The following is a 234145-nucleotide window of genomic DNA, read 5'->3' as shown; positions in this document are numbered from 1 at the left end:
GGCCCTGCTCAGTCTGCTCCCAGCCCTGACTCATGCAAAACGGTAGGTATGACAGCCTAGCCCAGCATGACCTGCGCTCCAGCCTGGTTTCTGCACTTGTGGATGAACTAAGGTTTGCTCGGCCCAAGCCTGATCCACCCAGTTCCAAAACCAACCCACACATTAGCCAACAGTTGGAGCTACCATGCCCAGCCCGCCTGACTCACAGGCCTGGGCCATGTGCTCACCAGTGGGAGCTATGACTCACTAGGGTAGTTTCCCAGGTTCCCCTACTTGGCTCACTCCTAGACCCAGATCTCGCATGCTCCAGTAGGTGCTAGGCCCCTGCCCGGCATAGCCTGCTCCTCCATCTTGGCCTAGTATGAGCTGGTGAATGTTGCACCCCACCCCACCCCACCCCCTATTTTAGTGTGCTCTGTGGGTGCTGCAGCCTGGACCTGCCCAGACCATTCTCTGTCCCTGTACCCGTGAGTGTTGGCAGGTTCTGTGGGTACACCCAGCTTAGCCCATCACCACCCCAACTCTTGAGCTAACCAGTGGGACTTGCGTTTCCCCAGGGTTTGGCCCACAAATCCCCCACAGGATTTATTCCCAAAGCTGGTTCTCTCTCGTGCTGGTTAGTGTCATGGCCCTATCTAATATGACCTGACCCTGTTCCAACATTCAGTCAGGTACTAGGATCTAGGCCTGCTAAAAGGTCCCCACCCCTAGCTTGGGCATGGACTGGCGTGTGGTGGTCAGCAATGTCCCATGTTAACAAGCCCAACTCTGGATTCACATGTGGACGGTGCATGAGTCTGACCCATACAGATCTTCAAGTCTCTCCCCTTCAAACCACCAGGTCTCAGTCCCCTCGCTTACCTGCAAGTACAGTGGCCCTGTGGTTGAGTGTCCCTCAGGATACATTCCTCACCTACATGTTCTGTGGCCTTATCCTGAATGTCCCTAAGGCAGTAATTCCACATCCTTAAAATCCCCCGAGCTCGCCGCTGTTAGTGGTAGATGGGGAGCTAGGATCCCCAGCATAAAGCCTGGCCTGCCACAGGTTCTCACAACCACAGCCATGTGGCTGGGAGATTCAGACACCCATATCTCTGAGCAGGCTTACCTAGACTCCACCCACCTAGGTGTTTGAAATATTATTTTAAAGATAGGAAAATATTATTTATTGCAACTGGTACTGTAGTCCAGCTTGTTAGGAACTGGAACCACTTGGAACTGGCACCACTTGGAACTGGCATCTCATTGAGGTATCGGTGAAGGGCGGGCTGCTCCACCTCTGATCCAGCTTCCTACCCATGCACCTTGAGAAAGCAACAGATGTCCCAGTGTTTAAGTCCCTGAAACCCTGGGAGACCTGGAAGAGAGAAACAAAGAAGAGTCCTGCCTATAGCTTTTCACTTCCAGATGACTACAACAGTCATGTCTGGGCCAGGCTGAAGCCAGATACCTGGAATGCCGCTGGAGTCTCCCACGAGGGTGGCAGGGAATTGCTATCTGCCAGGAGGCTGTAGCAAGAAGCTGCATCTAAGGAGGAGCATCTGGGCTTTGAACCAGATCAGATTTATGGACGGAAGGAGAGACCAAGATCTTCCATCCACTGGTTCTCTCTCTACGCGGCTGCAATGGCAGGAGCTGAGCTGATCCAAAGCCCACAGCCATGAACTTCTTCCCAGTCCCCTGTGCAGGGTCCAAGGTTTTGGGTCATCCTCCACTGCTTTCCCACGAATAGTAAGCTGTATGGAAAGTGGAGCAGTTGGGACACGAACTGGCACCCATGTGGGACCCTAGCACTTGCAAGGTGAAGCTAGCCATTGAGCCAATGTGCCGGGCCCAGAGCCAGCATTTTGATATGGGATGTGGGTGTCCCATAGCCTCCTGCACTGCAATGCTTGCCCATTCACCTTTTCTTAAAGTATTTTAAATTTAATTGAATTTAATATTTAATATTACTTACATAGTTGAGAGGGATACAGGCCTATGTGGATATCCAATTAAGGTGTACAGTGTCAGGTATGGAGGAAGGTGTATTGGAACAAATGTTTCCATTTTTTCTTCTCTTGTGTCTGTAGGGGTGTCAAACTACATTCACACCTAAGGGTGGGAGCCCGTTCTTTGATGCCTTAAAGTCCAATGTGGGGAAGAATGCTCCGAGGGTGTTACTTGAGTGGTTTTGGTAACTCTGAGATGTCATTGGCTTTGTTGAACCAGGGCTGAGAAAATCTTCCCAAGGTCCACTGGCTGAGCAGGTGCAGCCTAGTGTAGGCACAAACCTAGGAGCATGTTACAAAGCTTGGCCAGGAGAGTGATCCAACCTGCTCTGCTTTCCACCCTCTGATGAGGCACTCAGTGTCCTCTGCTGGCCTAGATGAACTGGCTGTCATGTCCCCCATGTGCACCTGCGTATGCTATCCACTGCACAGGCGTCAGCAACTGAGGAGACACAGTCCCAACTCATGCACTCCAGGGTCAGTCAACATATCTTGTGGTTTTTTTCAATGGCCTGAATTTGAGTCCAGTGATTTAGTTGGAGAGTCCCCCAAGTAACTTCACCTGGGGTAATCTCACACTTGGCTCTTACATGCCCCAACTAGTGCAGGGTCCAGTTTGGTCTGTCACCTGCACCAGCCAATACATGTACTGGTGGATGCAGCTGCCTGGTCAGTTCTGCCCCAGCCCCATCTCTCAGGTGAACTAGTGGATGCTCGCCTGGCCCAGCTCAGCCTGACACAGGCCCACCATGCATACAAGTGGGTGCTGCAGCCTAGTCAGGGCCATCCCCGTTAGCCCCCACCAGGTCTTCTCTCCACCCCAAGCCCTGTTTTTTTGCATGTGCTGGCGTGTGCTGTGGCCTAGCTCAAGCCATCCTGCATCCCATCCAGCTCTCATGCACATCCATGAATGCTACAGCTTAGCTCAGCCTGACTCACCCCTAGATTCTGTTATATGTAAGCCTACAGGTACTACTGCCTTGACCAACCTGGCCTGCTACCAGCCACGGTTCTTGTACAGGGAAGTTTGCCAAGTTCCCCTACCAGGTCTACTCCCAGTTCCGGATCTCACGCATGCTGGCAGGAGCTGTGGTATTGCTAGGCATGGTCTGCCCTCAGTCCTGGTGTTTGCATGTGCTGGCCAATGCAGCCTGGCCCTGCCCTGCGTCCTCCCTGCCTCAGCTTCCGTGAGTGTCAGGTGGGTTCATATCAGAAGAGTTCTATACTCCAGCCTGGCTCAGTCCATCACTGCCCCAGATCTCCACGCACACAGGTGGGTGCTGCAGGTCCACAGAGGCAAACCCACAAGTAATACACAGAATCTGACCAAGATCTGGTTCTCTTGCATTCTGGCAGGTGTTGTAGCCCAGCATGATGTGGCCTACTCCCTGTTCTAACACCTGTGGTTGGTACTGTAGCTTATTCCCAGCCCCACCTTTTGCATGTACCAGCGGGCAGCAGTAATGCTGTTTAGCCTAGCCCGGGTCTCCAATGTAGGCAGATGCCCTTTGGTTTCTCCCCTCTAAACCACTCCATCCCAGCTCCTATGCCTACCTGCAAGTACAGTGGTTGGGTCTGTGGAAGCCCCAGAAGTCATTCCTCCCCGTCAATCATGCCCTCAGCTGCCCCCACTCCAATATATTCCCAGAGACCCCTCCTGGGCCAATGCAGCACCTAAGCCTGGGGTGCTGTGTCCTGGCCTGGTGCTCGCTGTCTTCTTTCCCATATTAAAAAAAAAAAATGGAATATGCAACTATGCTTGCACAGTGGTACAGTTAACACCAGTTTGGAGTTACCCATGCCCAGAGTGCCCTCCATTATTGGCTGTTTTTCTCCTCCTAATGTTAACACTTGCCTGGGCATATGGTAACCTAGACAGTTACCTATGGCTGGGGGTTCATTCACTTTTTAGTAATACTTGTTTATTTATTTGAAAGTCAGAGCGACAGAAAGTCTGTCTGCTTTACTCCTAAATGCCCAAAGTAGCTGGGGGTGGGCCAGGCAGAAGCAAAGCTCTGGATCCCTTGATGTGGATGACAAGGACCCAAGAACCTGCGCCATCTTCCGCTCTCTCCCAAGGTGCATGGGCAGGAAGTTGGATAGGAAGCAGAGCTGTTGGACTCAGACAAGCACTCCAGGGCCTGGTGCCATGGCCTAGCAGCTAAAGTCCTCACCTTGAACACTCTGGGATCCCATATGGGCGCCAGTTCTAATTCCAGCAGCCCCACTTCCCATCCAGCTCCTGCTTGTGGCCTGGAAGGGCAGTCAAGGACAGCCCAAAGCCCTGGAACCCTGCACCCACGTTGGAGACCTGGAAGAACTCCTGGCTTCAGATTGGCACAGTAGCGGCCGTTGTGGTCACTTGGGGAGTGAATCATCAGACAGAAGATATTTCTCTCTGTCTCTCTCTGCCTCTCTCTGTCTCTGTCTCTCTCTCTCTCTCTATATATATATATATCTGACTTTGCAATAAAAATAAGTAAGTTTTACCAAAAAAAACCCTATTTATTTAAAAAAAAAAAACAGCACTCCAACAAGTGCAGTGTCCCCAGAAGCAGCTTAGCTCACTGTGCGACAGTGCCCACCAGGCTATTTGTATTTTTATTCTAAAACACCCGTCTGACCTCAGAATGTAGACTAGGTTAGACAAGGGACAACAGGTAAGAGGCTTCATTAATTCGTGTGTTTGGGAGCACACACAGAATGCAGTGTGGTCATTTAGGTGAGTGACAGTGGCAGACTGGTTTGGCGTAATGACAAGATGGAAGTGTCGGTGAGGAAGGACATTGCAGAAAGATCTGCCTAAATCAGTATTGGCATTAATTAGCAAGGTTAATTAGCAGAATTAATTTCAGGAATAAAAACTCTGTGACGTAGAAGCCCCATAAAGTCAAGAAGACAAATGACAAGCTGGAAATAGATGCTTGCAATTCATGTCACAAAGGGCAAATTAAGAACTCCCAGTTAAAAAAAAAAAAAAAAGAAAGAAAAGAAAAGAAAAAAACCAAGAACTCCCAGAAATCAGTAAACACAGGACCAATTGTTAAGAAAAATAGCAAGGTGACATTTACAGAGAATTCACAGAAAAGGCAAAACAAACTGCCTTTTTTTTTTTTTCCCAAAATACAGCACCTTGCCATTTCAGAAAACAGCAAATATAAGAAGGCCATTTTCCCAATCCTCAGGGTTTCCTTTTGTTTGTTTGTTTGTTTGTTTGTTTTTTAGTGTTTTTTTTTTTTTATTGCAAAGTCAGATATATAGAGAGAGGAGGAGAGACTGTCTGATGATGCACTCCTCAAATGACCACAGCAGCCAAAGCTGTGCCATTCCAAAGCCAGGAGCCAGGAGCTCTTTCAAGTATCCCGCTCACGACGGCTGCAGGGTCCCAAGGCTTTGGGCTGTCCTCGACTGCTTTCCCAGGCCACAAAGGGAGCTGGATGGGGAGCGGGGCTGCTGGGACATGAGCTGGCACCCATATCAGATCTTTGCACATTTACGGCGAGGACTTTAACCGCTAGGCCACGCTGCTGGGCCCCCAAACTGCCTCTTCACAGATGAGATGTTTGGCTTCAGTAACAGTATCTCTCAGCTCATGGTGAAATTGAAGTTTAGTGAAGAAAACACACACGTGATCACAGTTGAGTGAAGACAACGTGGCCTCAATAACAGTAAAAACTGCAAATGAAAGCCGTGCAGGGTCCCCAGCCTGTGGCGACTGCTTAGGTTGCCTTGTACCTAGCCAAGTGTAACACAGTGGGGAAAAAACAACCCGTGCCTGGCAGGTGTTCCGGGCCTGGTTAATGCCAAATCTGTGCCAGCTATAGCAATGTGCCAGTATAGTTGCCTATTAAAATCTTTCTTAAAGATATATGGAGAGCCAGGGCTGGGGACAGGTCAGGCTAGTCAATGTGACAGCACCCATCAGCATCTGTGTGAGCCAGGTCTGGGGCGTGTCAGGCTGTGCAGGAGAGCCAGATGGGACACAGGGCAGAGCGGGCGAGGCTACCCAAATGCCAGCACTTGCAAAAACTGGGCTGCAGGCAGACCTGGTGGGAGTTATTGCGAGTTGCCCCAACTAGGCTGTTGCACTGGCTGGCGGGTGTGAAGACTGTGCTGGGACGTGACACCCATCAGTTCCCCTGAGAGATGGGGAGGGAGCAGAGCTGACCGGGTAGCTGCATCTGCCAGCAGATGCTGCAGACTGCTGCAGGCAAAGGACTGAACCTGACCCTGAACTCACTGGCCGCAAGGACTCAACTCAGAGATCTGGGCCTGGGAGCACACCTGCTAGGAGGAATTGGGGAACTGCCCTGGTAGTCCCCTGCTCATAGGGAACATGGTAGCGGGCTCATCATCTAAGCCAACGGAGCATGTCAAGTGCCTCGACACAAGGTGGAAAGCACAAGAGGCTGGACCACCACTCTGCTGCCCAAGCTTTGCAGCAACTGTCTGGGTCTGTGGATACACTGAAGTGGACTTGGTCAGTCAGCAGACCTTGGGCAGATTTTCCCAACTCTGGTGCAACAAAGCCAAGGACAGCTAAGAACTATCAGAACCACTCGTGTAACACCCTTGGAACATTCTTCCCCACATCGGAGTCTCTAAGGTGTCACCAAATGACTGTCCCCTAGACCGGGTGCTGACAGCAAGGAACAGTCCCTTTCCTTGTCCTCCAGTAGACCAGGAGAATAAAAGGAAAAGAACTGAAACATTTGGGGCCCGGTGCCGTGGCCTAGTCGCTAAAGTCCTCGCCTTGAACATGACAGGATCCCGTATGGGTGCCGGTTCTAATCATGACAACCCTGCTTCGCATCCAACTCCCTGCTTGTGGCCTGGGAAAGCAGTCGAGGCCCACACAAAGTCTTGGGATTCCACGCCTGCTTGGGAGAGCTGGAGGAAGTTCCTGGCTCCTGGCTTTGGATCAGCTCAGCTTAGCTCTGACCATTGCAGCCACTTGAGGAGTCTAACAGCGAGAGACGCAGGCCTCTATCTTTCCTTCTCTCTCTGTATGTCTGCCTTTCCAAATAAAAATAAATATATACATATATATATCTTTAAAATAAAAAATAAATCTTTCTTTTATTAAAGCAAGAAATAAAACAAAAAAAACGAAAACCATATATTCTCAGATTCACTAAACTCCCCAAGAATTTGTTGACATGACTTCCTTTCCAGGGCTGTGGGTAAATAAACATTCTATTGATGCCACAATGCCTTTCGGTATGACTTTGTTTTTCGTTTTGTTTTGTTTTAGAAAGGCAGATCAGATTTATAGACAGAAGGAGAGAGAGAGAGTAAGAGCTTCTGTAAGCAGGCAGGTGGAAGGAAGTGGGCGAGCCGGACACAAACCAGTGCCATATGTGATCCAGGCACTTGCAAGGTGAGGATTTAGCCACTAGGCCATCACGCTGGGCCCCCGGGATGACGTTCATCGGGTTAATTTGGCAATATCTGCCACTGTGACTCCGCGCTTCCCAGGCTGGGGAGGATTCCTGCAGGTGCACCTGCAGTCACCGCGTGCTGTGTGCGTCCCGCTGCTCACTGCCTCATCGCCGTGCTGTTCGTGTTAGCAAACAATGACAGAATCCATATGTCCCCAGGAAGGAAATGGACAGAATAAACCTCGAGACTTTGCTGCAGGGCAAGACTGTGTGGTCACAACCGAGAGTGAGAAAGTTCTACAAGAGAGCTTTCCACCAAAAAAGGGAGCAACTCCTAGGCATGCGCTGAACGGGGTGGCTCCACCGCGGAACAGGAGAATCCAGAATGTTCATTAGTGTCAGACATAAGAACTTCTGCAAGGACACACCAAGTACCTCTGAAAATGGTGATGAGGTGGAGAGGGAGCGTGTATTTGAGCCACAGCTGGGGATGGAGTGCTGTCAGAGCTTGAGGGGCTGGGTACCGGACCCACGCCTTGCACTTAAGGAGCAAAGAGCCAACAACTTAAGCTCTCGCTGCTGCCTCCCAGCCTGGGCAGCTAAGAGAAGCTGAGGTGAGGAGCCAGAGGCCGGACTCAAACCCACGAGGTCAGATCCGGTGTGCAGGTGTCTTAAGCAGCAGGAAAGTGCCCACTCCCATATGCAAATATTATTTATTAATCATATATATGTGTATATATATATTTTATGATTTACTTATTTTTATTGGAAAGTCAGATTTACAGAGAGGAGCAGAGACAGAAAGGAAGATCTTCCATCCACTAATTTGTTCCCAAAGTGGCTGCAGCTGGAGCTGAGCCAATCTGAAGCCAGGAGCCCCTTCCGGTCTCCCATGTGGGTGCAGGGTCCCAAGGCTTTGGGCCATCCTCAACTGCTTTCCCAGGTCACAAGCAGGGAGCTGGATGGGAAGCGGGGCTGCCAGGATTAGAACCGGTGCCCATATAGGATCCAGGTGCATCAAGGCACGGACTTTAGTTGCTAGGACACGCTGCTGGGCCCCTCTTCAGAAAACTGTAACAATGTTGACTTCAGCATTTGAATGGTTACTATTTGGGGCCACTATTGTGTTGTGGTGGCTAAAGTCACAGAAAGTGACACAGACACTCCATGTTGTTGTTGGTTCAAGTCCCAGCTGCTCTAGCTCCAATCCAGCGAAGGTGCCTGGGAATGCAGAAGCAGCTCGGGGATCCTGGCCTCTGCCCGCACAGCCCTGGCCATGGCAGCCACATGGGGCGCGAACCCGTGGATGGAGGATCAATCTCTGTCTCTCCTCCTCTCTGTGTAACTCTGCCTTTCCAAAAAAAAAAAAAGAAAAAAAGAAAGAAAGAAAGAAAGAAAGAAAAAGGAAGAAATAAAGAAGGAAGGAAGAAAGGAAGGAAAGAAGGAACCCACATCTTCAAAGGAAAAAAAAAGATGAGTAGTGTTAAAAAGAGTGAAAATGGATCAGCACAATTCTCACACACTAGTGATTGAAATGTGAAATGATGCAACTGCTTCAGAGAGTCGTGTGGGATTTTTACGGGTTAAACATCGCATCTACTGCAGGATCCAGCACCCTCTCTAGGTATTTACCCAAGAAAGATGAAAGCCTATAGGCACACAAAGACTTGTAAATGAATATTTACAGAAGCTTTATTTGTAATAGCCAAAAACAAGAGGCAGAAAAAATGCCGAGCACAGGTGCAATGGATATGCAAATGTATTGCCTGGGACTGACTTGTAAAATCGCAATTATTCTGAGTAAAATAAACCATACTTTTTGTAAAGATTTATTTGCTTTTATTGGGAAGTCCAATTTACAGAGAAAGATTCTGCGTCCACTGGCTCACTCCCCAAGTGGCCACAATGGCTGGAGCTGAGCCAATCCAAAGCCAGGAGCCTGGAGCCTCTTCTGGGTCTCCCATGCAGGCACAAGCTTCTTGGGTTATCCCCTACTGCTTTCCCAGGCTGCAGACAGTGAGCTAACAGGGAAGTGGAGCAGCTGGGATGTGAACCCTCACTCACATGGGATCCCAGTGCCTACGAGGCGAGGACCCCAGCCACTAGGCTCCTGCACAGAGCCTAGATCTTTTTTTTTTTAAGGATACATAACATATATAGGAGTCCACTGATATAAACATTTTGAAAACAGAAAGTTAATGCATGGTGGGCCTGGTGTAGTAGCTTAGTGGCTTAAAGTCCTTGCCTTGCATGTACTGGGATCCCATATGGGCTCCAGTTCATGTCCCAGCAGCCTTGCTTCCCATCTAGCTCCTTGCTTGTGGCCTGGGAAAGCAGTCAAGGATGGCCCAAAGCCTTGGGACCCTGCACCTGCATGGGAGACCCAGAAGAGGCTCCTGGCTCCTGATATCAGATTAGCTTAGCTCCAGCCATTGCAGCCACTTCGGGAATGAACCAGCAGATGCAAGATCTTTCTCTCTGTCTCTCCTCCTTTCTGTATATCTGACTTTCCTATAAAAATAAATAAATCTTTTTTAAAAATGAATGCACAGTGATCCAAAATAGACCAACAGTCGTCTCTGAAGGATAGGGTAAGAGGAAGATTCCACATAGACCCCAATGAATATGTTCATTTTCTTGACTGTGTTGAGAATTCCGCTGGAGACATGTCAGGTCATCACATTATACATTTCAAACATGAGTGGCTTATTGGATATGTGCCTACCAATACTCAACAGACCTGTTTCAGAAAATAGCATTGGCTGGAAGACATCTCCTTCATCTGTTGACTCGTTCTCCAGATGCCCATGGAGCCAGGGCTGGGTCAGGCCCCAGCCAGGAGCCTGGCACTTGACTCAGGTTTCCTGGCTAAGTGGCAGGGATGCAGGTGACATAGCCATCACCCTTGTCTCCCAGATGCACAATAGCAAGATGCCAGGGTGGGGACTGGGACCAGGACTCAGGAACCCAGACGTCTTAATGTGAAACGTGGGCCTACCGAGGGACAGCTCAACCTCTAGGTTAAGTGTCTATCTAAACAAAAACAAAACAAACAAAAATTGGTGGGAGTGTATTTATTTTTGTTGGAAAGTCAGATATACAGAGAGAAGGAGAGACAGAGAGGAAGATCTTCCATGCGCTGGTTCACTCCCCAAGTGGCTGCAATGGCCAGAGTTGCCCACATGAGTGCAGGGTCCCATGGCTTTGGGCTGTCCTCAACTGCTTTCCCAGGCCACAAGTAGGGGGCTGGATGGGAAATGGAGCTGCCGGGATTAGAACCGGCACCCGTATGGGATCCTGGCGTGTTCAAGGTGAGGACTTTAGCCGCTAGGCCATCTTGCCGGGCCTAAGTCACAGGTTTTAAAGAGTGAGGAAGGGGAGGGCAGGAGAGAGCCTTCCGGTAGACCCCACACCCACCAAAGACTGCAATTGGCTATATGACACATCTGTTTCCCTAATCTTCTGGTCACGTTAGAGGTCATGTTCCAGGTGTACTCCCCTTGATCTTGTAGCCACGTTGGAGGTCACGTTCCACCTGTCGGCCTGAAAGCTGTGCTTTAGGCCATGGGGACGTTTAGGCTCAAGCCACATCCTCTGGGCAGCAGGGCAGGGGCCTGGGCCAGTTACTCACGTCTCTCCTTCTCCCTGTAATCTATCTGACTTTCTAATAAAATAAAATAAATCTTTAAAAAAAATAGTAATTTCGGGCCCGGCGCGGTGGCGCAAGTGGTTAAAGGTCCTCGCCTTGCACGCCCGGGATCCCATATGAGCGCCGGTTCTAATCCCGGCAGCCCCGCTTCCCTTCCAGCTCCCTGCCTGTGACCTGGGAAAGCAGTCGAGGACGGCCCAAAGCTTTGGGAACCTGCACCCGTGTGGGAGACCCGGAAGAGGCTCCTGGCTTCGGATTGGCATAGTACCGACCCGTTGCGCTCACTTGGGGAGTGAATCATCGGACGGAAGATCTTCCTCTCTGTCTCTCCTCTCTGTATATCCGCCTTTCCAATAAAAAAAAAAATAAAAAAAAAAATAAAAAAATAAAAATAAAAAAAATAGTAATTTCAGGATCAAGAAGGCAGCAAAGCCAACGATGTAGTTAAGAATTTCTGCTCTTGTGGCTGAGGCAAAGTTGCTGAAAGGAGATGAGAGCGGAAGTTGGCAGGTGTTACCTGTATAGGGCTGAGCGCACGGCTGATGCTTCCCACAGGCCCCTGCAGTCCATGTGAGTTAAACTCACTACTGTCTGTCATCTAGCATTTACTGCATGCTTTTCGATTCTACAACTTCAAGAGCAAAACTTCTTTCCCAGCCCAAGGTGGGGGGTGGAGCTTTGAGGAAGGATCCAGACTTTTGGAAGCAATGTTGGCATCCTTTGTATAATGCTTCCGTGACAAGGGGAACAGCTATCGGTAGACACATGGCACCAACATGGGCCTTCTCACTGACCCCCGACGCGGCTTGCAGTAGAGGACCTGGCTGCCTCTGCACACCCCATACTCCGCGCCCTCCCGGGTGGGGCTGGACCAGCCAAGCTGATCCTGGGCCAGTTTTGCTGAGAAATCCCAAACCCATGAGAATTGGTAGGTTTGGGAGTCAAGATTTTATCTAATTCCTTCAGGTGTGTGTGTGTGATTGAGTGTGTGTGCATGCATGTATATGTGTGTATATGTGCCTTTATGTGTATGTATGTATGCTCATACATGTGTGTATATGCTTGTGTGTTCATGTGTGTTCGAGCATTCCCTTGGGCCCTCAAACAGAGCCTCATCAGCTTCTCAGCCTGCACAGCATTCAGCAAGGGCCCGACCTTGGGACACCCTGCCCGCCTCCTCTGGGCAATTCTACTGGGTTAGCTGAGTGCTGGAGCTCTTTCTCTGTTGTACCACTGTGCATGCGCGCATGCGCACACATACACACACACACACACACACACACACAAACACAACCTGGCTCGTGCTGTGCTAACCCAGATTCTCGAATATGTCAGCTTCCAGGCACAGCTGAGGGACTGTAGGGAGGGATGCCTGGGCTTCTGGAAGGGAGGCCCAAGGAAGGGCTCCCAGGCAGGGAAGCCCGTCTCAGGAGAACGGAGCCACCCTGGGGCCTGGGGTCCCTTCACGAAGGTACTCCTGGACTTCACGAAAAGTTAAAGCCAAAGTTCCGTATTGCCTGATACTGTAATTCTCTTCTGTTTGGTATCATCCCTACAACAGAGAACACCTTTGCACCATCACAACGGGGAAAGTCACGCTGTGGGCGCTCTGATCTTGCACGCAGGACTTCTGCCTGCTGCCAGCTGCTGGGGGGTATCCCAGGAGGGAATGGAGCACAGGGGGCGTGGAAGACTTGGACCACAGGCCCCAGGCAGCCCTTGCTTCCCATTCCACTTCCCCACGAACACGAAGGAGGGGCAGCATTATGGTTCTGTGGGTTCAGCTGCCATGTGGGACGGCTGCACCTCATATCAGTATGCCAGCTGATCTGCTTCCCATCCAGCTCCCTGCTCATGCACCCAGGATGTAGCAGCTAATGACTCAGGTACTGAGGCCACAGTCACTCACGTGGGACATGTGGATGGATTCTTAACGCCTGGCATTGACCTGGCCCAGACCTGGCTATTGCAACCATTTGAAGAGAGTTTCAGCAGCTGGGAAGATGGAAGATCTCTTACTCTCTCTCACTTTCTGTTTCTCTCTGTGTCACTCTGCCTTTCAAATAAATAAATAAATCTTAAATGGGGGAACCGTGCTGACTCTTAGGTCCCATATGCATTGTATTGTCATTATCTAATTTAACGCTTAAAAGAACCCCAAAGTATATTCCCATTTTGCAAACAGGAACATGAAGACTTAAAGAGAAATGAGCTTACTCAATATTACCTACTAGTAGGTGTTCAGATCAGCATCCAGATACAGTGTCTGACTCAGATATAACCCCTCCCACTGTTTCCCGTAGAAACAGAGGAGGCTGTGGAGCTGGGCAGTCAAGACAGCTAGCTGCCGGGTCACAGCCAGGAAGACTGGCTCCTCTCTTCATCAGCAGTTGATATCCACCATGCTTCCAAGCACACCAGAGACATAATGAATTATAGCCAAGGGAAACAGTCCAATAGATGGTTCATGGAGAGCATTGGGAAACATGGACAGAGTGGGTGTGGGTACCCAGGGACTGATGGGAAAAGTGGGCAGAGTGGGCGTGGACACCCAGGGACTGATGGGAAAGGTGGGCAGAGTGGGTGTGGACACCCAGGGACTGATGGGAAAGGTGGGCAGAGTGGGCGTGGACACCCAGGGACTGATGGGAAAGATGGGCAGAGTGGGCGTGGACACCCAGGGACTGCTGGGAAAGGTGGGCAGAGTGGGCGTGGACACCCAGGGACTGATGGGAAAGGTGGGCAGAGTGGGCGTGGACACCCAGGGACTGATGGGAAAGGTGGGCAGAGTGGGCGTGGACACCCAGGGACTGATGGGAAAGGTGGGCAGAGTGGGTGTGGACACCCAGGGACTGATGGGAAAGGTGGATAGAGTGGGCGTGGACACCCAGGGACTGATGGGAAGGGTGGGCAGAGTGGGTGTCAGCACCGGGGACTGAGGGAGCTGGTACATGAAGCACAAGGCTGGCAGAAAGCAACTCAGGATCACGCTCTAGTTCCATCCCTCATAAACTTATCTGGCCTTGGACGAGTCACTTAAAATCTCAGTTTTCTCATTCTGATCATTGTTTCTGTCAAACTAGATGGGTCAAGTTGAAAGACAATATAGGGACCTGTGAGGCTGGAGGTCCCGCCCATATCTCAGCAAACACAAACAACACCTCTACCGTCAGCTGAAGCTGCTGTTGGGTTGCCTGAAAGGGGGCCCTTGCCCTCCTAACTGGGCACAATATGTGCAAACAGGAATGCGGGGCCTTATCCAGGCTACATACATGGTGGTTAGCACTGCAAGCTTTCCCATCCTTTACCTTCACATTTGCATAACAGCAATACAATTTTTCCCCTTACAAATATTTTTAAAGGACACTGCCAGGCATATTAAAATGGGAGGCAGAAGAGGAGAGGACAAAGGCCCACATCTCTCCAGCATTTCAATCAGCAGCCTCATTTCCTTCCAACAGTTGAAGTGAACTTCTCATGAATAATGGATGACGGCCTGATGAATATGCACAAGGCCTATTATGCCTGTGCAATTTGCTAAATAATTTATGAGGTAAAACGGTCCTCACCTTGCTACTGTACAAAAATTAGAGAAATAGGGGACCGTGTTTATCTTTCAGGCTGCTGGGGGTGATCTGTCAGCGACCTAATGTGGCAGTTTTACAACACTACTGGCATTAGTGTCAACAGAATAAAATGCTGCATGTGCATTTCAGGGTGTGGGATGGGATGGCTACAAAACATGGAGCATGCACAGCTGTGCTCCTGGCTACGTCATACGTTGTCAAAAGCTCTGGCTTCCCACCTCAGGGTATCCCTGCCTTGTTCGCAGCTCCCAGGGTCTCCTCTTCTTCCCTGGCCCCATGACCTCCCAGGCTGGAACATAAGCCAAGACTGACCACTGTGCCCTGGCTTCATGAAATTGAGCCTGGGGGCCCCTAGACACACAGTGCAGCCTCTCCACCCCAAACGGCTGGCCATCTGAGGGTCCTGCCACACACACAGCCATCCTCGGGGCCCACCTGCCCTTGGCCTTGTCCCCTTAGCAACACAGAGAGTACTAAGAGGGTGGCTAAAGCAGGAAGCAACAAGACTATGGAGATAAAACAAGAGTCTGGGAAATACACATACATCCGAGTAAAAACACGGTTGCCCCAGTTCTCTGTCGGGGGTGATGGGACTCAGGACGTATCTACTGAGATTTCACAGATGTTCTAGATACAGAGTCCTGGGGGACTCCTGCTGCCGGTGACAGAGCATCTCGCGCATGCTGGTTTCTTGGAGGAGATCAGGTGAAAGGGGATCACTGGTGGGGTGCTCGGTGCACAGCGAAGCTGCCACTTGGGCATCTGTATCCCAACGTGTTCCTCTCCTGATTCTGCCTTCTTGCTAACGCGCCCCTTGAGGTTCCTGGCACCCATGTGGGCGACTCGGATGGAGCCCTGTGCTCTCAGTGATGGCTTGTTCATGCACCAGCGAAGCCACAGAAGATGGCCCAATGCTTGGGCCCCTGTTAACCACGTGGGAGAGCTAGCTGGAATCCTGGCTCCTGGCCTTGGCCCGGCCCTAGTCCTGGCTATTGTAGTCATTTTGGGAGTGAAGTTAAAAAGGACCCCAAAAAACCCCTGGCCCCTCTGCCAGGTCTGTGAATCGGGAAATGGGCTCTCATAAGACCTCAAATCACCCAGCCCTTTGCCCCTGGACTTCTGAACTCCAAAACAGTAAGAGAATCTACTGTTGATAAGTCACCCAGCCTATGCTATTTTGTAACAGCTACTGGAGTGCACTAAGACACAGCGACACCGATCCATATTTAGTTACTTTCTTTTAAAATTTACTTATATTTTTAAAGATTTATTAATTTTATAATGAAGTCATATATACAGAGAGGAGGAGAGGCAGAGAGGAAGATCTTCCATCCAATGATTCACTCCCCAACTGACCGCAATGGCCAGTGCTGCGCTGATCCAAAGCCAGGAGTCAAGAACTTCCTCCAGGTCTCCCACGTGGATGCAGGGTCCCAAGGCTTTGGGCTGTCCTCTGCTGCTTTCCCAGGCCACAGGCAGGGAGCTGGATGGGAAGTGGAGCTGCTGGCATTAGAACCGGCGCCCATATGGGATCCCAGACACATTCAAGGTGAGGACTTTAGCACCTAGGTCACTGTGCCAGGCCCAAAGATTTAATTTTTATTTTTTATTGGAAAGGCAGATATACAGAGAGGAGGAGAGACAGAGAGAAAGATCTTCCATGCAATGATTCACTCCAAGAGTGACTGCAACCGCCAGTACTGTACCAACCCGAAGCCAGGAGCTAGGACCTCTTCCGGGTCTCCCATGTGGACACAGGGTCCCAAGGCTTTAGGCCATCTTCAACTGCTTTCCCAGGCCACAAGCAGGGAGCTGGATAGGAAGTAGAGCCACCAGGATATGAACCAGTACCCACATGGGATCCTGGCACATTCAAGGCGAGGACTTTAGCCGCTAGGTCACTACTTGGGCCTGTAACTCTACCTTTCAAATAAAAACTAAACATTTTTTTTAAAGATTTATTCATTTTTATTATAAAGTCAGATATACAGAGAGGAGGAGAGACAGAGAGGAAGCCGGGAACCAAAGCCTCTTCCAGGTCTCCCACGTGGGTGCAGGTCCCAAGGCTTTGGGCCGTCCTCGACTGCTTTCCCAGGCCACAAGCAGGAAGCTGGATGGGAAGTGGAACTGCCAGGATTAGAACTGGTGACCATATGGGATCTCGGCACATTCAAGGTGAGGACTTTAGCTGCTAGGCCACACCACCGGACCCAAAACAAAACATTTCTTTAAATAGCATTAGAAGGTAAGTTTATTTTTTTTATTAGTTTTTAAAAGATTATTTATTTATTGGAAAGTCAGATATATACAGAGAGGAGGAGAGAGAGAGAGGAAGATCTTCCGTCCGATGATTCACTCCCCAAGTGAGCGCAACAGCTGATGCTATGCCAATCCGAAGCCAGGAGCCAGGAACTTCTTCTGGTTATCCCACAAGGGTCCAGTGTCTCAAGGCTTTGGACCGTCCTCAATGACTTTCCCAGGCCACAAGCAGGGAGCTGGATGAGAAGTGGAGCTGCAGTGTTTAGAACCGGTGACCATATGGGATCCCGGCACATTCAAGGTGAGGACTTTAGCTGCTAGGCCACGCTGCTGGGCCCAAAACTAAAGATTTCTTTAAATAGCATTAGAAGGTAAGTTTACTTTGGTATAAACATTTTTAACTTCATGCATTTTATTATTGTTATTATTATTTTTTTGCTGGCATACATTTTATATGAACTTTTTGAAGACTGTATGCATGGCTTTCAGATTTTTTTTTTACACCAAAATAAGTCCATTTCTTCCATGGACTTTAGGAAAAATAGTTACTTACTCGTTTATCTATTAGAATAACAAGAGTGAGAGTCTGGAGATCTCCCCAATCAAAATGCTGGACTCAGAACCCTAACCAAGAAAAGACCGAAGACAGAACAGGTCAATCAAGCATCTCAGCTATATGTTGGCAGCAAAACACTGGACAAACGGAGACTCTATGATGGACTATGTCAGTCAGTGGATTCTTCAAAGACCTCATCATGCTTGGAGTGGCGAGACTGGCAGCGATTCATAACTTGTGAACCATCAAAACCACTTGAGCAAGAACCTCGGAGCATGCCCCACATCGGGGGCCTGGGGAGGGTGGGAAACTGGGTGGGCCTTCTCCCTTAACACCCCCCTTTTAACATGAAAGAAACGATATGGAAATAATAGTCTTACCCACTTTCCTATAGCCCTTGAACCTTTTTACCCTAATTAACTATGTAAAGATTATCAAAAATATAATTTAAAAAATTGATTAAAAAAAAAAGAGTGAGAGCTTAATGGCTGAAGTCCTCGCCTTGAACACGCCAGGATCCCATATGGGCACTGGTTCTAATCCCGACAGCTCCACTTTCCATCCAGCTCCCTCTCTGTGGCCTGGGAAAGCAGTTGATGATGGCCCAAAGCCTTGGGACCCTGCACCCGTGTGGGACACTAGGAAGAGACTCCAGGCTCCTGGCTTCGGATCGGCTCAGCTTCAGCTGTTGCGGCTGCTTGGGGAGTGAATCATCGGACGGAAGATCTTCCTCTCTGTCTCTCCTCCTCTTTGCATATCTGCCTTTCCAATAAATAAATAAATCTTAAAAAAAAAGAAGAAGAAGAAGAAGAAGAAGAAGAAGAATGGTGACGGAGATAGACAGGGAGGGAGAGGGAACAAGTCTTCCTTCTACTTGGTCCCTCTCCAAATGGCTGCAACAGCTGGGACTGGGCCAGGTGGGAAGCCAGGAGCCAGGAACTCCACCCAAGTCTCCCACCTGCTGGCAAAAACTCAAGCGCCCCGAGCATCAGCAGAGAGCTGAATGGGAAGCAGAGCAGCTGGGGCTGGGGAATGCAGTGAGGGCATCACCAACAGTGGCTTCAGGGCCTGGGTTACAGCTGCACCCTTCCATTAACCTATTGAAGCCCCAGGGAGGTTACTCCTGCCCTTCAGTGTCGCTCCTTCACCTCTCCCTTTCTTAATCACAAGGCCCAACGATCCATGCATGTGGTTGTTTTTTTGTAGATTACATATTCCCAGGCAGCAGTCTGCCTTGTTTTCCACTAGAGATTTAGTATCTAGCCTGTGCATAACAAGTATGCATGGAACAAGTGAAGTCCCTCAAGGCAACGGAGTGGGAATCAATTCAGGAGAGGCAAAAATGTGCTGGGCTGGGGTCCTGCTGAAGAGGAGTCGCCTGCAAGGCAGGACACTGGTGGCATCTCCTGCTTACCCACACAGAAATGGTCACTGCTGGGTTTATTATAAAAATAACAGGCATTAGGGCTGGTGCCATGGCGCAGTGTGTTAAGCCAAAGCCTACTGTACCAGCATCCTGTATGGGTGTCAGTTCAAGTCCAGGCGGCTCCACTTCCAATTCTGCTCCCTGCTTGTGTCCTGGGAAAGCAACAAAGGATGGCCCAAGATGTTGTACCCCTGTACCCATGTGGGAGACCTGGAAGAAATTCCGGGCTCCTGGCTTCACTCTGATCCAGCTCTGCTTGTTGTGGCTATTCAGGAAGTAAACCAGTGGATGAAAGATCACTCTCTATAATGCTGCCTTTCAAATAATATATACATTAAAAAAAAAAATTAACAGCAGGAGTGGGTTTTGGCACAGTAGTCAAGGCACCATTTGGGATGTTCATATGTAGTACCAAAGTGCCTGGTTCAAGTTCTGTCTCTGCCTCCATTCCAGGTTCATGCTAATGCACAACCAGGAGGACCGCAGGGATGGTCCCAACAGTTGGGTTCCTGGGCCCAGCATGATGGCCTGGTACCTAAATCCTTGCCTTGATCCCATACGTGTGCCAGTTCGTGTCCTGCTGCCCTGCTTCCCAACCAGCTCCCAGCTTTTGGCCTGGGAAAGTAGTAGAGGATGGCCCAAAGCTTTGGGCCTGCATGCAGGACCTGGAGGAAACTCCTGGCTCCTGGCTTTGGGGTGACTCAGTTCTGGCTGTTGCAGCCGTTTGGGGAGTGGACCAGCTAATGGAGCTCTTTTTCTCTGCCCCTCCTTCTCTCTGCAAATCTGTTTTTCAATCAAAAACAAATAAAATCTTTAAAGAAATAAAAATGAAAAATAAGAAATTAAAGGAGCCTTTTTTTTTTTTTATCCCCAAAGAAAACCGTGATTAGCATTTTGATGGATGCCTAAACTTCTCTGTTCACATCTGATGCATTCAGGCCCCCAGCAGCCAATGCAGTCACAAAGACTGGGAGTTTGTGCCTTCCCCAGCAAGTTCATCAGCCACCCTGAACTCTTTCCTCCCATAAAAACCACAGGAAACACAAAGGTGTGTGGCACATAAAGAATTGTAGCCACAGGAGGACAGACTCGGCAAAATCCTCCCCGAGTTATCGAGTCTTGCCAGGCAGTAGATTTACATTCCCCCCAGACAGGTTCACACTACTGTGTGGCACCAAATTTCACAATCGTATAGTGCCAACTGTTGTCCCTTTTACTTAAAAAAAAAAAAGTTATATATGTATTTATTTATGTGGGGCTAGCGCTATGGCTCAGCTGCTTAATCTGGCTAATCCTTCCATTGCGAGTGCCAGCATCCCATACAGGCAATGGTTCCAGTCGTGGTTGCTCCACTTCTGATCCAGCCTCCTGCTTATGACCTGGGAAGGCAACGGAGGATGCCTGAGTCCTTGAGCCTTGTGCACCCGTGTGGGAGACCAGAAGTGGTTCCTGGCTCTGGCTGTTGAAGCCATTTGGAGAGTCAACCAGCAGGTGGAAGATCTTTGTTTCTCTTCTCTCTATAAATCTGTCTTTCCAACAAAAAAACCTTTTAAAAAAATCTGTTTATGAAAGGCAGGGCGAGGCAGCGAAAGTGCATCCGCTGCTTCACTCCCCAGATGGCAGTGAAGGCTGGAGCTGGACCAGGCTGAGTTCAAGAGCCTTCAATTCCCTCCGGGTCCCCCATAAGGGCAGTAGCGGTCCAAGAGCTTGCCCCACGCTGCAGCTGGTTTTCTAGACGTTGCAACTGCAGGGAGCTGGATCGGAAGTGGAGCATCCCAAAGCACAGCAGAAGCTCTGATAGGGACTTCCAGGGTGGCAAGCTGCAGCCGGACACTCTGACACCACCACGCGCAACCCAGCACCGTTTGCAAAAGTCCGTGTTGTTTTTCCCACGTAACAGGGTCATAACCAGGCTTCACAACACAACTTGAAGTAGCTGTCATAAGAGTCTTGGATGAGGTCGCCTGGGCATGCCAGCGGAAGCGCTGATCCTCAAAGCTGGGTATTACAAGAGCGCGCTCCGGGATCCGCGGTCAAGGGCCCCCCGGCTGCGCGCCTCCCATGCAGGCTACAAGAGCGAGCCCCAGGAACAGTCTGGGAACGGGTGAAAACACTCCCCACCCTGTCCGTTCTTCCCACTAGCTCACATTCACATGTCCGGAGTCCCCCGCAGGCTGAGTGCGCTGGGAGGCACGCGGGGCCCGGAGCGCACTGCCCGCGCCTGCACCCACGCGCGCGGACCTACAGCGCCTCCCGCGTCCCAATGCCTTTCTCCTCGCTTCTCCCCCACTCGGGCCCCCAACTCCCGCTCTCTCATTGGTCCACCCACTTTTCCCCCTCCCCAAAGCTGCCTTTTCCTCCCCCTCCCCCGCCAATGTCCACGCTCTGCACTGAACTTTTTCTCGTTCCTTGTCTACTTGGGGCAGCTGCATCCTTCTCGGTCCATCCTCGGGTAGCGAGCGGCCTTGGCGTCCTGGGCCCTCGCGGGCATCCGCTGGCTGGGCCACGCCCGTGTTCTCCCGGCCGTCTGCGGCCGCTGCTGGACTGGGATGGGGGGAACGTATTCCTGAACTTGACTCTGGACTTGCGGACGGTGCCGACCGGGAGGAAAAGGACACCGTGGGCTGGGAGCCCCGGGGTCCGCCCCAGCCCCGTCGGGGAGGCCGCGGCGCGCGGTCCCCAGCGCTGACTGCGCTCGTGGCGGCACCCGAGATGCAACGACCCCCGGACACCCCTCCATCCGCCCCACGGCGGGCCTCGGGGCGCCCCCACCCCCGCGCCGTGCAGCCCGGCCCTCCCCCCGGCCGCCGGCTCCGCGTCCCCTCCCCTCCCCGCCCGCCCCCGGCGGCTGGCGCGGGCGGTGCAGCATGCGGCAAAGCGCTTTGCATAAATTATGCTCATGACGCAGCAGCTAAAAAAATCCAAGTAGCAGAAGGAGGGGAGAAGGGGGGAGGCAGGGGGGGCCAGGGAAGGGGGGAACGAGAAGGAAAATACACACCTGGTCGACCCCCCAATCTCCCCTTCCCGCCTCCCGGCCGCCCCCTTCGGCTCTGCCCGGCCCGGGCTGGGGGGCCCGGGGGCGGCGGCGGGTCCCGGACCAGCGTCCCGGCCGAGCCCAGCCCAGCCCGGCCGCACTGGCTCCTTTGTCTGCGGGCGGCGGCCGCCCCGGCCCCGGCCCCGGCCCCCGGGCGCCGGCTGTGCCTTGAGCGTCGGACCCGGTGGCCGCCAGCACCGCGCGAAGCGGCTCGGGCTCGGGCTCCGGTGAGTAGCGGGGTCCGGGCGGGGAGGGGTTTGCACGGAGGGGGAGGGGGCCGGGCAGGGGAGGTTTCGGGTTTGGTTAATATGCAATGCCCGTAATTAGCATAATTTATATATTTATGATAAAGAGAAAAAAAAAGCCGCGGGGCTGGGGCGCGGGGCGCTCCGGGACGGGGCCGCACCCCAGGGCCGCACCCCGCAGCCTACCGCCTGCCGGGGGCCGGGAGAGGAGGGGGCGGCCGCCTGGTGGACGCGGTGGGGGTGGGGATGGGGGAGGTGAAGCGGGGCCGACCCCTCCTGGAGGCTGCGCCTGCAGCCCGGGGTCGGGGACGGACCACAGGGGACGCTCTGCGCTCACTCCGGTGGCGATCAGGAGCGGAGGACCCGGGCGCCTGGGTTCCCGGCCATTGGCACCACCTGTCGCGACTGAGTCCGAGCCAACAGAACCCCGGGAGGACCGGTGGGTCTCGTTGCCAGGGGCCCCGGTGTTGCTAGAAGGCAGGGGATGGGGTGGGGGGGAGAGTGGTGGGAGGGTCTCCTATTGAGTCGAGCGTGAGCGCTTCATAAATATTTAATAACAATATTATTAATAATAATAGTCCTATAATGGACCCGATGTATGCTCCCTGGATGCTGTCTCCTGGCAAGGGAGCCCCCCTCCCCCGCCCCGGGTGCCTCGTGGCCTCCACTTGAGTGCAAGGATCCTTCCACCAGCTCCGATTAGAAGCCTAAAGCCTTCGGGGAAAGGCAGAGCCGCCTAATAGGGGCTGATCAGAAGCCCCAAGAAGGTGGAAGAAAAGACTTGGCTCCGGGTGGTAGCCTCCTCTGCCACTCTGTACCCAAACACAGGGCTGCCTGGTTCCCCACCCTTGCGTTGGCCTTGGGGCTCTAAGGCATTCTGTCGGACTGGCCAGGGCCTTCAGAAGAAGGAGTCCGTGATTAGGTCTGCAGCCAAGTCCTGGGGCTTAGGGTGACATGGCCAAGGCCTGGTGTTTCTTGCCATGGTCCGCTGTAGAAGAATTTCATTCGTTTTTTCTTTGGTTCAACAAAAATCTCCAAGTGCCCTGCCGTGAAGGGTTCCAACCAAGCTTCGCCTGTTGGGGGATTTTCACTCTGGGCGTGATTGGGTAGGTTACCAGTGTGAAAACCAGCACGGGCAGACCACACAGTGACTGCAACACATGTGCTGGCAGAAAGTGAGCTGTTCTACTTGTAAGTCCTACCTGGTCATTTAAAAAGGTGAGTTAGAAAAAAAAAATGACTCTTTAAAAATATATACATATATTTTATTTATTTGAAAGGCAGAGTTACAGAAAGAGAGAGAGGGAAAGACAGAGAGATCAAATTTGCATCTTCTGGTTCACTCCCCAAATGGTTGCACGAGCTGGGCCTGGGCCAGGCTGAAGCCAGAAGCCGGGAGCTTCGTCCAGGTCTCCCATGAGTGCGGAGGCTCAAGGACTTGGGCCATTCTCCACGGCTCTCCCAGGTGCCTTGACAGGGAGCTGGATTGGAAGCAGAGCAGCTGGGACTCACACTCGCACCCCAGTATATGTTGGAGTTGCAAACAGCAGCAGTTTAATCAGCTGTACCACAACCCAATCCCCACATAGCTGTTTGATGGTCAGCATATGTTTTGAAAAGCAGAGATCTTTCGTCTACTAGTTCACTGCCCCAGCTGCCTGCAACAGCTCGGGTTAGTCCAGTCTGAGTCTCCCCTCTGGATAGCATGGACACATGTGCTGGAGCCAACACCTGCTGCCTCACAGGGTACAGGAAGCTGGAGTTGGACGCAGAGTCAGAATTTGAACCCAGGCACCCTGAGAAGGAGTGCTCCAAGTGGCCTCGTAATCGCAAGGCCAAGGGATCTAATATATGAATATAAGTTTTGTAATATTGGAATATAAGTTTTCCTTGGAAGACTATGGTCTCATCTCTCTCTCTCTTTTTTTTTTTTTTTTTTTTTTAATCTAGAACATTAGGGTGATGATGGCTAATGCTATGCATGGCTCCTGTTACTATTAGGATTTATCAGTGTGAAAACCGGAACAATAAAATAACCCTCTACCCAGCTGCTGTCAGTCACATGGTTGGCCAAGCTTGAGTTTTTATTTCATGAACTACCGAGCTGCATGGCCTCATGCTTCTGCTGAATAACATTTACCATTTATTGAACAACTTGCTACACCGCTATAGCAGATATTGTATTATTGTATTACAATAGTTCAGATATTATAACTGAGGTATAAAGAGGCAAACCCTTGCCCAGGGTCTCACAGCTAAGAAGTGGGGAAACTGAGAAATATGCCTCCTTCTTAATGGTTATAATAAGTTAAAATAATTAATTGAGATCATGTATGCAAATTATAATATCCGCCAGCCACTGAAGACTTCTATCCAGCAGGTGTGGTTCTAAACCGTTTGCATGCGGAGTTCCTTCAGGACCCACCGTAGCCCTCTGCAAGAGCTGCTACTGTTCCCATTACTATGGATGAGAAAACTGAGACACTGAAGTCAAATCACTGGTTCAAGTTGCACAAGTTAATACATAGCAAAGCTGACCCGAGGAACCTGTCTGGAGATAGTGCTGGGACCCCACTGACAGACAGTGATTGCTAGGCTTCAGCAGGTAGGATGGGAAACCTGGGTCTAAGGGCCAGGAGTGGACGGAAGTGGGGGCCCATACAGAAAACCCATCACCAGGTGGTGACAGCTGGGAGGGAAGGTGGCTGCCGGGGGTCTGGTGACCTAAGAACTGGGAAGGTACCGTTTAGATGCAGAGGGCAGGGAAAGTGTGGTGTTCTCACAATGAAGACCCGCAGCTGCATGGCTGGGGGTGGTGCCAGGAAAAGAGAAAAGAGAAGAAAGAGCCAAAGGGTCTGCTGAGGGAGTAAATCTGAGATAGAAGCAGCTAGAAGGCCTGGGCCGCTCCAGAGGGGTGAGGCTGCTCTTTGCTGAGCTGGGCCAGGCTGTCAGCCCTTGGAGCTGCCAAGCGACACGCGCCCTGAGCCTGCTTTTTTCTGTGAAGTATGAGATGAAATGTGCCATCAGTAGGCACTTGAATAGATGAGTCTGAAGTTCCCAGTGAGGTCCAGGCTTGAGTTGGGGACTTTAGTGGTCCTTGTGGAACTGGGGGAAAGCGTGTAGGGAGGCACTGAAGAGAGGATTGGCAGCTGCCCCGTGTCCTGGTAGCCCAGTGCCATGCTCTGTGCAGGGGCACTTCTGAGTGGCAGCTGTACATGCAGAAAGTAAACAGGTACACAACTTAAAACTCTAGCATAGGGCGGTTGACAGATGGGAAGGTCAAGCGGCCCAGCCAGAGGAATTGCTCCTGTTCAAAGTTAGAAAGTAGGCAAGTATTGAAAGGTAACACTGCGCTCGTTACTATGTATTGCTACTGTGTGTCCATTAAAAAATGTTTTAAAGGAGAAAGGAAAAACAAGATTTCCGATAAGATATGTAACTTTGTTTCAACTGAATTCAGGTACAATCATGCTCACCTTAACCAACCTTCACAGAGGGCTTATCCCAACCCATCATGGTGTAAGGAGAAGGTATTTTGCAACTGGGAAACCTGTCACATTAAGTGTTGAGGAAGTGATTAAAACCACAATGTGGGGGCCCAACGCCGTGGCCTAGCGGCTAAAGTCCTCACCTTGAACACCCCGGGATCCCATATGGGCGCCGGTTCTAATCTCGGCAGCTCCACTTCCCATCCAGCTCCCTGCTTGTGGCCTGGGAAAGCAATCGAGGATGGCCCAAAACTTTGGGACCCTATACCCAAAGGGATACATGTGGGATATCCGGAACAAGTTCCTGGCTCCTGGCTTCGGATCGGCATAGCATCGGCCGTTGTGCTCACTTGGGGAGTGAATCATTGGACGGAAGATCTTCTTTGTCTCTCCTCCTCTCTGTATATCTGACTTTCCAATAAATAAAATAAATTAAAAAAAAAAAAAACCCACAATGTGGGCCCCTGTTAAAAGTATGACTTTTTAAAAGTTCGATTTTCTTACATAGGATGAAATGTTTCTTTTTAAAATTTATTTATTTTTACTTGAAATTTAGAATTAAAGAGAGGGAGAGAGAGAGATCCATCTTGCATTCACTGGCTCACTTCCCAAACGACTGCGGCCAGAGCTGAGCTTTTCTGAAGCTGCGAGCCAGGAGATTCTTCCAGGTCTCCCTTTTGGGTGCAGGGGTGGGTCCAAAGCCTTGGGCGTTGTCTGTTGCTTTCCCAGGCCACTAGCAGAGAGCTGGATTGAAAGCTTGAGCTGGGGTTCAAACCAGAACCCACATGGGATGCCAGCGCCGCAGGCAGAGGATTAGGCTTCCTACCTCACTGTGCCACCCTGAGATTCTCCTTACATAACATTTGCATTTGAGAAAAAGGATACACACATCACATTAGGTGTCCCTGGCAATAGATCCTCCACCACTTTGTCATCCACCAGGGCACAAACACATATTGTATCGTGGTAACCTACTTTCCCAGGGCTCCCCCATGGGAGATAGTTTTTCGCCACTGTAACCCAGCACACAGCAGCTCCTGCCAATGTACTGGCCTAATGAAGGGCGGGGCTTTCCGGATTTCGCCTGGCGGGAATTGCAGGCTGTTCTAGGGAGTTTTGATGTGCTTGAGCCTTCTCCGGACACCTCCTGGGCGTCCTAGAGTACTGCTGGAAACCAGAGCTGTTCCCAGGGGACAGTGATGGGGTCAGCCTGGTCATTGCGAACACTGAAGCCCTGGAGGGCCCTAGAGCTCCCCAGACTCTGGTTGTCAGCAATCAATCGGCACCCCCCACAATTCACCCTGGCTTGATCCAGCTGGAAAAAGGAGGCAAAGGAGTCGGTCCAGGTGGCATGGGCTGCCCAGATGCTGCACAAGGGTAGCACAGCGCATAGCCCAGTGCCCAAATGCTGTGTCTTCTCTGTCTGCAGAGGTGGGCCTATCACATAGATGTCCCTGGTAGAAGCCACTGAAAGGTAAGACTTCGGGAGGTAGGCTGGGAGAAGCTTTGCCTCTACTCTGGCTGCACTTCTGGTGGGCTGAGGCATGGGTCAGCGATCAGGGAGGACCTAGATGTGTCACAGGCGTGGTCGAGGAATAACCTTTGCTTCAACACAAAGCACTGGGCATTGAAGACCCGGGGTGTTATAAGCTCGTAGAATGTCAAGGGTGAATTGCCCAAGCCTTCTCTACCATTTGTCTCTGCTAAGCCGTTCCGGGTGGGTGCCCATGGGTGGCAGCAAGGAGCCAGGGGGCCACAACTCAGGCCCTTCAAGAACGGTATCACGTGCCTTCCAGTGCCAGCTCCTGCTGCTGCCTTCTGCGACATGGCCATTCTCTGGGATGGGAAAAATCTTCTCACACAATGTCTGTATCAGCTCTCACGGATTTTCCCTTGCAGTTTTGTTTCTGTCTCTTGAGTTTTCAGACGACTTGCTAATTGGCTTCCGTGTGGGACTCTTTCGTGGCGCATCCTGCTTTCCAACCAGCAGCTGCGGTCAATCGCCACGCTCTGTCTGAACAGCACGTGGAAGGCTCTCCTGCACAAAGTTTGGGGGAGACATGCCTCGGGAAAGAGGCTAGAGTCCCAGCAAGGTGGGCGATGCTCACCAGATGTTCTACCAAATCCCTCTGCTCCTCTACCTCCTTATCTTACTTTTGTCCTTTCTCAAATTGCCAGGTCTGTTGAATTGTTGGCCCTCTTTTTTCTTTTTTTAAGATTTTTTTTGTTGTTGTTGTTGGAAAGTCAGAGAGAAGGAAATACAGAGAAAAAGCTCTTCTGTCCACTGGTTCATTCCCCAAGTGGCAGAAATGGCTGAAAATGAGCTGATATGAAGCCAGGAGCCTCTTCCAGGTCCCACACGCAGATGCAGGGTCCCAAGGCTTTGGGCCGTCCTTGACTGCTTTCCCAGGCCACAGGCAAGGAACTGGATGGGAAGTAGATCAGCCAGGACACAAACCAGCACCCACACGGGACCAGGGCTGGATCCCATATGGCGAGAACTTTAGCTGCTAGGCTACCACACCGGGACCATGACCCTCTTCTAGATCCCACGGCAAGGTGGCCAGAGGAGGAAGGAAAGGGGGAGGGACCATCCTGTTTCTCCTTGCCTGCTTTGACCAGGGAGTCTTCTGCCAAGGGACAGAATGCTAAATCCCCAAGGGTGATCAATAGATACCCAACAAAAAGAAACCCAGTGTTTATGTGCAAATATCCATAAGATACACTATACACAGGAAGGAGACAGCCCACCTATTCATCAGCTCAGTAAGGGTCTCCCACATGGGTGGCCGGCACCCAGTAGCTTGAGCAAGCCACCATGGCTGTTTCCCAGGGTCTTCATTAGCAGGTAGCTGGTGTTAGGAGCCAGAGTTGCATGTCAGGCCTGTTTGTTAGTTTATTTTAGAGACAGAGGAATAGCTTCCATCCTCTGCTTTCCTTCCCAAATGGCCACAGGCTAGGCCAGGCTGCAGCCAAAAGCCCAGAAGTTCATCCTGATCCGTGCTGTTAGCAGGAACCCAAGTACTTTTCAGAAAGTTGGAAGGAAAACATGAAGTAGCCAGGACTCCAGCCAGCCACTGTGCTATGAAATGTGGGTATCCGAGTGGTGGCTTAACCCACTGTACAGCATCTGCCCCCAGGGACTCGGGCGTCTTAACTGTTGCCCTTCCCCAGACAATAAGATATTACTCAAACAGGAAAAGAAAGGACATTCTGATACAGCAAAGGTCAGCTAGGTAAAAGGAGCCAGGTGCAGGAAGCCACCTGCTGTATAGGTTCAGTCCAAAGTAGAAGAAGTGAATGAGTCGCTGCTGGGGGCTGGGAGATGGGGCTGGGAGGGGACTGACCCCATGGCTATGGAGCTTCCTTCGGAGTGTTCTGGCACTAGGCAGCAGTGATAGCTGAATAACCTGTCCATTCTCCTTGGGTGGCTCCTCTACAATGGGGAATTTTGTATTGGGTGAATTTGTCTTGGTTCATTCAAGCTGCTATGACAACAGCAAAAAAAGTGTAGTTTTATAGAGACAGGCATGCAGCTCTCACAGTACTAGATGCTGGGAAATCCAAGATCAAAAGCATCTTGGAGCTTCAACATAGGAATAGGATGGGATGGAGGGAATCTCAAACATTCTGATTTTGGCAGTTTTCCCTTCATTACAAAGATAAGGCAGAGCAAAGGAGAAAGGGGGAAATGAATTTGCCTTTTACCGCCTAAAGCACCTGGTGGTAATCGCGTCCCCAGCCACCCATCTCCCCTAGCGTTGGTGCTCCAGAAAATGCTCAACACACAGCAGGGCCCTGTTAATTGTCTTCTTTCCTGTGTAAGCGTTGAGCCCTGCCCCACTAGTCCTTCCTGTACTCTGATCCTCCTCCTGGGATGTCCTCCCTTCACTGTCAAAGGCCACATAGTCACCGGAGAGCCAAATCAGAATCTCTAAGGTTTGTTGGGGGCTAGGAGTCTGGAGAGCTGCGTTTGCAGTAAGTGTCCCCAGCGGGGGTCTACATGACCATGAATATGTGAGACTGCCTTGTTAATGTATGTCTTTACCCTCTCTTCCAGGAAGTCTGCCCAGAGTATGCTAATCCCCAGGTTATTCCTTGCCTTGTCTGATACACCTTAGGTTCTGCGGGGTGCGCTGTCTTCACTGGGGAGCCCTGGGGACAGATGCCTGGCCCTCCTCCCTTCCCTCTTGTCACCCTAAGTGCACATGTTCCTGCTTTCTCCGAGTGTAAATCCTTCTGGGGTGCTGCAGGAAGTGAGACAGCGGAGTCGGTGCCGTTGGCTCTCTGGCTTCCGTGTTCCCCCTCCGTCCGACTTCTGACTTTTCTAGACAGTGTGGGAATTGTTAGCCCTGTGTCACAGCAGCCTTTGCTTTTGCAATCCCGTCTTACCCAGGACGCGCCCCCACTCCACCCCGACAAGTGACCATGGATCCGGGAGCAGGGTCAGAGTCAGCTCTGACTGTCAATGAGCAGGTATCGTCTGGGATGGCAAGGGGTGGGTGGGGAGGGGGATGCACTGAAGGGAAGAGGAAGCCTCCCCAGAGCCCCTCATCGTCTCACCCCAGTTCTCCATCACCTGTCCAGAGGGAGCTTAGCATGTGACATAGTGGTTAAGATATCAGGGGGCGTGCCTGAGGTTGAGCCCCAAACCCACATTCCTGCTAATGTGCACCCTTAATCGGATGGGGCGTGGAGGCAGGACTCTCTCCTGGCCACTCCAGCATGGAATGCAGGTGGCTCAATGTGCTGCGCCACAACATACTCCTTCCAAACAACAAGGCTTTTAAATGTATACACGTAGAGGGAGTAAGGTTTGAACACCTGGTAACTTATTATTTTTTTCTTCTGTACAAGTGTGCTTGTAAATGTTCTTGTAAAATAGATACAATGTTTTTGCAAGTCTAGAGTTAAAGGGAGAAGAGACAGAGCTCTTCCACCCATTGTTCTCTCCTTCAATAACTGCAGTGGCCAGAGCTGAGCCATACCAGAGCCAGGAGCTTCCACTGGGCCAGCATCTGTTTGCTGGGCCAGGTTGCAGGAAGCTGAAGAGGCGGGACTCCCAGCAGCACTGGGGTGTCCCAAGCAGCACCTGATCTCCCTACCCCTGTCTCTGATTCTTGAAGGACCCGGGGAGCAGCACCGAGATCACTGAGTGCAGGAAGGGAAGACGAGCGCTCTGGGGAGGCGCTGGAACCCCTGCATGACTCGGGGTGAAGAGGGGCGGGGGGCACGCTCTGCAATCCGTGCCTGCTCACAGCAGCTGGCTCACCTGGTCCCCAGGATTCAGAGCTGTAGGACAGGGCCCCGAGACACTTATTTCAGGAAGCGAGCTTGCAGGAGCGTCCTGGCCCTTCCCTGCCTGAGTTCTGGACATGAAGGAATTGCGAGCATTTTTCATTCCTTTGTCTTTGGAGAAGGCCTAGGGTGTCTTAAGGCAAAGGGCAAAGCGATTTGCTTCCTGGCCCAGCCCAAGCCAAGAGGCTGCTGCCGTGGGAGGTGGATCACACACTGCCTGAATCCAAGACAGGGACCAAATAGAAATCTGTGCTGTTGGCTTTGGTGCTGTGGGCGGCCTCCTGGCTTGTGTCCCCACGCCTGCTTGCTTCTAACAATGATTCCTGTGAGACGGGGAATGGCCAGTTGTCACGGGCTCTGGACAGGAGGGTCTCCCGGTGAAGTGCCCTCTCCTATGCCCCCTGGTCATCCCCAGAGCTCTGGCCTCTGGTGCCATGCCTCCTTCTTCCCCTCTCCCATCAGCCAAACCCCAGCAGTGGCCCTGCCCTCTCCTTTGCAGGTCATCGTGATGTCAGGCCATGAGACCATTCGAGTCTTGGAAGTTGGCGTGGATGCCCAGCTCCCTGCCGAGGAGGAGGGCAAAGGACTAGAGGGTGCAGCTGCTGAGGGCTCCCAGAGTGGGGACCCTGCGGAAGCCCACGAGCCTGCCGGTGAAGCTGGGCCAGGCCACCCCAAGGCCCCTGCAGAGGCAACTGGTAGGAGGCCATTGCTCCCATCTGGTGTTGCTGCCCCGCGTCCCCCCTGTGGTCTTCTAGGGAGCCAGCTTGTGGCCACTGGGCACCCAGTCTTCCCCCTCTGAACTCTGCACCCCTCTCTTATTCTTTTTTTTAAAAGATTTATTTTATTTTTATTGCAAAGTTATATATATACAGAGAGAGAGAGGAAGAGAGACAGAGATTTTCTGTCCAATGGTTCAGTCCCCAAATGACTACAACAGCCAGTGCTGAGCCAATCCGAAGCCAGGAGCTAGGAGCTTCTTCCGGGTCTCCCACGCGGGTGCAGGGTCCCAAGGCTTTGGGCCGACCTCGACTGCTTTCCCAGGCCACAAGCAGGGAGCTGGAAGGGAGGTGGAGCTACCAGGATTAGAACCAGCGCCCATGTGGGATCTCGGCACATTCAAGAAAAGGACTTTAGCCGCTAGGCAACAGCGCCGGGCCCCCTCCCTTATTATTATAAATTGTGGTCTGCATCAGTTCCAGGTCTAAGCTAAGGTGAGACAGGTGAGGTGGGGGAAGCTGTCATGGGCCAGCTTAATGGGTTGGACCAGCTGCAGGGTGCTTCCTCCAAACCTAGACCTAAGGCACAGAGACTGGACCTCCCTGTGGTGGAACCTGGATAGCCCAGGGAATAAGGCCGAGAGGTCAGTTTCGCTAAGCAGGTCAAGTCCAGGAGGGCAGAGTCTTGCAGGATCCTGCCCCATGTCTCAGTGATTTTTTTTTTAAGATTTATTTACTTTTATTGTAAAGTCAGATATACAAAGAGGAGGAGAGACAGAAAAAAGTGCTTCTGCCTGCTGATTCACTCCCCAAGTGACCTCAAAAGCCAGAGCTGATCTGATCTGAAGCCAGGAGCTTCTTCCAGGTCTCCCATATGGGTACAGGGTGCCAAGGTTTTGGGCCATCCTTGACTGCTCTCCCAGGCTACAGGCAGGGAGCTGGATGGGAAGTGCAGGGACTAGAACCTGCGCCCATATGGGATCCCAGCACAGGCAAGGCGAAGACTTCAGCCACTAGGCTGCTGCGCTGAGCCCATCAACAAATTTAAACCTACTGTCCTTCTCCAAAGATGCCTTTAGGGTGAGAGCTGTTATGAGTTGCCGGGTACCAGGATTCATCCGCTCTGCCCTTCTGCTTGCCCTCCATCCCTTCCCTTAAGTGGGATCTGGGCTGGACCAAGAGGAGGAACCAGAAAGAGAGCAAAGGAGAAGACTTCAAGTGCGTGGTTCACATTGCTTGCCCTTTCTGTAAATCAGTATCCAGGTCCGTGGTAATCCCATAGCCTTGGTTAATTCCTCCCCTTTTGACTAAAGGGGTGACCACAAGAGACCATGCTTGTTCTTCCCCTGACTTCTGTGTTGAGCCCATACTGGGTCACCTGCTTCCAGGGGCATCGTATGCATCCAGTGCAGCTACCACGGAGTGAAGCCTTTTTCCAGAAAATTCAGGAAGCTTCTCAGGTTTCTCCCCTGTGTTCTGACTTCCCTTTCCACCCATTTGTCTCCCATACCTCACTTCTTCTGGAGCCTTAATTCCATCAGATGAGCTCTTAGCGAAAGGTGGTAAAGTGACTGTAGGTATCTTGAGTGTTTCTGTGGTAATACGCACAGCTTTGTATATTTAAGCCTTCCAGAAAAGGCAATTTTTTTCTGCAGAATAATTTTTTTTAGAGATTTATTTTAGTTTTATTACAAAGTCAGATATACAAAGAGGAGGATAGAAAGGAAGTGGAGCTGCCGGGATTAGAACCGGTGACCATATGGGATCCCGGTGCATTCAAGGCGAGGCCCTTAGCCACCAGGCCACACCGCCAGGCCCTGCAGAATAATTAAAAAAGAGAGAGAGATTTATTTTTTATTGGAAAGGTGAATATACAAAGAGGAGGATCTTCTATCTGATGGTTCACTCCCCAAACGGCAGCAATGGCTGGAGCTGAGTCATTCCGACACCAGGAGCCAGGAGCTTCTTCCCAATCTCCCACATGGGTGCAGGGTCCCAAAGCTTTGGGCCATCCTCAACTGCTTTCCCAGGCCACAAGCAGGGAGCTGGATGGGAAGTGGAGCTTCTGGGATTAGAACCTGCGCCAATATGGGATCCTGGCGCATTCAAGGCCAGGACTTTAACCACTACACTATCATGCCGGGCCCAAAGAATTTTTTTTTTAAAGATTTATTTAAAAGTCAGAGTTACAGGGCCCGGCGCGGTGGCGCAAGTGGTTAAGTCCTCGCCTTGCACGCCCGGGATCCCATAAGGGCGCCGGTTCTAATCCCGGCAGCCCCGCTTCCCTTCCAGCTCCCTGCTTGTGGCCTGGGAAAGCAGTCGAGGACGGCCCAAAGCTTTGGGAACCTGCACCCGCGTGGGAGACCCGGAAGAGGCTCCTGGCTTCGGATTGGCATAGTATCGGCCCGTTGCGCTCACTTGGGGAGTGAATCATCGGATGGAAGATCTTCCTCTCTGTCTCTCCTCTCTGTATATCCGCCTTTCCAATGAAAAAATAATAAAAATAAATCTTAAAAAAAAAATAAATAAATAAAAAAAAATAAAAGTCAGAGTTACAAAGAAATACAGAGAGAGACAGAGAGAGATCTTCCACCTGCGGGTTCACTCTCCAAATGGTCACAACAGCCAAAGCTGAGCCAATCCGAAGCCAGGAGCCAGGAGCTCTTCTAGGTCTCCCATGTGGTTGCAGGGACCCAAGGCTTTGGGCCGTCCTCGACTGCTTTCCCAGGCCACAGGTTGGGAGCTGGATGGGAAATAGAGCAGCCAGGACATGAACCAGTGCCCATATGGGATGTGGGTACTTGCCAAGGGAAGACTAGCCAAATGAGCCAGTTTTCCTATGTCAGTTACCTTTATCTTATTTTTATCTTTAAGTTAGAAAAGTGTCTTCTGGACCCAGCATTCTGGTGTAGTAGGTAGAACTGCCCCCTGGAATGCTGGCATTCCTAATGGGAAGTTCACATCCTGGTTGCTTTTGATCTGGCTCCCTGCTGATGGCCTGGAAACAGCAGTGGACTCTGGCCCTGGTGCTTGGGCTCCTGCCAGCCATGAAGGAGACCTGGGAGAAATTCCTGGTTCCTGCCTCCTGGCATGGGCTGCTTACCCGGTCCTCTGGGGGTAAACCAGCGGAACAAAGACCTCTGTGCTTCCCTCTCTAGAGCTCTTACAGATAAATATGTGAATAAACAAATTGATTATTTATGAAAACAAGTATATTCCACCACAGAGCAGACACATCTTCCACTTAATTTTTCTTTTATTATTATTATTATTATTATTATTATTTAAGGTTTATTTTTTATTGGAAAGTCAGATTTACAGAGAGAAAGATCTTCCATCCACTGAGTTTCAGTCCCCGAGTGGCTGCAATGGCTGGTGCTAAGCCAATTCAAAACCAGATTTTTCTGGGTCTCCCACGTGGGTACAGGGTCCCAAGGCTTTGGGCCGTCCTCGAGTGCTTTCCCAGCCACAAGCAGGGAGCTGGAAGGGAAGTGGAGCAGCTGGGGCCCATATGGGATGCTGGCACAAGCAAGGTGAGAACCTTAACCACTGGGCCTCTATCTTTATTTATTTATTTTTTATTTTTTGTTTTATTGGGATGTCAGATATACAGAGAGGAGGAGAGACACACCTTTTAGTATTTTATAAGGCCTTTTACAAGTGTATGTACAGGGAGAGAACTTTTTTTCATTCTGTATCTCACTCCCCAAATGACCACAATGGCCGGTACTGGGCCAGCCCAAAGCCAAGAGTCAAGAGCTTTATCTGGCTCTCCCACATGGGTGGCAGGGACTTAAGTATTTGAGCCATCCTCTGCTGCTTTCTCAGGTGCATGAGCAGGAAGCTGGCTTAGAAGTGGAACAGCTAGAACTTGAACCCATCCTCCCCTATGGGAGTCACAAGTGGTGGGTAAACCAGCAGTGCCACAACACTAGCCCCTTTCTATATTAAAACGTGGGCTGGGACTGGCCAGGAGCCTGGCTCTCTAGGCCAACCCCCTACATGGGTACAGCAGCCCAATTATTCAACCGGTGCTCCATGGCTTTCCCAGGTTCCGTAGCAGGAAGCTAGTTGAATGAGATATTTTGCCCCATGACCCTGTCATTTCCATCAGGCTCATCACTCCTTGTCCTTCTTTTTCTCAATGCCGTGTGAAGTCAAGTCACTCGCAGGGACCCTTCCAAGTCCTGCCCCCAGCATTGCCACCTTCAGCCAAGCCCCAAGCCAGCCTCAGGCGGCATCGCAGACCCTGACGCCGCTGACAGTACAAGCTGCCCCCCAGGTAAGGGCCGCCTGGGGCTGGACGGGGGGCAGTGGGCAGCAGCATCGCACGGGGGTGGCCATGGGCCCCTGCAAGCCGGGGAGGCAAGATGGGGGAGGGTCGCTCCCACCGGGTGCCCTGGCTTCTGCCTGCCCCAGCCCAGGCTCGTTTGGGAAAGTGGATCTGCATTTGCCAGGCAGTGTCTGTGGGTCCAAGAAGACCGTAGAAATGGCGTTCACTCGCCTGCTGCCAGATTTTCTGTTCCTCTGATGACGAAATGAACCCTCCAGCTCCGGGTGTGCATATTCATTTAGATCCGGACAGTAGCTAGATAGCTGTGCCCTGTCAGGGCTTCCCCCAAGTCCTGTGGACCCCCTGACCCCCATCCTGCCCTGGGGAAAGGCCTGGGAGGCTGCTGACTTGCCACCGAGGCTGGGGTACCACTTCCTGTGTTGGAGGATGGTCTGGAGCCTTCCCCATCCGTGTGTGATCTTTCCCCTTACTCCATGCCCTCAGAATGCTTTGTTTGTGCTCATCTGGGTCCTAGAGACCCAGCCTTTGTGCCATGGATGTTGATTTTCTTTTATTTTTTCTTTTCTTTTTGAAATCTCGTTTGCTTTTGCAGGTCTTGACTCAGGAAAACTTAGCCACAGTTCTGACAGGAGTTATGGTTCCAGCAGGGGCAGTTACTCAACCTCTTCTTATCCCCATCAGTATTGCAGGTCAAGTGGCTGGTCAGCAGGGGCTGGCCGTGTGGACAATTCCTACAGCAACCGTGGCTGCCCTCCCCGGACTGGCCGCTGCTTCTCCCCCGGGGGCAGTGTTCAAGCCACCCTTAGCCGGTCTCCAAGGTAACGGCCACTCTCCCAGGACTGCACGCGGCCCCCACCGCCCTCCACCACCGCCCCTGCACGTGTGTTTTGCCATGTCGAACTCAGAATCCACCGCCCTCCCGGGCCGCAGCCCCGGAGTCTGGATCCCAGCCACAGAGCTGCTGCAGCACTTGGGACTGTGGGCCAAGACCCAGGCTGGGGTCTTGCTTCTGTCAACTGAATGGGACTGCCCCCTCATCCCCACGCCAGACTTTGCCAGCTCCCAAGAAAAGGACCACGAGAAGAATCCACGTTGGGGTCTTCCACCTGCGTGTCTCCTGGCCCAAGGGTGGGGGTGGGGAGAGGAGAGCTGTTGGCATTGTTACCAACCTTCATGGATGGAGGGCATCGCAGCCGCTGCCGTTGCCCCACTCCTCCATCATGTCCACTGCCCTAACCCCTCTCGGGTCTCGCGCCAGATCCCTTGGGATTGGAGCCTCTCTGGGCCGTGGCTAGGCACTTGAGCGCCTCTGTCCTCTGCCTTGCTCCATAGCGGCGGCTGTGCTGAACACTGCTCTCCCGGCACCGGTACAAGCGGCCCCTCCGATACAGACCTCAGCGGCCCAGCCCCGGCCACCAGCCCAGCCCCAGACGCTGTTCCAGACCCAGCCGCTGCTGCAGACCGCACCTGCCATCCTCCCGCAGCCCGCTGCGGCCACCGCTGTTGCCCCCACCCCCAAGCCGGTGGACACCCCTCCCCAGATCACCGTCCAGCCTGCAGGCTTCGCGTTTAGCCCGGGAATCGTAAGCCGCTGCCCTCTCCCGTGATGGACTGAGAGATGGACCAAGTCTGGGGTGGAAGTGACTCTCCCTGCGGTGGAGGGCCAGCCCCGTGAAGTGTGTCCGGCAGAGATGGGGCCCGCTCTGGGGTCTTCTTGCCGGCTCTTGACCTGTCCAGCATGGGCAGAAGCAGAGTGGCTCTGGGGCACTCCGAAGCCTGAACCGCTGGACCAGCCGGAGGGTGGGCTGATGGCCACAGGGCTCGAAGGCCCACGAGCTGTCACTAGGGGGCAGCCAGGGGCTCTCCACAGTGGCTGCTGGCCAGGTCAGGCAAGGAGAGATGTGACTCCCAGTGCCTCCGGTCCCTGCACTGTGGCCCTTCTACTCTCCCAGGCCTGGTCTGAAAGATGACCCAGAATTACTATTCCATGACCCTGGCCCTGCCTGTCCCATGAGCACCCCTTCTGCAGCCCACAGCCTTGAGCACCATTATGCAGCTGGTGGATAAGGGGCCCACAGTCCAGTACTTTCACCTCCGCCCAGCCCCTTCCCCTGAGCCCGGATCCCTTGCTTGCTCCATGGCCTCTGAGCAAGGCCTCTTCCTCTGCCCACAGATCAGTGCCGCTTCCCTTGGGGGACAGACCCAGATCCTGGGCTCCCTCACGACACCGGTCATTACGAGCGCCATTCCCAGCATGCCGGGGATCAGCAGTCAGATCCTCACCAATGCTCAGGGACAGGCAAGTGGCCAAAGCCAGGGCGGAGTGCTGGGAACGATGGGGTGGCCGTTCGGGCGAGGGGGCCAGGGCTCCGGCCGAGAGGCTGAGACGCTTGACTAGAGTGCCAAGCTCTTGTCGGTAACCTCTCTGAAGAACGTTCACGCTGCTCCAGGGGGAGTTTGTCTAAGCGAGGGTGGGATGGCGAGGTTCGCCTGCGGAACGCTCACTTGGCGGCCGGACATCCGGCTAAAAGTTTTGCTACACACCATCTTGGTTCGTTTAAGTACAAGTCCGTCAGGTAAAGGTTTTCTTTTAGTTCCCATTTTACAGGCGAGAAGGCTGAGGTTCAGAAAGATGAAGCCACACAACTGGAATGTGGCAGATCAGAGGGCTGCATCTGAGTCTGAGTCACTCCAAGGCCCATCCCTGCTCTGGGGAATGGAATAATAAAGGCAGGCATCCCTGGAGTGGGAGCCAGACAGAGGCCAGAGGGGCTCCATGATGAACTCTAAGCTAGTCCTTTTTACCTGCCAGTGTGAAGACTTGGGTTAGGGACAGAGAAGGACACCACCCTCACCCCTAGGGTCCTTCACCTTATTTCCTGCCAGGTTATTGGAACCCTTCCATGGGTAGTGAACTCGGCTAGCGTGGCGGCCCCAGCACCAGCACAAAGCCTGCAGGTCCAGGCCGTGACCCCCCAGTTGTTGTTGAACGCCCAGGGCCAGGTGATCGCAACGCTGACCAGCAGTCCCATGCCTCCGCCTGTAGCTGTCCGGAAGTCAAGCACGCCTGAGTCCCCTGCTAAGAGTGAGGTACCGGGGCTGGGGCTGAGGGTACTGCCTGGGATGGACTGCTTCCCTCTCGACTGCCGAGAGAGGGACATAGAAGGCTGGCACAGTACACAAGTGCCCTGCCTGGGGAGATGCTGTCTCAGACCCAGCCTACACTCACCACGTGCGGCAGCGCTCTCAGACACCAGAGCCAGAAGAGCAGGGAGGGGCTGATCAAAGGAGCCTGGGCCTGGATCAGTCCCAGGAAGTTCATTCTATGTCTACCCATCTTCACACCTTCTTTGTGGCTTTGGCTTTGGCTCTTTATTTTGTAGAGACAAAGGCAGAGAGAGAGAGAGAGTGCGAGCTCCCATCCAATCATGTCCCACTCCCCCCTCACACACACAGGTGCCTGCAACGGCCAGGGCAAGGCTGGAGCTGATACAGAGGCTAGAAACACACTCCAGGCCTCTCCTGTGGGTGTCAGGAACCCCACAGCCATCACCGTTCCTGCTTAGGATCCATGTTAGCGGGAGCCTGGAGTCAGGGGCTGGGGCCAGGAATCAAAGCCAGACATTTGGATATGGGATGTGGGTGTCTAACCTGCAGCTTATCCACTAGGCCAAATGCCTGTCCTTCACAGGATTTTTTTTTTTTTGAGTGACAATCCTCTCCCAAGCCCTGAAGACAGAGGCAGCTGGAATGCTCGGTGTAGCCCAGGGCCCTATTTTGGTGACAGTTACAAGTCCCCTGACAATGCCTGTGACTAGGCAGCGATAAGGTGCTTTGGGACCCCAGAGAAGGGAGGGCCTGACAGAACAGAAGCTTTGGCTGCTTAGAGAAGGGGCCGGAACTCCTCCAAAGGGAGGAGATGGATGTGAGGGTATTCTGTCCCTGGGACACTGCGACAAGTTCCTTACGCTGCAGTAGTGGTTCTGGGGCTTGGTTTCAGCTCCCGGTCCTGGGCCCGGGATCGCGGCGGTAAGTTGTCCAGGTGATTTGGGAGCTGGGACATCTCAGGTGTGGTTTGCTGCTTGCTAGCCTTGTAAAGAACCCCTTGGGCAGTCTGTCAAACAGGTTGTCAGAGTAGCAACATCAGAAGGTTCTGAATGTTACTTACCCACTGGCAATAAGTGCTTTGAAACAGCTGCTGCTGTTATTGCTACCCTAAGGTAGTGGGAAGATGCAAAACCCTGTCCCCTGACAGGAGGCAGTTTATATAGCTCTCTCTCTTAAAAAAAGATTTTATTATTATTATTATTATTATTGGAAAGTCAGATTTACAGAGAGGAGAGACAGAGAGCTTCCATCCTCCGGTTGCCGGGATACGAAACGGCACCCTTATGGAATTCTGGTGCATGCAAGGCAAGGACTTCAGCCACTAGGCTACCACGCTGGGCCCCAGTTTATACAATTCTTGAAGGAGAAAGGTGCTCTGGAACCAGGCAGAGGCCACCACCAGGTGGTAGAGAAGGCAAGTAGCAGGGCCTTGCGAAGAAACCTGTGGTCCCTACTAGCTCTCTAAAAAAGAAATTATACTACTAGCTCTCTAAAAAAGAAATACTCCTTGCTTTGTGTATTTATGCTTTCTTCTGATGACCAACATGGCATTCCATTTTTCTAATTCTTGTGAAGACCCTCCGACATTACCAAGGGAACAGTAAGAAGTAGGTGTTGAGCCTCATGGCTGTGAGCCCAGCCAGGATGCTGCATCCCGCATCGGAACCCCTGGGCTTCCTGGCAGGGCTGATGGTCCCCGTGACTCAGGCAGTGTACCCAGGCTGCATCTCCTGCTGCAGCTTTGTGCTGGCTCAGGCTGTCGGGCATCTGGTAAACCTGCGAATGCGAGCTCTTACTGCCCATCTGGCTGCCCTCTCTCAAAGCCAAACAAGAAGTAAAGTCTTGTCTAATTTCATTTCCAAGGATGGCTTCCATTTCAAGATTTGCTTTTCTCAAAATTCAAGTGAATTCCTTAAAGGCAATTCTTCCATAGAATTTTTTTTTTTTTTGGCTTTTGTTTTGACTTTATAAAGAGTTATTCATTTGTTTGAAAGAGTTAAAACAGAGGAAGTGAGAGAGATTTTCCATTCACTGGTTCATTCCCCAGATGGCTGTAGTGGCTGGGGCTGGACCAGGCCTGGAACCGGGAGCAACTTCTGGATTTCCTGCATAGATGGCAGGGGCCCACACACTTGCATTATCTTCTGCTGCTTTTCCCAGGAGATGATCAAGGAGCAGCCAGGACTCAAACCAGTGCCTGTAGGGGATGGTGGTGTTAACGGGATCCGGCTTAACCTGTTGGACCATGACATTGGCCCCTGAAAATGGCTTTTGTATTTTGTTTTTTTCTCACTTGGGACTAAGACTCAGAGGCCAGGAGCAGTGAAGAGAGATACTTTATCATTTTTGATGGTTACATAGTGTATCACTTTAGGGGTCTGCGGCACTCACTTAATAGTCTCCTTCCCTATTTATGGGTTTTTGAGTCCAACAGGCTCCGGAATCAGAGTTAGGCTTCTTGGTTGAGGGAAGAGGTTGAGAGCAGTTTCCCAAGAGTGGTGCTTTGGCCAAGGGTACTGAAACTGCCTGCATACAGGAGGCTGTGGTGCCCCATCTTTTAGAACACGTGGCTATGCCTCCTAGGGGGTGTCATTATCATGGAGTACGTATTGATCAATAACTTCCTGTCTGTTGAAAGGACACAAGTGGGATTGAGGTGGGTGAGAGGGGGGTTTATGTGCCCCCTCTGCACTGCTGATGTCCACCCGGGGCTTCCAACCCCATGAGCCGGGCAGGGCAACAGAGGCTGTTGTTCCCTCACAGGTACAGCCCATCCAGCCCACACCTGCTGCAGCCCCGCCTGCTGTGGTCATCGCCAGCCCAGCCCCTGCTGTCAAGCCATCCGCCTCAGCTCCCATCCCGATTACCTGCTCAGAGACGCCCACAGTCAGCCAACTGGTGTCCAGTAAGTGGCTCCTGGGCTAGTGGGGAGTGTGGGCTAATGGGGAGGCATTAAGTTGGGCTGCAGCCTCTCCCAGTGCTGGTTTCTGGAGAAAACTTGCTGGAGCTCAAGAGGGAAGGACAGGGGCCGGCTCCCTTGGCCCTCCATTCCTGCAGAGCTGGATTCTGGGTGTAATGGCCGTGGAGGCCAAGCCATCGGCTGCCTTTGCTGCAGTCTTCCACCCAGAATGTGCACAACTAGCAGGCGTACTGGTGACCAGCAGAGTAAGAATCGGGGCAGGTGAACAGCCAGAGCCTGAAGCACTAGAAAGTAGACCTCTCTCCCGGACAGAGGGCTCCAGGCCTCTCTTCCCGTCTCCGCGCCCCGAGTCCTGCTGGGGGGCAGGGAGGAAGGGGGATTCCTGAGCCTTTGCCAGATGTTCGCATCAGACGACCCAGGAAGAATCAGTAGTGATTCCTATCTTATATAATCATTCTTGGTCCTTCCCTCTGACCTAGAGCCGCACACGCCCAGCCTGGATGAGGACGGGATCAACTTAGAAGAGATTCGAGAGTTTGCCAAGAACTTTAAGATCCGGCGGCTATCCCTGGGTCTTACCCAAACCCAGGTGGGCCAGGCTCTGACTGCAACGGAAGGTCCGGCCTACAGCCAATCAGCTATATGCCGGTGAGTACGGCTGTCCTGGGCAAGAGCAGTGTCTGTGCAGTGCCTGGTGTCGCCAGCACCGATGGGGACTGGCATCCAGCTTCTGTCTGTATTTTCTCCCACTCATCCTGCCTTCCTCTGCGTGGGGAGCTCAATGCTAAGGTAGATGGGGACACCTGGAGGGGGCCAAGGCTAATCCAGCCCTGCTGGGGCCCTCTGAGTGGACCCTCTGATGCTGAGCATTCGTGTGGTCTTCTCTGTGGGAACCCAAGTCCCCTGTGCAGTCAGGAATCCTAGTGAGAAAGAAGCAGAGCTTAGGACGTGAGTCACAGAAGTGGAAGCATCAGTTCTGTTGTGGTCTCAATTGTAACGCACCTCAGGCTGGCACGCTGCCATCTCTGTCTCCTGCAAGGTGTGACTACACAGTCATGGAGCTGCCTGTGCCTGTGCCCAGGCCGCGGGTAGCTTTCAGCACTGGCACCAGAGGAGGAGTAACAGACAGTTTCAGACAGGGTGGACTCACCTGCCTGCCAAACCCCACAGAGCAGAGCGACAGCCTAGCACAGCTGTTTCACCGACTGCAGTGCCATGGTAGCTCAGCCAGGAAAGGGGGCCTGGCCTGACAGTGATGCTGGCAGCAATAGTCGAGAGGCTTGGTACTCAGAACGACTGGAGGTCTGCCAGCTGGAGGTGCCAACTGGAGGTCAAAGGCTGGCTGGGAAAGTTTGGGAATGGTTGTTCATAAGCAGCTGCGCTATTATTGTCATGCTGTTGACTGAGCTGGGGGCCTCAGGGATGGTCTGTCTGTCGGGGCCCTGGGGTCCTGGGGAGTCTGAACAGTCCAGGATTGGTCCAAATGGGCTCTAATGAAGGTGATGGGGTTGGGGTGGGGCAGGTATGAGAACTCCCACCTAGGGACCATGCTTAGCTAGTGTGGGAGGTGCCAGAGTGGCCGAGCCCTCTCATAGCCCTGTCCTGGGTGTGGGTGGCCTACAGGTTTGAGAAGCTGGATATCACGCCCAAGAGTGCCCAGAAGCTGAAGCCGGTGCTGGAGCGGTGGCTGAATGAGGCCGAACTCCGGAACCAGGAGGGCCAGCAGAACCTGATGGAGTTCGTAGGAGGCGAGCCCTCCAAGAAGCGCAAACGCCGCACGTCCTTCACGCCACAGGCCATAGAGGCTCTCAACGCCTACTTCGAGAAGAACCCGCTGCCCACTGGCCAGGAAATCACCGAGATTGCCAAGGAGCTCAACTACGACCGCGAGGTTGTGCGGGTCTGGTTCTGCAACCGGCGCCAGACGCTCAAGAACACCAGCAAGCTGAACGTCTTTCAGATCCCCTAGGGCTCAGCGCCCCCAGCCCCACCCCAGATTCTAGCACTTTCTTCCTTCCCCTTGGCACCCGGCTGCAGCCACTGCTGTGGCAGAGCCTGTCCTGTTGCCACCTGCAGCCATGCTTGCCCTGGGTTGGGGGACTCCATTCTGTGCATGTGCGACGATGGCTCCCTCTGCCCTCTCCCACGCCCCACATAGCTCACATCCTCGGGGGGCCAGGAGTTGGAGGGACCCCCAAGGGAGCTCCAGGCCTTCGCTTGAGCATGCTGAAGAGGGGGACTCTGTGGTGTCGCTTCGAGAAGCACTTTGTTCACGTGGTTTCTGAAGGGTGGATTCTGGATTGGAAACCAGAGACTCTCCGCTCCCTGTCGTTAGAACTGGCTGTGGCTATCAGTCCTTGCTTTCCTTGTCATGTTCTCTCTGCCCTGTCTCCTATGGCAGGTGGGACAACTCTGCTGATGGAAGCCTAGGCTCACGTTGCCTACTCCCACTTTCGCCTGCAGACGCACTGCTCCCCTCCCCTCCCAAAGACGATCCAGGAGCTTAAATTCAGACAGGTGTGACATGCCACTCGGAAGTCAGACTCGATGTTGGCCTTGGCCTTGGGGTCAGAAGGTTCCTACAACTCTGGAACCAAACCATATAAGTTCCTCTCCCGCCTATTCCTGGTTCCTTGGAGGAACAGGGAAGACTGCACTAAAGCTGAGAAACCCTACATACTCCATTTTTTTTTTTTCTTTTGCAACTGTGTCGGACGAAAGCAACGGTGTGCTCTGCCTTCCCTGGCGTTGTCCATGTCTGCAGCACATGGAGAACTTGGTAGACTAGGCCTTTCTCCCAGATTGTAATCTATTCTCTGTCCATAGCTCTTCCCCCGCGCCCAACAAAAAGAGTGTGGATTAGAGGATATGAAGTCTAGGACATCCCACTGCCCAGGCAAGCAGGCAGCCCTGAAGGAAGAATGAGGAACGGAATGCCAACTTTTTCTCTTGTCCCACACCCTGCCCTGGCCTAGTACCAGGGCCATCTCAAAAGAAGCAAATTCAGTGATGGACCATACAGCAAGGCCCCTGGGGGAGACCTGCTAGACCCTGGAACGGCTCTTGTGGAGGTCAACTGAACTCCTCTGTAGCTTGAGGCCTTGAGCATCAGAGAAGAAATCTCATTCTGTCCAGAGTCTCATTCCATGTCTGAAGGAAACCTCCACCATGCTCCTTGCAAAGCCAGAACATGCCCAGATCAGGGTGGGCTTTGCCTCTAGCGAGGGTAGCTGTGGCACATCTTGTCCAAGATGACGAATCTATCAAAATCGGTGCGTGACTAGAAAGTCAGGAGAGCACGAGAGATGGGTTTGGATGACCAGCAGGGGGCAGCCACTCACTCTTCCTCGTACTGCCTTCACAGAGCCTGGTCTCCAGCACCTGCTGCCAAGGTGGCATCCCATGGGATCCGGGCCCTGTGATGCTGTGGGGTGCCTCTCACATGCACACACATGCCCCCACTGCATCTGACCATTTGAACCAGCTGAGGAGGCAGGTGGGCAGCTTGCCTGGGGCGGTTCCCAGGAGAGGCATCTCCAGCAGGAGGCTCCTTGTTTATATTCGTGGTGGTTTTCAGTGTACCACAGTCACGTGACACACTCATCCAGGAAGAGTGTTGGGTAAGGATGAAGTGTTCAGTCCATACGTTAGAAAGCTGCAGCTTCCATGCTGAGATGACCCTTGCACTCATGTATGTGTTGTCTCTAGGTGAGAGTGCATGGTGGGTCACAGGTGGAGTCCTAGGAGTGATGCAGAGGCCAGGGTGTGGACACGTAACCTATCTGTCCTGTGTCGTGGCAGGAAAAACTCCTGGATCACTGGTCTGAATTAGGCCTGGCCGTGCTTTCTTAGCCCCTCTCTGCACTGTTTTCCTAAGGCTAGGCTGAATGCAAACAGTCTTCTCGAAGGATGGGTCGTCCATTCGGAGGAATACCAGGACGAGATGCTGCAGAGGCAGGTGCAGGATCTCCCTAACCTGCACCCATGGTGCAGCTTGCTGGCCTGTGACCTCTGCTGTTGTTTCCCCACCGTAGCACCCCAGGGAAACCGTCAAGCCGTGAGTCACACCCAGGAGGTGAGACTGGAAGGGAGTTGGTGCACATTTTCTTTTGAAAGCATCCAGAACTCTGTGGCCTCTGAGCCCTGGAAAGAGCAAATGATAAAGGCAGGAGTGGTTTCACTGTGTGTGGTATTTGCTTAAGCGAAAGAAAAGCCAGAACTTTCTGCGGCTTGGTGAGTGATCTTTGGCGCTGTGCTGCTGATGGCATCTGGAGTGGGGCCAGGGCTCAGGGAAGTCAACTCTGCCAAATGGACCAAGAAGCACACCTGAATTTGGAAGGAGAAGCCCTGAAGTTTTTCTGTTCCTGGAAATCCAGGCACCTGCCTAGGTCCCTATTTTTGTTTGTTGGTTTGTTTGTTTTCCTGACTCAGAGACCAGGCTTTGAGGTCCTGACAAAGTCTACTGAGGGCTGAAGGGAGGGCTAGGGGTGGCCAGAATGGGAAGAAGCACTTGAAGTAGTTGTGTGGAATAAATGGTATTTTTTCTTTTGTACTCGTCTGCCTACTTCTTGCTGATTTCTCAGAGTGGAAGCACAGGGCACCAGTGCCAGAGGCCAGGGATGTGTTGGGAGCTTGCCACCTGGAAAATCCCACTGCGAGCCAAAGAGAGGTACCACTTCTCCTTCTAGGCCATCCTTTTTGTCCCCAGGACTCCAGAATTCCAGGCCAAGCCCATTTCCCGGACAGCTGTGCTCCTAATTCCAAGCACAGATTATGCTGTTGGCCATGGCTGCAGAAACTCCTGGATAGCTCCATGCTGGAAGAGCACAGCTGCCGGCCCCCTACTCATCCCTGTTATTCAGCAGATCCCTCCTCGACCCTGCCGGCATTGATGGGATCTAGACTCCATAATCTAAATGGTGAACGTAATTGCCTGTGATTCCACCCACCCACCGTTCCTTGGCCAGACCCTGAGCTGCTGGGCTTCAACCTCGACTCCACCACCCTCCCCTTACACTGTGGAGCAAAGACTTTGCTCTAGGGCTCTGGGATTGGGAGTGCTTCTTGGGGGTCTCCAGTGACCTTGCACAAAAATCATACAGAAGTCAGCACTTACCCTTGCCTGAATCTCCCGATCCTGAGATTGGCTGTCCCTAAGGGGCTGCAACTGACTCTCCGTGCATAGAAAGGCTGAGTTCCTGACACCTCCGGCTTAGTAGGAGGTGTCCAGGCTGGGAGTTCAGCTTCTTATGCAGGGTTTGCACGGAGAAATGCGGGTGTGAGTGGAATTCGATTAGAGCCAGACAGCTCCCTGCAGGTCCCCCCTTGGGAGAGTGCCTGGGAGCTGAGATCTCTGGTTCAGACCAGTTGAGACTGGTTTCTGCAGAGAGTCCAAGAAGGCTTGGAAGGAACAGAGCTAGAGCTGGCTTTGGGGAAGGGCTGCAGATTTTATTCTTGGGCTTAGGAAAGTTCATTGCATTGTGGATGGCTAGGAAGGTCACACTGTCCTGGGTTCCGGCCCAGAGCCAAGCCGAGAGGAAGAGCCTGAGATGGTCTGGCACCGCGCATCTGTGAATGTTTCTCTTTTCATTTCCTTCCAGCTATAAGGGCCTTAAGAGAAGCCACACTGGAACTCCTGCGCTGGGCTGTGGGAAGCCATGAGGAGGCAAGTTTCCATGGTTGGTCCTCAAAAGGACCCATCTGCCTAGTGATCTCTTCCTTTAGAAAAAATTTCATCTTGCAAAGATTTATTTATTTGAAAGTCAAGGTTGCATGGAGAGAGGAAGGAAGAAAGAGAGAGATCTTGCACCTGCTGGTTCATTCCTCAAATGGCTGCAATGGCTGAATGTATCAGACCAAAGGCAGGAGCTCTGGTCTTCTTCTGGGTCTCCCACGTGGGTGCAGGGACCCAATGACTTAGGCAATCTTCCCAGGGCCATTAGTGAGGAGCTGCATTGGAAGTGGAGCAGCTGGGACTTGAACCAGCGCCTATATGGTAATGGTGGCACTGCAAGCAGCAGCTTTACTTGCTATGCCACAACATTGGTCCCTGCTCTCTTCCTGCACCAGGAGAGGAAAAAAAAAAAAAAAAAAAAACAGGGATTGGCGTGGAAACCCAGCAACGAGAACTAAGTGAGAAGGGACGCGGGGGACTCCCTGACTCAAGGAGACTGAGCCCTCAGCCCTCCGAGGTAATTGATTTTGTCTTAGGATGGGTGCTAATCTATACTCATCACCAACCACTTGCTAGTGCACACCCTGGAGGTCCCAGGTGATGCCTCCTTTAGTTGCGTTTCTGCCTTCTCAATAGAACACCTGGATTGCATATTAGGCTCCTGGCTTGGGCCTGGCCCACACGCTGCTGTTGTATCTGGGGAATGAACTTGTGCATGGAAGACTTCTCTCCATGTCTCCCTCTATCCGCCTTTCAAATTCGTGTATTAAAAAAGAAAAGAATACATTTTTTTTGGGCAAGTTTTGAAGCATAAAGATGAAGTAATTACTACCCATGGATCTACCACTCAACTTAAGTAAGTTCACTACAATAACTGTTATATGTTTTGTTTCTTCTCCAGCTCATATTGATGAATTTCCTTAGATATGACCACCACCTCAAATTGTTTATTATTTTTACCTCTTTAATAAAAAGAGGTAAAAATTATTATTATCATCATTTTATGATATAGTTTCATGGGCCCTAGGACCTCCCTTCGCTCCTCCTCAAATTCCCTCCCAGCCACTGAGTTCCCTATATTATTACTATAGCATAGTTCTTCATACACAGTCATATGTCCATCATTGTGGCATGGACAATGGCAGAGAATCCAGCATCTTATTGTCAAGATACAGTGAATATGAGCCTGGCGCGATGGGCTAGTATCTAAAGTCCTCACCTAGAACACTCCAGGATCCTGGCAGCTCCACTTCCCATCCATCCACCACCCTGTTTGTGGCCTGGGAAAGCAGTCCAGGATGGCCCAAAGCCTTGGGACCCTGCACCCATGTGGGAGACCAGGAGGAGGCTCCTAGCTCCTGGCTTTGAATTGGCACAACACTGGCTGTTGTGGTCACTTGGGGAGTGAATCGTCGGATGGAAGATCTTCCTCTCTGCTATCATCCTCTCTATATATCTGACTTTTCAATAAAAATAAATAAATCTTTTTTTAAAAAAAGATATAGTGAACAGTTTCATTGAGAGTCCACCTTTGGTCTGGAAGTAAAGATGCATACTGCATTGTATCTTCACATTTGGATATGATAGTCTCCATTACACAGTTACTGTACAACCCTTTAAATGAAAAGCCACAGTACAAAATCAACAGCAGGAAGAAAAATAGAAATTTACAATGCCATAAAGTTAAATGTTACCAGATGACTAATGTGTCGCAAAAGAAATGAAAAAGAAAATCAAGAATCTTCTTGAAGAAAATGATGCTACTGTATGATTTATGAGTCACTAAAGAATTTTATAAGTGTTTTGAAGGGCCTGCCCTGCACCGTGGCCTAGTGGCTAAAGTCTTCGCCTTGTGCTAGGATCCCAAATGGGCGCCGGTTGTAATCCCAGCAGCCCTGCTTCCCATCTAGCTCCCTGCTTGTGGCCTGGGAAAGCAGTTGAGGATGGCCCAAAGCCTTAGGATCCTGCACCCACGCATGGGAGACCTGGAAAAAGCTCCTGGCTTCGGATTGGCTCAACTCTAGCAGTTGTGGCCACTTGGGGAGTAAACCATCGGATGGACAGAGCTTCCTCTCTGTCTCTCCTCCTCTGTCTGTATATCTGACTTTGCAATAAAAATAAATAAATCTTAAAAAAAAAAAAAAGAGCTATTGGAGTCCCAGAAGGTATAGAAAAACAAGCTGGGTTTACAAATGTATTTAGTGAAATAATAAGGAAAAATTTTTCTAATCTAGAGTACGGATTGTGAAACAACATCCAGCAGGAACCCAGAACTCCCAGAAGGCTTGACCTAAAAAGATCTTTCATGCAGAGATTACAGGTGTTGGTTTTATGCACTATGGCCCTCTATAAAAATCTTTCTTAAAATATCTATTTATTTTTTTATTTGAAAGGTAGATTTACAGAAAGAAGAAGAGGTAGCAAGAAAGATCTTTCATCTGCTGATTCACTTTATAAGTGACTGCAATGGTTGGAACTGAGTTGACCAAAGCCAGGAGCCAGGAGCCTCTTCTGGGTCTCCCACGTGGGTGCAGGATCGCATTGCTGTGTTCCATCCTCTTCTCTTTCCCAGTCCATAAAAAGGGAGCTGGATGGGAAGTGGAGCAACCGGGAAACAAACTGGCATCCACATGGGATCCTGGCACATGCAAGTGAGGACTTTAGCCATTAGGCTACCACGCCAGGGCCCTTGAGATAAAATTTGTTCACAAGAAGAATAAGTGACTTGAAGACTGAATGTCTGAAAAGTGAATCAATACTAGGATTCACGGATTTACCAAGAGAAGTTTAAAGCCTAAAACCTTGAGAGAAACCTCTCAGGGCAGTTTGTCAACTTTATGCCTATCTATTTCTTTATTCTTTTATTAGTTCATTTTTAAAATACAATAAACAATTTTTAAAAAGTAATGCCGAAATAAATAAAACTGAGATAAAAAAAAACACCAAAACACATGAGACGCAGCCAAAACAAAAAAACCAACCAACCAAACAAACAAACAAAAAAACCGCACTATGGATCGGATTATTGAGGTTATTCTGCAAAGTTATTCTTTCCATGCTGGTTTTCTTATATAAGAAAGAACATATGGTATTTGTTCTTTTGTGATTGACTCATTTCACTGAGCATTCTTTTCTCTTGTTGAATTCATTGCTGGTTCATGGATTACATGGTGGCATCATTTTTCCCAAGAGACTTTTGTGTTTCCTTTTTTGTCACCCGTGTGTGTTAGTCAGTGGTGCGTTTTTCTTTGTGCTGTGATTTGTTTTTGTCGTCGTCATTGTTGTTGTTGTTCTAACTCATACCAGTGGTTGACCTTGTTTCATGGCTTCTCAATTATGGAAATGTATAGTGATGGAGTACTGGGGTCTACCATATCCAGATGTGGGGGTATAAGGCAACATGCATCCCTGCTTCCAGATGAAAGATGGATTCCCAATGAAACTGTTGGACATGTGTAGACAATGGGATGCTGGACTGTCTGACATTGTACCAGCAATGTCGGGGTACACTTAAATAAGAGACTGATGGAATTGTGATTCCTTATGAAGCACCATACCATTGTAGTGAAATGGGGAAAATTTGTCAGGGGGTGGGAGTTTGGGGGGAATCCCAGACTATACGACATTGCACCACATAATTCAAAAATTCAAAATAAAAATATATAAAATTTTTAAAAAGTAATGTTGAACATAGGAACTACAGCAGGAGCTATTTAGAACACATAGTCAATAAAACTTACGCCCCATTCTTTAGTTCACAGACTTTTGAGTGAAACAAACATATGTAAAGAATCACTCAAGGCGGATTATTATGGTATCAGGTTTTGGGACAGAACCAGAAATTTGTACAATATTGGCAGTCTAGTATCAAAAACTGCAGCAGCTCTAAAAATGATTTTTTGCGGTTGGTAAGATAATTGAGCTCTGGCAACTTAAGCCTTTAACCATGTTTCATTAGTAAAATAAGGGTCATTATCCTTTCCGATAGAATTCTCATTACAAGATTGTCTTGAAGTTGGCTGATAATGACCATCGTCAAAGGAAGTAGATCTCACTACAAAAGAGGAACCTGGAACTCAGGAGGGTTTAAGAAATTTTACTTTCTAAAAGAAATATTTATTTTTATTTAATCAAAGGGCAGAGTTACAGAGAGAGGGAAAAGAGAGAATCTTCCATCCATTGGTTCACTCCCCAAATGACCACACTGTCCATGCCAGAGCCAGAAGGCTGGAGTTGCTTTCCGGTTTGCGGCACGGGTTGCAGAGGCCCACGCCCTGTGGACCATCTTCTGCTGCTTCCCCAGGGTCATTCGTAGGGGGCCGGGTGGGGACTTAACCCAGTACCAACACTGGCCTGTATGCATCTCAGCCAGGCCGTTGCGGCACAAGGACCACCTCTACGGCAGGAAAGTCACCAACAAGCACACGTTCCTCACAAGCTTTTTAAAAAAACACCCCATCTCATAATTCTGTGTTCACACGCACTGGGGAGAAGGTGGAAGGCGACTGATGAGGAATGGGAACTTCGGCGATGTTCAAGGAAAAGGGGAATGAACCCAGCAAAAGCACGCCCGGCGGGAGTACTGGGCAGACGGTTCGCCAGGGCCAGGAGTGAGGTCCTTCAAGCCGCTGCCTCGGCGGGTCCCCCCGGCCCTCCTGAGGAGACACCGCGCGTCCCGCCATGGTCCCCCACGGGCTTCGCGAGACACCCGGGGGGACACGGCGGGTCCCCCACGGGCCTCGCGAGACACTGCGCGTCCCGCCATGGTCCCCCATGGGCCTCGCAAGACACCCGGGGGACACAGCGGGTCCCCCACGGCCTTGGCGAGACACCCGGGGGGACACGGCGGGTCCCCCACGGCCCTCGCGAGACACCCGGGGGGGACACGGCGGGTCCCCCACGGCCCTCGCGAGGAGACACACACGGACCACACAGCTGCCGCGCGCCCGGACCCTTCAAGAGAGCACGCAGAGCACCCCCGGGGGCGGGGCGCCGGGCCGCAGCCAGCCTATCAGCGCCGCCGACCCCGCACACGTCTCCTCCTTATTGGAGAGGGACTGCGTGACGGCACGCTCCCCAGGCCGGCCCTGGGAGAGGGCGCCATGATTGGCTGGGGCCGGCGCGGCGGGCCGTGCAGGGCCCCTGGAGAGTCCGGGTTCCAGTCCCGGGCTGGACTTTCTCCCTCCATGTTTCGGGGTCAGGGCGGGCTGCGGAGGGCGGGGAGCGGGCTCCACGGACGCCTGCACTGGGTACTGAGAGCCGTGACGGGGAGAAGGGCTGACCGGAAGTGATCTTAGGGCTGACCGGAAGCGAGGCCTGGAGGGGCCAGAGAGCGGGTCCCCGGAGGGAGACGAGGGGTCCCTGCAGAAGGAGGCGGGGAGGCGGCGGGAGGCGGTGACGGGCGCGGGGCTGGCGGCGGGTGGCGGGCGCTGCACGCCGGGGGAGAGCCGGCGGAGCCTGCCGGGCAAGTGAGGAGGAGCGGGGCTCCGGAGAGCTGGGCTGAGGGGGCAGCCACGAGCGTGTCAGGTGGGCTCGGGGTGGCCGGGCGGCGCTCGCTGCCGAGTTTTCTGCCGAGGAGAACCACGCGCCGCGCCTTTGTACCCACGAGAAGTGTCTCCTGAGGCACGGGAAGAGCCAGGATGGCCTGGGCGCTGAAGCTGCCCCTGGCGGATGAAGTGATCGAATCCGGACTGGTGCAGGACTTTGATGCCAGCCTGTCCGGGATCGGCCAGGAATTGGGCGCTGGAGCCTACAGCATGAGGTGAGTGACTACGCCTCCGGGGGTCCCAGAGGCAGAAAGGGAAGGAAGGGGGAACGGAGCGGAGCCGTCCGCGTTGGGGCAGGGGGCGGGCGGGAGACTTGTTCTGTTGTTGCGCGGGGCAGTGAGTGTTGCGGACGAAACGGGAAAAGATTGTGGGCAATGTGACCTGCCGGCTCCCTGAGGAAGGGAGAGTGGCCCCTCATGAGCAGCCACGGGCATGTTTTGGGGGCTGTGTGGGAGACTTGGGAACCGATGGTTGTGCGCGTGTTTTGGGGGACGAGGCTAGATTTGTGGGTTACACTGAGCCCGTGAAGGATGTCAGGGGGTGGCAGACCTGGGGGTTCTTGATGATGGTTGAGTGCTTGTTGGAACGACATGAGGGATCTTGGTCTAGAAATTGACGTGGCGGTTCCTGCACGCCAGCTCGCTTTAAGTCTGACTTAGGAGACTGTAACTTTGAGATGCTTCTTGGTGAATGCTAATAGTTTAAATTACGGAGAGCAGCGTAGTTTTCTGTATAACTTAGCATTTGTTGGCGGTTTCATTCTTCCAGTTGTCTGTTTTTCATTTATAGATTTGCAAGAATCGTGCAGATCTATTGAAGCACCTTACAGTCACAGTTTAGATTTACTGTAGTTGCATTTTCCAAATAAGTGAACTAAGAGATTTTGAACTAGATGCTTTTCTTATTGGGTGTATGAGTTTGTAAGGGATGAGATGGGGAAAGTGGCCATTTTTCATTCTGGTCGTGAGATCCTTTGAGAGTTATCCGGAGTTTCAATTTTTGGAAATTCCCACTGGTTCAGAGTGAACTTTTTTGAAAAAATAGACTTATTTATTTTTATTACAAAGTCAGATATACAGAGAAGAGGAGAGACAGAAAGGAAGATCTTCCATCCGATGATTCACTCCCCAAGTGAACACAACGGCTGGTGCTGTGCTGATCCACCTATCCGGAGCCAGGAGCCAGGAACTTCTTCCAGGTCTCCCACATATGGGTGCAGAACCCCAAAGCATTGGGCCCTCCTTGACTGCTTTCCCAGGCCACAAGCAGGAAGCTGGATGAGAAGTGGAGCTGCCAGGATTAGAACCGGCGCCCATAAGGGATCCTGTCTCCAACGCGAGGACTTTAGATGCTAGGCCATGCCACCGGGCCCCCGAGTGAACTTTCTATGTTGAGCTTAATATTTGTATCTTCAGGAATCTTTGCTTATAGTTTGTTTTAGTGATTTTCAGAATAATTCAAGTTCTGTCATGCAGTTTTCTTAATCTTTTTTTTTTTAAAGATTTATTTTTATTATTTTTTTATTGGAAAGGCGGATATACAGAGAGGAGAGACAGAGAGGAAGATCCTCCATCCGATGATTCACTCCCCAAGTGAGCGCAACGGGCCGATACTATGCCGATCCGAAGCCAGGAGCCTCTTCCGGGTCTCCCACGCGGGTGCAGGGTCCCAAAGCTTTGGGCCGTCCTCGACTGCTTTCCCAGGCCACAGGCAGGGAGCCGGAAGGGAAGCGGGGCTGCTGGGATTAGAATCGGCGCCCGTATGGGATCCCGGGCGTGCAAGGCGAGGACCTTTAACCACTTGCGCCACCGCGCCGGGCCCAGTTTTCTTAATCTTGAGACATTTATCTTTTAAAATTCTACCTGCCCTCGTTTATGTTGGCCTACTAGAGACTAGTATTAATTGGGTCTAAATATAAAGGCCCTGCACTTCGGAATGTGGGGTGATATTTAATAATTCATGTTGGTTACCTGAATATTGGTACAAGAAGTCCGATTACCAGGGTGGAGGGTGGAAGTAATGAAATTGACTATAACTACTGAAAGATTATTATGTAACAACCATCATCACGGAACTGTCTGCCCCGTTCTAGCTTTCTAGATTATCCACTGTGTGTGTTCTTTACAGATACAAGAATGGCTTTCAGATTTCGAATTTTTTTCCAGTATCAAATCTACAACAGTTTTTAATCATCAGTGAATGTTTCTTTGTTCAATACTTCCCCTTTGCTTTGCTTTCTTAAACTTCCTCTGTTGCATGTATTCAGTACTTGTCATGTTTCTCTTGATTCTTACGTTTAATCTTTTGCATTAGTTTGTGTTATAATTAGATCCTGGTTCTCAACTTTATTATTCCTGGCAGTTATCTGGACTACTTATGAAAAATATAGTTTGCAAGGTTCCATATCTGAGATGATTCTGACACAGGCACCAAATCTGACTTCTTAGAAGCGATTTTGTTGACGTCCTTGAGAGAGAATGTTCTGATCCGCTAGTTCACTCCTCAAATGAACCAGTGTTGAAGTTGGGAGCTGGGAGCCAGTCTAGGTTTCCTACGTGGCAGGAACTCAGTCCCTGAATCCACCTAGGGATCCACATTAGTAGAAGCTGGATTTGGGAGCTGGCGGCAGGTGTCCACCCCAGGCACTGTGATAAGGGACATGGGTGTCCCAGCTGGGCCCGAGGCGCCTCCCTTATGTTTTTGAACTTTTTGAAGAACAACAGTTTCTTCAAATATATAACATGACCCTCAGAGGATACCTGGCACCACAGCAGAGGTCAGAACAAATCAATCAACTACCCCAGCCATATGTTGGCAGTGAAAAACTGGGCAGACGGAGGCTCTAAGGTGGACTGTGTCAGTCAGCGGATTCTGCAGCGACCTCATCGTGTTTGGAATGGTGAGAATGGCAGCAATTTATAACTGTTGAACTATCAAAATGACTTGAGCAAGATAATTGGAGCATGCCCCATGTCAGGGACCTGGGATGGGTGGGAGACTGGGTGGGGCTTCTCCCTTTACTTCCCCCCTTACCCAGATACAGGAAAAAAGCAATGTGGAAGTAACAGTCTTACCCACTTTCCTGTAGCCCTTGAACCTTTGTGCCATAATTAACTATGTAAAGACTGTCAAAAATAAAGAAAAAACAAACAAACAAACAAATATATAACATGAACCACTTTACATTTCCAAAAGTGTTGAACTATTCCTCCTATTCCTCCACATTCTCATTTTAAAAATTATTAAAGTCATCTTAGTGACTGAAATGTAAGTTTGATTTGCGTTTTCTTAATAATCAGTAGTGTTGAACGCAATTTCGTTTGATGTTGGCCATTTTGTGTACACACTGAAAAAATATTTGAAAGGCACAGTTAGGGAGAGAAATATATCTTTTATCTTCACTCTAAATGGCCACAGTGGTGAGGGCCGGGCCAAAGTCAGGGTCAGGAATTCCACCTGGTGTCTAAATGTAGGTGTTGGGGCCCAAGTACTTGGGCCATCCTCTGCTGCTTTCCCAGGCACACTAGCAGGGAGCAGGATTGGAAGTGGAGCAGCCGGGACTTGAACTGGTGCTCACGTGGGTTGCCAGGGTGACAGGTCATGGTTTAAACAACTGTACCAAAAGGTCTAACCCCATATACATTTGTTAGAGATGTGTCTATGCAAGTTCTTTGTCTAGTTTATATTTGAGTTGACTTTTTGCCCTTGTAACGTTCTTGGTATAGTCTCAGTACAAGACCCTTAGATGTGTGGTTTGCAAATATTTTCTCCCAAAAATTTCCTTCAGGTCTCCCGTTCCTTCTTCTTCTTCTTTTTTTAAAGGTTTATTTATTTTTATTGGAAAGACAGATATACAGAGATAAGGAGATATATAGAGAAAGATCTTCTGTCTGCTGGTTCACTCCCCAAATGACTGCAGTGGCCAGAGCTCAGCCGATCAAAAGCCAGGAGCCTCTTCCGGGTCTCCCACACGGGTACAGGGTCCCAAGGCTTTGGGCCGTCCTCGACTGCTTTCTCAGGCCACAAGCAGGGAGCTGGATGAGAAGTGGAGCAGCCAGGACATGAACTGGTGTGGTCCAGGCTATGACTTTAGCCACTGGGTTATGTTGCTGGGCCCCAAAAAAAGACAGCTTTAACTTCTTTTCAGTTTGCATTGCCTAATTGTTCTGGTTAGGACTTGTAATGCTGTGTTGAATAGCGGTGTTGTCTGTTCATGAGGGATACCTCTTTTCTCTGTTTCTTCATTAAACTGGGTTTTTCATAAATGCTGCTTAAATGTTAAGGGAAATTTATTCCATTCCTGGTTCACTAAAACCCCCCCACACACATACAACGCCACAAGTGTTTGTGCGCATGTGTGAATTTACTGTGGTAAAATTTATACAACATAACAATGTGCCATTATAACCATATTGATGTGTGTGCGTCAACATTGTCGTGCAGCCGTTAGAGACCTGCCTGCCCCGCTCTGTCCTCGCGGTCTGAAGCGCTGTGCTCCTTCAACACCTGCTCCGCAGCTGGTCTCCTCCCTCAGCCCGCTGTTCGCCGTTCCTCCCTGTCTCTGACTGCTCTGGGAGATCCGTTGAATCCTGTGATGTTGTTCCTTTTGTGTTTGCCTTGCACGGGGCCTTAATGGTTTTGCTGGGCACACGGGGCCTTAATGGTTTTGCTGGGCATTTTTTTTTTTTTTTTATCATGAAAAGATCCTGAATTTTGTCAAATGTCTTTTCTGTGTCTCTGCAGGCAGCATATCAGTGTGTAATGCTTGATTGATTTTCTTTATTTTGCTCTACCCTTGCATTCATGGGACAGGTGTTATTTGTGTAATTTTTAAAAAAGGTTTATTCATTTATTTTTATTGGAAAGTCAGATTTACAGAGAGAAGGAGAGATAGAAAGATTTTCCGTCTGCTGGTCCACTCCCCAAGTGGCCGCAATGACTGGAGCTGCGCTGATCCAAGACTGAAGCCAGGAAGTTCTTCCAGGTCTCCCACACAGGTGCAGGGTCCCAAGGATTTGTGGTGTCCTCGACTGCTTTCCCAGGCCACAAGCAGGGAGCTGGATGGAAAGTGGGGCAGCCAGGATAGGAACCAGCACCCATATTGTGTCCTGGCACATACAAGGCGAGAATTTAGCCACTCGGACACCACACCAGGTCCTAATTTGGTTCTTAGTATGAAATCACAACTATACAGAGAAGACTAGCACGGCCACTGTGCAAGGGTGACATGCCAGTTCATCAATATTCTACATCTTTAACACTTCAGAAACAGGAGCAGTAAGATCAGATCTGATGTATAGTATGGGGATTATGCTTTACACCATATCCTGAAAGTTGTTGAAATAACAGATTTTAAGTGTTGTCATTATGAAGAACAAAGTGAAGTAATGCATCATTTGGTTGTGTTCGTTTCTCTCATTCTTTTTTTTTTTTTTAAGATTTATTTATTGGGCCCGGCGCGGTGGCGCAAGTGGTTAAAGGTCCTCGCCTTGCACGCCCGGGATCCCATATGGGCGCCGGTTCTAATCCCGGCAGCCCCGCTTCCCTTCCAGCTCCCTGCCTGTGGCCTGGGAAAGCAGTCGAGGACGGCCCAAAGCTTTGGGAACCTGCACCCGCGTGGGAGACCCAGAGGAGGCTCCTGGCTTCGGATCGGCATAGTATCGGCCCGTTGCGCTCACTTGGGGAGTGAATCATCGGATGGAAGATCTTCCTCTCTGTCTCTCCTCTCTGTATATCTGACTTTCAAATAAATAAATAAATCTTATTTATTTATTTATTTTTTATTATTTTTTCATTGGAAAGGCGGATATACAGAGAGGAGAGACAGAGAGGAAGATCCTCCATCCGATGATTCACTCCCCAAGTGAGCGCAACGGGCCGATACTATGCCGATCCGAAGCCAGGAGCCTCTTCCGGGTCTCCCACGCGGGTGCAGGGTCCCAAAGCTTTGGGCCGTCCTCGACTGCTTTCCCAGGCCACAGGCAGGGAGCCGGAAGGGAAGCGGGGCTGCTGGGATTAGAATCGGCGCCCGTATGGGATCCCGGGCGTGCAAGGCGAGGACCTTTAACCACTTGCGCCACCGCGCCGGGCCCAGTTTTCTTAATCTTGAGACATTTATCTTTTAAAATTCTACCTGCCCTCGTTTATGTTGGCCTACTAGAGACTAGTATTAATTGGGTCTAAATATAAAGGCCCTGCACTTCGGAATGTGGGGTGATATTTAATAATTCATGTTGGTTACCTGAATATTGGTACAAGAAGTCCGATTACCAGGGTGGAGGGTGGAAGTAATGAAATTGACTATAACTACTGAAAGATTATTATGTAACAACCATCATCACGGAACTGTCTGCCCCGTTCTAGCTTTCTAGATTATCCACTGTGTGTGTTCTTTACAGATACAAGAATGGCTTTCAGATTTCGAATTTTTTTCCAGTATCAAATCTACAACAGTTTTTAATCATCAGTGAATGTTTCTTTGTTCAATACTTCCCCTTTGCTTTGCTTTCTTAAACTTCCTCTGTTGCATGTATTCAGTACTTGTCATGTTTCTCTTGATTCTTACGTTTAATCTTTTGCATTAGTTTGTGTTATAATTAGATCCTGGTTCTCAACTTTATTATTCCTGGCAGTTATCTGGACTACTTATGAAAAATATAGTTTGCAAGGTTCCATATCTGAGATGATTCTGACACAGGCACCAAATCTGACTTCTTAGAAGCGATTTTGTTGACGTCCTTGAGAGAGAATGTTCTGATCCGCTAGTTCACTCCTCAAATGAACCAGTGTTGAAGTTGGGAGCTGGGAGCCAGTCTAGGTTTCCTACGTGGCAGGAACTCAGTCCCTGAATCCACCTAGGGATCCACATTAGTAGAAGCTGGATTTGGGAGCTGGCGGCAGGTGTCCACCCCAGGCACTGTGATAAGGGACATGGGTGTCCCAGCTGGGCCCGAGGCGCCTCCCTTATGTTTTTGAACTTTTTGAAGAACAACAGTTTCTTCAAATATATAACATGACCCTCAGAGGATACCTGGCACCACAGCAGAGGTCAGAACAAATCAATCAACTACCCCAGCCATATGTTGGCAGTGAAAAACTGGGCAGACGGAGGCTCTAAGGTGGACTGTGTCAGTCAGCGGATTCTGCAGCGACCTCATCGTGTTTGGAATGGTGAGAATGGCAGCAATTTATAACTGTTGAACTATCAAAATGACTTGAGCAAGATAATTGGAGCATGCCCCATGTCAGGGACCTGGGATGGGTGGGAGACTGGGTGGGGCTTCTCCCTTTACTTCCCCCCTTACCCAGATACAGGAAAAAAGCAATGTGGAAGTAACAGTCTTACCCACTTTCCTGTAGCCCTTGAACCTTTGTGCCATAATTAACTATGTAAAGACTGTCAAAAATAAAGAAAAAACAAACAAACAAACAAATATATAACATGAACCACTTTACATTTCCAAAAGTGTTGAACTATTCCTCCTATTCCTCCACATTCTCATTTTAAAAATTATTAAAGTCATCTTAGTGACTGAAATGTAAGTTTGATTTGCGTTTTCTTAATAATCAGTAGTGTTGAACGCAATTTCGTTTGATGTTGGCCATTTTGTGTACACACTGAAAAAATATTTGAAAGGCACAGTTAGGGAGAGAAATATATCTTTTATCTTCACTCTAAATGGCCACAGTGGTGAGGGCCGGGCCAAAGTCAGGGTCAGGAATTCCACCTGGTGTCTAAATGTAGGTGTTGGGGCCCAAGTACTTGGGCCATCCTCTGCTGCTTTCCCAGGCACACTAGCAGGGAGCAGGATTGGAAGTGGAGCAGCCGGGACTTGAACTGGTGCTCACGTGGGTTGCCAGGGTGACAGGTCATGGTTTAAACAACTGTACCAAAAGGTCTAACCCCATATACATTTGTTAGAGATGTGTCTATGCAAGTTCTTTGTCTAGTTTATATTTGAGTTGACTTTTTGCCCTTGTAACGTTCTTGGTATAGTCTCAGTACAAGACCCTTAGATGTGTGGTTTGCAAATATTTTCTCCCAAAAATTTCCTTCAGGTCTCCCGTTCCTTCTTCTTCTTCTTTTTTTAAAGGTTTATTTATTTTTATTGGAAAGACAGATATACAGAGATAAGGAGATATATAGAGAAAGATCTTCTGTCTGCTGGTTCACTCCCCAAATGACTGCAGTGGCCAGAGCTCAGCCGATCAAAAGCCAGGAGCCTCTTCCGGGTCTCCCACACGGGTACAGGGTCCCAAGGCTTTGGGCCGTCCTCGACTGCTTTCTCAGGCCACAAGCAGGGAGCTGGATGAGAAGTGGAGCAGCCAGGACATGAACTGGTGTGGTCCAGGCTATGACTTTAGCCACTGGGTTATGTTGCTGGGCCCCAAAAAAAGACAGCTTTAACTTCTTTTCAGTTTGCATTGCCTAATTGTTCTGGTTAGGACTTGTAATGCTGTGTTGAATAGCGGTGTTGTCTGTTCATGAGGGATACCTCTTTTCTCTGTTTCTTCATTAAACTGGGTTTTTCATAAATGCTGCTTAAATGTTAAGGGAAATTTATTCCATTCCTGGTTCACTAACCCCCCCCCCACACACACACACATATAACGCCACAAGTGTTTGTGTGTATGTGTGAATTTACTGTGGTAAAATTTATACAACATAACAATGTGCCATTATAACCATATTGATGTGTGTGCGTCAACATTGTCGTGCAGCCGTTAGAGACCTGCCTGCCCCGCTCTGTCCTCGCGGTCTGAAGCGCTGTGCTCCTTCAACACCTGCTCCGCAGCTGGTCTCCTCCCTCAGCCCGCTGTTCGCCGTTCCTCCCTGTCTCTGACTGCTCTGGGAGATCCGTTGAATCCTGTGATGTTGTTCCTTTTGTGTTTGCCTTGCACGGGGCCTTAATGGTTTTGCTGGGCATTTTTTTTTTTTTTTTATCATGAAAAGATCCTGAATTTTGTCAAATGTCTTTTCTGTGTCTCTGCAGGCAGCATATCAGTGTGTAATGCTTGATTGATTTTCTTTATTTTGCTCTACCCTTGCATTCATGGGACAGGTGTTATTTGTGTAATTTTTAAAAAAGGTTTATTCATTTATTTTTATTGGAAAGTCAGATTTACAGAGAGAAGGAGAGATAGAAAGATTTTCCGTCTGCTGGTCCACTCCCCAAGTGGCCGCAATGACTGGAGCTGCGCTGATCCAAGACTGAAGCCAGGAAGTTCTTCCAGGTCTCCCACACAGGTGCAGGGTCCCAAGGATTTGTGGTGTCCTCGACTGCTTTCCCAGGCCACAAGCAGGGAGCTGGATGGAAAGTGGGGCAGCCAGGATAGGAACCAGCACCCATATTGTGTCCTGGCACATACAAGGCGAGAATTTAGCCACTCGGACACCACACCAGGTCCTAATTTGGTTCTTAGTATGAAATCACAACTATACAGAGAAGACTAGCACGGCCACTGTGCAAGGGTGACATGCCAGTTCATCAATATTCTACATCTTTAACACTTCAGAAACAGGAGCAGTAAGATCAGATCTGATGTATAGTATGGGGATTATGCTTTACACCATATCCTGAAAGTTGTTGAAATAACAGATTTTAAGTGTTGTCATTATGAAGAACAAAGTGAAGTAATGCATCATTTGGTTGTGTTCGTTTCTCTCATTCTTTTTTTTTTTTTTAAGATTTATTTATTGGGCCCGGCGCGGTGGCGCAAGTGGTTAAAGGTCCTCGCCTTGCACGCCCGGGATCCCATATGGGCGCCGGTTCTAATCCCGGCAGCCCCGCTTCCCTTCCAGCTCCCTGCCTGTGGCCTGGGAAAGCAGTCGAGGACGGCCCAAAGCTTTGGGAACCTGCACCCGCGTGGGAGACCCAGAGGAGGCTCCTGGCTTCGGATCGGCATAGTATCGGCCCGTTGCGCTCACTTGGGGAGTGAATCATCGGATGGAAGATCTTCCTCTCTGTCTCTCCTCTCTGTATATCTGACTTTCAAATAAATAAATAAATCTTATTTATTTATTTATTTTTTATTATTTTTTCATTGGAAAGGCGGATATACAGAGAGGAGAGACAGAGAGGAAGATCCTCCATCCGATGATTCACTCCCCAAGTGAGCGCAACGGGCCGATACTATGCCGATCCGAAGCCAGGAGCCTCTTCCGGGTCTCCCACGCGGGTGCAGGGTCCCAAAGCTTTGGGCCGTCCTCGACTGCTTTCCCAGGCCACAGGCAGGGAGCCGGAAGGGAAGCGGGGCTGCTGGGATTAGAATCGGCGCCCGTATGGGATCCCGGGCGTGCAAGGCGAGGACCTTTAACCACTTGCGCCACCGCGCCGGGCCCAGTTTTCTTAATCTTGAGACATTTATCTTTTAAAATTCTACCTGCCCTCGTTTATGTTGGCCTACTAGAGACTAGTATTAATTGGGTCTAAATATAAAGGCCCTGCACTTCGGAATGTGGGGTGATATTTAATAATTCATGTTGGTTACCTGAATATTGGTACAAGAAGTCCGATTACCAGGGTGGAGGGTGGAAGTAATGAAATTGACTATAACTACTGAAAGATTATTATGTAACAACCATCATCACGGAACTGTCTGCCCCGTTCTAGCTTTCTAGATTATCCACTGTGTGTGTTCTTTACAGATACAAGAATGGCTTTCAGATTTCGAATTTTTTTCCAGTATCAAATCTACAACAGTTTTTAATCATCAGTGAATGTTTCTTTGTTCAATACTTCCCCTTTGCTTTGCTTTCTTAAACTTCCTCTGTTGCATGTATTCAGTACTTGTCATGTTTCTCTTGATTCTTACGTTTAATCTTTTGCATTAGTTTGTGTTATAATTAGATCCTGGTTCTCAACTTTATTATTCCTGGCAGTTATCTGGACTACTTATGAAAAATATAGTTTGCAAGGTTCCATATCTGAGATGATTCTGACACAGGCACCAAATCTGACTTCTTAGAAGCGATTTTGTTGACGTCCTTGAGAGAGAATGTTCTGATCCGCTAGTTCACTCCTCAAATGAACCAGTGTTGAAGTTGGGAGCTGGGAGCCAGTCTAGGTTTCCTACGTGGCAGGAACTCAGTCCCTGAATCCACCTAGGGATCCACATTAGTAGAAGCTGGATTTGGGAGCTGGCGGCAGGTGTCCACCCCAGGCACTGTGATAAGGGACATGGGTGTCCCAGCTGGGCCCGAGGCGCCTCCCTTATGTTTTTGAACTTTTTGAAGAACAACAGTTTCTTCAAATATATAACATGACCCTCAGAGGATACCTGGCACCACAGCAGAGGTCAGAACAAATCAATCAACTACCCCAGCCATATGTTGGCAGTGAAAAACTGGGCAGACGGAGGCTCTAAGGTGGACTGTGTCAGTCAGCGGATTCTGCAGCGACCTCATCGTGTTTGGAATGGTGAGAATGGCAGCAATTTATAACTGTTGAACTATCAAAATGACTTGAGCAAGATAATTGGAGCATGCCCCATGTCAGGGACCTGGGATGGGTGGGAGACTGGGTGGGGCTTCTCCCTTTACTTCCCCCCTTACCCAGATACAGGAAAAAAGCAATGTGGAAGTAACAGTCTTACCCACTTTCCTGTAGCCCTTGAACCTTTGTGCCATAATTAACTATGTAAAGACTGTCAAAAATAAAGAAAAAACAAACAAACAAACAAATATATAACATGAACCACTTTACATTTCCAAAAGTGTTGAACTATTCCTCCTATTCCTCCACATTCTCATTTTAAAAATTATTAAAGTCATCTTAGTGACTGAAATGTAAGTTTGATTTGCGTTTTCTTAATAATCAGTAGTGTTGAACGCAATTTCGTTTGATGTTGGCCATTTTGTGTACACACTGAAAAAATATTTGAAAGGCACAGTTAGGGAGAGAAATATATCTTTTATCTTCACTCTAAATGGCCACAGTGGTGAGGGCCGGGCCAAAGTCAGGGTCAGGAATTCCACCTGGTGTCTAAATGTAGGTGTTGGGGCCCAAGTACTTGGGCCATCCTCTGCTGCTTTCCCAGGCACACTAGCAGGGAGCAGGATTGGAAGTGGAGCAGCCGGGACTTGAACTGGTGCTCACGTGGGTTGCCAGGGTGACAGGTCATGGTTTAAACAACTGTACCAAAAGGTCTAACCCCATATACATTTGTTAGAGATGTGTCTATGCAAGTTCTTTGTCTAGTTTATATTTGAGTTGACTTTTTGCCCTTGTAACGTTCTTGGTATAGTCTCAGTACAAGACCCTTAGATGTGTGGTTTGCAAATATTTTCTCCCAAAAATTTCCTTCAGGTCTCCCGTTCCTTCTTCTTCTTCTTTTTTTAAAGGTTTATTTATTTTTATTGGAAAGACAGATATACAGAGATAAGGAGATATATAGAGAAAGATCTTCTGTCTGCTGGTTCACTCCCCAAATGACTGCAGTGGCCAGAGCTCAGCCGATCAAAAGCCAGGAGCCTCTTCCGGGTCTCCCACACGGGTACAGGGTCCCAAGGCTTTGGGCCGTCCTCGACTGCTTTCTCAGGCCACAAGCAGGGAGCTGGATGAGAAGTGGAGCAGCCAGGACATGAACTGGTGTGGTCCAGGCTATGACTTTAGCCACTGGGTTATGTTGCTGGGCCCCAAAAAAAGACAGCTTTAACTTCTTTTCAGTTTGCATTGCCTAATTGTTCTGGTTAGGACTTGTAATGCTGTGTTGAATAGCGGTGTTGTCTGTTCATGAGGGATACCTCTTTTCTCTGTTTCTTCATTAAACTGGGTTTTTCATAAATGCTGCTTAAATGTTAAGGGAAATTTATTCCATTCCTGGTTCACTAACCCCCCCCCCACACACACACACATATAACGCCACAAGTGTTTGTGTGTATGTGTGAATTTACTGTGGTAAAATTTATACAACATAACAATGTGCCATTATAACCATATTGATGTGTGTGCGTCAACATTGTCGTGCAGCCGTTAGAGACCTGCCTGCCCCGCTCTGTCCTCGCGGTCTGAAGCGCTGTGCTCCTTCAACACCTGCTCCGCAGCTGGTCTCCTCCCTCAGCCCGCTGTTCGCCGTTCCTCCCTGTCTCTGACTGCTCTGGGAGATCCGTTGAATCCTGTGATGTTGTTCCTTTTGTGTTTGCCTTGCACGGGGCCTTAATGGTTTTGCTGGGCATTTTTTTTTTTTTTTTATCATGAAAAGATCCTGAATTTTGTCAAATGTCTTTTCTGTGTCTCTGCAGGCAGCATATCAGTGTGTAATGCTTGATTGATTTTCTTTATTTTGCTCTACCCTTGCATTCATGGGACAGGTGTTATTTGTGTAATTTTTAAAAAAGGTTTATTCATTTATTTTTATTGGAAAGTCAGATTTACAGAGAGAAGGAGAGATAGAAAGATTTTCCGTCTGCTGGTCCACTCCCCAAGTGGCCGCAATGACTGGAGCTGCGCTGATCCAAGACTGAAGCCAGGAAGTTCTTCCAGGTCTCCCACACAGGTGCAGGGTCCCAAGGATTTGTGGTGTCCTCGACTGCTTTCCCAGGCCACAAGCAGGGAGCTGGATGGAAAGTGGGGCAGCCAGGATAGGAACCAGCACCCATATTGTGTCCTGGCACATACAAGGCGAGAATTTAGCCACTCGGACACCACACCAGGTCCTAATTTGGTTCTTAGTATGAAATCACAACTATACAGAGAAGACTAGCACGGCCACTGTGCAAGGGTGACATGCCAGTTCATCAATATTCTACATCTTTAACACTTCAGAAACAGGAGCAGTAAGATCAGATCTGATGTATAGTATGGGGATTATGCTTTACACCATATCCTGAAAGTTGTTGAAATAACAGATTTTAAGTGTTGTCATTATGAAGAACAAAGTGAAGTAATGCATCATTTGGTTGTGTTCGTTTCTCTCATTCTTTTTTTTTTTTTTAAGATTTATTTATTGGGCCCGGCGCGGTGGCGCAAGTGGTTAAAGGTCCTCGCCTTGCACGCCCGGGATCCCATATGGGCGCCGGTTCTAATCCCGGCAGCCCCGCTTCCCTTCCAGCTCCCTGCCTGTGGCCTGGGAAAGCAGTCGAGGACGGCCCAAAGCTTTGGGAACCTGCACCCGCGTGGGAGACCCAGAGGAGGCTCCTGGCTTCGGATCGGCATAGTATCGGCCCGTTGCGCTCACTTGGGGAGTGAATCATCGGATGGAAGATCTTCCTCTCTGTCTCTCCTCTCTGTATATCTGACTTTCAAATAAATAAATAAATCTTATTTATTTATTTATTTTTTATTATTTTTTCATTGGAAAGGCGGATATACAGAGAGGAGAGACAGAGAGGAAGATCCTCCATCCGATGATTCACTCCCCAAGTGAGCGCAACGGGCCGATACTATGCCGATCCGAAGCCAGGAGCCTCTTCCGGGTCTCCCACGCGGGTGCAGGGTCCCAAAGCTTTGGGCCGTCCTCGACTGCTTTCCCAGGCCACAGGCAGGGAGCCGGAAGGGAAGCGGGGCTGCTGGGATTAGAATCGGCGCCCGTATGGGATCCCGGGCGTGCAAGGCGAGGACCTTTAACCACTTGCGCCACCGCGCCGGGCCCAGTTTTCTTAATCTTGAGACATTTATCTTTTAAAATTCTACCTGCCCTCGTTTATGTTGGCCTACTAGAGACTAGTATTAATTGGGTCTAAATATAAAGGCCCTGCACTTCGGAATGTGGGGTGATATTTAATAATTCATGTTGGTTACCTGAATATTGGTACAAGAAGTCCGATTACCAGGGTGGAGGGTGGAAGTAATGAAATTGACTATAACTACTGAAAGATTATTATGTAACAACCATCATCACGGAACTGTCTGCCCCGTTCTAGCTTTCTAGATTATCCACTGTGTGTGTTCTTTACAGATACAAGAATGGCTTTCAGATTTCGAATTTTTTTCCAGTATCAAATCTACAACAGTTTTTAATCATCAGTGAATGTTTCTTTGTTCAATACTTCCCCTTTGCTTTGCTTTCTTAAACTTCCTCTGTTGCATGTATTCAGTACTTGTCATGTTTCTCTTGATTCTTACGTTTAATCTTTTGCATTAGTTTGTGTTATAATTAGATCCTGGTTCTCAACTTTATTATTCCTGGCAGTTATCTGGACTACTTATGAAAAATATAGTTTGCAAGGTTCCATATCTGAGATGATTCTGACACAGGCACCAAATCTGACTTCTTAGAAGCGATTTTGTTGACGTCCTTGAGAGAGAATGTTCTGATCCGCTAGTTCACTCCTCAAATGAACCAGTGTTGAAGTTGGGAGCTGGGAGCCAGTCTAGGTTTCCTACGTGGCAGGAACTCAGTCCCTGAATCCACCTAGGGATCCACATTAGTAGAAGCTGGATTTGGGAGCTGGCGGCAGGTGTCCACCCCAGGCACTGTGATAAGGGACATGGGTGTCCCAGCTGGGCCCGAGGCGCCTCCCTTATGTTTTTGAACTTTTTGAAGAACAACAGTTTCTTCAAATATATAACATGACCCTCAGAGGATACCTGGCACCACAGCAGAGGTCAGAACAAATCAATCAACTACCCCAGCCATATGTTGGCAGTGAAAAACTGGGCAGACGGAGGCTCTAAGGTGGACTGTGTCAGTCAGCGGATTCTGCAGCGACCTCATCGTGTTTGGAATGGTGAGAATGGCAGCAATTTATAACTGTTGAACTATCAAAATGACTTGAGCAAGATAATTGGAGCATGCCCCATGTCAGGGACCTGGGATGGGTGGGAGACTGGGTGGGGCTTCTCCCTTTACTTCCCCCCTTACCCAGATACAGGAAAAAAGCAATGTGGAAGTAACAGTCTTACCCACTTTCCTGTAGCCCTTGAACCTTTGTGCCATAATTAACTATGTAAAGACTGTCAAAAATAAAGAAAAAACAAACAAACAAACAAATATATAACATGAACCACTTTACATTTCCAAAAGTGTTGAACTATTCCTCCTATTCCTCCACATTCTCATTTTAAAAATTATTAAAGTCATCTTAGTGACTGAAATGTAAGTTTGATTTGCGTTTTCTTAATAATCAGTAGTGTTGAACGCAATTTCGTTTGATGTTGGCCATTTTGTGTACACACTGAAAAAATATTTGAAAGGCACAGTTAGGGAGAGAAATATATCTTTTATCTTCACTCTAAATGGCCACAGTGGTGAGGGCCGGGCCAAAGTCAGGGTCAGGAATTCCACCTGGTGTCTAAATGTAGGTGTTGGGGCCCAAGTACTTGGGCCATCCTCTGCTGCTTTCCCAGGCACACTAGCAGGGAGCAGGATTGGAAGTGGAGCAGCCGGGACTTGAACTGGTGCTCACGTGGGTTGCCAGGGTGACAGGTCATGGTTTAAACAACTGTACCAAAAGGTCTAACCCCATATACATTTGTTAGAGATGTGTCTATGCAAGTTCTTTGTCTAGTTTATATTTGAGTTGACTTTTTGCCCTTGTAACGTTCTTGGTATAGTCTCAGTACAAGACCCTTAGATGTGTGGTTTGCAAATATTTTCTCCCAAAAATTTCCTTCAGGTCTCCCGTTCCTTCTTCTTCTTCTTTTTTTAAAGGTTTATTTATTTTTATTGGAAAGACAGATATACAGAGATAAGGAGATATATAGAGAAAGATCTTCTGTCTGCTGGTTCACTCCCCAAATGACTGCAGTGGCCAGAGCTCAGCCGATCAAAAGCCAGGAGCCTCTTCCGGGTCTCCCACACGGGTACAGGGTCCCAAGGCTTTGGGCCGTCCTCGACTGCTTTCTCAGGCCACAAGCAGGGAGCTGGATGAGAAGTGGAGCAGCCAGGACATGAACTGGTGTGGTCCAGGCTATGACTTTAGCCACTGGGTTATGTTGCTGGGCCCCAAAAAAAGACAGCTTTAACTTCTTTTCAGTTTGCATTGCCTAATTGTTCTGGTTAGGACTTGTAATGCTGTGTTGAATAGCGGTGTTGTCTGTTCATGAGGGATACCTCTTTTCTCTGTTTCTTCATTAAACTGGGTTTTTCATAAATGCTGCTTAAATGTTAAGGGAAATTTATTCCATTCCTGGTTCACTAAAACCCCCCCACACACATACAACGCCACAAGTGTTTGTGCGCATGTGTGAATTTACTGTGGTAAAATTTATACAACATAACAATGTGCCATTATAACCATATTGATGTGTGTGCGTCAACATTGTCGTGCAGCCGTTAGAGACCTGCCTGCCCCGCTCTGTCCTCGCGGTCTGAAGCGCTGTGCTCCTTCAACACCTGCTCCGCAGCTGGTCTCCTCCCTCAGCCCGCTGTTCGCCGTTCCTCCCTGTCTCTGACTGCTCTGGGAGATCCGTTGAATCCTGTGATGTTGTTCCTTTTGTGTTTGCCTTGCACGGGGCCTTAATGGTTTTGCTGGGCATTTTTTTTTTTTTTTTATCATGAAAAGATCCTGAATTTTGTCAAATGTCTTTTCTGTGTCTCTGCAGGCAGCATATCAGTGTGTAATGCTTGATTGATTTTCTTTATTTTGCTCTACCCTTGCATTCATGGGACAGGTGTTATTTGTATAATTTTTAAAAAAGGTTTATAAATAAACCTTTATAAATATTATTTTTATTGGAAAGTCAGATTTACAGAGAGAAGGAGAAATAGAAAGATCTTCTGTCTGCTGGTCCACTCCCCAAGTGGCTGCAATGACTGGAGCTGTGCCGATCCAAGACTGAAGCCAGGAAGTTCTTCCAGGTCTCCCACACGACACGGGTGCAGGGTCCCAAGGATTTGGGGTGTCCTCGACTGCTTTCCCAGGCCACAAGCAGGGAGCTGGATGGAAAGTGGGGCAGCCAGGATAGGAACCAGCACCCATATTGTGTCCTGGCACATTCAAGGCGAGGATTTAGCCACTTGGACACCACACCAGGTCCTAATTTGGTTCTTAGTATGAAATCACAACTATACAGAGAAGACTAGCACAGCCCCTGTGCAAGGGTGACATGCCAGTTCATCAATGTTCTACATCTTTAACACTTCGGAAAGAGGAGCAGTAAGATCAGATCTGATGTATAGTATGGGGATTATGCTTTACACCATATCCTGAAAGTTGTTGAAATAACAGATTTTAAGTGTTGTCATTATGAAGAACAAAGTGAAGTAATGCATCATTTGGTTGTGTTCGTTTCTCTCATTCTTTTTTTTTTTTTTAAGATTTATTTATTGGGCCCGGCGCGGTGGCGCAAGTGGTTAAAGGTCCTCGCCTTGCACGCCCGGGATCCCATATGGGCGCCGGTTCTAATCCCGGCAGCCCCGCTTCCCTTCCAGCTCCCTGCCTGTGGCCTGGGAAAGCAGTCGAGGACGGCCCAAAGCTTTGGGAACCTGCACCCGCGTGGGAGACCCAGAGGAGGCTCCTGGCTTCGGATCGGCATAGTATCGGCCCGTTGCGCTCACTTGGGGAGTGAATCATCGGATGGAAGATCTTCCTCTCTGTCTCTCCTCTCTGTATATCTGACTTTCAAATAAATAAATAAATCTTATTTATTTATTTATTTTTTATTATTTTTTCATTGGAAAGGCGGATATACAGAGAGGAGAGACAGAGAGGAAGATCTTCCATCCGATGATTCACTCCCCAAGTGAGCGCAACGGGCCGATACTATGCTGATCCGAAGCCAGGAGCCAGGAACTTCTTCCAGGTCTCCCACACGGGTATAGGGTCCCAAAGCTTTGGGCCGTCCTCGACTGCTTTCCCAGGCCACAAGCAGGGAGCTGGATGGAAAGTGGAGCTGCCGATATTAGATCCGGCACCCATATGGAATCCCGGTGCGTGCAAGGCGAGGACTTTAACCACTACGCTATCACGCCAGGCCCAGTAATACCTTTTAATGATGAAAACATTTGGCTTGAGGTTGTGTGTTAGGTTAAACTGCTGCCTTAGGCTGTGATAGCTGCATCCCATTGCCAAGTCCTGGTTTCTTGGCTTCCAGTCAGCTCCCTGCTGATGTTTCTGGCTAGCAGCAGAGGACAGCTTCAGTGCCAGGGCTTCTGCTGCCCATCTGGGAGATCTGGATGGTTTCAAGGCTCCTGGGTTATGCCTGGACCAATCCGAGCCATTGTGGCTTTGAGTCTTCTCAAGTTCTCTCAGTGAAATAAATTAATTGATATAATTCAGTGTGACTTGCATAAGTAATTATGTTAGAGGATAATACTTTTCTTTGAGTCTTATGCATGTTATGTATGTATTATATATGCAGCATGTATAGTGTATAAAAATGACTTGTTTATTGAAAAGGTAGAATAGCAGAGTTGCAGAGGTGTACCCATCTGCTGGTTCATTCCTCAAATGCTGGCATCAGCCCGGACCCAAGAACTCCATCAAGAGCCTCCCAATGGATGGCAGGGATCCAGGCACTTAGGGTAACATCTGCTGCCCTCCCAAGCCCAGTGCCAGGAAGCGGCACTGGAAGTGGAGTAGCTGAGAATCGAACCTGCACTCTGACTGGGATGTGCGTGTCCTGAGCAGTGACTTCCTGGGCTGCATCAGAATGCTCATGTCCTGAGAATATTTTCAACCCTTTCAGAAATGTTTTGGGCAGGTGCTGGTTTACACCAGGCATTGTATGATAAATTCATTTGGTTGCTTTTCTACTTTAAAAAAAATATGTTTTCAAAAATTTTATTTTTATTGAAAAGGCAGATTTACAGAGAGAGAAGGAGAGATAGAGAGATCTTCCTTCTGCTGGTTCACACCCCAAATGAATGAATGATTGAGGCCTGGAGGAAACTCCTGGTGCCTGGCGTGTTCTACTTAAAACCATACCAGGCACACACGTTTTTGTTAAGTATTTGTTAAGTATTTGTTGAATGAATTTTTGAATTCACTCTTCACTAATTATACTTGTATAAGCTTGAACAAATATTTAACGTTTCAAATTAGTTTATTCAGTTGGAAAATGGGGAAGGAGAAACCATTCATTCTACCTCCTGAAGTTATCATTTTGGGTTAAATGTGCATTTAAATGTACAAACAATAGCGGAGTGGATATAGAGGAGAGCAGTGAGAACCAAGGCCCAGGGCAGGAGTAAGGAAATGCAATTTCTCAATTTTTTAAAGATTTATTTTTACTTGGGTCCAGCGGCGTGGCCTAGTGGCTAAAGTCCTCACCTTGAACGCGTCGGGATCCCATATGGGCGCCAGTTTTAGTCCTAGTGGCTCCACTTCCCATCCAGCTCCCTGCTTGTGGCCTGGGAAAGCAGTCGAGGATGGCTCAATACTTTGGGAGACCTGGAGGAGGTTCCTGGCTCCTGGCTTATGATCAGCATAGCATCGGCCATTGCGGGCACTTGGGGAGTGAATCATCGGGCGGAAGATCTTCCTCTCTGTCTCTCCTCCTCTCTGTATATCTGATTTCGTAATAAATAAATAAATCTTTTAAAAAAAAGATTTATTTTTACTTGAAAAGCAGGTTTACAGAGAGTAGGGGATACAGAGAGAATGAATCTTTCATCTGTTGGTTCACTCCCCAAAAGGCTGCAGTGTCCAGAGCTGAGCTAATTTGAAGCCAGGAGCCAGGCACTTCTTCCAGGTCTCCCATATGGACTTGGGCCAGCCTCTACCACCTTCCTAGGCCATAAAGAGGGAACTAGATGGAAAGTGGAGCATCTGGGCCATGGACTAGTGCCCATATGGAATGCCAGCACCACAGGCGGAGGCTTAATTTGCTCTGTCACAGTGCCAGTCCCACTTAGAACTTCTTTAACAGTGATGATAGGGAGTACACTCTAAGAAGACACTGAAGAGGAAAGCTGCATCTAATCTTTTATTTTTTTAATTTTAAAAAGATTTATTTTAGTTTTATTGAAAAGTGAGATATACAGAGGGAAGGGAAAACAAATAGGATTCACTCCCCAGGTGGCTACCACGGCCAGAGCAGTGCTGATCTGAATTCAGAAGCCAAGAGCCTCTTCTGGGTCTCCCATGTTGGTGCAGGATCCCAAGGCTTTGGGTTGTTCTTTCCCAGGCCGCAGACAGGGAGGTGGATGAGAAGCAGGGCTGCCAATGCGCATATGGGAGCCTGGTACGTGCAAGACTAGCACTTTAGCCACTAGGCTACTGCAACTGGGGCCTAATCTTTTACTTTTTTTTTTTTTAAATTTATTTTTGTTGGAAAAGCATATGTACAGAGAGGAGGAGAGACAGGAAGATCTTTCATCCAGTGGTTCACTCCCCAAGTGAGCACAATGGCCGGTGCTATGCTGATCCAAGCCAGGAGCCAGGAATCTCTTTCTGGATCTCCCACGCGGGTGCAGGGTCCCAAGGCTTTGGGCCGTCCTTGACTGCTCCCAGGCCACAAACAGGGAGCTGGATGGGAAGTGGAGCTGCCGGGACCAGAACCGGCACCCATATGGGATCTTGATACCTTCAAGGTGAGGACCTTAACCTCTATGCTATTGCGCCTGGCCCCTAATCTTACTTTTTGATTTGAGAGGCCAAGAGAAACAGAGGAAGCTTCCATTTGCTTTTTGATCTCCTGAGGCTGGGGTTGGGAGCCAGCCATTTGATCCAGGTCTTTCTCATGGGTGGCCAGACTCCACTCACTGCAACAGTGCTGTTGCCTCGCTCTGTCTGATTGATAGGAAGCTGGAGTCGGGCGTCAGATCCCAGCATTGACTGTAGGCACTTGTGGGACACCGGGGCCTTTTTTTTTTTTTCCTTTTATGGTGTATTTGACGGGGAGACAGCATCTCCCATCTGTTGGTTCAGTCCTCAAATGGCCGCAGTGGCCGGGACTGCCAGGCTGCAGGCAGGAAGCCAGGTATGTTCAGGTCTCTATGTGGGTGTAGGGACTTGTTCACTTGGCCCACTTCCTCTGCTCTCCCAGGTGCATTAGCAGGAAACTGCGTCAGAAATGGAACAAGAGGACCTGAAGCAGTGCCCCTACAGAATGTTGGCATTGCAGGTGGTGGTCTATTCCGCTACATCATGATGTTGGCCCCCACAAAGGTCTTAGTCGCTAGGTTAAATTTCCACTCCCCGATGGGCCCAGTTTTGAAGGCCTTGGAGAGCTTGTTGTGTAGCTAACACTGTATTTTGATTGAACTGGAAGCCACTTGAGTATTTAAATGGAAGTGATATTATGTACATTTAAAAAAATGTTACCGTGGCTGGAAATTGGAAAATCATGATAAAAAGTGAGTTGCTGGAGCCGTTGTGCAGCGGGCTAAGCCTCTGCTTGTGGTACTGACATCTCCTGTTGGAGGCCTGACTCAGGTCCAGACTGCTTTGCCTTTGGTCCAGCTTCCTGCTAACCTGCCTGGGGAAACAGCAGAAGGCCTAGACTCCTTGACACTCACACATGTAGGAGACCAGGGTGCAGTTCCTGGTTCCTGGCTCTGCCTGGCCCAGCCCTCACTGCCGTGGCCAATGGGCAGCGAGCCAGTGGATGGAGGATCTCACTTTTGCTTTGCCTCTTCATGCCTCTCTCTCCCTTCTGTGTTCTGCCTTTTAAATAAATAAGTAAAAGATTTTTTTTTTTAAATTTAATTTATTCTTACGGAAAAGGCAGACAGAGAAGGAGAGACAGAGAAAAACGCTTTCCATCTGCTGATTCCACTCTTCAAATGGCTGAAATGGTTGAAGCTGAGTGAATCCAAAACCAGGGGCCTTAAGTTTTATCCATGGGGGCCTGGTTGTGTGGCCTAGCGGCTAAGTCCTTGCCTTGAACGGTTCTAATCCCAGCAGCTCCACTTCCCGTCCAGCTCCCTCCTTGTGGCCTGGGAAAGCAGTCGAGGACGGCCCAAAGCCTTGGGACCCTGCACCTGCGTGGGAGACCTGGAAGAGGTTCCTGGCTCCGGATCAGCTGAGCTCCAGCCGATGCGGCCACTTGGAGAGTGAATCATTGGATGGAAGATCTTCCTCTCTGTCTCTCCTCCTCTCTGTGTATCTGACTTTGTAATAAAAATAAATAAACCTTAAAAAAAAAAAGTTTCATGCATGGGATGTCAGCGCTTGAAGGGGTAGGGTTAACCACTTAAACCATTGCGGTGGGCCCTAAAATCTTTTCTTTATCTGAGAAGGGTTGCAGATTGCTGAGCTGGGTGCCTTGTGCTGTGCACGTGCTTGGAAATGCAGATTGACCTTTTCTCTGCTTGGGTGAGGCAGAGAACAGTTCTGCTTTGCCTGCACTAGGGTCTGTTGAAGGGGCGTCATGCAAGATTTGTTCTGGAGGGTTGTCTGCAAGGTGTTTGAGTGAACTTGCAACAAAACAATAGCTTTGGTCAGAAATGCACAAAGTCATCTTCAAGTTCAAAGTATTCAGCAAACAGCAGCAAGGCAGAGTTACTGGAAACGTGCGCCTGATCTCATGCCAAGCGTGGTAATGTATTAGCGAGTCGAGCTGCATTCTGTGTTGCTGATGGGAGTGGAATGGAGCCTTTGCCCTGTTAGCAGAGAAACAGTCATGATCCCAGTTAGTTTATGATGCTAAGTAAAGGCATTGCGCTCATTAAAGGATGGGGTTATGGAAGAAGTTAAACACATTTGAAATTGAAAACATTGGAAGCCTATAAAACAAAATAGAGGGAATTTGGGCAGCGAAGGAGGGGGACATCCCAGAGCCTATGGAACCGTATCATAAAATAATAATTAAAAAAGGATCTGCAAAAACAACAGCAAAAACAAAAGAGAAAAATTTGGCCTTAAAGAAATAAAATTATATTTGACAATAGAATTCTGGACTCTCTGCATTGTCCATGCCCGCAATGATGAACATATGACTGAGTATGAAGAACTATTTGTTAGCAATGATATGAAGGAACTGGCGGGGGGAGGGAATTGGGGCGGGGATAAGGGAATATGGAACTGTATCATAAAATGATAGCAATAATAATAAAATGTGGGAGAAAAAAAGAAGTAAAAATGTTTAAAGATTTGTTTTCATTGGAATGATCTTCCGTCTGCTTGTTCACTCTCCAAGTGGTGCAGTGGCTGGAGCTGAGCCAATCGGAAGCCAGGAGCTGCTTCTGTGTCTCCCATACAAGTGGTTTCAGGGTCCCAGGGTCTTTCCCTACAGCTCTCCTAGGCCACAGGCAGGGAGCTGGATGGGAAGAGGAGCAACCGACACTAACTGGCTCCCATGTGGGATCCCTGTGCCGGCAAGGGGAGGAGTTAGTCACTAGCCTATCAAACTGGGCTCTGGAAGAAAACATCAAAGTTCTGTGTGAGCATTCATGGGCAGCAGTAGTTGAAGCCTGTTCATCACTTCACAGGACCACGACTCTGGTATTTGGCAGGCAGCGTTAAAAGCTGGAAGTGCCTGCACTTGTTGCCACGAGCAGGGAGGAGTAGAAGACTGGGGCGCTGCTTTTCCTTGGCTCGAGGGGTGCATTGAGCCAAGTGAGAGAGGAACTTCCAAGCAGACGGCTTGCCCTTGCCACGACTACAAGGAAAACATAAATCCAAAAAGTCGTGAGCTTGTGGGCCTATAAGAAGCTTCCAGGCTCAGCATCTTAAAGGACTCAGTGTGGTTTCCCCGTAGTTTTAGGAAGCTTGCAACAGTAAAAGTATTTTGTCGTTTTTTTTTTAGTTAGTCATACCAAACTGGAATATTTTTAAAAATATGTATTTGTTTTCATTTTACTTCAAAGGCAGAGAGACCCATCTCTTCGCTCTGCACATATCTGCCACAACCGGGCATGGGGGAGGCTGAAGTCAGGAGCTCAGGACTCAGTCAGGGCCTCCCCAGGGTGTGGACAGAACCCAGGCTTGGGGCCGTCGCCTGCTGCCTCCCTGGCACACATTCACAGGAGGCAAAGCCAGGATTCCCGCCTGGGTACTGCCCTTCAGAGTGCGGGCATCAGAAGTGATGACTGGGGCGCAGCATGATAGTGTAGTAGTTAAAACCTCACTTTGAACACACCAGGATCCCATATGGGTGCCGGTTCTAATCCCGGCAGCTCCACTTCCCATCCAGCTCCCTGCTTGTGGCCTGGGAAAGCAGTTGAGGATGGCCCAAAGCCTTGGGACCCTGGACTCGCTTGGGAGACCCAGAAGAGGCTACTGTCTCCTGGCTTCGGATTGGCTCAGCTGCAGCTGTTGCTGTCGCTTGGGGAGTGCACCATCGGACAGAAGATAGATAAATCCTAAAGTGCTGACCGAGCCGCTGTGCCAGGCACCTTATCCTGTATGTCAGATTTTTGAGTACCAAAGAGATTTGTCTATTTTACCAAAATGGTCAGATTCCCTAGGGTACATACTCTAGCTTATTGTTTTGTTACAAATTGCTAGTTTTTCTCCTGAATAGGGAAGGTGATTTCAGGCTTGATAGAAACGCCTAACACTAAGGATGCCACCTGTGAAGTTTCCAATTAGTAGTGCTTTAATGGGATCTGTGGCCTGGGAAAAGGGTAGTGCTGTAGTGTATGGAAAAAAACAGAAAGCAAGTCTCCCGGGAGAGAGCTTTGCTGATTCAGATTACCTTAAAAAAAAAAAAAAAAAAACAGACTTTTTGGATAAATTTGTCTTACAAGCTGTCTGGAAATAAGTTTGATTGTGACATTAGTCAGATGCTTTTTAGCTTCCAAAATAAGTAAAACTACCAGATGGTGTTAAAAAGTTTTACTTACTTTCTAAGCTAAAGAAAAATGAAAGCACATTGCTTGTAGAAGTAAGTGGTCATTGGCAAAAAAACTGAGCAGAGTACAAATGTGGGAGACTTAAGATTCATGGGGAATGAAGAGACTTTGAGCTCTTTATAGTGAATGCACATCTGGTGTCTCTTAATGGATTGAAATGGCCAAATAAGTAAAATGATTTACTTCTTTTTTTTTTCTTAAGATTTATTTATTTTTATTGCAAAGTTAGATACACAGAGAGGAGGAGAGACAGAGAGGAAGGTCTTCCATCCAATGATTCACTCCCCAAGTGCCCGCAATGGCTGGAGCTGAGCTGATCCGAAGCCAGGAGCCAGGAACTTCTTCCGGGTATCCCACATGGGTGCAGGGTCCCAAATCTTTGGGCCGTCCTCCACTGCTTTCCCAGGCCACAGGCAGGGAGCTGGACGGGAAGTGGAGCTGCCGGGATTAGCGTGGTTTCATGACTGTGTTGAGATAGGAATTAAGGTTACAGTGATGGTGTTCTCTGGAAAGGGGCGTGTGTTGTCTTTCCCTTGTTCATTTGTATATCCCTGGTGCCTCAAGGCTTAGAACAAAACTGGCGCAACAACTAAACCATAAGAAGGCTGAACTAAAAAAAAGTTAAAATATTTTTTGAAGGGATTCACTATTTCCAGGTCAAACTGAGTATTTTCACATAGGTGGAGGTGATGGGTGTGTGCAGACCTCAACTAACTCCTCATGCGCTGGGCTGATGTCTCAAGATGACTCCGGAGGGACCTGTGGACAGGCAGGTGTTGATAGAAGGAGGTAGTCCTACGGAGATCAGCCTCATTACCTTGCTGATTAGCACGGCACCAAGTCATTAAGCTTAAGAACTCCCTCTCCATTCTGATTTAATTGACGCAGGATGTATCCTGGAAGAGATTTTCTTTTTTAAAGGTTCATTTTTTAAAAAATCATAAGAGTTTGCTTAATCTCCTTTCGTAACTTTTTCTTTTTCTTTTTTTAAAGACTCATTTATTTTTATTGGAAAGTCAGATATACAAAGAGAAGGAGAGAGACAGAGAGGGAGATCTTCCGTCTGATGATTCACTCCCCAAGTGACTGCAATGGCCAGAGCTAAGCCGAATTGCAACTAGGAGCCTGGAGCCTCTTCCAGGTCTCCCACACAGATGAAGGGTCCCAAGGCTTTGGGCCTGCACTCCCACCAGCAGTGAAGGAGAGTAGCTTTTTCCACACATCCACATCAGCAGGTGTTGTTAGTAGAGGTTTTTTCTTTTTTTTTTTTAAGATTTTAATTTTTATTGGAAAGTCAGATATACAGAGAGGAAGAGAGACAGAGAGGAAGATCTTCCGTCCAGTGATTCAGTCCCCAAGTGAGTGCAATGGCTGGTGCTATGCTGATCCAAAACCAGGATTCAGGAATTTCTTCCAGGTCTCCCACGCGGGTGCAGGGTCCCAAGGCTTTGGGCCGTCCTCGACTGCTTTCCCAGGCCACAAGCAGGGAGCTGGATAGGAAGTGGAGCTGCCAGGATTAGAACCGGCACCCATATGGGATCACAGGGCGTTCAAGGTCAGGACTTTAGCTGCTAGGCCACGCTGCTGGGCCCGTTAGTAGAGTTTTGAATGTAGGCCAGTGTCACTGGAGTTAGGTGTACCTCAATGTGGTTTTCGTTTGTATCTCCCTGAGCATCTGAGCCTCTTTTCATATGTATGTATGCTAGCCATTTGAATCTCTTCTTTTGAAAAATGTCTGTTCATTTTCTTTATCCTTTTTTCCCACAGGTTTATTTATTATTTTGTTTTTAACTGTTCCTGGGTTTCTGAAGCTCTTTGTAAATCCTGGATATTAGTCCTGTATCACTTGTTTAGTCTGCAAAAATTTTCTCCTATTCTGTTGGTTGCTTCTTCAATTTGTTAATTGTTTCCTTTACTATACAGAAGCTTTTTGGTTCGATTTGGTTCCTCCCCTCCCCCCCTTTTTTTTGTCTTTGCCTGTGCTTTTAGCGTCTCTTCTAAGAAGTCTTTCCTGGTTCCTGTATCTTGGAGTGTGCTTCCTGTGTTTCCCTTTAATAGTTGGATGGTTTCTGGGTGTAGATTTAGGTCCTTGATCCATTTAGAGCTGATTTCCGTATAATGTGACAGGTGGGGGGGTCTTGCTTCTTAATTCTGCAAGCTGCTATCCAGTTGTCCCAACAGCATTTGTTGAGGAGACTAGGCTTTTTGCCTGGATTGTTTTCAGTGTTCTTGTTAAAGATTAGTTGGCTAGACAGGTGTGGGCTCCCTTCTGCTGTTTCCGTCCTGTTCCACTGATCTTCTCTGTTTCTGCACCAGTACCAGACTGTTTTGATGACCACTGTGCTGTGTAGTATGTCTTGAGGTCTGGAATTGTGATTCCTCCAGCTTGATTTTTATTCTTCAGGATAGCTTTGGCTATTTGTGGTCTCTTGTGTTTCCAGATGAACTTTTGGCTTATTATTATTATTATTATTATTATTATCTTATTTTGATGATCTTTACATAGTTGATTAGTGTGCAGAGGGTCAAGAGCTACAGGAACGTGTGTAAGACCATTGCTTTCCAGTCGAGGACAGCCCAAAGCTTTGGGAACCTGCACCCGCGTGGGAGACCCGGAAGAGGCTCCTGGCTTCGGACCGGCATAGTATCGGCCCGTTGCGCTCACTTGGGGAGTGAATCATCGGACGGAAGATCTTCCTCTCTGTCTCTCCTCTCTGTATATCCGCCTTTCCAATGAAAAAATAATAATAAAAAAAAAAAAAAGACCATTGCTTTCTCATTCTCTCTCTTTTCCTGTATCTGGGGGAAGGAGGGAAATAAAAGGAGAAGCCCCACCCAGCCTCCCAACCACCAGAAGAACTTTTGTATCTTCTTTTTTATTTCTGAGAAGAATGTTGTTGGGATTTTGATTGGGATTGCATGAATCTGTATATTACTTTTGGTAATATGGACCTTTTGATGATGTTGATCCTCCCAATCCAGGAACGTGCTAAGGTTCTCCATTTTTCAATGCCTTCTTGTGTTTCCTTTTTAAAAGTTTTGTCGTTTTCATCATAGAGGTTTTCCACATATTTAGTCAGTTTAATTCCTAGGTATATAAAATTCCTCTCTGCTATTTTAAAGACAACTGTATTACAATTTCTTTCTCAGCTATGGAGTTATTTGTGTATACTAGTGCCATTGATTTGTGTTCATTAATTTTATAGCCTGTTACCCTGCCAAAGTTTCTTATGAGTTTCAATAGTCTCTTGACAGTTTTTTGGTTCTCCTATGTAGAGAATTATGTCATCTGCAAATAAAGATAATTTCAGTTCCTTGTTACCAATTTGTATTTGTTTAATTCCTTTTTCTTGCCTAATTGCTCTGGCAAGGACCTCCAATACTATATTGAAGAGTAGTGGTAACAGTGGACATCTCTGTCTAGTTCCAAATTTTAGTGGGAAGGCTTCCAATCTTTCTCCATTTAGTATGATGCTGGCATTGGGTTTTTCATAAATTGCTTTGATTGTGTTGTAGAATGTTCCTTCTATGCCTATCTTGCTTAGGGCTTTCAGCATGAAGTGCTGTTGGCTTTTATCAAATGCTTTCTCTGCCTTTATTGAGATGATCATATAGTTTTTATTTTTCAATTTGTTGATGTGATGTATCACATTTATTGATTTGCGAATGTTGAACCATCCCTGCATGCCTGGGATGAATCCCACCTGGTCTTGGTGAATGATCTGCCTGATGTACTGTTGGATCCTGAAGGCTAGTGTTTTGTTGAGGATTTTTTGCGTCTATGTTCATCAAGGATATTGGTCTGTAGTTCTCTTTTTCTGTTGTCTTTCTACCTGGCTTTGGTATTAAGGTGATATTGGCTTCATAGAAAGAGTTTGGAAGGATTGCCTGTCTTTCTCTTGTTTGGAAAAGCTTGTGGAAGATTGGGGTAAGTTCCCCTTGAAATTTTGGTAGAATTCAGCGGTGAAGCCATCTAGTCCAGGACTTTTCTTGATTGAGAGGGTTTTAGTTACTGATTCAATGTCAGTCCATGCTATAGGTCTATTTAGATTTTTAATTGCTTGTTGATTCCGTTTTGGTAGTTTCTATGTGTTCAAAAATCTATCCATTTCTTCTAGGTCTTCCTACTTGTTGGCATATAGATGCTTGTAATAGTTCCTAATAACTTTCTGTATGTCTGAGGTATCTGTTGTTGTTTCCTCCTTTCTCGTCTCTGATGCTACTGATGTGCATCTTCTCCCTCCTCTTTTTGATTAGTTGGACTAGTGGGGAGTCTATTTTGTTGATTTTCTCAAAGAACCAGTTCTTTGATTCATTGATCTTATGTACCGTTCTCTTGGTCTCTGGTTTATTTCCTCTCTTATTTTGGTTATTTCCTTTTTCCTAGTAATCTTGGGATTGCTTTGCTCTTGTTTTTCTAGTTCCTTCATGTATAAGGTTAGCTCATTTACTTGGTGCTTTTCTAGTTTCTTTTTTTCTTTCTTTTCTTTTTTTTAAAGATTTATTTTTATCATAAAGTCAGCTGGAGCTAAGCCAATCCAAAGCCAGGAGCCTCTTCCGGGTCTTCCTCATGGTTGCAGGGTTCCAAGTCCTTGGGGTGTCCTTGACTGCTTTTCCAGGCCACAAGCAGGGAGCTGGATGGGAAGTGGGGCTGCTGCGATTAGAACTGGTGCCCATATGGGATCCTGGTGCATTCAAGCTGAGGACGTAAACTGCTAGGATACTGCGCCAGGCCCACTTTTCTAGTTTCTTAACATAGGCATTGATTGAAATGAACTTTCCTCTTAACACTGCCTTGATGGTGTCACATAAGTTATGTTGTGTTGATGCCTTCATTTGTTTCAAGCAATTTTTAACTTTCTCCTTTGATTTCTTTCTAATCCATTACTCATTTAGTAACATATTATTCAGTCTCCGTGTATTTGCAAATCTTTCTTGGTGTTTTGACTTCTTTGTCTCTAGCTTCACTCCGTGATGTTATAATTTTGATTTTTTTTTTTTAATTTGCTGAGGCTTGTTTTGTGGCTTATAACATGGTCAGTTCTGGAGAAAGTTCTATGTGCTGATGAAAAAGGAAAAGTGTATTCTCTGTCTGTAGGATGAAAGGTTTGGTAGAGACCAACTACGTCGTGTTTGCTCTAGTGTCTGAATGAGTTCTGTTGTTTGTTCGGTGAGTTTCAGTCTTGTCGACCTGTCCATTGATGTTAATGGGGGTGTTAATGGTATTCCTGGCTGGGTTCTTGGCCGTGCTCCTGGCCATGCTCCTGGCCATGCTCCTGGCCATGCTCCCCGGTGCTCCTGGCTGTGCTCCTGGCTGTGCTCCTGGCTGTGCTCCTGGCTGTGCTCCTGGCCATGCTCCAGGCCGTGCTCCTTGCTCTCCTTTTTGCCCATCTGTTTTGGTTGCTTCCTTTGATGCTCCAACCACTCTTTTCTGATCATTTTTTTCTTGTTTGAGTTAGGCTTCCAATTAGAATGCTACTCGTTTCTTCTACCTTCTGGAGAAGAGGATAATTAGCTAGGAAAAATTTTAAAATCATGCGTGCTACTTTTTTTAGTTGAGTGAGATTTTTCAGTAGCAGGATTCTTTCGTCACTATTTTTGATAGAGGGCTTCTGCCAAGAGGGTGAGGTAATTTCTGCCTTCACTTGGTAGTCAGACATCTCTGGCTGCCTGCTAAAATTGGTAGGGCCAGCCTTTGATTGCAAGATACTCTCCTTCATCTGACTCTGTATCCTTCCCAGAAATCTTAGGAAATCAGCCTGCTTTTCTCTCTCCAAGGACACAGTTGTAACAATTTAGAGTTAAATTTTAATTGGTAACACTTCATTCCACAAAATTGAATCCATGTTCTGATGAGTAGCTTAGAGGAAGTTTTGTTTGTTTGTTTTATTAATTGGAAAGTCAGATATCAAGAGTGGAGGAGAGACAAAGATCTTCCATTGGGTATTCACTCCCCAAGTGACCACAACGGCCCGTGCTGAGCCCATCCAAAGCCAGGAGCCAGGAACTTTCTCCAGGTCTCCCACATGGGTGCAGGGGCTAAAGAAAGCAGAAGCAAACAAAGAGGTTTGATCGTCTCAAATTTTTACCATTTGTTGTAAGTCAAGGACAGGGAGGGAGACAGACAGCAGAAAAATCAATGGTTGGGCCCAGCATGATGGCTTAATGACTAAATTCTCCCCTTGCAGTAACTGGGATTCCATACGGACACTGGTTTGTGTTCTGGCTTCTCCACTTCCGCATGCAGCTCTCTGCCTGTAGCCTGGGAAGCAGTAGAAGATACGCCAAAGGCCTGGGACCCTACACCTGTGTGGGAGACCCAGAAAGAAGCTCCTGGCTCCTGAATTGCTGCTGATTATCAGGTTACTTTAGGCTTGTTTTTTCCTCTTAATTGTGGCAAAAAAAGATCTGCATTGTTAAGCCTGTTGAAACTGGCTCTCAAATCCCAGTTCTCAGGGGTTTGGATAAGCAGTCTAGTTCCAGCTTGAAGAGTGTGTGAGTTCCTTTTGATTTTTTTTTAGCCTGGTCTGTTGGAGCCTCCCACAGGAAGGAGGCTTGTGAGAGCTGCCCTGCTGTTGTTGATGGCGTCCTGTTAGAGGGGAACGGTCACTCTTCACACTGCACCTGCTTCTCTCATAGCTGTGCTAGGCCTCTGTTCCCAGGATTGGTTCCTGCTGGGGGGAGTGCACTCTGCAAGGTGTGTTTATGTTGGACTTCAGTAATTACAAAATGATTACAATATGTGTAGGGCTGAGCATTGCTTACTAGAAAATGAGGATGGAAGTATTAGTTATATCGAAGATACTGCTTGGGATCCCCACATCCCCATCAGCCCTGCTCGGCCTCAGATTCCAGCATCCTTCTAAAGTGTGTCCTGGGAGGCAGCAGAGGACGACTTAAGTATGACACATATGGGAGTTCCTGAACTGAGTTCCTGACTCCTTGCTTCAGCCTGGCCCAGTGCTGGCTGTTGAAGGCATGTGGGGAGTAAACCAGCGGATGGGAGATCGTTTCCTCTGTGCCTGTCTGTATTGTAGTGCAGCTCGTTAATAAGCCATCCCCTGTGTCACCCCTGTCCCACATTGAGTACTGGTTTGAGTCCAGGCTGCTGTGCCTCCAGGCTAGCTCCCTGCTAATGTGCATGAGAAAGCGGCAGAAGACGGCCCAAGTACCTGGGCTACTCACCGGGAAGGCCTGCAGGAAGTGCCCGCTCCTCGCTTCAGTCTGCACCTGCCTTGGCTGTTGTGCCATTAGGGAGTGAATGAGCGGATGAAAGCCCTCAGCGCCCGTCTCCTCCCACCACCAGCACTGCTTGTATGGCTGTGTCGCTCTCAGTCTCTTTCTCCTGTCACGCAGATCTTTTTAAAACTTAACTTCATTAAAATCGATTGCGTGAAGTAATCGAAAATGTCATAAAATGCTATATTGTGCATTGCTATCACCTTCTAAGAGTCTCTCACAGGGGGTTCCCATCTCTGAGAAGAGAGCAGACTTTTTTTTTTTTTTTTTAAGATCTATTTATTGCAAAGTCAGATATACAGAGAGGAGGAGAGACAGAGAGGAAGATCTTCCGTCCGATAATTCACTCTCAAATGGCCAAAACAGCTGGTGCTGTACCAATCTGAAGCCAGGAGCCAGGAACTTCCTCCTGGTCTCCCACATGGGTCCAGGGTCCCAAGGCTTTTGGGCCGTCCTCAACTGCTTTCCCAGGCCACAAGCAGGGAGCTGGATGGGAAGCTGGATGGGAAGCCAGGATTAGGACCGGCGCCCATATGGGATTTTGGCGCGTTCAAGGCGAGAACTTCAGCCACTAGCCTACCATGCCAGCCCGAGAGTCCTTTTTTTTTTTTTTAAAGATTTATTTTATTTTTATTGGAAAGGCGGATATACAGAGAGGAGAGACAGAGAGGAAGATCTTCCATCCAATGGTTCACTCCCCAAGCAGCCGCAACGATTAGAGCTGAGCCAATCCGAAACCAGGAGCCAGGAGCCTCCTCCAGGTCCCCCACGCGGGTGCAGGGTCCCAAGGCTTTGGGCCGTCCTCGACTGCTTTCCCAGGCCACAGGCAGGGAGCTGGATGGGAAGCGGGGCTGCCGGAATTAGAACCGGCGCCCATATGGGATCCCGGGTGTGCGCCGGGGCCCTGAGAGCCCTTTTTGAGAACCGTCTCTTGCTGAGTATTTTTGTTTAGGCAGACACACATTCCACTTTGGAAAGGTGCTACTGAATGCTCCTTTTCGCTCACATGAAAAAAATTCAGTGTAACAAGAGCACGAATAATTTAAGTTCATTTGGGGTTCGTAGATCTTGAATTCGCTGATGAGGGAATATACTTTGTGTGTTTGATTTGGCTTTACTGTTTTCGATTCATCATAGAATCAGTTTCAGTTTCGGCCCCATGACCATCTTCACCTACCATTGGGCCGTACGTGATGACAGCTGAAACCCAAAGACTGGGAACAAAGGCTGTGTGGTAACCTCGTGTGGCACTGACAGCTGAGAAGGAAGGGTACCGCCCTGCGTTCCTGTGCTCCCCCTGCCCTGACTCTTAGTAACTGAGCTTCCAAGGAATCACCAAATCTCGCAGAGGCTACAGCTGTGCCTCAGGGTTTTTTGGTCTTTTGCTTTATTTTCTAAACCTGTGTCTGTTAAAAATCGTTGTATCTAGGCCAACTGAATTCAACTAATAGCATGCTATTTAGACATCAACAGAAAGAAAACATTTTCTCTCCTCTCCTGCCCCGCCCATTTTTCATTTTCTTTGCCTGCTGTTGTGTTTGTGCCTCTATGTTACACCTGTTTATGTTGGATCAATAGTCAGAACATTTTCTTTTCTTTTTCACTATGAATTTATACTGCCGTCTGAAGTCAGTTTTTCTAATGAATAGTGGTCTTGCCTGTTCCAGCATCCTGGGGAGAATGTATGTGTATTGCTGCTGTACGTATATAGGCACATTTAAGGGATATATTTTCATCTTTGATACTAAAGCTTTGAGCTCTTTGTTTAATAAACATGATATTACAGGTAAAGGTCTGAGTGATTGTATTTTGTATGTGGGGAATATTGGCAAGAATCACCAGAGCTCTGGCTTTAACCTTTTTGAATTATTTTCTGTATCCTGGTCCCTTTTCCTATACCCACAAGCACCCTATGATTTAAACATTTTTTTTTTTTTAACAAGGAAGCTAGTATAGGAAATTGCAAGTATATGCAAAATAAACAGAATAATGTAATGAGCGCCCATGCTTTAAACATCTGTAATGGGCTGCTACCATTTTATCATTTGTATCTCCACCCATCCTTCAATCTCTATTCAATTCCCCTTTTTAAAATAAAATTCATATGCACTCACTGAAATGTACAAATGTCACTATGCAGTTACTGTCTTGATATGGTAGCACAGAACTTTTCAAACTTCCCACAGAGTTCTCTCTTATACCTTCTAAGTTTATGCCTGCTTAGCAAGGAAACCGCTGTTCTCTTCAGTTTTGCTTTTCTGCCAAAGCCCATTTGGATATTTATAACATTAGTCCTGGGCCATACAAAATTATTAAGTTAAAAATTAGCTGGCATTGTGGTGTAGTGGATAAAGCCGTCACCTGCGTACTGGCATCATGTTTGGGCACTGGCTCAAGTCCAGGCTGCTCCACTTCTGATCCAGGTCCCTGCTAATGGCTTGGGAAAAGCAGCAGAAGGTGGCCCAAGTGTCTGGGCCCCTGCTGCCCATATGGGAGAACTGAAAGATGCTCCTGGCTCCTAATTCTAGTCTAGCGAAAATTATTCGGGGAATAAACCAGCAGATGGAATATCTCGCTGTCTCTTTCTTAGTAAATCTGTCTTTCAAATAAATAACTCTTTAAACAAACCTCCTGTAGATTTGTTGAATTTCAGGTCCTGCCTATGACTGTCTTGGCAGGGCCAGATCAAATTATTTTGGTAGCCTTAATGGCCCATGGGTCAGATATTCATTAACCAAAAATGGCATCAGACAGTATGCAGTGTTTATGCCTGGCCTTTTCATTCAGTATCGCATCAGTGGGATGCATCTGTGTTCGTTTCGCTGAATCTGTTGAATGTGTCATGTTTTTTTGCATTCACTCCAAAATTCCTTTCCAGTTTTTGCTCTTCTGTTATAAACATTGACTTATAAATCTTTGAATGGACTTGTATTTTCATTTTTCTTGGATAGATACTTTTGAGTGTAATTGCTAGCTCAAAGGATTTGTGCGTTTTTCTTATAAAAATTTTTTGTAAAAAACAATAAAAAGATAAATTTACTTGAAAGAGTTATGGAGAGGGGGAGACAGCGATATCTTCCATCAGAAGTGGAGCCTCTGGGACTTAAGCCAGATGCGCTTATACCTACATCACAGGTGGTGATTTACTTTTAAAAATTTATTTCTTTTTATTACAAAGTCAGATATAGAGAGAGGACGAACTTCCGTCTGATGATTCACTCCCCAACTGGCTGCAACGGCCAGTGCTGTGCCGATCAGGAGACAGGAACTTCCTCCGGGTATCCCACGCGGGTGCAGGGTCCCAAAGCATTGAGTTGTCCTCGACTGCTTTCTCAGGCCACAAGCAGTGGCCTGAATGGGAAGCGGAGCTGCCGGGATTAGAACTGGTGCCCATATGGGATCCCGGTGCGTTCAAGGTGAGGACTTGAAGCTGTTAGGCCATGGCGCTGGGCCCAGAGTGTGGTGATTTTTCCTACTGTGTCGCAGTGCTGCCTGCCCAGCTGCCAGCAACCTTTTTCTTTTTTTCTATATTCAGAAGAATGTTTTAAAGAATGTTTTATTTTGACAACTATATGGCAACCATTTTTTTTTTAAAGATTTGTCTTATTTTTATTGGAAAGGTGGATATACAGAGAGGAAAGACAGAGAGGAAGATCTTCCATCCAATGGTTCACTCCCCAAGCAGTCGCAACGATTAGAGCTGAGTCAATCCGAAACCAGGAGCCAGGAGCCTCCTCCAGGTCCCCCACGCGGGTGCAGGGTCCCAAAGCTTTGGTCCGTCCTTGACTGCTTTCCCGGGCCACAAGCAGGGAGCTGGATGGGAAGCAGGGCTGCCGGGATTAGAACCGGCGCCCATATGGGATCCCGGGCGTGCAAGGCGAGGACCTTAACCACTTGCGCCACCGTGCCAGGCCCCAAATGGCAACCATTTTTAAAAAAGATTTATCTTTATTTGAAAGGCAGAGTTACAGAGAGGATAGAGAAAGAGGTCCTCCATCTGTTGGTTCACTCTGCAGGTGGCCACAATGGCTGCAGCTAAGTGCAGCTGGGAGCTAGGAGCCACAAGCTGGGTCTCCCATGTGGGTGGCAGCGGCTCCGGGACTTGAGCCATCTTCTGCTGCTTTCCCAGGCCGTAAGCAGGGAGTTGGATGGGAAGTACAGCAGCTGGGACTTGAACCACTGCCTGTAGGGATGCCTTCACTGCAAGTGGACATTTAGTCTACCATGCATGGAACCTGCCCATTGCAGCTATCCTGTAAAGCAGGTTTGCTTATTTCATGTTCCCATTGGCAAATGTGAGAATCTGATTACTTCATGTCGACAGTTGGATTGTCTGGCTTTTTAACTGTTGATGAGTGAGTATGTGTACATGTTCTTTGAGGAAAGTTGAAATTAGGGACCTGGTGTGATGGTTCCATTGGCTAATCCTCCACCTTCAAGTGCCAGGATCTCATTTGATTGTCAGTTTGTATTCACTTCCCATCCAGCTCCCTGCCTGTGGCCTGGGAAAGCAGTCGAGGACGGCCCAAAGCTTTGGGACCCTGCACCCGCGTGGGGGACCTGGAGGAGGCTCCTGGCTCCTGGTTTCGGATTGGCTCAGCTCTAATCGTTGCGGCTGCTTGGGGAGCGAACCATCGGATGGAAGATCTTCCTCTCTGTCTCTCCTCCTCTCTGTATATCTGACTTTCCAATAAAAATAGATTAAAAAAAAAAGTTTGGAGTGGATGCTGGTCAGGTCACTTTCTCCGGTGCTTAGGATATCCTCCTCCGTGGCTAAAGGATAATGAGAGAAAATTACTGTTAATTCTTTATATTTATTTTAGCACCTCATGTTTCCCAAAATGCTTTCTCAGTATGTTAACCAATAAATGCAGTTTCTGTTTTATAGATGAAGGATTAAACATTCATGAGAGCTTGCTCAAAACTTGCTCCAGGTTTCAGCCTTGGAAACTTGGTACTTCTGACCTGGTGCAGTTCTCTCTCGCTAGCATCCCGGCATGACGAGCGTGCTGGAAGTTGCTGGGTGCAAATTTAGATGAGCTGGTAGGGGTAAGAAAAACTGTTTTGGAGAAGTAGCTGATAGGGACAGCTGAATTTGCAATCCACAGAAGGTGAGATGACCTCAGAGTAGCTGAGGGTACTTTGAAAGGGCTGTGGGCAGATGTAATTACAAGTTAAGTTTCTTTTGATGCGGAAGAATTGAAATGCATGAATAGTTTATCTTCCTTCGTGAACTTGTGGGAGACCCTCTGATACACTGGCCTTCGATTTATTCTTTTATGTGACCTCTAAGGAATTCTAGTTGTCATAGTCTTTCTGATTCTTGAAGATAAACGGACTTGGTTGCAGAGTACTATAGGTAGTATTTTCTAGTAAACAGATACTGGAGTGACCCGGACCTACGTTTGGGAACTCTGTGGATGGTGGAACACTGCAGCCCCCCGGGGGTTAGAAGTGAGTGCCTGTCATGCTGTGTTGTCTGGGTGGGGAGGATGCCACAGCAGGTACTGTCAGCTGTGTGGTTGGGAAAACAGCTCCGCCACATGAGCCAGGGTTACAGCGTCTCAGTGCAAGTGACAGCAAGTTTCAGCAGTCAATCAACTCTTGCCCCATAGCCGGTGTTAATGTGAGCCATTTGTTTGTTCTGTTTTAGTGATGTCCTCGCATTGCCCATTTTTAAACAAGAAGAGTCAAGTTTGCCTCCTGATAATGAGAATAAAATCCTGCCTTTTCAGTACGTGCTCTGTGCTGCCACCTCTCCTGCGGTGAAGCTCCATGATGAAACCCTGACGTATCTCAATCAAGGTCAGGTGCTGCCTGGTTATCATCGCAGCGGCTAGGCTATTGGGTGCTTTCTGGGGTAACCTGTCAGAATGCATGCTTTGCTTCAGAGGGTAAAATTCAAGCCTTGTCACATTAGAATTATGTTTTGGCCTTCTTTTGTCTAATTGCCACCCTGTCCATGTTCCCTGGACGTTCTCTGGGGACTGAGAAGTATGATTCCAGCTGGCTTTGGTTTTTTACCAGCGTGTGTCCTTGAACAAGTGGCGTGAACTTTTCTTTATTGAGTTGCTGAAACTTTGAAGAGTTTTATCAGTGAAATGAAGTCATGTGCTTAGATGCAAAAGTTTCATGGGAAGTGGAATTAAAATGTTTATTCTAAAAATTAATCTTTTGAGAAACAGAGAGCTCCCATTGGCTTATTCCTTCCCTAGCTGTCCTCAGTGGGTCTTTACCCACCTGCCCCTCCCACTGGGGAGGGGATGAAGGGACCCAAGAATTCAGCCCGAGTTTCCCCCGTGGGTGACAGAGACGCAGCTACCCAATCCATCACCTGCTGCCCTCAGTTCCTGCAGAGAGCCGGGGCAGGGGGAGCTGCAGCCACAGCTTGGACCCTGGATACTCTGATGTGGAATGTGTTCCATGTGACAACTGTCTTAACTGCTAGACCAAATGCCCAGGGTAGATACATTGATTTCAGCAAAAACATTTTGAAGTAAGATGCAAGGATTTTTAAGTAATATGCATTTTCCTTGGACTTTTTGAATGTTTATCACAGTGCTTGAGATCTAATAATGGTTTATTAGTTGTTCCTACTAGTGTTATTTTGTTTTCTTATTCCTACGAATATGAATAGTATTACAGGCAGGATATACTTGATCCAAGAATCCCAAACCCTAAATGCTCCGATATCCTAAACTTTTTATGTGCTAACATGATATCGCAGGTGAAAATTCCACATCTGGCCTTATATGATAGATTGAGGTAAAAATGAAGGCACATAAAAATTGTATAATTATTATCTTTATTATCTATATACATGATGCATATGGAAGAAATTAATTTCATGTTCACATTTGGTTCTGATCTTTGTGTTATCTCATTTCGTATATACAGATATCACAAAATTAGGAAATAATGCAAATATCCCAAACTCTTTTGACACAAGTATTTTGGGTAAAAGATACTCAACCTATGTGATATTCTAGTATATTCAAACAACTGAATTTTGTTCTTTTTAAACATAGCAAAGTCAATTTGTGATTAACATAATATGTAATTTTTATTCTAGGACAGTCTTATGAAATCCGAATGCTAGACAATAGGAAACTTGGAGAACTTCCAGAAATTAATGGCAAATTGGTTAAGGTAAAAGAAAATAAGAAAATCATTCTTTGTAGCGTTTAGTGACCATATATATGTGTATGTGTTGTGTGTACTTTTACTTTTTAAAATTTATTTCATTTATAAATTTCTATTTATTCTTATTGGAAAGGTAGATTTATAGACAGAAGGAGAGACAAGGATCTCTCCGTTGGTTCACTCCCCAAGTGGCTACAACAGTTGGAGCTGAACCAATCCAAAGCCAAGAGCCAGGAGGTTGTTCCACGTCTCCCACGCGGGTGCAGGGTCCCAAGGCTTTGGGCCGTCCTCAACTGCTTCCCCAGGCCTCAAGCAGGGAGTTGGATGGGAAGTGGAGCAGCGAGGATACAAACTGGCACCCGTATGGGATCCTGGTGCTTGGAGGGAGAGGATTAGCTGGTTGAACCATGTCACTGGCCCTGAGTGATTTTTTTTTTTTTTTGGTGTGTATGTGTGTGTGTGTGTGTTTAATTATTTGAAAAAAAAAAAATTATTTGAAGGACAGAGTGACCTAGAGTATATGTGTTTCTGTTTGCTGGTCCGGCCGTCAGATGTTCACAGTGGCTGCGTGGGATTGTGTTGTGCCAAAGTTGGGAGCTGGAATCTCAGTGGAGGAACTTTGAATTCCTCGAGCCATCTCTGCTGCCTCCCTGAGTTTGCCTTAGCAGGGAGCCTGAGCAGGAGCTGGGAATCAAACCCAGACGCTCTGCTGGGGCTGCAGGCATCTCACCCAGCATCTTAGTCAGCAGGCTAAATGCTCATACTTTTTAAAGTTTTTCCTAATTAAAAAAAAGTTTTTGGGCCTGGCGCGATAGCATTGTGGTTAAAGTCCTTGCCTTACACGCGCCAGGATCCCATATGGGCTCTGGTTCTAATCCTGGCAGCCCCACTTCCCATCCAACTCCCTGCTTGTGGTCTGAGAAAGCAGTTGAGGATGACCCAAGGCCTTGGGACCCTGCACCCGTGCGGGAGACCCAGAAGAGCTCCTGGCTCCTGGCTTCGGATTGGCTCAGCTCCAGCCGTTGTAGCCACTTGAGGAGTGAACCATTGAACAGAAGATGTTCCTCTCTGTCTCTCCTCCTCTCTGTATATCTGCCTTTTCAATTAAAAAAAAATTAAAAAAATATTTTCAATAAAAAAATTAAAAAAAAAATTTTTGGCTTCCATGAAGGGCTTGGTGAGGCTTCCTTATTGTCACAATTTGCTGACAGAATAAGTTGATGTGTTACTTCTTGGTGTGGTCAGAGTAAACCTGTTTACATGGAGTTTTCAGAGCTGCTTGCTGAATCCAGAAGGCTTCCCTTAGCCGGGTAGTGCCCTGGCTCAGTGAGGTGCTGCGGGGAGGGTACAGCAGCCTCCTTGAGATCTTTGGAGGAGTCCCCATGTCTGCATCCTCCGTCTTCTGCAGAGGAAAACAGAAGTGCCTGCCGACGGGTATCGCTTCTCCTTGTCTGGAGATGATAAGGGTTTTGACAATCCACCCAGAAAGGAACAGGAGTTTCAGTCGCCTCTGTGAAAGAAGTTCCCAGGCTGGTCCATGAAGTCAGGGTGACAAAAGGAAAGTTGTTGGAAGGGGAGCCTGCCTCCCCTCCATGTCTCCAGGTAGCAACTGCAGAGCGGGGCTGGATGCTGCGTGCCGTGAAGAGACATGCACCCGTGCCTGCTGACCTGCCTACCACGAGGCAGTCCTATGACTGTGAACGAAACATGCAAAACCGAATCTTCAGTTCACTGAAAGATTAAACCTGAGAAATGATAAACTTTGTCCTGAAATAGAGCTTGCTAGGCTGTGGGTTAAAAGGGCAGTAGGCTGGCAATCAGCTGGTGATGACACCTGCCGGCTTGGCTTTATCAGCCGTCCTCTGATGTTGTGGTTTCCTCCCAGAGCATATTCCGTGTCGTGTTCCATGACAGAAGGCTGCAGTACACCGAGCACCAGCAGCTGGAGGGCTGGCGGTGGAACCGACCTGGAGACAGAATTCTCGACATAGGTGAGTTCCGAGAACCCTTGCGCAGAAATGGCTTTCACTGTGGGCCGCAAGTTGTATTTCTTCCTTCCTTCCTTCCTTCCTTCCTTCCTTCCTTCCTTCCTTCCTTCCTTCCTTCCTTCCTTCCTTCCTTTCTTTCTTTCTTTCTTTCTTTCTTTCTTTCTTTCTTTCTTTCTTTCTTTCTTTCTTTCTTTCTTTCTTTCTTTCTTTCTCTCACTCTCTCTCTCTCTTGCTCTCTCTCTCCCTCCCTCCCTTCCTTCCTTCCTCTGTTTGTTTGTTTCTCTTTCTCTCTCTCTTTCTTTTCTTATTTATTTATTTTTATTACAAAGTCAGGTATACAGAGAGGAGGAGAGACAGAGTGGAAGATCTTCCACCTGATGATTCACTCCCCAAGTGAGTGCAATGACTGGAGCTGAGCCAATCCAAAGCCAGGAGGTCTTCCAGGTCTCCCACACGCGTGCAGGATCCCAAAGCTTTGGGCCGTCCTCGACTGCTTTCCCAGGCCACAAGCAGGAGCTGGATGGAAAGTGGAGCTGCCGGAATTAGAACTGGTGCCCATATGGGATCCTGGCACGTTCAAGGCGAGGACTTTAGCTGCTAGGCCACAGCGCCAGGCCCATTTTTTTTTTACTTGACATTTGCTTTCATTCATATGCTTTAGACTCAGCTGTCATGAACATTTTATTTATCAAGCATGAAAGATTGTTTGTGTGATGAAATAAAAATTAAAGTGGGAAGTATGGACAACTTCACTTCCATAGCAATTTCGTTTGATACCTCACAGTGATTTTATTTTGCTTTTTAATGTCTTACAGAACAGAAATCCATTAAACAGTAACTTTGTTTCCTCACCTCCCCAGTCCTTAGTAACCATTGTTGTACTTTGTGCTTTGTGAATCTGCTACCCTGGGTACCTCATAAAAATGAAGGCATACAGTATTTGTCCATTTTTTTTTTAAAGATTTATATTGATTTTTATTGCAAAGTCAGATATACAGAGAGGAGGAAAGATAGAGAGGAAGATCTTCCGTCCAATGATTTAATCCCCAAGTGACTGCAACGACCAGTGCTGTCCCAACCCGAAACCAGGAGCCAAGAACTTACTCCAGGTATCCCACATGGGTGCAGGGTCCCAAGACTTTGGGCCGTCCTCGACTGCTTTCCCAGGCCACAAGCAGGGAGCTGGATGGGAAGTGGCGCCACCAAGGTTAGAACCAGTGCCCATATGGGATCCTGGTGCGTGTTCAAGGCGAGGACTTTAGCCACTAGGCTATTGTGCCAGGCCCTGTTTGCTTTGTTTTTTTATAATAACTATACCTGTGGGTGTGAAGTGGTATCATGTTATGATTCTTGTTTGCTTTTCTGTTGGCATTTGGTAAGATTGAGTGTCTTTTCATATTGCTTTTAGTCATTCGTGTTTCTTTGGAAAAATGTTTATTCATCCCTAATGCTTGACCCTTCCCACCCTTATCAACTATATAAACTTCATCAAAAGTAAAAGTACAATAAAATGAAGTGGAGCAGCCAGAAGATAGCAGGTTTAACCCACTTTGTCACAGGGCCAGCCCCTCTTTTGACCTTGCATTTGAGGATTTGGTTCTGTCCTTTCTGTTGTATTCCATTGGCTGTATCTGTATGTGTGTCTATACCTGTACCATGCTGTTTTGGTAAGTGTAACTTTGGTAGGAAGCTTTGAAGTCAGAAAGCTCGAGGCCTCTAACATGGTTGTTTTTCAGCATCATTTTGACTTTTCAGTGCCTCATTATTTTGTCTTGAGTGGTGTATAAAGAGAGCCAAGTTTTTTCTCCCAGCATGCTGAAAGTTTCTGGATCTTATCTAAAGAGGACTTGGGGATTAGGATTTGCACCTCTTTGGCTGTGGTTCAGGCTTTCTCTCCTGTTTCATTGCACAGAATACAGTTTCCATAAATCATGGGGTATATAAGGAAAGGATCTTGACAAATGCACAAGAAATAATTTTTCTGGACATACCTTTCCTGACATCTGTATCTTTCATTTTCTATTGATCAATATCTCTTAGTGGTCGTTTGTAGTTAAATATTTATTCATACTTAGTTGTTAAATTATTTGAGGTAAAAGAGAGAAAGATACAGAGAGTGTCCGTGAACTTGTCCATTTCCCAGACATGGGTTTGGACCTGCCTGAAGCTGAGACAGTGGCTCTGTCCGGGCTCCCGTGTGGGTGGAGCCACCACCGCTTCTTCTCAGAGCACACGTTATCAGGAAGCTAGGCTTGAGGGAGAGCCGGGACTCGAACCCAGGCACTGTGGTATGAGTCCAGCGGTCCCATTAGCCCAAATGACTCCCCTGGCTAAATTTAAGTTCTCGCTTTACCTGAGAAAGCACAATTCGTACTGTGAAGCAGGACCCACCTAATGCTTTCTTGTCTGACTCATTTATAACAACAGAGCAATAGTGTAGATAGGACAGTTATTAGATAAATAATACTAGCTAGCCTTACTTACCCAGTCTGACTATAAATAAAGGTCAGGGAATAGAATTTGAATGTCTCTGCCTTGTGGAATTTAAAATGAAATTCCGGAACCCATTAATTTCTGTTGCCCTCTTCAGTGTAAGATTTGTGATTTTGTTATAAATTTGCTTATTTGGGGATTTGGTGAGTTGGACTTGCTCCTTGTGTTACGTCTTTCCAACATGCATCCGTGGTGTGATGCTTTCTGCCATTGTTTATTCATTTTGCCTTGCTTTTCAATGACAGTCATGTTAATGCGCTTCTAGCAGTAATCTTTTTAAAAAAATATTTTAGTTTGAGTGTTTACATAGTTGAGAAGGATGTCTGTCTATGTGGGTCCCGGATTCTGCTGGGGAGGGTACGGAGGAAGGAGCGGGGGACAGGTGTTTCCAGTTCTCTTCTTTCTCTCCTGTATCTCTAGCAGCAGTTGTTTATCAGTGAAACATTGAAAGTTATAATTTTCACATTGAAAATTAAAGAATTACAGAATTGGTGTGTTGTCTTATCTTTAAGAAAAATTTTTGGCAAATTAAAGGAAAATGCCTTTTAATTGCCCTGTTTTGGGGTTAGTTTTTTTTTTTTTTTGTGGAGCAGCAAGGCAAGCTGTGGTCCTCATTGCTGGCATCCTGTGTCAGAACACTGGTTCAGGGCATGCTACCTTGCTTCTGACCTGGCTTCCATGTGGTGCACCCGGGAAGGCGTCAGAGGATGGCCGTGTGGGAGACCCAGGTGGAACTTCTGGCCCTTGGCTTTAGCCTGGCTGAGCTCAAGTCATGACAGTCACGTAGGGAGTGCACTCGTGGACTGTCTTCTCTCTGCGAGTCTCCCTCTGTTTCTGTCTGTTGCTATGCCTTTCAAGTAAACAAAATCTTTAAAATTTATGAGAAATTAAGGGACTGACATGGTGGCTCAACAAACTAATTCCCCACCTTGCAGCATGGTTCCCATATGGGTGACGGTTAGAGTCCTGGCTGTTCTACTTCCAGTCCAGCCCCCTTGTTGTGGCCTGGGAAGGCAGTGGAGAGTCCTTGGGCCCCTGCACCCACGTGGTAGACTCCTGCCTCCTGATTGGCTTATTTGTGGCCTTTGTAGCTATTTGGGGAGTGAAACAGCAATGGAAGAACTTTTCTCCTTCTCTCTGTAAATCTGCCTGATTTTATTTGAAAATAAAAATAAATATATTTAAATATATATATAAATAAAATATTTAAATTAAATATTCTACTTTAAAAGAAATTGATAAAACATTTTTAGAAGTTAATTTTCATTTTATTTAAAAGGCAGTGGGAAAGAGCAAAGTCTCCCAGTCCTGGTTTATTCAAATGTCTGCAGAAGCTGGGCTGGGCCAGGCCAAAGCCAGGAGCCAGGTGCTTCATCTGGGTTTTCCGTGTGGGAGGATGAGATTGAATCACTTGAGACATCACCTACTTTCTCTGAGGGTACACACGAATGTGAAAGTGCCATCAGAAGTGGAGTTAGGGGCCCAGCACGATGGCTCAGTGGCTAAACCCTTGCCTTGGGGGACCACCGGGATCCCGTGTGGATGCTGGTTCATTACCTGGCTGCTCCACTTCACCTGCTTGTTGCCAGGGGTGGCCGTGGAGGATGGCCCAGGGCCTTAGGAGCCTGCACCCATGTGGGGGACCCTTAGGAGGTTGCTGGCTGCTGTCTTTGGATTGACTTGGCTCAGTTGTTGCAACTTTTTAGAGAGTGGGCTAGTGGGTGGAGGATCTTTCTGTGTGTCTCCTTGTCTCTGTAGATCTGCCATTTAAGTAAAAATGAGTAAGTCTAAAAAAAAAAAAAAAAGAAATGGAGCTGGGACTCACTGCAGTAGCAGACATCCTAAGCATGCCCAGTGCCTGTTACATCTTCATTTATTTAGTTGAGAGAGAGAAATAGAGAGAGAGTATGTGTGTGTGTGTGTGTGTGTGTGTGTGTGCACACGTGCGTGCATGCAAGGTCCCATTTGTTCATTTCCTCCCAGACATCTGCATTGGCTTTGGAGCACACCAGGAAGTCAGTCCACGTCTTCTGTGCTTAAGCCACCATCCCAGGGTGTGCATCCTAGGGAAGCTGGAATTGTAAGTGGAGCTAGAACTTAGTCAATCTGATAGGAATCAGTTATCTTAACTAGTGTCTTAGCCGCTGGAACAAATGTCTACTCCTGACTTGCTGTAATGTGAAGTATTTTGGGGGTGTGTGTTGGGCACATCAGTTGTGGCCCTGCTTTGGTCACCCACTTGGGAGACCTGGGTTGAATTCCTGGCCCCCAGGCATTTGGGCAGTTTACCAATAGAAAGGAGATGGCTCTCTTTGTCTCTTTGCTTCTCAAAACAAAACAGAAATGCGAAGAACTTCTTAAAATGATCATCAGAAGGAAGGTACTGAAGTCAATTAATTTTTTAAAAAGATTTATGTATTTCAAGTCCTATGTGTGGTAGTCTAGAGCTAGGGTCCTCGCCTTGCATGCACTGACATCCCATATGGGTGCTGGTTCATGTCCCGGTTGTACCACTTCCCTTCTAGCTCTCTGTTTATGACTTGGGAAAGCAGTAGAGGAAGGCCCAAAGCCTTGGGACCTTGCACCTGTGTGGGAGACCAAGAGAAGGCTCCTAGCTCCTGGCTTCAGATCAGCTCAGTTCTTGCTATTGCGGCCACTTGGGGAGTGAACCAGTAGATTAAAAAAAAAGATTTATTTCTTTATTTGAGTGAGTCACACATAGAGATCTTTGCTGACTCATTCTGTAGATGGCTGCCAAAGCCGGTTTTGGACCCTGCCAAAGCCAGCAGCTTTGTTCTCCCTTGTAGGTAGCAAGAGTCCAGACACTTGGACCATCTCTCTCCACTGCTTTTCCCAGTCCATTAATAGGGGGCTGGATCAGAAGAAGAGCAGTTGAGATATAAACTGATGCCCCCATGGGATGTTGGCAGTGCAGGCAGTGACATTACCCACTGTGCCACAGGCTGGTGCCTTAAGTAAGTTATAACCCTAATGAAACCCCTTTCCGTGGCACACAAAGATGTAGGACGTGATACGGAGAGCTTTGGTAACGAGGGACAAGTGGTGTAAGAATCAGTGCTTTCTAACTTAAAACCAGGGAGCTCTCAGAGTTGTTCACTGATAACCATTTTGTTTCTTAGATATCCCAATGTCTGTGGGGATAATCGATCCTAGGGCCAATCCCAACCAGCTAAATACAGTCGAATTCCTGTGGGATCCTGCAAAGAGGACGTCCGTGTTTATTCAGGTAAGGCCCCACGCTACCATGATGAAGAGCGCCGCTAAGAACCAGTGCTTCAGAAAGGCTAGAACATGGTGACTTTAAACAGTTTTTAAAGATTTATTTATTTTTATTGGAAGGGCAGATCTACAGAGAGAAGGAGAAACAGAAGGAAGGATCTTCTATGTGCTGTTTCAGTTCCCAAGTGGCTGCAGTGGCCAGGGTTGAGTCCATCCAAAACCAAGATCAAGGAGGCAGGAGCCTCTTCCGGGTCTCTCACGTAGGTGCAGGGTCCCAAGGCTTTGGGCCATCCTCGACTGCTTTCCCAGGCCACAGGCAGGGAGCTGGATGGGAAGTGGGGCTGCCGGGATTAGAACCAGCACCCCTGTGGGATGTGAGCACTTGGGGGTGCAGGATTAGCCTGTCGACCCGCTGCACTGACCTCAGCTGTGAAATCTCCACAGGACTCCAGCTGTTGAGTCCAGCTGTTGATCCAGATTCTCCACCTGCACCAGGCACCCACAAGTTTCTGAATTGCTCTTCCATTTTTCTGTTTAGTTGTGTCTCTCCAAAATGCCGACTAATGACTGTATAATCTGTCATTCTGCATATGATATCGTAGAGAGCATTTAGATTGTCCCCATTTTTCTTTAGTCTCCACGAAGTTGTTTTGAAAACCTCAGTTAAAACTTGCTGGGCATATCTGAAGATATTCTTTGAGCAGATTGCTTGAAAATTCTTTATTTGTAATGTAATGATTTATAGAGTATTGAATATATCACTTGAGATGATCACTTTGTTAAGTCAACAATTTGTGGACATGATTTGAGGGCTCAATGCTGATCCTATAGAACAGGAATAGTGTTTTACCCAGGCTGAAATTGGATTAAGTATCATCAGTCTTTTTCCTTTTTTTAAGATTATGTTTATTGGAAAGGCAGATATACTGAGAGAAGGAGAGACAGAGAGAAAGCTCCTCCATTGAACAAGCTTAGCATCAGTTTCTTATAAGGTTGTTAGCAGAAACAGGCTTCTTACAGCTGGTGACAGTTAACAGTAGGTTTTTCCCATGTTGGTCCGATTCCTCAGGGCTTTTTTGCTTTTGTTTTTAAAGGAAGAGGTGTTCGAGAATATTTTTTGCTTTTGGGTTAGAGTGATTGTTGTTTTCCTTGTTTAGAAATGTAAAAATTGTAGCATTCTCCAGTTGTCTCTTCATTTCTAGTGAGACGATCGTTAGGTTTTTGTTTTATTTTTTGCTTTTAGAAACCTCAAAATATCTATTCTCAAAGTGTTCCGTTTAACTCCTTTTTCTTAGTTCTCTGCCATTTTATTTCAAATGATGCCACAGTTTTGCTGGTTTTACAATATAATGACAAAGATTGTTCTCTTATCAAATTTCCATCAGGCTCCCGTTGGGACCTGCGTGGCTCAGGGAGCAGGGGAGCGTAGGCGCTCGCCATCACTCATCATGTAGCAAGCATGGATATGTTAGCACACTTCACTTGCATGCATGAAGGCTGGCCAGCCCTCCCCCCTTCAGTGTGACCCTGACCCTCGTCCTCCTCCTTAGCAATCTTTCACCACTGAACTTGGTCCTGCTGCGTGGCTGTAAGACTCTGTTTGTCCATGCTGTATTCAGAATGGAACCCAGTTATCTGTACTGAGATCTCCTTGCTACTATTGCAATAATCCTGAATGAAACCTGTTTTTACTGCTTAAAAGGAGATTTGCTAGCATTAGACTTCCTGCAAGGGGCCAAGCAAATCTTTTTCTCTCCTATCGCTGAGATTTTTCAAATTTGTTATTGTTTTTGAAAATTCATTTTTTTTTTTTTATTTTGAAAGAGTTACAGAAGCAGGAGAAGCAAAAGAAAGCTCTTCCATCTGCCAGTTGACTGTGCAGTTAGATACACTGGCCAGTGCAGCATCAGCCTGAAGCCAGGATCATATGTGGGTCTCTCACAGGGTTGCAGGGACCTAGACATTTGGGCTGTCTTCTAGGGCTTTCCCAGTCCGTTAGCAGGATGCTAGACCGACAGCCAGGGCAGGAAACAGCACCCATATGGAATGTTGTCGTAGGCTTTACCTTCTATGCCACGATGCCGACCTTAATTTCAATTTTTTTTTATTTTCCCAGCATGAATGGTACCTATGGTTTCTGAATTCTACCTTTAGATCAAGGAAGCACTATTAGCAGAAATCATCCCTCTTCTTTGTTAGTTTATTCTGTGAAGCAATAATGGATCTAGTTGTTTCAGGGTAGCTTTAGTTAGTATAAACTCTGTACATTTACCTTGTATTTGCACACTTGATCTTAGCCGAAAGGCCGAGAAGCGTTTGCTTTTTCCTCATTTCCTCCATTAGACGAAGTCTTTGAGGATGCAAGAGAGGGAAGGTTGTCGCAGCTGTCCTTGCGATGGCTGTTAGCGATCTGCTTCAGGAATCCTGCTGCGGGCAGGCGTGACGCCGCACTATGCTTGTTTCAGGTGCACTGCATCAGCACGGAGTTCACCATGCGGAAACACGGCGGGGAAAAGGGCGTGCCCTTCCGCGTCCAGATCGACACCTTCAAGGAGAACGAGAACGGGGAGTACACGGAGCACTTGCACTCAGCCAGCTGCCAGATCAAAGTCTTCAAGGTCTCCCTGGCCCTGTGGTGGTCCTCCTGGCCTCTGTCCCCTCTTCCCAGCTTAGCAATCAGTTATCAAGTCTGAATGTACCGTCAGAAAACTCAGCTGGGTCTGAAGCCTTTGAAACAATCACCTGGCACAGAGACGGGGTGGGGTAATGAGGATGTGCAAAAGGGACGAGAGCGGAAGTGTAGCTTCTCCCTGGAAACTCGTAAAGCCCAGTGCAGCTGACAGACTCTGAGAAAGCTCTGGAAAATTATGGAAACTTGACTATTTTCGTTATATTCAAACTCGATTTTCTCTTCTTATTTTGGCTCCTTATTTTTGTCATGCAGAAAAGTATGTCTTTATTGCAGGATTTTCAGTAATATGTAAGTAATTGGAGCATGACACTGAAAATCCACCTTCGCTGTTCTTCACGGAGGCAAACAGGGCCCTAACGTGTGTGTGTGTGTATGTGTGTGTGTGTGTGTGTGTGTGTGTGTGTGTGTCTTCCAAGTCCTCTCCTGTGCGTCAGTACGAGTCTGACTTGTTTTTCAGTTCTGATAAACACTTAAATTTCCTTTTTTCAGACTTGGATGACTGATGTATCTTGTTTTTTTACATCACTGTCCATATGTCTGTCTTTGTTTCGTCAAACTTATATATCCCTAGATTCTGCATTTACAGATTCATCCAACTGCAGATTGAAAGTATTTGTATTATTAAATCGCTTAAAGTTCCAAAAAACAGAATTTGATTTTATTATTATTTATTTTATTGGAAAGGCAGATGTATAGAGAGGAGGAGAGACAGAGAGGAAGATATTCTGTCCAATGGTTCACTCCCCAAGCGTCTGCAACGGCTGGTGCTGCGCTGATATGAAGCCGAGAGCCAGGAGGTCTTCCGGGTCTCCCACATGAGTGCAGGGTCCCAAGGCTTTGGGCCGTCCTCGACTGCTTTCCCATGCCACAAGCAGGGAGCTGGATGGGAAGTGGGGGCTGCTGGGATTACAGCTGGCGCCCATATGGGTTCCCAGTGCGTTCAAGGCTAGAATCTTAACCATTACGCTATCACACTGGGCCCCAAGAAGCAGAATTTGAATCTGACACAAAGGGAACAGTATGCAGATCCACCTGCGAGAAGTGATGTGTGGGCACATCGTGTGGTAGTCTCCTGTGTTCCCCGGTCCTCAGGCTCTGCGGAACCAGCACTTGCTGTCCTAGTGTTTGCCTTGCATCTGGTTTGTGTGCTAAGTAGTTAGGCCTGGGATGGTTATCAATACTAAGAATCCGAGGCCTTTCTTTGTGTAAATAAGGCAACAGTCCTTTAAATACCATTCTCCTTTGGCTATGAATTACAAATTACCTAGAGCTGGTTTAAAATGTATGGGAAGATGTACTGCGTGATATGTAAATATTCCATCGTGTTAGAGAAGGAAGTCAGGCAGTGCAGATTTTGGTGTGGGGGTGCATGTGTGAACTGGAACTAATCCTTCATGGATACGGAGGGATGAATGCATTTCCATTTTTAGAAGTAATATTTTTGGATCTAAGGGTGAGTAGTTAGGTTCAAAACAAAATCTTTCTCGTTTCAGCCCAAAGGAGCAGACAGAAAGCAAAAAACAGATAGAGAAAAAATGGAGAAACGGACACCCCATGAGAAGGAGAAATACCAGCCTTCCTACGAGACCACCATCCTCACGGAGGTAAATCATTGTCTCTGTGCGGTCCCACTGTGTAGTCTTTCCAGCCTGGGCAGAGTTAGCTGCCCATGAGTGTTGCCCTGTCTTGCTGCTGGCATGAAGGGTAACTGACCAAGACATGTTACAGTTGCAGTGGGGTTCAAGGGAACCCAGGGGCAAGTGTGCTTTTCCGTGCCTCAAGTCCTCTTTTCCTTTTAGTGTTCTCCGTGGCCCGAGATCACGTACGTCAATAACTCCCCGTCCCCTGGCTTCAACAGCTCCCACAGCAGCTTTTCTCTTGGGGAAGGGTAAGTCTGGGAAATAAATTAGCCTGTATTATGTGTTCTCTCATTACCTTTCCATTAACAGGGTCTTTCCAGATGAAACAGCACGTGCATTTGGTCAGTCTTTAGTGGATTTATAAATAACCTAAAATTTGTTTTACCTTCAAAAGAAACTGACCTTTTGAGAAAAACATTATTGTTAGATTTTATTTATTTCTTTATTGGAAGACAGAGCTAGAATTAAGCTCTTTGATCTGTTGGTTCACTCTGGAAATGGCAGTAGGGCCTAGGTCTGTGCTGGGCTGGAGCCAGGAGCCAGGAGCTCCTTGGTATTCTGCATGAGTGCAGGAGCCCAGGCGTTTGGACAGTGCTTTGCTGCTGTCCTGGGTGCATTACAGAGAGCTGGATCAGAAGTGGAGTTGCTGAGACCCAGATGGGCACGCGTTCCCTAGCTTCTCTTCCCTCCCGCATCCTGCTTCCACAGAACATTGTTGGTCAGTCTCCAGTGTTTCAGGATGCTTACTGCTCTGTATGACTGCTCTGCTGTGGTTCTTCATCATCTTACAGCAGAGTCGTCTCTATGAATTACAAGGACAATTGTGCAATCACTAACATCTTTTTATATGTTAAAAATATTCCTGCAGGGCCCAGCGCAGAGCCTAGTGGCTTAGGTCTTCTTCGTGCATGTGCCAGGATCCCATGTGGGTACCGGTCCTAATCCTGGCTGCTCCACTTGCCATCCAACTGCTTGTGGCCTAGGAAAGCAGTTGAGGACAGCCCAAAGCCTTGGGACCCTGCACCCGCGTGGGAGACCCAGAAGCTCTGGGCTCATGGCTTCAGATTGGCTCTGCTATGAACATTGTGGTCACTTGGGGAGTGAATCACCAGGTGGAGGACTCTATGTCTCTCCTCTCTGTATATCTGACTTTCCAATGAAAATAAGTATGCCTTTTAAACAAAAATGCTCCTAACAGGGCTAGTGCAATAGCGCAGTTGGCTAATCCTCTGCCTACAAATGCTGTGATCCCATATCTGTACTGGTTTGTGTCCTGGCTGCTCCACTTCCCATCCAGCTCCCTGCTTGTGATCTTGGAAAGCAGTAGAGGGTGGCCCAAAGCCTTGGGACCCTGTACCTGCGTGGGAGACCTGGAAATAGCTCCTGGCTCCTGATGTTGTGTTGGCTCAGCTCCAACCATTGCAGTCGTTTGAGGAGTGAACCAGCAGACGGAAGATTTTCTGTTTCTCTTTCTCTCTGCAAATCTGCCTTTTGAGAAAAATTAGTAAATCTTTAAAAAAAAAATGCTCCTAACTCATAATTATTATGGATTTTTTTAATTATTGGGAAAAGAATGTTGAAGATGATGATGTTTTAGAGTTATTTATGGAATGCATTTCATGCTTTGTTTTCTTTTAATGTTGGTATGGGCACCCATTGTAGCCAGAAATTTTGTCTCAGGGCTGGTGTTGTGGCACAGTAGGTTGAGTTCCTGCCTATAAAGCCAGCATCCTGGTTGTTCCACTTGCAGTCCACTCCCTGCTGGTATGCCTGGGAGGCTGGTCCACGTGCTTCAACCTCTGCCACCCACTGGGGATATCCTGAGTTCAGCTTGGTCCAGTCTCAGCCACTGTGGTTTTTAGGGAGTTGGCTGGCAAATGGAGGATCTCACTTCCTGTTTGCCCTACCTCTGTCTGCCTCTCTTAACTGCCTTTCCAGTAAATATCTTAAAGAACCAAAAAAACAAAAAGTTCTCACAGTACTACCTGCATAACCATATTGAAATCTGAAATAAGTGGTCATTGTATGAATAGGCTGTTTAGTTGTAATGTTTTTTTGCATTTACTTGGAATTTTTTTTTATGAGGATTTATTTTATTCTCATTACAAAGTCAGATATACAGAGAGGAAGCTCTTCTGTCCGATGATTCACTCCCCAAATGAGCACAACAACTGGTGTTGTGCTGACCTGGAGCCAGGAGCCAGGAACTTCCTCCTGGTCTCCCACACAGGTGCAGGGTCCCAAGGTTTTTGGCCGTCCTTGACTGCTTTCCCAGGCCACAAGCAGGGAGCAGGATGGGAAGTGGAGCTGCCGGGATTAGAACCGGCGCCCATATGGGATCCCAGCGCGTTCAAGGTGAGGATTTTAGCTGCTAGGCCATGGTGCCAGGCCCCTGGGATTGATGTTTTGACCTGCTTTTTTAAAGGAGTTAATGAAAAACATCAATTAAGAATAAAAATAAATGTTAATTTGAAAAGAAATATGTGTAACTCAGGCGCTGAGGTAAGTTCATCACTAGGATTGAGTACCAGATTTGAATTATGCATCTAAAAGCTTAAAAATGGAAAATGATCTTTTTCGAAAGAAAAATTCTCTTATACCATCTACATGGATAATGTAGTTTTACAGGCACTTTTAAGTATTATATGAAGTTTTTATTTTGGTATTTATTTGTTTTGGAAAGTCAGATTTTACAGACAGAAGGAGAGAGAGAGAGAAATGTTGTTTGTCTGCTGGTTCACTGCGCAAGTGGCAGCAATGGCTGGGGCTGAGCCCAACTGAAGCCAGGAGCTTCTTCTGGGTCTCCCACACGGATGCAGGGTCCTAAGGCTTTGAGCTGGCCTCTACTGCTTTCCCAGGCCACAAGCAGTTGGATGGATAGGAAGTGGGGCCGCTAGGGTGTTCTATAGAACCAGTGTCCATATGAGATTCCGGCACGTTCAAGGTGAGGACTTTGGCCATTAGGCTTCCGTGTCAGGCCTATATATGGTTTTTAAGTTTTCTCTTCTCTTTCCAACTACTTCTTTATTGGGCTAACTTTTCTCCTATAAGAGTAAGCATTAGGGAAGGGGGGACAGTCCATAGACAGTTGAAAATGTAGAGAAAAACACAGAGTGGAAATAGTAGTTGGATCATAATGTAGACAGCACTAACTTTTTTAAGGTGCTTTAGAAATAAATTTCCAGGGCCCGGCGCGGTGGCGCAAGTGGTTAAGTCCTCGCCTTGCACGCCCGGGATCCCATATGGGCGCCGGTTCTAATCCCGGCAGCCCCGCTTCCCTTCCAGCTCCCTGCCTGTGGCCTGGGAAAGCAGTCGAGGACAGCCCAAGGCTTTGGGAACCTGCACCCGCGTGGGAGATCCGGAAGAGGCTCCTGGCTTCGGATCGGCATAGTATCGGCCCGTTGCGCTCACTTGGGGAGTGAATCATCGGACGGAAGATCTTCCTCTCTGTCTCTCCTCTCTGTATATCCGCCTTTCCAATAAAAAATAATAAAAATAAATCTTTAAAAAAAAAAAAAGAAATAAATTTCCAAGCATGGCATGGTAGACTAGTGGCTAAAGTCCTTTACGCACCAGAATCACATATGGGCGTCTGTTCATGTCCCAGCTGCCCAGCTTCCCATCCAGCTCCCTGCCTGTGGCCTGGGAAAGCAGTCGAGGACGGCCCACAACCTTGGGACCCTGCACTTGTGTGAGGGACCCAGAAGAAGCTCTTGGCTCCTAGCTTCGGATTCACGCCACTCTGGCCGTTGTGGCCAGTTGGGGAATCAGAGGATGGAAGATCTTCCTTTCTGTCTCTCCATATTTCTGCCTCTCCAATAAAAATAAATGTTTGAAAAGTAATTTTTTCATGATAGACATCTATGATCAGGTTGTATTGCATACATTTTTAGAGATTTCTTTTTTTTGAAAGGCAGCATGGTGGCAGAGGCAGAGAAAGAGTCAGACAGCGAAAAGCTTCCATTCATTAGTTTACTCCTCAGATGCCAGAAGCCAGGGGCCCTTTCTGCATGTGCCTCGTGGATGCTAGGGACCAAGCATTTGAGCGGTCCTCTGTTGCTTTTTGTGACACGTTAGTGTGGAGCTGGGCCAGAAGTGGAGCAGCCAGGACTCGAACCGGCACCCACATTGGGTGCCAGAATGCAGGTGTCAGCTTTACGTGCTATGCCACAGTGTTGGCTCCCATACATTTTTCTTCCAGTGTTTCCTGTGAATGTTAGTATATATCTTTTTATGTATTAAATACAGTAGTAATATATTGAAATGTTTTTCTATCCTGATATTTTTCATTTTAATACATTTATTAAGTTGTTTCACTTGTCCTAATTGAAATTTAGATTTTTAAAAAAAATTTCCTTCTTGAAAGATGTTTTTAAATAACAGATTCTTCTCTTTTCCTGTTAAGAGCTTAGTAACAGAAAATTGAAATATTGAGTCAAAGAATGAGAATATTTTATGGGAGAACACAGATTGTTTTAAATCTCTAGCTGAAGGCTTATTGTGAAGACCATGAACAAGATACCGGACCTTACTGTATGTCGTGGACTCACCCTCTGCTTTTTGATGTTTCTTTAGAAATGGTTCCCCAAACCACCAGCCAGAACCACCGCCCCCAGTGACAGATGTAAGTAGAAAGCTCAGTGTTTGTTATGTGTGCTGTGTGCTGAGTAGAAACGCCCCCAAGTTTTAGGGAGTGTTATTCACTCAGTGCTGAGACAATCCCTGAAGTCTGACCGTGAGCCAGGTACTTTGTGAGGAACGGGGTCCTGCAGGACCCTTGCACCGGAGGAGCCTTGCAGCGAGATGACGGGGGAAGCGCCATGGGTGTGTTTCCCAGGCGAGGAGAAGGTTAGCGTGATGAGGCCAGCTCGGCCTGTCTGAGTCAGGAAGCACTTGAGGGTTTGAAGATGTGTGTTACCGGGGGAGATGAATCGATTTAGTTAACCCAAATGCTTCCTGCCTTTCAGAACCTCTTGCCAACAACCACACCTCAGGAAGCTCAGCAGTGGTTGCATCGAAATCGTTTTTCTACATTCTCCAGGCTTTTCACAAACTTCTCAGGTGAATTGGCATCTTTCATTTTTCCCAGCATGGGATCTTTTTGCATCCTACAGCCTCCTGGTATACACGGCTCTGCGGGTGTATGTGTATATGTCTTATGGTCTTAGTGCATTTTTCTAATGAAATTAAATTTTAGGGCCTTTCAGGTTTTCTCATTAACTGTGACTATGCTGTGAAATACTTTAAAGCACTCTGCTTATTTTTAAATGTTTACACCATACAGTATTGTTTAGAAAAATATTTGGTTTTATTTGAAAGGTAAAGTTAAAGAGAGGAGAGACCATCGCATATTTTTCATATGCTGGTTCACTCCCCAGATGGCTGCAGTGGCTGGAGCTGAGCCGATCCAAAACCAGGAGCCAGGAGCTTTTTCTGGTTCTCTCATGTGATGCAGGTTCCAAGCACTAGAGTCATCCTCCGTTGCTTTCCTAGGGCGTGATCGGGGAGCTAGATCAGAAGTAGAGCAGCCTGGATTCAAACTGGCACCTACGTGGAATGCCAGTGCTACAGACAGGCTTGGCCTATCATGCTATATCGTTGGCCTTCATAAAGTTTTTTTTTTTTTTTAATTTGATTTCTTTATTATTGGAAAGGGAGATTTATAGAGAGAAGGAAATACAGAGAGAAAGTTCTTCCATCTGCTGGTTCACTCCCCCAGTGGCCGCAATGATTGGAGCTGAGCCAATCTGAAACCAGGAGCCACGAGCCTTCTTCAGGTCTCCCATATGAGTGCAGGGTCCCAAGGCTTTGGTTGGGCCGTCCTCGGTTGCTTTCCCAGGCCACAAGCAGGAAGCTGGATGGGAGGTGGAGCAGCTGGGATAGGAATTACAGCATATGGGATCCCAGCATATGTAAGATGAGGATTTTAGCCATTAGGCTACTGCACTGGACCTTGATACAGTTTTTGCAGTGTGTATTCCATATAATATTTTATCCTGAAGTTTTCCCGTTGGTGTCACTATATTGTATTTTACTTATGAAACCCATTTTTATTGCACATCTTTATTCCCAGTGTAGTAGGAATATATAATGAATAAAGCATACCTACTTCTTGATCCAGCAGTTCATTTATCATGTGATATTCCCACCCTCACCCCACATCTGACGTGTGTGCGCACACACAAAGAAGAAATCAAAATATAGCCCTGTGAAAAAGGGAGAGAACCCATGATGTGATGGTTCATGGTGTATGGAGTGAGGTATTCCCTGGTGGTAGGAGCCTCTGAGGGTGAGGAGTGGGCCGATCAGAAGGGACATACTTCCGGCAGGAGGCACATCTTGCCCACGAGACATCATCCGTGTGATGAAAGCATAGGGGTTATTGCACAGAAGAGGTGGGGGCCAGGTCGTGAAGGGTCTTACATGCTGTGTGAGAGTGTGGACTCTAGCGTATGGCTAATGAAGTGTCCCTGTAATAGGGCCCCTTTTAATAGTCATTAGTAGCAAGGGGGATCTTTTGAGTCTGTTACTCATTTTCCTGTATTTATTCCAGGGGCAGATTTACTGAAACTAACTAGAGATGATGTGATTCAAATTTGTGGCCCTGCAGATGGAATCAGACTTTTTAATGCATTAAAAGGCCGGTATGTAATTAGTGTTAAAATATCACCGAGATTGAATTTCCAGTGGATTTAGGATCAGGGATTCTTTGTTGTGCTCTGCACAGTTACATACATCTTGGGAAAGTATTTCCTTTATTGCCTGCCATGTACCTAACAAAGATGAAAAATACCTTTTCTTACGTTTGGTCCAGCAAATTCCCTATGATGGCTCATTTATTACTCCCAAGGAAGTTTTTTCATCTGACAAGTATGCATCGGCTTTATCATGAGCCAGGCACTCTTGTGGGTCCTGGAGACATAGGAAAACACAGGGCACCCCGTGCTGTGGAGTGGAGGTTTTAGTGGAGCGAGGTAGAGATCTGAACAGGACTTTGCATAGTGCTGTGTTTTGAAGGAAAACGAAGCAAAAGTAAGATAAAGGCACCAAATCAAGTTTTTTTTTTTTTAAGTTTGGCTAGGAATTACTTATGTCTGCTTTTTAATTCTTGGTCCTTTTTAGGATGTACAGTTTTGAATAGCTCATATAATATTGATGGAAAAAGCACATAGGTTTTTGGTGACAACCAAATCAGTGACTGTAATACAGCGTGTTGAAGTGTTTGTGTCTCGAAGGATATTACATCAGAATCACTGGAATGTTGGAGAATTTTGAAAAAGAAGTGTAATATGGGAGTTGTTGACTTGGGAAGGAAAAAAATAGTTCTTTGATTTTGAAGACTACTATCAAAAGAGTTTATAAATAGGAAGGACTAAGATGCCCAGATCAAAAGATCATTTAAGGTCTCTGACAAGTAGAAGGAATAGGAAGAGTATATAAGCCGTTTAGGAGAAGGGAATGGTAACTAAGATGTTCTAGTTTGTTATGTTTATGTTTTAAATCCATGTTCTAAGTCTGACCCATGAAACAGTGCTTTATACACCTTGCGTGTTTCTAGCCTTTACCCGACAGGTCATGTAGCAGACATCTTTTGTTACTATAGCAAAGTGCCCGAGGCACATGATTTACAGTAAAAAAAAATCTTCTTTAGCTCACAGTACTGGTCATTCACAGTGCCAGATGAGGCAGACCTCTCTTGCCCAGCCCCTGGTGGCGGGGTTCCTGCCAGCATGAGCTTCAGGGTGGCATGGGGCATGACGTGGTAAGATACAGCAGGCAGCACATTCGTTCACCTGTGTCTGTCTCTTCTGAAGCCAGCAGAATTGAATTGTGGGGGCTCAACACTAAAAGCCCAGTCTAATCCAGTCTCCCCCAAAGACCCTGCCTGTAGCACTATAACTGGATTACATTTCCATCCTCTTATTGCCATTAAAATAAGACTTAGGGGACAGCATCAAGCTAATGTCCAAATCATAACCTATCGCATATTCAGATGACTGCAGAGGCCAGATAGCTAATGTAAATGACAGTCAAGTCTGGGGTGCAAGGAGAACATGTGATTGTTTTCATGTGAGTATGGTGGCCTCACATTGCCAGCTCTCAGTTTTTAAGGAAAGCCAAAAGTTTAAAGGTTTTTATGATGCCTCCTGTGCGAACCAGTTCTACTTAAGAAACAAGAACCCATTCACCTCCAGGGAGCTAATAAAACATGGGAAATGAGCTGCCAGTCTTCAACCCCACTCCACACTATTAAAATGAAAGTGCAGATTTTCCCTGAAAACGTGCTTTTAAAAAGTTGCCAGAGACTAACAGCGCTTTTCCCCCCTATAGGATGGTACGTCCAAGGTTAACCATCTATGTGTGTCAGGAGTCGCTGCAGTTGAGGGAGCAGCAGCAACAGCAGCAGAAGCACGAGGATGCAGACTCCAACGGCACCTTCTTCGGTAGGTCCTTTTGGACACCCCAGAATGAGAGTCACGTGTGATGGGAAAGTACCCAGCATTTGCTAGAAGTAGTGGTAGTTGCTAATTCTTGAACTCTTCAGACATGCCAGGCGCCGAGTGGGCATTTGGCCTTGGCGGTTCAGAGGCCCACGTCCCAATCAGAAGAGCCGGGTTCAGTCCCCACCTTCAGCTCTTGGGTCCAGCGCCTTGCTCATGCATGGAAGGCAGCTACGTTACCTCAAGTGATTGGCTACTTGCCTCGAACATGGAGACCTGGGTTAAGTTCTCGGCTCGCAGGCATTGGGAGCTCCTGTCTGTCTGTGTCTGCTTGTCAAATTAGTAATAACAAAAAAGATGCTCGTGTTAATACTTTGTTGGTGCTTTACTGTTGACAGCGAGCAGCCGCTCTTTACAGTAGGGTTTCCTGTTGTGTTAGCATTGTGGTGAAGAAAATGAGGCCTAAGAGTTTGGAAGAACTTACTCAGGTGCCGCAGCCGGCAGCACTCAGAGCAGCCGGGTTCTCAGGTGCAGGAGAGCGGGCCTGCCTGGCCAGGGCGTCACCTGTAGAGCAGGTGGGTTTTTGTACTGATCGCTGCTGTTTCTCTCTTCTGCAGTGTATCATGCCATCTACCTGGAAGAACTGACAGCTGTTGAATTGACAGAGAAAATTGCTCAACTTTTCAGCATTTCCCCACGCCAGATCAGCCAGATTTACAAGCAGGGGCCGACAGGAATCCACGTGCTCATCAGTGACGAGGTAGATGTCCCAGTGCAGCTGAACTGCCACATGACAGTTTGTTGGCGTGTGTAATAGAAGCCAGGTCGGTTCTTCTGGAACAGAGCTGTTTCCTGGACAGACTGTTTCAAACCTTTTTGCTTGCTCATCTCCTAAATAATTTTTAAAACCGTGTATGTCTTTACACAATTTTAGGTTGACTTAAAATTTTTTGTTAAAAGCTTAACTGTTTTAGAAGATGGCATTTCTGGAAATGGATGACAGGAAAAAGTGAACGGTACATCACTTTTTAAATTGTTTTCCACCTAACCTAAGTACTACCATTATCCATTTTAAAAAGTCTATGTGGTTATAACAGAATTTTTATATAATTCTTCTGTTGTCCTGAATCCGTATTTACTTTTGTATTCCCCTTAAAGTTTTATTTTCCCATAATTTCTTTCTTTCTTTTTTTTTTTTTTAAGATTTACTTATTTTTATTGCAAAGTCAGATATACAGACAGAGCAGGAGAGACAGAGAGGAAGATCTTCCGTCTGATGATTCACTCCCCAAGCAGCTGCAACGGCTGGTGCTGTGCTGATCTGAAGCCAGGAAGCAGGAGCTCTTCCGGGTCTCCCATGCGGGTGCAGGGTCCCAAGAACTTGAGCCATCCTCTACTGCTTTCCCAGGCCACAAGCAGGGAGCTGGATGGAAAGTGGAGCAGCTGGGATTAGAACCTGTGCCCATATGTGATCCTGGCGCATTCAAGGCAAAGATTTTAGCCACTAGGCCACAGCGCCAGGTCCCCCCTTCGGAAATCTTAATTAACCCAAGGGAATGCACACTCCATTTTTTAAATCACTGTTCTAGATGGTTCTGTGTTTTGAAAGTTAGAGGTCCAAACTTTTTAGGAGAAGGGAAAAAGAACACAAGCATGTGAAGCAGGCTTTCGAAATTGGGAGGAGGAAGTGTGTATCATTTCATGCATATTCATAAGCTATTCCTGTGCCCTGCAGAGCCTCCTGCGAACCTTCCTGGAGATGGGATCAGCCTTGGGAGGGGTCATGTTCCATCGTAATGTTGCAAAATACCAAAAGTATTTAATGAACAGCAGATTTTCTTGTTTTTTTCAGATGATACAGAACTTTCAGGAAGAAGCCTGTTTTATCCTGGACACAATGAAAGGTAATAAAATAGTGACCATGGTCTTTAAGAACGTGAACAGTGTTTTGTTAGGGGCGGCATTTGACAGCGGTTAGAACGCACTGCTTTTGAGGTCTGTGTCTGCATCGGAGCTTCTTGCCAGTGCAGGTTGTGAGAGAGAGCAGGGATGCTTGAGTATTTGGTTCTTAGCATCCATGAGGGAAACCTGGATTGGGTTTCTGGGTTTGACTTTGCCCAGCCCAGCCCTGCATGGGAGTGGGCGATTCATCCTTCTGCCTTGTTCCCAAGCCCACCCCCTGCCACCCTCAACCCCTGCTGCCTGTCAGAGGTGGCTCAGGTGCCCACACGGGATGCCTCATTGGTACCAGGCTCCTGTCTTTAGACTGGCCCCATCTTGCCTGTGGTCGGCATTTCAAGAGTGGGTAGAAGAAGTCTTTCTCTGTGTGTGTCTCTTGTTCTGTCTTGCAAATAAATGCCTTTTTTGTTTTTAAAGATTTCTTCATTTTTGTGGGAAAGTCAGATTTACAATGAAGAGACAGAGAAAGATCCTCCATCCACTGGCTCATCCCCTCAAGGAGCCTCAGTGTATAGAGCTAAGCTGATCTAAAGCCAGGAGCCAGGAGCTTTCCGGGCCTCCCACACAGGTGCAAGGTCCCAAGGCTTTGGGCTGTCCTTGACTGCTTTCTCAGGCCACAAGCAGGAGCTGGATGGAAATAGCTTTGCCAGGACTTGAACTGGCGCCTATATGGGATCCTGGCCCATGCAAAGCAAGGATTTAGTCACCAGGCTATCACACTGGGTCAATTTTTTTTTTTAAACAAACTTTTTATACTTCTTTGAGGATATAGAAGGGATAAAGTAAATGTTAAAAAAGATGATTCCTTTCTCAGAATTAGCCTCCTATAGACAGAGTATACCTGATGACTCTGCCATTCTCTCCATCCTGTGTTGGCAAATGAGGAAAAATGGGCATTTAAAAAAATGTGTATTTATGGGGCAGGTGTTGTGGCAACGCAGGTTAAGCTGCTGCCCATATGGTTGCTGGCTAGCTCCCTACTAATGGGGAAAAGTATTGGAAGATATCCCAAATATTTGGGCCCCTGCCATTCATGTGGGTGACCTGAATGAAGTTTGTGGTTTCTGCCTGGTCCAGCCCTGTTTGTTGTGGCCATCTGGGGAGTGAACAAAAGGATGGAATCTCACTCTGTCTCTACCTCTGTCCATTTAAGTAAATAGATCTTAAATAGATCTTAAATAGATCATCTTCTTGGAAAGTGGAGTGACACATTTTGAGAGACATAGAGATAGATGTTCCATCTGCTGGGTCACTTCTTGGGTATCTGCAGCATCCAGTGGGCTGGGCCATGCCCAATCCTGAGCCTGAACCTGCACCCCGGTCTCCCAAGCACCTCTGATCCAGCTGCTGCGCCTCCTGAGAGCGCTGAGCAGGAAGCTGCATTAGAAGTGAGAGACTGGGACTTCAGTTGGCCCTGTGGTATGGTAGATAAGCATTCCAAGCTGCAACTTATTTTTTTTTCCAGTTTTACTTATTTTTATTTATAGACAGATTTAAAGGTAACAGAATGAAGAGATCTTCCATCCCCTGGTTCACTCTCCAAATGGCTGCAGTGGCTGAAGTTGAGCCAATCTGAAGCCAGGGGCTTCTTCTGGGTCTGTTATGTTGGTGTGGTCTCTGCTGCTTTCCTGGGCCAGTAGCAGGGAGCTGGATTGGAAGTGGAGCAGCTGGGACTAGATCAGTGCCCATATGGGATGCCAGTGCTGTAGGTAAAGGATTAGCTTGTCACGCCACAATGCCAGCTCCCTAATTCTCTGGAGCACAGCGCCTTCTCTAAGGTGTGTTTGTTACAGATACTCCCGAGTTTCTGTGAAGTTGTGTCTTGTTAAATCCATCCTTCAGTTAAAAATGCTTTTAATACACCTAACCTGGAGAATATCAGTGCTTGGCAGCACAGTATACTGCAGTGTCAGTTGTGCACCCCTGGGACCCTGTGGCTGCTGAGTTACAGCTCACTCTGCCTGTCCTCATTGGAGAAGACTGCAGTGTGTAATGCCAGCTCAGGAACAGATCAAAATTTGAAGTGGGGATGCCACTGGATACGTACTGTTTTTGTACCACTCTGAGTGATGGGCGTTTGGCCTAGAGTTAAGACACTGCGTAGGACTTCTACATCCCATATCTCTGCATTTGAGTGCATTAGATTTGATCTCTGGCTCCAGCTCTTCACTCCACCTTCTGCTTCCGATCACCCGAGAGGCAGCGATGATGCCCAAGTAACTGGCTTCCTGAGGGCCTGGCTTGAGGTCTGGCTCCTAACTTAAGGTCTTCAGCTGTTGCTTCGCCAACGGATTGGAGCTCACTACCCTTCTGCCTGTTAAATAAATAAATAGTTAGAAGTTTTAGTTGAAGCCATGGTTAAGCCCAGCATTCATTTCTAATTAATAAGTATACTGGGGCCTGCCAAAATGGCTTAATTAGCTAATCCTTCCCCTATGGTTGCTGGTTTGTGTCCTGGCTGGTCCACTTCCCATCCACCTGCTTTTGGCTTAGGAAAGTGGTCAAGGATGGCCCAAAGCCTTGAGACCCTGCAGCCATATGGGAGACCTGGAGGAGGCTCCTGGCTCCTGGCTTCAGACTGGCTCAGCTCTGGCTGTTGGGGCCACTTGGGGAGTGAACAAGCAGATGGAAGATCTTCCTGTCTATCCTTCTCTATGTAAATATGTCTTTCCAATAAAAATAAACAAATCTTAAAACATAAAAATGTACTGTTTGGGGAGGGTGGGTGGTGCAGGGGTTAAGTTGAACCTTGGCTGTTCTTCTAATAGAGCTTCCTGCTGCTGTTGTACCCTGCAAGGCTGACAGAACCAGGTGTAATTCTGAGCTTTTTGCTTTGGGTTCACCAAGTCCTGGTTGTTGCAGGCATATGGGGAGTAAACCAGCAGATGAAAGATATTTCTCCAACTGTCTTTGAAATAAAATGAAAATAGGGCTTGGCAAGGTAGCATAGCAGCTAAAGTCCTTGCCTTGAACCCTCTTGGATCCCATATGGGCACCGTTGTAATCCCGGCAGCCCCACTTCCCATCCAGCTCCCTCCTTGTGGCCTGGGAAAGCAGTCAAGGACAGCCCAAGACCCTGGGACCTGCATCCACGTGGGAGACCTGGAGGAAGTTCCTGGCTCCTGGCTTTGAATCGGCATAGTACCGGCTGTTGTGGTCACTTGGGGAGTGAATCATTGGATGGATGGAAGATCTTTCTCTTTGTGTCTCCTCTTTATATATATATATCTGACTTTGCAATAAAAATAAAATAAATCTTTAAAAAAAAAGGAAATAAAATGAAAATAAACAAAAATGTGAAAAAGAAAGCTATTTTACAATTTTTAAAAAGATTTCTTTCTTGAGGAGATACAGAGGGAGGGTTTTTCCATGTGCTGGCCCCAACAGCCAGGGCTGGGCCAGGCTCACAGCAGGAGCCAGCCCGTTGTGTACATGGATGGCTCTGCCAGCCCGTGGGAGCACTTGGACCATCCTCCATTGCTTTCCCAGGTGCACTAGCAGGAGGCGGGGCTGAAAGGAGAGCAGCTGAGACGTGAACCGATGCCCTGGCATGGCAGACTGTGGCCTTACCCGCTATGCTTCAACGTTGGCCCAGAAAGCAGTATCCTACCTTTTGTTTGCTTGCTTGTTTCTTACAAGAATCCTGCTGTGTTTGTTTTTCCAGCTGTGGTTTGGACTGAAGATTCTCTTTCTCTTTTTTCTTTACAGCAGAAACCAGTGATAGCTATCACATCATACTGAAGTAGGGGCCGTTCTCTGCCCAGTGACTGCTGCTCTCTTCACCTCCTGAGAACTGCCCTCTGAGAGATGGGTGTGAGCGGAACTCTGCAGGAAGCTCACCCACCTGTGTATGGAAGCCTCGTGCCACCGAGGCAGCGCCCTTGCCCTCGGTGTGGGCCGAGCCTTTGTGGTACACACACATCACTGCCCAGCAGACTGCTGCTGCTCCCAGTTACGGTTTCTGGACCTGTGGTTGAGTGTCAGTAGAAACTCCACATCATTTCAGGTGTATGTAGGACATCATGCCGATGAGGGAACGATGTTACACGTTGTGATTGAAGCCATGCAGTTTTTACCCAATATCAACATGACCACCTGTGTTGCTAAGAGTAGCCCTAAGTCTCCTCTGCCTCGAACAAACTAGCATCTCTGTTTTCTGGCCACAGTTGGGCTTTGAGAACTTCATCAATGATGAGCAAAAACAGATCATTTTTCTTTCGATTTCCCTTTAGTATTATAACTAATACTAATTTTAGCTAAGAGCCAGAAAGTGAAATTGTTTAAATGGGTTGTCTTGGTTAGTCCTTTCCGTAAGCCCCTATGTATACTGTCCCCTTACGTAACTGAAGGTGAGGCGATGGAGATACATAGTGGCCTCGCAGCATGCTGTAGCACAGGCAGCTGCCAGGGAGTGATGCTGAAATCCACACCCAGGCTGACTGGCCTTGTCACCATCCAGCGCCAACAAGGCCACCCTTCATGGCTGTGCTCACCGAGGCTTCCTCCTGTGCCTCTTCCGAAGAATACGAGGCAACACGGCACGGGAAGTGCGCGGTTAGCCGCCGGAGACAGAGCACGCCTGAGCTGGCCGCGCACATCGCCAGGTGCAGCATCGTGAAGACGCGGATGCTTTTTAAGTGTCCTCTCTTGCCACAATCATGGATTTGGAGGGGTGGAAAATTTGGGATTATGTGTAAAGCCCAAATTCACTCTTCTTGAATGATAGTCTCAAAACGATGTATTATTGAATCAGGCTAATCCCTTGGTTTTTTTTTTTTTTCCTCTCCTCAGAATCCTCTCTTGGCTTAGGATGCTCTTTCATTCCTGTAGTGTTGTTTTATTTAAGCGTTATAACATTTATCACCATGCCATTCGCATTCTCACCATGGGCTTTTGTTCTTCCCTAGAATGATTGTATGTGCGCTGTGTAGGTGTGTGTGTGTGTGTATAACTGTGTAGCCAGGAATCTTCTGTTTTCACTTGAAAGTTTTATCCAGAAATCTCTTCAAAGAGTCTGTGGAAGTGAACAAGGATAAAATCCAAGGATTCTGTGTTACATTTGAATTTGTGTGTGTGCCTATGTGTGTATATACAGCATTTGATGAAATTTAAAATTTTTTATACAAAGATTAAAATGAAATTGCAATCAACCTGAAACATGGCTGATTTTTCTTGGTTTGAAAGAGCTTCAGACCTGAAAGGTTACATCAGTGACTTATTTAAAATTGACCTGGGCAACTCAAAATATATGAGCGGTTCCCAGCTGTCATTTGGAGGTGACGTTTCTGGCTGTGTGGTGTTCCAGCACGGTTCTCAGCCTCCGCAGAGTCAGCTTTCCTCTCTGCCACAGGCAGCTGTGGTTAGAGTAGGAGGGTTGGATTTATGTATTTATTTATATGAAAGTCAGAGTTAGAGAGGGAGAGACAAATCCATTGGTTGGTTCGTTCCCCAGATGGCTGCAATAGCCACTGCTAGGCCAGGCCGAAGGTCGGGTTCATTCAAGTTTCCCACGTGGGTATCAAGGACCCAAGCACTTGGGCCCATCTTTTGCTCCTTTTCCAGGCCATAGTAAGGAACTGGATCAGAAGTGGAGCAGTGCCACATGGGCTGTGCATGTCGCAGCTGGTGGCTTTACCTGCTCAACTACAGTGCTGACCACGACGAGGAGATGTTTTAAGTTCTGTCTGATTCTGTGACCATGATACCTGGCTTACCATTTGATATATAAAACTCCATTCATTATATAAACACTGATTCTTTTTTTTTTTTTTAAAGATTTATTACGTATTTTTTATTGTTAAGGAAGATGTACAGAGAGAAGGAAAGACAGAGGAAGATCTTCCATCCGATGGTTCACTCCCTAAGTGACCGCAGTGGCCGGAGCTGAGCCAATCAGAAGTCAGACCCAGGAGCCTCCTCTGGTTATCCCATGTGGGTGCAGGGTCCCAAGGCTTTGGGCCGTCCTTGACTGCTTTCCCAGGCCACAAGCAGGGAGCAGGATGGGAAGTGGAGCTGCCGGGATTAGAAGCGGCGCCTGTATGGGATCCCGACACGTTTCAAGGTGATAACTTTAGCCACTACGTTATTGGCTGGGCCCTATACGCTGATTCTTGCTTGAAGTCATGGTTGTTTTAGAATAGTCTTCAGATTTTTAAATTTACCAGAAAATCTTTCAGGCTCCTCCCCAAATTTTATTATGCCATAGCTATATAGTTGGTTAAAATTACCAACTATGGTGATAGGACATAGGACATTTTGATTATTTAGTGTATTTGTAAAAATTTCCTGTGTTCAGTTTATCCTTTTAGATAAATGCAAATTTTTAAAGATTTATTTGTTTTTATTGGCAATTATCTTTATAGGGAGAAGAAGATTCAGAGAGAAAGATCTTCCCATTGCCAGTTCACTCCCCAAATGGCTGCGATGGGTGTAGTTGGGCACATCTGAACCAAGGAACCAGGAACTTTTTCCAAATTGCCCATGCAGCTACAGGGTCCCAAAGCTTTGGGATAGGCCACAAGCAGGGAGCTGGAAGGGAATTGGAGCTGCTGGGACATGAACCAGCACCCATATAGGATCCTGGCTTTTGCAAGGGGGATTAGCTGATTGACCCACCCTGCTGGTTCTTCTAAATGCAAATTTAACTATCTTTTCTTTTTTGGGGGTGGGAGAAATGGAGGAGGGGACCCAACAAAGAATCCGAAGAGGAAGACTCACAGGATTTTTTTTTTAAAGATTTATTTTTATTATTTTTTTTCACTGGAAAGGCGGATATACAGAGAGGAAAGACAGAGAGGAAGATCTTCCATCCGATGATTCAGTCCCCAAGTGAGCACAACGGCCGATACTATGTGGATCTGAAGCCAGGAGCCTCTTCCGGTTCTCCCACACAGGTGCAGGGTCCCAAAGCCTTGGGCCGTCCTCGACTGCTTTCCCTGGCCACAGGCAGGGAGCTGGATGGGAAGCGGGGCTGCCGGTGATAGAACCGGCGCCCATATGGGATCCCGGGCGTGCAAGGCGAGGACCTTAACCACTTGCGCCACCGCGCCGGGCCCACAGGATTTTTTTTTTTTAAGGTTTATTTTAATTTGAAATGCAGATATACAAAGAGGAGGAGAGACAGGAAGATCCTCAGTCTGTCCAATGATTCACTCCCCAAGCTGCCACAATGGCTGGAGCTGAGCCAATCTGAAGCCAGGAGCCTCCTCCAGGTCTCCCACATGGGTGCAGGGTCCCAAGGCTTTGGGCAGTCCTTTACTGCTTTCCCAGGCCACAAGCAGGGAGCTGGATGGGAAGCAGGGCCGCTGGGATTAAAACTGGCACCCATATGGGATCCTGTTGTGTTCAAGGAGAGGCCTTTAACTGCTATGTTATTGCGCCGGCCCTTCACTAGCTTTTCAATATGAAAGTAATTTATAAAATAAATTCAGAAAGTGAAGACAGAAATAACCTTTTCTTTTTGCCCTCTAATCCCATTCCAAGTTCCTCATTGAAAACTGGCCTGCGCCATTCACACAATACAGATAGCCCAGTATGTTCATGTCATGCTAATAACCTACAATTTGGCTTTTGTATTTGACATATCTTGAATATTTTTCCATTTTATAATTTACAGTTGTGCATTATTATTATTTTTTCTAGAATTGCCATTCCTGCGGCTGTTGCTGTGGTATTTCGTGCTAAGCCTCTGCCTGTGGCACCAGCACCCCGTATGGGTTAAGAGTCTTCGCAGTGCCATTTCTGATTCAGCTCCATGCTAATGGCCTGGGAAGGCAGAGGTGAGGGGTTTAAGTCCTCGGGCCCTTGCACCAAACAGGAAGGCTGGAAGAAGCTCCTGGCTCCTGTCTTTGGATTGGCTTAGCTCCTGCCTTGGAGGCTAATCATTGGACAGGAGTGAACCAGTGGGTGGGTGATCTTAAAAACACAATGATACTTCATTCATAGGGTTTTGTGGTTTTTGTTTTTTTTTTGCAGAGGCGTAATAGTAGGGATCAGCTTTATTTTGCACTGACTGCATATCAGCTGATCAATAGTCAAGGCCAGCAGTGACCACAGGATCATCTGTGTGCAGACGGTGCTCAGAGCCGGAGGCCCAGCCTTTGGTTTTCATCTGTCGCTGCTCTTTGTGCTACTTGCTCTTGGTCTTTTCTCTCCCTGTTCTTCCTCGACAGTTTTTGGTCCCTAAGACGACACACCTGCCTGCAACTTGTGTATTCTGAGATGTTGCATCATGTCTAAAACCAAGCAGTGACATTTAGAGTTGGACACCCGGTGTTCTCTGTAACACAGCGGTATGCATATTTCTCTCCCTTTGTTTGCAGTCTCTGTCCCATGCCTCAGCTTCCTCGGCTGCTTTCCCTCTGCCTGCCCTTGCCATGGGGCCTCCACCCTGCTTGGGCCAGGGCAGAACTGCTGCTGCTGCGAATGAGCGGATGAGCGGGGACCATTGCAGAAACTTGCCTAGGGACTATGGATGGTGACCATGAAGTGCAAATAGTGACTCTGTGATAAGAAGTTGTGATGTCAGAAATCAGATGACCTTTTAACTGATCAAGTGCTTATTGCCACATTGGTTTGGTGGGACTAACCAAGAAAGCTTGGGCATTGGGAGAGGCTGGTACCTTGCCAGGATCACCTCAGGACTGAGTGGAGGAGTTGGGGGTTGTATTCAAGGAGTGTGGCTCTGGGACCGTGTTCTTTTTCGTGTGTGTTTCCGCTTGAAAGAGAGAGACCTTCGAATCACTGGTTCATTCCCACATGCTCATTGAAGCCAGGTTGGGCCAGGCCAAAGCCAGCAACCCTGTCTGGCAGCGCGGAGCCAGCCTCTGCTGTCTCCCAGGATGCCTCAGCACAGGAGATGGAGTGCCGGCAGCGTCACTCTGATAAGGAGATGTGGTTGTCCCTGAGTGTCGAGTCAGCCTGCCGCAAAGCCGTGCCCCAGGCCCCTTGTTCTGGATCACTCTCAATTTCAGCAGACAGGAAAACCATCAGCGCATGGTACCCAGAGGGTTGCTTTTTTGTGTTGTGTGGATTCTTGATTTTGCAATGTTGCCTCCTAGACTCTTGAAGTGTTTGTTGTCACTCAGGGAAAAAAACCAAATTTTTGATATCTTTGTCAAGCCATCCAACCTCTCTCTTCTCGAGTTGAGCTGGCTTGGTAGCCAACACACCTAGTTTTACAGTTCCTTGGCTGTAGTGGAAGATGGAGCAGGATTTGGGAGGCGCCCACCTTGAGTTGAAGTCCTGGCATCTGAAGGCACCCGTGTTCCTTATCTGAGAGTCAGTTGATTCCAGTTCCCAGCTCGTGACCAGCTTCCTGCTAACACAGACCCTGGCAGGCAGCATTGCTGGCTCACATCCTGCTTTAGCTCTGGGCTGAAGTTGCAGTTCCTGGCTCCATCCTGGCCCTGCAGTCCTTGAGATCCCCCTACTCTTTACACAAAGTAGAAAAACTCAAGCAGCCAGTCCTGCCATCCATCCATCCATTCATTGCTGGATCCAGCCATCCAGTGTCTACTGTGGTCCTAAGTTCCCTGGGCACCGAGGATACAGCAAACAGCCGTGTGCTGCCGTAGGATTTAGTCATTTGAGAGAAGACAAATGAGGTGGTAATGCCAGGAGGAAACAAGGCAAGGAGAGGAAGAAATGACTCGCAAACACGGTCAGGTGGACATTTGAGCAAAGATGAAGGGAGCATGGGGGAGACCGAGGGGCTGAGGTGGAGTGTGGGAGGGGGCGGTAGAAGTGATGCAGCCGGCAGGCAGGCAGTGAGGGACAAGACCCCAAGGCTGCGTGCTCTTGGCGCATCACGCGCCAGGTCCCACTTCTTAGTCTCCTTTTACCATCTTCAAAACGGGTTGTGGAGGTGAAAGGTGTGTGTGTATAATATTCACACACGTATGTATACCTACCTACACACATATAAAGTAGATCATTCAAGATACTGCTTGTTGCTAGCCGTGGCTGACTGCAGCAGATCATACTGCTAACACCGTACGAGCGTTAGAGGAGGATTCGCGCGTGGTCCTTCACTATCTGGAGCCAAGGCCTGGTGGCTGCTTGCAAAGGCTGCAGCTCCGCAGACGCGCGCAGCCTGCAGGGGCGGCCGGCTGCACCTTTGCAGCGCTCGCCGCCTACAACTCCCGGCATGCAGCGGGGGCGTGCGGGCCGCACGGGACTCTGTTTCCCAGCCTGCCCCGGGGCTCGGCCGGGACGTGCCGGCGCCTATAAGAGTTGGAGCGCTGCGGCCGGAGCCTATTGTTAGCCGGAGCCGGGGCGGTTCTGGGCTGTGCTGCCAGGGGCGTCCGCGCTGCCGGAGCCGGAGCCGCCCGCCGGCCTGCCCGCCCTGCCCGCCCGCCCTGCCCGCCTGCCCGCCTGCCGCTCCGGGAGCTTCCCCCGGCCGTCGCCCGGGACGCGCTCGCTCCTTGCTCCTTCCCAGCCGGGCTTAGGGCGGCGGCGGCGGGGGCGGCTGCGACCATCGCGGGAGGAGGCAGCCGCGGCGGGGCCGGTAATGGGCCTGGGGTGCGGGGCGGAGGGTGCCGCCTCGTCCTTGCACGGGCGGCCGTGCGGGTGGAGGGGTCGTGGGGCCGAGCGCCTGGGGCGCCGCTGGGAGCGAAGGGGGCTCCGCGGACGTGGGCCCCCGGCTGCCGGGGTGGCTGGGCGGCCTGGGAGCCGGCAGGATGGAGGATGCGGGCTGAGTCGGGAGTGATGTAGGATGGAGGGAGGGAATCGTTGCAGATGTGGGAGGAGTGGTTGGGAATGTGTGAGTAGCAGGCAGGAAGGGATGAGGACGAGCGTTGAGGAGCTCCGGAAGGTTACCGGCGGGGAGGGTTGCTTCAGCAGGGTCTTTAAGGGCACCGGTGACTTGGCGTGCCCCTGCAGCCTCGCTTCCTCAGGTCTGCCTCCCTCCCCCACCCACATTTTTTTCCTGGCGTTGTGTGGTGGGGAAATGAAAGCATCTCTTGCCCTGGCGGCTAGCTTTATCTTTTTTTTTTCTTTCTCCCCCATGGGCCCAAACACGCAACTGCCATCCATCCATCTCTTTTAGCACTGTGGGTTAGTGTGACACACACACGCTGTCATTGAGCAGGCAGCGTTAGAAGTTATCCCCGAGAGAAAGCACCGTCCCCTTGCCCTACACTTTTCACTTGAGGGTAAATCCAGAGTTGATTGTGATTTTAACCCCTCTCTCTACGAGCTCCCGTCTCGCCAGTCGTCACAGCCAGGATATTGTGTGTGTGACGGTGTTATCAGTGACTGGGCAGCCTCGAGGGCGAGTGCAGCCCTCATGTCCTAGTTCTCCCACAAGGGTCCATGTCCTCCGGATGATGGCAGCTTAGACATGGAAGCCACGTTGTCACCTTGGGGCTCGGAGGAGGGGACTTTCTCTGGATCCCCAGCCTCAAGGGCATTTCCACTCACACATCGAGGTCCTGAGCCTGACCGTCCCACGAGCGCATGGATCGCTGAGAGTCAAAGTGTCTGCAGACGCATGGTGCGGATGGAAGCAGGGCCGCTCCTAGTGTTGAGGGTTCTGGTAGCGCTCAGCTGCCAGCCCCCATGGGTAACCTAGCCAGTGGAGGGTAGCCCTGGGGATCTTAGCAAAGGGCTTGGCCCCTTGTCTTGCTTCAGCTGAAGGTTAGGTCAAGCAGGAAAGTGTGTGTGGGCATGGGGAGCCTTTCTTGGGAAGCTGCATCTTGTCTTACTATTTTGGGGTCATTTTCAAAAGAGGTTTACATAACAAACTTTGCAAATAAATTCTGCCTCCAGATTTTTTTTTTTCCCCTGCAAAGTCCCTCTTGGGAGTCCCACGTATGCGAGGTTCTTTGGTTTGTTGGTTTTGGTGATTACAAGAAGTCTTACAGGCCTGGACAAACCAACAAATGAATAATAAAAATCACCTGGAAGATCTGTTGTCTTTAGTGCTGGCCCAATATCTTCTCCATAGTGTGGTTCTGAATGCTTCGTATAGGTTTGGGAAGCATCCCGCTAGAAACACTTGCGGAAGGGTCCTGGGGCGTGTCGTCAGTGTCAGCTGACCTTTCCCCGAGCTTCTATTGAGGCTTGAATTTATTTTCTCCCGAAGCATTTGTTGTTGGAGTTGGTCATTTTGACAGTTAACCGTCAGGACCTGCATTTCCAGTCTCACCTTGTGGCTTTAAGGGCTTGCCGTGTAACCTACATGTGTGTCTCTTCAACACAGACACTGACCTGCTGCCAGTGACTAGTCCAGGGAGGTGAGAATGACCGCCAGGCGTGGTCTGAAAGGACGTTAATGGGATCACTGTGAAAGCACAGACCTGTTGCAGTTGTTACTGCTTGCTGCAAAGGCAGAGAGCTTTTCCCTCGGGGAGGAACGGAAGTGGACAGGAGCTTTGTTCTTGGTGCCCAGCAAACATCCTTAACAGGTCAGGTGCACGCCAGGGAGTGGGACAGGGTGAGCTGGCTGAAAATGTCACATTACATTGGATTTACATAATGGATTTTTGAAAATCGCGGTGTTGATGGCAGGAAATGGGATGCTGGCAGGTCTCGGGGAGGGCAGAGAGAAGCGGAGCTGTGCAGTCTCCAGGAGGATTTTCCAGGGAGCCATCCAAGTTAATGGAATAGTCAGATCACGGGTGAGCGTGCAGTGACTTACATGTGACCACACATCTGGTTGTTCTGTCACAGCATAAGACGTACTTTTCATTATTTTCTTTGTTACCTACCTGCTCTCACTGTCCAGAAGTAAAAGTGAGAAAGATGCAGAGAATAAGGAGGCCATTAGAATGAGCAGCCAGCAGCCATTCACCATACGCAAACGGTGCCCGCCAGAGAAAGGGCAGTTGGGTGAGCACAGGAGGGATTTTAGTCATAAAGGTGACTGGGCCAGACCCAACCTTACGCGGAGCTTCACAGAGAACCCGAGAAAGGCACTTGGGGGAGCCCAGGGACACTTGGAGAGGGAGCAGGAGGAGGACAAAGTCGCTTCCCGTGAGTGGCCGCAATGGAACTGGGGCCAGTAGTGTTGGTCCGTTTGGGGGTCTCTGGGTTCAGCTCCCTGCTCTGGTCCTGGGGGCGCAGTGATGCCCCCGCGGTGGGCTTCCTGCTTCCACAGGGGAAGACCTGAACCAAGTCTCCAGCTTGAGGCCTGCCCAGCCCAGGTCATTGCAGATCCCAGCAGATGGGATCTCTGTGTATGTGTGTTGCTCCTCTATGTGTCTCACTGCCTCTCAAATCAATAATAATAATAATAATGATAATAATAATAAATAAGGAAGCAGACTTCAGCCCTTTCCGAAAGCATATTTGCAGTTAAGTATGATTTCTCGTGTGCCTGGTAAAACTTATTTACTGAAGGGGAGAGATGAAATTTAGTCATCAACGTGATTCTTTTTTTTTTTCCATGCTGTCCAATTGCAGGGTCCCCTGCCTCCCATAATAGAACACAGATTGGGCAGCTCATAGGTTTTTAAAATCCAGCTAATTCTGAACCCATAAGCAACCGTTGGCTCTCTTCATTCTTAACCATGCCCAAAGAATGTGACCTCCAGTGGTCAGAGCAGTAACCTGAAAAGCAGACTGCCAACTTTGGGCTCATTTTTAAATTTAATTACGTTTCTTATCAAGTACTTGGTTATTTTTTTTTCCCCTCCCTGGCCAAATTTATTTCAGGAATGTGCTTGTCTGAGACCTACGCTGGCTGAGGCATCTTAGGTGCCTCACGGATATAATGCAGAATTTTGATGAACTCTGGGCAGACGGGCTAGGAAGTGCCGAGGAGGTCTGGTGGGCCTGGTGGTGCTGCTCCACTAGCAAGCAGATCCCTTCCCACAGGCAGCACCCGGAGAAGCAGCTCGGGGCCGGGCAGCTCGTGCGGCCCGCTGTGTTGAGCAGAGCAGCCCTGCAGTGCCGTCCGTGGTCCTGCTGTCCCCGGCCAGTGTTGTTATTCCTGCTGTGTAATTAGCCACTCGTGAGATCATAGTCTGGGAGGCTCTGGCCGTGCTGCGGCCCAGCTCGGGAAGCTCCTTACCTCATTGCGCGTTTCTGCTGAGCCGATTCGTGTCCTTCCGGGACCTCTGTCCAAAGGCAGAGGAGAAAGGCTTGTGGATTCAGTTGTGTGGCAGCCTGCCGTGCTCACGCGCCCGGAGTCACTTGTCACTCTCTGGCAGTGGCTGCCCCTCGGGATGGGCTTCTTTTGGAGGGCAGTGACAGGAAGGCGGCAGTTTCCTTGCCCGGAGGATGAGGATGGAGGCGATGAGGCCTGGTTAGGTGGCTGGAGACACTGGGGAGGCGTCTGGTTTGGAAGCCGGCACGCGCACTCATCTTGGATCCGTGGCTTAGAGCTGTATTTGACCATTTTTAGACAGCTGGTGCTTGTGAAGATGTGGGTGAAGGGTGTTCTGGACTGCCAGTGTCCTTCACAATTGAGAGCCTGTAGCCAGTGCTTCCCAGGGAATGCTCCAAGGATTTTCTGCCCTCTAAAATATTTTGAAAACAGTGGGTTCCCTAATCAGGTTTGTAAAATCCTGCATTCTGGGTTTTCTCCAAGCCTTCTCTGCGCTCTTTAGTACATGAAAATCTCTTAGCCCGATTGCCATGTGCAAGCTATTCCTACCCATGGAAGCAGAGTATTTAAGACACACACTTTAGGAAATGGTAGGCTGTGTTATCGCTGGGAATGATCACTGGATCTACACTGGGTCCAGGCAAAGCCGATTCCGCCTCTGATCCTGGGCGAGCACTCCCGTCCAAGGAGTAGCCACTCTTCTCCCCGGGCTGATGAGCCTGGAGCCCAGCTGGCTTGAAGCGAGGCCTGCCTGCCTTGGGGAAGGTGCCACTGCGGCTGCTCATCTCGTTATTCTAAGAGTGACCGAGACTACAGGGGCAGAAGGGGCTGAGCTGGAGACTGCCGGCTCGAATGGGAGCAGTGGCCTGACCTCCGGGCTCGGTCGGGTGCTTGGTTTTCAGTCAGAGAGCCGGTTCTGCAGAGGGCTGTGTCTTCAGGCCAGGCCACTGACTCCTCTTTTCCTCTGGGCAGACTCCTGATGCTCCTGGCTAGCCGGTGGTGAGCCGGGGCTGTGGGGCCGACGTGGTGGGCTCCGCGAGGAATCCCCTTTGACACCAATGGATGCTTTCCCGGGCTCGGGCCTCAAGAGGAAGTTTGACGATGTGGATGTGGGCTCCTCCGTGTCCAACTCGGACGATGAGATCTCCAGCAGTGACAGCGCAGACAGCTGTGACAGCCTCAACCCTCCAACGACTGCCAGCTTCACCCGTGAGTAGCCGCTGCCCCGGTCTGCACCTGGGCTCCCCGGGAAGCACTTGGGAGAACTCCGTGCATCTCCTCTCTCCCCCTGGGAGGACTTCGTGGCTCTCATCTCGGGCACTGAAGTCTGATCAGCTGGTTTTACTTGTGCTGTGGTTTGTGAGTCCCTAGAGAGGGTTGATTAATGGAAGAGTCCAAGAATCTGCCCTTAGCACTCTAGGAGATTGTAGTTGAGCCACAGCAGGACACAAATATTTACTGCCTAGACAACTAGGGCAACTGTAGATTTCTTCTTCTTTTTTTTTTTTTCTTTTTTTTGGCTCAGTTCTTGGAAAGAACTTTTGATGACTATAGAATGGGATTGTCCATAGGTCACATCTGGCCCACTTCCTGTCTTTGTGAATAAAGTTTTATTGGGACACAGTCACACCCATTGTCTGATAGTTTTCACGCCGCAGCAGCGGAGCGACCATTGCAGTAGAGACCCCATGGCCTGTACGTCCTTAAAACAATTACCCAGTGCCCTTTTACAGGAAAACTCTGTCTCTCCCTGATGCCAGTCATTTAGGATAGAAATGCTTTCTGCCTGCCCTTGCCCACTAATAACCATTAGCCATGTGTGGCTGTTGAGCTTCTGAAAGACGGTTAGTGTAATGGAGGAATTGAGGTCTTAATTTTACTTAGTTTTAATGAACCTCAATTTAAGTTGCCACATGTGGCTAGTAGCTACTCTTTTGCGGCAGTCGCTGTAGATTGTTCTATTCTGAAAAGCTTACCTAGAGATCCTCTTCCTGTCTGATGTCTAAAAATAGAGTTTGTGGTCAGTTCTTTAGGAGAAGTCCGCCGGGAGGCAGGGGTGTGAAGCAGCTGAGGCTCCAGATCTCGCCCACCGGCACATGCAGGATTTAAACATTAGCAAGGCCTCCAGGTCCAGGGAGGACATTAGGGATGGGGAGGAGTCCCCCAGCCGCCATCCCTGGCTCACGGCACCTGTCTGCTCCCTCCACAGCCACCTCCATCCTGAAGCGGCAGAAGCAGCTGCGCAGGAAGAATGTCCGCTTTGACCAGGTGACTGTGTACTACTTTGCCCGGCGCCAGGGTTTCACCAGCGTGCCCAGCCAGGGTGGGAGCTCCCTGGGCATGGCGCAGCGCCATAACTCTGTCCGCAGCTACACGCTCTGCGAGTTTGCTCAAGAGCAGGAGGTGAACCATCGTGAGATTCTGCGTGAGCACCTGAAGGAAGAGAAGCTCCATGCCAAGAAGATGAAGGTGCCTGAAGGGTTTGGGGGCTGAGTGCCCATGTGCTAAGCGAAAGCGCGGAAATGGGGAGAGCCTTTGATTTTCTCCTTTTTTCTATTAATTTGAAGGAGAGACAGAAAGAAAGATCTCCCATCTGTTGGTTCATTTCCCTGATACTTACAGGGGCCAGGGCTGGGAATTCAGCCCGGGCCTTCGGGGTGGTGGGTGGCAGGCACCCAGTCAAGCAGCCAGCATCACTGCCGCCCAGGCCTGTGTCAGCTGGAAGCAGGAGTCAGGAACTGCAGCTGGGACTTGAAGTAGGCATTCCAGTGTGGGAGGTGAGTGTCTTAACCACGGGGCTTCACACCTAGTCATAGCGCCGTGGAATTTTGATGTAACTGCTGCTCTTGGCATATACAGATTGTGAATTTTCATAATGAAAAGTTTCAAATTTGGAGTCTCATCTCAGTGTAAACGTCACTTCTGTGGTAGAGGTGCCTTCCAGAGAGATCAAAGTGGCTTGCTAAGGATTCTGCTTCTTGCTCCCAATATTCCCAAGATGATTTTTTTTTATTATATTTTTGACCATCTTTACATAGTTAATTGGGGTAAAAAGGTTCAAGGGCTACAGGAAAGTGGGTGAGATGATTATTTCCATATTGTTTCCTTCATGTTCAAAAGGGGGGTATTAAGGGACAAGGCCCATCCAATTTCCCACCCTCCCCAGGTCCCGGATGTAGGGTATGCTCCAATGTTCTTGTTCAAGTGGTTTGGATAATTGATTTTTTAAAGTTAAAAACAGTAATCCGTAAAAGCATCCTGGTCTACAATCCCCAGGACCCAGGAAAGCACAGTGCTCCACTTCAGGTGCTGCCCTTACCCGACAGTGCTCCACTTGAGGTGATGCCCTTGACCTGACGGTGCTCCACTTGAGGTGATGCCCTTGACCCGACAGTGCTCCACTTGAGGTGATGCCCTTGACCCGACAGTGCTCCACTTGAGGTGATGCCCTTACCTGACAGTGCTCCACTTCAGGTGACGCCCTTACCGACAGTGCTCCACTTGAGGTGATGCCCTTGACCTGATGCAGACTAGATTTTGAATCTTCCATATCCTCTCTCAGGCTCTTCCAGTCTCTACATCCTCCCCCACTCCCAGGCTTCTAGGACAACAGCTGTCATACCACATCACAGTTGTCTAATGCTCTGTGCAGCACCAGAGCAAGGGGCCAAGCCTCCCTTTGATCCAACACGGCAGGAACAGCCACCAGACTTCAGATTTTCCACTCCCCTCCCAAGTCCCTGGCTCCAGATTTGAAGAAGCAGGCCAGGTTTCTTGTAAGCCTGTATTAACATAGGCGGCTGCAAGCTTTCTAGGGTTGTCAGGGAGACGCAGTGGAGTGGGGTAAGGCGGAGAGGGCGTGGCGGGTGTAGACAGCCCAGGTCTCATTCCTTTTTCTCTGGGAGTTCTGTGTCTGCTCCCCGCAGCCTGCGTCTAAAGCCTTCACCTGTTTTTCTAACTGTCACATTCAGGCTTCCCTTTCTTCCGAGGAATTCCATCACTGACCTATTGCCGTCCTGTTGTTGTGGCAACCGCTGGGCAAATCAACAGTGGGCCCATCAGTGGCAGTGAATCCCTTCATCTTTGTTCCTAGAAGAAAACTTTCACATTTTGTCTCTACAGTTAGGATGCTATTCCATCCTTTCATCTTGGTAGTCATTTCAGGAATAAAGCCAGGCTCTAAGACCCAGGTGAGGGTATCTGGTTACTGGCATGACGTCTGGTGACCCCAGCCATGATGGCATCTCATGTAGTCGTATTTGTTAAAAGGCATCCCTGCTTCACTTTCCCCACAACCGGTCTACTCCTTTCACAGAAAATTCCTGTTCCTCCCCCCCCCTTTTTTTTAAGATTTGTTTTATTTTACTTGGAAAGTCAAAATTATACAGAGGGAAAGACAGAGGTCTTCTGTTTGCTGGTTCACTCCCTAAATGGCTGCAACAGCCACAGCTGGACTGGAGCCAGGAGCCTCTTCCAGGTGTCCCACATGGGTAGGGGGGCCTGGGCCATCCTCCACTGCCCTCCCACGCTACAGGCAGGGAGGTGGATCAATAAGTGGAGCAGTCAGGACTCGAACTGGCAACATGTATTGGATGTTGGCACCAGCAGGCTAAGGATTAGTCTGCAATCTCACTGTTCTGGCCTAACAAAGCTCCTCGCTTTAGCACTGTAAAAGGGAGGCAGCAATTCTTTAAAAAAAGCCTTTCTCTGTGGCATCCGGAGTTGATGTTCCTTTCAGGCTCTTGTTGCAGTAGCCTGTGGCACTCTGCAACCTTAGCCACCTATGGCTCTGACTTAGGATTTTGCAGTACTTTTACTATTTTACTTTATCCAGATGGCATTCATGATCACAACTGGTAACGATCATAAAAATAAATAAATCTTGCAATCACAAGGTGATGATTGGGATTCTTAGCTTTGTTCCCAGAGAATGCCCAATTGTCACAATACTGTCTGGTTTTGACAAGCAGACTCCTTTCTCCCTGATCTGAAACTCCACTCATACCCTGATACATTAGCTTCACAAGGTTTGTGGGAAAAGGAAATGAAAGCAGAAGTTGATGGGTGGGCGTTTGGCCTGGGGGCTGAGATGCAGGTTAGGATGCACATGTTCTGCGTCCGAGGACCTGGGTTGGATCCCAGCCCGAGGTGGCTCTTGACTGCAGCCTCCTGCTGATGCAGACCCGAGGGGCAGTGCCGATGGCTGCCCGAGCTGGGTTCCTGCCACCTGCTTGGGTACCTGGATTGAGGTCTCAGCTCCTGGCTTCTGCCTGACTGAGGCCATTGGAGGCACTTAGGGGGCGAACTGATGTATGGAAGCTGTCTTTGTCTCTCAAACTTAAAAAGGTTCTTAAGAATGCTTATTTTTGGCATCCATGCATATGAGGAATTTAAAAAAAAACTGTGGATTTCAAGGGTTTTTTTTTTGCACTAAAATGAACTAAATGTTTTGAAGTTCCCTGATAACCTCCGTGAGTTTCCAGCTGTTGTACCCTGGTTCACTTTCCGTTGGGAGTACGGCTGGAGGGGCTGCGGAGGTGGGCAGCCCTGGAGTCCTGGACAGCAGCGAGTTAGTCTCCCAGACTCGGGAGGCCGGAAGCTGCTCTCCTCTGCAGCAGCACAGCGCTAACAAACAAAGCAGCCAGGCCTATTCCCCAGGCGCCTTGCATCACATGTCTCTCGGGAGCTTTTCCTTTCCCAGCACTACCTGTGGCTGTCTGATGAAATCTCAACCAAGCGCCTTCCTCCTGCCAGCAGCTTCCAGAGCCCGAGGGATTGTGAGGCCTCATTTTCTTTACCTGAATTCTCTAGTGGGTTTCCAGAATGTGTTCTGCAATAGCTTGGCTGCAGCATGTCCCTTCCTCCAACACTCCCTCCCCCGGCACTCTCGCCCTCGGCCCAGAGCACGCAGACCACTGCCTTGTGGTCTCGCTCTTCTGCTGCCACTCCGCCCCATGTACAGCTGGCCCTGGAGTCAGGTTCCCGCGAGGAGGCGCTGGGCTGGCCGGGAAGACTTTCTGATAGCTGTTCCTTGGCTCTTTGCCCTCTTTCTGACACAGTGAAGCTCCTCTGTGCCCACACAAGTCGTGGTTCACAGCTGGCGATCCAGGTGAACCTGGTAGTCTTGTACTGCGCCTACCTGAATGTAGCTTCTCCTAGAAGGTTCTTTACGTTGTGTGGAGTGCAGCGTGAAGGCTGACGGCAGGCTCTGTGTATACCCCGGGTGATGTGTGTCCGCTGATGGAGGGCAGGAGGGCGTGGCCGCAGGCATGGAGACCTTAGGGCTAGCTGACATTCCCTTGTTTCCCACCCTGGTTTTACTCTCTTGAACTGCATCCTCCAATGAGGTAGTCACTAGCCACATGTGGCTATCTAAATTTAAGTAAAAATCAAGTACAATGGAAAACTTCCGTGTAGGAGTTGCCACATTCCTGGCACTCAGCTGCTGTGCGGGCTGGTGGATGCTGTGGGGGTGGGACAGAGCCCAGGTGTCTGGGGAAGGTCAGGCAGCCGTGGTGCCCTGCATGACCACTGTGGGGCATCGCTGACGCCGTTTCCTGTCCCCGGGCAGCTGACCAAGAACGGCACGGTGGAGTCGGTGGAGGCGGACGGCCTGACGCTGGACGACGTTTCCGATGAAGACATCGACGTGGAGAACGTGGAGGTGGAGGATTACTTCTTCCTGCAGCCTTTGCCCACCAAGCGGCGGCGAGCCCTGCTGCGCGCATCCGGGGTGCACCGCATCGACGCCGAGGAGAAGCAAGAGCTCCGTGCCATCCGCCTGTCGCGGGAGGAGTGTGGCTGTGACTGTCGACTCTATTGTGACCCAGAAGCGTGTGCCTGTAGCCAGGCTGGGATCAAATGTCAGGTAAGGCCCCATTGGCCCGATCGGGTGTCTGCAGCGGGGCTTGGGGTGTGCTGTGGAAGTTCAGGTGGATGCCCCATGGCTTGGAGCATGTCCCAGTTTCACAGCCCTCCTGTGCTAACAGAGCAAACAGGCGTGACAGGATTCTTAGGCTGCGAAGATACCTGTCACCTCCTCTGTATCTCGCACAGCTTGCAGGCAATGAGCAGGTGTCAGCAGAAGGAAGAACAGGACCTAGTATAGTTATTACCAACTGAATTCTTGACATAAAGCAGAGAAATGCTTCCTAGCTTTTTATCTGCAGACACTTAGAGTACCTCTACCTCAGCTTTGTGAGCACGGAAATGGTTTTCAGGTCCTGGAACTCAGGATCATCCCTGGCAGAGCTAAGCCCCATGGCTTCCTGGAAGAGAAGAGGGATCCTTCTCTTGTGATAACATGTGCTATATTTAAGATTTTTTAAAAGATTTATTGATTTTTATTGGAAAGGCATCTATAGAGACAGGAGAAGAGACAGAGAGGAAGATCTTCCGTCTGATGGTTCACTCCCCAAGTGAGCGCAACGGCCGGAGCTGAGCCAATCGGGAGCCAGGAACCTAGAACTTCTTCTGGGTCTCCCCTGTGGGTGCAGGGTCCCAAGGCTTTGGGCTGTTCTCGACTGCTTTTCCAGGCCACAAGCAGGGAGCTGGATGGGAAGTGGGGCTGCTGGGATTAGAATGAGCTCCCATATGGGATTCCAGCGTGTTCAAGGCAAGGACTTTAGCCTCTACGCTATTGTGCCAGGTCCTTATTTTAAGAGTTATTTATTTTTATTGGAAATGCAGATTTACAGAGAAAAGGAGTAACAAAGATCTTCCATCTACTGGTTCACCAGGAGCCTCTTCCAGGTCTCCCACACGGGTGCAGGGTCCCAAAGCTTTGGGCCGTCCTCAACTGCTTTCCCAGGCCACAGGCAGGGAGCTGGATGGGAAGTGGAGCAGCTGGGAAATGAATTGGCGCCCATATGGGATCCTGGCACTTGCAAGTGGAGGATCAGCCGATTTCACCATTGTGCAGGCTTAGACTAGAGGCAGTTTAAAAGATGCATTTGCAGGGCCAGCATTATGGCATAGCAGGTAAAGCAGCTGCTTGCAACTCTGGCATCCCTGTGGGCATTGATTCCTCTCCCAGCTGCTCTGATAATGGCCTGAGAAAAGAAGAGCAAGACAGCCCAAGGGTTTGGCCTCCTGCCACTCATGTGGAGACCTTGGAGAAGCTCCTGGGTTCTGGTTTCAGCCTGTCCCAGCCCTGGCCATTGCGGCCATCTGGGGAATGAAACAGTGGAAGATCTCTCTCCCTAATTCTTTCAAATACATAAATAATGTAAACTCACATTAGCCTACAATTGGACAGAAATCATCCAATACAAAGCCTATAAAAATATGCATTTCCATGGAAAATGGCAGTGCTATCCCAAAGAGGAGAGTTGGCCTGGACTTTGGACGCTGAAGGATGAGGCTGCCGAGTCCCTAGGCTGCGTTTTTCGTAACCAGCTATTTCTGTCTTGTTTTTAGCCAGGGGACACGCAGCTGTAGCAGATTTGGTCAGCTAATACTTCTCCAGCTGTAGTCTGTTGCACACAGAGCAGAGGCGCTCCTAAGCCTTGTGGGACCTGGGAGGGAGACCCGTCCTAGTTGATATTGTAGGAACACAGTCAGTCCCATTCGTACATGCTTATTTCCTGACCTGCATTTTTAATGTGTTTTCCTTTTTGGGGTAGGAAAAGGAGATAGGAAGGCAGAAGGCACTTCCTTTTCAGCTGTCTCTGGCCTGCATGTTAGTTACCCTGGGAACTGCTCTGGAACCCCTCTGGCTGGCCCTCCGGGCAAAGCTGACCCCGTAATCCTTTCTTCTGGTACCTCAGCAATCTCGGGCACCTTTGCTCCGTTTCCCTGGAATGGATTGCTTTGGCCCCTCCCTTTCCTGCGTGGTCACTGCAGAGGCTGCGGCCCAGCCCCTTGTTCTCAGGGACCCGTGTAGGTTCTGGAAAAGTCTTGAGATGGATTCCTTCTACTCTGAACTGCCAGCATCTAGAGAGGTACCTTTCTACCGCAGGATCCTCTGATGTAATTTTTATCTCGTTTTTGGAGGAAACGAGCCCTGGGGAGAGTGAGGTGACTGACACAAGGTCACCTGCTAATTAGCTGAGTTGGCGCAGGAAGCACTGGGAGCATCCAGTAATGGTCGCGCCGCTGGCCGCTCACTTGGCATGTTTTAGATTGTTGCTTCCCTGCTAGAGGACGCCCTCAGCCCCAGTGCCTGTGTCTGCTGTTTGTGGTGTTAGATGGGAGGGTCTCATCTTGCTTCAACCTCCCTTTGTCCTGTCAGGTGGATCGCATGTCCTTTCCGTGCGGCTGCTCCCGGGATGGCTGTGGGAACATGGCTGGGCGCATTGAGTTTAATCCGATCCGAGTCCGGACTCACTACCTTCACACCATCATGAAGCTGGAGCTGGAGAGCAAGCGGCAGGTGAACCGCCCTGCGGACCCCGACGAGGAGCCCCCCGCTGCGGCCGGCTGCAGTGTGACGGGCGCCCCGGGCTCCGAGACACAGGACTTCCAGGAGTTCATCGCTGAGAACGAGACGGCGGTGATGCACCTGCAGAGCGCCGAGGAGCTGGAGCGGCTCAAGGAGGAGGAGGACTCGAGTGGCTCCAGCGCCAGCCTGGACTCGAGCATCGAGAGCCTGGGCGTGTGCATCCTTGAGGAGCCGCTGGCCGTTCCTGAAGAGCTGTGCCCCGGCCTCACGGCCCCCATCCTCATCCAGGCCCAGCTGCCCCCCGGCTCCTCTGTCCTGTGTTTTGCTGAGAACTCGGACCACTCAGCTGCCTCTCCGGTGAACGTGAACAACCCGTCGTACTTGAACAGCGGGCCTCTGGTCTATTACCAGGTGGAGCAGAGGCCGGTCTTGGCAGTGAAGGGAGAGCCTGGTCCAGAAGGCCCAGCCTCCTTCCCCAAGGAGAAGGACGTGGGTGTCTTCTCCGTCCCCGTTACCTCACTGGTGGCCTGTGGCCCCCCAGACCCACCTGCCCTCCACAGATCCGAGGTGGGGAAGACAGCCTCCCTAGATGCGCTGCTGCCCGAAGAGTGTAACCCCGAAGAGCCTGGCAACGAAGACTTCCGCCCTTCCTGGTCCCCCTCGAACCTTCCCTTCCGCACAGACAATGAAGAAGCCTGTGGGCTGGAGAAGCCCTCGCAGCCGAACGAGGACCGGCCCCCCGAAGAGGCTGCTGTAGAACTGCCCCTGGCTGTGTGACCTGGAGCTGGTGACGCTGCCTCTTGCCCACTCTATTTATTACCTTATTTTAGCGAATGACATTTCAAAGCAAAACTGCACAAGCAGCTGCTGCTCCCATGTTATTTTATTGGGGTCTTTGGGGAATGGGAGGGAAAGGATTGTCTGTATAAGTATTTTTTAAAGGAGAAGCAGTACCAAGGAGACCAACCCCAGTTCCCCCCGGCCTAGAGTCTTGGGCCAAAGGAGGCCACGCTGTGGCCAACGTGGAGCTTTCTGGGCTAATGGGACAAAGAACAAGATCTCACAGAGAAACTGTGCCTGCAGTGGCTGTTCCTCAGCAGGGCCTGGGAGAGCGCCTCGGCTGAGCTCCGGGCAGGGCGCATGCTCGTTCTCTTCTCTGCTAGCCTGTTCACGCACCACGGTGCAGCTGGCAGTGCCTCGGGGCCGAAGCTAGAGAGGAGGGGGCAGGCGGGCCTGTGCTTCTGTACAAATCCTCTCGGATTTCTGAAACTGTAGCCTGCCTTCCCCGGCTCCGTGTTTGGTATATAAGTTAATATTTGACTTGTTTGGTGTTCTCTGACCTGCTCCCCACACTGGGGATTCCTGGTCTGTAACTTGAATTGTTTCTTTCATTTGTTCTTAGGTACTAGAGTTCAACTTGTCTTTTTTTTCTTCTTCTTTCTCCTTTTCCCGTCATCCTTTTTCTTTGAAAAGCTAGGCTGGCTGGGGGTGCGGTGTCCGTGGGCTCACCTCTGCCCTGGGAGCCGAGCACCAAGCACCAAGCACTGTCCGAGGGAGGCGACAGGAGAGAAGGCCGCTGGGAGGATGACTTCGTGTCATGCGTGCTTCCTCACCCTGCTCTTGCCCTTCACCCCCTCCAGTCCCTGAAGATTGGGGTGTCAGTAGAATGTAGGAGATCTAAGGCCACGGACTATTCCCTCCGCCCCCGTGTCTACCTTTAGGGTCCTCCTTGGCTAAACAGGGTTATTTACACAATTCCAGTTGTGTCTCAAGAACTATAGATGTTTATCACATTGGATGGGAAATTGGCAACCAGACCCATTCTCCAGTGCCACGAGCAACCCCAGGTCCAGGGGGCTCAGGTCCACTTCTGTCCCTCCCATCCTGCTTCCATTCCAGGACCTGCTCTGCTGAGCGCCTCCGATTTTCTTCCAGAAGCAAAGCTATCTTGGACTGTTTGAAAATGCAGGCAGAAGGAAGCAAAACATCGTTACCTTCTAGCATCCTTTGTGTACCACACTTGGCTTCTGCTCTGATTTACTAACCAGAAGAAAAAAGGCTTTCTTTTTTGATAGAACTACTCGTCCCTCGGCTTCCCATCCAGCCTTTTCTCTGGCTGTTAGGGTCCGGGGGGCTGGGAGTGGCCTCCCTGTGTGCTGCAGCAGCACCTCACCTCAAACACCTGAGGCTGGAGCCCAGAGGGCCTTGTCCTGAACAGGCGGACTTCCTGCCCATCTTTCCTGGCATTCCTGCTTTGACATGGTTTTCTATTTGAAGAGGAGTTCTTGAAGAAGCACTGCATGCTTCCCTCTCCCCAAGTCCTAGTCTCACAAAGCTGCCCGAAGGCCATGACGTGCCCAGATGAACTACCATTCTGCACCTCAGACTGGCACCCTGGGAGCTGGGCACAGGCCCTAGTCTTGGGAGGAAACCGACGTCTTAAATGTGGTATAGAAAGGGGAGAGAGCTCCGTTTCCTCCCGGGAAGGTTCCAGTTTAAGCTAGCACGTGGATTCCGGCAGCTCAGCAGCAAGTCCATCAGTCTTTGGGATGGCACCAGGGCTGCCACTCTGGTAAGCCCCTGCCAGTCCCTCCTGTTAGCTAAGAAGCTGTGCTTCCTTCATCACAGTCTGTTTGTCAGCTCTACAGCGTGAATGCACACGGATCTCAGACTTCCGAATGGTAAATCATGACATTTAGCATAAACTGTCCTGTCAAGCTAAGGGCCTTTTCTGCCACTTGGTCCATCTCATATCTGGTGCTACCTGAGTTGGACAGAAGTCTAGCTCATGGCTGCTAGGAAAGCAGATGGCTCCGGTCCCGCTCAGCCTAGGTCTACATAAAGAAATGACTTCTTCACTGCGACTCATTCTCCAGTTTCCTTTCACTATACACAGGTCGTGTTTTCAATGTGAATCCAAGGCTTGTCTGTTCCTCTGGAAACTTTTTTTTTTTTTGCCTTTTAGGTTCTTTACATTGTGATAATGCTGTATTTAAAGAGAATATTTAAATGTAATATTAAAGAAATATACAAAAGAATGGTGTGCTGTTCTTTATCTTGCCAGGCCACAGTTGTGTTACTTGTTAGAGAAAGGACACGTCTCCAGTGTTGTATGTCAAACTAATTAGGTCAGTTAGGAATTAATGTTAACAATAGCAACATTTTGTGGTGGAAAAGTGGAACATTCTCTTTGGTGCACCCAGAACTTGCGGGTGCACACATGTCCCGCTTCAGCTGGAGGAGGCCTGAAGGAGCTTGGCTCCGTCTACGCAGTTCCGGCCCTTGGGTCCTGCTATATCATTCTATTAACTGTAAATATGTGTGAAATTCCCAATGCCTAGTTAACAGCTTAAAATGTGCAACAAGGTCAGCGTCCATCCCATCCAAAGGTTCTGTTCCAACTCATTCAGTCCCTTCAGGCAGAACCTGTCAGTCTTGGAAAAGGAGCCTCAAAACGAGCGATTACTAGACGCATAGGGGATCACCACCAGCTGGTTGGAGAGTCTTTACTCAAGTTTTTTCATGCATTTACAATAAACGGGACTTGCACGTCACTGATGTATACACACACAAACCAAACCCCACTGACGAGCTCTGTGCAGACCCTCCCAGTCGCCCCAGACTGGGCGGGATTAGTACCTTAAGAGTGACCAGTGGCCTGAGCACGGCAGCCCACTGCAGGTTACAGTCAGAGGTAGCAAGAGTTGAAGATCGGGCAGGCTGTAGGATAGCCCACGGGTTAAGACTGCTCGGGTGGGAAGGTGCCAAGAAGCATTTCCCTTTTCTCTTCCGTTAGAATGTTCCCATATGTTAATCACTGAAGAAAAGAAGATGTTCAAAGAACTTAAGAAGGAAAGGAAGTAGTTAGCTCATGCCAGTGAGAGGGATCAAAAAAAATCCCTCTTTTGGTCATAGAAAGGACGGAGGGGAGTGCTGAAGGCTGTGTGTGGGTGCAGGTACTCCAGTGCTCACCAGACAGATTCTTTCACAGAAAAACACGGCTGTCCACAGCATGGCAGTGCACGGAGGCCATCCCAAGTGAGGAGCCCCACCTGGGCAAGCACTGACTGCCCACCTCACAGTGAGCTGGCACAGACTGCTGACTGCGGGAGGTCAGCTGGCACCTTGCATGGACCACCCCTGGGAAGAGTTGGTTTCCGTTCTGGCTGTGAGGGAATGTCTGACAACGTTCCCACACGGGGACGGGCTGTGAAGCCCACGGCAACTCCTCCTCCCACACACTTAATTGCACAGACCCTTTGCCGATAAGTGCTGTTTGGTCCCACACGATTAACTATCAACTGCAGGGCGACACCATCCAGTCCATGGTTCTCTCAGTGTCTCGTCTCAAGGTAGTTGGTGGAAAGCAGGACCACGCTGTGCAGCAGGAGGGACAGCTCGGCTTCTGGAAACACCGTCACTGTTAGCAATCTGTCTTGCACAGGCGGCGTGTGCAGGGAGGTGGGACACGAAGAGGCTGCTGTGGCCTAACCGCCCACTGCCCACTGCATGCCTGCTTTGCTTCCCTTCCACTTCCTATTCATATCAATTCGTTTGCTTGTTTCTGCATTCTCACGATTGGGATTTTTTTCTGGTAGAAATGGGTTCTCTTGGGATGCTTCAGGGTCAAGGTTATTAGGCCTGTCCTGATACCCAGAGGCGCAGAAGGTTCCCAATAGGAGGCCACCAGCCCTGATTCCCACCTAGGATCCATTTCCTCTGGGCAACAGAACCTTGCTTTAAATCAGAATGCCTTCAGGCCAGTGCCTCCATCCCCAACTCCAGAACATCTGCAGACACTTTTGGTTGCCACCCCTGGGGGGTGAAGGGGCACTCCTGGCATCCGGTGGGTAGAGATGTACTCTGCCCAGTCCTGCAAGTTGGCCTTCTTTCAATTAGGCAGCTGTACTTGATAAGGGGCCTCACATACTCAACAGTTAACTCCAAAATAATCCAGTAACAATGGAAATTTTCCTTACCTTCCAGTTGGCAGGAAATTTGTAGCCATTCTCCCAGCCACGTCCGACACCTGTCTTCAGCAATGTGGGTAGAATTCAGGCCACGAAGGTAACAAGCCTAGTGCGCTCAGAAAAGAAGGCGGGGATGCACATACAATCCTGTCTCCTTTAGCTAAGGGGCAATGTCATCCCCACAGGAAACTGCTCCCCCTGCCCCTGAGCCAGTGAGAGTGATGTGGGCAGCTTCTACCCACTAATTTTAGAATAGGGAAGCACAGAGCTTGTGTTTGGACATCACAGGCAACTCCGGGAGACCCTGAGGCTCCTGGCCTGTCATGAGTGCAGTAGCCTGCTCAGGGCTGAGCTGTCGCCATCGAATGCTCACCGATTTCACTTCCTGTGCAGTCAGCTGGCCAATCCCCAGCTTTGCCAAAGCCTTGTCCAGCTGGTGGATGACAGTGGTGTGTGCCTTCAGACGGCGCCTCAACAGAGGAGGGGGCAGGTAAGATGTGAGGAGCATGGCTCGGCTCAAGGCCTTCTGTGATGCCACAAAACGGGAGGGGAAGGTTAGACAGGACTGCCCCCAAGCAGAGACCCCAAGATAAGAGGAGGGTTGTGGAAGAGACCTGGCCTCAAGGTGCTTACCATTTGTGGAGTCTGGAGTTGGTTCATGTCCAGGGGGCGGCTACAGAAACACTGTCTCAAGGCTAGGAGCTCCTGGGCTGCGGGGTGCGTGCCACGCTGGATCTTAGGAGGCACCAGAGTTTGACAGACATTAGGAGGGTCCTGACTAGCTCTCTTACCTGGTGTAGGAGCACACAGAATGTAAGGAGGCGCCCAGCTTCGCAGAGGGACTGAGGCAAGGAGTACCTTGTTGCACAGGTCTGTTAGCTGCCACTGGAGTCCTCCATCAGAAATATGAGGGATGGCCTTTTCTAAACTGCCAATGACCGCTGGGTAGGACTGCTTGCGCAGAGCATGATACACATCTAAGAACTCAATCTGCTGTTTTGGGGTCCAGAAATGCCGGATCAGTAGTTGCCTAGGAAACAGGTACCTGCAAGGAGAAAGGACCCCAAAGTCGCTTGCTGAAACTGCCAGCTTTCAGAGGGAGCCAAGCAAGCAACTGGCAGACACAGTGAGGAAGCAGAGACAGAGCCACTATTTCCATAAGTCAAGGTTTCCGTTCTTATGCGTCTCAGAGCAAAGCTTAAAGACATGCTGAAGCACAGTGTCAGTCCACGCTGCTGAGACGTCACGTGCAGGGAAGCGTGCAGCAACCAGATGACAGGATGTGAGAAACACACTTGGGACACAGCTGGACACAGAACCGGGTGCCACCCGCGAGGCAGCACGGGCCTCACGCTACCACACCCCTCCAGGCGCACAGGGCTTTGCAGACAAGGCCAGGCGTCCTCGGGTGCTCCTCTTACGGAGCAGGGAGGCTTGGCCCTCTACACTCTTCTGCCTAATTGGGTGACTGACTCAGCTAATGGGACAGAGCAGAGCCACACGCAGGTGACCTCTGTGACGAGGTTACAAAAGGCCATCCCGACACATCGCTGGAGCACTCACAGAGAGCCCTGAGCTGCTGCGGAAGAAGCCCCGCCACCCTGGGGCCACCACACGGAAGCAGTCTCTTGTGGGGACTCTGGTTGACAGTTCTGGTTTTCCAGGAATCCCTACCGAGGCAGTGTGATGTTGGACCCTCTGGACAAGACCACTAAGTAGCTGAAATACCACTGGGGGACCTCTGGGAGCATCTCATGGAAGAGAACAATCACCCCTCGAGTCCCACCCAAGACATCATGAGAGTCCTGCTCCGAGCTTTCAAGTTTTGGGGTTGTGCTACACAGCCATGGATAACTGCAATGTCATCAATGATGTGCAAGGCCACCAGAAGTGCCATTTCTGCTTATGAAGTTATAGACTGTGGGAATATAAAATGCATCTTTTTCCCAAACAGGGCGGAATCTGTCCCACATCTCAAGGAGCAGGTCGCTGTCTTCCAGGGATGTGGGAGAGGGTCCCTGTCTTGTTTTGTGTCACCCAGGGCAGCTAAGCCGTGTGATAAGGCAGGTCTGGCTCACTGACGCCTCAGATCATGAGAAGACCGGACCCGGAATCTTCGTATCCTCTGCCTCACTGCCTCAGTGCAAAGTTCTTTTCAAGATAATTTCTAGTTTAAAACACCTGCATGTCTTCAAGGATGCTGGCGGGGGACAAGTCTGTACTCACATGAGCAAGAAGACCAGGTAGTTGGCAAAGGGCGGGATGGAAATGATACCTAGGAAAAGACACTTGGTGACGTCTCGACGAAACTACACAGAAATAAACAGACGCAGTTTAACCCGTGCAAGTTCTTGATACGTTGGACAATCCCCTCCACCCCACTGTACAGGAAACTTCTAGTACAGCTCACACGTGGGACAAGGTTTACGCCTGTCTACTTCCACACAACAACATCCCTAAGGGCAGAACCTCCAACACATTTGCTTAAATTTTACAAAAATTTCTTTAGCGAGTCCAGCACAATAGCCTAGCAGCTAAAGTCCTCGCCTTGCATGCACTGGGATCTCTTCCAGCCTCCTACTTGTGGCCTGGGAAAGCAGTAGAGGACAGCCCCAAGTCTTGAGACCCTGTACCCACGTGGGAGATCCGGAAAGAGGTCTCGGCTTCATATTAGCTCAGCTCCAGCCATTGTGGCCACTTGGGAGTAAATCATTGGACAGAAGATCTTCCTCTCTGTCTCTCCTCCTTTCTGTATATCTGACTTTACAATAAAAGAAAAAATAAATTGGGCCTGGTGCGATAGTGCAGTGGTTAAAGTCCTCGCCTTGCATGCGCCAGGATCCCATATGGGCGCCAGTTCTAATCCCGGCAGCCTTGCTTCCCAATCAGCTCCCTGCTTGTGGCCTGGGAAAGCAGTCAAAGACAGCCCAAAGCCTTGGGACCCTGCACCCATGTGGGAGACCTGGAAGAGCTCCTTGGCTTCAGACTGGCTCAGCTCCAGCCATTGTGGCCCTTGGGGAATGAACCATCGGATGGAAGATCTTCCTCTCTGTCTCTCCTCCTCTCTGTATATCCGCCTATTCAATAAAAATAAATAAATCTTTAAAAAAAATAAATAAATCTTGTCTAAAAATATTTATTTATAGGGCCCGGCGTGATAGTGTGGCGGTTAAAGTCCTTGCCTTGAACGTGCAGGGATCCCATATGGGCGCTGGTTCTAATCCCAGCAGCCCCACTTCCCATCCAGCTCCCTGCCTGTGGCCTGGGAAAGCAGTTGAGGATGGCCTACAGCCTTGGGATGCTGCACCCATGTGGGAGACCCGGAAGACCTCCTGGCTCTCGGCTTCATATCAGCGCAGCATCAGCCGCTGCGGACACTTGGGGAGCGAATCATCAGACGGAAGATCTTCCTCTCTGTCTCTCCTCCTCTCTGTACATCTGCCTTTCCAATAAAAATAAGTAAATAAATAAATATTTATTTATTAAAAAAGTTACTTAGCTGAAAGGTAGATACCTTTCATCCGCTGGGTCATTTGCCCAATGCCTGTGACAGCCAAATCCAGCAACTGGAACTCCACGTGTGTCTCCCACTCGGGTGGGTAGGTGCCTAGGGCTGAAGCCATTATCTGCCGCCTGGCAGCTGTTAGCAGGGAGTTGTCATCAGCAGTGGCGACAGAACTCCAACCCACGGACTCTGCTGTAGCTCACAGGCATCTCAGGCAGCAGCTAACCACCAAACTCAACAGCTACTCCAACTTTTATATCCCAAATATGACCTGATACGGGGACTGACATTATACCTACTCCCTTGGCGGATTCTTCCTAATTTGAAGGAATCCTAGATTTTTGTTCAGGTTCAAGACTACCCATCAAGTCACCACCAAACAGTACTTCCTCTAGGGCCCTGTTGGACCTTTTTGCATTTGTGTCTGTCCAGAAATGAACTGGATGTTAGCGTTTACGATGTTTATTTAGACAATGTACCTATGGAGGGCTTAAGTCTGGATGAAGCCATTGCTGACGGATCGTCTCATGCCTTCATGCTGCTCAATATTTTGATCTTACGGCAAAAAGTGACAGCTTGATCAATGGTGAACAAGAAAGGAAAGGACAAAAGCTTGAGATGTTGGCTCACTGTGACTGACTGCGAGCGTCTGGCAGTGAGCCTGCAGCCCGTACCTGTCTCAAGTGCTCCATCTCCCGGTATGGAAGTTGATGAAACTTTACGTTGTGTTTCCACATGTTTGTCTTTATTCTTCTGGCCTTCTTGGCATCAGCACACACCAGCTGCAATCCTGCCTCGTTCAAGCAGAGTGTGAGGTTATCCCGCGTGAAGCCGATCACAGCTTCCTACCCCATGTTCACTGATCCACACACATGTCCACTCCCCACAACCATGCTGCAGCCCAGGTTTCTAGCGGGTAACCCGAACCCCCCAGGAGGTTAACTCCAGCCTTTCCTCTCTAGTCCAGCCCCCCTCTTCAAGCCAGGCTGCGATTCACTCACTCTTTCATCTTTCTTTCGGAACTGAGCTTGCTAACATCAGGAAGTCTCGCTCAATCAGCCCATACATCACCCAGTCAGACTGGATCACTTTTACAGACAACATAATTCAACATACTTTTGTAACTGTGTTTCAAATCATTGGCCTGTGGAAATTCCTACACTTAAACCTAGCATAATAAGTGGCGCACGAGTGGCTGTTCTGAGTAAATAATGGTGACGTGAGATTGAGTACATGTAAGTGAATTATACCATTTTATTTTTACGTATACAAATTTTCAGCAAAAAATTTCAAGTCAAAATGCTTTCAAACCTTTTTCTTATGTGATAAGCCTGAGAGTAGACAAAACAACGTTTCCTATCTCTCCAGGGAAGAATAAATAATTTTCCATGTCCATGAAGCCAGCAATCATGACAACGGTTTTCCCAGGTGACTAGTGTGGCATTGCATAATTGGTGTCACAATAAAAGCACAGACTAAGCCAACCACTAACAGTTAACGTGAACTCACTGTTAGATGAGGCCCAATTCTAGAGTATGTCAAACAGTTCATGGAAAAATGGAATTAAGACGCTTGATTCGGCACAAAATTGTTGACATCCATGTACAGTTGTTTCATGTTATACATTTTCCATGAAAATTTTCAAGATACTCAAGACGCTGACTTATCTAATCTTTACAATCATGTGCTCCATGGGTGCTATTACAGATTTTCAGGAAGCCAGTGGACATAGAGGTGTGAGCCCAGGCACAAGCCAGCGACAGGCTGAGACTGGATGCAGGCACCCTGGATCCCCAAGGGGGACACACGGCATTATCTATATTATGTCCTTATAACTCCATTAGCACCCCAACAATTCAGACACCAATGAGTGCCATTTCTGCTAAAAACAAACAAACAAACAAAAGAAAACATGCTACCTGAGATAGATTTGTGGACTGTGCCCGACTACCCCTTGGTATGGACCAAGTCACAGGGCAGGTCTCCATTGGCCATAACCCCTGCTTCAGTGCGGTACATCCTCCATCCTCTAGAACATCTTTCCAGAGACATCCTCAGGTTTCTAATGCGCACGAATTGGCATGATACAGGCTCTGAGGACACGGAAGCCAGTCTAGCTCGCTCACATCCTCCTGGCTGAACGTGCCAACCCCCTGAAGCTGCTCGTTCCATTGCTGGGTTTACCTTTCATGAAGACGGTATACAGGACATAGAAGCGGGGGAAATGACGACCCAAGAAACGATGGTACTTTCCATTCATCGCTTTCGTCTTGGCTACCACGTAAGAGATGAGGCTCTTCACGTCGGCCTTTGGAGAGAGGTGGAGCTGGGAAGACCTACGAGGAAGACAAGAGCCTGAGAACCAGTCCGAGCAGCCCCCTCATGCCTGGGCTCTCCGACAGACTCAGAGAAAACTCCCGAGACCGAGGAGGAACCTCGGGGGCGCGAGACAAGCAAGCGGACTCAGATGACCAGAGAGCAGAACGCGGGGCCCGAGGGCCGGGAAGTCAGGTCTCCAGCCGGAATGGAGGTGACAGACCCCGGAGTCAGCGCCTGGGACCCCCTGACAACCAAGCATGCACGAAGGGGGAGCCGCTGCCAGGGCCTGGACGCCAGGGCGCTTCTCCCGCTCCCTCACCGAGGGGCTCCCCACGCCAGGCCGGAGGGACCAAGCTGCAGCCTCCGGGTGACGAGCGAACTCCACAGAACGGCTCGAGCGCCTGACACCCTGGAGAGCGCCATCTTCGCAGCGAGGGCGGGGCGGAGAAGTGGGCGGTTCCGGAGCAAAGGTCACTGGCGACGCCGGCGCCCGTTCCTGGCGCTGATTGGCAGCCAGGGCGCCGAGCGCGGAAGAAGGGCCAGGATTGGACATAGCGGGACTTCCTGTTGAGAGACGCCGGAAACGGGCTTTCCCTGAGGGAACGCGGGTTTCTGTTAGTCGTGGGGGGTTTGTGGAGGGTTCAGGACGCCCTCTCCTTGAGAAGCCCAGTGACCCCCGCGATTCCCGAGGGCCTCAGGGCGTTCCAGCGCCTTCCCCGAGGCGTCGGCACCTGAGCGGTGCCCGCTGTGCGCAGGGCGCGGGCCGCAGCGCCCCCTGGCGGCCGGGAGGCCCCGCGGCGTCCTCTCATGGCGGCGGCATCGGTGTCCTGGAACTGTCCATTTTCGTCCGTCTGGCATCCCGGATTGGCACCGTGGGAGCGGCCTCTCAAAAGACAAAGTACGCTTTTCTTTTTCTTTTTTTCTTTTTCGGCGTTTCCCGGCTTAGGTTGGTGGAGAGGGGTGTGTCGCTGAGCGCCGACCGAAGACCCGGCTTGGTGTCCGCTTGCGTGAGCAGCGCCCGCAAACCAGACGCGTGGTTTCCCTCGTGTCACTCTTGTGTCTTCTGTAAGACACTTAGCATCCCTATTGCTAGGAAAATGTCCCCGCAGGACCGTTTTTCTGAACTAGACCTAAAGGTTAATGCCTCTTGCCCTGGTCACTTCAGTAGTCCCAACACTAGGTGCCGTTGCTGACGCGTACCACAGACTTAAAAAAGAAAAAAACCTGTGAAAGTATGTAATTGAGCATGAAACATGTAATTGAGACATGTTTCATACATGTCTTTTGTCATACACGTTTTCCGTCGACTTTTTGAAGATTGCTTATGTAGGTGGGTTTCAAAATACTATGCGCTTACTTATCTTTAATTCCATTTTCCACGTTTTTGTGCAGAAGTTCATACTAGAGGCTGGGAAGGATTCCTTGGAGTGGTGCTCTTGGATCTGGAGGAGTAGTTAATGTCTATGGAAGGTTCTAGAAAGACCATCCCATGTGGTCTGAATCTCAGCACCGCCGTTGCCTTCCTGGCGTGTGACGTGTAAAGTGGCACCCGTCAAGGAGGGAGATGTGGAGGAGCGAAGGAGGTGATGGTTGTGAAAGCGCTTGCTTCAGTCTCCTGCCTTGGGGGAGCAGAAGCCGTGTGGGACGGTCGCACCCAGGGGTGCAGGCAAGGCGCTGGAGACGGTGGATCTCAAGGGCTGGCGAGATGTGGTCTCTGTTCCTCTCAGGAATGTTGGCTGGCAGGTTAAGCTGTTGCCAGTGACGTTGGCATCCCATGTGTGGGCACCGTTTCAAGTCCTCGTTGTTTTTCTTTGCCTATGGAGATTCTGCCTGTGTGCCTAGGAAGGCGGTGAGAATGGCCCAGGGACCTGGGGGACCCTCACTTTGCCCTGGCCCAGCCCCAGCCCCAGCCACTGTGGCCATTAAGAGGGGATGGGAGATCTCGCTCTCCCTCTCTCTCCATAACTCTGCCTTTCAAATAAACAAATCTTACAAAAAACAGACACCATGTGGGATGCCAGCGTGCCTCAATTCCTGTCCTGCGTCTGCTTCAGATCCCATCTGGAAAGCAAGTGGTGCTGACCTGTGTCCCTTGGCCCCTGTCAGTCCCGTGGGAGGCCCTGAGCCAGTGACTTCAGCCTCAACCAGCTCTGACTGTTGTGGCCGTTTGGGAGTGAATACACACTGGCAGGACCTTCCTCCCTCTCTCCTTGTCAAATAGAGGAAAACAAATAAATATAACCATTTTCAAAACCACAGTTCAGTTCTATATTTCTAGAACATTCCTGTGGAGGGAAGGGGACAGTTTTGTGGAGAAATTCTATCTGGATGAGAGGTATCTGGTTCTGTTGGAGACTGTGGCAGGAGCAGGTGCTGCGATGCCAGGAAGCAAGCTGCCGCTGCAGATGCCTACATGCCATGCTGGAGGGCCACTTCAAGTCCCAGCTGCTCCCGAAGCCTGTGGACGATGGCCCAGTTACCTGGGATGAGCCCCTGGCTCCTGCCTGGACCAACTCTGGCTGTTACAGACATCTGCAGCTGGGAGATGTGTCTCTGTCTTCCAAATAAATAAATCATATTTAAAAGATTTATTTTTTTGTTGTTGTTGTTGGACAGATTTACAGAGAGAAGGAGAGACAAAGAGCCTCCATCTGGTGGAATTAGAACAGGTGCCCATATGGGATCCCAGTGTGTTCAAGACGAGGACTTTAGCCATTAGGCCACCACACCGGGCCCTATTTATTTTTTAAAAAAGATTTATTTATTTTTATTGCAAAGAAGAAAAGAGAGAAAGATCTTTCATTTACTGGTTCACTCCCCTAGTGGCCGAAATGGCTGGGTCTGAGCCAATCTGAAGCCAGGAGCTTCTTCGGGATCTCCCACATGGGTGCAGGGTCCCAAGGCTTTGGGCCGTCCTCGACTGCTTTTCCAGGCCACAAGCAGGGAGCTGGATGGGAAGTGGAGCAGCTGGGAACAAACCAGCACGTATATGGGATCCTGATGCTTGCAAGGTGAGGATTTAGCCATTGAACCATCATCTAGGCCCATCACTGTGTCTTTGAAAGAAATAAAAATTTAAAAAAAATAAATAAAAAGACCAATGTCCTGAAGCTTTGAGAAAAGGAAAAATAGCACTGTTGTGAGAAATGTTTAACCCTGCAGGCTTAGACCCTGTTACCTGCCTTATCTTGTTGGTACTGTGCTTATTCTTCATGGTGTTTAACATGATCATGAGTAATTGGCTCTGCCACTGTACATGTCATGGCTGATTTCCTGCTCGGATTCTGGGCCCGCTGAGTCTCCAGCCTTGCTAGCACTGCGCCTGGCACGCCAGGGAGCTGCTCATTAAGTATACATTTTTCAAAAAGATTTAATTATTTATTTGAATCACAGAGTTGCAGAGTAGAGAGAGGAAGCTCCTCCTTCCGCTGGTTCATTCTCCAGGTGGTCACAGCTGCCAGGGCTGGACTACTCCGAAACAAGAAGCCAAGAACTTCTTCTTTTTTTTTTTTTTTTTTTTTTTTAAGATTTATTTTTATTATTTTTTTTTTCATTGGAAAGGCGGATATACAGAGAGGAGAGACAGAGAGGAAGATCTTCCGTCCGATGATTCACTCCCCAAGTGAGCCGCAACGGGCCGATACTATGCCGATCCGAAGCCAGGAGCCTCTTCTGGGTCTCCCACGTGGGTGCAGGGTCCCAAAGCTTTGGGCCGTCCTCAACTGCTTTCCCAGGCCACAGGCAGGGAGCTGGAAGGGAAGCGGGGCTGCCGGGATTAGAACCGGCGCCCATATGGGATCCCGGGCGTGCAAGGCGAGGACTTAACCACTTGCGCCACCGCGCCGGGCCCCAAGAACTTCTTTTTAATGCATTTATTTTATTGCATTCTGTTTTGAATGTTGTTTACATAGTGGCAGAGGATATTTGCCCGTGTGGGCCTTTGACTAGGTGGAGCGGGTCAAGGCACGGAAGAAGGAGGGTGGGACAATCATATGTAATTTTTTCCTTTTCTTCTGTATCTGGAGTGGGACGGTAAGGGAAGGGGGCTGTTTCTTGCTGCCAAACCATACCAGCACCCGGGGATAAGTGCCTGTCATTTGATGTCATCCTAGGGACCCCGACATAGGGAAGAATGTTCCAAGGGTATTACTTGTTTGCTTTTTTTTTTTAAGATTTAAATTTATTTTTATTGGAAAGGCAGATTTACAGAGCGAATGAAAGGCAGAGAGAAAGATCTTCCATCTACTGGTTCATTCCCTAAGCGGTTGCAACAGCTGGAACTAAGCCGATCTGAAGCCAGGCGCCTCCTCCATGTCTCCCATGCGGGTACAGGATCCCAGAGTGGTTTTGATAGTTTTGAGAAGTTGTTGGTTTTGTTGCCCACATGTGTGCTGCCACCATGTGCAGCCCAGTCCACTCCAAGCCCTGGCTCTCACACTTACCCGTCGGAACTGCCGTCTAGTAAGGGTGTGCCCTTAGTTTCCCTACCAGGTCTGCTCCCCTGCTCCTGATCTTGCACATGCCAGTGGTGCTCCGAGCCCACCTGGCGTGGCGTGTCCAAAGTCTTAGCACTTGATGGATCTGCAGCCTGCCCTCAGTCCCAGTTCTCGCTGATAGGTACTGTGGCCTAGCCCTGCCCATCCTGCTCCAATCCTCAGCTCTCATTTGAGCCAGTGGGTGAAGTTGCCCAGCCCAGTGTGGTCTATACCCCGTCCAGGCTCACACATGTGCCACTGGGTGCTAAGGCTTGGCCTGGCCCAGCCTGGCTCACCCCCAGACCCCGCTTATGCTCACCAGTGGTAATTGTGGTCTAGTAGCAGGGTCCCCAAGTTTTGCTACCAGGCCTGCTCCCAGACCTAGAGCTTACTCATGCTGGCAGGTGCAAGGGCCATGTGCAGTATAGTCTGTCCCCATCCTGCGTGTGTGCTGGTGGCTGCTACAGCCCAGCCTGGCCCCAGGCCCCATTTCTTGGTTGTGCTTGCCAGTGCTGCAGCCTTGGTCAGCTGTGAGTGTTGGTTAGTTTCACGATCATGCCTAGCTCTGCCCTTCACCAACCCCAGCTCTCATGCAAACCAGTGAGTATTATACATATCCCCTACAGAATGTGCCCCCAAACCTGGTTTTGTCACATGCTGGTTAGTGCCATAGCCTAGCCCTGCATGGCCCATCCCCTTCTCTGATTTGTGGCCTAGCCCTGCCAGGCAGGCACCCTAGCCCCTACCTTTTGTGTGAAGCAGCGGGCAGTGCCATGAAGCCCAGCCCAGGGCTCCCATGTGGGCAGGTGCATGAGTCTGATCCAGGCATGCCCTGCGGTTTCCCCTCTATCTAAACTACCCAGTCTCAGCTCTCATGTTTACCTGCAAGTGCAGTGACCTGGTCCTCAGACGTCATTCTGCACCTGCAGAGCACTCCACTGGGGGCTCCAATGCCCATACATCTCCAAATCCCCTTTCCTGGGCAATCTGCTGCACCTCATGGTGGGGTGGCATGCCTGGGGGCTGGGGTGGCATGGCCTGGCCTGGAGTTCCCATATAAGCAACTACGGGGGCATACTGACATGGTTAACACAGTGCCAGCATTAACCAGGCCCAGAATGCCCACCAGCTACGGGCTGCTTCTCTCCAAGCAGTGTAACACTTGCAGCCTAGGCAGCTGTTAGCTGGGGAGCCAGGGGCTTGTTCCATGTCTCCCATGTGGATGCAGGGAGCCCAAGGCCTGAGACTATCTTCTATTGCTTTCCCTGGCATATGAGTAGCAGCTGGATCAGAAGTGGAACAGCCAGAACTGGAGCTGGCACCATAGTTACTGGCTTTACCTACTGTGCCACTGCACTGGCCTAATACCTTATGTGGCTGAATGTAAGATATCATAGATTTCCTTGTGTTTTGTATTCTTATGAAGTTTCCTAGTATATAGTCAATGGTATGTGCTTTTTTTTTTTTAATATGGTGGTGATTTTGTGTCCTGTTTTGAATCAAAGTACCATTTGAGGAAGAAATAACCAAAGCAGCCAGAAATAATCTGGTCTTGGCTAGTTTTGTAAGGTAATGATAGAGGTTGCTGAATGGAAGCCACAAAAAGGAGGCAAAGCATTAACATAAATTTAGACATTTTCAAATGTTAGATATTGCTCATAATAGCTTTTTCCAAAGTAACAGGAAGGCTGCTGATGTGGTGAAGTGGGCTAAGTGCTGCCTGCCGTGCTGGCATCCCATATGGGCACCAGTTTTAAATTCAGCTGCTCCCCTCGATCCAGCTCCCTGTTAACGTGCCTGGAAAACTGCAGGGACAGTGCCGGTGCTCGGGGTGCGGCTGCTCCTGCTCCTGCCTCGCCCAGCCCTGGCCGCTGCAGCCGGTGGACATAATTGCGCACTCTGCCTCTACCTCTCTGTAACCTTACTTTTCAGATAAAGATAAAATGAATTTTTAAAAAAAATGTTTATTTTTATTGCAAAGTCAGATATACAAAGAGGAGGAAAGACAGAGAGGAAGATCTTCATCCACTGATTCACTCCCCAAGTGGCTGCAATAACTGGAGCTGAGCCAATATGAAGCAAGGAGCTAGGAGCTTCTTCCGGGACTCTCATGCAGGTGCAGGGTCCCAAGGCTTTGGCTTGACTGCCTTTCCAGGCCACAAGCAGGGAGCTGGGTGGGATGCAGGGATGCTAGGCTGCTGGGATTAGAACCGGCGTTCATATGGAATCCCGTTGCATACAAGGCGAGTACTTCAGCCACTAGGTTACCACACCAACCCCAAGATAAAATAAATCTTAAGAGGATATTTTATTGAAGAGGTTAAGAATATGCAAACGAAAGTTGATCACCAATAGTGACATTTAGTCAGTCATGCCTGTAACATGAAGCCTCCATGCATCCCACAAAGGACAGAGTTAGAGCTTCTAGACAGCTGAGTATGTGGAACCTGCTGGAGGGTGGTGTGGCTGGAGAGGGCATGGAGCTCTGCGCCTTTTTTCCCCTCCTGTATCACCCTGTGCATGTTATCATCCGCATCCTTTGTAATATCCTTTATGATAATATGGGTGAATACAACGGCCAACTGTGTTAATGGAACAAATAAGCCTCTTTTCTCTCTGCTGGAGAGGAAAGCTGTGGAACTCAGTCGGAATTCAAAGTGATAGCAAAACTCACGCATATTAAGAACTGTTGTGGCAGGAGCAGGGCTGTGGCACAGTGGGTTAAGAGCTGCTTAGGCTGCCTGTCTGGGAGTTGGTTTGATTCCTGCCAGGCTGCTCCACTACTGACCCAACTCCCTGCCGATGCGCCTGAGAAAGCAGGGAAGATGGCCCATGTCTTGTGGGGTCCCTGCAGTCATGTGGGAGATGTGGTTGGAGTTCTGGGCTCCTGGCTTCAGCATGGCTCAGCACTGCACATTTGGGAAGTGAAGCAGCATACGTAAGATATCTCTGTGTCTGCCTGCTCCCTCTTTCTGCCACGTTACCTTTCCAAAAAATAAAGTAAAATAATAATGATGATGTCTGTTTCTTTTCCATTTCTGTACCTCTGCCCCCTCCCGAGTTTGTGAAGTCAGAGCACAAACTGTGAATTGTGGGGCTTGGGGTATTAGCCTAGTGGCTAAATCCTCATCTTGCATGTGCCAGAATCCCATATGGGTGCCAATTCATGTCCCTGCTGCTCTGCTTCCCATCCAGCTCCCTGCTTGTGGCCTGGGAAAGCAGTCCAGGACCGGCCAAAGCCTTGGGACCCTGCACCCATGTGGGAGACCCGGAAGAGGCTCCTGGCTCCTGATTGCCTCAGCTCCAGCTGTTGTGGCCATTTTGTGAGTGAACCAGTGGATGGAAGATCTTCCTCTCTATCTCTTCTTTTCTGTGTAAATCTGATTTTCCAATAAAAATAAATAAATAAAACTTTAAAAAACTTAAATGGAAACTTGAGTTAAAAGGCAAGTTTATTTTGGTGCCAAGAAAGTTTGACTTTCCAAACCACAGGACCACCTGGAGAGTGCACAATCCAGGAGTGGGAGTGGTCTGGGAGGGAAATAGTGCGCTCCTCCCTCTTGGGTTACCACTCCCACGGGAGGGCACGAAAACTAGGACGGGGCCTGGGGTGGCTAGACAGACACCCAACAGCATCTGTGTGGGCTGCATAGTGGAGCTGGTTAGATGGAACTAACCAGGGTAGGGGGCGGGCCTGGTGGGGGTTATTGTGGGGCGCTCTAACTAGGCTGCAGCTCCCACTTGTTTATGCGAGGGCCGAGTATGTGCTGGGCAGAACCAGGCTGGACTGCAACACCCATTGGTTCCAGTGGAAGCTGGGGCTGGAAACAGAACCAACCCAGCGATCGCAACCACCAGCTGATGGGGCGAGGGACTGTGCTGGGCCCTGTACTTGCTAGTACACACAAGAATCTGGTTTGAGAACAAACACCTCAGACAAAGTTTATTTGGAGATCTCCCCAGTCAAAATGCTGGACTCAGAACCCTAACCAAGAAAAGACAGAAGACAGAACAGGTCAGCCACCTCAGCTAAATGTTGGCAGCAAAATACTGGGCAAATGGAGACTATGATGGACTGTGTCAATCAGTGTTTTTCTTTTTTTTTTTTTTTTTAAGATTTATTTTTATTATTTTTTTATTGGAAAGGCAGATATACAGAGAGGAAAGACAGAGAGGAAGATCTGCCGTCCGATGATTCACTCCCCAAGTAGCACAATGGTCGATGCTATGCCGATCTGAAGCCAGGAGCCTGTTCTGGGTCTCCCACGCGGGTGCAGGGTCCCAAGGCTTTGGGCCGTCCTTGACTGCTTTCCCGGGCCACAGGCAGGGAGCTGGAAGGGAAGCGGGGCTGCCGGGATAGAACCGGCGCCCATATGGGATCCTGGGCGTGCAAGGCGAGGACCTTAACCACTGCGCCACCGCGCCGGGCCCAATCAGTGTTTTTCTTCAACGACCTCATCGTGCTTGGAGTGGCAAGATTGGCAGTGATTCATAACTGTTGAACTATCAAAACCACTTGAGCACGACCATCAGAGCATGCCCACATCAGGGGCCTGGGGTGGGTGGGAAACTGGGTGGGGCTTCTTCCTTAATATCCCCCTTTACCTCAGATACATGAAGGAAACAATATGGAAATAATAGTCTGACCCACTTTCCTATAGCCCTTGAACCTTTTTACCCTAATTAACTATGTAAAGATTGTCAAAAATATAATAAAAAAAAAGAGAAAAAAAAAAGAAAGTTTGACATTCATCTTGAAAAAGATCAGGAGGAATGGAAAAAAATGAAAAATATATATATATAAAAAAATGAGGGGTTAGTGCCATGGCTTAACAGGATAATCCTCTACCCTGTGGCACCAGCATTTCGTTTGGATGCCAGTTTGTGTCTCAACTGGTCCATTTCCCATCCAGCTCCCTGCTGATGGCCTGGATGGGAAGCAAAGGATGGCTCAGGTCCTTGGGTCTCTGCACCCATGTGGGAGACCCAGAAGAACTCCTGACTCCTGGCTTCAGCTTGCCTCAGCTTCAGCCATTGTGGTCATTGTGGAAGTGAACCAACAGATGGAAGATCCTTCTTTCTGTCTCTCCTTTTCTCTCTAAAAATTTACCTTCCAATTTTTAATAAAAGGTAGATTTGAAATTTCACTAAATTAGTAGCTGTTCTAAAAACATTTTTCTTCTTGGGAAAAGAAACATTCCCTTGTCTTGCGGGCCATGGATGTGTGGGGGCCTCCCGGGCTGAGGGATTTGGATTTGACTTGAAACTTAGAATCACGATGCATTGCTCAAGGGAGTGATTTGATCCCAAGTGATGGTTTGTAAAACTTAGTCTGGAGTGACATCTAGGATGAATTACAAATGGGAACTTACTTTTTTTTTTTTTTTAAGATTTGTCAAACTGAAGCCAGGAGTCAGGAGCTTCTTCCAGGTGGGGGCCCAAGGCCTTGTGTTAGTGACCTGGAAGTGGAGCAGCTGGGACGTGAACTGACTGCCATATGGGATGCTGGCGCTGCGGGTGGTGGTTTTCCACGCTGCATTACAGCTCCAGCTCCAGAGGCAGGCATCTTCTATCCTCTGATCACACCCCTACATGGCCAGTTATCGGGGCCGGATCAGGCTGACTCCAGGAGCCCAGAGCTCTGTCCTGCTCTCTCATGTGGGTGACAGGCGCAGACCCTTGGGTCAGCCTCTCCTACTTTGCCAGGTGTATGAGCAGGGAGCTGTATCATCAGCTTGGCAGCTTTCTCTCTGATGGGATCTGCCTGTGTTGCAACCCTTGGCTTAACGTGCTATGCCACAATCCGGCCCCGAGACAGGAGATTAAGGATATGGTAAGGCTGTTATTATGTCTGGGATAGCATCTTTAAGTCATCCCAGGTTTGTGATTCAGTCATTGGGAACGATCCTGAGAGTTCCCAGCCCCCGTGTTGCCCGAGACTTGCCGTCAGCCTTGGCCATTGCCTCTGCCTCTGTTCCCCCTCTGAGACGTGGGGAAGGTAAAGGTGAAGCTGAGGCAGACCTCTCCCTTGAAAGGCTCCAGGTTTGATGGAGGAGCGCACAGACGTGCAGGAGGAGGAGGTGTGCTGTGGAACGATAAGAACTCACAGCAACGTCCAAAGTGCAGGGAGAGTTCCAGAAGGGGCAGTAAAGCCATTAGTGCCGATAGTGGTGACCGGGTTTCCAGGTGAAGGTAGGTTTGGCGAGCTTGTGCAGGAAATTGCAGATTTATCTGACACGTCCAGGCAGACAAGGCTTTCTAGGAGCAGCGAGCAACGTGTGCAGAGAGAGGGAGGCATGGCAGTGGCGGGGAAGGCATGTCCCTCTTTTTAGCAGATTATTACTCCATGCTTTATTACCTTCAACTATTTGTTTTTAAAGATAATTCTTTTCATAATATTCTTTTTTCCATGAACTTTTTGCAGGCCCCCCTCGTGTATCTGGAAGTAGACTTTCTAGAGCAAAGAATGGATATTTTGGGGCAAGTCTGTGGCATAGTGGATTAAGCTGCCAGCATCCCTTCTTGGCTCTAATTTGAGTCCTAGTTGTCCCACTTCCAGTCCAGCTCCCTGCTAACGTGGCAGCTGGGAAGGCAGTGGAAGATGGCCCAAGCACTTGGGTTGCTGCCAGCCATGTGGGAGACCTGGAAGAAGTCCTGGCTCCGGGCTTTTAATTTGTCCCACCGTGTCTGCTGCAGCCATTTGGGGAGTGAGCCAGCAGGAGGAAGATCTCTCCCTTTTTGTCTCTCCCTGTTGCTCTATAATCTAATAAATAAATAAAACTAACTAAGTAACTAAATAAATAAAATATCTAAAGAAACATGACAAAACATAAATACTGATGCATTTCCGGCTCAGGCAGACAGTGCCATGTGGCTGTGTCAGCTTTGAGAGTGTGTTTGCCCTTACCAGTATTAAAATGACCAAACCTTTACCTTATACCTAGTCTAATAGATGTGAAGTGAATCTGCCTGCCAATTTAATTTGCATTTTCCTGACTCCTAGAGTGTGGAGTAGATTCATTCCCTCTCCCTTTCAGTGCTCATAATGTATTTCTCCTGGGAATTGTCTGCACTTTTTATCCATTTGTCTGTTTGACCATTTGGCTCTTCCCTGTGGGTGGAAATACTTGGAGCGTCTTCTGTTTTCCCAGATAAAGCAGCAGAGAGCTTGATGGACGCAGAATAGTGGGACTCGAAACGATCTCTGATACAGGCCAGCGACTTTGCAAGTGAATGCTTAAAGCACTGTGCTACAATTCTATTCCCTTATTTCTTTCTAAGAATTTCTTACTTATTTGGAAGGTAGAGTAAAAGAGAGAGAGAGAGAGAGAGAAAGAGAGAGAGAGAGAGAGATATCAACCTTCCATTTGCTTTACTCCTCAAATTGTTGCAAGCCAGGCTGAAGCCGGGAGCTAGAAGCTCCATCTTGGTCTCACACACGGATGGCAGGGGCCCAAGCACTGTGCCATCTTCCACTGCTTTCCCAGGTGCATTAGCAGGGAGCTGGATCAGAAATGGGACAGCTGAAATTGGAGCTGACTGCAGTGTGGGGTACCCATTTCACAAGTGGGTGGCTGGGACTCGAGCTGGCTCTGCAGTGTGGGGTACCATGTTACAAGTGGGGCTGTTCAATTCCTGCTCAACTCAACAAGCATCTGTACTGACCTCTAAATTGTATGTTGATCTTGTTAAGGTGTCATTATATAACAATTCTTAATATTTGTTATGGTCAGTTTTAACAACATTGGCTATATACTGATTTGTACATTTTCCTAAAAAAGTGAATTCACTAAAATAGTAATAAGCATTCTTTAATTTGAAATGGTGAGAAGCAGAGAGATAAAGAGACAGAGACTTCCCATTCACTGCGTCATTGCCACAATGTCCGCAACAGCTCTGAGTGGCCCAGGGCGAAGCCAGGGGCAGGTAGCCCCAGCCGCGTCTCCTGCATGGGTAGCAGGGACCCAGCACTCAGGCTGTCTTCTGCCGCTCTCCCAGGTACGCTAGCAGGGAGCTGGATCCGAGATGCTCATACTGCAGACGCGGGCTTAGCTGCTGTGCCAGAGTGCCGACCCCAAGAAATACTACTGTAAAGTTACAAACATATTGTATGCTATTTCAGATAATTTTGAGGTTGTCCGTATTTACTTGAAACACACACACACACAGAGTCAAGTCTGTCAGTTTACAACCCAGAAACCCACAGCAGCTTCTGGCTGGGGCCAAGGCCAGAGCCAGGAACCCAGTCCTGATTTCCCGCATGGGGACAGGGGAACCCAGTCAGGTGAGCAGTTCCTGCTGCCTTCCAAGCGTCTGAGCAGGGAGCTGGAGTCAGGAGCAAAGGCCAGTATTGAACCCAGGAGCTCCAGTGTTCACAAACGTCTCTGCCGACATCTTAACCACCAGGCTAACCGCAAGACCAAATACCTGCCCGTGGTTTAGTGTTGACAGCTTTAGGTCTGACTTGCCAGGGTTTCGCTTTGTCTCTGTCTTTGAAGCTTCCGGGCTCAGCAGGTGATTCTTGACCATCCTTGGCATCCTGGGCACCTTACCTCCCCCCCCACCGCCCCGCCCCGCCATTCCCCCTCCCCACCCCCCCAGTTCCTCTCTTAGAGGAGAATCCGAACATCCGTCAGGCCCTGGGCTTGGTAGCTCTGTGGAGACCTGTAAAGCAGAAGCAAGAGACAAAGATGAGGTCAAGGAGTCAGTAGGCGGAGTCTGTGCAAACACTGGGACCCAAGAGTGGTCCTTCCGCCTCACCCCGGCCACCTGAGGATCCTCCCACTCATTGTGGGACAACAGGCCCCTGGGAGAGAGGAGGTACTGACTTGGTAAGACCCACTTTCCTCTTTGAGCTCATCTGTGTCTTTTTTGTTTCTTTCAATTTTTAAAAAAGATATATTTATTTTTATTGGAAAGTCAGATGCAGAGAGGAGGAGGAAGATCCTCTGTCCACTGTCCTCTCTCTTCTAGTGGCCACAGTGGCTAGAGCTGGGCTGATCCAGAGCCAGGAGCCTGGAGCCAGGAGCCTCTTCCAGGATCTCCCATGTAGGTGCAGGTTCCCAAGACTTTGGGCTGTCCTCAACTGCTTTCCTACACCACCAGCAGGGAGCTAGATGGGAAGAGGGGCTGCTAAGACACGAACTGGTGCCCATGTGGGATCCCAGTGCATGGAAGGCAAGGACTTTATCCTCTATGCCAGGTCCTCAATTTATAAAAAAAAAAAGTTGTATTTATTTTTATTGGAAAGGCAGATTTACAAAGAGAAGGAAAGACAGAAAGGTCTTCCATCCACTGGTTGATTTTCCAAATTACCACAACAGTTTGAACTGAGCCAATATGAAGCCAGGAACCAGGAACTCCCTCCAGGTCTCCCATGTGAGTGCAGGGTCCCAAGGCTTTGGGCTGTCCTCGACTGCTTTCCCAGGTCATATGCAAGGAGCTAAGTGGAAAGTGGAGCAGCTGCCTAAATGGGATCCTGGCACTTGCAAGGGGGAGGATTAGCCAATTGAAACATTGCGTTGGGTCCTTTTTGTTTATTTTTTCTTTTCTACCCACTAGTCTGTTGATATCTTTGACTAGAACGTTAAGAAATTGAAACGCAGAGTTACCCAGAAGCTGTTGATGAACCGTGAAACTACAACCCATGTAACTGAACTGTGAGTGAAGACTTGAGTTTAGCATCTCCTGAGGAGCAGTGGGCCAAAAAAAGGCAAGAAGTCTTTGATTTTAGCAACTGCAGAACTCATTGTCAAAAAGGCGTTATGAGTATCTGCTTGCAATAGAGAATTAAAATAGACACCGAACTACAAAATGCATTATTTACAAACATCTGGAAGTTCCACTGTAAAAGCAAAGGATTTATATAACAACAACAAAATAGATCAGTTTAGAACTAAAGGAGTCAGGAAAGAATTCACGTTGAGTGCATCACAAGTCAGCAGTGCAGGGAAAGCCCTCACTGGGTGAAGAGTCCCGCCGGTGGCGGCTGGTCAGAGGCCCCAGGTTCAGAAAAGCTGCCCCTGAGCAATAGGGAGGGCAGGCCTCTCGCTTCTCAACTTCTCCCACTGCGCCCTCCACGACTGTGCCCCACCCCCTGCCTTGCTTTCTTCCAGGCCACATAATCTTTTCCAACGCTAGAGATCAGAGGCATTTTTGCTTTGTGTCAGTGCTTGGCTCGCAGAAGGAGACCTTTACCCAGTGTTGGCAGGAACCACCCTCAGAACTCAGGAGCTGCTAAGTGCCGCCTAGCACGTCCACAGCAATTAGGGTAGAAGGACAGAGTTAAGGAAACGCTTTGAGGAAAGTGCTCCACACCCAGTTTGGCAGAGTCACCAAGAGCCCCCCCACCCCATCAGTATTGATGCTTGCTGTGGTGGATGCCCTGTACTCTGAGCTTCCCCAGGGTACCGTCCCCACAGCAGCGTGGGCGCCCAGAAGTATTTATCCATTCAGCAAGGCTCAGGAGTTCCTCACCTAACTGACCAATTTTGGAGTGGCCTCAAGGATTTTTCAATTTGAGATTACTGTCTAAAATCTGTTGTTTTAATGTAAGAAAAGAAGGAGTCAGTATGTTCGCAAGCAAATGCATGTTGATCAGTGTGCATCCGCCCTGTGTCGGAGTCTGCTGCCTCTGCCTGGGGGTTCTTTCCCAGATGGATATTCTAGTGTGTGTGTGTGTGTGTGTGTGTGTGTGTGTGAGAGAGAGAGAGAGAGAGAGAGAGAGAGATTCACTGCTGGCTTACTTTGTAAATGGCTGCAACAGCCAGAGCTGGGCTAGACTGAAGCCAGGGTCCTGGAGCTTCCCCCATGTCTTCCATGTGGGCGCAGGGGCCCAAGCACTTGACCCATACTAAACTGCTTTCCCAGGATTGGAAATGTGGCAACTGGGACTCGAACCTGCACCTATAAAGAATGTCAGTGTCAGGTGGTGACTTCAGCTGTTATGCCACAACCCCAGCCTCCTCCTCCTCCTCCAGTTCTTGTTTGTTTATTTGAAAAGGAGAGAGACAGGCGACAGAGGGAGAGAGGAGAGATTGATTGATTCAGTCACTGGTTCACTCTAGCTACAAATGGCCCAGCCAAAGCCAGGAGCTCAGAAAACCCTCAGTCTCCTCCGTGGGTGGCAGGAGACCAATTCCTGCTCCACATCCACTGCCTCCTGGGATGCATCAGCAGGAAACCAGATCAGAAATGGAGCAGCTAGGACTCAAACTGGTACTCTGTGTGGGATGTAGGTGTCCCAAGCAGCGGCTTAACCTGTTTTGCTGCAGCGTCTAACCATTGCATTTATTTTTAAGTAGAAGTGATCACTCCCTGACATATGCTTGTAGATTTCTTTGTTTATTATCTGTCTCCACCAAGGGAGTAAGTCCTTTTAGAGCAGGAACTTTGTATGATAGGTGTGTAATACATCCTCAACAAATACCATCTTGTTCAATGAATGTAGCAAACGTGTTTGAGTATCCTTCCTCTGACGGTGTTTGATGAAATTAAAGAAGAAACTAACAAGATGAACTGTGTCCTAAACTCCCACAAGCACTTGCTTTATTTTTTTTTCTTTTAATTTTTCAAATTCAGACAACTGGGTGATGACACTCCATGATAGTGACAGCAAAAAGAGAAAAAAAATTTTTTAAAAGAGAGAGAAGCCTTGTATTCACTGGGTCACTCTCCAAATGGCCACAAAGGTCAGGGCTGGGCCAGGCTAAAGCCAAAAGCCAGAAACTTTTTCTTTAAGAATTATTTTTATTGGAAAGTGAGATGCACAGAGAGGAGGAAAGACAGAGAGGAAGATCTTCCATCTGATGATTCACTCCCCCAGTGACCACAGCAGCTGAAGCTGAGCTGATCTGAAACCAGGAGCCAGGAGCCTCCTCTGGGTCTCCCATGTGGGTGTAGGGTTCCAGGACTCTAGCCTGTCCTTGACTGCTTTCCCATGCCACAAGGAGGGAGCTGGATGAGAAATGGAGCTGCTAGGATTAGAACAGGCACCCATATGAGATCCCAGCACATGCAAGGCAAGGACTTTATTATTATTTGTTTATAATTTATTTATTTTTTATTGCAAAGTCAGATATATATATAGAGAGAGAGAGAGGAGGAGAGACAAAGAGAAAGATCTTCCATCTGATGATTCACTCTCCAAGTGACCTCAGTGGCTGGTGCTGTGCCAATCTGAAGCCAGGAGCCAGCTCTTCAGGTCTCCCACATGGATGCAGGGTCCCAAGGCTTTGGGCCGTCCTCAGCTGCTTCCCCAGGCCGCAAGCAGGGAGCTGGATGGGAAGCAGGGCTGCCGGGATTAGAACCGGCGCCCATATGGGATCCTAGCACGTTCAAGGTGAGGACTTTAGCCACTAGGCTACCATGCTGGGCCCAAGCCACAAATTTCTGGATTGCCAGTATGGTTCAGGGCCCCAAGAAGCTGGGTCATCCTCCCCTGCTTTCCCAGGCACATTAGCAGGGTGCTGGATTGGAAGTGGAACAGCAGGAACGCGAACCATACCCATATGGAGTGGTGGCACTGCAGTCAGCGGTTTAACTCAATATTCCACATCACCATTCCCCTGAGATTTTTTTTAAAGGTTTGTGTATATATTTGAAAGATATGGATGTGGAAGATGGTGAGATCTTCCGTCTGCTGGTTCACTCCCCAGATGTTTATACTGGCTGGGGCTGGGGCTGGACCAGGCCTAAGCCAGGAACCTGGAATTCCATGCAGGTCTCTCTTATGAGTGCAAGGGGCCAAGCACTAGGACCATTTCTGCTGCTTTCCCAGGAGCATCAGCAGGGAGCTGGATCGAAAATGGAGCAGCTGGGATGCAACTGGCGCCCTTACGGGATGCCAGAGTCAATAAGTGGCAGCTTAACTGGCTGTGCCATCCTGCCAGTTCTTTCCTGGAATTTCTGCTGGAGCTGTAGGAGAGACATTCCTCTTACTCTCTGAGAGGATCAAGTCAGTCTAGAGCCAATGAGGGCCAGTGTTCCATCACACGGGGAGAGCTGCCTGAGAACAACTAGACTGGTTCTGGGGCAAGTGCTTGGCCTAGTGTTAAGATACAGCTTAAGACCCAGGGGTCCCGTGGAGGAGTGGGTGAGATCAAGTCCAAGGCTTTGGCCATCTCTAGCCCTGATGATTGCACATATTTAGGGAGTATGTGTGTGTTTCTCCATTTCTCAAAAAAAAAAAAAAAGGAAAAGAAAAAAGAAAAGAAAGTTTTGAAAGGCTCACATTGGTTTTGAAGTAGAGACTGAAGGCTGAGAAGAGTTAGACAGGTGGGCAGTGGCTTGGTGAGATCTGGGTTCCCAGGTTCATCCCTGCCCACAACTGGATTCCTCTACTACATGTCCAATGCACACTTAGCTATATAATGTAGACATCCATTTTCCACTTATTTACTTAATTACATGTAAGCTTATTAAAAAACATCTTTGTAGCTCATAAAATAATCTTGCACATACATATATCTTAATTTTTAGCACACTTATGTGTGATCAGGCATATGTTATTTAGTTGGCTAAATGAAGTTCAGAGTTGTCAAACAGTTTCTACTATATTGTACAACTGAAAAATGGTAAAAACGAAAACTTTAATGTAACTCTTTTTTATTTGAAGATTTATTTATATTGTAAAGGCAGATAATACCAAGAGAAGGAGAGACAGAAAGCTCTTCCATCCACTGGTTCACTCGCCAGATGGTCGCAACAGTTGGTGTTGAGCCCAGCCAAAGGCAGGTCTCTTGTGTGTGCAGGGTCCCAAGGCTTTGGGCCGTCCTCTACTACTTTCCCAGGCCACAAGCAGGGAGCTGGTTGGGAAGTGGAGCAGCCAGCACATGAACTGGTGCCCATGTGGGATCCCGGCACTTGAAGGAGCAGGATTAGTTAATTGAGCCATTGTGCTGCATCCTTAATGTAACTCTTTTCTAAACTTAAGAGCTGTTCTGCAGCTTTGCAGTTGCTCAATTAAATATTGTATGGTTTTCCATTAATTTATTTTCTGCCTCTCTGAACGGGAAAGAGGCTCACTGTGAGCCAGGCCTGGGCCTTGTGTGTGCCAGCATGTGCTGCGGCCCAGTCTGAGTGGCACTCCTCCAGTCTTGCCTTTTCCCTTGAGTCTGTTTGGTTGCTGGGGCAGAGTCCTGGCATGAAGGGGCTCAGGGATAGGAGCTAGTGTATAATCAGCTGACTGAAGTAATGCGTAAACATCACAATCATGTTTTTCTACCTCTCTCTGTGACTCACAGTAACAAATATCTTTCACCTCAAAGAAGTATAAAGACCCACACATACCCTATTAAAGTTTCACCAAACAATACCTACCTTAGTGTTAGTAATATTCTCTGGTATTTTCAGTGCTGTTCTTTAGGAAAAAAATCTGATTGTGACCTACATGGTTAATTTCATAATTCAATAATGGATTGAAGCCCAACTTGAGGAGCACCTACTCTGTATGTGAGCTGAAATCTAAGCTGGAGTTTAGTATCACAAATGTTTATCGACTACTAGCGATATGTTAAGTATATTGCTAGGTGCAGTGAATGATATAGAAGTACCCCCAGCTGTAGGCAGCTGTCTAGGTGCCTTGTACCTAGGCAAGTGTTACACTGCTGGGAGGAAATCAGCTGGTGGTTGGTGGCCATTCTGGATTTGTTAATGCCTAATTTGTTAAGCACTCCAGTAAGCTAACATAGCTGCTGCTGCTTATTTTCTTTGTTTAAAGATAAGTGGGGAAGGCGGGAATTCTGGCCCAGGATACACCACCTCAGCCCCAGGCAGTGGGGCTGCAGATTGTGCACGGAATGTGGTCTGGAAATTTATTGGAGTGGGAGTGGCCGAGGGCATATTTGACAAGGAAGGAATGACTTCTGGCGTCTGCCCTGGATCAAGCCACTGCACTCGCAAGTAGCCAAAGGAACTCAGATGGAGCGGTTCGGGGGAGGAACTGGAGGGCATGTCTGGGTCAGGCCAAGGCACCCATGCGCATGGGAAACCTGGGTTGAGCGCATTGCCTGCCACCTGTTGGCTAATGCAAAAGCTGAGGCTGTGGGGCATACCTGGCTGGGCTATGCTGCAGTGCTGCAGTGTCAGAGCAGGGGTGGGCCATAGAGAACTGGGGTAGAGACAAGCCGAGGCAAGCTGGACCACAGAACCCACCTGATACTTGTAGGAGCTGGAGCTGGGAGGAGACTGGGTGAAGCCAGGCTGTAGGACCCACTGGCACTTGCAGAGGCCAGAACTGAGTGAGGCTAAAACATGCTAATCAAGGCTGCTGCACCCATTGGCCCATGAGATCTGGGGCTGGGAGCAGGCTTGATGGGGAACTTGGGGAGCTCCCCTGTTCGGCTGCAGGTCCTGCTGCAGAGCACAAGAGCTGGCACTTGGGGAGGAGCAGTCCTGGCCAAGCCGCAGTACTCGTCAAGTCAGTGTTTGTGTGGGCCGAGTCTGGGGGCAGGTCAGGCTGGGCCAGGCAGAGTAGCACCCGCTGGCACATGCGAGATCCAGGACTACATGTGGGTCATGCCAAGCTGGGCCAGGCTGTAATACCTGTCAGCGAAAGCCGAGACTGTGTCCTGGGTCAAAACATGCAATACCTGGGGCTTAGAAGGGGTCTGGTAGGGGGCCTCTAGGGACGTCCCTGCTGGGCTGCAGCTCAGAGGTGGACCGGGCTGAAGAATGCAGCATGTTCACCTGTTGGCATAAGTGAAGGCCGAGTCTGGGGTTGGGTTGGGTTGAGTGAAGCTACAGCCCCCTCGGCTGTTCATGAGAGCCAGATGCGATGCAGTCCTGGGCTGGACTAGATCGCAGCAGAGGCTGGCATGTGCAAAAATCCTGGCTGAGGGCAGGCCCGGTAGGAGTTATTGGGGCTCGCCCCGACTAGGCCATGGCTCTTGCTGTTAATGTGTGAGGACAGGCTGGGATGGGCTGGGGTGGACCACAGCACCCCTTGCTTCAAATGAGATATGAGGCTGGGTGAAACTGACCCACCAGCTCCATCTACTGGTATGTGCATTGGTTGGTGCAAGTGATGGACAGAGCCTGACCTTACACGGCCTGGCCCATACCCAGGCGAGTTTTCCTGGGAGACTCTCCAGCTAAACTGCTGGACTAAGACCCCAGCCACAGGGAGAAATCACAGTGTATGTGATCTGACCTTAGAGTGCAACTGGGCTTCCTCAGTTGTAGACGCCTGTGCAGTGGACAGCATGCGCAGATGAACTTGGGGGACATGACGGCCAGCTCATCTAGACCAGTAGAGGATGTTGACTGCCTCATGAGAGGGTGGAGGGCAGAACAGGTTAGAAAATTCTCCTGGGCAAGCTTTGCAACATGTTCCTGGGTCTGTGGGTGTACTTTGCCAACCAATAACCTTGGAAAGATTTTCTCAACCCTGGAATAATAAAACCAACCACCTCTTTTTTTTTTTTTTAAGATTTATTATTTTTATTGGAAAGGCAGATATACAGAGAGGAGGAGAGACAAAGAAGAAGATCTTCCATCTACTGGTTCACTCCCCAAGTGACCGCAAAGAGTTGAGCCAATCTGAAGCCAGAAGCCAGGAGCTTCTTCTGGGTCTCCCACATGGGTACGTGGTCCCAAGGGTTCGGGACATCCTCAGCTGCTTCCCCAGGCCACAACCAGGGAGCTGGATGGGGAGTGGAACTGCTGGGACTAGAACTGGCACCCATATGAAATGTTTGTGCATTCAAAGTGAGGACTTTAGCCCTTAGGCCATCACGCTGGGCCCCCAACCACTTAGAACTATCAAACTACTCAAGCAACACCTTCAGAAGAACATTCTTCCCCACATCAGGGTCTCTATGGTGTCATCAAGTGACCATCACATCTGTGGGTATTGATCTAGTTTGACAGCAAAGGAGTGGCATCCCCTCCTCTACCTTCCTCCATAGCGGACCATCCCACCCTAACCAGAGGTCCACATGGTCATGCATCCCTCTCAACAATTAAACAGGGATTCGGCAAGATGGCGGCATTGGGTACAGACATGTTTGATAAGACGGAGACTCTTTAGGCAGGGTGAAGTACGATAAGCAGATTACAGGGAAAAAATAGGGTTCAGGCAGTAAGCAGGGGGTACCTGGAGACCCCCTGGACACAGGGAAACTGCGGCAATGGGAGAGCAGTGTTGCAGTGGACCGAAAAACCCACCAGCAGTCAGCAAGTGGCAACTCAGACCCCAGCGATCCAGGCTCTGGTGATCAAGGCTCCAGCGATCCGTGTCCAGCTCCAGCCAGACATCCAGCAGTGGCCTCCACACAGATCTTGTGACTGCCAAGACACTGGTTGAACATAAAAAATCAACTTGTAAACCTGTAAGTAAACATCTTAGAGATGATTTTGACACATACAAAAGGTAAAAAAAAAGACAAAGACACTATGAATGTTACTGAAGACTCTCCAGCTCAGGAGCAAAAGCTTCACCCACTCTCAGAGTTAACTGAGGAAGACATTGAGAAAATGGGGGACAGAGAACTCAGAAAACTTGTTATAAAACTGCTGATCAGCAATGAGAAACACGAACAAGAGTTCAAACAAGAGATACCAGTAATAAATCAAGGCTGATAGATCAGAAATTAAGAACACAATAAAGCAAATTAAAACTAAAGTGGAGAGTCTCAACAATAGAATGAATGAGGCAGAAGAACGAATTTCAGAATTCATGTCACCATGAAGAAACAAACAAAAAGCTAAAAGTGGGTTAAGCTAAAAAATGCATCCAAGAATGAAAAGATATGATTAAAAGGTCCAACATAAGAGTGATGGGGGCCCGGCGCGGTGGCACAGTGGTTAAGGTCCTTGCCTTGCACGCCCGGGAATCCCATATGGGCGCCAGTTCTAATCCCGGCAGCCCCGCTTCCCTTCCAGCTCCCTGCCTGTGGCCTGGGAAAGCAGTCGAGGATGGCCCAGGGCTTTGGGACCCTGCACCCGCGTGGGAGACCTGGAAGAGGCTCCTGGCTTCAAATCAGCATAGCATCGACCGTTGAGCTCACTTGGGGAGTGAATCATTGGACGGCAGATCTTCCTCTCTGTCTCTCCTCTCTGTATATCCGCCTTTCCAATAAAAAAATAATAAAAATAAATCTTTAAAAAAAAAAAAGAGTGATGGGAGTTCCAGAAGGTGCAGAAAGAGAAGTTGGGATTAGAGGTGTATTCAATGAAATAATAAAGGAAAACTTCCCTAATCTGGGCGAAGAATTGGAAAACAATATACAGGAGGGCTACAGAACTCCCAACAGAGTTGATCAAAAACGAACTTCACCACGACACATGATAATCAAGCTCTTTTCAGTTGAACAAAAAGAAAAAAATCCTTAAATGTGCATGTGAAAAAATCAAGTGACAAATAAAGGAATCCCAATCAAACTCACAGCTGACCTTTCAGAGGAAACACTACAGGCCAGAAGAGAATGGAGCGACATATTCCAGATTCTGAAAGAGAAAAATTTGCAGCCCAGAATAACTTATCCTGCAAAGCTCTCCTTTGTCTTTGAAAATGGAATAAAATTCTTCCACAATAAAGAAAACTTCAAGACTTTGTCTCCTCTAAACTTGCCCTGCAAATGATACTCAAGGATGTTCCCATGAAAGAAAAAAGAAATAGCAACCACCAGAAACAAAGGCAAATGTGGAGAACATCCCACTAAAAGACTAACAGAAGACTCAATCATAGAACAATACATCGCCAAAACTGCCCTGTATCCATAGTAATGCTGAATGTAAATGGCTTAAACTCATCAGTCAAATGCCATAGATAGAAGGCTGGATCAAACAACAAAACGCAGCTATCTGCTGCTTACGGGAGACACATCTCACCAACAAAGATCAGAGAAAATTGAAAGTGAAAGGATGGAAAAAGATATTCCAAGCAAATGGTAAGGAAAGACGAGCAGGTGTAGCCATTCTTATATCAGATGACGTAGACTTTGATATAAAGAGCATCAAAAGAGATAAAGAAGGATACTACATAATGATCAAAGGATGCATTCAACAAGAGATCAGCATAATAAATGTATATGCTCCAAACGTGAAAGCATCTGGCTACGTCAAACAAATATTAACAGGCTTAAAGGAGAAATAGACTTCAATACGAACATAGGGAGACCTTAATGCCCCATTAACATCAATGGACAGATCAAAAAACCAGAAACTCAGCAAAGAAAAAACAGAAGTCACCCAGACTCTGGAGCAAATGGACTTAGTTGACATCTATCAAACCTTTCATCCAACAGACAGAATACACTTTTTTTTCATCAGTACATGGGCCCTTCTCCAGAATTGATCGTGTTATAGGTCACAAAACAAGTGTCAGCAAATTTTAAAAAGTTGAAATCATACCATGCATCTTCAGACCATCAAGGAGTGAAACTAGAGACCAAGAAGTCAAAACACCAAGGAAGGCTTGCAAACACATGGAGACTGAATAATATTATGTTACTAATTGAGCAATGGGTTAGAGAAGAAATCAAAGGGGAAATTAAAAAAATACTTGAAACAAATGAAGGCATCAACACAACTTATCAAAACTATGGGACACAATCAAGGCAGTGCTAAAAGGAAAGTTCATTTCAATCAGTGCTTATGTCAAGAAACTAGAAAAACAACAAGTACATCAGCTAACCTTACAGCTGAAGGAACTAGAAAAGCAACAACAAAGCAATCCCAAGATTAGTAGAAAAAAAGAAATCATCAAAATAAAGGAGGAAATAAACCAAATAGAGACCAAGAGAACTATACATAAGGTCAATCAATTAAAGAGCTGGTTCTTTGAGAAAATCAACAAAATAGACTCCCAACTATACCAACTAATCAAAAAAAGGAGGGAGAAAATACACATCAACAGCATCAGAGACGAGAAAGGAGACATAACAACAGATACCTCAGAAATACAAAGAATCATCAGGAACTATTACAAGCAACTGTATGCAAACAAATCAGAAGACCTCGAGGAGATGGATAGATTTTTGGACGCATACAATTCACCAAAATTGAATCATGAAGCAATTAGCAATCTAAACAGCCCAATAACATGCACTGAGATTGAATCAGTAATTAAAGCCCTCCCAGCCAAGAAAGTCCTTGCATGCACCAGGATTCCATATGGGCGCCGGTTCTATTCCTGGCAACTCCACTGCCAACTAGCTCCTGCTTGTGGCCTGGGAAAGCAGTCAAGGACAGCCCAAAGCCTTGGGGCCCTGCACCCTGATGGGAGACCCAGAAGAGGCTCCAGGCTCCTGGCTTCGGATCAGCTCAGCTCCACACCAACCCTAACCCTTTGTGGTCACTTGGGGAGTAAATCAGTGGACCGATCTATTTTTCCTTTTCTCTGTATATGTGACTTTAGAAGAAAAACAGATACATCTTTCAAAAAAAAATTGAGTGGGAGAAGAAAGCACACAGTCATCACAGCAAGGGGGTGTGTTTGTCTCCGAAGCGCCCATCCATGTTTAACGTGTAATGGTTTCCCAGTAATCCATGGATATACAGGCTGGGCTAAAAGGCCTGGAGTAAAGCTAGAAGTGGATGGCTGGCAGGATGCGAGGCTGGAAGAACACGGCCTGGGGGAGTTGGAAGGACTTTGTAGGTGGACATGTTTAAGGGATCATAAAAGAATGATTAAGGTTTTTCCAGGAAAAGAGAGGGAAGAGTGGGAGGAGTGAATTCCAGGCACTTTAAGAGAAAACAAAAAGCCTGAAAAAGGTGGAGAATGAGCTGGCTGTTTGGGGAGGGTTTGCTGCTTTAGAGTGCTTGCATTGAGTTGGGTTTGAATGCAGGGATTGTTTTAGGTGTACACAATGGTGCCTTTCTGGGGTGGTGCAGTGCTGACTGCTGGGTCTAACAGGTCTGTGTTCCAAGCCTGACTGCCACTAACCAGCTGTGTGTCTTCAGGTAAGTTACCTGACTCTAAGACACTGGGCTGCTAACTTGCAAAGTGCAGGTAAGAATGGCTTCTGCTTCCTGAGTGTATTGGGAAGATTAACTCATGTTTATAAAGTGTAAAACAGAGTTTGTGCCTAATAGGAATGTCCCCTCCCATCCTGCCACCCCAGGGCCAGAACTGTGACTCTGCCCGTCCCCCAGGGCAGCCACAGTCATTCTCCCCCACCTTCCTCTCCTTTCTCTATTAAACCAGTTACCCCCTGCAACTGTAGTTTCTCCAAGGTTGGTTTAAATTTTTTTTTCCTATTTTGTCAGTTTCACTAACCTCCCCCCTCCCTTTTTTGTGGAGAGGAGTGGGGTAGAAAATAACCTAATGAATATCTACTTAAGAAAAAAAAAAAAAAAGAATGGGCCCAGCGCAATAACATAGTGGTTAAAGACCTCTGCTTGGATGTGCCACGAACACATATGGATACCGGTTTTAATCCTGGCAGCTCCACTTCCCATCCAGCTTCCTGCTTGTGGCCTGGGAAAAAGCAGTCGAGGACACCCCAAAGCTTTGGGACCCTGCACCCACGTGGGAGACCCGGAAGAGGCTCCTGGCTTTGGATTGGTTCAGTCAGCTGTTGCAACTGCTTGGGGAGTGAGCCATCAGATGGAACATCTTCCTCTCTGTCTCTCCTCCTCTTTGTAGATCTGCCTTTTCAATAAAAATAAATAATTAAAGAAAAAAACCCAAAGCTGTTACTTGCCAAACGTGTTCTGTAACTTGATCTAACAGAGCCTACCAAAAACAGTGGAGATTCAGCTCCTTTGTAGACACCCTAAAATTTTTTTCAGTTAAAAATTTTAATTTAAATATTTCTAAATGTAAACTGAAAAATACCTAGCCTCTTATGTATCCTATAAACAATGTTTGTGCATAATTAAATATAACTCTTAAGGTGTTATTTACAACGTTCTCTAAAATGTAACATTACATAAAAATAATCTGTCATAAAATTAATCTACTCCACTGTTAAACTATTCTAAGATATGAGATAAACCCATGTACCCTTATCTGCTAGTTTCTTATATTAAGATAAAAAATGGTTATGAACCTGTAAGTGTGTGTGTGTGTGTGTGATAAAAAAGGTTGTAAAAATTTTTTTGGATATAAAAACGCATGTTTTGTAAAATATTCTGAACTGCAGGAAAAGGGTTGTGTTAGACTGCAAAGGTAAAGAGGACAAAGCATTTAAAGGTTAAAGTATGTAAAAAAATGGATGGGGGTCATGGAAGATTTGGGAGAAATACATCTTATATGATTTATGTACAATATAATTGACCATAGTCCTTAAAGTATTGTATAAATACTTACCATTGATACATGGAATTAAAATCTTTATGTTATATAATATAATTAGATTCAGTTACTGACAAACTTATCAAGTACCTTTAAAACAGATATATAACTTTTGTCCATCTTAAGCAATGAGAACCAAATGGAAGGCAGAAAAACACAAAGATTGCCTAGTATAAAAACACTTGCAGATAAGAGGTAGTACACTGGCTTATCTCATATTCTGAGACAATTCAACAGTCAGATCTAGAGTCCCTGGAGCTAACTAGAAAATTTAGTCATTAATTAGATAAAAACCATCTATTTTAGCCAAATGTTTCCTGAGGCAGGATATCAGTAATCCTAATCTTGTGCTCAGGAAGTTCTCAACAGATGGCGCATATCAATCAGTAACACATTCCTACTACAATCCTCATTCTACAGCTTCATCTTGAGTCAGTTAAGGAAGGAAATGCATCACAGAAGGAGGGAGCTAAAGATCAAGAAGAGAGGGAATAGGTTCCCACTACACCTGGGAACTTCACACCTTTGATTAGCATATGGTCAACGGGGAAGGCCAAGACAGCATGAATAAAAGGCCCCTTTGCTAAAACAGCATCAGCAACTTCAGCTTCCAAGCTCACATTGGTAGTAAGCACCAACTCCGCAGTGGCAGAGGAGGCTGAAATAGATTACATAGTTCTCAGTGGGGCGGTCCAGTGTCCATGCAAAGGGAGGCGGAGCTGCATTCAGGTGGTTGTAGAGACATCCGCAGGGCCCTGCCATACAGCAGGAAGTTCCTTGCGGCCCTGCCTGCAATGGAACAATACTCTTCACACCTTCCTGTCTTCCACAACCACATCACAGACCCCAGCAGGATTTGAGACATCAACTGATTTAGGCCATTTGGACTATATTCAAACTACTGTTGTTAGAGTCCGGGCCAGAGCTCCCCGCCCGGACATTAGGGTGCGAGCTAGTCAACCCCCAGAAAACGACAAAGAGTCTTGCTGGTAATGCAAAAAGCAAACAGAGTTTATTGTGCCAGCATGCTGGAGTCAGATCGTACTTGGGGCACACAGGCCAGCCAAGTGGATCGGACCCCGACTTAACGTAAGGCTGGAGATTATATACCCTGTCTTGGCTGTAACATATATCAAAGTCAACTCAAAAGTAACAAATTTAGGTGCAAGCAGTCTGTTCCATTCTCACACTCATTATTTATGTTCCCACATTTATTGTTTATGCTCCCACACTTATTATTTATGGCTCATCCCATCCTGACACCCTTGTCTTTATGGCTCCTCCAGTCTTTTATGGCTCCTCCCGACCCTGGCTCCTCCCGTCCCTGGGGCCGGGGAACTGTGCCCCTGCCTTCCTGTACCTGGGTTAGATGGTAGATAAAGAAACAAGGGAGACAGATTGATCACTAAAGTGGAGCTTTCCCACAGTTCAGGCGCCTTCTGACCTAGCGAAGTAGTGGCTTCTCACCCAAAAGGGCCTAATATCACCTAACACTAATATTCTTAACATTTTAACATACTAACATTATACCAATACTCTAACACTGTCAAGATATAAAGTGGTACAAAATTTTATTGTAATATCAAAATACTACTGATAGAAATGTCCAGTTACACAAGTCTAACAGTTACGCAAGTCATAACTGTTATCTTAATTTAGAAGGGTCCAGAAGTTACATCTTTGGGCCTGGTCAGTGGCCTAGTGGCTAAATCCTTGACTTGCATGTGCCAGGATCCCATATGAGTGCTGATTCATGTCACAGCTGCTCCACTTTCCCTCCAGCTCCCTGCTTGTGGCCTGGGAAAGCAGTCAAGGATGGCCCAAAGCCTTGGAATCCTGCGCTCTCGTGGGAGACCCCGAAGAAGCTCCTGGCTCAGCTCAGCTCTGGCCATTGCAAGCACTTGGGGAGTGAACCAGCAGATGGAAGATCTTTGTCTCTCCTTCTCTCTGTAAATCTGCCTTTCCGATAAAAATTTTTTTTTTTAAAGTTGTATCTTTCTGTAAAATCCTATATGCACATCCTCAGATAAGTAAACTGGTGTCTCTTGTTCATCAGTTCTATGGTTCCAGCTGTACCTGTTTAAAATCTGTTTACCCATATCTGTAAACCATCCAGAATACATGGCAAACTCATGTTACTACAAACAACAGGTAGTTCTAATCATTTAATTGTAATTTTTAAAGCTTCTAAAGCTTAACCTGTAACAGCCCACATAATAGAAAATGGTTAGTAAGGCTAAGTCTTCTGAAACGCTTCTGGGTCATGTCTGTAACCTGACCTTTGCCATAACCTTGGGGTCTTGGAAAGTCCCCAAAGCGAATAGAGAATGCCTATCTCATTCCAGCTGATTGTCCCAAGTTGTTTTCTGTAAATAGAAAGGTCCAGTTTGCCTGGTTCTGTTGTTCGCTACCAGGTGGAATACGACTCTTTACCAATTAAATAGCTTAAAACACATAATGCTTCAAATGGGTATCTGTTCCATGGCACTACAGGCGATTGAGTCCTCTGTGCACGGATGCAAACTTGATTAATTCAGTAGTTCACTCATATGCCAGTGTTCTCTCAGTGGATTGAATAAATTTGGTCATCTCACAACAAAACCACTGCTAAGACCTATTTAGCATTATGTCCTAAACTAAGATTACTTTATCAGAATCTCTGATTCACGTGACTTCAATCTGTTTTTAAAGAATTTTATGTCACTGACATGTTTGTGTTTAAATTCGCTAATCAACCAAGTTACTCATGTCATATTCTCATTGTTCTCATTGTTTTCTCCAATGTACAATTTAGGTTAATAATAAACATATACTTTTGTCTCAAATTTATAGCAGACAGCAAACCTTTGTAAATGTTTTCTAGAGTTGTTATTTGATCGTTTTCACTTAATGTTGTTACTGAAAGTGATCAATCCAGTGATTCTGAGTCCTTCCTTCACTTCTCTGCCTTCTCCCTCAAATTCTAAAGGCCTTTCAGGCTGTGCAGTTTGACCTCAGACCTTTTAAAGGGATAGCCATCCCTTTATAAGACCCTAATTATCTTCTAGGGTCCTAATTATCTTCTCAGGGGCCTTGCCTTACTTCAGACTAAAACTGTCAGAGTGTGCTAGCTCAGTCCGTTGGAGGGTTAGGAGTAAAACTGAGCGTCCCATTGGCTGACATCCCTGCCTCTGGTCCGCTTTACTAGAGACCCAAAGGAAGAGGAATGAGGAAGGCCGCAGGAGGCCCATGAATGCGGCTTTATACAGTAACCTGCTCTCAGGGAGACCCACAAGGCCTGTCCACCCTCAGGTAGCACCTGCTTACAATGTGGGAAGCCAGGCGATCGGACCAACAGCTGCCCATGATAGAAGCGGCGGGCGTTCAAAGAATGCTGTGGGCTCTGCCTAGAGCCAGGTGACTGGAAATGAAAGTGCCCTTGGGGGTCAAAGGACTCCTGGGTCAAAACCGTGGGACGCCACAAGCCAGAAAGCCCTTCTCTTTGCCCAGCTCCCAAAACATCCATCGCTGTGGACGGATGGCCTAGGGTCAGCGACATCACAGTTAGATGTACTGTCTGTTCTGTACTAGCCTCCTCTTCAGGTTAGCTCTCTGTCCAGCCATGTAATGGAAGTCAGTGGGATGTCTCCTTAGGAGGTTCACCCTTCCCTTGGATGTCTCTCCCAGTACCCCACATAAAGAGCAGAAGCAACTCCTGAAGGAGCTGCCTGCCTCAAAAGGACAAGGAAACTTCTCACAAGCCAGGAACACCGGACAGCCTTGAGACACCAAGCAGCGGGACTGAGTTCCGGTGCGCTCTCCCGCCTGCCTCCCCCGGCTACAAACAACAGAAGAGAGCTGGACTAGCCTCAGTGCTATCTGCCAAGGTCGGACACTGTGCCAGTCTGCACAGAAGACCAACACCACGGGCCTCTGAGGAGCTGACGCCTTCCCCCATCCCCCACAGCTAAGATGTATGAAAGCCAATTGCTGTGTACCCTGAGTGGCCATTGCCTTCGCATGGGACACCCTGCCATGTGGAAGTCCTGGGCTGTCTCTCACCATTGAGCAGTCCGTCAGACTCTCCCCCCCTCCTATCTCTCTGATCTCTCCTGGGCATGACCTCCCTGGGCCGCTGTCTGTGCCGGACCAGTGACCCTCAGCAGAGGAGCACTTCCCAATAAAGCTGGCTTTGAGCTAAACTTGAAACCATGTGCATTTCTGGTTCTAAACCCCAAATCCAAGCCTGACACTTTTTTTTTTTTAAATAAATTTATATGTTTAAAGAACCCCTTGGTTTTTCTTAAAGATTTATTTATTTTTATTGGAAAAGCAGATTTACATAGAAGGAGAGACAGAGAGATCTTGCATCTGCTGGTTCACTCTCCAAGTGGCCTCAAGGGCCAGAGCTGAGCTGATCTGAAGCCAGCAGCCAGGAGCCTCTTCCGGGTCTTCCGCACAGGTGCAGGGTCCCAAGGCTTTGGTTGTCCTTGACTGCTTTTCCAGGCCACAAGTGGGGAACTGGATGGGAAGTGGAGCAGCTGGGATATGGGATTCTGGCACATGCAAGGTGAGGACTTTAGCCAGTAGTCTATCGCACTGGGCCCAAGCCTGACACTTTTCTCTCCAAGATAACTTTACAGGTCCTTCTGTTTTCTCCTCAAGGAGGACAGAGTGGCCCCTCCCAGGCTACAGAGGCAGTTTTGCCCTAGGGGATTTGTCCAATGGGGAACAGCTCAGGAACTGGTCAGGCTGGGCTACTGGAACCTTTAGTGCAGCAGAGAGCCCTAAAGCAAAATTTGACTTTGAGAGAGAAGTTAAACTGGGTAGTAGGCAGTTAGGACATTCTGGGTCCCCAAGTCATTTTTTTTCCCCTCAAATATAAAGGTGTATTTTCCCCCACCATGTCTTGGGAGCACCTCTCTCCTGAGACAAGTGCATATTTTAACACATCAGGAACCTGCTTCTCCAAGAGACAAGGGCGAAATTAACATATCGATTCCCCACCTGAAGGATCAGCCCAATTCTGTCTCCTGGCCATTGCCAAGGGGGAGGGCTTCACACTGGCCTCTATCATTAGCAAGGGACCAGTGACACCTTTTATGGCCTTTTGTCCCAAGGCCAGGTATCATGGAAACCAGGAATTCTCTTTTTTTGAGAAATATCTTTGAGTGGAACCTTTAAAAGATGCTTTCCCCACCTTTAATTTGGGTCTCTTTTCCCACTTTTCCTCCTGCCACTGTGGCAGGGGGTAAGGGTCCTTTCTATCTCAGAGCCCCCTCCCATCACTAGGACGGGAGTCTCCTTTCTCAGCTTTTCTAAAATCTTGCTTTAAAACTAAACTGTGTCCGCATGAAGATTCTTCTTTCCTGTGAGACAAGAATTGAGGTTGGTGCCGTATCCGGGGTCAAAAACCCTACAGCATCTTCACCTGGAGTCCTGACGATAGACATCTTCTGTGGAGCCAGTGGTTGACGTGGGGAGCAGTCAGAGCCGCTTCCTGGAAGCTTTTCTGCATGACTTTGAGTTGATTACTGCTCTTCTTTTTCTGAGGAGTTACATCTTGAAAACGACAGCACCAGAAAAATGCCTGCCACCTGAACACAGCAGCTGCCTTCTGTGTCCCACCCACTCAAATGCCTCGCCTTTCCTGCCCAATTTTCTAAATTATTTTCCGGAGGCAAGTAACTTCCCCAGGGCCCTTCCTCCCACATTAAAAAGTCCTGGCTTGCTCTGGATTCTCTTTGTCGATTCAGGGTTTTCCTCATTGATGTTCCCATTAGGCTGTGTCTCTGATTTCTGTGGCTTTGTTGTCCACCCGTGGGTCACTGATTGGCCAGGCTGACGTCAGCGGCTCCTTCAGATCCCCCAGGATAGAGCGCTGGCACTTTCAGCCAGCCGCACTCTGAGACTCCTCGTAATGGCCTCAGGACTGCACGTACCTGGCTGAAAATACCCGAGGATCATCAGGCTTAGGGTTAATGGGTTTCACTCCAGACTCAGAGGAGCAGACATCCACCCCTACTTCCTGATCGGCCTTCTGTACCCGCTCCGCTCAAAAGGGATGGAAGTGAAATCTTACGTTTTTGCCCTCAATTAATTGTTCAATAATACCTGGGAGTGGCAGATACATAATGCTGCCCCTTTCAAGGCAGGTCAAAGATGACATCTGATCGCGCTCTACGGGGCGTGGTCTGCCTCTTGAAATTCCTGGCGGTTCTTTTCACAGGCCGTGTTGCGCAGCACAGCCTAAAGGGTCCTTACTTAACCCAGGGAGGGACGCCTCTGCATATATAGAGCAGGAGCTGGCACTGGGCAAAGTTAAACCAGTTCTGCACCATGAAGAAGAAGCAGAGGAATGCAGAGGCAGCTCCTGACTGTGAGCTGAGTAAGTGGTCAGCAGGTCCGCGAGCAGAGCGCCCAGGGAGGCTGCCCTGTGAGCCTGAGCCTGTTGACCCCTGCGTCCGTCTGCAGCGCAGGTTCCCCCGAGAAGGGTTCTGGTCAGGAGGGACCTCGTGGGGCGTTTCCGAAAGCCCACAGCAGGCTGCCAGGAGCGTCTGACAACTAACTTGTGCATTTTCTTCTCTCTCCAGGAGAAGCTCTGCATGGAAAGCAGCCTGAGCCAGGAAACTGATGCTATTTAGACTGTGGTGTGTGTGCGTGTGTCTGTAGTTGAAATTTGTACTTAGTGGGATTATCCTTTTGGCCTTTCACCCTCCTTTCCCCACAACCTGGACTCTGACTAGTCAGGAGTCTCCCCGCCGTCTTGCCCTGGAGATGCCTGGCGATCGCTAACGCTGTCAGCCGTGGTGGGCAGGTGTCTGTGAGCCCCGCAGGTCCATGAAGGACTTCGGGGCGACTGTGCGGGCTCAGCGTCGGGCGGTCATCTTCCAGGCGACAGCCCTCGGGTGTGAAGCCGAGGCAGGGACGCAGCGGGGTTGCTTGGGGTCAGAGGGACAAAGTGCTGGGAAAAGCGGAGCAGTCGAGTGGAGGGAGAGCAAGTCCGCCCTGAGGCTTGGGAGCGGGACAGCCGGCGGGGCGACGTGCGCGTGAGGGGAACCTGAGGCGTGCGGCGACAGTCAGAATGTCACCCCTTCTGGGGCCTGTGGGGGAGCGGCTGGCCCCGGGAAGCGGGTCCGGCTGGAGACGGACGGCGGGAGCGTTATCTGCTCGCAGGCCGCCGGCTGTGGCAACACGGGGACGCGCGACTGCGTGGAGCTCCCGCCCTGCCCCGCGCACAACAACGCCAAGCAGGAGTCAGCGTCTGGCCCGGCCGCCGGGTGGGCGGGGCCTCGGCGCTGCGGCTGCTGCCACGCGCACGGCCGGGCGGGAGTCCAGCCAATAGGAGCGCGCGCCTGGCGTCCGTCGGCCAATCGCGGCGCGGCGCGCTGGCTGGCCTGCGTGGTGAAGGCGCCGGAGCGCGCAGCCGGCGTCTCCTGGGGAGCCGGTGAGGCGAGAGGCCCCGCGGCGTGAGGCGTCCGGGCGCTGCCGGCAGGGCAGGCGGGCAGGCGGAGGGTTGGAGGACCGGCCGGGGCAGAGTCAAGTTCCAGCACTGGATGCCCGCGCAGCCCAGGGGAAGGTGAGAGGAGGGCCGCCTGGCAAGGACGGCGGACGGCGGCGCTCGGCCGGACGCCCAGGGTCCACCGCAGGCCGGACCTGGTGGCACGAGGGTGCTGGACCCGGCGCTGGCCCGGCTGCTGCTGGCCCGAGTTCCTGCCAGATGGCTTTGTGATGGCTTTCACGTACCCTGAATGCCTTGGAAGAGCATCGCGTCGGGAGTTGAGGAAGCTGGCCTTAAGTTTCCTCGGTAGAAAATGAAGATGTTTTCATTTTGTTCCTTTCTCTCAGTAAGGTGTTGCAAGTTAAAGAAGGGTGACATCTTCCAAGTGGCGAGCAAAGTCTCAATCATGCAGAGGTTAGACTTCCGGCTACTTCTGCTCGTCATAATTTCAGTGAATCTTGGTGCAAACAGGGGAAGCAGCATTTATCTCAGCTTCTATAGGCTCAAAGACCTGGCCATGTACATCACTTATTGGTTTTGTATTTGAATTATTATTTATTCTTTGTATTTATTCTTTTTTTAAGATTTATTTATTTTTATTGCAAAGTTATATATATATATATATATACATGCATGGCGAGAGAGGAGGAGAGACAGAGAGGAAGATCTTCCGGGGCTGTGTGGGTCCAAAGCCAGGAGCCTCCAGGTTTCCCACATGGCTACAGGGTCCCAAAGCTTTCGGCCCTCCTCGACTGGGAGGGAGCTTTCGGCCTTCCTCTGGATGGGAAGCAGGGCTGCTGGGATTAGAACCAGCACCCATATGGGATCCCAGTGCCTTCCAGACTTTAGCCTTTAGGGCAGTCACCGCGTCGGACCCTTGAATTTATTTATTCTGTGTACTAGAAGTGGGGTTTGATAATGTGAGTGTGAAAGTGAGTTTGAAAGTAATTGATTCAAGTGCTTAGGACAGTTCCGAGTGTTGGATTTTTATTATAATTACACATCAATGACTTCTTTTCCTTCAAAGTTTCTAAAGAATCCTAACTGTGCCCTTTGTTCAAGGTCCCTTGGCCTACTCCTATTGAACCCTTAGGCCTGTACTTTTGGAGCCCATCATTGACTTTGATCTAAGGGTGTGGGATAATTGCATGTGACTGGAGGCTTTCTGCTGGCTGTTTCTTTCTATGCAGGGTTGGAACCTCTCATTATTTTCTGTGGTAGCTCCGTTTGAGAAGTGAAACCAAGAACTTCATTGTCTTGGCTTTTTCACAGGATAATATTTCATTGACAGTGTAGCTGGTTTAGATAGTTTATTTTGGACCCAGCACCCAAAAAGCCACGATTGCCGCCTACATTCTTATGTTTCCGGAATTTCCGTGGGACTCAGAAGGGGAATTTCTGAGGCACTTGACAGCACTTCTTGTTGAGGAATGGGGAAGTTGGGTGGGAATCCAGTCTGATTTTTCTGGTGGAAAATCATCGTGGTCCCTTTTTGTACTCTGTGTAACCACCGAACAGCTGTGGTTTAGTTTGGACTGAGGTCAGGATGACAGATCAGAGCATCTTCAAATTGACTTTGAGCCCCAGAGCGGGGGTTTGCAGGGTTGCCGTTGAATGAGACGTCTGTATTCCCTGCCTCCTCACCACGTGCGTGCAGAGTTTGCTGCTCAGAATCCCCCTCCAGTTCTCTTGGTGTTAGCTGGAAGATTGCAGTGAAGACTCTTCTCCTTTAATGCTCTGTCGTGGAAGCTGCTGTTTTTACAGGTAGCGTAATTAGGAACTAGTCATACAATGAGAAACTATGAATTTATGACAAGAAACACGGCTTGCAGCAGCAGTATTCTGGCCAGATTTGGCTAAAGTACAGGCGGTATGAGTTAATTATTTAGCTTTGGAATAAGACAGTTGAGGACTTGCTTACCGTTGAAAGCTCGGTGTTGACTTGCTGAGGGCAGGGGACAGCATCTTGAGCGTGAGTGAGGAGGCAAAGGAGTGGCCCCTTTCAAGAACTGAGTGTGTTTGAGGCAGATGGGGAAGCCTTCCGCCCCGGTACTGTACTCACTGTCCTCTCTGATTTCAACAGGATGTTTTAGAAAAGAAACCAGAAGGATTTGAATGGGCAGAATATGGGGAACTAGAAAACCTCTATTCTGGTTGTCTCATGTGATGCCATTTTTTCCTTTTTATAATTTAATGTATATTGAATAAATAACACTAATTGGCCCCTGAAGAAGATCTGCAGTTATCACCAGGAATATCCTAGCTGAATAGCTTACTTCTGTTATAAAATATATTTTAACGGAATGAAAATGGAGTATAAAACATTTGTGCCCAGGAATGACGAAATAATATTTATTGTTAATTTGTCTTCTGTTTTTAATTTGCGGTCAAATTAATTTGCTTTTTGCAGCCTTAATTTTGAATTTCTACTAAAGACATTGGAAATAGGGTTCTCTTGTCCTGGTGCTTATTACTGGCAGGGTGTGTGGCGTGCGAGTTGTTTTGGCGTCATCTCCAAGATTTGCTAAATATTTGCTAGTATTTGCTAAAACTCCTGGGTAACTAAAGAAGTTTGTTATTACAACTTTGTCACATTCCATAGATCAGTAGGATGTGTGTATGAGGCTGGAGAATCTTGTTATATGTGTGAGCTTTCTTTACACATACATTTTCTTTGCTTTCAGAAAAGAAGAAAAAATGTCCTTAAAAGTTTTAAGGACAGCCTGCATTTAGGAATCAGTATCTGTCATGAGAATAGAAGAGTTGAGCAAAATTTAAGGATAAACATTTTTTACATGTACCAGGGACAAAGCTGTTGACGCTAGCATGCTGGCTTTTTTTCTGAAGCCAAAATTATATATAGCTTCCTTTATCAGAAATTGTGTTATTCTAGTAAGGGTAAGTTTTGTTTGTTTTTGTTTTTATAAGATTTGTTTTCATTTGAAAGGCAGATTTTTACATAGAGAAGAGAAAGAGATCTTTCATCTTCTGGTTCACTCCCCAAATGAGAGTAATGGTCAGAGCTGAGCTATCCAAAGCCAGGAACCAAGAGTTTCCTCTGGGGCCCCCATGTGGGTGCAGGGACCTGCGGACTTGGGCCGCTTTCCACTGCTTTCCTATGCCATAGGCAGGGAGCTGGAAGGGAAGTGGAGCGGCCTGGACGTTAACTGGCGCTCCTGGGATCTTGACGCCACAGGGTGGAGAATTAGCGCACTGTGCTCCCGCACTGGCCCCAAGGTAAGTCTTTGAGACTGTTGACAGAGCTTGGGTTTTTCAGGATGGAGTCTAAGACGACACGTTGGTCTCCCGAAGGGAAGTGGACTGCTGTACAGTTCTGCTTGGGAGGAAGTGCAGAGGAAGCTCACACTGGGAGCTGGGAGGAACAGAGGGATCTGTGGTCACTCCAGCACGGGAGCCGTCAGGGAGGCCTGGGAGCGCTTCAGCCTCCAAGAGTCCCCTGTGGTGCGGACCAGAAACTTCTAATGGTGATTTTGTTGAAAAGATTAGCACTTTTTGAAAACTTGGGCACATTTCTCTTATCGTCTTTGACACGCAAGCAGTTGGTTTTCTTATCAGCTGTGCTCCTCCTCCTCGTATCTTCTCTTCTTTTTGCTTTTTAATGTTTTCTCTTTCTTCGTTCGTGTATATTCCAGTGACAAGTATTTCTTTCAACTAAAGACAGACTCAAAGCCCGACAGCTGATCCAGTGTTCAGTTGGAATTGTGGTTCTCTTTTGAGTAAGAAATCTGATTTGGATGATGATTTTGTTACACAAAGATAATTGAACAAAGGTTGAGCTGTGTGTCTGGCCATTGTGATGGGCCTGGGGAGACGCCAGTTTGTTTTAAGTACATTTTATGAAGCATGCCAAGAGACAGACATTAATATTACCCACCCAGGTAGAGAGCTGTCTTTGAGGCCTTTGTCTTAAAGTAACATTAGAGGAAGTTCACACTTTGTTTCTTCTGTCATAGAAACAGTCTTTTATCTTTTTTTTTCATCTTTTCCTTTTTATAACAAAATTCAGCATAATAAGAAAAAATAGGATTAACTTACCCCAAGTTAAAAGACAATTTCAGAATAACTGAAAAATCCTTAACTTGGAAAAATCACTTAACTTTTTATGCTGCTGCTTTCTCTTTACCCCCTACTGGAGTGGATTAAGTTTGGAACTAATTATGGATAGTTTTTTTTTTTTTACATTCACTAACACTTTATTATTTTGACATAAATGGTTTTCTGCACTGGCTAGATTATTTTTGATGGAAAGACTCAGGAAATGATACTTACTCACCTAGAATGGAAAAATAGAGGAAATAGCACTGACCTATTTAAAAACAAAAGTGACAATTTTTCCGACTAGAATATAGAGGATCAGGAAACAACGATTTGTTAAAGCCACTTGACTCTTTAGAGACTGTGTCGCTTTGGTGTCCCAGGCAGGGGCCTGCCTTCACTGAAAGCATTTTGTGCAGCATAGAGGTTGCTTGAACGGGACTAACTCAGAAGGAATGTCAGGTACTTTTGCCTAAAAGTAGATCTTTTTGAGAAGGGATACATTTCAGAAGACCTGGGGGTATATATTTTAAAGATTCTGTGTTATTTTCTCATAAATTTTTAAGCTCCATGTTTATTTATTTATTTTTTAAGATTTATTTATTTGTATTGAAAAGGTGGATATACAGAGAGGAGAGACAGAGAGGAAGGTCTTCCGTCTGATGGTTCACTCCCCAAGTGGCCACAATGGCTGGAGCTGAGCCAGTCCGGAGTCAGGAGCTCTTCCGGGTCTCCCATGTGGGTTCAGGGTCCCAAGGCTTTGGGCCGTGCTCAGCTGCTTTTCCAGGCCACAAGCAGGGAGCTAGATGGGAAGCGGGGCTGTTGGGGTTAGAACGAGTGCCCATCTGGGATCCCAGCACGTGCAAGGCAAGGACTTTAGCCACTAGGCTACCATGCTGGGCCCGAAGCTCCATGTTGAAAGCTGCTATCTGGAAGTTTTTGCGTTGTCACCAGCATGTCTGGCACTGAGCAGTACTGAGACTCTAGAGCTTTAGCTTTAAATATATTTACTTATATTTATTCGAACAATTTTTTTTTTTTAGTTACCTCTGTAAAGATTTTTTGTGATGGTTTTTTGTTTTGACCTATTGAGAGAGAAAGTAGGGGACAGTAGTGACAGAATTTGAAAATTATGTTCAAAATCAGTCTTCTCTAAACCTTGTAGTTATTTTTAGGAAGACTTTTCAGCTCTAAAATCAGTGAAATGGCTTTGATGCCTCTGTCTATATGGGCAATTGTATAAGGAAACAATTGTTTCACATGCAAACTATTTTTAGCCATAGACAAAAGTGTTTTAAGTTGTACCTGTGTTGTGTGATCTTGATTTGAAAGGCACAGAGGTAGGTATCTTCCATTAGCTGGTTCACTTAATCCCCGGAACCCATGCTAGCTGAGGCTCGAGCAGGCCCAAGCCAGGGACTTAAGAACTCAATCTAAATTTCCCAGGTAGGTGGCAGGTCCCAGAAGACTTGCATGGACCGTCATCTGATGTCTCCTAGGGTATCTGGAACTGGAAGCCAAGTCAGGACTCAGATGAGGCATTGGGATACAGGCATCTGAGCAAACACCTACGCCTGTATGTATTTCGGATTTTCTGGGAACCAGTTGTTAAACGAGATTTGGGCATCCTCCACATTTTTCGTAGAGTTCTTACCCCTCACCCCCAGAGATTCATTTATTTGAAAGTCAGAGTTTACAGAAGGTGGCAGGAGGAGGGAGAGCTGCAGCCCAAGTGGTCACACCAAGGCCGGGAACCTGGAGCTGTCGGAGAATTCCGACACGACGCGGGTGGTAGGACACCAGTCGCTGGGCGGTCGGCTGCTGCTTTTTCAGGGCATTAGTGCGAAGCTGGGTCAGATGCAGAGCAGCCAGGACTGGACCCGGCACTTGACATGGTGATGTTGCAGGAGGCAGCTCCAACTATTGCCAGGAGCTTCCCCTGGGACTCTGCGTGGGTGCAGGGTCCCCAGGCTTTGGGCTATCCTCCTGTTTTCCCAGGCCACAAGCAGGGAATCTGGGCCGCTGGGACACAAACCTGCACCCATGTGAATACTGGCACGTGTAAAGCAAGAACTTCAGCCACCAGGCTACCACGCAGGGCCCCAGAAATGCTTCTGATGCTTTGTGTCCAGGTGCTTCTGAATCATGATTCTGGAGTGTGACTTTTGGAGACTCAGAAAAAGTCAGGCTTACAGCTGTACATGCCTGCCAGCTAGTCAGCTGCAGATCACTGCTTATCCGCTGCAGCTTTATCAAAGTGAACTGAATAGCCCTCAAGTCGTGTTTGGAAGTTAAGTGAGCTCATATGATCCTTAGCTTTAGAAGACAATGTGTACATAGTGGAAGGCAGAGAAACAGGTTTTGTGGTCGCCGGTTTACTCCCCCAGTGCGTGCAGCAGTCAGCGTTAGCAGAGAAGGAAAGCAGGAGTCGGATTCGGTGTCTGAATTTTTGCCTTAATGTGAAGAAGTGATCGAAATGACGTGGCAATGCAGCCCTGGAGGGTTGAACTGGTAACGCTGGCTGACTGCGTACGCGTTAAGTCTCCGTGGGGTCAGCGTTGTCCAGCACACCAAGCATAACTGGCTCTGTTCCCTGGTCTGGCTTTGTTCAGTAGATACTCCTAACAGCGGGGTTCACAGTGTGTAGACTGGTAAGTTTGATGAAAAAGTTGGACTCTAGAATCTGTTTTCTGTTTTGGAATAATATTTTTTTTGAGATTTGAGAGAAGGCCAAATCGTTTGACCTTGTGTGTATTTGGTATGTGAACAATCACTTAGAATGCCACTAATAATTACATAAAATTTATTAATGCTTAATTTATTTTGATAACAAATGAAATAGGTTACCTCTTGCGTTGTTTTCTTTCCTTGGGTTTTCATATATGTACCTGAGAGACAGTGAGAGATGGAGGGGCTGGGAGAGCGAGCTTCTGAGCCCGCATGGCAGCAGCGCTGGGACTGCCCTGGGCCAAGGCAGAAGTCCTCGATACCGTCCAGGGGCGCCCATGGGTGATGGAACACCATCATCACTGCTTCCCTGGGTGTGCAGTGACAGGAACCCACAGGGGGCATCTTACCAGTGAGGCTCAAGGGCCTGCCCCTGTGCCTCGTGGTGTTGGTAAAGATGTGTGTGCATCTGAAAGGCAGAGCTACTTCCTATTTTGAAAAACATGTCAAATGGGCGGCAACCGTCTTTTTCTAGCTATTGTGCTAGGGCTGCTAATGAAACTGAATTGGAATTGTGGGGGGAGGGAACAAAAGCAGCAGCAGCAGCAAGGCAGAGGAACAGAAAGGGAGGTAGGGAGAGAAATGGGCAGAGCCAGAGAGAGACAGAGATCCTCATCGCTGGCTAACCCACCAGCACTGGAGCCCAAGTGAGGCAGTTACTTTTTTCAGGTCTTCCACATGGGTATAGAGGCCTCGTCACTTGGGCTGCCCTCCATGGTTTTCCCGAACACATCAGCAGAGAGCTGGATTGGAGGTGGAACAGCTGGCACTCCGACCAGCACCCATATGTCGTGTGTGATGCCAGTGTCACAAGTGGTGGCTTTACCCACCGTGTCACGACCCCAGTCCTGTGCTGCCTTAAACATGCTTCAGGCTGGATTGCAGACACGCTCCAGCGCAGCCAGTCCTTGGAGATTACTGGGCATCCTGCAGGTGATAATGTTCTACTCTTCTCAGAATTGAAGTATCAGGAAGGGGTGTTTGGCCCATGGCTAATTGATGGGCTCCCTGAATGTTTCTGATTTCTCTGTTGCCAAGTTCCTCTTTTCTGGTAAGAACCTTAGTCACAGATCTGATCTGTGCTTAAAAAAAAATAAGTAAATATGTGTGTGTGTAGCATGTTCAGTATAGTTCATAGATATTCCTTTTTTTCTTTGTAATATTTATTTGTTTATATTACAAAGTCAAATATACAGAGATGAGGAGAGACAGAGAGGAAGATCTTCCGTCCGATGATTCACTCCCCAAGTGAGCGCAACGGCCGGTTTGAAGCTGGAAACCATGAACCTCCTCCAGGTCTCCCATGCGGGTGCAAGGTCCCAAGGCTTTGGGCCGTCCTCGACTGCCCTTCCAGGCCACAGGCAGGGAGCTGGATGGGAAGTGGAGCTGCTGGGATTAGAACCGGCGCCCATAAGGGATCCCAGCACGTTCAAGGCAAGGACTTTAGCTGCTAGGCCACGGCAATGGGTCCCATAGATATAATTCTAACAACATAATATTTTTCTCCCTTCCTCCCCTTTCTCTCTCCTTCTCCCCTTTGTATGCTTTTTTTTTTTAAGATTTGTTTATTTCTATTGCAAAGTCAGATATATAGAGAGGAGGAGAGACAGAGAGGAAGATCTTCGGTGCGACAATTCACTCCACAAGTTACTGCATCAGCCGGAGCTGAGCCAAATCCAAACAAGGAGCCTGAAGCTTCTTGTGGGTCTCCCACACAGATGCAGGGTCCCAAGGCTTTGGACTATCTTCAGCTGCCTTCCCAGGCCACAAGCAGGGAGCTGGATGGGAAGTGGAGCAGCTGGGACTGGAACGGAGACCATGTGGGTCTTGGTACCACAGGCGGGTGATTAGCATGCAGCGCCACCTTGCTCGCCTTCTGTGGGTGCTTCTTACAAAATATTTGTTTTCACTAAAGTGTCTTTTCACTGTGGTTTTGAAGTCTTACTAACAAAAATGTCATTAAGAATTTTCTGGTTCTGGTAAATATCTTTTAGTTGTTTCCTGAAAACTAATTATTTTTAAGGTTATCGACTCCAGTGGAAGAATTACCCTTTCCACATGTAAGGATTCAGTCATACCAAGAAACAGAGCGCTGGCTCTGTTTGAACTTGTGTGTTCTTTCTCATTATTCTTTTTCTCTTTTCTTCTTTGCAGAATCCTATTCTAAGAACCCGGACACTCAGGTTCCTACCATGGTGCTGGGTCCTGAACAGAACATGCCGGATGGTAACTTAGCACTGTGTATTATTGGCTTGGTTTTTATGTGGAATTTAGTTTGAGCAACAGAAACTGACTGTATTTTTCTTCTTGTCTGTTCTGACAATGCCATTCAGAAGTCGGCACCCGAGAAGGAGTGCATGAGCACAGAGGTCTTCCCCATGCCCTGGTTGGGGGTCCAGCCAGGATGAGCTACAGCTTGCCTTTTATTGCAGTCATAGCTGCGAGGAAGGCTCCTAGGGACCTAGGCGGTGCTAAGGACCGTTGGTGGCAGGGCTGCTCTTACAGCTCAGGAATGTTGGGAACAGTGACACACTGGGCGAACATGTTACGCTGTGTATCTTATTGGCACTATCTGAGTGCTTTGACTAATCTTTCCTAAATGTGAGCTTTCACTCTGGAACTTTCATTTCTTGTTTATACACTCTGTCAATTAAGAGCCACTTCATTAGGGTGCTTGAGTCAGCTTTCTTTTAATATTTATTTATTTATTGGAAGGTCAGATATACAGAGAGGAGGAGAGACAGAGAGGAAGATCTTCTGTCCACTGATTCTCTCCCCAAGTGGCCACAATGGTCTGAGCTGAGCCAGCCAGGAGCTTCTTCCCGGTCTCCCACACAGGTGCAGGGTCCCAAGGCTTTGGCCCATCCTCCACTGCCTTCCCAGGCCACAAGCAGGGAGCTGGGTGGGAAGTGGAGCTGCCAGGACATGAACTGGTGCCCATATGGGATTCAGTACATGCAGGGCGAGGACTTTAGCCGCTAGGCTAGCATACTGGGCCCAGGAATGTTATGTTTTTATACTCTGCCTGTCAATGTTCTTAGAGGAGAATGAAATAATTGTCAAAACTACCGAGTAGAAGTAGGGGTGTGGAAGTGGGAAGAGCAGTGTTGCATGAGAGTTAAAGGGGGTCCTGAGCTGAGTGTCTAGGGGAGAGGACAGGAGGGGCCTGTTCACTGCAAGTTGTTTTGTGTTTTAATTTTTTACAATGTAAATATATTTCCCATTGAATTACATTTATTTTAAAATATAGATAAATATAAATATTAAAAGCAAATTGAGCTAGCATCAGGTTGATCTCTTGTGTGTTAGGTTAAGAATATTTGATTTTAATATTAGGAATGATTGCATAATTCTTTTTAATAACTTTTTTCAAACTTGTGAATTCAGATAATGCATCTGGAGATCATGGGGACTCTGCCAGCCTTGGTGTCATCAATGCTGCCTACAGCCACTCGTCCCTTCCGCAGTCCACTGCAGAGGCGGGGGAGCCCTTCAGCACCTACTTTGATGAGAAGATCCCCATCCCTGAGGAGCAGGTTGGTGACAGGTCCCTGGATGGCACAGCGCGGGCGGGGAAAGCCTGGGGGTGCGAGGGCTGCAGCTGGAAGGGGCAGGTCTGATTTTGTCAGGTCGTCTTTGAAGATGGGTATTTTATAGTCAGAATAAAGAGAGTTCCGAAACAGTTGCTCAGAGGCACTATTGAACAATTTTTTGATGGGAAAAGTGTAAATTTAATGTTTCTATTATTTGTTATCTAAAAGTTGTATTTATTTGAGAGACAGAATAGGTCAGAGAAAAGCTGTCATCTGAATGCCACCATGGGTGAGTCTGGGTCAGGGCTGGAGCTGCAGCCCATGTCCCTGTGGGAGGAGGCGCCCCAGGAGCTGCTGTCCCCGGCGCCTCTGGCGGTAAAGCAGCACCAAGCGTGATCAGGAGCCGGAGGTAGGCTTCTTACTGATGAGAGGATACAGACAGGTATGCCAAAGACCTGCTTAGCCTTTTCCTCTTTTAAAGTTTACTTTTTCCCTGTTTTTAGTACTGTTGGGTTCAGAGGTGCTGATTTTTTGTTTTTGAAGTTCAAGCATTTTTATTTTAAAGATTTTATTTTTATTTGAAAGGTAGATTTACAGAGAGAAGGAGAAACAGAGAAAAAGATTTTCTGTCCACTGGTTCACTCCCCAAGTGACCACAATGCCCAGAGAGGAACCAGTCTGAAGCCAGGAACCAGGAACTTCTGTGTCCACCACGTGGGTGCAGGGTCCCAAGGCTTTGGGCCATCCTCGACTGCTTTCCCAGGCCACAAGCAGGGAGCTGGATAGGAAGCAGAGCAGCCGGAACACTAACCAGTGCCCGTGTGGGATACTGGTGTTTGCAGGGCGAGGATTTAGCCACTAAGATTTAGCCAGGCCCTGAGGCATTTTTTATTTATTAAAAAAGGTTCGAACTTTATAATTTAACTTTTTATTTGTTTAAAAGACATCCGAAGTTTGGAGGGAGGGAATCCCAGGCTACACGAAACTGTACCGCATAATTCCAAATTTAAAATGAAAAATATTAAAATAAATAAATAAAAGGCACAGGAAAAGAAGTGCTTGCAAGAAGCAAATCTGTGCCAGGACTAAACCAGGGCCCTGGAACCCAAGTGTGTGTTCCAGCACAGACGAGCAACCCTCGGCTTGAGCCGTTACTCTGCTGACATCTCCCTGGTGAGTGGCAGGAAGCTGGCAGCAGCAGAGCTGTTACTCACACACAGCTCGGAAATGTGACAAGGGCTCAAATACTTGCCCCAGTAATGGTTGTTACTCTGTTTTATTTTGTTTGTCCATTTTACCATTTATAGATTTTATTTTTATTTGAAAGGCAGAGTTACAAAAAGGAGAGGCATTCACAAAGTGCTCTTCCATCTGCTGGTTAACACTGTAAATGGCTGCAGTGGCCAGAGCTAAGTCGATCCAGTCCAAAGCCAGGGACCAAGAGATTCTTCTGGGCCTCCCGTGTGGGTTCAGGGGCCCAAGCACTTGGGCCATCTGCTGTTGCTTTCCCAGGCCATAAGCAGGGAGCTGGATCAGAACTGGAGTTGCTGGGGCTCAAATTGGCACCCACGTGGGATGAAGGTACCACAGGTTGAGGATTAGCTTACTGTGCCATGGTGCCAGCTCCTGTTATTACTCTGCTGATAGAATGAGATGCCAATAGAGCAGATACTGAGATGTGGCCAACTTAGTGATAAAAAGTGAATAAATTTTAGGAGACACTCAGGTACACATGAGATCAAATCCTAAATCCTTAGTTCTTGTGAAGGGGATACTTTGTGCAGTAGTGCAGTAACAGCTGAGTCGGCTCACCCGTGGAGGCTGCTCATCGTTTTGCTCTTTCCTGCTTTGTTCAGCACTCTTGTTTTAGCTTTCGTAAACTCTGGGCTTTCACTGGACCAGGATTCCTCATGAGCATTGCCTACTTGGACCCAGGAAACATTGAATCTGATTTGCAGTCTGGAGCAGTGGCCGGATTTAAGGTGAGCTTCTAGTCTTGGCTCTGCTTCCTCCCCCGTCCCCTTTTAAGATTTGTAGGAATTTGAGAGGCAAAGAGGGACAGACACAGAAAGCTCCCGTTTGCTGCTTCACTACCAAATGCCTGCAGAAGCTGGGGACTGCCTGCGTCAGGTGGGTGGGAGAGACTCGGCTGTGTGAGCTGTGACCTGCTGCTCCTGGCGTGAGCTCAGCAGGGATGCAGCGCTGGGAGGAGCTGAGACTTGGACCCGGACTTTCCAGTGTGCAGTGTGGCATCTTAGCCAGCGTCCTGACGCCCGGGCCAGAATGCCTGTCCTCTTTACCCTTTTTTTTTTTTAAATGAAGAAAATATTTCTAATGTTTGTTTATGTTTATTTGAGAGACAGAGTGATAAAGTGGGAGGAACAGGGTATGATATCTGCCATCTACTGATCTCAGCAGCCTGTGTGGGCCAGATTGACGCCAGGAGCCAGGAGCTCCATCCTAGTTTCCCATATGTTGGTCCGTATCATCTCTTGCCTCCTGAAAGAAAAAGTGACAGGGATGGGGTGGGCGGTGCGTGACCACAGTGGCGGGGCTGAGCCTAATGATCTAGAGTTCCATCTGGGATTCCCAGACGGGTGACAGGAATTCAAGCACTTGGGCCATTCTCTGATTTCCTGTCCATATTAACAGGGAGCTGGAATCTGAGAAGCTAGAGCTTGAACTGCATTTTGACGTGGTATGCTTGCATTGCAAGGGGAGGCTTAACTTCCTGCAGCGGTGCTGGCTCCCACTATTTCCCCCTTCAGGCACACAGTATACACTCTCACCTCCTTCGTGTGCTCTGCCTCTTAGATAGCAGATTCAGGGGCTACATGCAGAAGCTTTATTGGCAGGGACAGCTATGTGGAAAGTCTTTTCTCCACACAGTGTCCTTGACTGTGCAGCAGCTGCAGATGGGAGGAGCGGGCTCAGGAGCATCGTAGGTACCTGGCAGGTCCTAGGCAGAGCCCCGTATAGAACTCAAAGGAACTGGAATCTCTCCTAAATGCAACTTCCCTGCTCACTTAGCGACACAACCAGACTGGTCCATATCTAATGAGTTTTGTGTGGGGTTCTGTCTTCTAGTTGCTCTGGGTCCTTCTGTTGGCTACCATCGCGGGACTCCTGCTTCAGCGCCTTGCAGCTAGGCTGGGCGTGGTAACTGGACTGCATCTGGCTGAAGTGTGTCACCGGCACTACCCCAAGGTCAGCAGTGGACTGTCCTGTTTGTCTCTCACCCACATCAGATGAACCAGTGGGTCTGAAAATATGAGATACCAGGTCTGCCCATCAGACATGGGTGGAGGATCTGAGGGTCAAGGGTCCTGATGAATGCAGAATTCTACAGTCCCTCTTGCTGCCCAGCTATGTTTCTCTGCTTGAAATCTAACCTGAGATTCTCTTCTGCTTGAGTAAATATTTATCATTTGCCTTACCTTCTGGCATCTAGCCATGCCCAGCCCCAGGGTTGGAAGTGATCCCATCTCCAAGTCCTTTTCATTCATACTTCCTGAGTTACTTCGTCAGTTTGTATTGTACTTAACATCAGTTTATATTGTACTTAACGTTTCTTATTTAACTTTGCTGTCACTTTAAAAACATTTTCCCCTTGACTACAAACTATGTATGTACTAAGGTGTTTGGATTTGCTAATAATTATTTTTTCCTTTACTCTGGTCCTGGAAATTTAAAAAATTTACACTGTCCTCTGTAGCTTCCTTCTGGATGTCTTTGACTGTTCCCACTAGAAGCAGACATAAACTCTTTGTCTGGAAGACATTCTTTTTGTTAAGATTTATTTATCTTTATCTGAGAAGTAGATTTTACAGAAAGAAGGAAAAGGGGAGGGGTGGGAGATCTTCCTTCTTCTGGTTCACTCTCCAAATGGCCACAATGGCCAGAGCTGAGCTGATCTGAAACTGGGAGCCAGGAGCTTCCTCCTAGTCTCCCACAAGGGTACACAGTCCCATCTGCTCTGCTGTCTCCTCAGGCCACAAGCAGGGAGCTGGGTAGGTGGTAGAGTGGCCGGACCCGAGCTGGTGCCCATATGGGGATGCCAACACCACAGGGTGGACGATTACCGTGCTGTGTCACCACACCAGCCCCCTGGCAGAATTTTTAACTTGGCTTCATCTTTAGACCAGATACTGATTTATCTCTGGTTTGTCTTAATTTTTTTGCCCAAAGGTTGGTTTATTTACTTGTTTGGATGGCAGATTTAAAAGCTGAGTCATCTTTGCTAACCCATCGCCTAGAAGGCTACAACAGCCAGGGCTGCGTCGGGCCAAGCCAGCAGCCACGAGCTGCTTCCAGATCTCCTCTTAGGTGCAGTCGTACTGCTTTCCCATGTGCAGTAGCAGGGAGCTGGATCAGAAGTGGAACACCCATCAGGGGTGCCAGCATTGCAAGTGTCGGCTTTACTTGCTGTGCTATAATGCTGGACCCTGTCATAAAATTTTTATCTGCTCTCCTGGGTGTGAGCAGGAAGTATCCTTATGTACTCTTTAAATCCCTTCGTAATACATAATTTCTTCTAACTTCCCTTTCTTTGTGTAAGGGAAGCCTTTTTTGTTTGAAGAAAGGGTTTGATATTTGGGGATTGGTGATTGGTAGAGAGGGGCAGGTTTTGTTTCTGCTTTAGTGAGCCAGCATTGTCTAAAATTGTCTTCCGGCTGCATAGTTTCCTACTTACTATATGGCGCATATGTCCGGCTGCTTTGCCCTGAGTCCTTTTGCTTATCTGTCCTTTTTCACTTGCGTGCGCAGTATTATTACAGTCCAGATGCCTTGGCCTTTGCATGCGTGTCTGCTTGCCTTTTTAGCCATGCTCAGGGTAGATGCTTTCTTCTGCAGTCATTTTTTCTGTGCATCCCTGTTTTGGCCATGTCAGCTTGCTTATGCTCCCTTTAAACCTTTTTTTTTTTAAGGTTTATTTATTTTTATTGGACAGGTGGATTTACAGAGAGGAGAGACAGAAAGATCTTCTATTCCCTGGTTCACTCCCCAAGTTGCCACAATGGCCAGAGCTGAGCCAATCTGAAGCCAGGAACCAGGAGCCTCTTCTGGGTCTCCCACGTGGGTGCAGGGTCCCAAGGATTAGGGCCGTCTTTGACTGCTTTCCCAGGCCACAAGCAAGGAGCTGGATGGGAAGTGGGGCTTCCGGGATAGAACTGGCGCCCATATTGGATCCCGGTGCATTCAAGGCAAGGACTTTAGCCACTAGGCTACGCTGCTAGGCCCTCAAACTTTAAAAATTGCTTTAAGGTAGGGAGTGAAGTTAAAATTAGTGAGTGGAAATTCCATTTCTCACTTGAGTGTAAAGGAAAGGGAACCACAGGTAAGGCTAGTTGCTGTCCTGGCCTTGGCTCCTAGCCTCTCCCGTGTGCATACACTTCCATCTGGAGGCCCCGGGGCAAGGCTGGACCAAGGTGGGACTGAGTTCTCATGCTTCATTTCTAGTCTTGAAGCTTGTATAAGACTGCTTATGAATCGGTGACAAGATAGGAATTCCAAACTACACAGGAAGTCCTTGAAGGTTGTTAATCTGAGACTTGTTTTAGGTCCCACGAATCATCCTGTGGCTGATGGTGGAGTTGGCCATCATTGGCTCAGACATGCAAGAAGTCATTGGCTCCGCCATTGCCATCAACCTCTTGTCTATAGGAAGGTGAGGAGATTTCCCCTCCGGAAGTAGTCAGTGTTATTCTGAATTTCAAGGCAAACATGAAAAAGAAAAAACTCATTTTTGCTACTCAAGATTTAACTCAGGTATTGGGTTTTTTTGTGGAACATTTCAGAAAGCACCCTCCTTTCCCTGGTCAGATATGAACTGTGCATGTTCCATTTGTTCCCACATGTGGGCTATACATATCTCTGTTGTAGAGTTTATGGCAATTTTTATTCTTTTTCTGTGTCAGTTTATCCCACTACACAATGAACTGCTTGAAGGTATGATCCATACTTTTTGACTTTGTACCATTTTTTTTTTAAGATCTATTTATTTTTGTTGTAACAGCAGGTTCACAGAAAGATCTTCCATCTGCTGGTTTATTCCCTAAATGTTTACAGCAACAGGAGTTGAGCCGACACGAACCAGGAGCTTCTTCTGGGTCTCCCATATGGCTGCAGGGTCCCAAGGCTTTAGGCCATTCTCCACTGCATTCCTAGGCCATAAGCAGGGAATGGGATGGGAAGTGGAGCAGCCAGGACACAAACCGGTGCCCAAATGGGATCCTGGTACTTACAAGGGGAGGATTAGCCAATTGAGCCATCACGCTGGGCCTCAGTTTTGTATCCTAAAAGTTGGACATGGGAGATTCTGAGTGAATGTAATTCAGTCGGTGCTGTGGTGCTCCATCATCCAAGTCCTGACTTCCTGCCATATTCCCTACTTCCCTAAGTTCTAGCTTCTCCAAATGTTCCTTGTCCATTGAACTTTGGGGAAGAAGTTGGTTTTTAATGTTTCCTTTAACTTGCACTTGTTATTTCTGACCTAGGGTTCCTCTATGGGGTGGAGTTCTCATTACCATCGCAGACACCTTTGTGTTTCTCTTTCTGGACAAATATGGTAAGCAAGACAGGGTCGGCGGGGTCAGTCCCCGCAGCTGCTCTCCATCCTGCGGCAGAGGGGCAGCCGCTCACTCTCTCACATTTTCCCTTTAGGCCTGCGGAAACTAGAAGCATTTTTTGGCTTTCTTATCACTCTTATGGCACTCACATTTGGATATGAGGCAAGTGTTATAGGCTATATTTATTAGTTTATAAAAACTAGGGTACTTTTTATTTATTTTTTAGCCTTTCATTATAAAGAACAGGATGGCTTAATTGTGTTTCAAGTTGTCAGCAAAAACTCATTGTGTCCTGGGCCAGTGCTGAAGAAATCTGATCTGTGGTCTGGATTAGGAGCGCCTAGCTGAGATAGTTCTACCCTTTCTAGAATTTTCCAAATGCGACCCCCTAAGCTTGTTAAGATCCTGACAACAGCACAACCTTGGAGAGGATTAGTGAGGTTGCTGCAGAGTTATTCTCGGTTCTTAATGTAAAATGGTTTTACTCATTCTGGTTTATGTCACTTGTTGCTTGAATTTTCCTTGTATTAAAGTAAGTGAAATATGGGGCATATACCAGATACTTCCTGCTTTATGCAGTAACTCCCACTCTGTTTGGAAGCAGTCCTGTTATTGTCAGTATTAGTACCTTTCTGGGTTTAGTTACTTTTTTCTGTTCAACAGCCTTGTGCCTTGACTCGCATCAAGGCTTCCACATGAAATGCTGAGCAAGGAACAGGGTGTAGGAGAAGTGTTTATGGAAAGTCTCTCACTACACCCAGTGACCGGCATTTGTGGTCTTTGTGTGAGGATAGGTGAATATGAGAATGTTAAGTGTGGATAGTCGAGGCTTGATTCCATTTCCTGAGGGTTACCTGCAGGCCGTTAGTGTAAGGCTAGTAACCATAACTCTTCGGCTGTTTTACAAGGGGAATTCAAGAGGCTTGTAGAAAATGAAATAAAAAATTTGGGGGGAGGGGTGAAAAAAGTTTTGAAATTTGCAAATGAAAAGTGGAATAGCTGAGACTTGAACTGGCCTCCCAATGGGATGTTGAGTCTGCAGTTGAATCCTCTGTGCCTTGGCACTGGTCCCCCAATGTATCTTTTAATTACGTCTTTTTCTGCAGACTTTTTGAAAAACCTCTGTATTTTTTTGGTAAAACAGACCTATTTGGGATATGTGTAAGAGGATAGGAGATATTTGACTACTCTAGTCCTGAACTCCAATCCCTGGGAATAATCCCGTCATGTTGCTTGGTTTATTGATGATTCTGTGATTTTCATTACCAGGGTGTTGGTGTTTTTGTAGGTGTTACAGAAGAAGGAATGATAAGGCGTAAAGGATGTTGAATGTTTCTCTGTTGGTCACATCCCAGGAGAGACTAACCGTTGCTCTGTTGTTCTGTAGTATATTACAGTGAGACCCAGCCAGAGCCAGGTGCTCAGGGGCATGTTCGTTCCGTCGTGTTCGGGCTGCCGCACACCGCAGATCGAGCAGGCTGTGGGCATCGTGGGAGCTGTCATCATGCCACACAACATGTACTTGCATTCTGCTTTAGTGAAGGTGAGCAAGGCCTGTACCTCAGTGGCTTCCTGGTGAATTCATGGGATCTGACACTTTACAGAGGATGCAGACTTAGGGTGCAACCATTAGAGCCGCAAAGGAGCAAGCCATATCCAGGCTAGACCTTTGTAAACTCTACACTCTTTGATTCTGTTTTTAATTACCAAATTGATGAGAGATTACTGACCCCTCAGAAGCCAAGACTGAAGTTTTTCACAAAAAGCTTGAAAGGCACCAAGTTGCATATAAATTTCAATGTAAAAGTCCATTAACCTTGGGGAGGGTGAGAGTGAAGGATGTTGACCAGTTCTTAACCCATTTGTTTTCTTTATTTGAAACTATTTATTTAATCGAAAGGCATAGAGACATGGATCTTCCACCTGGTGGTTCACTCCCCAGATGTCCACAGCAGCTACGGCTGAGCCAGGCTGAGCCGGGAGCCCAGCACTCCAGCCCTCTTATTTGAGGGCAGGAACTTGAGTATGTGCTGTCTCCCAGAATGCATAATAGCAAGAAGCTACCTAAGAGGCGGAGTTGAGGCTAGAACCTAGGGCCTCCAGGATCAGATGTTTGTGTTCCAAGTGGCATTTTGGTTTCTGTGTGAAACCCTTGCCCCTTCCAGGTAGTTGTTTTTTGGCTTTTTGATTTTTTTTTTTTAATATTTATTTTTATTGGAAAGTCAGATTTACAGAGAGAAAGAGAAACAGAGAAAAAGATTTTCCATTTGCTGGTTTACTCCCCAAGTAGCTGGCCAGAGCTGAGCCAATCTCAAGCCAGGAACTTTTTTCGGGTCTCCTACACAGATGCAGGGTCCCAAATCTTTGGGACCATCCTCTACTGCTTTCCCAGGCCATAAGCAGGGAGCTGGAAGAGAAGTGGAGCAGCCAGGACATGAACTGATGCCTATATGGAATCTTGGCAAGTGCAAGGCAAAAGGACTTTAGTCACTAGGCTACTGTGCTGGTCCCCCAGTTATTCTAGCATAGTATTTTCTTAAGGATTTCAGGGACCTCCATTATGAGTAGGGATATGCAGTGCTTAAGGTCAGGGTTTTTTGCAGGTCCGTGAGACCACTGCAGCCATAACAGTTGAGAGGTCAGATCTAGTCCTGGCACTGTTCTCTGTTTAGGGCGTGTCAGGGCTGTCAGAGGACATGAAGTCCTTACATGCTGGATGAAGTAGGTGTGTTGCATATCTCACTTTTCATCTGGTCAGTTATTTGCACTCTGAACTTCTCAGCTGACTTGGAATTCCTGAGATATTACAGCAAAGTTTGTTACAATCCAACTGGTCACGAAATGCTGCTATTATCTCTCTAGTCTAGGCAGGTGAACCGGGCCAGTAAGCAAGAAGTTCGAGAAGCCAATAAGTACTTTTTCATTGAATCCTGCGTTGCTCTCTTTGTTTCCTTCATCATCAATGTTTTTGTCGTCTCAGTCTTTGCTGAAGCATTTTTTGAGAAGACCAACGAGCAAGTGGTAAGTAAAGCAGGGTCATGGGTGGTGGTGGTGTGAGGGTCAGATGAAGGTGGGTGAGCAAGGAAAATGCGACAAGGACAGGAACCCAGGGGACGTGAACCTGTAGCTCCCTGCGCCGTCACTGTACAGTCAGTCTTGGTGGTCTGGGGTCTGACCAAGCTGGGCCCGCCTTCTGCAGCTTTGGCTCATGAGCGAACTGGCCTCAGCTCTGAGTCATACTGTGGTGTTGGTGGCCACACATCTGACACTTTATCATCATTTTTTGTTCCTTCTGTGTTAACTTCTGCCTGTTGGCCTGGCACTCCTCTCATGGGACAGTGGCAGGTTGGGAGGGCTCAGCAAATAGAAAACACGAACAGATTTTGTATCCTGCAAGCTCTTGTTGTAGGTGACCTGCCATTTGTTGTCTTGCTCAGAAACCTTTGACCTCTGACCCTGCTTTGACAAGGTCTCCGTATTGTGTCATATTGGAGAACTTGTCAAGCGCCTCTGTTGCTGTCACTTTCCAGGCTCTCCCATGTGTATGTATTCTAACTGGGAAAAGCTTGGACAATTGCAGTGAAAAGCCTCTGGAGGCAGATGGCAGTTAGGTTCCTTTCCCTCTCGGCCACAGCACAGGCTTCATCAACACTTTCCCTGCAGCCTTCCTCTCATCAGGAACTGCGTGTGCTCTGTAGGAGGGCTCTAGTTTGGGGGATCTTGCCTCAGGCACAATTCTCCTAAACTGCTTTGGGTTTTAGGTTGATGTGTGTAGAAATAGCAGCAGTCCCTACTCTGGCCTCTTCCCTGAAGATAACGCGACACTGGCCGTGGACATCTACAAAGGGGTAAGCATGTTGACATGTATGGTGTCTCCTCCTGAATTGCCGTCCTTAGGGTGCTGCTTGCTCTGCACTGTGAGTTCACCTTGGGTAGGAGCATGTCTCCTCTGGAGCGGCCCTCATTTCCCAAGGCCTGGTGGCAGTCAAGCATGTCGTAATTTGTGGGGAAGGAGCAGAGGCTCACTTGGGAAGGTGGTTTGTACATCAGACCGCCCAAACTCTGCAAGTTGTTGACTGAGGTGCATATAGTGTGTTCTCAGTGAAGTGTCCTTCAGTGGAATGCTGGTTTCACTGTATCCCTAGGACAGTAAAATATATAACCTGTATTTCCAAAGCTTATCTGACCTTTCCCTGTACTTATACCACCATTCTCTAGAAGAGATTGTTAAGGTGTATGATTTCATAAAAATAGTATCAGACTCTCATTTTAAAATATTTCAGTTCCAAGTTGGAGGTGGAGACATTTGTGGGTTGGAAAAGAAACAGGGTAAGGCTGAGGAATAAGGGGGCATGTCAAGGAGTTAGATCGTGAGCCTCCAGAATGAGGTCAGCTCTGGCGTCGGGGCTTAGTCCCGCAAAGAACGGACTAGAGTGGTGCTGAGTAGAGGAGTGGGAGGGGTGTTGGGTGAGCTGAGCATCAATGCAGATGGTACCTTTCTCCCTTGCCTCTCGCAGGGTGTCGTGCTGGGCTGCTACTTTGGGCCTGCTGCTCTGTACATCTGGGCTGTGGGGATCCTGGCTGCAGGACAGAGCTCCACCATGACTGGAACTTATTCTGGTCAGTTTGTCATGGAGGTAGGTGCTGGGTTAGAATAGAAGGTACTGCTGCTGCCGTTTTTGAAATTGTTACTTAATTTATTTATTTAACAAATAGAATGGAAAAGAGAGACTATTGGTTTTCTCATCTGTTGTTTCACTCACCCTGATGCCAATAACAGATATGGCTGGGCCAGGCTAAAACCACAATGAGGCACTTAATGCAGGTCTTTCATCTGAGTGGCAGGGACCCAACCCACTGTGCCATCACTTCCCTCCGAGGGTGTTCTGCAGAACACTGGAATCTGGAGTAGAGCCGTGAACCCAGATGCTCTGACTGGGGACACAAGTACTCCCAGCCGTGCCTTGCTGATGTGCCCATCTCTGCCCTGGAGGAGACCTCGTACTTTGTACCTGCTGCAGAGGGTCTGTGTGGAGCCCGCCCAGATCTTCATCCTGCTCCTGTGCTTTCTTGCAGGGATTTCTGAATCTCAAATGGTCACGTTTTGCCCGAGTGATTCTGACACGCTCCATTGCTATCATCCCGACTCTGCTTGTTGCTGTCTTCCAAGATGTAGAACATTTAACGGGGATGAATGACTTCCTGAATGTTCTGCAGAGCCTGCAGGTAACAAGGGAGCTGGCGCCAGACCTGGTGCCAGTGCTAGGGGGAAATTAGCAGACGTTAACAGTCTTAGAGTCCACAGGATCCAAAGACCTTTTTAAAGATATATATGTATTATATATATATATATATTAAGCTTATTGTGTGGAAATATTGAGCTATAGTTGCATATAGAACAGACTTGTAGTCCACTCACCTGGCAAACATGATTTGAAGATGTAAGACCCTGTACTGGGTCCTGTGAAGGTAGCTGAGACAAGTCAGCTGTAAATGATTGCAGACCATGAGTGCAGAGCTAATGGCAGCTGTGCATATTTCAGCCTGATCCTTGAGCATGTGGGGATGAGGGGAGTGGTTACTTCTCATGCAGTAGACAAGCCAGGTTTATGTTCCCCTTCTGTTAACTGTGCTGTACTCTCGGGTTGATACAAGGTCCCCTAGAAGCCCCATCGGATTTTATTCTTTCTTTTCCAGCTTCCTTTTGCTCTCATACCCATCCTTACATTCACGAGCTTGCGTCCTGTCATGAATGACTTTGCCAATGGAATGTGAGTGCACTTATTTCCCCAAAGGGGTGCCACGTGAGGGAAGGGTATTTTCATCCCAAAGTCTAGTTTGAAATGAGTCATATTGGGAAACTGTGTGCTGTGGGAGGGAGTTGCAAGCTGCTTCCTCTTTGTTCTACATGTTGGAGGCCCACCGTAGCAGAGGAAGACAAAGCACGCCACCGAGATTGTAGATCAATGCTTCAGCCTCAGCCGTAGATATTTGAAACACTTGAAATTCTGTGTTAAATGATCTTAACCATAAACGTATAAGCTAGTAACTTTATGTGTATCCTTTCAAGGATATAGTATTTGAAATGAGTATTTTTAGGTTCCCGAATGAAATAATTATTTATATGACTGATCGCATTTCAGGGACTTCAATATTAGGGGAGATCTGATGGTGTTTCTTCTGCTGCTCATGATTGCCTAGATTTGACTCGTTGAATATAGTCCTGAACAAAGTGGGGCCATTTTACAGTGCACTGTGAACTTCCTGTGAAGTCTGTGCCACTTCCCAAGAGGATGCTGTCTGCTGTCCATGTGTGAGAGGCCGGGCTGTCCTGGCAGTGACTGCGTTGGCTCTTTTTCAGAGGCTGGCGGATTGCAGGAGCAATCTTGGTGCTGATCGTCTGTTCCATCAACATGTACTTTGTGGTGGTGTATGTCCAGGAACTAGGCCATGTGGCGTTGTATGTGGTGGCTGCTGTGGTCAGTGTGGCATATCTGGGCTTTGTGTTCTACTTGGTAAGTTCTTTGTGGAGGGGGCAGAGACGCAGTTAGCTGAGGTGGTAGAGGTGGGGCTGGTTGGCATTGAGAAATGAGTGAGTAAGTCTGTAGGAGCAGGGAACAATATCTCCTGGATACTGAGCTGCTTTGTCCAGAGTTGACAGATCAGCTGTTTATGTTAATAATCATAACACTTCCCTTTGTCTGTATAATCAGTATTTTTCTAAATCTGTCTCTTTTGTGTGGTTTTCATTCTTAATAACTGCCAGAGTGTGATATGTTTGAGGAATTGAAAGAAGGGGAGAGTGTATGTTTTCAGTGGATGGTAGTATGTGGTCAGCCTGGAGAAGGGAACTGAGTAGTGTGGTTTAGAGCTTTAGAGGAGGACGCGTGTTGGTCCGCAGCCCTGCTCAGCTCTGCTGCTTACCAGCTGAGTGAGTAAATGATGGTAATCTCTTTGCCTTTTTGAGAGTCATTTCAACAGCCATGGTTTTAAAATGATGATGCAAAATTATTTACACTCAGACCGTGTGTTTTTTAAGAGGTGGTGTTTGACCTAACAGTGAATATGCACTTGCTGCTCACCAGAGTATGTGAGTTTCCGTCCCTGCTCTGACCCTGACTCTGGCTTCCTGATAATTACATATTCTGGGAGGCAACAGTGATGGCTCGAGTGGTTGGATGCTGCCATACCAGTGGGAGGCCTGAGTGAGTTTCTAGCCCTTAGCTTTGGCCTTGGCCCAGTCTTGGCTGCTACTGCCCTTTGAGGAGTGACTCAGACTCACCTTTTTTTTTTTTTTTTTTTTTTGCCTGACTCTCTTCCTCTCTAATAAAAATAGTACTTAATTTTTTTAAAAACCTAGAATAAGTGATGTAGAAATGGTAATGGTTGGCTTAGGAAGCTGGTGTCTTCTGTTTTCCATACCTCTAAGGGTGTTTACATCGATGAGAAACAGGTATGGAACAATAACAATAAATACACCTCCCTGTTCTAGACATGTTTACCTAAAGGCCACAAGGGCTGGGAATAAAGAAAACGGCAGAAGTTACAGCGTCTGCGCTGCAGAGAATGGCTAAAGATAGAGCCTGGGAGCCTGCTAGGTAACTATAGTCCCCATGCCAGTGCCCACCACAGGTTAGGTGCTTGATGGACAAGAGTCAATTGAGTGGATACTGAAAAGCTATATTTTAAACTGTATTTCCTTTTTCTTTTCCTTTCCAGTAAACCTAGGGTATACAAAGGTTGTACCCAAATATCTGAATGTTTTTGACAAAAATTGTTCTGAAAATTGACTGGATAAGCTAGGAGGAATCCTTCCCTTATACAAGTTGGTAGTGAAAATGCCAAGCTGTCTTCAGTCAGCTTGATACCGGTGAGGGCTGATTGTGGAGTGGGTTACTGCTGACAGAGCAGCTCAGCAGGTTGTACCAGTCATATTAGTCTATCATTCATTCTCCACTTCCTGATAGGAAAGCATCAGAAGGGCTGATGAGAAGTGGACAACAGGGAGCTCCCAGTTGGGTAAATAAACAGACCAAAAACCCAGGGGAGGAGGAAGAGAGAGAACTTAGTGTTGAAAGTGGTATGGAGAAACTTAGTCAAGGAAGATAGATTCCAGAATGTTTTGCAAGGGCAGTGGTGTGGAGAGAATGACTTATATAACACCAGGTTTGTGTAAGGTAATTGAAGCTGGGTGCTGCAGTGGAGTGTGTGTGTCTGAGCAGTCACAGTGGGGGTGGGGACAGCTCTGGGGTGAGCTGGGTGAGTGATGACCCTATTTGTCTTTCAGGGTTGGCAATGTTTGGTTGCACTGGGCATGTCCTTCCTGGACTGTGGGCACACGGTAAGCATCTCTAAAACCTTGCTGACTGAAGAGGCCACCAGTGGCTACACTAAGTAAACACTGGAGACTATGTCTGCTGAAGGTAGCCATCAGAGCCAGTGTGTTTCTATGGTTTACTGTGTGAACATAGCCAAAAGTATGTGCTGTTGCACAGGCTGCATTCAATGTTGCTTGGAAAGGACTCTTTCAAGTATGTTTGAAGACGTTTTTTTAATCTTCCTGACCTCCTAAATTGGGAATGCATCGAAAGGATCTTTGAGAAGTAGACTTAGCTGCTATATTCCAAACACTAAACTCTTTTTAAGTAGCTGCCCAAGGGCTCACTTGTGTTACTCTGCTGAGAGAGAATCCTCCATGTATGGTCTTAACCAGGGTAACTGTTTAAAAAGAACTTGGAGATGTGGTTGATTTTTTGTAGTGCAAACTACAGAATGGGTATGCAAATTTTGCCTATCTTGATAATGATTTTAAAAGGCTACATAATACTTTTTATGCATACTCTTACAACTATTTGAATCATTAGAAACTTGACCTGGAGTTGTTTCATGAAAGACACCTCTTTGGGGTTCAGAATTGTTTGTGTATGCTGTGAGACATTGAGAAAGTGTGATGAAGATGAAAAATGGAAAAGCGATCAAGCTCACTGTATGTGGTGGTTATGCATCGGCTCTGAGAGGTTTTTCTCAGAGATGGAAAGTTTATCAGGAGTCCTGATTTTGAAAACCTTTATACTAGTACAGAGCTTTCCCTGTCATCTCATATACATATGATTGTATACTTACCTGGCAGGAGAGAACATATGATTGTAAAACTGTCTTCCTTCTGTAAGGGGGGAGGGTGATAGAAAAAGATTGTATCATTAACGAACTGACAGGTTGTGAGATTTGAGGATTAGGGAAAGGGAAAGAAGAGCCAAGTGCTGTGTTCCCCAAAACCACCTCTGGCTAGAATCCTGTTTCTCTGATGCATCGCTGCTCTTTGTGCCCAAGGTGACTGGGCAGCTACTCAGGAGCAATGACTCTCACTGCGGCAGAGTTCTCCCACAGCCTTTTGAGCAAGTCCGTAGTATCACTGTGCTTGTGTTAAACTGTGTTAAACTGGACTGTCTCTAGAGCTGTTCCCTCAGAGGGAAAGACTTTAGGACCAGCTGGTGGAGCTGTGGAGTCAGAGGAAGTGTCTTCAGCTTGAAGCTGCTCTTCTTCAGCCACTTGAGACATTTTTACATGTGGAGCCGGAGCCGGTGTGATCACCTCAAATCAAATTTCTGGTGGAGTAATCAAGTCTTTTTATATCCAGTGATGTGGTGATAACAGTAGTGGAAATGACATTGAAGGACTTCTTATTTTTGAAGTTTTCCTCTGAATCTGGTCGATTAATGTTCTCTGTTCATCTGAAATCTTCGAAGCATTATTACTGGTATTTTGCACACAAAGAACAGACTGGATGGAGTCTTTCTGTAAAGCATTATGAGTGAGCTGTGTTTCCTGCCCATGCATTTTCCTTAGCCCTTCAGGTAATACAGCACAGAATCACAATAGCAATCCCCGACCTCCTCTTGCCTTCCGCCCTTCCTCTCCTGTCATCGTCCGAGGGAGGGCGCACAGGTACCCCGGGAAGGCACAGCCACTGGCATCTTGAACTCTCCCTTGGCTACAGTAGGGGAGACCAGACTGACAGACCGTTCTTTATGAAGATGGTACGATAATACTTCATTCACAAGTGTTTAGGATCCCAGGTTAAAAGCTGCTAGTATTCTTTTAAAAGTTATCTTTAAGACTTGGAATGATGAAAAGTTTCTTTCCAGTTAATGACATTTTATAATACTACATGTTTAGGATCTCACGGTGTTAAAAACACTCCCAAGTGTTACTGAGTTTGATCCTCACAGAGAAAAAGTGAACTTGAACACTGTGTCTGCTGTGAATGACGTGTAGAAGTGTGTCATCTAACGCAGCATGTGCAGTGTGTCTCGGCAGAGTGTGCTGAATGCTTAAGCATGTGCAGGTGTACTTCATGTAAATTGGTCCTTGTTCTCTCTGATTGTGATATGAAAACCTTGTGCTGTATACTCAATATTAGCAGGGCGGGGTAGAGCCTCAGCCTGGCTTCTGTGAGATCCTGTTTGTGCTGTTAGGAGTGGTTACTTAAGTAACCCCGTTTTACAATGTGTAAACATGATTTGTAATTAAAAACTTTTTCCAGTTTGGTTTTCTGATTATTTATTTAATGTTGAAAATACTTTAATACTTAACAACTGTGATACACAAACATTGAAACATAAATTACCACTTAGAAGTGTCCTAAACACTACTGTTCCCTTTAAACAGAGAGAAACAAATTTTAGTCTTCAGAAGGCTTGGATTAATTATGAATGTTGACACACTGATTCATCTTTCCCATTTAGTCAGTTTGCTGTAGCTACAGATCACTGCATTACCATGTTTAAACTGAAAAGTTTCAATATGCCATTCTTACATAAGCCGAATCCTTCTTGGTCTGTACTGTTGCTTCACTTGCGAAGCAGGCTGTTGCACTTTATGTATGATGCTAAAAGACTAGGATTTAAAGAAAGACGCCACACTGTTAAAGCTTAAAAATGAACAATTTGGCATCCTGATACCAAGTAGAAGTTCTCCCACTGTTTATTAAGAACAGAAACAAAGCTTAGAGCAAACTGCCGGCCCTGTCATAGACTGGTGGAGACCCTAAGTCACCAAGCGGTCTGTCCCACAGCCAGGCGTTCACTTTTCCTCTTCTGTTGCAAGCTTTCCCTGCCTGTGTTACAGGAGATGACTACTGTAAGTAACCCTGCAGAAGTAATTTGGCAAGAATCTTATCCATGTGTCCTTCCTTGGTTAGCTCTCTCCTGAGGTTTCAAACTGAATCGGAGGGCTTGACAGCTTGAGTTGGATGGGACAGGGGCACAGGTATTTGGTTCAGTGATTTAGAGACCGCTGGGATGACCACATTCGTCATTGCAGTGCGTGGGTTCAAGTGTGGGCTTTAGTCTGCATTCCAGCTCCTTGGGTATTGCTCACCGTGGGAGGCAGCAGCCGAGTGGCTCAAGTAATTGGATCTCTGCCACCTGCATGGGAAACCTGGATGGAATCTCAGGCTTCAAGCATTGGCAGACATTTGAGGAATGAATCAGCGTATGAGGAAACTCCCTTGTCTCTCTGCCTTTTTAATAAATAAACAGCAAATAATAAAAATCACTATTTGAAATCCTGTTTGGGGGCATTTTTTTTTAGCCCTGTTCTCTGAAATGCCTTCTGTTCCCTTTGCTGATAAAATCAGTAAGTCTGAGTCTGTCGGCCCCTTGGGCACCTCGGCTCACTCTCCCCGGTGTGCCGGTCCTGGCCTGAGCCATCGTCATTTAGTCCTCCTAAGAACAAGAGGATCGCCTTCCTGTAGACGAGACACCTGGAAGGCCTATGTCACGTTGACCATTTGAGCTGGAGCAGCTAAGCTCCTGATTCCAAGTTTTCCTTCCTAAACCAGCCTGTTTACTACAGCTTTCTTGCTAGATTAACACACCAAGCTCGGTTGGTTAGCAACAGAAGGAATGGTACCAGATGGAATCAGAGGCCTGAACATTTAGATTCGTACTAGGTTTTATGTCTTAGCTGCCAACTGGTAAGACTTTGATGTACAGCTGACGAAGATAACTGAATGCCTTGGTTTGGTGCATGGAGAATGAACAAGGCCCCTCCTAATACCCCAGCACGGTTAAGGACTCATAAGCATTACCCATCTGTCCCTGAATTTGAGGCTATTTCTGTGTCACTTAACCCCATTTCCAAAGTCTCAGAACAACAAGACAATCTACTCCAGTGAAGGAATTGTCTCAACTGAGTCATCTAGATAAAGCACTTCGTGGGTATCATGGGAGCAATAATTCAGTCCCAGCCCCCGCAGTTGATTCAGTGAGGATGCCTGCTGCCTTTGCTCATTTGGCAGAAGGCTGATGAATTGTCAGTGGGTCTGACAGTTCCTATTTCCCAGGCCAGAGGTGAAAGACAGTGAAGTGAACACACTAGAGCCTGAACTGTGTCTCTGCCTGAAGCCAGTGTGACTCAGTACTTTCCTGTTGGCCCACTAGTTGGAAGGCTTACCCTGGGCACTGTATGTGGTCCCTGTTAACAGTCATCAGATCAAGGTCTACTTCGTACTGTGTTTAAACATCTCATTTAAAAGATGGATGTGTGATAGTGCTTGGTATTTTTTAATTATCAATTATTTTGATTTTATAACTGGAGTAAGGCTACAGAGGGATGTATGACACGCTCAGGCCATAGGAAGTAGAGGTGAGACCTGAAACCAGCTTGGTACCTTTTAAGAAAATTTTATTTTTATTGGAAAGTCAGATTTACAGAGACGAGAGACAAAGATCTTCCAACCACTGGGTCACTCCCCAGATAGCCACAACAGCCAGAGCTGAGCCAGTCTGTAGCCAGGAGCTTCTTCCAGGTCTCCACATAGGTGCAGGGTCCCAAGGCTTTGGAACATCTACTGCTTTTCCAGGCCACAAACAGGGAGCTAGATAGGAGGTGGAACAGCTGGGACACAAACCGGTGCCCATGTGGGATCCTGGTGCTTGCAAGGGAGGATTAGCCAATTGAGCCGTCATCACGCTGGACCCAGCCTGATGCCTTTTCCACTACACTGTGGCATAGTTCCTTTCTATAGTCTTATCATTTGTATTCTGCACTAACTGGGCTTTTTGGCATCAAGGAATAGTAACATTCCTAAAGTTCTAAGTCGTAACAGTAGGGCAAAAATGATACTCAGTGATTGTCCCAGGAGGAGGGCATTTGGTGAAATGAAGGAACAGACACTGGGCTCAGAGATTATGACAGTCACATCCTGGGCTTGGCATTGTGTCGCGTCAGGTTAAGCCACCATTCGGAATGCTAACAATTAGACCAGAGGGCAGGTTCAAGGCGCAGCTGTCCACTTCCAATCCAGCTCCTTGCTCATGCACCTAAGAAGGCCCCTGCCACTCTGGGTGAGACCTGGCTAGAGTTTCTGGCTCCTGACTTCGTCCTGGCCCACATCTACCTGTTGCATCCATTAGAGGCGTGAGCCAGCAGATGGAAGGTCTCTCTGCTCTCTTGTTCTTTAAAAAAAGAAGAGAAAAGCGGGATGGGGGGAAGTCTGTATCCCATATCAGCGTAGCTGAATTCAGCTCCTGACTTTATTTCAATTCTAGCTTCCTGCTGCAGCTGTGCTGTTAGGTATCAAGTGATGACTCATTAATTGAGTCCCTGAAATGCACGTGAAAGACCTTCATTGAGTTGGGGTTCCTGGCTTTGGCCTCTTCTTGCCACCTCAGCTGTTTCGGGCTTTCGAGTAGTGAATCAGCAGAGACAAGATTTATGTGTGTCTGTATGTAGATACTTTTGGATGCCCACAAGCTATATCAGAGTACCCAGGTTTGAGTCCCCACTGCACTTCTAGTTCAGCTCTCTGCAGTGCACACCCTGGAGGTGACAGTCCGCAGCTCCAGGACTTGGGGTACTTCCAGACATGTGGGAGACCCAGACTGAGTTCCAGGTGCCTGGTTCCAGCCAAGACCAGTGGTGGTGGTGTTACAGGAATTTAGAGTGAATTAGCCTGTGGAAGATTTCAATCTATTACTCTGCCTGCTTTTCAGATTTCAAAAGTTAATTTGAAAAAAGCCATCTTTCAAAAAACTGTTCCGAGTCATTTTCAGGGGAAATAGAAAGTAGAGAAATGAATTCAATAATTTAAGAAGCTAACACAAACCACTTGAATTCACTTCTCCAGGACTTGGGTCTTGAAAGGTGTTTTAAAAGCAACTGAGATGTTGTTGAGAGCAGCAGTGCTTTAGCAAGAGGCTCTTTGGGTGCCAAAGGGTCATGGGACCGGGTATCTAGGACTCAGGACTTAAGAGCAACGGATGTTTGAGTTCTACTCTGCGTGGTTCTAAGACACGCTGTGTGTGTCTGCTGCTGTCATTCTTGTCTGAAGCACCCCGTGGTGAGGGAAGAACAGAGTGCTAATTTTGTGGAGGACCACCACTACCAAGTATTATCGTACGTTTCAGGAATCTCATGTCTTTACAAGGCATTTCTTTTCTGAGATAGTTTCCCAAAAAACGTGTAAGTTAATCTGCTACTTTCAAGAACTTCAGGATTTAAGTTCGGAGATGGGTCTAACCCCCTGTCCTCTTTCTGTCCGCAGTATCACCTGGGCTTGACTACCCGGCCTGAGCTCTACCTCCTGAATAGCCTGGATGCCGACTCACTCGTGTCAAGATGACCACCGCCCAACAGAGCAGATTAGAGCCTTTTCCCTAAGTCCGTTTTGTGCCAAGGGTCCTTTAACATATCTCTGTTAGTTCAGAGGTGAGTTTTGTTCAAAGTTTTGAACAAAAGACAAACATTTCCTCGCAGGAAGGGTGTTAAAAGCAGACAGCCTAAGTGTAGGTCAGAGACCACCCACCTCATATCAGTGCCACAGGCCAGTTAAGCGGTTGGCCTATTATGGCCACATACCCCTGTGGCCTTATGTCTTGACTTTTTTTTAAAAAAAATACATAGGTATATTTATTTATGTAAGCCTGAACATATCAGTTTGGGTAGAGTTTTTAAGGTTTTAGGAACCAGATCTTTTGTATTTTTTTAAGTATTTTCAGATAAATCAGATCCTTGTGTTTTTCTGGATCACAAATGAGAAGGGAAAGGTAATAATACTATTTCACAGATTGCCTTTTAGCTTGAATTTTGTCATGCCAGTTAAATTTCGTTTTGATTTTAACCAGATTATATCCGTGTAGTATCCGTTGACATCAGTACATTTATTTCCAATGAAAACATTTCTTCTGTTTGGCAATCATACTTAACCCTGGTTATCGACCTGACTGAATTACTATTGTACTATTATAGTTGCTGTTGCTTTTTTTTTTTTTTTAATTCTAGTCACCAAGCAGGGATGTAATGATGGAATTTGCCAAAGAGCTTAATGCACAATAACAAAGTCCAGGAACCACAGTTTCACCAGTGGTGAATTTTTCGTGCTGCGTTACAACTCGGCCCATTCTGACATTCAAGTTTCAGAAGGGAAAAAAAAAAAAAGAGCCTGTGACTTTTAAATTTTCTATGTCTTCACACCACAGGATAGTGGAAGCACTAATATTGTAGTGTTTGCTAACTTCCCATCCCCAGTGTCTTTTGTCTTTGCACTTTCCCTATCAATACCACAAACATTCCCAAAGGCAAAAGTCTGGGCAAATTTCTGGGAATGGCTAATATTTATATAAATGAGTCTCCTTGGGAATGCTCAGCATTCCCCTCAAGGTGTTAATACCAAGTAGGATGAGTTTAGTACTAGGTCGGGACTTCAGGAGATCAGTCCACTGATCACAAACTGCCTACATTAGGTTATAGATTCCTTTTGACTTCCTAACTCTTAAAATTTGCACAATAAAGTCCGTATGTCAAAATTGAGAAGCTTTGTTATAATTGTCTTGGAGTGAAAAGGTTTGCAACAGAAGTGCAGTTGCCTGGGTCCAAGTGGCAGCTGTTGGTTTCCTGTGGCGTGTCCTTCAGGGTGGGAAACGGCCTGTCATGTCTCTCCTTGCTTACTTTTGGCTCCAAGAGGTGCCGAGTGTGCACACCCTGCAGCCTTGCTATGATGGTCACTTTAGTCTTCCAGCAGTTAAATGGAAGTATCTTTCCTCTGTTGCTCAAGCTAGCTGCCTTTCAGGAAGTCTTCTTCATTCAGACATTACCTTCAGACCTCATCATTGGACCCTCTAAATGTGAGCAATCTTCTTCCTCCCTTCCTCCCTCCTTTTGTGACTGTTCTCTCTCCTAACCTTTCTTCTTTAACTTCTTGCTTATCTTGAGAGAAAGATATCACTCCACAGATTCCTGTAGCAGGCAGAATTGGGCTGCAGCCAGAGTCAGGAATGCTATCCAGGTCTCCCACGTGGGCGGCAGATACCCAGATCCTTGACCTATTATTGGTGCCTCTCGGGGGTCTGTCAACACAAAGCTGGAGTCAGGAGTCAGGTCCAGGAATGGAACCAGGGTCCTCAGATAGAGGCTGGTGAGCATCTCAACTGCAAGACTAATGAGCTGCCCCAGGGGGGTTTCTGACAGGACACATGGAAATTTCTACTTGATAGACGGATGAAGGTTAAGCTGATAAGCACCTTGGAAACCCAGATCTGAGTCCTGATGCTCTTAGGAGACAGCATTAACACCATTTCAAGAAGATTCTCAGTTTTTTAAAGATTTTTTTTTAACTTATTTGGAAGAAAGAGTGGTAGCTCTTCCATCTACTGACTTATACCTCAGAGGTCCACAAAAGCTGGTACCATGTGCCAAGCCAGAGCCAGGAGCCAGGAATGTCACCTGGATCCCACGTTGTCTCTGGCATCCAAGGAACAGGATGCTGGATTGGAAGCACCAGTGTGACTTGATCCCTAGGGCTCCAGTGTGGGATGCAGATGTCCCCAGCTGTGCCATGTCCTGCTTTACCACAATGTCTGCCCCATTTCAGAGATTTGTGACACAGAGAGAGTGAGATCTTGCATCCACTGTCTCAGTCTCCAAATGCCCACAGCAGTCAGGTGATGGCTGTCCAGGGTACTGGAGGGGAGGGGCTAGATCCACTGCAGAACTGACACGTCACTCAGGCTTCAGCCCAGAGCTGGGAGAGGCCGCAGGAGCCAGGTACATCACTGGCCTGGCAGGATTACAGCTGACCACTGACACACCTGAATGGACATTCCTTACCTAAAAGGGCACAGACAGCCCCTTTGCCAGCCCCCGTGTGCAGAGGGGCATAAGACTCCCCAGCACGTTTCTGGATCTGCCCCTTTTGCTTCCTCCCACTTTCCTCCGTGCTGCGTGAAAGGGATCCAGGAGCAGTTTTTCCAATAAAGCTTCTGTTACAACTTTGGGCCACTTGCTGATAGTATTCCACTAGTGGGCGATTGGCAGTTATCATCTAACATTTGATGTGTTGGTCGGGAAGGGGTGCGAGGGCTCCCTGAAGGTTGAGGCCCACCCTTTCCTTTTCTCAACTCCACGCCGCCAGCCTTGAGGCCTTTGCTGGCTGGGAAACGACAGACAGGCGTGAGGCAAACCCCTCCACCCTGCTCCTCCTGTTTCGAAAAGTCCTCCCCAACCTCCTCCAGGCCATCCAAACCGTGAAGACGTTGGCGTGCCGATTACTGAGCCTCAGTAAGACAGGGGACGCCTTGGTCGCTGACTCACTCCCTCTAATCCAGGGTCCTCTGTGGGACACGAGACGGCCCCCCAACTGACCAGCTCTCCTTAATGCGGAACTAAGTTCCCTTCTAGTCTGACTCTTGAGGTGGGGACGCCTTCCTTGTGTTCAAACTAGGGGCAAGATACTTTATCAGGACAGGATGGATAACAAAATGTCACAAGCCTATGATCCCCAAGCCCCCTTAGGTGTTTATTGGCCAATTTTGAAACTCTGGGTTTGAGTCTGGGCCAGGACTTATGCCCAAACCGCCTCATCCATTTTTCAGTCGTGGCCTGGCCACAGGGTATGTTGGACAATGGCTCCAAATGGCCAGCTGAAGGCATGTTTGACTCAGATCCTCACGGAATTGGGTAATTTCTGTTGTTGCAAGTGCAACGACGGAAATTCAATATGTAGAAGCTTTTTGGAATCTCCGTTCCTGCCTTGCCCTATGCTCCTTCCGTTCCACCACTCAGGTTCTCCTGGCCAAGACTAAGCCCTCCCTGTCTCCTAAAGACTTCTTGGGCCTTTCACCTAACCGCACCTTTCTCGAAGTGCCAGAACTCGTAGAACTCACCCTGACTCTCCTCCCCCACCTCCTTCTTTGCCAGCTTTCTTACCTGCTCCTCCCACCCCCCTCCTTACTTTACCCCTCTGGTCCCTCTCCTATGTTCCAGTGCCACTTCTTTACTTCCTATTCCTCTACCATGTTCCCAGACTCCTTCACTTCCTCCCAGACACCATGTTTACAGGTGACCTCTGCCTATCCTGCACCAACACCATGTTTACCAATTCCCTTTCCTTCTTCTTGCACTGCCTCCACTGTTACTAGAACCCTCCGTCCCTCCCTTTGCGCCAGCCCCCCCTCCCCAGGCCTCCTGGTCCCAGCCTCCCACACAGGCATCCATCCCTTAGACCTCCTATCTCAGTTCTCCCCTTCCTCTCCTTCACTGGTCACCTCCCATACCTGTTCCCATGCCCTTACCGCCTCAGCCACACATGCAGATCCCTGAGGTGAAGTTGTGGTTATTATTCTGCCTCCCAGCTCTGCCATCCCCCTGGCGTCAGCAGGACACGTATGCCCCTGCAAGAGGTGGCTGGAGCAGAGGAAATAGTCCAGGTGCAGGTCCCTTTCTCCAGCTGAGACCTTTCTCAGATTGAGAAGTGTCTGGGTTCGTGTTCCAGTAACTTAGATACCTTTATCAAGGAATTCGGACATCTTTCCCAAACCCGTGATTTAACTTGGCAGGATATGCACAGCATCCTCGTGTCCTCATTAACCTTGGAAGAGCAGCTTCGCATTTGGCAGGCAGCCCAGGATCTTGCGGACCAGCAACGCCTTGCAGACCTCACCCTCCTACCAGGGAAAGATGCAGTTCTGGACATGTCTCCCAGCTGGGAGTATCAGGATGGCCAGCAGGGCCGCAGTCACATGGCCTGCATAATCCGACACCTCCTGGCTAGGGTGCAGGCAGTCTCTAACAAAGTGGTTAACTATGATATAACATGATGTTATACGGGGCCCTGATGAGAATCCAGCAATGTTCTTGAACCAGTTGACAGAGGCCCTCATGAGGTATAACAAGATAGACACGGAGTCTGCCCCGGGGGCCACGATACTGGCAGCCCGTTTTATCTCCCAGTCTGCTCTGTACATCTGGAAGAAGCTCAGAAGGGTGGAGGAGGGCCCCCAAACCCCTACCCGAGATCTGGTGAAAATGACATTTAAGGTATACAACAGCCATGAGGATACTAAGCTACAGAAAAAGGTAACCCTCTAGTCCCAAACCCTGGTAGCTGCGCTGAGGTCAGTGAGTCAGCGGGGAACTCAGCGGTCTGCTCCACCCGGTGCCTGCTTCAAGTGCGGTAAGGTAGGTCATTGTCTGCATTCTGCCCAAACCCTCACCCACCTGCAGGGCCATGTGCAGCCTGCAAATGACATGGACATTGGAAAAGTGACTGACTTTTCCAGTGGCTGGCTCAGCTCCAGCACCTCCATGTGGGGGCCCATCAGCTAGGCACCCTGTCTTTCAAACTTTTAGGACTAGCTGAGACAACTAGGCGTTCCCAGACTCAAGGACCCCCATCACCCTCGCTGAGATAACGCTCCAAGTAGCAGGTAAGTCCATCAATTTCTTGGTGAACACGGGGGCTACCTATTCAGTATTACCTGCCCATTAGGGCCGAACACATAGTTCCCATGTCTTGGTTATGGGTATAGAGGCACCCCTTCCAACCCTTTGTGAACTGGTCGCCTGTCATGCTCTCTTAAGGAGATACCCCTCACCCATTCTTTTCTGGTCATCCCATCCTGTCCCACCCCATTGTTGAAACGTGACATCTACCCTGGGTGCTTCTCTCAACCTGCTTGGGATACATCCTCTGTTGGCATCACTCTTTCCTCTGCTGGAGAGCAGCCAGGCTGATGGATCATGGCCCCTACCTCCCTCCACACCTCGGCGCCAGTTGTAGCCACCCACCACCAGCCTGTCCACGTAGTCCTCAAGCCAGATGTTCCCTGCCTTTCCAGGTCACAATTTCCCACATCCTTACAGCACAGCCAGGGCCTTAAGCCCATTATCAATCGACTTGTGCACGAGAAATCCCCGATTCCCATCAACTGCCCCGTTCTGCTTGTTCCCAAGCCTTCAGGGTCTTATTGTTTTGTTCAAGATCTCTGCCTCATTAATGCCACAGATGTGCCTATTCATCCGGTAGTTCCTAACTCTTGAGTCCATCCTGACACTACCCCTTTCCAGTTTGGGACCTCAAGGATGCTTTCTTCACCATCCCTCTCCACCAAAATTCTTACCGTCTGTCTGCCTTTACCTGGAAGGACCAGACTCCGGCCAGTCCCAGCAGCTCATGTGAACTGTCCTCCCGATGGGGTTCAGAGGTACCCCCATGTTTTTTGGCCAGGCACTGGCCAAGGGCCTAATGATTTATAACTAAGGTAGCTCTACCTTACTGCAACACGTGGATGATCTTGTCTTTCGAGGCCTCACAATCCTCTACAGCAGCTTTGCTACATTTTTTGAGACAGAGGATACAGGGTCTCCCCAGCCAAGGCCCAGCTCTCCTCTCCACAGGTGACTTACCTGGGAGTCCTCTTCCAATCAGGACAGAAGTCCCTCCCAGTGGACAGAATCCAGGCTCCTAAAGAGCTTGGCCCACCCAAGGATGCAGACTCTATCCTTTCCTTTTGGGGACTGGTGGTGGTTTTCAGACACTGGATCCACAACTTCTCAGTGATAGCTAAACCTCTCTATCAGGCTGCCAGGGAGACTCTTGAGGGACTCCTAACCTCCCCAAGGGAGACCACGCCAGATTACGGGACTCCTCCCCAATCCACAGTGGTCCTTCCATCTCTTCATAGATGAGTGACAGGGAATCGCCATAGACCTGCTGGCACAACCTCTGGGCCCAGCTCACCAGCCGGTAGCCTGTTTATCTAAGCAACTGGATCTCACAGCCAAGGGCTGGCCAGTGTGCTTGGGACTCTCACGACAACAGTCCTCCTAACAAGAGGAGCCTTAAAACTCACTCTCCCATCACCCATTACTGTGTTCTTCTCTGATCACCTTACGGATCTTCTAGGAATGAAGACTCTCCCTCTACTTAGCCCCTCCCATATCGTACTTTTAATTGAAAACCCGAACATCATTCTCTCTCAGTCTCCGCCACTCAATCCTGCCTCTCTCATTTCTGTGCACACGGCTTCCCTGACCTCACACTCCTGTCCCAAGTTACTGATTTTTACTTACTGTCTAGGAATCGTCCCCGGGACCAGCCTCTCCCCTTGCCTGACCTCATGCTCTTCGTGGATGGCAGCTCAGCGCGGGGAACCAATGGCTGTCACTGTGTGATCTACTTGGTGGTGACCGAGGATTCAGTCCTTGAAGCACAGTGCCTCCCTCAGGGAATGACTTCCAAAGGCAGATATTAACACTATCCCAGGGAAAGTGGGTCAACATATATACAGACTCCAATTATACCTTTCTCATAGCTCACTCACACTCAACCACATGACAGGAAAGAGGATTTCTCACCACCAACGGCAACCCCATAGCCAGTTCTTCACTAATCACTTAACTTCTCCAAGCACGCATTTTCTCTCTCTCTCTCTCTCTCTCTTTCTCTCTCTTTCTCTCTCTTTCTCTCCCTCCCTCCCTCCCTCCACACAGGTGGCCATTGTACATTGCTGGGGACCTCAGTCTTCTGAGGATCTAGTAGCATGGGGCAACAATAAGGCTAACAATGGGGCAACTGTTAGTAGCCTTACCAGTCTGACACCAACATCCCCCATACTCTTTCTATCCACCTGCCTCAAGCCCTCTCTCAACAGGAGCGATAAAACTTCCTCACCTCGAGGGGACAGGAACATCCTGAAGGTTGGATCTCTGTTGGTGACAAAATAGCAGTAGTCACACATGATGCCACACCCCTCCTTACTGAGATCCAGAATTCTTTACCTAAAGGCCCAGATTCTCTACACAGATTCTTAACCCCTCTAGTTTCCTAATATGTGCAAACTTCTTAGACAAACCCATGCTTCATGCCAGACCTGCTCCGTGGTCTCCTTTCAGGGGGGCCTTAAACCAAAAATGCCAACTCACCAACTCAGAGGACATCAACCAGGTAAAGACTGGCAAATAGATTTCACCCATAGGCCTCCACACAAAAAGCCCTGTTACCTACTTACTGTGGATGACACCTTTTCAAGTTGGATGGAGGCATTCCCAATGGCCAAGGAAACAGCAGTGGTGGCGGAGACCCCACTTAAACACATTGTTCCCAAGTTGATTTGCTTCTATCCATCTAGTCTGATAACAGGCCAGCCTTCATTTCACAGATTGCCTAACAGGTGTCAGAGGCCTTGCACATCACCTGGAAACTCCGTATCGCATACCATCCCCAGTCATCAGGGAAGGTAGAGAGAGCCAATGGGATTATCAAGGACTACCTCACAAAATCGTCCTTGAAGCTCAGATTCTCGTGGGTGGACCTACTCCCCTGGGCCCTAATGTGCATCAGGCCACCCTTCACAAGCCCCTTGGGTTGAGCCCATTTGAGTTGATGTATGGCTGACCCTTCCTGGTCACCCACAAGTTTCCCATGAAGTCTCCCACCTTGGCTAACTACTTGCCTTATCTTACTCTTGTTCACTCGTCAGAGAACATGCCAGCAGGTGCCTTGCATGCCCCGACCCAAACTCTCCAGAGGATCTGGATGCCCTTCTTCAACCAGGAGATTCAGTTCTACTCAAGACCTTCCATTCGGAGTCACTTCAGCAGTGGAGGACCGGCCCTCACATGGCAGTCCTCCCCACACCCACTGCGGTCAGACTTCTTGGCCACACCTCCTGATACCGTCTCTCCTGTCTCAAGCCTTTGCAAGCCTCTACCTCATCTCAGTGAAAGGTTCAACAAACAAGGTCTACCACACTAACCTTTAAATGCCAGGATGTCTCCCCAGCACATTTCTGGATCTGCCCTTTTTGCTTCCTCCCACTTTCCCTGCGTGGAAGGGATCCAGGAGCAGTTTTTCCAATAAAGCTTCTGTTACAACTTTGGGCCACTTGCTGATCCACTAGTGGGTGGATGGTGATCCTTATCTAACACCAAGGCTGGGCCAGCTCGGAGCCAGGAACTCCATCTGGGTCTCCCACGTGGATAGCAGGGACTCAGTTACTTGAGGTGACAGTTCTGCTTGCTAGTTAGGAGGGAGCTGGATCAGAGGTAGGACAGTCAGGTCTTGTACCTCAGGTCAGCTGTCTGAATGGGAAGTGGGCTTCCCGAAGAGGCAGTGTAACCCATCATTCCACAGTGAAACGGACTTGAAATGAATTTCAGTGTTTTAGCTTGTTACACACCGAGACAACTCTATATCAATTTGCCGGATTTTCCTCTGCCTGCATAATTTCATTTCCCAGTAATTTCATTACCAGAGAATGTAAGGGAAAGAAAAGTAAAAAAGAAAAAAAGAGGTGAGGTGGTTACATATTTTAGGGATCTCTGACGCTCCTCTTTAGTCTTTTAACTAAAGATATTCATCTTAGGGCACACAACTGTATTCAGAAAAGTTGGGTAACAAAGCTGACTGACTCACACCAGATCCAGAGGAAGCTGACGTTCCAAAGAGAATCCTGAGTAAGCTTTTTTGCTAAATTAAGAACATCTAATTGTCCTCTCATTGCTGGTTTACAAATCTATATTTAATTTTTGCTTTTGTTGCAAAAGCAGACAGATTGTCATTATGCTGGTTCATTCCCCCCAAGGACTTTAATAGCCAGTGGTGGACCAGACTGAGGACAACAGCCTAGAACTCCATGTAGGTCTCCTCGTAGATGCTGCCTCCTGGGGTCTCCTACGTGGGTGCTGTAACCATCAAGTGTTGCCTTCCAGGATCTCCCCGTGGTGCTGCAGCCATTGTGTGTTACCACCCAGGGTCCACCTTAGCAGGAATCTAATTGGAAACACAGAAGCCAGGAGTCAATCTGGCACTGCACTAATGATGTGAGCATCTAGAACTGCAGCTTAAGCATGTCATCAAATACCCACTGCCTACCTAGATTTCAGAAAGTCTGTTGTGTAGATATTCATATACTGATTATTAAGAATAACCTAGATGCCTGACGTGATGGCTCAGTGGCAAAATCCTTGCCATGCAGGTACCAGTGTCTCATATGAGCAATGGCTCATGTGCCAGCTGCTCCGCTTCCCATCCAGCTCCCTGCTTGTGGCCTGGGAAAGCAGTATAGGACGGCCCAAAGCCTTGGGACCCTGCAGCCATGTGGGAGACCTGGAAGAAGCTCCTGCCTTCAGATTGGCTCAGCTACTGTTGTTGTGGCCATTTGGGGAGTGATCCGTCGAATGGAAGATCTTTCTCTATGTCTACTTTTCCAGTAAAAATAAGTAACTCTTACAAAAGAAAAATAATAACCCATAGACTCAGTTCCTAAGGGTTCAACACTTTGGTCAGTTTGTGGATGGATACAGCCACAGTGGAAACCCAGAATGTAAATAATAAATTGAGCAGTGAAATTGTTGCTCAGCAGCCGCTACCGCATAACTGTGTGTCAGCCTGTGATAATAGCCAGGAAGAACAGTGCTTTCAGGAAAGCATCAGAAGTTACAGGAGCCAGGGAGTGCACGAGGCCTGCTGAAGCTTTGCCTGGCGTATTATTCAGGTACTGTACACACTCTGCCAGTTGGGATTTCCTGCAGTGACCCTCCCACTGCTCAAGTCAGGTGAACAGGCTGCACACGTTCCAACTTGGATCCAAATGTGATTTTACAGCCTCATTTAGACACAGTTGTACATCTTCATCCATCACTGCCAGAAAAGAAATCATACGTAGTTTCTGTTGCTTTCTTCAGGAAACAAATGTGTTACTTTAGTTCCCTCAGAATGAGATTACAGAACTGGTGTCTGACACAGTGCCCAACAAGCTAATCTCCCATCTGCAAAGCCAGCATCACCTGTGAGCACCAGTTCTAGAACAGGCTACTCCATTTCTAGTTCAGCTCCATGCTTATGGGCTAGGAAAGCAGCAGGGGATGGCTCCAACCCTTGGGACCCTGCACCCACGTGGGAACCCTGGAAGAAACTCCTGGTTCCTGGTTTTGGATTGGCTCAGCTCCAACCTTTGTGGACATTTGGGGAATGAACCAGAGAAAATCTCTCTCTCTCTCTCTCCTTTCTTCTCTCTGTAAATCTGCCTTTCAAAATCTAAAGAAAAAAATGCAGAATTTATACACCACTCTGGGTTTTGAGAAAACCCAGTTTCTAATTAAACACTGAGTCAATTTATAATACTGCATGTGTATATCGAGAGAGAAGAATCCCAGTAGCCAGTGTGAAATATCCCTAGCACACAGCAGGCAGAGTGGCTGTCCAGGCCAGCTGTTTATAGTTTTTCTGATTTTCAGAGAACATACTAGATCCAGCTGCTGTGGGATACTTTTTACTCTGTAGGCATGAAGCATTCTTTCTATTTTTCAAACAATAGAGTGTCAACCAAATATGTATGCTGTGGAGAGTCACCCAATAGGTGCAAATGGCAACCTTTTAAAATTACTTTATTTTATTTTATTGGAAAGTCAGATATACAGAGAGAAGGAGAGAGAGAGGAAGATCTTCCACCTGATGATTCACTCCCCATGTGGTTGCAAACGCTGGACCTGAGCCAATCTGAAGCCAGGAGCCAGAAAACTCTTCCGGGTCTCCCCTGGGGGTGCAGAGTCCCAAGGCTTTGGGCCGTCCTCAACTGCTTTCCCAGGCCACAAGAAGGGAGCTGCAAGCAAGCATGACTGCCAGGACACGAACCTGTGCCCATATGGGATCCTGGTGCATGCAAGGCGAAGACTTTAGCCCCTAGGCCATTGTGCAGGGTCCTCAATTGGCAACTTTTAAAGTAATTATTTTGGGGAAAATAAAGTATGTGTGTTTGTATTAAGTGTAGTTACATTGAAATGAAGTTCATAAAAGCAAATGTCCTTGATAAAGCATAGCACATAATCTGTAATGCAGTGGATTGGTTTCTAGAATGCAGATGTTTTCTGATATCCCTCTTCTTTTCCTCCCGTAAGAAATGGGTTTCATTTCCCACTTACTGTGACCCTCCCCTTACAGGAAACACCGAGGAAGAGGAAATGCCCGTCACGAGTTACTGGAAGGCACTGTGGACACCATGTTCTTGATTTTATGTTGAGTAAAAAGAAAACTCTTCTGTTTGGTTTTCCTTCCTAGGTTCAGAGTCTTTAGCAGTAAACCCATGCCAAGCCAGGACTTTGGGGAAGTGATGGGTAGTGAGCATTTGGCACAGTGGGCAAGGCACTGCTACGGAAGCCCACGTCCTGCATCCGCGTGCCTAGCTCGTGTGTGGGTTCCTGCCACAGACACAGGAGCGCAGGATGGAGCGCCTGGCTCTTGGCTTCGACCAGGCTCAGCACCAGCTAGTGTGGGTGTTTGGCCAGTCCTCAGTGGAAGAGCGATGGCTGCCTGTCTCTCTGCTTGCTAAATATTTTAAAAATGTAAAAGTGTGGCTAATCTGTTAGGATCCTAGTGTATATCCAGAGAGGCCTGAAGTCACAAGTATATTAACATTTTAATTCCTTGTGTTTGTTTGTTTTTACATTGTTAGAGCAAATGAACAATCGCTTCTGGGCTAAATTTTCTTTGCCATCTGGAGAAAAACATGCTTGTTAGCAATTTACCCTCAGATTTCCAGAATTACTTCGAACAATTTTAAAAATGAATACATAGATAGTTAAATGCGAAATATTTATATTTGTGACAAAATAGCCAATTTAAAAAAAAAGATTTATTTATTTAATGGAAAGGTACACAGAGAGGAGGAGAGACAGAGAGGAAGATCTTCAGCCTGAAGATTCACTCCCCAAGTGAGCCATCGGGCGATGCTATACTGATCCGAAGCCAGGAACTTCTTCCAGGTCTCCCACATGGGTGCAGGGTCCCAAGGCTTTGGGCCGTCCTCGACTGCTTTCCCAGGCCACAAGCAGGGAGCTAGATGGGAAATGGAGCTGCCAGGATTAGAACTGACAACCATATGGGATCCCGGCAGGTTCAAGGAGAGGACTTTAGCCGCTAGGCCACGCTGCTGGGCCCAAAATAGCCAATTTTTAAAAAGATTTATTTAGTTTTGCTTGAAAGAGTGAGAGAGACAGAGACCTTGCATCTGCTGGTTCATTTCCCGAATAGTTGCCATGATCATTTCTGAGCTGGCCTGAAGCTGGGAGCCAGCAGCCTCTTCGAATCTCCTACGTGGGTGCCAGGGACCCCTCTGCTGCGTTCCCAGATTATAAGTGGGGAGCTGGAGTGAAAATGGAGCAGCTGAGACATGAACCAGTGCCTGTATGGGATGCCGTTGCTCTATGTGGAAGGTTAGACAACTTTGCCACTGTACCGGCCCCAGCCAAATTTCTAAGTAACATGAACCTTTTCCTCTGATGTAATTTTATCCATCCTAAAATAGGCTTTGTAAAACCTTAATTATATCATGAAAATTAAAGAGGATGAAGGGAAGTGGCACATTTACCATGCGTTTAGACATTCTTAGTCATCAGTATATAGTTTTCGTATTTACTTGGTGTGACACAGATTATTTTCTGCCACTTACTAGAAGATTAAAAGAAAATTAAATCAGAAAGTCATTATCCCAGGATCTGAAAGATACCTACAAAAGATATTTCTGAGTGGACTGAAATTGTTGACTTGCAAATCAACTTCTTAAAAATGCTGAGACTTTTCTTGCCTCTTCAATATCATTTGTCCCACATAGAAAATTCCTTCTGCATGGTGACGTCTGCAGGAGCCTCTTGCTTCCAGCATAGAGCCTTATTTCTTGGACACACTGAAGAACTGAGGTCTCACATAATCCTTATACATAGAACAAAGAACACCTAGGAACAGAAAGATGTGTATCAATACATTGTCTGGAAAACGAATGCTGAATTTCTTCATGGTATAAAAACAACAAAAGCTTTCTCTCTTGATTAGCTTGTATCTTGGATCACACAAGCTATATCATAAATAAAAATGCGAAGATGACTTAATATAACATCAAACTGCGGTGGACATTGTGGCGTAGCGTATAAAGCTACCACCTGCAATGCCAGGCCAGCGTTTCACACGGGAGCTCATGTGAGTCCTGGCTGCTCTGCCTGTGGTCTCTGCAAAGCAGCAGGGGATGGCACAGGTGTTTGGGTCCTTGCACCCACGTTGGAGACCCAGATGTATTCCTGGCTTTGGCCTGGCTGCCGTGGCTACTAAGGGGGTAAGAACCAACGAATAGACTTCTCTCTCTTTTCTTCCTGTGTGTTTGTGCGTTTGTCTCTGTGTGTGTATCCCTACAGCTCTGCCTTTCAAATAAATGTTTTAAAAAATTAGTATCAGTCTGAATTTATGATGCCACTATATTGCCCAGAAATCTGAATTTTAAAATATTTGTGAAATGTTAGTACAGTGGGTCAAGCAGATAATAGAATAAAAACAATGGTCACTGAAATGAAATCTTCTTGCATGTCTGCTTGTATTCAGTACTTGCAGGAAAACCATGGTGGAAGGACTGAATCACTGTTTCTAGGGATTTGTGGTGTAGTGGGAGAATTAGCCGTGGGCTTAGGCCCTTCCGGAAGGGCTTGTGGCCCTGGTGGACAGGAGGTAGCAGAGGAGACCAGCAGAGGAAGACAGGCCAGCTTAGGGAATTCCAGAGATGGCAGCAAATGTTCACACCCAAAGCAACTTAGAGCAGCCACAGGTTTTAAACTACAACTTGTACCTCCTGCTCGCTTCCTGTCTCGTCTCAATAACGCATGAACCAGCTAGCTAGTGTATTATTTGGCATAAATCCTTCGCTTTCTTTTTTGATACTGAGCAGTACTGTTATTCAAGAGTCTGATAAAGGCTCAGCAAGTTGTATTCATGCCTCGCCATGACAGCAAATGGAGGCAGAGTCTGCAGGATGACATGGTGCCTAAAATTCCAGCTGGGTTGTTTTTTCAGAATTGTGGTACTGATGGGAATAACAGTGAGCTTGAGGGAAAGCTCTAGGACACCGGCAAGTCAGACCTTTTACTGTCTCCTGAACCCAGTGATCTCTGACGTGACCCCACCTCCTCTGCATCCTGTTCTCACCAATTGTTCACTGGTCAGCAATAAAATTGTATCTCTTGGTTCCGGTATGGTAGTCTATTGACTAAATCCTTGCCTTGCAACTGCCTGGATCTCATACGGGCACTGGCTCATGTCCCGGCTGCTCCACTTCCCATCCAGCTCCCTGTTTGTGGTCTGGGAGTGCAGTCGAGGACGGCCCAAAGCCTTGGGACTTTGCACCCATGTGGGAGACTGGGAAGAAGCTCCTGGCTCCTGGCTTTAGATTGTCTCAGCTCCGGCCATTGCGGCCTCTTGGGGAGTGAACCAGCAGACGGAAGATCTTTTTTTCTGACTCTACTTCTTTCTGTAGATTTGACTCTCCAATAAAAGAAATCTTGAAAAAATATAAAAAAAAATGTATCTCTCTTCAGAGTGTGAAATCCTTTATATCCGTTACTGTACATGTGGTGTTTTTAGATCCCACAGGTCGATGGTCTCCAGGCTTTAAAAATCGTATAAAAGGTTACACATTCGCCTCAAAATATTTATTTGTATACAAATGATAAAAATACCCTCTGGTCAGTCTTTGTATTATGATACTTTTTTAACAGAGGGTTTCTTTTCACATCCTGAGGCTCTCTTAGTACAGTATCTACAACAATGATAGTTTGGAGACATCTGCACTAGAGAGCTCAGGCTGTATAATACAAAATGAAGAGCTCTGGCTCTGGAGTGGGGTGCCCACAGAATCATGAAGACAACTTCTCTTTCCCAAGCTTTGGCTTCCTTTCACGTGAGCCGGGATAACTTCAAGCGGATTTGTTAGGTTCTTGTGTAACAAGGATTTTAGTTCTGCTACGTTGCTGTTCAGGTGGGTGGGATTTCCTGAGTATTAGCAGCGTCTGCGTTATTCACAAGCCTCTTGTTGGAGCATACCTGATTTTGTGCTGATGGAATCTCAGCTCACATCTGAAGTAGGGACAGTGTTGGGGTGGACAGTCCTATTAAACCTAGGGAATACGAGGCAGTGAGCTGGTCAGTGGTGGTGTTGAATTCTGCTGCAGTACGCCAGGTGATGTCATAGTCGGTACTCAGTGAGATGGCGACACATACAACAGGTGGAGTGGCCTGCAGATCGTCACACTGCACTGAGGAGATCTTAGCTGTTACTGTTGAGTGGCGTGAACACCAGACTTCCCCGCAAGCCTGCTGTTCGTGCCTTCGTTCTCTGTGTTGGTGAAAAGCCAGTCTTTTCAGCAGGTCGCACACACTGGGACCCTGGGAGTGGTCCGTGACCCCCTTCCCTTCCTTCTGCAGCTCTCCGACGGCCTGACGCCCCGGTATTTCTGGGCTCCACCTCTTCTCTAGCTCCACTGACTCTGCCTTCATTCAGAAGGAATCCATGGTCTGCTTGGTTCGTCTGAATTCTCTCTTTTACAAACCAGCTCTGCCTTATTCTTTTTCCTTTACCAGTTTCTCTTTTTAAAATACCGTAGGCGCAGAGCACAGGCTGTGAAAGCGAACAGCTGTAGCCTGAGCACCTGCAGTGAAGGTCAGAAAGTAGAATGGGGCAGGCATCCAGGGAGCTGCAAGCTCTCCTTTCCTGACCAGCCTCTTTCATAGGTAGCCACTGGTTACAGCATAGTTTTGTCCCTTGATCACATGTGTTTTTAGCATAAGCAGTCTTATATTACCAGAGTCCCACATTTCTGTAATGTCGGTGTCCTTCCAGCTGCCACTCCTCTGTTTAAACCTTTCACTGGCTCACCTCATCTTGTCACCTCTCAGCTTACAATCATTGTAAATCTCTTGAGGATTTGCTTGGCGTCATCCAAGCCAAGCCATAGCCAGGGTTCTAATTGCCTTTCTTGCTTAGTTCTGGGTTAGCTCAGCTCAGAAGAGTCATTTTCTATAATGTTTTTACTATGAATTTTTTTTAAGTTTTATTTATTTATTGGAAAATCAGATATACGGAGAGGAGGAGAGACAGAGAGGAAGATCTTTCGTCCGATGATTCACTTCCCAAGTGAGTGCAACGGCCGATACTATGCCGATCCAAAGCCAGGATCCAGGAGCTTCTTCCAGGTATCCCACATGGGTGCAGGGTCCCAAGGCTTTGGGCCGTCCTCGACTGCTTTCCCAGGCCACAAGCAGGGAGCTGGATGGGAAGTGGTTAGAACCGGTGCCCATATGGGATCCCGGCGCGTTCAAGGCGAGGACTTTAGCTGCTAGGCCATGCCGCTGGGCCCTTACCATGAAGTTTTAAGTGGTGGGGTGCCATAGGCTAAGCCATTCCCTGTGTAGCTGACATGCCACATGAACACCAGCTGAGTCTGGAAGCTGCTCTGCTTCCAGGCTGGCTCCCTGCTAACGTGCATGAGAAAGTTGTGAGAGATGGCCCAAGTACTTGTCTCTCACCACCCAAGTGGGAGACCTAGTTGGAGTTTGGTGCTCCTGGCTTTGACCTGGACCAGACCCCAGCCACTGCAGCCATTTGGGGAGAGTGTGGACAAAAGCACTCTCTATCTCTCTGTGTCTTTCAAATAATTAAATAAATCTCTAGGAAATTGAGTTATGCATGTGGCAGATTCTGGGAGCTAGGCGTTCTCAGGTCAAGAGACAAAGGGGCAGTGGTCATAACATTGTTTGCTCTTGGAAGGTTGAGCTTGGTACAGGAACCCGTCGCTTTTCTGCGCTGCACTGTACGTGGTGGCTTAGCTCGCCGTGGTGGGTTAGCAGCCCGGCCCACAGCTCCGTGAGCTCCTTCTGGATCTGTCGCTTCACTGGCTCCTGGTCCAGCTCTGGCTTGGCTTTACAATGTGGGATACCGGGTTCTTCTGGCACAGTTTTCCATCTGTCTGAGCTCCGGCTCATACTTTCAGATTCCAGTGTATCTGTCCTTCCTACCCGCTGACTTGCCGAAATTAGCACCTCGTGGACCGCTAGCCAGCTCCCAAATTGTTTAAAGCCCCCTCTCTGTCATAAGCCACCCCCCTCCACCTTTTTTTTTAAATCACTACTGATAGTTTCCCTTTTCTGTCAATATAGAATTTGGTTTTAAAGGTATTTCCAGAAGAATAGATCCGTGGGCACAGCTTTTCTAAGCGGATCCTGGCTTATCTGCAGTTGGCTGTCTGATCTGATTCAAAGGCACGAATGGCATTTCTTTTCAGTGATGAAGAGGATGCCAGCAGTCCTCCACATGCTTTATTTACCACTGCAAAGCATGTTATTAATTTATTGTGAGTTAATACCTTCCATCAAGTGTTGACAGAAAGCAAAATTTTAGGTGGTCAAGTTTTTACTGCCATAGAACATTTAGCAGTGATAAGGAAGGATATAATTAAGTTGTTCTAACTCTAAACTTCTAGAGAACTTTGGGGGGAGGGAGAGGAATGAGGAGTTCGAGGCATTTAACTCTTAGCTGAAGATCTCAAAGGGAATCTGAAATACTAATATCCTTAACTCAGATCATCAGAAAACTGAGACTTTTGAAGACCATGCATAGTATCGGATTCCTCACCTCAAAAATTTCATATATATATCCAATGAAACATTTTGAAGTTAGAACATTGACTTGGAACGTTAGGACCCTAAAAATTGAAGTGGGAACATATGGAAGGGTTTTAATGATGTAAAATCTTGGCTTCTTTATTTTACCAAAATTTTTTTTTTCTGCCAGGGGAGGCAGTCCTTTCCTCCCCATGAGAATGACTGCAACTTGAACCAAAGGGTAATCCCACCAGACAAAGCTGAAGGCCCAAACTTTCTTGATTGATCCAGTGTTGTCTGGAGACCTTCTGGAATGTCACAGCCAGAGGCAGGGCAATGGAAGATTTCTCCTTGAATCCCTCTCTGTAGCCCTTTTTTGTCTTTGAAAGCCAAGGATGCTACTTAACATCCTGCAGTGCACAGGGCACACCCTAGTACTTGCCCACCTCAGCATGTTATAGTTCTAAGGTTCAGAAATTGCCAGCAAAGTAAATATCAAAAGGATCGGGGATTG

At 48.2% G+C, this 234145-nt stretch overlaps 6 protein-coding genes and 4 non-coding genes across 27 annotated transcripts in view; 8 read left to right on the top strand and 2 right to left on the bottom strand.

Annotated features, from left to right (window-relative positions):
- Positions 1 to 23571: 23571 nt before the first annotated feature.
- Positions 23572 to 46500, top strand: POU6F1 (POU class 6 homeobox 1). The gene is made up of 12 exons (XM_040979212.1): positions 23572 to 24733; positions 27046 to 27090; positions 30013 to 30092; positions 31414 to 31609; positions 35793 to 35912; positions 36614 to 36742; positions 37257 to 37507; positions 38098 to 38223; positions 38811 to 39014; positions 41796 to 41937; positions 42432 to 42600; positions 43576 to 46500. Exons 3-12 carry the CDS (start codon positions 30045 to 30047, stop codon positions 43919 to 43921), a joined length of 1731 nt encoding a protein of 576 aa, XP_040835146.1. The 5' UTR covers positions 23572 to 24733; positions 27046 to 27090; positions 30013 to 30044; the 3' UTR covers positions 43922 to 46500.
- Positions 46501 to 53119: 6619 nt separating this feature from the next.
- Positions 53120 to 120607, top strand: TFCP2 (transcription factor CP2). 4 transcript variants are annotated; one of them, XM_040979207.1, is made up of 15 exons: positions 53120 to 53387; positions 91688 to 91839; positions 93107 to 93183; positions 95063 to 95168; positions 100799 to 100905; positions 103364 to 103516; positions 105084 to 105194; positions 105390 to 105478; positions 109806 to 109854; positions 110198 to 110291; positions 111790 to 111874; positions 113562 to 113674; positions 114289 to 114431; positions 115524 to 115575; positions 119339 to 120607. In XM_040979207.1, exons 1-15 carry the CDS (start codon positions 53266 to 53268, stop codon positions 119374 to 119376), a joined length of 1491 nt encoding a protein of 496 aa, XP_040835141.1. In that variant the 5' UTR covers positions 53120 to 53265; the 3' UTR covers positions 119377 to 120607. The 4 variants fall into 4 exon arrangements, with proteins under 4 accessions (XP_040835141.1, XP_040835143.1, XP_040835132.1 ...); XM_040979209.1 differs by having other exon boundaries at positions 111784 to 111874; positions 119342 to 120607; XM_040979198.1 differs by having other exon boundaries at positions 111784 to 111874.
- LOC121164036 lies at positions 58326 to 58428 on the top strand. The gene has a single exon (XR_005884999.1). It is a non-coding gene; the product is annotated as a U6 spliceosomal RNA (small nuclear RNA).
- On the top strand, positions 62576 to 62678 carry LOC121164029. The gene has a single exon (XR_005884997.1). It is a non-coding gene; the product is annotated as a U6 spliceosomal RNA (small nuclear RNA).
- LOC121164025 lies at positions 66826 to 66928 on the top strand. The gene has a single exon (XR_005884996.1). It is a non-coding gene; the product is annotated as a U6 spliceosomal RNA (small nuclear RNA).
- On the top strand, positions 71089 to 71191 carry LOC121164022. The gene has a single exon (XR_005884995.1). It is a non-coding gene; the product is annotated as a U6 spliceosomal RNA (small nuclear RNA).
- Positions 120608 to 125913: 5306 nt separating the features above from the next.
- CSRNP2 (cysteine and serine rich nuclear protein 2) lies at positions 125914 to 150080 on the top strand. 2 transcript variants are annotated; one of them, XM_040979104.1, is made up of 5 exons: positions 125914 to 126137; positions 130653 to 130889; positions 131890 to 132149; positions 136252 to 136548; positions 138913 to 139922. In XM_040979104.1, the coding sequence occupies exons 2-5, from the start codon at positions 130739 to 130741 to the stop codon at positions 139837 to 139839; spliced, it is 1635 nt and encodes a 544-aa protein (XP_040835038.1). In that variant the 5' UTR covers positions 125914 to 126137; positions 130653 to 130738; the 3' UTR covers positions 139840 to 139922. The 2 variants fall into 2 exon arrangements, with proteins under 2 accessions (XP_040835038.1, XP_040835048.1); XM_040979114.1 differs by lacking the exon at positions 125914 to 126137 and adding an exon at positions 150068 to 150080 and having other exon boundaries at positions 129711 to 130889; positions 138913 to 139835.
- Positions 141557 to 150279, bottom strand: LETMD1 (LETM1 domain containing 1). 9 transcript variants are annotated; one of them, XM_040979137.1, is made up of 10 exons: positions 150176 to 150279; positions 149722 to 149873; positions 148178 to 148327; positions 147924 to 147928; positions 146259 to 146341; positions 144891 to 145077; positions 144666 to 144767; positions 144406 to 144558; positions 144042 to 144138; positions 141557 to 143467 (listed from the first exon to the last, which is right to left on the bottom strand). In XM_040979137.1, exons 1-10 carry the CDS (start codon positions 150277 to 150279, stop codon positions 143397 to 143399), a joined length of 1104 nt encoding a protein of 367 aa, XP_040835071.1. In that variant the 3' UTR covers positions 141557 to 143396. The 9 variants fall into 9 exon arrangements, with proteins under 9 accessions (XP_040835071.1, XP_040835062.1, XP_040835089.1 ...); XM_040979128.1 differs by lacking the exon at positions 147924 to 147928 and having other exon boundaries at positions 148212 to 148327; XM_040979155.1 differs by lacking the exons at positions 144891 to 145077; positions 146259 to 146341; positions 147924 to 147928 and having other exon boundaries at positions 148212 to 148327.
- A 316-nt stretch (positions 150280 to 150595) lies between these two features.
- Positions 150596 to 216363, top strand: SLC11A2 (solute carrier family 11 member 2). 6 transcript variants are annotated; one of them, XM_040979069.1, is made up of 17 exons: positions 150596 to 150754; positions 192989 to 193060; positions 194222 to 194370; positions 196224 to 196349; positions 197455 to 197574; positions 199929 to 200035; positions 200865 to 200935; positions 201031 to 201098; positions 202324 to 202479; positions 203799 to 203957; positions 204698 to 204784; positions 205454 to 205573; positions 206013 to 206162; positions 206634 to 206707; positions 207298 to 207451; positions 209224 to 209277; positions 215485 to 216363. In XM_040979069.1, exons 1-17 carry the CDS (start codon positions 150664 to 150666, stop codon positions 215560 to 215562), a joined length of 1836 nt encoding a protein of 611 aa, XP_040835003.1. In that variant the 5' UTR covers positions 150596 to 150663; the 3' UTR covers positions 215563 to 216363. The 6 variants fall into 6 exon arrangements, with proteins under 6 accessions (XP_040835003.1, XP_040835011.1, XP_040835017.1 ...); XM_040979077.1 differs by lacking the exon at positions 150596 to 150754 and adding an exon at positions 182873 to 182938; XM_040979083.1 differs by lacking the exon at positions 150596 to 150754 and adding an exon at positions 184033 to 184129.
- Positions 216364 to 228663: 12300 nt separating this feature from the next.
- Positions 228664 to 234145, bottom strand: part of HIGD1C (HIG1 hypoxia inducible domain family member 1C) — a 10330-nt gene continuing 4848 nt past the window's right edge. Inside the window, exon 3 of the mRNA XM_040979056.1 lies at positions 228664 to 228947. Within this exon, the coding sequence (XP_040834990.1) occupies positions 228883 to 228947 (65 nt within the window). The 3' untranslated portion in view covers positions 228664 to 228882. The remainder of the gene's footprint in view (positions 228948 to 234145) is intronic.

This window comes from Ochotona curzoniae, unplaced genomic scaffold (assembly GCF_017591425.1).
Source record: "Ochotona curzoniae isolate NIBS_2020 unplaced genomic scaffold, NIBS_Ocur_1.0 contig_1014, whole genome shotgun sequence".
Taxonomy (NCBI): Eukaryota; Metazoa; Chordata; class Mammalia; order Lagomorpha; family Ochotonidae; genus Ochotona; species Ochotona curzoniae.
Note: the sequence above shows the minus strand (reverse complement) of the source record. Positions and strands in the feature narration are given on the sequence as shown.

What these genes read in the sequence shown, in the direction of transcription:
- CSRNP2 (XM_040979114.1), top strand. Translation starts at nt 130,739, where the DNA reads ATGGATGCTTTCCCGGGCTCGGGCCTCAAGAGGAAGTTTGACGATGTG. An exon ending in AACGACTGCCAGCTTCACCC is followed by an intron (nt 130,890 to 131,889) that starts GTGAGTAGCCGC and finishes CTCCCTCCACAG; the next exon opens with CCACCTCCATCCTGAAGCGG. An exon ending in AGGCTGGGATCAAATGTCAG is followed by an intron (nt 136,549 to 138,912) that starts GTAAGGCCCCAT and finishes TTGTCCTGTCAG; the next exon opens with GTGGATCGCATGTCCTTTCC.
- SLC11A2 (XM_040979069.1), top strand. Translation starts at nt 150,664, where the DNA reads ATGGCGGCGGCATCGGTGTCCTGGAACTGTCCATTTTCGTCCGTCTGG. An exon ending in GTCACCGGCACTACCCCAAG is followed by an intron (nt 197,575 to 199,928) that starts GTCAGCAGTGGA and finishes GACTTGTTTTAG; the next exon opens with GTCCCACGAATCATCCTGTG. An exon ending in TGCATTCTGCTTTAGTGAAG is followed by an intron (nt 202,480 to 203,798) that starts GTGAGCAAGGCC and finishes TTATCTCTCTAG; the next exon opens with TCTAGGCAGGTGAACCGGGC.
- POU6F1 (XM_040979212.1), top strand. Translation starts at nt 30,045, where the DNA reads ATGGATCCGGGAGCAGGGTCAGAGTCAGCTCTGACTGTCAATGAGCAG. An exon ending in GGCCCCTGCAGAGGCAACTG is followed by an intron (nt 31,610 to 35,792) that starts GTAGGAGGCCAT and finishes TGTGAAGTCAAG; the next exon opens with TCACTCGCAGGGACCCTTCC. An exon ending in AGTCAGCCAACTGGTGTCCA is followed by an intron (nt 41,938 to 42,431) that starts GTAAGTGGCTCC and finishes CCTCTGACCTAG; the next exon opens with AGCCGCACACGCCCAGCCTG.
- TFCP2 (XM_040979198.1), top strand. Translation starts at nt 53,266, where the DNA reads ATGGCCTGGGCGCTGAAGCTGCCCCTGGCGGATGAAGTGATCGAATCC. An exon ending in GCTGGAGCCTACAGCATGAG is followed by an intron (nt 53,388 to 91,687) that starts GTGAGTGACTAC and finishes GTTCTGTTTTAG; the next exon opens with TGATGTCCTCGCATTGCCCA. An exon ending in TTTAATGCATTAAAAGGCCG is followed by an intron (nt 111,875 to 113,561) that starts GTATGTAATTAG and finishes TCCCCCCTATAG; the next exon opens with GATGGTACGTCCAAGGTTAA.
- LETMD1 (XM_040979137.1), bottom strand. Translation starts at nt 150,279, where the DNA reads ATGGCGCTCTCCAGGGTGTCAGGCGCTCGAGCCGTTCTGTGGAGTTCG. An exon ending in GTATACCGTCTTCATGAAAG is followed by an intron (nt 148,328 to 149,721) that starts GTAAACCCAGCA and finishes TGAACGAGGCAG; the next exon opens with GATTGCAGCTGGTGTGTGCT. An exon ending in TACCTGGTCTTCTTGCTCAT is followed by an intron (nt 145,078 to 146,258) that starts GTGAGTACAGAC and finishes TTCTCCTTGCAG; the next exon opens with GTACCTGTTTCCTAGGCAAC.